The sequence below is a fragment of the Parasteatoda tepidariorum genome, chromosome 4 (assembly GCF_043381705.1).
Source record: "Parasteatoda tepidariorum isolate YZ-2023 chromosome 4, CAS_Ptep_4.0, whole genome shotgun sequence".
NCBI classification, from domain to species: Eukaryota; Metazoa; Arthropoda; class Arachnida; order Araneae; family Theridiidae; genus Parasteatoda; species Parasteatoda tepidariorum.
This window is the reverse complement of record NC_092207.1, coordinates 85,506,749-85,785,744: the sequence shown is the minus strand read 5'-3', so window position 1 is coordinate 85,785,744 and position 278,996 is coordinate 85,506,749. Positions and strand designations below refer to the sequence as shown.

The window sequence follows — 278,996 nt, the reverse complement described above, 5'->3', positions numbered from 1 at the left end:
AAAATTTAATAATCCAATGTAATTCTGATATTTAGTAATATTATGAGATGGAAGTTGTTATATTCATTTAAGTTTCTATACAAAATGAAAATGTTTTGGAGTCAACATATTTTCCTTTTTTTTTGTTATTTTAGGATATAAAACATATTTTTCAAACTTTAATGAACGTAGAATAAGTATTGCATTGCTTTATATTTTTTAAATGACTCATAATAATTTTAAAGAGCAAAACATTTTTTTAATTCAATATTTTTACTTTATTTAAGGCATTTTTTGCGCAATTTTTGGATTTTTAAGGGCATTTTTTGCCCTTTTTAAGGGCATTTTTTGCCCTTTTTAAGGGCATTTTTTGCACTTTTTAAGGGCATTAGTTGAGACTTTTTAGGTCATCAAAATCCGGGCTCTATTTATGACAATCTAAAAAATAGAGTGTAGATTATTTCTTTCATTTTTTTTGTGAATACTTATATATAAATTAAAATATTATTTCACCGTAATACATTTTTTGATGTGAATGATGTAAATAAATCAAGCTTATATATTGATAACAGCAATTCTATAATGATAGCATAACTTCTATTTTTTATGCCCAACCAAATGCATACCTATTAGAAGTTAAAATAAAAATCAAATTAATTCTTATAATTATAATTCAAATGCTACAAGTATTGGAATTTTTGTACCAGAGAAAGGTTTCTTGCTTTAAGCAATTTAAAGGGGAAAAAATAGAGCATATCATAACTTAAAAATAAAATAAATCAAATTCTGTATTCATAATAGAACAAAAAAAATATCCTTAAATTTAAACTTCGAACTAAATTTTATAATTAAAATGAATATAGTTTATATTTTTAAAATTTATCTATTATACAACCATAATGTGAAACAAAAACCAATATTTCCTTAATTGAATCTACCAATTGTTGTAGGTAGGTACTTTATTAACGTTGCGCTAGAGTTGCGCAATGGGCTATTGGCGACGGTCTGGGAAACATCCCTGAAGATGATCCGAAAACATGCCATCGCAATTTCGATCCTCTGCAGAGGGAATGGCTCCCCTGCTCTGGTAGTTCGACGACCTGTGCGCGAAGTCATGCACTTTACGGTAGAACATTTTAACGAGCACCGATACCTCGCACTCTCAGTCCCAACGCAAGCTGATCAAAGTGGTCACAAATCCGCACACTGACCGCAGCCAGTGATGCTTGACTTCGGTGTTCTACTGGGAACCGTGTCTTAACGATCAGTCCACTAACCAATTGTTGTAATATCACACTATTCGTTTGGGAATTTCATCAATAAATTTTTTCAAATTCGCATTCCATATCTATGATTTTAGTTCGAAGGTAGGCTTAAACAGAAAACATTTAACAGCTATAAACAGCGAGCTTGTAGCTTTGTATTTGTAGCGTTAATAACGCCAACGTAATGTAAGGATACGCAGCATCTAAAATGAACGCGATCACACCCATGCGCAGTTGCTTCAAATCTTACATACGGGACAGTACGGAAACTAACGTAAAAGTGCGAAATCTCCCTAGTAAACGAACCCGTGTCGTACTCGGGCTGAGCCCGTTTCATCTCTATAGTCAGCATGTCTCTGAATGATTCAACAGCCAAGGGAAAGAGTTAGCTAGTGAGTAAGTACTTTTTTTTAAATTTAGACATAACATAGATCATAAGAGTGTACTACAGCAATTTGTACTTGCCGTTTTGTCCACGACTTATTTCGCTCATGGGCTGCAATAGTGGCACAACTCAAAAACGACACGTTTTGGACTAAGAACAGGTGTAAATATGAAAATACACATTCTTTTTGCAGCAGTACTAGCACAACTCATAAATCAACTTGAAGGTAATCTTCATTTAAGCAAGCTAAAGCATTTCTTATGCATTTTGCTTAGCAATGAAAACTTTAAACCCACTTATCTCATAACTTGATTTTTTGAGTTGTGCCTCTATTGCAGCCCATGAGTGATTTGTGTGCTTATATACCTCTTGACAAAAAAGACATATACTGCGATAAAGTTTAAACCAAGCCTGTAAAGTTCGAGTAAAAAAAAATTGCTCAACTCCGATTTCAGTTAGTTAAAAATTGTGCTGTTAATGGGTTAAAAAAAAGAAAAGAAGGTTTTGATCTTTTAATAGTTTTAAACAACTTCAATACTTTGTACAAATATATGATCGAAAAATTTACTTTCTCACTCTATATGTTGTAATAAAAAATATAATTTTAAATGAAATAAATACTAGTTATGGGTAAAAAACAAAATTACTAACCTGAAATATAAAAAAAAAAATTGAAGTAATAATACTTTTCCTGCATTTTGGTGAAAATTTTAATAAAGTACAAGTATCGTCGTAAAGTATAAGTTAGTAGGAAACTCCACGGCTATGGCTTAAACTACATTAAATGTGATCATTGAAAATTTTTATTAAACAAAATACTAAAATGTAACTTGGTAATTTGCGTAATGAAATCATTAAAACTCAGTTATTTCAAATATTTATTCCCTTAATATTACAAAACTATAAAATGAGATATGTACACAATAAATTATAATGAACAGCATTTTCTTTCATTTTAATCTGGTAATTGAATTAAGCTCAATACTTTTTCAAATGTCAAAGTAGAATTTATAAAGGATTACTCCAACACACGTCTTTTTAAGCAAAAATTATGAATAATAATTCAAATACAGCTTCTTTCAAACTGGAATATATAAATGATAATTCGAGTTTAATTTCTCTTAAAAGCTCGTTTTTTTAAGAACCAATCTGGCTTATTTTTGTAAAGGTAGATAGTCTAAAGATATGGCGAATTAGGCATAAGCAAAAGATAAGGAGTCCAAACGTAGAACCCTACTTCTTAAATTGCTCATTCGTCCTCTCATATTTTGGTTAAGAATCCAAATCTGTAAAAGAAAAGGTGTAATGTTAACCGCAAAGTTGCGGTTAACGCATTTGAGTTTTTACGATTGGTTTTTAGTACGTAAAAATTTTATCTTCAGATCATTCAGAGTGATATCTTTATTTATTTATTTCATTTTTGTGGAGGGAGATCACTAATACATCTTGAACACAATGACCTTCCTAAAATAACAAAATAAAACATCGAAAGGTTTTTTTCTCTGTAAAATGAGGTTTTCGTAAGCAATGCCGTTATCCTAGCCGGCTTGCAATGCCTGCATCAAACTTGTCCATGCTATCGTGTGATACCACATTCTTCCTCCCAGTTGACAGGGAAAAAAGGTTGGGCGGATTTTGTGAAAAATTCTAGTGGACAATATTCCTCGCAGCCATGCAGCTTTAAAATGTGTGGTGTTTGATTTCCAAGTTCAGGCTCGGTTGAATTAAGATACAATAACCTTACGAAGTTAGCATTGTCTGTGCCTCTGTAGAGTTCAAACAATAGTGTCGATGCGTATGGAGGTAACTTCAGAGGAAAGATGTCGAATATCTCCAAAAGTAAGGCTAAGTTATCATCATGCTGCAAGGGGAAAAAAAGCATTAAAAATTTTTTACATTTAAAAACATTAAAATATTAACTCATTTTTCTAAAATTGTTGAATAAGCAATTCATCAGCGAGCAACTGAATTAATAATTTCATTTTATATAGTCTACATTCAACAGTTCGAGATCGAGTTTGCTTCTATCAATGTTCCTCTTCGTAGCATCATCATTTTCAAGAGCCTTTTGCATTACTGTAAAAGGAGAGGCCTATATTTTCTCGAGAAGAACTTTCCGGTAGACCTGATATTTAATAACCTTCACTATTGCTTTTTTTTTATAGCCATCGTTTAACAGCCGACCCAATTTCATGGGTTAACGACTACTAATGTTCAACTCCGTAGCCTTGCAATTTTGAACCCAATCCAGAAGACAAGGGAACTCCCGGATCTAATATTGGGAGAAATTTGCCTTCGTGGAGGACTTTTTGATGGAGCAAACCCGCATTTGTGTTACATGGAAAGGAAGACCACGAGAACCTCCTCCGGTCAGCCTGACGGCAAGGGACTCTAACCCATGATCCGTCTACCACTGAGGATATTTTACGTCAGCACTGTGGTCGGTGCAAGCCGGATGCGGAATTCGTATCGACTAGGATTCGAACCCGGTTCGCCTCATTAAAAGGCGGACACTCTGTCCCCTGAGCCATCTCGGCTCAGTCTTCACTATTAGTAATATTATTAGGTATTTTTACTTTAGATTGTAAAAATTAATTAATTAAAGCTCCCTGCTCCCTATACTGATCCTCACAAAGTTGCTCAACGCAATGATTTGTCATTGGACATTCTGGTGATAGATGAACCAGTTAGAATCAGCCTAAATAGAAAAAAAGCCAGCTTCTGTTTTAAAAACATTCGACATTCTGGTGAAATATAAACAAGTTAGAGGCAGCATAGATAGAAAAAAACCAACTTATATCTTGACAATTCAGGATATTATTTTAAAGAAATCTTAACTGACACTTCATTAGATATTAAGCCGGCAGAGCAAGAGACACGCCACAATGAAAAGAAATTCTATTCATCACCAGATCCTGTAGTTTTAGTAAAAACTAGATCTGGAAGACCCTTGCAGTTTCCAGCTAAATACAAACACTACTAAAATTTTTTCCAGGAAAAGGAATGATGTGGCAACACTTATTTTGAGATCACTATTTTTAGGGTTCACTTAAGCATAAAAATATTGAAGTTAATTCCTGTAGCAATTAACACGTTAATTCCAGTAGCGGGTCAAATGTCATTTGAAGTATGCTTGGTATTAAACATCTGTGTCTCTTATAATATCATATTTATATCTCGTTAATAAAATGTGTATAATTTTATAATATTTTTATTTAATTGTTGCGATACTTAACTAGTTATTAACTAAGGCATATTCTGAAGTGTAGACTCAGTTTTTTACATTATTTTAAAAAATTTTGAAAAGAATATTATATTGAAAACTTACTGTTGAAAATATTTGAAACTTGAGATCAGGAAGCTTACCATCAATTTTTTCGTTCATAATTTCTATCAGTTTTTTCATCAGGGGTCCTTAAAATGAAATGAATTTTAAATAAATATTTCAAACAGTGGATAGTATTGTTTTATTTACTCAACCAATTTTAAGCACTATTAATTGAATTAGTTTCGTAATTATGAATGTTTATATAACATTATGGCCATTGAAAAAGCTGATATTTTTTAAAATAGTACAAAAAATTTAAACATATCGAAAAATTTAACAAACATATTTCAAAATGATTTTCTTAAAACTAAATTACATAAATAAGATCACGCGTAACAATTTTCGATACTTTTCGGTGTCGGGAGACCATTAAAAAATTTCTAAATATTATTGAGACCAAAGATGCTTAACCTAAATTTACCTCTAAATAGTATTAATATTCTTCTTATTTATTCGATTTAAATCATTTTAAATTTAAAAAAATTATTGAATCAAAAGCATGGAAAATAAAAATTGAAGAAATTGAGGCAATAAAATGCCTAGCAACATTTTCAAATTGTTCAAATCGTTTAAAAACAACACAATTACCATATATGCTTTGCTTTGAGTATTACCACCTATGCAAAATGATATCAATATATCGTATTTCCATGTGTAAACTAGACCTTTTTAAAAAAGAAAAATGTTTTTTTATCTAGATTTTAAATGTTTCAAAAGTTACTCCCAATATACATTATCGAGACTCATAAAAAATGCAAAAGTTAAAAATTATTCATTGATATTAACAATTATCATGTAGGCAGAAAAACCATCCCAAGTGAAAGACTTCTTAAAATTTATATAATTATTTAAATACTTAAAACGTTTATCCGAATTTAAATCTTTTCATTAAGATGGTATAAGAAGTTAAAAAGCTTTGTTTTGTTTTAAGAGTTAAGTATTGAAACTGTAAGCCAAAAAAAAAAAATTGAAAAGGAAAAAAAAACATAGAAATATAGACATAGAAAACATATTAACATAGAAAAAAAACATACAGTTACCTCCTCTAAGACGCTTCATAAGATAAGATTTGTACCACCAATAATATGATTCATCATACACTTCTTGTAGTTCGTCCCAGTATTTATGGGCCCAAACAGGAATGGTCAAATTATATTTATTCTTCCCATGCAAAAGAAAGAGATTATTTTTTTAAATTAGGTACTTGTAACTTGAGAAGAAGTGAAGTGATTACGCCTAACAATGTGATTTAAATCAGATTTAATTGGATACCTGCAAGTGACGTCACGCGTGTGTGTAGAACCTGATTGGCTTCCGAATCGACAAATGTCACGATTTACCCGCAATGACGTCACTTGCAGGTATTTGTATATGTATTACGCAAAAATCATAGAAAGGATTCTTTTTTGATATTTAAGATTGATTTCAATTTTTAAATTGGGCCTTCTAAAATGATGGATAACATCGCATGTTTCTATTAAAATAATATCGATGTGAAGTCTTACTTCATTTATTGGTAATTTGTTGTGCTAATTCTATGTAGAGAGAGAATTTACTGAAGTGTCGCTATACATTCACAAATTAAATATTTAAGAATAAAAATATATTTTTTATTTAAATAAATAATTTATTCTAACAATGTTTTTAACATCAAAAATAATCTAGAATAAATCAAATATGGAAGGATATTTATGACCCTGGAATGAGAGAAAATTAAAGAAAATAATGTATATAACAATACTGGGGCTAATAATGGCTGTAATGGCTATAGTTAATATATATTTTTAGAATATATGTTTTAGGTAATATATATTTTCAAAAATGAAGTAAAAATTAGGCATGGTAGGGGTCACAAATTAATATTATAGAGGAAATAAAGAAAAAATTAATCGTAATATATCGAATCACAAGTGAAAAAAGTCGTTAGTGAAACTCGAAAGTGTTTCGAATAATAATACTTCAACTCCCCCCTCTGTTTCTATCGTCAAATATGTTTTGGCATTTTTAACTCTCGTCTTTTTCTACAGTGTTTCCTATCGTTTTGGTTTTCATTCGCCTTAATATTAATTTTCGATTACTAACGTGTCTAATTTTTGACTTCATTTTTGATGAAGATTCTAAAGTTATATCGTAGCGGTGACCGTTGCAAAATACCCAGCATAAAATTATTCTGTAATTGAAAAACTTATTTTTAGTTTTAGTTAGGTTTTCGCATGTTGCATATTAATTCAATCTTGCACGCACTTTTTATCATGCAGTGTTTAAAACTGCGCAGCCGGCTACGTAATAATATACATCTGCAACGCAACTTTAATACAATGTTCAGAACTTTCAATTAGCTTGTGTTTTTCATCCTTAAATACATATTTTATCTTCGTTCAACACTGTAGTACCTCTTAAAGCACTTTGAAATGTTAGGGTTGAAAAATCTCTTTTACACTCACTAAAAAAAGGGTTAATTATACGAAAATTACCGAAAAAAAGGCATATTTTTTAATTTAAAAAGAGTAGATCATAGAATATTACAACAAAAACCATAACTGAAAATTAATCATTAGAATTATAAAGATAGTTCTGTAATGGGCAACTGTTATGTATATTTTTAAAATCCTTTTAAAAAAGAAAGTGAAAAAGTATACACATCAGGAATCGCAAATTATTAATTAATTGGTATTCTTGATGTGCATAATTTTTAAGGATAAAAACGCTATAGATATCAAACGAATCGCTACAAAAGAAAGTGGGGACTGAAAACATCAGAACCTGTTTAATTGCTGAAAAAAGTAGAGAGAAGTTGGATTGGCGTTGATTAGAAACACCTTCAAGTTCAACCTTCAACTGGTTTTATTTTCCGTCATGACTTTTTTACAAAAGAGGCGAATGTTTCCACATCGCTTTTGCTTCTTCTTCACTTAAATAATATTAACGTGTGACTCCTAATGTGATTATTTTTTGCATCATTTCTGAGAAAATTTCGATAACTGTGCATTAAGGGTGGTGATGACGGACCACACGGTAGATAATATAAAAGTTCTTACTTCTACAAATAAAGTGTCGAACAAATAGTACGCTGTAATCCAGTCTGTGATGGGCGTTCCACTGTAAAATGTCAAGTAATCAAACATTTCCTAAGTAATAATCAAAAGATTTGAAATGCATAATTAATAATAATTGATTAATAAATGTCAATAATATAAAAAGCAGCAAAAACAAGATTATTATACATTCTCATAACTTAATTTCTCACGTTATTATCATTTTTCTTTGAGCAAAAATAGGTCTTTATCCTTAAAACTATCAATTCATTTAAGTTTGTTTATGAAAGTTGAGCTTTTTTTCATCAATATGAGCTAATATCACGAAAATAAAATTGAGTATGCACATTTTTTTATTTTATTTTATTATTAATGTACTTCAGAGTGCTTCAAATCTCATGAGCAAATTGTGTTAAAATATATTGAAACCCACTATCTGGCAAGCTTTTTAAACCACAAAAAATTAATTGTGATTTTTACCTTTGTTGAAGACGCAAGTGCATCAACGCAAATGCAGTGATTATTTCGTCTTTTATTATTTCTTACATCATTCTTTTGTTGGAAACGCATATTTGTTTTATGTATGTATTTTGTGTACCTTTGTCATAGTAAAAGAGTTCGTTCTATGAGATACTTGTTTTAGTGTTTAATTAGAAAACATTTACGTTTATGCCATCACAACCTTCCAGCATTTTTAACTAACTGAAGAATCTTCTGGATCTTATCTCCCCCAGAGGCACTTAGAGAGTGCTTAGGATTTTAGCCACCCTGGGCGAAACATTAAGGCATTTTGTCATGATTAATAAAAATCATATTTTGTTTAATAAAATAAATATTAAACATTGAATTTTCTTTATTCCAATCAGATTTTTTTTTAAAATTGTTTTCGCGTTTAACGATTTGACAAACTGTATAAATAGTAACTCTATAATAGTAGTGTTAACAATAATACTGCAACTAAAATTCTTAATATCTCTAATAATAAAAAGTTTATTATTATTTAATTATTGTAAACTAATTACTTAATCTGACTTACTAAGTCAGTTATTATATCTTATCATACTAAGAGACATTAATAAATTTCAAAAACAGAGAACCAAGCTGTCTCATGAAAAGTAAACTAATTTAAATCCGAAAGTATTTTCAAAAAAAAAAAAATAATAATAATAATAATTCTTCTTGACAGAGCAAGTCTTTATTTACAAGTATATATTTAGTAAGTTTTGACATTACTTGTATTGAAATAAATGTGTATAAAATGAAATGGGTATAGTTGAAATGTATTAATGGGTAATAAAATAGTAAATGTGACACACTACAGTGAGCACATTAAAACATGAAAATGATGTGAAATGAATAACGAAAAATTATAATTTAAAAGTTACATTCTTATCCACATTCTTATCTACATTACTTAAAAAAAGGAAAGATTTCGTTTCTTGATTCTGTGAATAAAACTTGAGATTTGATCTCAATGGTTCATTATCACAGTCTTAAGTAATTACATGTTAGTTAATGGAGTATTGTATAAATAATATATTTTAGATAAATCTGTGATTTGAAAAATATCATGTGATTCAAATCAAGGTTTGTTTTTAAATTAAATAGTTTTTAAATCATTCCAACTTTGATTTTTATTTTTTTCGACATTTTCCACTGCAGTTCTTGGAGATTGCTCTCCATGCACACTCACAAATCGGCAACAGTTGAAATTTTTTATGCAATTAATTTCTACGACATAAAAGTTGACCAAAAGTTCCATGTTGTTATTTGGAAAATTACACTCCTGATATAAAGGAACATTAACTGAAATTAAATTCACATATGAAAATATAAATTATAATAACTATTATAAATTATGTATCCAAGGAATAGTAAAACTATATCCAAGATTTAGCAAATGTAAAGAAAAACTTGTAAGAAAACTATTAATCGCCAACACGCCAAGAATAAGATGGTGAGTTCACATGGATATTAAAACGTATCGCTATTTGTTTCAGAACGGTTGAGTAATACCATATGCCAAACCTCATGCCTCAGGTTGTCGTAAAATACATTGAAACACGCAACCATTTTATACCACAAGGAAATTAATTGTGGTTTTTGCCTCCCAGCATTTTTAACTAGCCAAAGAATATTCCGGGATCTTATCTCCCATAGTGGAATAAGATAGTGAGTTCACGTAGTTGTTGAAACATATGAAGATAGACCCGCGATCCATGTGCTATCATATGGCACAGGTTCTTGACCACTAACTCAATAGGGAATAAACTTTTCTACATTCTAAACGGCTCGTGATGGAGAACCTTCGGTAAATTTATCTTTCGAACACCGTAACTTCTTTGTGGTCAAGAACTTGTGTCAAGATGTCACGCGTCAAAACTCGAAGCAAAAGTTGCTAGTGGGAGGCCTTACTTTCCGCCAAAGATAGAGAGAATGAATTTCGTATTAAACCTATAAACATGAATGAAATTTTGCACTAAAATAGTTGACGAGTATATAAATGAGGTACCTTATGCTTCGCAATATAAGCTTGACCATCCGGGGAGTTAATTATTCTTTTCTCCTCCGCATCTGTTGTAGGACAGAAGCTCCCCGTGTCTAAATCCTTAAAGAGTATTTATATTAGTAGAAAAATAATTTATTTTCGAGGCGTAACCAGCTTAGGAATCAAAAGAGAATGAATGAAGTTGAGATTACAAAACATTAAAGTGGACATTAAGCAATAGACGCAACGTTTTGTTCGTCTATATCTAAATAATCAACTTTTATAATTTAATATTTTAGAAAGAAACTATTCGACCGATTTCGTCCAAATTTTCTATTTTGTCATTCAAAATTACGCATTTTAAAATGATGCAGAAATTTGCCGTAATTTAAATTTTTTTTTCATACTCAACAAGTAAAATAATAAAAAATTAGTAAATATTTTTTTTAAAAAAGCATTCTTTTTTACGTGGTCATCTTTGAATAAACAAATTTTATAATTGCGTGAAAATTTGTTGAATTCACCTAAAAAAATGAACTTCGACTTTCGAATTTGTATTCTATTTTTTTTTTTTTTTTTTAATANTATGTTTATTTTTTTTTTTTTTTTTTAATAATTTTCGCCTGCCTAAAACTATTGGGACCATAGAGCTGAAATAAAAGTAGAGCAAGCGTTCTCTGTTATATATCCCCGTCCCTCTCCGCCCCTAACATCAGAGCCCCCCTCTCTCTCTTTCAGCAATTTTTTAGGGAGAGAGAAGGACATCACGTGACAATTGAAATGTGTTACGTACTTATACAAGCAATAGAGGAAAGTTAAAAGCTTCAGCAGCTATAATAGACAAACAGGAAAATGTTATAAGATTTTTCGGCAAGACGACTGATTTAAAAATAATTTTGGAATTCCAATTTTTTAATACGTTTAAGCTGTACAAAATTGTTTACATTTCTACAAATTAAGAAAATCTCAATTTTTGAATAATTTTAAAAACGGTAAAAAGGCTGTGATAACCACTTATGGGTACTTTTTTAGTTTTGCAAATGGTTTAAAATATTAAAGTGTTTCACATAATTGACACTAGCAAAATAAATTATTATAACAGGAGTTAAAAATAAAAGTATTTTCTATTAAACTTCTAAGTTTTAAGATTGCGAAAAAAAGAAAAGTACTTCCTAATTTACTAATAATACTTTATCTTTGTTAAAATTTATTTTAATAAAAAAATTTTCATGCTTAAAAAAAACTACAATTAATTCAAATAATTTTTATTATTGAAAGTTTGTTCACTTTTATTAATTATTCTTGTGGTGCATAATTTATAAATTATAAAGTATGTATTGCATATTAAAATTCATCGTTAGAGAACGATTTAGTTAAAAAGTTTTTTATTTAAGATATTTTTTTTATGCATTTATAAACTAGATTTATAATTTAACATTGCGTATGTGTTTTGTAAAAGACAGTTTCCTGAAACATATATTTTTCATTTTTACAATATATTGTAGTTAATCCATAAACTAATTTTACCGAGAATATAAATTTATTATATAATTATTTATGATGATTTATAACTTGCAGATATATATACAGATTAATAACATTACATGGATGGCAATTAAAGGACAGTAGAATTTTAAAAATAATATGACTTTTATGCAAATTCTCTGTCAATGCGTAAAATATTTACGCATAATTGATTTCAGAGTTTTTTTTTTTTTTTTTTTTTTTTTTTTTTTTTTTTTTTTTTTTTTTTTTTNTTTTTTTTTTTTTTTTTCATTGTGAATGAAGCAAAATAAAATAGTAAAATATGCACTTGTAATAATCATCTATCATTTCTTAATATAACCCATCATTTCCGTAATTGTAATTTCCAATTTGATTTTGACTTTACACCTGCTATTATAGGGTTAAAGAGACTTAATATTTCTGATAGTATTTCCGATTTTGTTTATGTATTATTGAAATTAAAATAGACCAGACGATTTCGATTGTAAAATACCTGGTAATAGTATTTAAGAACTAATAATTAAACAGCAACAATCTCTGATTTATTTATCGAATCATTTTGTATGAATCTTTCGTAACTCTTCTTTTGTCTAAGAAGAAAATGTATGTTATGAGCAAAACTAACCCAAAACAAGCTACTAAAATTAAATAAATATACAAAAGAGTTTTTCTTTTTCAGACACATTTGAGAGAGTAAAAAAATACAACGTAAATAAACGAAGAACTAAGGAAACAACAATGTTAAAAACATTTTGACTACTACATTTTAGCATTAAAAAAATATGTACATTAATAAGGAATAATTATTTATAATACTTAAAGTTGATAAGTGGTGTTATAATAAGACAGGTTTCGTTTTAATTCGTTTAGATTAACTTGTATGATAGATGTAAAAGCATAAATTTGGATTTTAGGATGAATAAAATAGAGTAATTGGGATTAATATGATGTTTCAAGGAAAGGAAAAACATTTTAAAAATTCATTTATCTAATAAATAAAATAATTTCAATTCTAAAAAGTGATAAAAGTTTTCCTTTACAACCAATTGCACCACGGTAAACCCCCAAATTTTAAGGTTTTTGACTTCTAAATTCAGGCAATGATTTTCTTCCAATAAAATAACAAGGAGAAACGGAAGATGGAAATTTCTCTTTCCACTCCCCCTCAAGTCATGTGGTTTTATTCTGAGGACAAAAATTTTCCTGATGCGCATGCTCTACTATTATACATCATAGCTCTATGATTGGGACCTGATTTTTCAGGTTGCAGCTACTCCCACCCGCTCAAATTTTGAGGATCAGAAATTTGAATCGGTCTACAAAAAGGCATGTTTTTCAGAGAAAGTCCGTTTTTGCGACTTATATTGTAAGATAGAGTTCATAACTTGAAAATTCGAGCATTAGATCAAAAGTTATTTTTGATGCTCACTTTTTTAGTTTAAGCTTCTGGTGTCGTAATGTTATATTGTTAAAGTATTGAAATGTGAAGCATCAAAAATATTTTCGAATTCAACAAATGAATTGTTGTGTTTCTAGACAAAGAGACTGATTTTTGATTATTTCAATCTTTGACATCAGTAAAGATGGTATTTGTCAGTGTTCTTTTCAGCTAAATTTCTGTTCTTTAGTTAAATTTCTGTCTTTTTAGCTTTTAATACATATTTTTTAACTTTTTCTTTTTTTAAGCATTTTAAAAATATGTACTACAGACGTCAAAATGAAACATCATGAATTTCTAAACTCAAATCTATTTTTGAAATAATAAATTTTCATTGAATTAAAAAAAACTTAATAATACGCTGCACTTATATTTAAAACCATTCTGCTTTCCAAGTTCGCATTTTCCGAAGTTTCGCACCTTGTTGGAAAAAAATATAATGCTCAAAATCACCCCTCAGATCAGAATTATAAAAAGAAATGCAATGTTTCTTTACTTTGTCGATCTCTTTCGGGACAGAATGTACAGGTAAAGGCTGCCAATCAACATTTCTGCTGAATTTAAATTCATCAGTAGGGGCATAAAAAGATGCAAGGAATGATTCAGTACTTTCAAGGCAACGATCGTACTCTGAGCTGTTTACATTGATCTAAAAGAAATAAAACAAAAATTAATATTTCGTATTTTTGCTATGAAAACAAGATGAAAGCCACTTATTAAATGCCCCCCCCCCTCTAAATCGTGACTTTTTCTTTGAAGGACTATGACAGAGTACAGAGTCGATTAATGTGTAGCACGCATGAAACTTAAACTTTTAGTCCTGTTTTTTATATTTATATTTTATAATCTTCGCTCTCTCACCCACCTTCCCATCCCTCTATCTATCGATCTAATGATAATTCAGAAACTATTCTCCCAACTTACAGAAGTAGTGGTCATTAGAAAAAAAGAGAGAAAAAAAAACAGCAATAGTAATACCATTTCAAATATAGAATATTTTCAAAAAGTGCAAAATATTCTATACAAATACGACTTTTTAACAGCTACATTATCTCGCCAAAAGTATTCGGACATCCACCAAAAAAGTGAATCTGGTTCTATGACGTTTGTCCTGGCCCCCTAGTTTATGCGATTGGAAACGCGTGTGGACTTTCTGAACTATGCTGATCTCTTAACTCTATGGCAATATTTCATAAGAAGGCACATTTCTCTTCCAGTAATGTAACTCCTCCATTCGCACATCGAGACTTGGGCCTCCATGATTGGACAATATGGGAATTCAAAAGCTGAACTGATGTTTTCAAAGTTCCAATCTGAGTCCCTTAGAATACCTTTACTGACATGCAATTGAAAAATCAACGTAAAGCGACAAAAAATTTAAAATTGGAATTTTTATATATTCGGCATCTTTATATGGCATCTACATATATACAAAATTATATTTCAAAAATAAAATTTGTTATATCAGTTTTTTTTAAATTCTATTTTAGCGTTCACAGCATTGGCAATACAAAGAAAATAGTTGTCAAGTCACTTTTCTGAAGTGAAGCACTTATGTTGTTTTTTGAATTGCACGGCAGTTTAACACGAATAAGAATGTAGATTACGTAACCAGTCAAATCAGATTACGAACTCTCTGCCAGCACTTATTTTAATTGTGATGGACACGTGAATATCAATTCATATTTCCAGCTATCAAATAACGGTGGAAAGTCTACCCAAGCATGTGCAGGCTGCCATAGATGTAACAAAGGGACTAACATGATATTAATGTATACTTTAGGAATATCCGAGTCCGGCAGAACTGGGTGCCCAGATACTTTTGACCTGATAGTAACATATTAAATATGAGATTGCTTCTTATTTAATAGAAAGGGAATAGTGGTGGACAGGTTATAATTAAGAACAGTAAAAGCTGTACCATTGTATCTTTCACCTTTTTTTAAAATTATTCAGGACTGTAAAAGATTCCAGTCACGGATATTTTATTTTCTAAAAACAATCTGGAAATGAAATTGCTTTTCAACCTGGTTTTCCGTTTAACGAACAACACGAGAATTCTTTTTTTTCTTTTCTTTTATTGGAGATAATTCAATCTCAGAAAATCTCATGGAAATTTGGAATGGCAATCTGATGTGTCAATTTTACGGAAATCTGATGTATCAATTTCATGGAAATTTCACGCGTCAATTAAACGAGAATAGAAAAGGCAGTTTCATGAAAAATGTGAAGTTTTAAGATTTCATATTTGCTGAATATTATACAACTCCAAATCAATTGCTGTAGCACAACGGAAATTTCAGAAAATCATTAAAATACATTATTTTAAAGATATTTTTCAGGAAACTAAAAAAAAAAAAAAAAAAAAAAAAAAAAAAAAAAAAAAAGGAGAAAGGGTAAAAGAAAAGGCCAACTTTTGGAAAAGATCAATGTGGTGTTCCTAAACCTTTTAGTTTGTCTCAAACACTTAGAGAAACTAAACCTGGTCATCAGGGGGAAAAATTGATTTTGAAGAACTTTATTACATCAAACATATATTTCTTTCCCTGTAATAAAAAAATAGAGGCTAAAATTGTGGCCGAATAATTGTGATAAAAAGCTGTAATTTGAAAGAAAAAAAAACTATTTTCAGAAGAAAACAAAATAGACTTTGAATATCCATGACTAAAATGCTTTAATTCTATACAGAAAAAAAAAAGAACATTTTGGGCAGGAGATAAAATTCTTATAAATGAATAAGTAACTTTAAAAGAATGAGAATTTCAGTTCCTAAAATGTAAAAGCCAACCCCTATAAACTATAGGCGACATAAAAAAAACTATGAATATTTTTCATCACACTCACAGGCAGTGAAACATTTATGGATTTTATTAATATAATTATATTAGTTATAAAATAAATTATATTAGTTATAAAATAAATTATATTAGTTATAAAATAAATTAGATATTTATATGAATAGTACTACTTTATGTTACCAATCATTACTTTTGTCTTTTATCATGGCTCTAATTGAAGTTTTTCTCCTTCTTTTTTTGTAAATACTTCATGATACCATTTCATTCAATTCATGAAATTGACACAAAAAATCAATTTATTTGAAAAATGTGTATGTTATCAAAATGTGTTGCCTTTATGCATTACCTCTATGGGATTTGTAGTTAAAAAATCTCTGTACATGTATCGCAGTTGTTGCCCTAAAACATAGAGTTGCAATTTTCCTAGCTGAAATAAACAATAAATTAATAAAGATTTTCATAAATAAGATTCAAGTAATATTAATTTCTAGGTGCTTTCATTTAACTAGTTTCGTACATTTATATATGTATTTAGTCATTTATGAAGTTGTGTTTCTCAAACTATAAGCATTTTATAACTAAAGAACTAACTAAAAAATGTATATATTTGTATAATAATTTTCTCTAGCCTTTAGGAAATTCGCTTGGTACAAGCACATGAATAATTTTAACTCTAAAAAGTTGATACCCTAGACACGCTACTCTGCACTACCCTACAATCATGGAAGAGACACTTTGAGTTTTTGACATTTTTCTTTAAATTTCTCAAGAAATACTTAAAGGATTATTTTATAACTTTAAAGATGTTTAGTTCATGCGATTTTTCATACTTAGCAATAAAATGTAAAGCTTTCAGAGGTTTGGGAGACCGACAATAAATTATGAAATAAAACAAGTATTTTTGAGCATTCTATGCCAGAAAATAAAGCAATAAGCTCGTAATTTGTATAGGTTACTTAAGATATTATTTTTAATAACTGCATAAAATTTCGTAAACCTAGAGTAAATTTTTACGGAGTTATAGACATTTTTATAAAAAATAATTTTTTTTGTCTAATTTTTTTTCACGATAGCCTTATAAATATTCAATAGAATCCAACAATATTTTTGGAGCAATTTAAAACTAATTACAAAATTATTTATTTAACATTTAAAAAAATTCATTAAAAACTGCTCATTAAAAAAGATATAAATATTTAAGGTAGTTCTTTTATACTACGAGTGCAAGGTTAAATTTAAAAACATTTTTTTCTTAATTTTACAGAGAATCGTATTTGGCAACTAATGAAAAAATTTTGATTTAAATGTCATAAAAATTTAAAAAGTTTCAAGCGATTTTCAAAGTAGTTTTTGTACTTTTTGATAGAAAGCTAAAGACAATCAGGGGTTTTTAACAAATTTTATTTTGCACTATAAAACAAAATTAAATAACAAATAAGAATACCTTATAATAATCGTGAACAAAGAACCAAAATATGATGGTATAAAGAAAGACAATATGCGATAGAAAACATACTTTTATGGGGGATGATCCCCCACAATACCAGTCTCATTTTTAATAAATCTTGTTTAATAGTAAAAAATGAAATTTCAGGAAAACCCCTGATCGTTTTGAGCTTTCTATCAAAAAGTACAAAAACTACTTTGAAAATCGCTTGAAACTTTTTAAATTTTAAAGATATTTAAATCAAACTTTTCTCATTAGTTGCCAAAAACGATTCTCTACAAAATTAAGAAAAAAATGTTTTTAAATTTTTCCGTGCATGCTCAATATGAAAGAACTATCCTAAATACTTGTCTCAGTTTTTAATAAATTTTTCTTTAAATTTTAAATAAACAATTTTATAATTAACTTTAAATTGCTCAAAAATATTCATCATCTTTTAATTGAATATTTGCAAAGTTATAGCAAGAAAAACATAAGACAAAAAAATTAGTTCTTTTTATAAAAATGTCCATAACTCCATCAAAATTTACTCTAGATTTAATAAATTTTATGCAGTTATTAAAAATAATAACTAAAGTAACCAATATAAGTCGCAAGCTTATTACTTGAGTTTCTGGCATCGGGTATAATACTGGCAAAAATACTTGTTTTTTTTTCTTCCGTGATTTATATTCTGTTGCACAAACCTCTGAAAGATTTAAATCATAATTCTAAGAATGAAAAATCGAATAAACTATACATCTCTAAAGTTGTGAAATAATCATTTATGTATTTCTTGAGAAATTTAAAGAAAATGTCGAAAACTAAAAGTGTCTTTTCCATTATTGTAGCGTAGTGTAGTTGTTACTCTAGAAGTTGGTACTCCAAAAAGTATTAGTTTGAGGATTTAAGTTCTCAACCAAGTCTTAAAGTTTTTTTCCGAGTTTTATGTATTTAATCAGATTGCGAGACTTAAATAGAACTAAAAAAAGTTAGAAACAATAATAAACGCATTAAATAAATTGAATGAGTTTATCTTATGAATATTATCGCATATTTAGGCTATTCATTTGTTTAAGCATCGATTATCATGTATAAGGTTATTTTGTTTACAACTCGGTATCATTCTAAATATTGAAAAAGTTAGAAACCGATTGTCAGTAAAGATAAAACTCTGCAATCAATAAATATAACTTTTTAAAGATTGAATAAACTGCGTTTTGGAATGAAATAAACATTNATTGGTAATAGAACAGTAAATATGACATAATACAATGAGTACATTAAAACATGAAAATGGTATGAAATGAACAACGAAAAATTATAATTTAAAAGTTACATTCTTATCTACATTTAAGCTCTTAAAAAAATGAAAGATTTCGTTTCTTAATTCTGTGAATAAAACTTGAGATTTGATCTCAATGGTTTATTATCACAGTCTTAAGTAATGCATATTAGTTAATGGAGTACTATATAAATAATATATTTTAGATAAATCTGTGATTTAAAAAATATCATGTGATTCAAATAAAGTTTTTTTTTTAAAAAAAATTAAATATTTTCAAATCATTCCAACCCTGATTTTTATTTTTTTCGACATTTCCCACATCAGTTCTTGGGGATTGCCCTCCACACACACACTCACAAATCGGCTGTTGTATCTTTACTCCAGCGCCATCTACAGTAACGTTTTGTAACAGTCAGAGTCGCAATAAACAAGCTATAAAAAGGTTGTGGTGGTGCTCTCTCTCTTGTCGTATTCCAATACTAGCATTTACCAGATTTAGAAAAGTTACTATTTTTAGGATTTACCAGCGATATTACAGTCCGTTCTAATTAGAAGTGAAGATTCATGGATAAATTACCACCCTTTAGTTACCCCGTACCAACATCGGCAACAGTTGAAATTTTTTATGCAATTAATTTCTATGACGTAGAAGTTGACCAAAAGTTCCATGTTGTTATTTGGAAAATTACACTCCTGATATAAAGGAACATTAACTGAAATTAAATTCACAGATGAAAATATAAAATATAATAGCTATTATAAATTATGTATCCAAGGAATAGTAAAATTATATCCAAGATTTAGCAAATGTAAAGAAAAACTTGTGATAAAACTATTAATCGCCAACTCGCCAAGAAGACTAAGACGGTGAGTTCACGTGGATATTAAAACGTATGAAGATAGTAACTGCTATTTGTTACTGTTGAGTAACAAATAACTGTTGAGATGTGAGATAACTGTTGTGATGAGAACTGTTGAGATAACTGCGATAGTAACTGTTGAGTAATACCATAATTTACACGCAAATCTTCATGCCTCAAGTTTTAGTAAAATACATTGAAACACGCAAGCATTTTATACCACAAAGAAATTAATTGTGGTTTTTGCATCCCAGCATTTTTAACTAGCCAAAGAATATTCCAGGATCTTATCTCCCCTAGTGTGGGATAAGATAGTGAGCTCACTTAGTTGTTGAAACATATGACAGCGACCCATGTGCTATCATATGGTTCAGGTTCTTGACCACTTACTCTATAGGGAATAAACTTTTCTACATTCTGAACAGCTCGTGTTGGAGAACCATCGGTAGATTTATCTTTCGAACACCGTAACTTCTTTGTGGTCAAGAGCTTGATTCAAGATGCCACGCATCAAGACTCGAGGCAAAAGTTGCTAGCGGGTGGCCTTACTTTCAGCCAAAGATAGAGAGAATGAATTTCGTATTAAACCTAAAAACATGAATGAAATTTGCACTAAAATAGTTGACAAGTATATAAATAAGGTACCTTATGCTTCGCTATATAAGCTTGACCTTCCGGGGAGTTAATTATTCTTTTCTCCTCCGCATCTGTTGTAGGACAGAAGCTCCCCGTGTCTAAATCCTTAAAGAGTATTTATATTAGTAGAAAAATAATTTATTTTCGAGGCGTAACCAGCTTAGGAATCAAAAGAAAATGAGTGAAGTTGAGATTACAAAACATTAAAGTGGACATTACGCAATAGACGCAACGTTTTGTTCGTCTATATCTAAATATACAACTTTTATAATTTAATATTTTAGAAAGAAACTATTCGACCGATTTCATCCAAATTTTGTATTTTGTCATTCAAAATTACGCATTTTAAAATGATGTAGAAATTTGCCGTAATTTAAATTTTTTTCATATTTAACAAATAAAATAATAAAAAATTAGCAAATAATTTTTTTTTAAATTCTTTTTTACGTAATAATTTTTGGATAAAAAAAAATTTATAATTATGTGAAAAATTTTTTGTATTCGCCTCAAAAAATCCTCTAGTTATTAACGTTATGCGTTCCAAACTTTCGAATTCATACTCTCGAATTCGTATTCAATTTTTTTTTTTTTTTTAATTTTCACCTGCCTAAAACTATTGGGACCATAGAGCTGAAATAAAAGTGGAGCAATCGTTCTGTTATATATCTACATCCCTCGTCGTCCCTAATAACATCAGAGTCCCCCCCTCCCCTCTCTTTCAGCAATTTTTACGGAGAGCGAAGGGCGTCGCGTGACAATTGAAATGAGTTCTCTTTTCTGATAGATTATTATAACAGAATATTATTATAACAGAAGTTAAAAATCAAAGTATTTTCTATTAAACTTCAAAGTTTTTTAATTGTGAAAAAAGTACTTCCTAATTAACTAATAATACTTTATCTTTGTTAAAACTTATTTTAATAAAAAAAAATTTCATGTTTAAAAAAAACTACAATTAATTCAAATAATTTTTATTATTGAAAGTTTGTTCACTTTTATTAATTATTCTTGTGATATATAATTTACAAATTATAAAAGTATGTATCGCATATTAAAATTCATCGTTAGAGAGCGATTTAGTTAAAAAGTTTTTTATTTAAGATAATTTTTTTATACATTTATAAACTAGATTTATAATTTAACATTGCGTATGTGTTTTGTAAAAGATAGTTTCCTCAAACATATATTTTTAATTTTCACAATTTATTGTAGTTACAAGCATCCATAAATTAATTTTACAGAGAATATAAATTTATTATGTAATTATTTATAATGATTTATAACTTACAGATATATATACAGATTAATTACATTACATAGATGGCAATTAAAGGACAGTAGAATTTTCAAAATAGTATGACTTTTATGCAAATTCTCTGTCAATGAGTAAAATATTTACGCATAATTAATTTCAGAGTTTTTTTTCGTTTTTTTCTTTCATTGTGAATGAAACAAAATAAAATAGTAAAATATGTACTTGCAATAATCATCTATCACTTCTTAATATAATCTATCATTTCTGTAATTGTAATTTGTAATTTTATTTCAACTTTAGATCTGCTATGATAGGATAAAAGAGCCTTAATATTTCTGAAAGTATTTCCAATTTTTTTATGTATCATTAAAATTTTTAAAAAATCAGATGATTTTGATTGTAAAGTACCTGATAATTTCATTTAAGAACTAATAATCAAACGGCAAAAATCTCTGATTTAATTATCGAATCATTTTGTATTAATCTTTCATAACTCTTCTTTTGTCTAAGAAAATGTATGTTATGTTCATTTATATAGTAAATAAAAATAATTGTAATTCCACAAAGTGATAAATGACGAAATCTATAAGGTCGTACTTAGACAAATTTTCCTTTACAACCAAATGCAACACGGTAAATCCCACATTTTAAGATTTTTGACTTCTAAATTCAGGCATTGATTTTCTTCCAATAAAATAACAAGGAGAAACGGAAGGTAGAATTTCTTTCACCACTCACCCTCAAGTCATGTTTTATTCTGAGGAAGAAAATTTTCTTGATGCGCGTGCTCTACTATACATCATAGCTCTATGATTGGGACCTGATTTTTCAGGTTGCAGCTACTCCCGCCAGCTCATATTTTGAAGATCAGAAATTTGAATCGGTCGACAAAAAGGCATGTTTTTCAGAGAAAGTCCGTTTTTGCGACTTATATTGTAAGATTGAGTTCAAGTACTTGAAAATTCGATCATTAGATCAAAAGTTATTTTTGATGCTCACTTTTTTTTTTTAGGCTTTTGGTGTCGTAATGTTATAATGTTAAAGTATTGAAATGTGAAGCATCAAAATTTTTTTTTTCCAATTCAACGAATGAATTGTTGTGTTTCTAGACAAAGAGACTGATTTTTAATGGTTTCAATCTTTGACATCAATAAAGATGGTATTTGTCAGTGTTCTTTTTAGCTAAATTTCTGTTCTTTAGTTAAATTTTTGTCTTTTTAGCTTTTAATAGATATTTTTTAACTTTATTTTTTTTTCAAACATTTGAAAAATATGTACTACAGACGTCAAAACGAAACATCATGAATTTCTAAACTATTTTTGAAATAATAAATTTTCATTGAGTTAAAAAAAAATTAATAATACGCTGCAATTATATTTAAAACAATTCTGCTTTCCAACTTCGCATTTTTCGAAGTTTCGCACCTTGTTGGAAAAAAAATATTGCGCAAAATCGCCTCAGAATTATAAAATGAAATGCAAGGTTTCTTTACTTTGTCGATCTCTTTCGGGACAGAATGTACAGGTAAAGGCTGCCAATCAACATTTTTGCTGAATTTAAATTCATCAGTAGGGGCATAAAAAGATGCAAGGAATGATTCAGTACTTTCAAGGCAACGATCGTACTCAGAGCTATTGACATTGATCTAAGGGAAATAAAACAAAAATTAATATTTTGTGTTTTAGCTATGAAAACAAGATAAGATGAAAGACACTTATTAAATGCCTCCTTAAATCGTGACTTTTTCTTTAAAGTACTGTGACAAGAGTACAGAGTTGTTTAACATGCAGCACGCATGAAACTTAAAATTTCAGTCTTGTTTTTTACATTTATATTTTATAATCTTTGCTCTCTCCTACCTTCCCATCCATCTATCTATCTATCGATCCAATGATATTTCAGAAACTATTCTCCCAACTTACAAAAGTAGTGGTCATTAGAAAAAGAGAGAGAGAGAAAAAACAGCAATAGTAATACCATTTCATACATAGATTATTTTCGAAAGGTGTAAAATATTCTATACAAATACGATTTTTTAACAGCTACATTATCTCGCCAAAAGCATTCGAACATCCACCAAAACAAGTGAATCTGGTTCTAAGGCGTTTGTCCTGGCCCCCTAGTTTATGCGATTGGAAACGCATGTGGACTTTCTGAACTATGCTGATCTCTTAACTCTATGGCAATATTTCATAAGACGGCACATTTCTCTTCCAGTAATGTAATTGCTCCATTCACATATCGAGACTTGCGCCTCCATGATTGGACAATAAGGGTATACAAAAGCTGAACTGGCCATTTCAGAATTCCAATTTAAGTTCCATAGAACACCTTCACTGCCGTGCAATTGAAAAATCAACGCAAGCGACAAAGAATTCAAATTTGGGATTTTTATATATTAGGCATCTTTATATGGTAAGCTGCATAGTGCAAAAAAAAAATTATTTTTCAAAAATAAAATTTGTTATATCAGTTTTTCGAAATTCTATATTAGCGTTCACAGCATTGGCAATACAAGGAAAATAGTTATCAAGTCACTTTTCTCGGAATCAATCGTGAAGCACTTACGTTGTTTTTTTGAATTGCACGGCAGTTTAATACGAATAAGAATGCAGATTCCATAACCGGGCCAAACTAGATCACGAACTCACTGCCAGCATTTACTTTAATTGTGATGGACACATTCATATGGTCAGCTATCAAATACTGGTGGAAAGTCTACAAAAGCATGTGCAGGCGGACTTACATGATATTAATTTATGCTTTGGGAATATCTGAGTCCTGCATCACTGGGTGTCCGGGTACTTTTGGCCTAATAGTGTGTAAGATATTATATATAAGATTGCTTCTTATTTAAGAAAAAGTGAATAGTGGTGAGCAGATTATAATTAAGAACAGTAAAAGCTTTATCATGGTATATTTCACTTGTTTTTATTAATCAGTACAATAAAAGATTCCAGTCATGGATATTTTATTCTTCCGGTTTTCCATTTAACAAACAACACGAGAATTTTTTATTTATTTATGTATTTTTTTTTTATTGGAGGTAATTCAATCTCAGAAAATCTCATGGAAATTCGGAATGGATATCTGATGTATCAATTTTATTGAAATCTTGATGTATAAATTTCATGGAAATCTGAAGCATGAAATCTGACATGTCAATTAAATGAGAATAGTAAATGTAACTTGATGGAAAACGTGAAGTTAGAAGATTTCATATTTGCTGAATGTTATACAAAATAATTGCTGTAGCACAAAGCTGAAAGTTAAAATTTCAGAAAATCATTAGAATACATTATTTTAAAGACATTTTTCAGAAAATAAAAAAAGGGGTAAAGTGTAAAAGAAAGAGCCAACTTTTTTTTTTTTGGATCAATGTGGTGTTCCTAAACTTTTTAGTTTGTGTTAAGCGCATTAGAGAAATAAAACCTGATCATCAGTAAGAAAAGTTGATTTGAAAAAATTTATTACATGAAACATATATTTCTTTCCCTATAATAAAAAAGCGGGGCCTAATTTGTGCTCGAATCATGTTGATTAAAAGATGCAATTCTTAAAAAAAGGAAAAGAAAAAAATAAGCTTTGAAGTTCCATGACTAGAATGCTTTAAGTCTGAAAAAAAAATGAACATTTTGAGGACAAAATAGATAGGAGATAAAATTTTAACAAAGGAATAAGTAACTTTTAGAAGAATGAGAATATCAGTTCTTGAATTGTAAGAGTTATTAATAAAAAATTATGATTTTTTTTTTAATCACACTCACAAACAGTGAAATATTTATAGATTTCATTAATGTAATTTATGTTAATTATAAAATAATTTTGATATTTATATGAATGATTATACTACTTCATGTCACCAATCAATACAACTTTTTTTTTTTATCATGGCTGAAATCGAATTTTTTCAACTTTTTCTTAAGTACTTCATGATACCATTTCATATAATTCATAAAATTGACACAAATAAAAAATTTATTTAAAAAATGTTTAAGTTATAAAAATATTGTTTGCAAAATAGGATGCCTTTATGTATTACCTCTATGGGATTTGTAGTTAAAAATTCTCTGTACATGTATCGTAGTTGTTGCCCTAAAACATAGAGTTGTAATTTTCCTAGCTGAAATAAACAATAAATTAATAAATATTTTCATACAGAAGATTCAAGCAATATTGATTTTTAGGTGCTTTCATTTATATAGTTTCATACATTCATACATGTACAGTAGGGAACCGATTATCCGGAACGATCGGGACCATCGCTATTCCGGATAACTGATTTTTCCGGTTTTCTGAATCGTTACAAAAACCCGTTTTTTTATTGTTAAATCCAACTGAAAAAAAAAATTGGAAATATCTTAAACAGAAGAAAAAACGATGAAGTAATACACTAATTATTATTTCCAAAATGATGGTATGGTAAACATCTTTAAAAAAAAACGAAAAATCCTAAAATCTTATGAGGAAAAAAAATTTTTTTTAATTAAAAATGGCGGGAAAATTTACCGAATTTCGTTCTGGTTTTTTGGTTTCCGGATAACGGGTTCTGTACTGTATTTAGAAATTTATGAAATTGTGTTTCTCAAACTATAATCATTTTGGAACTAAAGAACTAACTAAAACATTGATATATTTGTATAATAATTTTCTCTAGCCTTTCGGAAATTCGTACAAGCACAAGAATAATTTTAACTCTAAAAAGTTGATACCCTAGACACTTGTTACTCAACACTACCCTATAATAATGGAAGATAAACCTAGAGTTTTTGACATTTTTTTAAAAATTTCTCAATAAATACTAAAAAAGATTATTTTATAACTATAAAGATGTCTAGTTCATGCGATTTTTCCTACATAGCAATAAAATTTAAAGCTTTCAGAGGTTTAGAAGACCGACAATAAATTACGGAACAAAACAAGTATTTTTGAGCACGCTATGCCAGAAAATCAAGCAATAAGCTTGTAACTTGTACTGGTTACTTAAGATGCTATTTTTAATAACTGCATAAAATTTCGTAAACCTAGAGTATATTTTTACGGAATTATGGACATTTTTATAAAAAAGTAATTTTTTTGTCTAACGATTTTTTGCTATAACGTTATAAATATTCATAAGAATCCAACAATATTTTTGGAATAATTTAAAATTAATTACAAAATTATTTATTTAAATTTTAAGAAAATCGTTGAAAACTGTGCAAGATATAAGTTTTTAAGGTAGTTCCTTTATACTGCGCGTGCACGAATAAATTTTTAAAAAAAAATTCTTAATTTTATAAAGAATCGTATTTGGCAAAGAATGAAAAAAATTTTGATTTAAATATTATAAAAATTTAAAAAGTTTCGAGCGATTTTCTAAGTAGTTTTTGTGCTTTTTGTTAGAAAGCCCAAAACGATCAGGGGCTTTCAATAAATTTTATTTTGTTTCATAAAACAAAATTTAATAACAAATACGAATACCTTATAATAATCGTGAACAAAGAACAAAAATGTGATGGTATAAGGAAAGACGACATGCGAAAGAAAACATACTTTTATGGAGGATGATCCCCCACAATAACAGTTTTAATAAATCTTGTTTAATAGTAAAAAATCAAATTTCAGGAAAACCTCTGATCGTTTTGGGGTATCTATCAGCAGGTACAAAAATTACTATGAAAATCGCTTGAAACTTTTTAAATTTTTTGAATATTTAAATCAAACTTTTTTCATTAATAGCCAAAAACGATTCTTTACAAAATTAAGAAGAAGAAAATTTTTTTTTAATATTTCTGTGCATGCGCAGTATCTAATTTAAATACTTATATCTTATCTAAGTTTTTAATTAACTTTTTTTTAATTTTAAATAAAAAAATTTATAATTTTTTTTAAATTGCTCCAAAAATATTGTTTAATTCCATTGAATATTTATGAAGTTATAGCAAAAAACGTAAGACAAAAAGTTAATTTTTTATAAAAATATCCATAACCCCATAAAAATGTATTCTAGATTTACGAAATTTTATGCAGTTAAAAATATATAACAACTTAAATAGCCAACACAAGTTACAAGCTTATTATTTGATTTTCTGGCATAGAGTGTTCAACAATACTTCTTTTTCTTTTTTCGTAATTTTAAGTCGTCAGTTTCCTAAACCTCTGAAAGATTTAAACCTTTTTGCTAAGAATCAAAAATCGCATAAACTAAACATCTCTAAAGTCATAAAATAATCTTTTATATATTTCTTGAGAAATTTTAAAAAAATGTCAAAAACTAAAAGTGTCTTTTCCATTATCGTAGGGTAGGGTAGTTGTTACTCTGGAAGTTGGTACACCAGAAAGTATTAGTTTGAGGATTTAAGTTCTCAACAAAGTCTTAAAGTTTTTTCCGAGTTTTATGTATTTAATCAGATTGCGAGACATAAATCGAACTAAAAAAATGCTAGAAACAATAACAAACGCATTAAGTAAATTGAATGAGTTTATCTTATGAATATTATCGCTTACTTAGGCTATTCATTTGTTTAAGCATCGATTATCTATGTATAAGGTTATTTTGTTTTCATCTCGGTGTCATTCTAAATATTGAAAAAGTTAGAAACCGATAGTCAGTAAAGATAAACCCCTGCAATCGATAATTATAACTTTTTAACGATTGAATAAACTGCGTTTAGGAATGAAATAAACATTAACTTGGAAACCTATTCATGTTTTTCTTCCGCCATTGATGAAAGACTTGCGTTTAGCTTCATATGGTTAATTATGATAATTATGAATAGGAACTATAGAGCAATATGGGGGGAGGAGCTTTTTTTTAAGGGGGTTAATTTTGTAACACACTTCTCGTAGATGATCAGTTGTATATATGTTATCGCGCAAAACCTGGAAATTCGTTAATGTCACTTTACCCAGTTAATCTGCAGATTTACTGATTCGTTCCGTTTAAGTGCCGAGTCAGGCGTTTCCGCATTTTACCTAGGTAAAGCCCATTAACGGCATCTGTTTCGATGCAAAAGTTTATTTCTCAATTTCTTGTAATTATATTCTAATTTAATTATCATAATTATTATTTTATTGCAATGATATTTTTAACCGTTTGATTTGTTGATAATCGTTATTTAATTGATTGGTTATTGGACTTCATCTAATTTGTTGATTTGTATCGACTTGATCCTTTAGATATCGAAAACTAGATAAATAACATGTTAATGTAAGCTTGCAGAAATGCTGTTGCTGTTCCTTTAACAGATTACCCTAGTTAATTGGGCAAAACCTAGATAATGAACTAATTGATTGAATAACTGATTTCTGCACTTTAAATATGCATTGAAAACTTTTTCCGCTCGTTTTTGAAGAAAGTCATGAAAAGAAGGTATACAAATATGATATTCGAAAAACAGTTTTGGGCTTAAAATTTGATTTCTCAGGAACTATTCGACCAATTTCGATTAAATTTTGCATTTAAAATTGTATATGGTGTAAAAATTCGTATACCTTACTATTCAAAAAATTTTCGACTCTTCTTAAATAAAATAATAAAAAAATAATAAATAATTACTNTAATTTTGAAAATTTAGTCACTCAGGACCACTTTTCGTGGAATCGCCCTTTACCTAGCCAATCTGCAGATTTACTGATTCGTTCCGTTTAAGTGCTGAGTCAGGCGTTTCCGCAATTTACCTAGGTAAAGGCCATTGACGGCATCTGTTTTGATGCAAAAGTTTATTTCTCAATTTCTTGTAATTATATTCTAATTTAATTGCCATTAATTCAATTATCATAATTATTACTTAATTGCAATGATATTTCTAACTTGATGATATTTCTAACTATTTCTAACTTGACTTCTATTCTTGATTTGTTAATAATTGTTATTTAATTGATTGGTTATTGGAGTCCATTTAATTTGTTGATTTTTATAAACTAGATCCTTTAGATATCGAAAACTAGATAAATAACGTGATAATTTAAGCGTGCAGAAATGCTGCTGCTGTTCCTGCAAAAATCTTATTTTCACTTAAGCGAGTGCCCAGTTAGGTAATGTGCAGATTATCGAGGCAATTTGAGAAATGAAACAATTTCTGGCACTTTAACAGATTACCCTAGTTAATTGGGCAATACCTAGATAATCTGCTGAATAACTAAGTATTGCATTTTAAATATACATTGAAAACTTTTTCCCACTCGTTTTTGAAGAATTTCGTTGGAAGGAGGAATACAAATATGATATTCGAAAAACAGCGGAAATTTTGGGCTTAAAATTTGATTTCACAGGAACTATTCAACCAATTTCGATTAAATTTTGCATTTTGCCATTCAAAATTGTATATGGTGTAAAAATTTGTATACCTTACTATTCAAAAAATTTTCGACTCTTCTTAAATAAAATAATAAAAAAATAATAAATATTTACTAAAGATGTATTTTGCATTGAATTATCTTTGGATCAAGGAATTTTATAACTATGTTTAAGAATTTTTCAATTCGCATAAAAAGTTTCCGAAATACAGCGAAATGCGCAAATGCGCAGAGAACAAAATTAACATTGCAAAAAGTAAAATTAACATTAGGGTGTTAAAAATTTGGGCTGTTCTCCTGACCAAACAACTGGGATCACATATTTCCCAGATTGAGGGTACCCTCTAAATTTTAACTGTTAGAAATTCGAATCCATCGAAAAAAAGCTATATTTATTCAGAGAAAGTATGTTTTTGAGTCTGATTTCATAACTTAAAATATCGTCTGCACTAATTATTTAGCATATTTGAGATTACCTCCTCAAACCGTTAAGATTGAGTCATGGAACGTGACGATCCAATCATTAGATCAAAAGTTATTCAAGGTGATCCGTTTATTTTTTTGTTTGAGGACTCTACATATTTCTTTCAATTAAATTGCACTTTTAGTATTATTACTTTTCAAGTCCAGTATTTCTTTATAATTTTCATACATTTTCAAATTATCACTTAATATTTTATGTCGACCCGCATCGATCGTTTGCAATGAATGGAATATGAAAAATGATTGATTGAGGTTCTAATGTTTTACACTTCGAAACATAAAATTATATAAAAAAGGAAACAGTAAAAATTGCAGCGACTAAGTTTTAGATCTTACCTTAGTTAAGGCTCCTAAGCCACCAGGCCAGATAGATACAGGATTAGGATCAGTAGGATAGAGTCTTAAAGGAGCGCGATCTCCGTGTCTGAAAAGCTGCACAGACGATAACAAATTATGAATACAATCAAGATTTAGAAAAATAACAGTAAAGTTTTGTGAAATGGAAGTGAAATTGACCACTTACTTAAAGAAATCCACATAATAATCTGCAAAATTCTAGGTTTTAATAATTTTTGAACTCATGTGATTGATGCATGTGGCTAATCCTTCGAATTTCTTGAAACTTAATATACAGGAAAAGCCAATCTTTAGATCAAAAATTCATAATGCGTTCTAGTTCTTATTTCGCGTAAATATATAAATAATAATTTAATGCTTAAATGCACTTTGGTGATAAATTAATAATACTATTTTAAGCAAGTATTAGTTTGGGTAATCGTGTATCAAGTTAAAATATTCATAATTTAATTACTTTTAAATTTTATTTATAAGACATATGAATTAAAATTCACTCACATTTTTAAAAAAACTGCTCAAATCAAAGATTTTTTTTAATAATTTTTTTATAATGTATACATTAAAATTGAAAAAAATCTTAGTATGTTTAAAAAAATTGTTGTTTAAACCGGAATTTTTGTCATTTGTCATATCTAACTCATTATAGGTTACAGGGCTACATTTCATGTCCTAAAAATAGCCATAATTATAATTTTTCTGTAAAAAATTTCATTATTTTAAAATTCATAATTTACTGTCATTTTATTTTTATTTAACAAACTTTATATGAGTCGTTTAGTTTCAGAACTCGCTAAGCGCCGTCTATATTGTTTTATTTATTTATTTATTTTTACTTTATGTGCAAAAAACTTTTTTTTTACAGATTTGACATATAAGTTCCTTTCAGATAATAACTTATGTTAGAGCCGCGATGGCTCAGGGGATAGAGCTTTCGCCTTCCAATGAGGTGAACCGGGGATCGATCCCGGCGATGACTGGTTGATACGAATTCCGCATCCGGCTTGCACCGACCACAGTACTGACGTGAAATATCCTCAATGGTAGGTGGATCATGGGTTAGAGTTCCCTTGCAGCCAGGCTAACCGTGGGAGGTTCTCGTGGTTTTCCTCTCCATGTAACGCAAATGTGGGTTAGCTCCATCAAAAAGTCCACCACGAAGGCAAATTTCTCTCAATACTGGATCCAGGAGTTTCCTTGTCTTCTGGATTGGGTTAAAAACTACAAGACTACGGAGTTGAACATTAGTAGTCGTAAGCCCATAAAATTAGGTTGGCTGTTCAACTACGGTTATTAAAAAAAAACTTATGTTCTATTCTTTATATTTTACAGAAAATGAAATTACTTCTACTACAGAAGTGTTAAGGTGTCTTAAAACTAGACGACTCGTATGAAGCTAAATATCCTACAACAATAAAATGACAATAACTAAGTATAAAAAACATTTTAAGTATTTAAAAATAAAATTCGATTAACAAAAATTAAGAAAATAAATATTTTTTTAAATGAAATACTGAGTGTTTCATAATTCCCATCCTGAATATAGTCTTTTAAACAACTTGCCAAAAGTAAAGTAAAAAAAGTAAATACATTTGGATTCATTAATTAATATTTTTTAAACGTAAAAGAAACCAAAACACTAGTCAAATTTGTCAAATCACTCATAAAATAATGCGAGATAAAACATATCTAAACCAGTTTTGATTGCCTGTTTGAAACTTTGAAAGAAACATACCATCACCATTAAATTACTCACTATTTTTTCCGGCAATTAAACAATTTTTGATGTTTACTGTCTCATTTACTTTAATAGTGATTCACTAGGTTTTGATCCCGTTTGAATTTATTCCATACTTAAATATTAATTGACGACTTCTAATCTATTTACTTTTTTAACCTCTTTTATATAAAAGGATTCAAACAATATGTAATAAGGGCGATCATTATGCAGCTATTAACCCTTTGACGTAAATGGGGCAGCTATATATTTTTGTACAACACTCTAATTACAGACAAAAATGTATTATATATTTTGGTATTTTTTAATTATAAAAAACAGCTTATTAGTTACACAAAAAAAATTTTTGACTACCGGAATTACATTTGTACTAAAAAGTAAAATTCAAAAAAATTGTTAGGAAAAATATTTTTATTACTAATCAAAAAGGTATCAATAATTGAATTTGCAAATTAAAGAAATGTCAAAGATGAAAAACTGTTTCTCTTAGATCTATATAACTTCAAATGAGTGCATATTTGAAAAATTATTGTTTGGAAGTGAGTCATGTTTGGAAGATTTTACATTTAACTCACAAAAAGACACCGGTGTTTCGTACTGTATTTCATAAGCATAAATTATTAATATGCTAAATATAATATTTTTTATCTTATTTTAATCTTAACTAATACAAAATATTGAAAAAAGTATGATAAAAAGTTTAATAAAAACTCTGCGTAAAATGGTTAGAGTTTCATAACTAAAAGGCTCACTTATAAAACAACTATTATATGTCTGGACTTCAATAACTTAAAAAGTTTTTTTAAAAAAAATTATCTCGCCAATTTGGCGAGGTTTTTCCATCTAAAGTAAAATCGTTAAAATCAATGAAAAATTTTCATTTATGGTAAATTTTTATGAGCCCAGACAATGCAGCGGTGCTGGCAAAAACCAGAAAAACAGTCCTGCAATCAAATTCACTTCAATTATAAAAACAGCAAATTATACGCTAAAAAAACATTATTTCATGTAATAAAGCCTTCGAAAAACGGAACTGTTATAAAAACAGCATATTAAACGCTTTATTTCATGTGACGACAGAGCCTTCGAAAAACGGAACGAACAATTGCAAAAACAGCATATTATACTCTAAAAAAGAATTATTTCATGTAAAAAAAGAGCCTATGAAAAACGGAACAATTATAAAAACAGCATATTATACGTTAAAAGTATTATTTCATGCGACGACAGAGCCTTCGAAAAACGGAACAATTACAAAAACAGCATATTATACTCTTAAAAAGAATTATTTTATGTAAAAAAAGAGCCTACGAAAAACGGAACAATTATAAAAACAGCATATTATACGCTAGAAAGCATTATTTCAGGTGACGACAGAGCTTTAAAAAAAACTAAGTAAAAAAATCGTTAATTAATACCACAATCAATAAATTGTAGAAATTTGACTAACCACTTGCACCAAGAGAAGCTCTTTGCATTCTTTATCTGCAGCATCTTCCTGCGTCATTAACACGATCAACAAAACAAAAAACGTCCACCGAATTATCATCATAAATTCGAAAACGAAATATATCTCTAGTCTATCTATCCAACAAGACCGCAGATAAAATAATTCCGAAATCACAGAAATGAAGGAACAGCTGACGGATGAAGAAACATTGAGCATGAAATGAATTTAACATTAGTCAGCATTGTGTAGTAATGTTCGTATATTGTTATTAAAGAGGCTGATGTAAAGCTTATTAAATTCGTCGAAGATAAGTTAGATAAAATTGCAGAGATAAAGGTGAATAAGTACAGGTATAACATTACGTTACGCATTTGGAGCCGTATGGGCAAACAATTATTCGATCAAATGCGATGAATTCGGCAAAAATATTATTATAGTATGTTATTAAGCGTAAACCTTTTTCCTTAAAAATAGGCTAATTTTAAACAAACTCGAAGCACCGCAAAATAAAAATGAATAAATAAAAACGCTGATTTTAGGGTAAAGCTAAAGTAATTTTAAATACTTTTTGTGGAAAATAAATTCAAACTTTATAAAAAGGAAGCCGTAGTGGCTAAGAGGATAGAGCTTTCGCCTTCCAATGAGGTGAACCGGGTTTAAATCCCGGCGAAGGCTGGTCGATACGAATTCCGCACCTGGCTCGCACCGACCACACTGCTGACGTAAAATATCCTCAGTGGTAGACGGATCATGGGTTAGATTCCCCTGGCCGTCAGGTTAACCTTGGGAGGTTTTCCTCTCCATGTAAAGCAAATGCGGGTTCGTTCCGTTAAAATGTCCTCCGTGAAGGCAAATTTCCCATAATACTAGATACAGGAGTGCCCTTGTCTTCCGGATTGAGTTCAAAATTGCAAGTCTACGGAGTTGAACATCAGTAATCGTAAACCAAAAATTGGGTCAGCTGTTCAACGACGGTTATGAAATAAAATAAAAACATTTTTTAAAAAATTCTGTTTTTATAATTCCATTTTTTAAAACGATTTCTTAATTTCTAAATTTTGATTTCTATAATCCAAAATGAATAGGTACGTTTTAAATTAATTGTGATAAAAACCGCGCAAGCTGAGAGAGCCAAATCACGGCAGACTGCATCTCCAAGCGCTATTGAAGGTTTGTGAGGATTTCGTTAATTAAAGAATCTGTATTCGTATGAACGAAAAAAGATGCCAGAGCATGAAGGTGGGCTCATGCGATAGGGTTAAAATTAGTTTTGATGCTATTAAAATTAAATTTATGCCCTAAATTCCAACAATGTGTGGCAATAGATAATTTATCGAATTCATGAAGACGGACATATACAATCATGCTCCCTTAATCTACAAATACTATCGTTTATATATATCTAATCAAAGAATGAAACTGATTTACACAGATTCAGAAAAAGACAAAATAAGAAATTAGCATTTAAAATAATAAGTCAAAATGGAAAAGTTCTAAAAGCAGAAAACCAAATTTGTCTTATTTTAATAATTTTGAACCACAAATCAAGCAGAAAACGAAGAATATTTAAAGATATGTATGTTAACAAAACAGCACTTCATCAGGGGACATATTATTAAATATATTTAAGGAACTAAAATATAATTTTATTATTTGTGTTGTTGACAAAACATCTAATAATTTTTGCTTTATTTGCAAAAACTTTTTTAGGCATTTAATGAGTAAAGAATATGAAAACAATAATACTTTTGTCAAAATTAATAATTCTAAAAAAGAAATTTACAATCGAATTTTGTCTTTTTCCAAGAAAATAGGTTTAAAAATCAATAGCTTTAATTATTTCTAACAATTAAGTTCCACCAAAAACCGTTTGAATTTAGATTTGTTACTTGCAGCACTGGATGCTATAATTCTGTTTTTGGAAAAGATTTTTTAATTATTTAAACATTATTTTAAATGATAAGCATTTTATTATAAACAGCAACCAAGACGTTATTAAATATTTAAATTACTATAAAATTAATAATATTTTTACATGTGATTTTAAAAATACCACACAATAATTTAAGGAATATTTGTTTCGAAATTTTTGATAAATATTTGAGTAATGAGGGATTGGAAGATTAGATTATTTTATGTAATGTAAACATTTTTGAAAATTATCTTTTTAATGCTATTTGTTTTTACAGACAAATTCAAGGTACCTCAATGGGAAATTGTTATTCAAGTGCATTTGCTAATATTTTCTTACATTTTTATATATAAAAGCTTTTACAACATAATTTATTAATTGAGTTTAGATTTATTGATGATTTATTTTTTGATAGTAATGATTTTAATTTAATTAAAGATATTTATCCTAAGGAACTTAATTTAATAAAGACTAATTCAGATGAAAATGGCCCCAAATTTTTTAGATCTTGATATTAGACTTCACAACCAAAATTTTTTTATCGGATTATACGATAAAAGAAAAGATTTTAAGTTTAATGTTATTAGTTTAACATATTTTAATTCCAACCTATACGTTAAAATTTGTAAAATTATTTTGATTGGTCAAATTATTAAGTTTAAATTTATTTGCAATAATAAAACATATTTTCTTTCAACTATTAGCAATTTCAAAGTTACATTTAAGAATAATAATTTTCCTTTTAAGTACTGTAATTATAATTTTTTAATTCAAAGTATTTTAAAGACGTTTAAATAATTCGGCCAAAATTGAAGCCCGCATATATAAGTCTATGCGGTGAAATTTAGGATTTTTTTGCCCCTGCTGCATAAAGATGGCAGCACTTTTTTGGCATTTTTACTCATTGAATATTTTTGCTTTATTTTTCAAGCTTATTGAAAGGGGACCGCATTTGATATATTTTTAAAGATTTTCTTAGAGATTTGACAATTTATATTTTATTTTGATTTCTTTATTCCAACTGCAACCTTATCTTTCTTATATGTGGGCGTTTCATTATTAAGTCTTACTCTGTGTACTTTTGAATTGTGTTTGTATGTCATTAATTTTTTCATTGCATTTACATTTCATTCCGTTTTTGGTATTACCACTGAAGGCAGAAAGGCTGATGTGTTGGCAGACAGTGTGTCCCCTGATGAAGTGCTGTTTTGCTAACATACGCATCTTTAAATATTCTTCGTTTTCTGCTTGATTTGCGCTTCGAACTTTCTAAATTATTATCGCTTATATATATTTATATGAAGTCTCTGAATTAGCAGCTTCGAAAATTTTTTTGTGATAGCTGTTGTTGTAGTTAATTTACGTCGCACTAGAGCTGCACAATGGGCTATTGGAAACTGTCTGGGAAACATCCCTGAGGATGATCCGAGGACAAGCCGTCACAATTTTGATACTCTGCAGAGGGGATAGCCCAACGACCTGCACGCGAAGTCGAGCACTTTACAGGTAGAACAATTTAACGAGGACTCATACCGCACACCCTCGGTCCCTACGCAGACTGATCCAAGTGGTCACCCACCCGCACACTGACCGCAGCTAGTGATGCTTGACTTCGGTGATCTGCTGGGAACCGTGTCTTAACGATCAGTCCATTGCGGGACTTCTTGTGATATCAAAATCATCATCAGAACAATCTAAAAACTATTTATCCACTGCCTCAAATGTATTTTATTTCATTTTATAACCGGCTTTGAACAGCCAATAAAATTCTGAGTTTACGATTCTCAATGTTGAACTCCGTAACCAAATAATTTTGAACCCAACCCAGAAGACAAGGAAACTCCTAGATCAAGCATTTAGCCAAAACTAATCTTCATAGAGGACCTTTTGGTGGAATTCATCAGCATTTTCGTTACAAGTAGGAAATCACGAAAACCTCCCACGGTAAGCCCAACCGCAAGGGGATTCTAACCCATGATCCGTCTACCCTGAGGATATTTTATACCAGTACTGTGGTCAGTGAAAACCGATACGGTTCCCAGTAGATCACCGTAGTCAAGCATCACTGACAGCGGATGGGTGACCACTTGGATCAGTCTGCGGTATCGGGTTTCCTTAAATTCGGATAAACCCTGTTTTAAGTTGGATCCAAAATTGAAAAAAATAAGAAGGCGACTAAAATAAATAAAATGGAATACAAAAAAACCATATTACCAAAGAAACCAATAACGGCAATACGTAACAAGCGTATCGTAAGTTACTCCCTACCACGTGGAGAAAGCGAATGTTTAAAATTTATTATCTTTTTCATTCATTTCAAAAGGAAAAAGTACAATGAAGATAAAAGTGGATAATTAATTGTTTTGTACATTTTAAAAGATAAAGAATTAACACGCTGAAAAACACAAATGAGCATGTGCTACAAAACAACATGTGCATTTGATTTCATGACAATGCTTCCATTCATTAACTTTAAAGCAAATTATGTGTCGATTTATAGTTATCAGGGGGTTTTTTTCCATGAAAAAACACGAAAAACCCCACGTGGTCTGGATTATTTTCTTAAAAACCCGAGTATATACGAAATCTACATTTTATTTATGTGAGGGATAAAATTTCTAACAACTTTCCAAGAAATAAACAAGTCTTTTTTCTTCTTTTAATTTAAACAACATTTTACAACATAAATAAAATGACATTTATTTCAATGTATCTACAGTATAATTCTTCAAAATATATCTTTTCTTGAATAAAAATCACACACTAATTTTAAAAAATAAAGACTAGGATGAATAATGATCACATTTTGTAGTAAAGGGAACACTGCAAAGAAAAGGCATAAAAAATGACAAAAATTAAAAGATAACAAAAAATTGCATTTTTCCCAATGCACTCTTTAATTTAATAAAATCAAATTGAAAATTACATAAATCATTTTTTCAAAACATTATAAGAGTCAATTTTCCAACTTTTCATTTTTAACATTTCCTTGCACTGAAAACTGAAAATGTTCCTAAGATCCATTTTGTTAAGATTCTGTTTTGTAACCTCTTAAGATTCATGTGGATCTTAGGAGAATACATGGATCTCTTATAGAGAATGGTCTTCTACCCAGAACACATTAAGTAAGAATTCTATAAGAGTTTTTCGATATATTTTAAACTAATTATTGCAAAGGCCTAAGCCTAAGACCCTATTACGGCATTTTTTAAAAGATTAAGAATTTCTTTTTTAACTATTTTTTTATGTGGAATTTTTTCTTTATAAAAATTTGGATTATTCCCTTAATTTTTAACTTTCTTTCATCTAAGCATTTTTACTTTCGTTTTATAATTGAAAGTAAATTTGTTCTTACTGTAATCAGGAAATAAATCTTATTTACAAATACAGGAAAAGACAAAAAGGTAAATTAACAATTAAAACATTAAATCAAAATGGAAAAGCGCCAACAGAAAATAAAAGATATGTGTGTTGTGGTGCCCCGGGGCCCTATAATGGATAGACAAATAAGAGAAAATCATTTAAGAATTGAAAAGCACAGAAAAATAATGAACCAGCAAACACAACTTCAAAGTACACAACACATAGTAAGACTTAAAAATGATACACCCACTTATAAATAAAAATAGTTACAGTTAGAATAACCAAATCAAAATAAAATATTGCCAAATCAGTAAGAAAATATTATAAATAAATCAAGTGCTGATTTCTATTTGAAAATCTTAAAAAATGAAACAAAAAGAAACTCGGGGCACTGTCAGTTTCGGTTTTTCCACGGACTACAGAAAGGCTCCTGTGTGTTGGCAGGCAGTGTGTCCCCTGATGAAGTGCTGTCTTGCCAACACACATATCTTTTATTTCCCTGTTTTAATTTTTTTTTTTTTTATTCTTACTGTAGTTATTGAAGCTTGGTTTGAAAATAGAGGAGGAAAGGAGCTTCAAACTACCAGTGTTTTTTTGAAAAACAAGAAAGTAGAATATAGGCAACCATTAAAATGAGGATATTAACTTATAACTATATTGCATTTTGTTATGGACTAGATAAAGTTTTCAGAATGACTATTTAAAGTAAGTTAACAATAGTGTGGCTTTGAGGAGAACTCCTCCAGACTGAAAGTCTGCGGCTGTCTGCTGCAATGGTAATAAGGTAGAGCACATTTCTAAGGGGGGTGAAATGGAAGAAGAAGGTGTCGATTGGTTTACTCACGACGACCTATGCTAAGATTTAGACAAAACTATTAACCCCACACCCCTACTCGAAGTGACCTTTCTCGTAACCATAGTATCCGTCACGACGCGAGACGGGTGTCTGGAGGAGTTCTCCTGAAAGCTACACTATACTTCCAGTGCGAATAAACACAATTCTCATTATCACAATATTTCGTCAATCGAAGAACAAGGGAGAATATGCATTAGAAATCATAAAAAAGTGATAAGGGTAGTTATTAAGAATATACAAAAGATAATATAATCTTCTTAACAACTTTTACAATGTATTCATAAGAATAAGAAGACTAATCCATTACAGCAGTCATTCTTTTTTTTTAAAAAAAAATCTTAGCTGCATATTTTACAAAAATATGCTATTTGACGAGAATGGTATAATACTGTGTCAATTTCAATAACATTTCTTTATACAAATATTTAAAGAATTTCAACAAATGTTACAAGTCAAAGTAGTACTAAATTAGACTTAAGCATGTGCTCAATATACTACAAGAGTAAGATTTTTCACAATAAAGAAGGCAATGCTTGATTCTGTAAAGCGTCCTTTTTGCATGCCCCATTGTATATCAAACTATGTCACAAAGGCAAATGGGATACAAAAAATTAACAACAAACTCTGTTTAAAATTTAACTTTGTTTTTCAAGAATATTTTCCGTTTTGTCACACTCATTTTTCCTCCACGTATGAAATCCATAAAAAGCAAAATGGTTCTAGAAGCTCAGATATTAAAATTTATCTATTTTGTGCTACAAGTTAGGAACCAATTTTTAAATGAAATATTTTGATTTCTTTACATTTTTAAGAAATTTTATTTTAACTATTTTTATTGCATTTTTTGGAAAATTTATTTGCTTTGTTTTATTAAATTGACAAAAGTTAGAGTAAATAAAGAAAATGAAAAGTTTTTGTTTAAATACCTTTTGCTTAAATAAATTAGAATGAATTATTTGCAAAATTTGTTAATATGTAAGCTTTAACAAAAACAAAAAAAAAAAATCATACATATTACCAATGTTAAGAAATTGTTGAGTAAAAAAAAAATTAGGGGGAAAATCAATTTTTGTCATTCAAGAAAGACTTCTGATTAGTATGAGGAACATGATGCTTAGTTAGATTTAATTTGTTTGTATTTCAGGCAGGAGTTTTATTAGCATGAGTATGAGTATGCCTCGTTAGGTTAGACCTTTGTGAGAATGCTTTCTTGCATATACTACAAGAATAAGGTTTTATTCCAGTATGAACAACACTGTGTTCAGTCAGATGATATTTTCGAGAAAATCTTTTACTGCATACATTGCATGAATAACTTCTTTCACTCTCGTCAACATGAGAACGACTGTGACTCAATAGATAATGCTTATTCGAAAAATGTTTGTTGCATATACTACAAGAATAAGGCTTTTCACCAGTATGAATAAAACTGTGTTTTGTTAAACTATATCTTTGAGAAAATCTTTGATTGCATATATTGCAAGAGTAAGGCTTTTCACCAGTATGGACAAGACTGTGAATTGTTAGATAACGCTTTTCTGAAAAACTTTTATTGCATACATTGCATAAAAAAGGTTTTTCTCCAGTATGTACAAGACAGTGTCTTGTTAGATAAGCTTTTTGAGAAAATCTTTTATTACACATATTACAAGAATATGGTTTTTCTCCAGTGTGAATAAGATTGTGTGTAATTAAATGGTCCTTTTTTGAAAATCTTTTATTGCATACATTACATAAAAAAGGTTTTTCGCCAGTATGAACAACACTGTGACTAATAAGACAATACTTTCTTGAAAAACTTTTGTTGCATATGCTACAATAAAAAAGTTTGTCTTCAGTATCAGTTATATTATCAACAATATTGTGCTCCATTAAATTACCTTCTCTAGAAATATTTTTATTGGATTCCGCACAGAAATAAGGTTCTTGTTTACAACAATAAGACAATAAAAGTCAAGAACAAACTTCAGGAAAAATGCTTAAGTTAGATTATAAGAATAAGGACTTATAATAGTATGAACAAAAATTTGCACAATTAGATTGAACTTTCTTGAAATACTGTATGGCATTTGTTACAAAAAACGTTTTCAACAGTATGAATTATTTTAAATCTATACAATTTTTATCGAAGTATTATGAAAAGAGTTTTCATTAGCACAATAAAAACTACAAATAGAAAAATAAGGCAACATGATTTCCATTATATTCTTAAGAGGAAGAATTATGTAACAAAAAGAAGGACACACCTGCAAGAAAATAAATGATATCAACATGAATAAGATTTCACCTTAACATAAATAAGATTTTAAAATAACATTAATAAATTTCAACTTAAATAGAATTTTGTTAACTTCTATAGTTTATCTTACTTTTTTTAACAGCATAATTTTTAACAGTATTAATAAAATAAGTACTTGTAAGGAATACAATGTGAAGCTCAATTGTTACGACTTCAGATTTATTGAGATCCTAGGATTATTTACTGAGCAGGTTTAGCAACAAAATTTTTAAAATGGTTTTTCATTGCTAAAAAAACTTTCATAAAACTCTGCTTTAGAGAGCATATATTAAATTTAACAAGCAATTCTTTATTAAACTTCTACTAAAATCAAAAACTGTCATAAACTACCAAATTCTGACAAAAGCCTGGAACAAGTTCTTTTTTTATCATTGAAGACATTTTATTAGATAAATCAGACACAATACTTTCATTATAAATTATATACCATAAAAAAATAATGAACCCAAAATTATTAACATGCTTTTCTAAAAATATGGCACTATTGATACTATAAACTCAAATATTATATGTTGTATTATAACTATTCAGTTTCAATTCATAGTTATTGCAAGAAATAATTATGAGTACTAGTTATCTATTATTATCAGGGTTGGCAAGTTTTTGACACATGACGGTTTTTACCGTAACGTCAAAAAACCCTCTGTCAAAAACCCATGGTTTTGGTAAAACTGTATTTTTATTTGAGTTTAACTACTTATAATTTAAAATTAATTCGTTTTTGGGCAATAAAATTAGAAAAAAATTTGTTAAAAGATATTTAAGAACAGATTCTTACATTTTCCCAACATGATTATATCAAAACATACTATTTGAAGTAAAATATTAACAAAATTTTTAACATTTCCAAGCATCATTTTGTTTGGCATATTACATTACTGAAGAATGTCAAGATTGATTACTGTCACTCATAAAATTTTGCTTTGAGAAACACATAAAAAGAAAGTCTCATAAAATAAACTTTTTTTTACCAATTTTGCTTTCAATATTTTACACAGAAATGAGACATGGCAATAAAAATGCGAATGAGACTGGGCAATGAAAAATGCGCAAAATTAGTCACTTGCTATCGTATGCTTCGGCACAGTGACCCCGACTACTGAACATGCAATTTTGTTTGTAATTAAGTTTTGTCTAATGTGCTTTTTCAATTGAATAAAAATTTTTAACTTGACAAAATAACAGTAATTCTTGACTTAGAGTTTGCTAGCAGTTACAAGTTTTGAAAGTTTTGTTTAGCTCATTTCTAATATTTAAGAAATGCCAAATTTTAAATTCTTCTTTTTAGTTCTTGAATTTATTAATAGTTCCAAGCNTGAAATCATTTTCTGAAGGTAGAGAATATTTAAATAGAAAAAAATGTATGATTCGCAATGCACATTTTTTTAAAGAAATAATTTCTCTCAGTACCCTTTCTATTAGTTTAATCAAGGCATTTCTCTCAAATTCAATATTACTTCAAAATACGTTCTAGAGAAAATATAGTGACTCTAGTGCAGGGATGGCGAACCAGTGGCACGCGTGCCATCAATGGCACGCGTCACAATATTTTGGGCTCTCTACCAATCACAAAGTTCACTATGAAGCATATTAACAACTGAATTATAATTCACAAGAAACCAAAAAAAATTAACAATTATTTATAAAAAATTAACAGTTAATGCAACAAAAAAAAAATCAATTAATAACCACAAAAAGCAAGCTAACAATAAATAACTAGCAAAAAAATTAGCATATAATAACTAATAGAAAACAAAACAAAAGAACAATTAAGCAATGCGAGTGAAAGCGAAACAAAAACTGCACAGGAGATAATACGACGCCTAAGCGAAGGCAATAAGGAGACTCGAAACAGTTGGTCTCGCCAGAGTAAATGCATAGCCAACGCGCAAATTTTTCATCCTTTCGTCTCTTGGTCACCAAACTAAAACATTTTCTTTATACATTCGCTTTCCCGAGAAGGTACTTGTATTTATAAATTAAGTACATTTAAACATGATAAAACTTGTAATACATGTTCAAAGATTAACTTTTCTTATTATGCAACACTTATTTGTATTTATAGGCACTTTCAAATTGTAATTAATTCCAAAATAGCAAAGAACTACTTTTCAAAAGCGTAGTAATATATTTCCTACCTTTCCCTGTAGTGAAAGCTTGAGGTGAAACGAAGTATAGTGACGCATTATTTGTTTACGCAAAGCATAATAGTCCAATTTCGTTGACACAACTTTTTTTTTGTATTTTAAAGTTTATTTGTGTTATATTTGCGATTTTAAACTGTTATTTAACATGGCTAGTTCAGCAAGGAAAACAAAAGAGCAAAATAGTAAGCATATCAGAGAATTTTAAACTCGATGGACAGAGAAATATGACATGATTAGTAAAGGCGACAAAGCAGTGTGTTTTTTATTGTCTGGAACAGTGGTATGTAGAACATCGTCTGTTAAACGGCATTTTGAAACAAATCACAAATTCGTTAGTCAAAAGAGCGAACCAGAGCAAAAGGAATTAATTGCAAGTGCAATGAAAGACAGAAATAAACAGTCCACTTCTATGATTAAATATGTTGGCAAAAATTGTCATACGAGTGTGGCAAGTTACTCGGCTGCAAATATCATTGCTCGGTATAGTAAATCTTTTCAAGAGGCAGAGTTTTTGAAGGAAGCCTGGTTAGCATGCGTGCCCTCACTTTTTGATGATTTCGATAACAAAGATAAGATAATTCAGCGCATCTAGAAATATAATAAAAAAAAAGAATATTAAAATTGGCCGGAAATGTAACAGATCAACAAAAAATTGACATTAACTCCGCTCTTTTTATATCGCTATGTCTTGACGAAAGCACTGGCATCACTAAATCTGCACACTTAGCTGTTTTTGCTCGATATTGTGTAGGAAACGTCATTAAGGAAGAATTGATTGCATCAACATCGTTGCTAACAACTACAAAGGGCACAGATATTTGTACGGCTGTTAAAAATTCGCTCATTGAGAAAGAGATTGACTTGAAAAAAATTGTTTCGGTAACAACTGATGGTGCTCCAAGTATGGTGGGCAAAAAAATTGGTTTCATAAGTTTATTTCAAACATACGTAGGGCACTCGATTCTTGAATTCCTCTGCCTCATTCACCAACAAGCCTTGTGTGCTAAGAGTGGTTTAACATTTCTTGATGATGAAATGGCGGTAGTCACAAAAATAGTAAATCTCATTTCCTTGCAAGCCTTAAATAAGCGAAAGTTTGATGCTCTGTTGGATGAAGTCAACTCGGTGTATAATGGCTTACTGATGTATAATAATGTTCGCTGGTTGAGCCGCGGGAACGTACTTCAAAGTTTTGTTGATTGCTAGGAAGAAATCAGACTGTTTCTGCAAAATGAGGGGAAAATTGAGCAATGCCCACAGTTGTTGGATGTTATGTGGCTTTCAAAATTGATGTTCTTTACAGACATATGCAAGCGTTTCAATGAATTGAATGTGAAGCTTCAAGGCACAAATAAAACGATTATCGTCTTGATAGATCTCATTCGAGCTTTTGATGCTAAACTGCATGTTTTCAGGAACGATATTATTACAAGAAACTACAAGTATTTTCCAAACTTGAAAAAAAGTATCAACGATTTAGATATACATGAGAAACCTGGCGAAGAAAAAGTCACTGAAGGATTTATTTCTGTTATTGATTCTTCAATCAAGAAATTTTCAGCAAGATTTTCCCAGTTCAGAGAATTATCAGAAACACTCAAGTTTATTATGTACCCTGATGAGACTTCATTTGATAAATTGAACTTGCCCCAATTCGATTGGTTGGAATTGAAGAATTTGAAATGCAGCTGATTGATTTCCAGTCTAGTTCAATATGGATTCAAAAATTTATTGAAACAAGAAAAGAGTTGGAATNGCAGAGATTCTCTAAAAATTTTTTAAATAACTGGAAGAGAAAAGATCTGAGTTCTCGAATGTTCTTTTAAAAATGTTTTTACCAGTTTTTAGTTTTCTGAAGACCTTGGTCACCTTACGCAATGCGGCAGTACAGTGGTTCACATATCTCTGCAAAAAATGTGGTTTATATAGATACTAATAGAATAATTTCTTTTCTAAGATATAATTTATGTTTTACCACAAGCTTGAATTACTCTTGAATTTTATAGAAAGAGGGAAAAAATATTATTATTTCACAGATGATAAGGCTTTGCTTCTCCTTCACGAAATATATTTGTACTATTATACTACAAGTAACAAAATATAAAATTACAAAGGACAGGAGAAAAATTTTTTCAGTCTTCATGTTCGATTATACTTTCATAATTTAACATTAACCAAGAATAACTTTGCAGTGTAAGACAATTGAAATCAGTGATGGTCACCGTATAATAGAAATGATCTCCCTTTTTTATCAGAAATTTTCCATCTCGAATTTATGAACATAAAATAATTTAATTCAAATTCTATAATTCCAATTTTATGATTCCATAATTACTGAGTGATCTTTTATATCCCTGAATGACCTATTGAACATTTAGTTTTATCTAATACATAATAAGCATGAAACCAAAATATTTTAGTTGTAGATATGTTACGTTTCAAAAAAATATTGCTTTTAAACAAAAAAATTACTACACATGAAATTTTCTACCTGCGCATGATATATTCATCTTTTTTCTTTTAATTTTATCGATCGTTTTAAGATTTTTGGTTGATGAGTTAATCTCTTCGTCAAAAACTATCAATTTGATAAAAGAATATTCTTATGCTAGATATCAAACGCGTTTTTCTAAGAACTACCTTTTTAAAGTTTTCAAGAATGCTTTATTCTTTTGGATTATTTTGCTGTTTATTTACATTGTTGACATTATTAAAAATCGTGGGTTTTCAGCACAGCATCGTGAAGCATATGCGCAACATCAGGGACCCCAGGAGGGGCCAGCAACAGGCGATGGCGGGGTGGTGTGGTTGGTGCCGGGGAACTCAGCTTCCTCGCACGGGTTAATGTTGGGCGAGGAGCCGGCAGCCTCCTCCTCCCGTTTCTGGAGGATTCGGGCTATCTTGAAAGCCTTTTCCATCAGGTCGTCTGAGAGCCCGTGGAAGTTTGGCCTTCTTGTAAGTTCTGAAGTGCTCTGATCTGCTGCAAAATTGGTGGTGTCGTGAGTTTTGCAATACTCGCAGTTAGCACCGTGGTCGGCAATGAATCTTTTCTTCAATCGTTGAATTGATTTTTGGAGCCGATGAATCTCAATGCCCTCCAGATTTAGGCCCCCAACGAGATAAAACACTGCGAAAAATGAAATTAATTATCTATGTTTTTATGAATAGATTTGTTAGCTACGTGTTATAAAAGATATAAAGTGTAACTTACAGACTACGATGCCCATTTTGTCAAATTTTACATCATACGATGTGTCCTCTTAAGTGCGCTCGATGGAATTCCGGCTGTGAAAACACTTAATTATATGATTTCTATATAAAAGCAGGGAAATAAGAATCAAAATAATTAAACCAGATTGGATTATTTATAAAGAACTTGATCGAAACTAGGTGAATTATAAATTATTTGTTAGTGTCAAAATGATCTTTAGAATAAGATAACCTAAATAGTTCTAGTTGCTTACCATAAACCTTCATTAAAAATTTCCCATACGTCTCCTGGCGCTTAAGTCGTCTTGATGTATAAGTCATTTTTTTGCCTTTAATTGAAAAGAAGCATAATTTACAGTTATTTTTAATTTTCAGTTTTTAATGAACCCAAGAAAAATGAATAGTTCCGTAATAAGAAAATTTTTTTAATGCCAAGGGACCATCTTTAATTTGAGACGATTTTAGCAGGAAAATTTTTTCTAGGCATCTTTCCTTCACTTTAAGGGTAGGTATTTCTCGTTAGCATTACAAATTTTTAAAAAAAATCAGAAATATAAGGATAAGATTGTTATTAGTCTGTGAATTAAAAAATGAGTAACATGAGTAGGATTTAATGACCATAAAATAAAAAATGTTTATTCCCTGTGCACTCTTATATGAGACTCGAAAGCAAAAAGCATAATGATTTCATTTGCTTGAATTGCTTGGAATTATTTACTTATCCACCCAACTTTTTTTATGATTCATAATTGAATTCCAGTTCATTAGTTTTCTAAAACCCTTTAAATTCTACTTCATTTTCTAGAAGTGAAGTTATAATTGTTTTTTCTTATGCTGACAGATTAAACTGAAACAGGAAGTAAACTCCAGAAAACAAAACTATAATGTAATCGGTTTAGAATAGAAGTAGATTCAACATGACATGCAATAAGCTCAATTTATAATTTATTAAATTTAATGAGGGGTGCTCGAAAGAGTCTTCGTGACCTCTTTTGCAGGCATCTACAGGTTTATTTACAATAACAAGGTAACACCAAAATTACTGAGGATAGTGAGACTGTCAATAAATTGCATGCAAAGGAAAGGTTCAATTTTATAAAGGCTGAACACTAAAAAGCAATTTTGTTTTTTTCATTTCATACTATTACATACATTATATTTGTTTTTAAAAATTTTATACATTTCAGAGTGAGAAATTCCACACTTTCACTTTCCACATACCACTCACAACCTCAGAATAATCCTCGAACAAGAAAATTTCATATAAAAATAATCATTGAAATAAAAGTATAAAAAAGATAGAAACATAAATTAGATTATAAGAGTTATTGCAATATTTTGTTTTTATACTCACGGAAAATGCAACTTTCCAAAAAACTTGACAACTGTGCTAAAATCCTAATCTATATGTTTTTCTCGACAAATACACCCTTAATATATAGGTTTCTTAAAAGCATTTGTCTATTTTGACCGGGTTTTTAATTTTTGTTAGTCTTGACGACTTTATATTCTAATAATTACAATAAAGCTCACTTCAAATACTTAATCAGTTCCCATAACAACAAAACAAAAGTTGTTGTGTGGTCATGATAGACAGCATGAAGTAGTAAGTTTAGAAAAAGTCTATCTTATAGCTTACATGTAAAAATATTTTTATTAATGGGCGAACAGACGACACAACTGAGCGAAAGGCGAATCTCTGAGCACCATCGATAAAATATGCGAATCTGATTGGCATAGATATTAAAGTTCCTGCTGATTGGTGAAATACGTAAATCAGTTTTCCTTACTCGTTCAATGTTAATTAGAGGTGCGGCAACCGCATTTGGTAAAAATGCTCCCTTGCGATAGTATTTCCCACAATGTGAAAGAGAAAAAGCGATGAACATTAAGAAAATAGCACATATTTATTCAATAGAGCATTATTCATTTTTTGTACTTGCCCCTTGAACTCCAAACTCCCTTCTTATAAAGGTGGAATGGTTCTATGGTTCATTTTTTTCTTAGCGAGCAGGAATTTTCTGAGTTGGTCTCAACAGACAGAATGAATTTTTGATTTCAGAATTAATTAGTAATAGGGTTGCTTATTTACGCCGTAATAGAGCTGCATAATGGGATGTTGGTCACGGTTTGATCAGTGCCATAACTTTGAACCTCGGGGCCCTGAGGCACAAATTTTTGGCCTGGGTCCTTTCTAAAAGTTTCTGTACTCCATCTCTAATCGCAATTTTAACTATTTATGTATCATATTATCGAATATATTTATAAAAAATAAGTTACTTGCTCACATATAAACAGTATTACAGAATATTGAAAGCCTTAAATTTAGCACTAGAATATAAAATGTTATCATATTTAAAAATTCCTTCTTGATTACAAAACACATCTAAGTGTATGACTCCAGGACACCTAAAAATAATTACAAAACACATATTTAAAATACAGATTTTTAAACGTACTTAATGGTTCTAGTTGTAAACTTAAGTATAGATTTGTAAACTTAAGTTTGTTGAGAAAAAAGCTGTAAGAAAGATTTCACTGGAATAAAACTTTAAAAAAAGGTAAATAGAAAAAATTGATATAAAATGAAAAAAAAATATATACAATTAATGCAAAATGTAAATGCATCAATAATTTGAAATACAGTCCACTAAAAATTGCTAATCTGTTGTTAATTAATATAAACTAAAAAACTAATAACAAAATCACAGCAATTTTTAAATTGCCCAGCATAAATTTTTATAAAGAATTTTTTTATTAATCTGAAACTAAAATTTATTTCTCTTGCCTTCATTTTCAATAAACAATAAAGCAAGTTCATCAAATTGATCCTGCTCCATCAAACTCCTGAAATAATTATATGTATAAATAAAGGATAAACGAATTTTATAATTGCGTGCAAAAAATCTTCAATTTACTTAGAAAGTTCTCGAGATATGGCAAAATATGTAATAAATAAAATTAACATTAAAGGGTTCAACCTTTGAATCGCTCTCCTAACCAAATAATTTGGGACAACATTTCCCAGATAGCGGCTACCCCCTATATTTTGGGGGTTAGAAAATTGAATCCGTTGAAAAAAAGTTATGTTTATTCAGAGAAAGTATTTTTTTGTGTCTTTCATAACTTATAATACCGTCTGCACCAATTAATTAGCTTGTTTGAGGGCACCACCTATTAAGATGGAGTCCTGAGAGCACCACCTATTAAGATGGAGTCCTAGAACGTGAATATCCGATGATTAGATCAAAGGACATTCAGGGTGTTCTGTTATTTTTTTTCTGTCTCACTGCACAGTGTGCAAAAAAAAAAGGACCACTCTGAATAATTTTTGATCTAATGATCGGATCTTTCGGTTCTAGGATTCCACCTTAATGATTCGAGAGGCTATTATGCTAACTAATTAGTTCAGACGATATTTTAAGTTCTGGAAAATATGTTCCTCATAGTTTAGTCAGGAAAGCGATCCAAAGTTTGGACCTGAGAAATCGAATTTTGAAAGTACGACTTTTTCAAAACTTGATTTCTCAGGAACTATTAAATTGATTTTGCCCAAACTTTGTATTTCGCCATGTAAAATTACTAACTTTAAAATTATGTAAGAAATAGTATACCTAATAATTCAAAATTTTTTCGTCTATTATTAAATAAAATAATGAAAAATAATAAATACTAACTAAAATTTATTTTATGCATGGAATTATCTTTGCATAAGCAAATTTCATAAATGCGTGAAAAATTTCTCGAGCATTAACATTATGAGGTCCAAACTTTGGATCGCACTCCTGACCAAACTATGGGGATTGTTTATTCCTTTGAGAGAGGGAAATAGTCTTTTCACCGAGGGAAATAGTTTTTTTTCACCCTTCCCTTTATGTTAAAGTAGACAAGCCATTACAAAAAAAAAATTCTGCAATTCTATCTTCGCAAAATTTCTTTCCTACTTAAAAAAAAAAGAGAGAAACTTAATTTTGAAAAAAAATTAGATGGGGGGGGGGCTTTGACCGTCGGTGCTGTTAATGCCCTGGGTTTGAGAAACATTCCTGAGGTTGATACGAAGATTTGCTAACACGATTTTGATCCTCTACAAAGGGGATGGCTTCCCTGCCTTAATGCAACAGAGACTTGCGTGTGTAAAGTCGAGCTCTTTATGAACGGTTTAACAAGAACCGGTCACTTCGGTGTTCTACTGTGAACCGTGTTTTTACGAGTTTTTTCTTTTTAATAAGAAAAATGCATTGAAAAGCATCCAGACACTATGACTTCGTAACATTCAGCAATGCTTTATATGTTCATTCATTTCAGTAGTTAAAATTACTTATTTTTTGACCAGAGGTAAAAACGTAGAGATTAGGAAAATATCAGTGTCATATAACTCAACTTACTAACTCAATGTATGGTCAGTGTAGAGATTTCGCGATAACATTGCTCAAATACGTCGTCTTGGGAGAAGACCCTCCCCTCTCCCCAGTTGTATAAGTTGTTGTTGTTAATTTACGTCGCACTGGAGCTGCACAATGGGTTATTGGCGACGGTCTGAGAAACATCCCGGAGGATGATCCGAAGACATGCCATCATAATTTTGATCCTCTGCGGAGGGGATGGCACCCCCGCTTCGGTAGCCCGAAGACTTGCGCGCGAAGTCGAGCACTTTACGACAGCACAGTTTAACGAGGNACGATTTTGATCCTCTACAAAGGTGATGGCACCCCCGCTTCGGTAACCCGAAGACTTGCGCGCGAAGTCGAGCACTTTACGATAGCACAGTTTAACGAGGATCAATACCGCACACCCTCGGTCCCTACGCAGACTGATCCAAGTGGTCACCCACCCGCACACTGACCGTAGCCAGTGATGCTTGACTTCGGTGTAACAGTTGTATAAGAATTTATTCCTTAATATTTTTCATATTTACTTGCCAAAAATATTTTTTAAAATTTCCACGACCTTTTCTCTTAGATAGCACAGAATTAGGTTTTTTTTCTTCTTGATTTCATTATGTGGACAACTTCTGAAAGAATTTTACTAACATTCAAAAATCCAAATTTGATTTATCTCAATCTTCAACATTCAAAATAGAAATTACCTTTTAACTTTTTTTTTTCATGGGATAAATTTGATTTCGGATGGGGGGGCGGGAGTTAACTTACACACAAGGTCAACTTGACTGGTTTCACCCTTATGACAATTTCAAGAAAATATATGACATTTTAAGTCAATATATGACATTTTAAGAAAATATATGAATTAAAACCAGCCAAATCCATAAATTCATAGAAAGAAAACCCATGAAGTCTACGATATACGTGCATAGGAGGGTAATCTATTTGTAATGCTCTTAAGCAGAGGTAGAATTAAACATTTAAAATTACCATGCACACAAAAAAACCGTGCAGAAACTTTAATTGTTTAACTCTAGTTTAGAGAACTACAAATAGATTTCTAGTTAGCGAGTAATAATTAATCAAATCAATGATACACAATGAAGCGGAAAAAAAATTAAACGAAAAGATAAACTGAAAATAAAGAAAAACTTACAAGATAAATATAGTCTTTATTCGACACTTTACAATTATAACTAAACATGGAATGATTAAAACAAATTTTCAGACAAATAATAACAATGCCTTTGATACTTCAGATCATATTAGATATAAAAATTCAGAACATATTTAAAAATTCAAAATGGTCTATAATTAGGTATATTTTTATATAATGTATTCGTATTCACCAGCCATTGATGGGATTTGAACCCGGTGCACCTTATTGGAAGGCGAATGCTCTATCCCCTGAGCCACCACGGCTCATGCCAATGATAAAATCGCAATTCGGTATGCAGATATACACATAACTTACTTATTTTATTATATGCATTGATTTAGATGTACGAGCCTGGGCCGGGATAGCCTGGTTGGTGAAGCGTTCGGCCCATGTCAAAGAGATTGTGAGAACTCTACGTGTAGTAAGTGGTGACTGGTGCACGCTAAATCTGTCGGATCACAAAGTCCTCCAGGTTCCTATTACAAATCATAACCTCTGGGGGTACTGACTGGCAGATCGTTCCTTCTCTGGTTTAGGTCAAAATTACGATCTGTGGATGATGAATGAGTCGGCCCTATAAACGGGCTGAGAGCAGTGTGTGTGGCTGAAGTCGTATTCTTGGCCATACCATTGAAAAACAAGAAACGCACCCTCTGTCTTAAAATGCGCTTTCTCCACGCAAGCTTGCTGGTATTAGCAAATAACATTAGAAACAACAACAGATTTAGATGTTTAAAAAAAAAAAACTCCCCAGAATGAGATCTCTTTCCCATTGATTGTGACATAGTTTGAATGCGTTAAAAAAAATTTTTTTCCCTTCAGATTCTTATCACCTTTTTTATATTAAAATCATTAATTCTTCATCAAGACATCTATAATACAAATTAAAATAATTTATGTAGTATTAAGTACACATAGTTTACGTCACAGTCTTATGAATCTATTTCTCAGATTCCAAATTATTAGGACATCATCGATGAAAGTGCACCCCGATCGTGCCTAAGTGAAGCATAGATAATCAAAGACCTGCCAAAGCCGTGATATGTCAAGACTCACCCTAACACATTGCATAAGTAGTTTTTTTTTTCTGAACCTTAAACATTGCATAATGCAAAAACTGAAACATTTTTTGACCTCTTAGTGTGCCTTTAGTAAAATTTTATTATTATCAATGCTAATTATGGAAAAATGACATAATTTCCAACATAGGAGAATCAAAAATTGAAAGATTTTCTGTATGGCACGATTTATGGCATAAAAGGGTAATTTTGCAATTTCCTTTTAACTGTTATTGCAACTTAAACCAGAAAAATAGAAAATTACAGGTATGTCAATTTAAGAAGTTTAGTAATATGATTAAATATTAACTGTATTAAAATTTTATGATATGCATTTTTTTTTTTTTAAATGAATCATTTTAAATCTGTTTCTTCAAAAAAATATATCCATAAGACAAGGATTTGATTCAATAAAAATTAAAGTGCACCAGGTGAAAATTTTACAAAAATTTGAATGAATTAAAATGCATTTACAATTAAAGCTTAAGCAATGAAAATATTTACAAAATTTCAACAGAATGAAAATGTAATGTAGTATTTACAGTTGAAATTCAGAGATAAAATATTTACAAAGCTTGTTTTATATAAATTTCAGTCATCCTGAAATTACGTAATTTTACATATGTGTCGAATTCTTTTACCTTTTTCAGAAATGTTTCATCAGGCTCTACTTCAAAACACTCAGTATTTTTTAAATTTTTATTTTATTTTTTATTAATAATAAATTTTTATTAGACATAGATGATTTAAAGATGAGTTTATTTTGCTGAATATCCATTTGGATTTAGCATTCGAGTTAGGAATGACAAGCTGAGTCAGCATTATCTTAACAATTTTGCAATTTTTTTAACACCAAAAGCATTTTCTTGATTTTATTTATGTATCCAAGTATTTCAATTGCAGATTGACTGATACAAAGTTTTTTTGCTTTTTCTCCTTCAAATAAGAACAAAGATTATGTGAATGTTCAAAATAAAAAAAGAAGAAAAAAAAATTTAAAACATATTGAATATTTTTCTGATCACCTCAAAATTTGGGGTAGTCAGATTTTTTTTTTTCTTTCAGGAGAGCTGGCAGCTTTGAATGATATGTCATCATAAACTATTCATATTTCAAAAGAATCACTTGCATCTGAAAATATTTTTTTAAGTTATTTTATTTAAAATTTAGACTTTATTAACACTTTCATGTCCGGTGACACCAACGTGTTGTCACGTGAAAATCAAACGTTAGCTGCCGGTGACAACACTTTGGTGCCATGTCCAAGCCAAACGTTAGTGGCCGGTGACAACACATAGATGTCGCGTGTTGCAACCTGATATTCACTTTGTCAAGGGACAATAGAGTACCGGGAGGCCAACTGCTCCGCTTTCTGGAATAATTTTAATAAAGTGGTAGCAAATTATATAGTAAAATTCCTTAAAGAAAGATAGTTACGCATACTTTTTAATATAGTAACCAGCAGTTAGATGCTTTAACGTTGCATTTGATATCATACTTATAATTTTTGATATTTAGTGGTGAAAAAATGACTTATAATGAAAAATACTAAGCTAAAAGTAACTTAAATTTCGCTACCACTAGAAAATACTATTTTACAAAGCGGAGCAAGTTACATAGAACCGGTTACATGGCAAACTTATCATTAAATATATGCGGACCGCATAGTGTTAATGAATGAGCAAAGGGTATTTATTGCAGCATTAAAAAAAATACAGTGAAAGTCCAGTAGGAGACCTGTATAGTGAGCTTGATTTAATTCTAGAACAGCAGTAATAATTAAAAAAAAAAAACTAAAATAGATACATTCATTTTTTTTCCTGTTTGCTTTGAACAACTATTTAGATTTAAAATGCATTCATCGACTGCTTTAGCCTACCAAGTATAGACAGAACTGGGAGCTTTTGCTAACTAAACGATAAAAAATGAGCATAACTTTTGATCATTGATAAGATAAAATGATTTCAATACTAAACCATCGAGGCATGGTTGATACTTGGTCATCAAAACTCTCATTCTTTTGAAATGTGTGACAGGATCTTTAAAAAATAGAGAGATATAACTTGACCAGTGGTAATCCACACAACTAAATAAGTAGCAAGGACTAAATATAAAAGGGAAATATGTTTGTTTTTCTCTATTCTGTATTTAAACCAGAAAAAAAAAATTCCATTTTTTTGTATAATATTCCTATTTTAAGGTGTAAAAAAAATTAAAAAAAACTTTCCCAATAGCAGAAAGATAGTAAGTTAGAGCTCCTTATAAATACAAATTTTTGTGCCTTTAATACTAGCATTTTGACAGTGACTTAAATACTTGTGCTAACAGTGGATTTATGTAATATTACATGGTTGTTACATCTAGCTTTTACTGTATTTTTTTTACATATATATATTGGAAAGAATAAGGATAATCGTTTTGGTTACGGAGTCAAGGCTTTCATAGAAAGTCCATTAAGCTGCAGCTAATGATACTCTTAATTATAGTAGTATACTTTAAATTATTTCATAATGATCTTGTATCGGGTTTAATGTTTATAACTTTATGTCCATAGATATTCTTTTATTAATAGCAAAAAAGTTTATTTTCATCATAGCAATTTCTCACGACAACATCATTTATGAGAAATAGCTAAATGTAATCAATATTGCATCATTTCCGTCTATTGAGATTTGAGGACCCTTCCAGACATTTCTGGCTACGCAACTGATGCTTGGTTAAGTAAGCTTTTCTTTTGAAACTTTTGCCACATATACTACAAGTGAAATTTTTTTCATTGACATGAACAAGACTGTGCTTAGTCAAATTACCCTTTTCTGAAAAATCTTTAAAGCATATATTACAGGTATAAGGTTTTTCAGTAGTATGAAGAAGGAGATGTTGAGTTAGATTACTTTTAAGTGAAAATGATTTATTGCATATACTACAAGAATAACGTCTCTCTCCTGTATGAAGACGAGAGTGTTGAGTTAGATTGCTTTTTTGGGAAAATCCTTTATTGCATACGCTACAAGAAAAAGGTTTCTCACCAGTATGAAGAAGTAAGTGATACGTAAGATTACTTTTTTGTGTAAATTTTTTGTTACACACGATGCATGAAAAAGGTTTTTCATCAGAATGAACAGCACTATGAATTTTTAAATGAATCTTTTGCGAAAATCTTTTACGGCATACATTACAAGAAAAAGCTTTTTCTTGGGTATGAACGAGATTGTGATTAGTTAATTGATGCTTGAATGAAAAACCTTTATTGCATGTGGTACAATAATGGAGCTTTTCCCTAGTATGAACAAAATTATGATTTGCTAGTTGATTCCTTTTTGCAAATCCTTTATTGCATATGACGCAAGAATAGGGTTTTTCACCATTAACAATATGGTCTTTAAACCGTATTTTTTTACACTTCATAGGTTCATTCATTTTGGAAAACCGATATTGCACCTGCTACAGTAAGAAGACTAGATCGGTATTTACAGATTGTATACACAAGCTATAAGCATATAATTTTGCAAACGTAAGCTAATGCATTATTAAAAAGTTTTTTTTTATCATATCACATAGAAATCATATTAATTTTAAATAAGAATAAAATTGTTTAATCTGCAAATAAATGTGAAATATCACACCTTGAAGGATTAAATATGCTTGAGCAATAGAAACTTTAAATACCTTGTGTTACAGGAACAATATCACCGCTTGTATAAAAGTAAGAACTACTATAAATCACAAACTAAGTTCACAAAGTTCAAAAATGTTTCATACGGATGTTTAAAAATAACTCCATATAAAAAGGTATGGTTGTTTGAATTAAGAGCTAATTTTCTAATAAGAATCATTAGAAATGAATTCAAAAATAACAAAATAATTTTAATACTACAGATTAACAGTTGTAACTTGAGGTTCAAAAGACTTGATTATTCTCATTCCATTTTCATTACGATACAATTCTTGATCAGTAACTAAAAGAGAAACAAAAAAGATGTGACAAACATATCAAAACAACACTGTTATTAAGAATTATATATTTTACTAATTTAGTTTACTAGTAATTTAACATTAGATGAAGGAGATTTTGACACCTCTTCTGAAAATTATTATAATTGGCTCTTAAATTAGAAATCATAGGGAACTGGCAAAGTCTTAGAATTATTCAAAATGTAAATTTTTAAAATAAATTTTTTTTAATGTATGTTCTGAAAGGTTTTAGATAATATTTCTACTGTATGTTTCATCAAAAATTACAGTATGGGTTTAAAAAAAACTTTTTTTTTATGACAATTAAATTTAGAGTTGTCAATGAGTATTAGAGAACTCTAATGGCTTGATATATATATATATATGTAGGACTTTGTGGAGCATAAGAGGAAATAATGACAATAATTTAATAATCCATCTTAACATTTAATAGAAAAAAGGAAATAAGTTTAACAGTGATATCATGACCGGGGAGAGCTGCCTACTCGCAGGGTCGCCAAATCGAATATCATGGGTCTGTCTAGATTTTTCTGAGAGATATCGATTTTGTGAAAATTTAGACATAATTTGCGAAAATTAAAAATAATATTAAAAAATCAACACAAAAATATGGATTTATCGTTTCTTGTGGGATACAAAAATAAAATTTTAAGAAAAAGTATTTTGTGAAACTACCGTTTTCCCTAAAGTTGAATTTGTGAAGGTACCGCTAAACGGTAGTAAATTTGGCCTGGACAGACCCCTGAATATGAAATTAGATTGTTCTATGGAAAAGAGCCGGTGGATACAGGGGGTTTCCTTTGTCGTCTGGCTGGCGTTGCTCGATGAGGAAGTAGACGATTAAATTCTCCGAAGTATTACATAATGACGGATGATGCAATTTGCAGAAATATTACACTTTGAACTTACTGTAACTACATATATANTTACTTAAAATATATTTAAAATTTTACACATACCTATGATGACCTGGAGAAGTAATTGAAATTTACAAATATGTCTTTCTCTCTTGAGTTTATGATTATAATAACTATTTACTGATAAAAAATGAATATTAATCATGAATATAAGATTATAAAGTATCTCTTTGGCTCTCCCTTACAAATAAATAAAATAAACTGTGCTCTTAAGTTTCACCTTTGAAAATTTGATTTCCGAAAACTTTTGTGATCAATGATTTTTTGAAACATCTGAACCTTTGATCTCTGGAAACTTCCGGATCACGGTGAGTGGAAAAACCGGATTTTTTCCGGAGCACAATCAGCCGTACATTAGGATTGATATCTAATCTCGTATTATCTAAAAGGATTAACAGCGATTCCAAAGATCTGTAGTAAAAATTCTAGGTGCCCCATTCCTTTCCTTACTGTCCCTTGCTAACAAACTTGAAGCATTGAATCAGTAATTCATTGTGATCACTGAGTGCAACCCTAGAGATAGAAAAAAAGATAGCATTTTACTGGAACTACATTCAGATGGGTCAACAAAAGTGCACTTGCAACGAATAGTGACACTTGAGAGAAACTGGAGCTTAAATTAAGCATTTTGTTTTTAAAGAACTAAAACCGAACAACTAAACTTATTTTTATTTAACTTTTGATGCATTCTATATACATTAGCTTAGGATTTCCAGTTTGCCTGGAAAAAAATATTATTTTATCCATAAGTATAGCTTAAACATAAACAAATTAAATTCAATATAGTTCCAGAAAGTTAAAAGAAACTACATTTTAAAATTTATAAATCACATTACTTGAATTTAATATTCATGCTTAACAGAGTTTGATTAAAAAAATTAGTATGCTATTTGTAATGAAGAATTCAATATGACACTTGTAGCAGTGTATATGTTTAGCATCTGATTTGTTAATTTAGTAGTATCATCAAAAATTGATTATGATATTTTAAAAGTTTATTATTATGAAATAAGGTTTTACTATAGTTTATTTGTGTAAAATATAACAAAGACCTCAGTTGCTTTTATTTATTTTTTTTCGAAAAGGGAAAAAAAATTAATTCAACTTATCTATTTTTTTCAACTACGTACTACCTTTTAGTTCTCACATGTTTAAAAGAGGTACATATTTATTATCGAAATTAATTCTATTATTTAAACTACAATGAAATTATAAACTGTGTAAAATATTCATATTAGAAAGAGTTTCCTCCATTTCTTTCACTTGTGTTGGAAGAGACCTACAACTTTAAAGGTGATTTTTCCCATAGTATTTTCCACTGTGGACTAGCTCTGCATTGGATCAACATAGATTAAATATGAAGCAAGTATAACTTTTATATTTCTTTAAACCGTGTTCATAACATGTTTTGATACACCAGAGAGGGTTAATGTGGAATAGTTCTACAATTAGTAATTTTTTCAATAAAAAGTATGCAAATATTGTTTTTGAAACAAGAATATTCTTAAATAAATGTATTGTGATTATATTTAAACATACAGATGCTCCAACTACTTTTTTCCCCATATTATTACATTAAAGAATTCATGATTATGACTTTGAAATTTAGTTTCAATTAGGATGATATATATTTTTGCTAACTTTACACAATTTCATCAAAAATAGCAAGGAAAATGTAGTAAATTTTTTTTTTTTTTAACATTTTAAATATAATATATTGTAACAGTGTAAAATAAAATATCTATACAGTATTAAAATTTAATATCTATACAGTATACAGTGTAAAATTTAATATCTATAGTAGTAACTTGAAGTTTTTTACAATTTCTAGCAATTTTTTTTTTTTCCATTTAATTATTTTGAGGATATTGTTTTGTTTTCCATGAAAAAACTGATACAGAAAGGCAGAAACTTGCGTGAAATTAAACTTTTGCAACATTTCAATAATGAATCAATTACAAGTAACTGGAATTATACAAAATTTAATAAATAATAATAAATATTTTAAAGTACAAATTTGATTTATAGAAATCTAAACAGTTCCTTAAAGAATAAAGGATTTTACAAATGGTGACATTATTAGAAAGTAATATATCTTCAAATATCTCACATTCGAATAGTAATGTCACTTTTTCTAAATGTATACTACATCAGTTCTTTTAAAATAAGTAAAAATTATTTTCACATGAATTTTTTAAACTACCAACAAAATAAAAGTTCCTTTTGGAATTCAATAAATGTACTTTTAATCATAACCATCGAGTATGAATCAAAATTAATAATATGATAAAGATATCAGTAAAATTACCTGAATTAAAAGTATAGTAATAATATCTTGTTCAAATTGACTTGATGACTGTCTTCTTCACATCACGTATTGCGTAAGACTAAAAGCTTCCTAATAGAAACCTAAAGAAATAGAACAGTTGGTAATCATTAGTAAATGAAAGGCTAAGTTTATATAAGTTAAAAGTACAAAGTAAAAAATTATAATAATAATTATGTTTCTGTGTCAGAGAGAAACCACATTGAGTGAAGCAACTTAGCGATACCTGACTTACTGCTTTATAATCAACTAAAACTTACTACATTCCAGCATATATAAATCTTTCTTGATATTAAATAGAGATAAAAATGTTAAAATATTCCTAAAATTTTTCCAATTATTTTTTAAAAATGGCTTTCAGGAGAAAATGAAAATCCGAAATAATAAGTATTAAATTTATTAATAGTTATAAGTTATTTTATTTTTATTAATTCTATTGGCATTACTGAATTTCATTATCATCTTCATTAATCTTATTGTTGTTATATTTAAAATTTAATTTCAATTTCATTAATCATAATTATTAGAAATTTTGTTTGTAAGTGTAATCTTTTTATTTAATTCTTTTTTTTTTTTGTGCTAAACAGTAAGAATTTTTGTAAGACCCTATATATTGCACTTTCATGACCTTAACAAAAACTAGTGCCACTAGATTTATTGATTTGTAAACGTTATGTGAAGTTGGTGAAGACAAACGTATTAAATTATATCTTATTTTTGCAACCAATTTTCAGGTACTTTCGTCAAAATATATATTTTTTAATAAATGAGTCAAGAATATGATGAATAACTTCTTAGCATTTTAGTAAACTTTGCTTTGCCCAGTTTTTGAAAAGGAAAAGTCAAAATGCTAAGCAGAAATATATCATTATACAAACTGATTTCAAAAAACAAGCTCGATTTTCTCTATACATATAAATAAAATTCATATAAAGAAAGAAGAAAGGAAAAGAAAACTTTTACCATGAGAGCTTATATGAACAATTATGGAATTACACAGCAAAACTATTTTAAAAAATCTCAATCGAATTAGCTGAAAATTGCATTATTGATATAACTTTTTTTTTACTTGACTGTTTGTTTATTAAACTTTGTGTTTTAAAAAGATATGAGCTCAAACATTTTAATCTATTAACGTCCGCAAAACCTAAAACCAATTGTTATTATTTGTGAAAAACGTTGAAAAATTTACTCAGTAGTTGTTCTATTCTTTGAAGACTTTTTTGATTGATTGATTGCACTTCCTATGATTGATTGCACTTCCGGAAGTTCATCACAGTCGAGTACGCCATCTAGGAAGAAGACCGGTTCCATGGCTAGAACCTATTTTCTCTCTTCTTAATATTTTTCGAATTTAAATGTCGCAAATATTTTTTTTAAAATTTCTACGACGCTTTCTTTTGGATCTATGTTCAATGTAGTTTTCAATTCCTTGAAATTTGCAGCGTGCGTTTTCTTAAGTTCCTGCTGTCACATAGTCTACTGATCATAAAACACGTCTCCCAGTAGATCTCCGAAATCAACCATCACTGTCAACGTACAGTGAGAAGAAGAGTGACCAATTTGTGAAGGGACCGAGGATGCACAGTATAGGTTCTCACAAAACTGTAACACAACTGTTTTCGCTAAGTTCTCGACTTGGCACTCAGGTCGTCTGACTACCGAAGCGGATGAGTTATTCCCTCAGCAGAAAATCAAAATTGTGATGGCACGTCTTTGAATCATCCCAAGCGATATTTCTCTGTCTAGATCTAGTACGACGTAAATAAAGTATTACTACTACTTCAACTCTGAATCTGTTGCTACAGGATGGTGCCTATCTCAATACACCAGCGCGAGTGAGGGAATATCCAGTAACAATATCATCGGAAGCACTGTCTACATTACCCCTATTTTAAGATCAAATGGTTCATTTTTCTAGAATACTATAGAACTTACATAGTATATAAATAAGAGGGGAAATGAGCTCTACATCCCACTTTTAACGTTGATCACCTTTCTTACTATAGTGCTACTGGATGAGCACTTCACCCCATTTCAGATCGATGATGTCTCGTTTATAGAATGAGAGCAACACCCCCTTCCTCTATATGGATGAGAGTACACAGGGCCGGATTATACCTTTCGTAGGCCCTAGGCACAGAGCTGGATTATACCTTTCGTAGGCCCTAGGCATAGCCGTTTTTGCCCCCTCCCATTCCTCCCCTCTTTCCCCGCTAAAATTTTCTTGCATATTTTTTTTTACATTTTTATTAATATGGGTTTTAATTTACGAATTTGTTTATCTAACTTTATCTGCAATACCGACATACTGCCGATATTGCAGTTGATATCGATAATACCATTTTTGGTGAAAATTTACTCTTCCGATTTAGAGGAAAACTTTGTAGATGAATTTTTACTATTTTCAAATTTGTATGAGCATAAATCTGCACAAGAAATGTTGAAGGCTCAAATTAAAGATAAACTTGTGAATACTTTTCCTAACGTTCACATTGCATTAAGAATATATTTGTCGATTCTTGGATCAAATGCAGAAGGAGAAAGATCTTTCTCCAGATTAAAATTGATAAAAAATTATTTGCGTTCAACAATGAATCAAGATCGTTTGGCATCGCTCGCACTTATGTCTATTGAATACGACATTTTGCGTAGTTTGGAATTCGACAGCATAATACAAGATTTCGTTGAATCCAAAAATCGCAAAAAAGTAATATATTAGATCATAAGATTCTGCAAAATAATTTATTACCGAAAAATATTATATTTTTATTTGTATCTTCATAATTTTGTGCAAAATACACTTGTTGTTTTTAAAGCTAAATTATTTTTGTCAACAAATTTTTTTCTCCCAAGTTTTTCGTAGGCCCCTGAATTTCGTAGGCCCTAGGCACGTGCCTAGTGTGCCTATAGGATAATCCGGCCGTGAGAGTACATCATCACTGATACGCTCTTAGTAGGGTTGACGTAGCACAGCTCCTTACGCAGCATGATTTTGACTAAACAAATGCTTCTTAAAAATCTTGGGTATTTATTTCTACATAACTATGGATATATTTGAAAACTTTGACGCTAGCTTCTTAATCTAACGCAAGCTTCAAATGAGTTATTCATTGCAAATAATAATAAAAAATTTGCAAAGTGTCCTCCATTACGTTAACTAAATATATGCTCTTAATGCTGCATGAATTACATTAAACAAATTCATCTCAAAAATTTTTTAGCTCTTATTCTTCACATTTACGGATATTTTTGAAAAATTTGACGTTTACTTTGTAATCCGAAGAAAGTTTCAAATGAATTACTCTATGAAAAAAAGCTACAAGAAATTCGCAAAATGTTCCTCTTTATTTTTATATATATGCTCATAACATAGTATTTTTTGAACTAAAAATTGCTCCTTAAAAATAAACGATGCTCACTTTATAATGTAAAACAATTATAAAATTATTTCCTCACTGCGAAAAATTTAAAAAAAAATTACAGATTGTCCTTCATTACGGTATTTATACATATAATACGCTCTTAAAGTGATTAAACAAATTCTTCTTAAAAATTTCGAGTATTTATTTTTTGAAACATACTGGTGTTTTGAAAAAAATGACTCTCACTTTGTAATTTGAAATAAGTTTCAAAAGAATTCCTCGTTGTAAAAAATTATAAAAAAATTCACAAAGTGCCTCTCATTATTTTAAATATATATATGCTCTTAACGTCGCATTGTTTAAACTAAACAGTTGCTTTTTAATTGCTTTTGCTAATTGCTTTTTAAATATTTTGATTATTTCTTTCTTCTAATACATGGGGAGGAGATTTAAATAAAATCGACGCTTGCTTTATAATCTGAAACAAGTTTTAAATGAATTTCCTCTTTGCAAAAAATTATAAAAAGTTCGTAATTTATCTTTCATTATTTTAACTATATTAATGTTCTTAACGTAGCTAACGTTTGGACTAAACAAGTGGTTCTTAAAAGTTTCAGGTAATTACTTCGTCAAATCTGCGTGTATTTTTGAAATATTTGATGCTTACTTTGCAATCTGAAACGACTTTCAAGAGAATTTGTCATTGGAAAAAATTACAAAAAATTTCGCAAAATGTTCTCTGTTATGTAAATCATATACATGCTCTAAACGGTAGCATTGTTTGAATCGAAAATTGCTTCTTAAAAATTTTTTGCAGATATTTCTTCACATCAATGGGAATTTTTGAGAATGGGAATATGTTGATGCTCGCTTTTCTATCTGAAAAAAGTTTTAAGTAATTCATCGCAAAAAATTCTAAAAAAATTAGCAAAATGTTCTCCATTTTATATGCACTTTACAAAGCATGGTTTGGATTAGGCAAATGCATATTAAAAATTTTGGGTATTTATATCTTTACAACTATGGGTATATTTTAAGCAGTAAACACTTTCTTGACCGTGCCACCATCTAAACCATGCCACGTTAAGAGCATATTTATCGATAACATAATGGAGGGAACTTTGAAAATTTTTTATAATTTTTCGCAATGAGAAATTCATTTGAAACTTATTTCCGATAAAAAGTAAGTATCAAATTTTTCAAAAATATCCATACTTGTGAAGAAATAAATACTTAAAATATTTAAGAAGCATTTGTTTAGTCCAAACCATGCCATGTAAAGAGCATATATGAAGTTAACATAATAGAGTTTATATTACGAATTTTTAAAAATTCTTTGCAATGAGAAAATAATTTGAAACTTTTTATGCATATAAATAAAAAAGAAACCCAAACTGTGAATTCTAGANGTCAAAATCATTTGAAACTTTTTTCAGATTATGAAGTGAGTGCCAATTCTTTCAAACCCATATGTGTCAAAAAATGAATACTCATAAAGTTTAAGAAGGATTTGTTTTCTCCAAAAAGCACTACGATTAAAATATATTTATAGTTAACATATTGGAGGGCACTTTGCGAATTATTTACAATTTTTGGAAATAAAGAGTTCATTTGAAACTTGTATATACATATATATATTGTCGTGGAATTATTGGAACTTTCAGAAACGCACAAAAAAGTATAACTGCTCATTTTCAATTCTTTACGAGTTTCTAAAATTTTCAAAATTATTATTTTTTTACCATAATGCAGTTGTTAAAAAATTGATCAAAGTATATTCAAGTCGATATTTTGTTAATATTTTTTTAAAAGTAATTTTCGAAAAAGATCACTTTTTTAAATTCTAAGCATTAGTTCATATTATAAATATTCACATGTTTGCTTATAAGCTTTAATTCGATGATTTGCATCAAATTACTTAAATTTCTACTTCGTTTTCTGAAGAGAAAGAAAAATTATATCTATCTTCCTTCCTGTTTTCTTCGAAAACCTACTTCCGTTTATATAATTTCCTCTTATCATCACTTATAAACTCAAACTCTTTTTCTATTTTGGAAAATTGTATCGGTGTAAAACATCAGATGAAAATTTGAATCAGAACGATAATTATACAAACGGAAAAGTCAGGAGCAGTTGATTTAATTTAATTAAATTTATTCTTAGTTACACCTGTGCTCTATTTATTCTTTATGAATGATGCAGAAAGTTAAATGAATAAATGATCAAGATTGTTTGTTAATTTCATTCGATTTCTTATTTAATAGTTACGTTCAAGTTTACAGGATTATATAGTTCGAAACTGTTTGATTTATGTATTCTTTTTTGAACTGTATTCATATTCTTCTTATATCCGCATTTATAAACAGTCATCGATCTCTCAACTATCATAGGTATAAAGTAGAACTTGTTGTCCTGCTATAGCCTTATATCTAGTTCTCCCCGATGGGAAATTTTCCTAATATTTGATCTAGTTCAGCGGTTTCCAATTTTTTACGGTTACGGATTCCTAAATAATCGAGCTTCATTTGGTGGAACTCCAAACATAAAAGTAAAATTTACTAGCAGCCATGAACATATTGGCCAAAGAAAGACTATAAATAGTTTTGATAATGTTAAATCTAACGAATGGGAGTCGAGGTGGCTCAGGGAATAAAGCATTCACCTTCCATTGAGATGAACCGGGTTCGAATCCTACACTCGGCTCGCACCGACCACAGGGCTGACATAAAATATCCTCAATGGTAGACGGATCATGGGAAATACTTTTTGATGAAACTAACGAATTTTTGGGTTTACTACTACTACTAATGTTTAACTACGTAGCCTTGTAATTTTGAACCCCATCCAAAAGACAAGAGAACTTCTGGATCAAGTATTGGGAGAAATTTTGTCTTTGTGGAGAATATTTTTTGATGAGACTAACCCGCATTTGCGTTACATGGAGAGGAAAACCACGGGTCACTAATCTATGGTCCCTATAAGGATTAAAATTGATTCAACTTAAAATTAGTTACGAGCTTTCAAATAAATCAAATTGAATTATGGTATTCAAGTGTATTGATTTGGTACAAAATATTTTTCTAAGTAAAGTAAAATAATCTATTATAAATTAATATTTTAAAGTATTTATTCTCCACTAAGACCTAGATTGAAATTAACTTAATTTCCGTTTTAGATATGCAAAAAATGCCTACTCTACCTTACATTGTGCAGTACCTATACATTTCCATTCATAAGTGAAAAAATATATTTTAATCTCTATTATGTAAGAATTTATTTTTTTTTTGCTCTTCTTTACAGAAAATAATAAATTATTTAATAATATTTTTTCTCATTTATTATACAATTGAAAAACATTTTTTTTTAAAAATTGGCATTTAAAGTGTCTCCTATTTATATCGAATTTTTATAGAGAAATCTTATTCAAATTAACTTATTGCTGAAACTCACTTCGTAACTTTGAAATAGAACAAGGGTCATTGTGGGTGTGTTAAAATAGTGATTAGGGGTTTGATTTTGAAATAAACTTGATTATTTGACTTAAAGATTATCCGCTCACTGGTCATAGCCTACTTAAATAATTACTTTTGAGTGACTCATACAACTCTTCTCTTCACGTTGTGTGTTAGAAACAAGTTTAAAAAGAGGTGAAATGAAACGTTTCATGTGATAATTTGCTTATCAAACCTTACCTATTTTCGATAGAAATTTTAGAACGGCTTAATGATTCGTTACTCATCAACATGAACTCAACTATTTCACGTCACTATTCACTCCTTTAGTCGAGAAATTTACACTTCGAGATATGTAAAATTTTTTTAAGTTCCAATTTTCCCTAGAAAATATATTCATAACATCTTAATTTGATATCTCTTAGAATGCTCATGTGCATCCTTTTTAATGGTTATTATATTATTTACTATTTATTTTCTCTTTTCCGTCGTTGAACAGCAGACCAGTTTTATGTTTATGACTGTTAATGCTCAACTCCGTAGCCTTGTAGTTTTAAATCCCAATTCAGAAGAGTAGGGAACTCTTGGATTGGGAGAAATTTGCCTTTTTGAAGGATTTTTGGATGGAACTAAACCGCATTTGCGTTACATGGAGATGAAGACCACAAAAACCTCCCACAGTTAGCCTGACGGCAAGGGGACTGTTATCCATGACCCGTCTACCATTGAGGATATTTTACGTCAGCACTGTGTACGGTGCGAGCCTGGTGTGGAATTCGTATCTACCAGTCTTCACTGGGATTCGAACCCGATTCACCTCATTGGAAGGAGAACGCTCTATCTCCTGAGCCAAACAATTTATTCTCTGAATATATGTGTTTCGTGGGGAAATGGAATACCTGCAAGTGACGCAGCGTGGGTATCATGATCCTGATTGGTTGTTGAAACGTGGCATTTGTTTACGTTAGCAACTGTTCTTTCCATTCTATTTCGAGTAAGCCGAACCCACCAAGTATCAATTCTTTTAAGTGACTCATTCTATATTCTTTCACAATGGTTCTTTCATTCATAAAGATTTCAATTCTTAAACAATATATTTCTTACTTAACACAAAGACAGGCGCGAACAAACTAATCATGTATCGAAGTTGCTAGGCACACAAAGCAAAAATATATCGCGACTACAATAAGAGACATAAATAAATAATAAATCTAAGTTAAATAAGAGGCGAATTGTATTTCAATAAATTTGATATGCGATACGGCACTGCATTTAATGAACTTCACGTTAATTAACATTCTGACCTATACAGAGAAATTTGACTCAACTTTAACACGCCGTTTAGTTTATACGCGATCAGCTCTTGTGTGGGTATTTGTGATCTTTCGCTTCATAAAGTGCGAGTACCCAATTACGTGACAAGAATTTATTCAGATTTAATGGGATTTTTTTATTGTTCTGTTAGTGGAATTTGTCAAGAGTGTGAGCGTACGTGGGAGGCAGTATTTTTCTTCAAGATCAAGTAAAATACTACATAATTTACAACAGGTGTATTAGAACCGTAGTGACTCAGGAGATAGTGACTCGTAGTGACTCTTCGCCTCTCAATGAGGTGACCCAGATTCGAATCACAGCAGTGGCTGTTGAAACGAATCCTTCTCCCGGCCCGAGCAGACCACAGTGCTGACGCAAAATATCCTCAGTGAGTTAGATTCCCCTTACAGTGGTTTTGAATCAGTGACAAATAGTGGGTTAGAATCCCCTTACCTTTGGGCTAACCGAGGGAGATTTTTGTGGTCTTTCCTCTCTATGTAACGCAAATGTGGAATAGTTGCTTCAAAAAGTCCTCCACGAAGGTAAATTTTTCCCAATACTTGATCCCGGGACTTACCTTGTCTTCTGGGTTGGGTTTAAAATTAAAAGGTTACGGAGTTGAATACAGAATTGGATCGGCTGTTCAACGCCGGTAATAAAATAGAATTAAAAAAAAAAACGTGTAAAATAAATTCTGTGTACTACAAACATGCTATTATCTATTACTGATGCTATTTTTTTTATGGAAATTTCAGAAAGTTCAGAAAGAAAAGCGTAGATTTTCAGTACTGTTAGACGAGGCATGCAGTTCCATGTCTGATTACTTGGATATTTGCACGCGACGTCACTCGTGGGTCAGCGAATCAGGTTCGACACACACGCGTGACATCGCTTGCAGGCATCCAACTATATCTGATCCGAAAATTGATTTAGCGTGATAATAAACTCAAGCTTTAAAGCTGCAACGCTTACATGCCATGCACAACCACGTGATTAGACACGAGTATGTGATTAGTTGCAAGTACCTTATTGTGAACTAGTCATAAAATAAAAGAACTTTTTATGGATTTTACTGCATTTTATACGTCGATGTAATTTTCGAGATTTCCTTCGTTTTTTTATTTTAATTTTTCATTACATTTCATTATTTATTTTTTAAACTAAATTTTCTCTTTTGGTAGACTTTTAAATAATATGGAAACATTATTTTTCTAATGACTCCTTTTTTTCTTCATTTTCAAGCTTATTCAGCAACAAACCAAGAATAATTTTTTTTGTTTAGATTATCACTTACAAATTGATTAAAACACAATTAGAATTAAAATACGAAAGAATGGAAATGAAACACTGTGAAAGGAAAATATCATAAATAATATTATCATTTCAATGTTTGTCCCATGCTAATTAGAAATAATTAAAACAGAAAAAGTTAAAATAGACAATGTTATTTTATCTCAAAAGTAATGAAAGTAATAAAGTGTTTAAATTAAAAATAATAAAGAAATATAGCATATTATATTGGTTTAAATTAAATGTTATCTATTAATAAGTAAGAATCTGAAAATTTTTTCATTGGTAGATCATTAGGTATAAAACTATAAAAATGAAAATATAAAAATTGCATACTATTTAATGAGTAAAGAGCTTTCTAACAAGGAAAAAAAATCAGTTTTCATCATTTAGGGTGATGCATAGTTTAAAATAACTAAGTTAGGCCTAATAATAGAGTCTGGGATTTTACAGAGACTAACTACCACACATAAGAGTTAACAATTTGGTAAGTAGACACGGAAACTAAATGATAAGGAAAAATCTCTACAGTGATCAAAAAAGTAAAAAGCTTTTTTACTATCTTTTTTTATTTTGGTATCTTTTTTATTTTCTTAGAATGGTAGGAACGTGATTATTAGTATAGCACGATGCTTCCTGTAGAGATTCCAGACTCAATGCACGAGACCTTGAAAGTTCGATACAAAAAGGTTCTTATCGTATTTGCCTCCAGCGAGAGATAAATGCATTTCTCAGTTTCTATCACTTTTTATGTGACGTTTTTCTTTAGATAAACTAAAATAATGTATGATAATCTACATTATATTGTTTAAATATAAAGGAAGTGTCAAAATAAAAAAAAGAAAGAAAATATCTAGATAAGTTAAAACCAATCTAGGGTTTAATTATCAAAAAAAATTTGTTTGATTATAATGTATTTAAAAAAAATCATCAGTGTTCCACGTTGCTTAATTTCACCCTTAGCACTTTTGAAAAGCCATTTCTAACATATTATTTTGCGTAAGCACTTTGATCTGTTCTATCACTTTTCTTCTTCTTCTTTTTTTTTTTTTTTTTTTTTTTTTTTTTTTTTTTTTTTTTTTTTTTTTTTNTTTTTTTTTTTTTTTTTTTTTTTTTTGAAAATAATATATAAGTGACAGAAACTTTTGTTTCTTATTGCATTTGGTTTAAAACTGTACAAATTATAAACACTCAAAAGTTGCCTCTTTCTCATTTAGTATAATTTCATAATGCAGTTAATGCTAAATAATAGTAATAAAACTCGTTATAAAAAGTTTACAAAACGATTTTTTTTTTAAAAAATTCGAGTTGCCATTCCCTGTGACGAAGAATGATGATTTATGATGCCCCTTCAGTCCCTCATTGGCGGGAGACATCAATTTTCTGTGCAAAGTGTACTTGCAGTAGTGCAGCTGCAAACAAGAAATGATTCTGCATGCAGAAATTTTACTTTTTAATCGAGTCGAAGCGAACGAAAAAAAGCGCACATTATAAAAATTTACAGAAATAAATGTATTTTACAATAAACAAGTTTTTTTTCTTCTTACCACCAACAAAAAACTTCAAAATTGGCGAAAAGTGGGATTTTATCGAAAAACCATTGTGGGTATGCTATTTCCCCACGTACCTTTCTACTACATTTCTTAAGTCCCACCTACTTAAAAAACTCATCACCATCACCCTCAATAATTCTTAAAAAACTCATCACCATCACCCTCAATAAACGATCAGATGATCACTTTCAAAAGTATCACTTTTTACTGGTCATAGAAGGACTCTTTAAACACGATTACTCTTATTCATTTTATTTTATTTTATAACCGTCGTTGAACAGCCGACCCAATATTAAGTTTACGACTACTAATGTACAATTCCGTAGCCTTGTAATTTTAAATTCTAATTCAGAATACTTGGGGACTCCTGTATCAAGGATAGGGAGAAATTTAACTTCGTGGAGGACTTTTTGATGGAACTAACCTGTCTTTGAGTTACATGGAGAGGAAGGGCACGAAAACCTCCCACGGCTAGCCAGACATCAAGGGACTCTAATCCATGATCAACACAGAGGATATTGTACGTCAGCACTGTAGTCTGTGGGAGCCGGGTGCGAAATTCGCTTTGACCAGCCATTGCTGAGATTGAAACCCAGGTCACCTCGTTATGAGCTAGCGCTCTATCCCCTGAGTCACCACGGCTTTATGTTAACTATTTCAGACGAATAAATTAAGGTCAAAATCAGTTATAAAGAGCAACTGACATAATGAGTTATGAAAAAGTTTCATTCTATTTTTAACCTCTCTTGCACGATCTTAATAACTAATTATACAAGTTGAAAATTTCTTTACGCAATAATAAATTTAATTGGCAGAAAGATAACTTTGCGTGAATATAAAGTGGCAATAAATATTTATTATTTTTACTATCCAATTCAGTTTTAATATTTTTTTAATATTACTACAATGCTCCACTCGTTAACTCCCATATTTGTTTCGCATTCATTATTTTTTTCTTCTTAAACGTCAATATTTTCTACAAAAACACTGAACACCTTGTTTTCGAAATATACAATCATTCTAGCTTTGTGTAGGAACATTTTGTTTCTATGCTAATTGCAACGAAATCGATGATTACTTAGATTTGAAAAATAATCATCTGTATTTGAAAAAAAAATATATATAAGTACCTAAATAACATAGATTGTGAGATTCAAAAATAAGAGAATTCGAATTACTCGTTGAAGAAACTTATAAAAATTAAAATATTTTTTTAATTTTTAGTTTTTTTAATTTTTAAAAGTTTCACTGTTAATGTTAAGATTTACATCTGGCAACAAGTAATCTCTTCTTTTTCTTTTACTATTTTTGAATGACATGAACACGAGCTGATTAAAAAAAATAAAGATTTGTCGAAGGAAAAACAAATTTTCTAGAACAATGGATAAATAATCAATATTTAAAGCAAAAAAGCTGAAAAATAATCACAAAAAAGCACTTGAATTTGAAACAAGTTTCAATCAAACTGTAAATTAACTTCGTAACAAAATTCGCAAATAAAAATAACTCGTTCAACACGTTACATTTGAACTGGGTAGTTGATTTCAGCGGGCTTACATATCGTCAAAACATGGTATTTTTCTCTTACAAGTTTATCATTTAGCAATCCTCAAACTAATTGTCAAATCTTAATATTTTTATTTTGTCGTATTTCCTGTACTTTTGATACATATCACCGTGATTTCAAGTTCCAAAGGCTATAGATATAGATGTAACAAAGGGCTAAAAAAAAAAAAAAAAAAAAAAATTTGAGTAGTTACCTTTTACATTGTTNAAAAAAAAAAAATCATAAAATTGCAATTATTTTTAGAACAAATTAGAATTAAAGAACATTACAAACTCTGTGTTAAATTCATAAGCAAATATGGCACACACAAAAATTTTTCAACTCTGTAATTGCGTCTTGTAGGGCGGCTTGGATGACATTCTTCGCAACAAGTGTAACAGTTAATAATTCTCGAACGCATAATTATTTTATTCCTTGCACTCCCTGCATATATTCCTACATACCATCGTAATTTTAAGTTTCAAAGTCTAACAGTTTTTGCACAGCAAACAAAATGTAATATACTCAAAATGGTAGCGACAGAATTGTATATATTAAGTTACATATTTTTAAGTTACATATTCCAAAACTATGAAATAAATCAAATGAGTAGTTCGCGAGAAATAACAGTGTAAAAATATGACTATAAAAATTAAGCCATCTGATTTTTTTTTCAGTGCTATTTAAAATTGCAGTTATATTTGTGATATTTTTTAAACAATGTCAAAATATGACTTAAATAACTTAAGCTTTCGATTCTTTTTAAATGATGTTTAAAATTGCCGTTGCTCTATAAGCGTTGAAATCTTTTAAACAATATAAATATAAGACTTTAAGAAAATAATAAGCTTACCAAATTTTTCAAAGCTGCTTAAATCGATGCAAAATCGAAATTTTTTAAGTTGCGAAAATTGGCACTTGTTTTTGCTTTTAGAAAAAAAATAATAATATGAATGAGTAACAATAAAATAATGCTATGTGCATAAAATTTTCAAATTTTGAATACTATATCTCATTGTAAATAAATAAAAAAAAAAGAGTCTGCACTGCACAAAGGAGAGTGCGATTTTAAAAATTGTAAGAAAATGACTAAAATATTCAGTCGAGTCGCTCATGAGAAAAAACAAGCATCATTTATTTTCAATCTTTGCAAATATTTCACATCATTTTTCAATTCAAAGCATCGGATTTTAAGGAGGCAATGAGCAGATTTATACCGTAAAAATTAAAAAATTAGCAAATTTTTAAGAAATTGTTTTACTATGCTTGTACTGGTTTTTGAGGGCTAAACTAGTTTTGATCCAAAATGTGCTTTTTTCTAAAAAAATGCTAGTACTTTTTGGTTTTAAGCGTTATTTGCTAATTATAAGAGCGACAATGGAAATAATGAATGCGTACATTTTTATCCTCAATCCAAAATTTACAGGAGAACATATAATCGATCATTGTAATAATCGAAATTATATGGAAAAAAATTGCGAATGCAATTAAAATATGAAAAAATAAATAAATAAAAAATTAATCAGTAAATATATAAATAAATAGATATATAAATAAATGAATATATAAATAAATAGATAGATAAATAAATATTGTGATGAATAAGTAAACAATTATGGAAATATACTATTACACTATTTTAACTAAAAGAAGATGAATTTAACTTGGTTTATGCAATTTTTTATAATAAAAGGAATTTATAGATATAATAAAAGAATTTGTTTTATTGTTTAAATAACCTTAAACAAATGAATTTATGAATTTCCCACTGTATTTTCCACGCTATTTAAATTTCAGCACCACCCAGTATGAGAAAATTTTGGACTAAATATGAATATATTTACAGATGAATTTAGAACTATTTTTAAAATGCATAAAATCAAACTTTAAATATTGTTACATAATTTATTAATGGAAACTCAATACAGAACAGAACCGATACTTGATTGAGCTTAAACAATTAAACGTCACACTATCTGACGTAAGAACTAATTGTGATTGGCTGAAAGAAATACTCTTTCGACATTTTTTCCTCCCATGTGGTCCAGTTCGTCTACCGGCTCCGCGTGAGTTGTTACATTCTATCAATCACTCCAAGTTAAAAGCCATCTCTTTAAACTATAGATTTCAAATTTGACACTTTGTTCTGCTTTGGTTAGGGCTCCTTGTTTTCATTTTTGTAAGTTTCAAATATGGGTTTATCTGCTCAAGATTTAAAAGATATTGCAAACAAGTTGCGAATTCACAGTATTAGGGCTACCAATGCCAGTAATTCCGGGTAAGTTCCTGGTTTGTTTATTTTATTTCCTTGAAAATTTTAATTTGCAATTAACTTTCTTTGTTATTGAGTACTTTTTATTTTAAACATTTAGTTGCATTACTTTATTATAAACCTAATAAACTGCCACTAATAAGTGTGTGTGGGCCACTTTTGTTTCATCGCAGTTTATGAATGTCGTATTAGCTGACTTAATATTTAAACCTATGCAGTACTTCAAGCAGTTTTAACAATTTTGCTTAAATAATTCTTGGAATTATTTATACTTTCTGCAAATTTTATAAACTTAAGAAATTTAAATTATTTTAATGAAATTTAAAGCTCACTGTTATAGTTGTAATAGCCTATTTTCAATTTTTCATTTTATTTTTAAATTTCTATAAGTAACTAAAAAGTAGAGTAAGCTTAGATGACACCAAGTGATATCTTATTACAGAATTATTAGAACTATTTCATTTTTTAAACTGAGTTGCGTGTTCTTAAAGTCTGCTAATATCATGTTCATAATTGGTGTAATAGCCTTTTAATATTATAAACAAATAGCATTTTTTAAATTATCATTTTAACAAAAATAAGTTATCATAAATATGCTCATTGGGCAGATTTCAGTACAACTAGGCACTCAAAGTAACTGAATCAAACAATGCAATAATTTAAGTCTATAAGTTAACAAGAGAATTGGTATTTTTTTTATCTGGTTTATATTATTGGTATCTGAAGGGCTTTGTTGAAAATTAGGATCTATGTCAATATGAAACAATCAATGTAAAGAAGCAAGGAGTATTGATAATTTAATGTTGTCAAGAGTGTTTAATAGATTGATAATTTAATGTTGTAAAGAGTGTTTAATAGATTAATAATTTAATGTCGTAAAGAGTGTTTAATAGATTGATAATTTAATGTCCTAAAGAGTGTTTAATTGATTGATAATTTAATGTCATAAATAGTGTTTAATAGATTAATAATGTCGTAAATAGTGTTTAATAGATTAATAATTTAATGTCGTAAATAATGTTTAATAGATTGATAGTTTAATGTCGTAAATAATGTTTAATAGATTGATAGTTTAATGTCGTAAATAGTGTTTAATAGGTTGATAGTAAAATGTCGTAAATAGTGTTTAATAGATTGATAGTTTAATGTCGTAAATAATGTTTAATATATTGATAATTTAATGTCATAAATAGTGTTTAATATATTGATAATTTAATTTCATAGTGTTTAATATATATTGATAATTTAATGTCATAAATAGTGTTTAATAGATTAATAATTTAATGTTGTAAATAGAATTTAATTGATTAATAATTTAATGTTGTAAATAGAATTTAATTGATTAATAATTTAATGTCGTAAGTAGTGTTTAATTGATTGATAATTTAATGTCATAAATAGTGTTTAATAGATTAATAATTTAATGTCGTAAATAGTGTTTAATAAATTGATAATTCAATGTCGCAAATGGTGTTTAATAGATTGATAATTAATGTAAATTTAATTTTTTTTAAGTCATCCAACATCATGCTGTTCCATGGCAGAGCTAATGTCTGTTTTGTTCTTCAATACTCTGAAATTTAGGATCGATGATCCCAGAGATCCATCAAGCGATAGGTTTGTTTTGTCAAAAGTAAGTATTTTTACTTATTATAACAGTATTTTGAAATTAATTTCATTAAGGATTATATAGTGTTCTATCTAAATTAGGGATAGCGATTAAGAATATTTTGTCGATGGCTCACAGGACCACTACTAAAATGTATAACTTAGTAGTGTAAATAGTGTAGGTATTTTCAGTGGTATGTTTTCATGTATCAGATTTTTAAGTGTAAAAATGAATTTAAATAAAAAATTATAATATAAAGAAAGTGAGGTGTTTTGAATTATGGTTAAATAAGCTATTTAATACACAAAACTGAAAATAATAAAAAGAAACCAACAAATCATTCTTTTACCTTGATTGCTGATCAGGAAAACCAATAGAAATTTTATTACCAGAGTTAAGTTCTAGTGATCTCGAACCAACTGGTCATAATTAATTTTGAGTCTTGATCTCAACCCATATCTGAGTAGACAATTATGTCACAGGCTTCCAATTTTTGAAGGGGGAAACTAAATTAAAATACAATCACAATAATTCTCTACATTTTATTCATGTGAACGAAGTCTTATATCTGTTAAATAACTGCTAAAAGATTTCTATTTTATATTTGTCTGAAATATTGAGGGGGACTTAAAAGGATTTCTTATTATTGAAGAGACAACCCTCCTCCCTGCCAAGGACCCCCATAGATGCACTAATTTCTTTTATTTTTCCAACTAAATTTCCATTTTATTTTTCAAACTAAATTTATTTTGAAAGTGTTTAGTTAGAAAGTGTGCAAAGTTGGCCATATTAATACAAGCTGTTATAAAGCATAAGGCTCTATTTAAAACTCCCAAGGTTTTAAAAACTTAATCTAGGAAGTGCGTTTTTTTAAAAATTTATGTAGTTGAAATATTTAATATTTACTAGATTTTTTACAAATGTTTTTCTCCATTAAATTTTATAACTAGACTTGAATTCTGTAACACTAAACTTATTTTTACAGGGTCATGCTGCTCCGATTTTGTATGCTGCTTGGGCAGAGGCTGGATTATTTCCTGAAAGTGACCTCTTGAAGTTGAGAAAAATTGACTGTGATCTTGAAGGACATCCAACTCCTGTAAGGATTCTTCCCCCTTTATAATTTTGTCTTAATTTATTTAAAATTCAATATTCAATTAAATTGTTTCACATCTTTGATGCGGTGTAAACTTAAGTTCCAAAAAAGTTGAATTTTATGCAAATGCTGAGATTAGTTTTGTAAATTGGGACACATTTAGAAAATAAATTGCCTCTTGTTCAGCTTTAAGTGTTGTTCCTGATTGCCTGTTCAGCTTTAGTTTTAAAAAAAATCTTGTGGTTTTGTTTTTCGCATAAAGATATTTAATCTATTTTATATATTATGTATAATTATGTTTGTGTGTGTGGTCACAGGCATGCGATTCTTCTGCTAATTCTTGGAATTCTGTGAAACTAATGACCCTTGATTTGCGGACTTCCATGAAACAACAATTTATATTCCGACAAAATTTTCTCTGAGTTTTGGTAATCTAAAAGTTAAATTTCGTTACTTAATGCAAAATCTGGTTGACAAAACATTTGCATCAGTCTTACCAGCAGCCTTTTTTTTTTTTTTTTTAAGTTCTCCTTTACTTGGGATAACTTTTTTCTTAAAAAGTAAAGTTAAAACGCCATTTCAAGTAAATGAGACAGAACAAAAAACTCCATAACTTCGGCTAAAACAATGAAGTGAGGCAAACACAGAAGTATACAATTAATAAACTAAAAAGTAATTCTAATTTAAATGAGTAGCAAATTTCGATTTGTAACAGAAGAATTATTTAATAAATTTTATATTTGGCTACAATTTGATTGAAATTTTAATATGGTATTTCGACACTGAAATTCTGCATCTGAATCGGGCGTTTCAATGTGCTAAATACCATTGTTAATCCTTGTTTTGATCTCATCTTTCTCAGTTAATGCTATTGATTTTCTCATTGTTTTTAAAATTCTGATATTTCAGCATGCAAAATTGGTCTTGTATTTACTAGTCATTTTTGACGGTACCACAGTTTTCCCATCAACTTTTTATGAGTTGCTACAAATCTCCATGTGGCTTTTTAGATCCAATTTTTTTAAAAAATTATTTTATTTTAATATTGAATTGAATATTTTTAAAAAACTTGAAATTGAGTAGCACATATTTGCGCACATTACTTTTTGATGTGCTTGGTTTTAATCTGAATTTTTTTGGCAGTTATTGCTGTTGATTTTCACATAAATTTTCTAACATTCCGGTATTGTTATAAAACAAGAAATTTAAATTGCGCACCTGAATATTCATGGTTTGATGCAATTATTATATAATTTTTTCTATCCATTTTTTGGCTGTTATCACTTATTTCCCCATATTTTCTAAACTCTCTGTATTTTTAATATATATTACAACATGTGAATCTGGAAACGTACATTCAATTTTAATAATTTAGTGAGATTTTGCTTTAAATATCAGATTTTATCTTTTTCTAGTTATTGCCATAGATTTAAAAAATTTTAATCTCTTTTTTTTCTTTCTTTTTGATGCAATTCCAAGTGCAAAAAACTACAGAATATATATATTTTTTTTTTTTGAATATATCCTTTTATGCGTTTGAAAGAAAAAAAATATTCGATAAAAAAAATTTCATTTGCTCTTTAAATTTTTATAAATGTTAATTTTGTGCTTATAAATGTGTTTATCTATTTTCTACATGCAGAAAAAAATATTTTACGAGAATTTCAGATAATTTCCTTAAGCAATCAAATGTCTGGTTATCAATTTTACTCTTAATTTTATTTTAACACTCATATTTGAAATGTAGTTCATTATCAAATTTAATTGACTTTGTGATGTTCAATAAATTTTTTTAAGTAATTTATAAAAGATAAATTTTTTACTTAGAATAAGAAAATTTATTTTATTTTCCAAATACAATGTTTTAAATGTTTTGATTTTTATTTCACTCATTTAATAACTTAGACTATATACCTACTTAATCGCAGATAATGTAATATTTCAAAAATATATAAAATTTTATTAGAGATCAGACTCTAACATAGTATTAAGATGAAGCAATATTGTGATGAACTAAGATTTTTCCAATTATGAAATTTTTCTTCTTCATCTAACTATCTCCAGTCCTGTTTTTAGATAAGTACTTCATAAGTTTTTAGAATTTCCCTAGATGACACCATAAAACACAGAATCATTTTATTGCCTACTTGAAAATCTTTGTCTTTTTTTATTTAAAGGCTCTTCTGAACAATTTTAAGCATTGTTTAAGCCTTGCATTTGGTTTAGAAGAATATTTCAACATGCTAGACTAGACATAAGCATTTTGAAGCCTATGGCCAGTGTGAAGATTTTCTAAACTTTGTGTACTTTGAAAAGAACATTGATTTGATTTAAAGTGGTTATTGAATTTCTGAATTGAATATTTAATTATATTTAATCTAGGTAGTAAATTAATCATAGTTAATTTCTAAAAATGAAATTACTTTATTTTTAGTTATATTAAAAATGGGTTGCAAAATCCTTTGTGTACAATCTATACTTACTATTAATTGCTTAAATTCTTGAAAATTTAATTTTTTTCTTTTTTTAATCTAATGTTTTAAGTTTTTTTAATACTGGTAACTCAGGACATCTAATTTAAAAAATTATGTGTTTTTTTTTGTTGCAAATAAAATGGTTTCTAAGAAATTTTCATGTGAGATTAACTTTAAGCAGTTTGTGTATGCAATTTGTGCAACTTGTATTAAAGGAATTTATTATAAAAAGTATTTATGTGTGTATATATTTTAGAAAGATATTTAATTTGAAACATATCGGCAGTAAATGAAATATATTTATGTTATGTTGTGTGTAAATGTGAATTTTTTTTTTTTTTTTGTATTTTTTTTCTCTTAAATTATGTTATAAAATTAGATAACTAAAGGGGAAAAAAATCTAAATGGATTTGAAAGTTTACAGCGATTTCAATTTTACTTTAAGTGTTTGACAATTTCTTTAAGATTTAAGATGTTTTAAGATTTTAAAGTTTGATTGAGCATATTAGTTCATAGTTGATACTGAAGTTTCTATTGTGAAATTGCTTAGTATTTTTATTTATTAATATACTGTCTTATGAGTAAAAAAGTGAATTTAAATTACTGTTGATTTATTTTGTAAGGTCTTTTGAAATATTGTTTTAATTTGCTTTTAACTATTGATCTTTTACAAATTTTTGTTTTGTGTAGCGTCTATCATTTATAGATGTTGCTACTGGTTCTTTGGGTCAAGGTCTGAGTTGTGCTGCTGGTATGGCTTACACTGGCAAATATTTTGAAAATGCTAGGTAACTTTATTTTTTTTGATTGTTATTTTTTATCTTATCTGAGGTAAATGTTTGACACTTGCTTAAAATTGTCTTGTTAAGATCAAATTATTTTGAAGCAATTTGTTTTTATTTTTAAAATTATTTTTAATTATCTTAGAAATTTTAAAAATATTTTATTTTGTCCTGATAGTTTTTTTTATTGTTTAAAATGACTTTTCTATTATAATTATATAATTTGTAATTGATTTTAATTTAATGGTAAAAATTGATGTAGTGATAGCTTTAACTAAAAACGAGTGATCTAGTATAAATGAGAACCTTGTATACTGCAGTTCTCATGATTTTTGTTAGGTGAAAATTTACATCATTATGCAATAAGAATTTTTATTTTCAGTTCAGTGATTGAATTTTTAACAAATTTCTGATCCTTTGGATTAGCATTCCCAGACATGCTGGTTCATAGACAAATAGGGTGGATTAAGTCTGTTTAATTTATAATTATAACAACTTACAATTGTTTTTATTATAAATAATAGCTTTTTATTGAAATTATAGCATAATAGAATTAATAGCTTAAATGGAATTGGTTAAAAAATTAAATATAAATCGCAATAGTAATTTATTCAAATAGAATTAAGGAATTGGATATGATACAGAATCAAAAAACTAATTCAGTTGGATGTTCTTCTTATTTGTAAATACAGTAGGGAACCGATTATCCGGAACGATCGGGACCATCGATATTCCGGATAACTGATTTTTCCGGTTTTCTGAATCGCTACAAAAAGTTGTTTTTTTATAGTTAAACCCAACGAAAAAAAAAATTAAAAATAATCTTAAAAAGAAGAAAAAACGATGAAGTAATACATGAATGATTATTTCCAAAATGATGGTAAGGTAAACATCTTTAAAAAAAGAACGAAAAATCCTAAAATCTTATGAGAGAAAATTTTTTTTTTTTTTAAAAAAATGGCGGGAAAACTAATTGAACTTCGTTCCGGTTTTTTTGGTTTTCCGGTTTTCTGATTTCCGGATAACTGGTTCTACACTGTATAAGAAAGTTTTTATTTTGATTGAAATGTCTACCTTTTAAGAATATCTTTATCCAGTGAAGATGTAATTTTATACTGTGTTTTTTGAAACTTAGAATGAGTTTTAACATTTGTAAAGGTGTGTTTACAAACTTTTTCTGACTGTTGCTGACTTCTAAGAATATTCTATTTAGTTGTATTTATATATTTCTGCTTATGTTTTCTAGCTATCGTGTTTACTGCCTGATTGGTGATGGAGAATCTGCTGAGGGATCCATCTGGGAAGCCCTCTCCTTTGCTGGACATTATAAACTGGACAATCTTGTTGCCATTTTCGATGTCAATCGTCTTGGGCAAAGTGAGCCAACAATGTTTCAACATCATATGGAAATTTATCAGAAAAGACTAGAGGCTTTTGGGTAAGAATTATAGTTCTTAATGGCTTTTTAAATTTGTTAGTAGCTAAGAGTTTTTTCTATATATATTTGTATTTGTGTTAATTTTTTCGTTACAGTTATCTCCATTTTCATCTTTTTTTTTCTTTCTCCACAGTCTAGTTGCTTGCTTATAACTGTGTGCTGATAATGTAGTTTTTAAATTTTTGCACTTGATTACCATGTGATTTCGGTTTTATTTTTGAGTCTTTAACTAAACATTGAAATATACTTTTATTTTTTTATTGTGTTACAACGTTTTTAAAAATATTTTACCTTTATTTTTTTATGAAACTGAAATGATAAGATCTAGTAATGATAAGATCTTAGATCTAGTAATGCACTGATAATACCCATGTAGATTGTTTTGGAAGATGATTCCTGTGTCTTGTACAAATATTCTACTGGTATTTAAAAAATATATTTAGGTTACTTTTGAAAAGAAACAATCATAATGAGGCTTATGAAAAAAAAAGAGGATTTGTTACAGTTTTGGGAAAACATCTAAGACTGCTAGTTTGATGTTTTTTCATTAGCTCAAAATAATTGTTGAAGAAATGGTTGCAGAAGCTGAAGTGTATATTCAGCCGTGAAGATGGTAAAACGCAGCCAGTGTCAAGACTTGCAGAATGCTGAAAAACTGAGAAAGCTTACTGAAATTTAACAATTTAATGCTAATGTTGAAAATTTAGTGTTAGCGCTGAGAAATAAAGAAACCAAAATTTTATGTTCATATTTTGTTCATCTTTCTCATCATGAATAATACTTTTGAATTTAACTCATAATTTTTTCAACTTTAATTTTTATGCTTGAAGTATACAAGCCCATTACTTTATTATTTATCTCATATTTTGAAGTTATCGTTTAATATTTTATGTTGACCCGCATACATAATTTTTTTGTCTTATCATTCACAATGAAGGTTTCCATGATAAACAGATCTATTGTAGTTCTGCTGAATTTGTATTAAATTTTATATCTTGTTTGTTAAGGCATCACAAAGACTGTCATTAAAATTGAAAGAAATAGGATTTTTTCTATCAATATACATTGTAAAGCGTTGTAAAATAGTCCATGAGGTAGAGTTCTAGGCTGTATCGGTGCAGTGTAAAATAGTCCATGAGGTAGAGTTCTAGGCTGTATCGGTACAGCATTGTAAAGTGGTCTATAAGGTAGCGTTCCAGACTTTAAATGGCGAATAACATTTAGCTTCTACATCAATTTTAAATTTCTTAAGTTAAATTTTGAATTTAATGTAAGCATATTTATTGTAGAAATATGTGTTTTTCGAAGATCTTTCACGGAAAAATATAAAACCACAGTTTAAGTGCCTTAAGGCAAAACTTTAATTTTGAACTATATATATATTATGTCATAAAGTAATAATTGTGCTTCAGAATGAATAAATACCTTAAATATTTGAAAAGTTTAACTTTTTTAAAATCATCCGCAAAAGATTTCTGAATAGTAGAATCGAAATCTAAGAATAATTCTTAATTTACCAAAGATTTTATGAGTATTAAATAATCTAGCATTGAAGTAACTCTCTAAATATTAAATTAGATCGCAAATGATTTTCCATTTTCAGAATTAACATAAGGGCTGCTGACTAATGACTTTATAAATTCACCTGACAGTCATGAAAAAACTGTTGTAAACTTCCCAGAATAATGGAAATGAGATAATATATGCAAACTGCGCTAATTGCAAAACACTATTTCATCTGATAAGTACTTTTCATTAAGGTTCGAAATTAGCGTTACAAAATGTTATTTTGTGTATATATTTTTAATTTGATCAGTAGGATTAATCAAAATTATTGCTATTGTGATTACAATGTGTTTGTTGATGGTTTGAATGTAAAAATTTAAAAAGTGAACTGATTGCAAATAATAGGCAGTTAATTACTATGAAAGGCCAGCCGGAAGGTGGTTAGCGTGCCTGACTGCAAAGCCAATGGCTGCTGGTTTGAATCCTGCTCAGGGCATGGATGTTTCTGTGTGTTATTCTCTACTGTGTGAATGTGGCCCCACCTTATAAAACGGGTATCTGTGGCAGTGTCGCGTGGGTAATGTTGTTCGCCTCCGTGACTTAGGTTCACTTATGTTAGGTAAGGACCGCTGGGTAATGTTAAATGAGTAATACTTCCCGCATCTTCCTAGGCGAAGGACGTAAAAGTTCAGTGCCTGCCAATTGGGGAAAAAAAATTACTATGAAAAAAATTTGTCTGCCTCTTTAGTTGTGCTAGTTAATTCTACAGAATTTTCATTAAATTTTCTGATTTTTTTCTCATATTCTATTTTAATTTATTCTTATTTAAGATGTCATGCAGATTTTATTAAACTAATTTCTAATTATTATTTCCAACATAATTTTAATTAAACTAATTAAAATTATGTTGGAAATTTTTGCATTTTTATGCTGAAATTGGCAAACTGTCTTATAATTGCTTAGTAGATAATTCAGAAAAGAAGCAATCTCTTTGATGTAGCCCTTTTATATATGTGTATGATGTTTCACGTTTTATTTCTGACCAGCATTTCAAAAGTATGTTACAATATTTTTTTTTATTTAATAGATTCAACACCATAGTGATTGATGGACACAGTGTTGAAGAAATTGTGAAAGCATTTGAAAATGCTGCATCATTTAAGGGAAAACCAACTGCTATAGTGGCAAAAACCTATAAGGGAAAAGGAATTCCAGGTAACTTTATTTTCTTTTATCCTTTTGTTGGTCATATTTTGCTGTTACAAAAAAAAAAAAAAAATTATAAACTACTATGTTATGACTACAACTAATTTTAAGTCTGATATTTCATGTAATACACACTTGGTATCTTGCTTAAGCAACAAATTCTTTTTTACTTAAAATAACAAGATGATAATTCTTTCATTGGACTTCAGCACATCAGATTACCTTTACGGCAAACGTATATACCTTGCATTACTTACGTGAGTAAGTCTTACTTGTTTTGATTACTTGTAAGTCTTATTTCATGTGTAAGAAAATAGCATGTTGCCAAAGAAAATTTCTTAAAAACTATAAATACTAAAAAACTATAAATATGAAAAATTATTTAAGGATGTATATGTTTAAAGTACTTAATCTATTTTTTGTGAATATAATAGTGTTTCTATTACATTTAGACATATTTCAAAGTAAATTACTTTTTGAAAATCTTTCGCACATTAAAATGTGTATTACTTATTTAGTGCTGCAGTTTGTTAATTTTGTTAATATATTGTTCAATTGAATCATTGCTCTCGTTTTTATATTTTAAATCTAAAAAATATTTGAAATTTTTTTTGGTGTTACATTGACTCAGTCAAAGGTGTTTTCGAAAGGTATTTCTACTATCTTTGTTAGTCAAAATACTATCTTTGTTTGTCAAAATAATTTCAATAGGTTATGTTAATTCTTGTCATTAAACAGAATAGTTTTACTTCAATATTTTTTCTGTTAAACTTGTTTTCAGAGTTTAAAGTTTATATCTTATGCTTTTACCTTTTAAGAACTGCTATAATAATAAAAGAATTTTCTAAGATAAACATTAGTAATATAGTTTCATCAGCATTTGTACGACAGCCATTTGTGTGCCTGGGCCTTCCTTAGAACCTTTCCTAATCTGTTCTTATCCCAGAAATTTATCTCCAGTTCTGCACTTCTAAAATGCTAAGTCCTCATCAGTCTTACCATCTCTTAAGATCTTCCTCTTGGTCTTATGTTGGAAGGGTGCTGCTTGCTCTTAATGCTGTCTGCTCTGGGCTCATGACACTTATTGGGTGCCCTGCCCAATTATTTCAACTTATTGTAATGGATTTTATATATCCTCACTATTCTTAAAATTTTAAAATTTATTTTTTCCAGATATTATAGAGAATAGCATCAAATATGGTTCTGAGAGTAACCTAAATCTTCTTCAAATATAACTTAAATCCTTATTTACAGGTATTGAGGATCAAGAAAATTGGCACGGAAAGCCTCTTGGTGACAAAGCAGATGCTGCCATCAGTGTGATCTCCGGTGCATGTGCAAGGGATCTGCCTGCTCCCCAGACTATTATTGCTCCCGTACAAGATGTTCCTCCAGTTGATACAGCCCCTATTCAATTGTCTGAACAACCAAATTACACATTAGGAGAAATGGTGAGGCATTTAAGGTTTTTGGTTAAATGAGGCTATTGCTTCATTTCGTGTTGGACCAAATGGTTTAATAGTTACCTTTAAAACTTTTTGTGTCAGGGTTAAGTTTAAAAGTTAAAGCTAAAAGCGTGTAGGTAAGAAAAATTAGAGACCTTGGATGAACAGATTTTTTTTGTTGTTGTAATTTCATTTTCTTGTACAGTGTGCCGAAGAAAAAAAATGCACCACACTGAATAAATTTTGATCTAATGATCGGATCTTCATGTTCTAAGACTCAAATCTTAATGGTTCGAGGGGGTGAATTAATTAGTGGAGATAATATTTTAAGTTATAAAATCAGGCAAAGAAACTTACTCTTTCTGAATAAACCCTTAACACCCTTTAATTACCCTTTTTAAACAGAATCAGATTTCTGACCCGGGTAAGCACAATCTGGGAAATAGGGTCCCCATAGTTTGGTCAAGAGAGCATTCCAAAGTTAGACCCCTTAATCAGAGGTCTGTTTAGAAGAAATTTGGGTCCGTTAACGTACCCTTCACAAAATGATTTTAATCAGATCCTTCACAAATTTGTTTATCTTCATTATTGTTTTGTTAACTGAATAAACCCTTCCCAGGGCAGAAAACGAGAAAGATAGATGTAAACGAATTAAGTTTTGTCTTCGGCAGATGATTCTCCTATTATTCGTCCGAAATGTATATTCTGCATCCAGCAGTATAGGCTAAATACCAAATATTTGTATGTTGTCTCTAATTTAGAAGCAGCAATTGCTGTTTATTTTTGAAAATTTAATTTTTTTATTATAATTTTACAGTGCTGAGCATAATCTTGTATCTATTTACAATTCAAAAACTCTTTGAAAAAGTTTTTTGCAATAACTGGACCCTATTTGTACAAGTTCATAAAAGCAGGACCCTAGTTGAAAGAATGAGTAATTTTTTCACAATTTTGCAAAGATCAGACCTTTCACAAAATGTCTGGACAGACCCCTGCCTTAATGCTAATTTTACTTTTTGCATATTTCATTCATCATATTTAAAATTTCATAAGCAAATTAAAAAGGTTTTGCGCCTAATTATAAAATTCGTTTATCCGAATATAATTCCATACAAAAAATTCATTTTAGTAAATATTTTTTATTTTATTTAACAGTCGAAAAAAAATTTAATTTTAAGCCGTAAAATGTTTGTCATTTTAAATTATGTTATTTTGCATGGCAAAATACAAAACTTCAGCAAAAACACTTGAATAGTTCCTGAGAAATCAAAATTTAAATGAGTCCTATTTTTAAATCTTGATTTCTCATAAAGTGTTCATCCGATTTCGTTCAAATTTTGTATTTTTCATTTGAACAATTAAGGTTGTGCCCTAGAACTTGAAGATCCTAACATGATATCAAAAGTTATTCAGGCTAGTGAGTTTTTTAGCACATTGTACATATGTATGGCATATGGATGACTCTTTGGTTGTGGCCAAATCAAGGCAGTTATTTTTGCCCATTCACCAATATGGAAATCAGAAATCTTTTCCATTGCATTTTGTAAGTTCTTTAAAAGTGGAGGTAGGTATAGTGAAAGTTCGTAATTCTTATTGAATTAAGTTTCAATTGTCAAATCTTTAAAAACATTTTAGGCTTATAACTTTAGGTATGCAAAATGTTTTTATAAATTAGAAAAAAGTGTTTAAGGTTTCTATCATTTTTATTACCTAATGAAGTATGATGACATAAAAAGTAAATAAATTAAGCAATTGGGTATTTTATTAAGTTTTACATTTTCAGGTTGCTACTAGATTAGCTTATGGAACTGCCTTAGCTAAACTTGGAAAGAACAGTGAAAGAATTATTGCTTTAGATGGAGATACAAAGAACTCCACCTTCTCTGACAAATTCAGGAAAGCCTTTCCTGATCGTTACATTGAATGTTTTATTGCTGAACAGAACCTTGTTGGTGTTGCAGTTGGGTGTGCTACAAGAGGTCGAAAAATTCCCTTTGCCAGTACCTTTGCTACCTTTTTCACCAGAGCATTTGATCAGCTTCGAATGGCTGCTATATCTCAAGCAAATATCAAATTGGCTGGCTCTCACTGTGGTGCTTCAATTGGTAAGATTGTTGGAAAACATTTCCAATTCTTAATTGTTAAAATTGAATTAGAAAATCTTGATATTGAAGCTGTTGCTCCTGATCACTCGCCTTATTTAGGAGGCTCGTCCCATGTTTATAACAAGTCTGTAATTTTGTAGCTATGAATTAGATTTATGGATGAAAAAGTTATTTTAACTATTAAATTTTTGCTGAAAGGCTGGATAGGTGAAAAGTTGCAAAACCTGAACTTATGTAACAAGGAAAGAGTTGCATTTTAAATTGTGTACATAAAACAAAATTACTGTTCTGCATTTTTTAACAGCTTCTGGCCATTTTCTCTCTCGTACACCTGCCAAGAATCTAAAAAAAATGTAGTCCCAATTTTGGTTACAAATGATAAGGAAAGAGAGACAGGTTGTGTATAATTTTTAAAATGTATTTAAAATTTTTTGATTTTTTCAAAGCCTTTAAAAGTGCTTTTTTTATAAAGTTTTGGTAAAAAGTGCTTAATTTTCTGTTTTCTACAAGATTTTTTCTTAGTCATGTCAATTACTGTCATGAATTACACAAAAGGTGTTGTTTTTACAATGTTTCAATATTTTCACTGTTCATTCAACTACATTCCTTTTCAGTTTACCGTTGTCCGTATGGTACAAAAGTGCCAATCATTTTATATGTTGGATGAATCACTTGCGGGTCCATATATACTTTAGCAGAGCTAGATTCAGTGGAAAGGATTTTTATAATCACTCGTGCAACTCTACTGTGTTTTGTGTGGGATTTTTTATTTCTGGCTTCATTTGAACCAAAAATCTCAGAAGTTTTTTTTGATCATGAGGACTAACTAAACATTGCCAAATTTTTTAACCTATAGCTTAAAGGAATTTTTTTCTGGTTAATTTCTTTGTTTGTGAAGTGTTATTGGCACAGGCTTGCTGATAATGCTTTGTTTCGTTTATAGATATGACTTGAGTATCATTCACTAATAAAGTATTTTCATGTGACCAGAGCACTGAACATTCAGACCTTCATCACTTCTTTAATTTTGTTTCCTGTTTATTCATTTGATTTAATAATTGTGACAATTGATTTTTTAATCCTGGGTACTTGCGCCTAAGGGTCCGTTCATTAATCATAAAATATTTTAGGATTTTTATTGTTTTTTTAACTGGATTTATTAAGATTTTCAGTAGTCTTGATTTTTTTGTTTTTTTTTTTGTTTGGAGTCACATTTAAATTAAGTCATTTTACTGTATGAACAAGAATGATGTCAAGATTTTTTTTTGTGCTACTACAGAAAAATAATTCTAGACTTTAAATCTTTTGTTGAAATTTATATATTAAATTTAAGGGCATTAATTTATGCTGAGGAAATTAGGTACTCAATATCTGTTGCTTTAAAGCTACATTTAGTTATATTTAGATAGTTGCACAATTTCTTTAAATTGCATTACTATCATGTGATAAAAAAAACTGATTTTGTTTTATTACTTTGGATCTAAAAGCAAAACCTTTTAAAAGTAATGTTTATATTTAGGAGAGGATGGTCCTTCTCAGATGGGATTAGAAGACATTGCTTTGTTCCGTACTATTCCTGGAAGCACAGTTTTCTACCCAAGTGATGCAGTTTCTGCTGAAAGGGCTTGCGAGTTGGCTGCCAACACACAGGGAATCTGTTTCATCCGAACATCTCGACCAAATACGCATGTTATTTATGCTAATGCTGAGCCCTTTGCTGTTGGAAAAGCCAAGGTAAGTCTATGTGATAATGTCATTCATTAATTGTAATTGCATTTGGTAGAAAAGTTTGAAAGTTATTTTTAGTATTCTTTTCTAAAGTAAATACCTTTAGAAAAAAGTCTAGCTCAACTGCTCGCTGTCGTGTCTTGCCCAGGATAAAAAAAAGGCATACTTGCCATGCCTATTAAAAGTATGGAGAGAAAAAATTTAAAAAAATGTCTTTTTAAAAAAATTCAAACTGCGATACAAATTTATAACCATAAAAATTTTGATCAAATGAGAAACACTGTTGATTAAAATATTACAGTAAAAACATTGTCAATTTAACCTCTATTATCAAAAACCATATTTATCTTTTAATAAAAGGGGGCAAAATGAAATAAATCAGATTTGTCTAAGAGTGTTATTGACTGCTGTTAAAGTTTAAACAGGAAATTTTCTTATTCTAGTATGTTCTGTACTAGAAATTTATCGAATTGGCAAAATAGTGCTAAAAGCTGACCTTAAACCCTTTGAGTTGACTGTATGGGAAAAGTATAGAAGACATTTTTTTTTTAACAAATAGGTTTCGGCATATAACTAAGTATTTAAAATATTGAAATGAGCTTTTATCCGATTGTATATATCTTTGTGCACAAAGAAATGTAAAGAAATTTTTTATAATAAGAAATATAACAAATAACTGGCATGCATCACTAACAAAATATTCACTCTTATTTTATTTAAATTAATCAATTTAATATTAAATTAATGGAATAAATTCTAATCTAATTTCATTTTTTAAGATTTGTGAACCATGTGCTTGCAAAGTCTTATTAAATAAATAAAATAATTTAATTTATTTTTATTTAGATTGGTAATATATAATAAAATTATGTGAATGACTTTATTATAATAATATAGTTAAAGAAATGATAAAATACATTTGACAGACCCACTTTTATAAATTTACCTCTAAAGCAATACATGGGACGCAATCAACTAACAAAATTTCACTTAACAGGCATCAAATTGGAATTAAGTCTTGCACATAAGATTTTTTTATGTAGTATTACCATAATCGGTGAATTAATTATGATTAAATCCAAAAATGTCCTATGTGAAAGTGTAACCTTACGTGAATGCATTAAAAAAATACAATCTAATATGATAATACAGTAGGGAACCGATTATCCGGAACGATCGGGACCATCACCATTCCGGATAACTGATGTTTCCAGTTTTCTGAATCGCTACAAAAAGCTGTTTTTTTATTGTTAAACCCAACTAAAAAAAAAATAAAAAATTTCGAAAATAATCTTAAAGAGAAGAAAAAACGATTAAGTAATACACTAATGATTGTTTCCAAATTGATGGTAAGGTGAACATCTTTCGAAAAAGAAAGAAAAATCCTAAAATCTTATGAGGAAGAAAACCTTTTTTAAAAAAAATGGCGGGAAAATGTATCTAATGTCGTTCCGGTTTTTTGGTTTTCTGATTTCTGGATAACGGGTTTCGTACTGTACATTAAAAAATGTGTTTTTCAATTTTTTACGTTAAAACATCAACTTTTTGTACGCTCTGTTAGATGTTTGATACAATCCTTATATAATCTTTTTTTTTTAAATTTTATTTTTTGCTTTTGGCTATTTTACTATCTTTGTTTAAAAAATTTACTCCACAGTCAGTGGAAAATATCCTGACATAATTTTACTTCAATTATTTCTGAAAGATTTCTATTTGTGCTATAGTGTGCGTCTGAATAAGTAAATTAAGTATAGTCTATCGAAAGAACACCCCATCTGAGGCTTAACTATTTTAAGCAGGAGTGTTAGGTGAATATTTAAGACTGGTATTGATTCAGGTCTGCAAGAGAAAAATAATTTGGAGAGAGAACCTCAATTCTCTAGAATGCGCTGTTTGTGTCTGTCCATAGCAGCAGGTGGCCTTTAACTTTTGTGGCGACTAGAGTTCTTCCTATTGACAAACTTCTGGTGTATAGATTGTTATTGTTCAATTCCATGCAATTAACATTTTAAGAATATTCTGCATTTCCATGTGATTAAAAGTTTTTAAGTGTTAATTGAATATTTTTATAATAGGTTTCTTTTTTTTTAGTGCTTAGAAGTTATTTTAATAATCAAATGTAGATAAAATTGATTATTAAGTTTTTTACCCATTTAAAAAATACATAAACAATTTGCCTTTATGCTGAAGGACAAGAACTTCTGTGATTTTAGTTTTTTTTAAATAAACGCAAGTTCAGAAGCAAGGATAAAAATTGAGTTGATTATCTCAAATATAGAGCTTTAGTTCTTATCAGTCAGAAATTTTTATTTCATTTGCTAAATATCTGCTAAGAGATGGTTTTTATTTTAATATCTTTAATTGTTTTTAACTTAATTTAATTGAAACTGAACCAATGATAATATCTGCAGATTTTTCATTTGTCATGTATTGTAAGGAAGGACTAATTATTGGTTCAAAAATATACCTCACCCTAGGCCATTAAGATATATGAAAAAGAATTTTTTTGACCAGCTTTGTTTTGTATTAAACATTCAGGTTGTAGTTTTCAATCTTTCTTTATTATATTTACTTTTTTTTTTAATGTGTAGATTGTGAAAAAATCCTCCAAGGATGTTGCTTTGGTAATTGGTGCTGGTATTACATTATATGAAACTTTGAAAGCTTCAGATCAACTAAATAAGCAGGGAATAGAAATTCGTGTGCTTGATCCTTTCACCATTAAGCCATTGGATGTTAATACCATTGTAACAAATGCTAAAGAATGTGGCGGTAGAATCGTTGTTGTTGAAGATCATTATCATGAAGGTAATGTTTTTACGTATATTTGTTGACATTGATTGCATATTGATGATATTTAATGTTCTAATATTGTTTTTCAGTTGTATTATTTATATTAAAATGGGTGACAAATTAGTAATTTCCCAATCGAAAACTTAAAATAAATAATTTTGTCTTGAAATCACATAATTTCAAAAATGAAAAAATTGTGAATTTCTTTTTCTCTTTATAAAATGCCTGCATTCATTGCTCTCAAATTTAAAGTATAGTTTTTTTTTATTACTTTCACAGACTGATATCTGCAAATAGATTCTCTCGTGATTTTAGAGAAAAAAAATTTTGATTGTCTGTGTAAAATAATTAAGTACTGTGTTAAAATACTTTGAGCTTAAACATTACATTTTCCGTGAGTTTTTGTTTAAAACTTTTTAATAAAATTCATAAATTTTTGTTACATTACAATTGTTTTTGTTAAATTTGAAATTAAGAGGTTTCTAAGATAGGAATGCTTGAACCCTTGAATATTTTAATAACATTTTAGTTAACTACAAATTTTATCTTTTTGCATCCATCTCTCTTTTTCCTGGCCATTCTTTGCCTAGCGAAATTTGAAAGTTAAAGAATATTAACTTTTAATTATGTAATTGCAAGTAAATTGACTGTCTATTAACCCTTAAATTGCACTTTCCTCACACAAAATTGTATTGAAATTTCCATGCTAAACACTACTTTTTCATTGAATAATCTCGGAAAAAACCTTTTTCATGCAGGAATAGCATTAGCTGAAGGTTCCAAAAAAGTTGTGATTAACACTCAAAAATTTGAATTTTTTTTTTTCAATTATGTGTTTGAAAATTAACTCAGTAGACTTGCAAATTTTATTGCTTACCTCTGAGTATACCTTCAGATAAATGTAAACCAAAGCAATGGAATTACATTATTTCTAGAAAAGAATTGTATTCTGAATAGTTCACACACATTAACTAATTTCAATTAAATAGAGAGAAAACTACTATGTAGGTGTGCTACTATTAGTAAAAGAAAAAAAAAATTATTATTTTAGGAGGAATTGGTGAAGCAGTTGCTGGTGCTGTTGGAGGATGTCGTGACATTTTGCTGTCCCGCCTTGCTGTTACTGGTATTCCCCGTAGTGGGCCGCCTGCTGAACTTCTTGACATGTTTGGTATCAGTGCAAAACACATTGTCAAGGCTGTGCTTGATATTAAAGACCAATGAACTGTTACCGTCATTATTTAGCCTATCATTCCAAGGTAACTTAATTTCACATATTGGAATGTTTGTTTACCTCTGTATTTTACTTGTACTCTGAACAATGTATTTTTTTCAATTATTTCAGATGTTATTGAAGATTGTGTTGCCGTATCTTTAACTATGGATGCTATTTTAAGTGCGTTACATTACATGTTGAAGCTTTGAAAGTTCATACATTGTTATCAAATATGCTTTTTCACAATAAAGTATTTTCTGTTTTCAATTTGTTTATTTTAACAAAAAATTAATAGTTAAAATTTATATTGCGCCATTATGCAAATACTGTACAGTGCGCAAAATAGAAGCACCTTAAGTAACTTCTGACATAGTGATTGGATTTTCATGTACTAAGACTCAAAATTTATGGCTCAAGGGCTTAACCTTAAATATGCTAATTTGTGGAAAGGAAATCTGGCACGAAAATGTTCTTTGATTTAATGTACCTTTTTTGGACAGATTTAGATTTCTTAATCTCGTATAGGGATGGTTGCCATCTAGAAAATTTGTTCTCAATCGTCAAAGGTAATAGTTAACCCCTTAATGTTAATTTTTTAATTTCACTTTCAAATGTAAAATTTTTAAAATTTGATTTCTCTTGAACTATTTTAGAGTTCATCCAAATTTTTTTGTCATATGAAATAATTTAAAAATTTGTTTTACATTTCAAAAAGTTATAACGATTAAATATAATTTTTTACAATGATGTGAAAAATGATAGGATTTAATTATTTAGGGCAAAATATGCAGACCATAAACTTTCAATTGTTATTCTAACTAAACTATTTGAACCTTATTTTTCAGATCTTGACTATATTTTCTCTTTTGAGGTTCATAAATCTAAATCCGTCTGTAAAAAAGTTTGTTTATTTAGAGAAAGTACATTTTTTGTAACTTAATATTGTCTGCATTAATCAATTGGTATATTTGAGTTCATTCCTTTGAACCAGTAAGATTGAGTTCTTGTATGTAAGAAATCAGATCATTATGTTCAGGGTGTTCACTTTTGTGCACTGTACAATGAAATTAAGATACAAATTTATTTTGATTTGATTAAAATCAAATTAAACTGATCAAAAGCTAATTTTTTTTTTGTCAATTCATCTTAACTCTAATATTAGGACAAATACGAAAAAACTTATAAAGGACTAAATTATATCTTAATAACTGAGTGTATCATAATATATTTTATAATGTAATCAAGGGTGATTGTATTCCGGGGGTACCCCGGAATTTAGTTTTTCCTATCTTTCTTCTGGGTCTAGAAACTTGAAGCGGGGCATGCGATTTCTGCACGGATATCGTAGAATTCTGCATATTTAAAGAGCATTGGTTCACTGAGTTCCGCGAGTCAAAATCTTATGATGCGACAAAATTGTGAAACTTTTTCTAAATCCCGTAATGAGGTGTTTACATACATTATTCCGCCAATTATGAGAAGAATTACGTTTTACGTGATTCGTCTGCCAATTTTATTCTTTTGGTTTGGCGGATTTAGTCATTGAAATTCATTAGCTTCACATCGAAATCCTTCCATATAAGAAATTTTGAAAATGAGAGTTCTATGATATATACTGCTTGATATTTGGATTAAAATATTGAACAGATTAAAACTATTTAATTGGATATATTTAATTGCCATCAATGATGGATTAGGAGTCCATTAAATTTATGCTCATAGTAAACATCAGTTGTAATTGGAAAATTGTTTTTTTTTTTTTTTTTAATATTTTAGTCATTCTAGTGAAAAATTCAATTTTATGGATAACTATTATGAAAATTAAAAATCATGAAAACTTCCACACTTTGGAAATGGAAATTTTAGTTCCTGCAAATGAATATTGTTTTTTCTTAAAATATTGAACACAATATTATATTTAATTTATTTCAGTCTTTTTTTTTTCTTTCAATTCGTTCAAGTATATTTTGGTATGTTATGCATTTCTTAGAAAATGAAGTAAATAACATAATTTCAAACATTGATACTAGAAAATTTTAATCATTTTTATACACATGAGTAATAACATAATTTCTAAGATTACATAACAGACATACAGATGAAAATAAAAACAATGTTAAAATTAGTATAACTTAAATTTGTTTCACTACAAAAGATTTAAACAATAATTACAACATTGTTTTGACAATGACGAGACATATACAGAGGTTTTAATTTATCTACATAATTTTTGAATTTAACTTGTGTGTAAACAAACATAAAATGATATTTTTTTTAATTTTAAAAAAAACTTCTATAAAATGTTCAAATATTAATTTTAACGGTAAATTTTCTTAATGCTTGCAGTTTTAAACCTCTTAAGTTAACCTCATAATTAAACCTTTTAATATGTTAACCTCATAGCTAAACCTCATGTATTGTAAAATGGTCATTTTTTTAGAGATAGTGGGTAAGTTGAAAACTCTGTAAGTTGTAACATGTCTATTTTTTTTATTAAGGATTTTTAAATATTATGAAAATTTAAAGTAATAAAATTGTAAAATTTATTTTTGATATTTTACTATAAGTTTTTAAAATGAATATTTAGTACATGCTAAAAAGGAATTGGGAATGACTGTGTGCTTGGTGTAAATATTTATGAAAACACTATAAATTTTAATAAATTGGTTTTTTAATTATGGCAAATTTAAAAATTTTTTTTTGTTGATTGCTAGAGTAAAAAGTAGAAAATTTTGTTCATATAAAGGTTTGTAATTATTTTTTACGCATATTAAGTATATTAGTTTAAGTGAAATAAAGTTATTTGGTATTTTTTTATATAAACATTTCATAACTTGAACTCAGAAATTTTCTTTTGTAAAATTACTGTTTACAATAATTTTAATAAAATCATAGCTTTGCTATTTTGTTTAGCATAAAAGTTCAGAAAAATTAAATTTAAATACAGCATTTTTCAATGCTTAATTTTAGTTTTTGGCAATTTTTGTTCATATGGGGCAGCAGGAAGAAATAAAATCTCATTACAAAATCATTCTTTTTTATAAGTTTTGTGAAACGTTCTTTGAATTTCACAAATTAGTAAGAAATTTAATCCTTCAACAATTACTGCCGTAAATGAAGTGAAATCTTTTAACATTCAAACTATTTAGAGTATCCAATCGGGAGCAATGAGCTTCGAGAACACTACATTGTACGAGATCCAAAAAATTTCTTTTTTGAAATCTATGTCGTATATTTTGGTAGAAGCTTCTTCAAAATAAACCTTTCTATTGGTTTTGAAATGTTTTAACAAAAATCAAAGCCTAATTCAAATGTAAAAAAAAAATCAAAAGTTTTTGCCAACATATTTTTTTAAATGTCACTCTTTTAATTCTCATATATTTGCTTTCATTTACTATTTTTTTAAAACTATTTATCAGGATTTTTTTTTAATATTGATCATATGCACTTTTATTTATGCTGAATAAGTGCTTAGTAAAAATTGGGTCAATGGCTTTAACTTGCAAGGAAGGAATTTTTTTTTCTTTACTATATTTTTAGGGGGGTGGGGGAGGGGTTCTAAATCCATGTTCCTGCCTTTTCATCCTATTATAAAAAGCTCGTCCCTTGTTGGTAAAGATTTACACAAATTACAAAATATTTGTACCTTCATTGGCAGTTTTAAATCCATAGATTAAAATCCATTTACGACCAATATTTACAACTGATGGTACGAAGTGATACCATACCTCACCGGGATAAATCACATTTGGTTGAATTGCAACAATATTGATTTAAAATCGAACAAAATAATGCTAAAAGTTTTAAGTTCAACAAGAAGTATTTTTTCTATTAAAGTATTAAACCATCATTACAAATTTTCTTCGTTTGGGTTAAATGCATAAGGTGATCATATCAAATGTTACAATTTAACCATATATTATATTTTTAACCAATAAATATGACTGAAAATTGAATGACAGTGGAAATACTACACATTTACAATTCATAACGATCACAAGAAACTTAATGGATTTGAAAATACAATAAATGTGAAAGGTGTTAATTAAAAAAAAAAAATACAAAATGAAATGTGGCAATGTGTGCTCTAAAAGGGTGAAATAAATTATCAACAAAATTGACCATGAGCAACAGGAATTATCTAACAAGTTTTACTTCCAATAACAATCGTAAACTTGTATTTGCCACTTAGTAAAATCATTGTTTTAATATAACATAAACTTGATTCAAATGTAACACGTGAAAAAATAAAAAACATTACGAACATAAAACAACTTGTTCTACATTAAAAGTAATTCAAATAAATTTTAAAAATTATTATTATTGGTTGCAAGTTTTTGGTAATTTATAGAAATTCTTTGACTAAGCTTTAGTGTTTGCTGAAATTAAAAGATAATTGCTCAGAATTTTAATTTCTTAATATCAGAAAAAAATCATTAAGTTCAGAAACAGATATTCTGCAAACAAATGAACTAAATTTAATTTTACAACAGGATGGAAAATAAAGCGTCTAACTGCCAGAAATTGAGCTCTTTTATGCAGCAAAACCAGCTAGTTAAAATTGTTATAAAAAAAACTATTGATTAATGTTTTAAAATTGTTAAAATACTATTTAAAATATTTTAAAATTTAAAAAAAAAACTAATTTAAGCAAAACAGATTTGTCAACCTAAAATAATCTAACATTTACAAATCAACAAATGTTAAGAAATATAATCAAATAAGAAAGAAACTTCAAAACTTATAGAATTGAGAATTATTTTTATTTACTTGAAACAAAATGGAGAAGGACTATATTTGCTTAAAATGAAAAATCGAAAATTGCTCAATTTCATTGAAACAAGATTAGTTTGATTTCTAACATTAAATTTCTGATTATAGATGGTTACGAAACTTACACTTACATGCTTTTAGAATTATAAATATTGAAATTAAACACAGAACACTCTAAAAAAATTTGTCTTTATAATGCAGAAACTACAAAATTTCTAAAAAATAAGATATTACAAAATCCTAATCCAAAATGTTTCAAGTTGATAAAATAAGATTTTAACTTACAGAAATCTGAAATTCAATTTAAAAGATTGTTATAAAACAAAATTTATAATTTTCATAACTTAAATCCAATGTATGCAACTATATGCAATGAACAAAATCGTAACAAATGTTTTCTATAAATAATGAATCCAGTAATTACAATTATATGAATGATTTATAAAGATAAATTATGAATAAGCAAGAAACAATAGCTTTAATTTACAATAAATGCCGTTTCATTTTAAAGTTGAACATATGAATACCATACTTATTGGTAGGATCGAATCCTCTATAAATCTAAAAGAAAGTTGATTGAGATTCACATTTGGATTTTTCTAAATGTTGTGGAAATAGGATTTATTTTAAATAGAAAAAATATTTTAATTCAACAGCCTATTCGGAAATAAAATAATTTTAAATCAGCTAAACTGATTTATTAATTTTGCAACCTTACGAATACAAGGCTGTTGAAGTGTGGTCCTACTAAGTGTTGCAAAAACTAGAAGTCTTCAATGAAGACAATCATTCAGGATTTGCTAAATGAAACGAGCCTATGAGGCTTGTTTTGATTTATCAATGAACTTTGTATTTTGTGCGAAGAGCTATAGCTTTGATTGCTCGTAGTGGTTGTTGGTGAGGCTCTTCTTAGCAGCTTCATCTGGATCAGTTGCATGAACTGGCAGCCTCATTGGAATACGGGGTGTGGTTAAAATCTTCCATCGCTGGAAAATGAGAGATAAAACGAATATTCAATGTCAAATTGTATAAATACAATGCAGTCTTGTGCTCAAAAATTAACAAGGCTAGAAAAATTGACCACCCATTCTATAGGGATTTATTTACGCACAAATAAGAGCTCGAAGGTCTAAACGCATCAAGTTTTGTAGATAATGCGTTACAAAAATGAAAGAGGAAGAAAAAAGGAACCTTCGCAGAATTTTAAATATCTTTTAATCTATATATTAATTAAATGGCAGAGCAAAATAAAATTCCATTCCTCATCTTAGTGATGCATAAAGGAAAATCGCGATAAAGTTGACCTCATGCGCAACAAGTGAACCACAATTTCACATTCTACTCGATATAAGTTGGGAATTTATACGTTTTTTTTTTTAAAAATTTTAATGTGACTTTACTAAATAAGCTTGCTCTGTCGAAAAGATTACAACATATTCATTTTAACGTTATTCCACGTATTTTTTAAATTGTATAAAACTGAACAAGCTTTCTGGTTAATTGCATTTGCTGTTTGGAGACATGCCGCTAACATGGCAGGCCTGATACTTGCAATTTTCCTTCGATTTACTAGAAATTTAGCAACGTGTATATTATTTCTGAATTAAAATATCAAGTAGCGTGTGAGCTGTCATAAGCATGAAAGCGTAAATGTACACGTTTACAAATTTCTGAATGAAAATTCTTTTCTCTCGCATGGACAATGAAAAGATATTGAGATATAAGTTGGGAAGATACTTAGATACTTTTTATTTTCGTTGCGCTAAAGCTGCAGATTGGCTGTTGGAGACTGTCTGGGAAACATCCCTGAGGATGATTCGGAGACAACATACATACGTCACATCCCGTTTTAAACAGAGGACACATTCGCTCGATCAATCTTTGATCAAGTCTTGGAGGACTTTGTAACCCCGAAAGATTTAGCCCGCACCAGTTACCATTTCGTATACCGGAAGTCTTCGGCCGGCAGGGATCGAACTCATGACCACACGGACGTGAGCCCAACGCCCTACCGCCCAGGCTATCTCGGCCCCATAAGTTGGGAAGAATTAGAAGAAGCAAATGGTTCATATTAAGTGTTCTATGTTTATGTATTAATTATACTCATGCAAGCTCAATAAAAATAATTTTATTTATTGTTATTCATTAAAAAATAAGTATTAGTCGTTCTGTTACACTTTAAAAAAAAGCGAGCAGAAGAAAGCTTTGATTACAGTTATGAAAGACTTAGCATTGAAAAAATGCATAGGAGACGTACCGTCACACGTTGTTTGATAAAAGCATAATTATTGCTTCGCTTCAGTAAGCTTTTTTATTGCATTTATTTAAATTTAAGATTTTTTTTCAATAACTTGTTATTGAATAAAAAATTTAATTTTTAAAACAGAATTAGTTTCAAACATTCCAATAATTGATTCATATTCATAAGATTCTACACTAGAACACATTTCAATTGATTTTTTAACTTAGTAGTGAGCATGGTTAGCAAAGTAAACCATGCAAGATTGCATAGCAATGTTGATGTGTAGAAGAGCATCAGCTAACAGGGGGCGGAGTCCCCTAATTATCAATATAAAACTATAGGAAGTCTACACCCAAACAGGACGAGAACCGTATCCCGTGAATATATGGAAAAAAAAAACGCTGTGTTGAGAAAACACCACTAGCTTGCCAATGTATGTATTTTATCTATATGCTAATGTAAGGAGAAACTAATAACTGCATAATAAAAGGGCTTTTTCCACAGCTGAATACATTTTTTTTATATTTTAGTTTATACTCAACACTTATACAGGGTTATTCATAATTCCCTCTGTTTACTACAACCTTATGTTTACTACAACTGGCTTCAGTGGTACATGTTACTGCCATCTACCGGCAACTGCTTAAATTAAAACTTGAATACTTTCGGAATAATTGCATATGTTCTTTTTAACCATATTCGTCTTCGTTTTTTTACTATAACGCTTCGAAACCCCAGAGGGAATTATGAATAACCCTGTATATAAAATGATTAGCATATAACAATAATTTTAAAAAAATGAGATTCGGACTAATAATTTCTCAATTATATACTTTTTTCTTACCTAGTTTCATTTTGTTTATTCAAATGCAAAAATTTAACCCATTTAATTTTTTTTTGTTGATAAAGATAACATATAACATAAATACTGAACATCTGAGAGGCTTGTCAATTTTTATTTGGAATTTAGCTTTCTCGATTTTATTATTTGATACGAAATTAAGTTATTGAGTAGTTTCTCACTACATTTATCTTTATCGGTGCATTAGATATGTATGCTCGCTAGTTTAACAAAAATTTTTCGACGCGTCTTAAACGTTTTAGTTGAAATAATAATTTCATTTACGCACTCAAATCGAAATAAATTTTTTTTTTATTCTCTAAAGATAATTGCATCCAAAATTTAGCAGCATTTTTTAGTGCTATGGTTAACTTGGAGCATATGAGTCTACAATTTTGATCGCATAACAAATCGTGTGAAATAGAATTAGAGTTTGGAACTTATTTTTTAAAAAAATGAAAAAAAGGCGAATAGTAATAATTTATCAAGAATTAATATTGCAGATACGAGCTCATCTTTATTTCAATTTTTCAACAAAAATTCATAAATCGAAGTATCGATTTCTATTATACATTTTGAGTTTTGCTAATGAGGTAAGCATTAGACTTGATTGATGTTCATTGACAGATGTATTTTTGTGAGATGATTTTATGGAAGAGAAGATGAGAACTGATAATTTTATAGAAGAGAAAATGAGAACTGATTCAACACCTCTAGGAGGTGCTGGGTTCAGTACCAGATGTATCGATTGGGTTTTCTGTAATGACCGCCTTTATATTTTGTTAAATTCTTGTTCAAAGTGAAGCTAAAATCTACGCATTTTAAATTAATATTTCAACAAGGAAAAAAAAAAAAAACGCTATATCGCAATCCAACGAATCACTTCTAAAAAGAGATCATATTTAAACATGTTTTGCCAGGCAATCAAACTGTTTTTCATGTTCATTATTCCACCTTTTCCCGAGGTGATTCGACAAACTTTAATATAGTTTTCGTTTTTTCCAGGCTAAAATATGAATTTGCCACCTGGATAACATTAAAGAAAATTATACATGTACGTGTATAATTTTATTTTAACTTTGACAAGGATACTAAAAATATAGATTTAAAACACTAATTACTCACTGTATTTAAAAATAATCTCAGATTATGCTATTAATTTTATTCTTTAGCAGATCTATTAGTAGGAAGAAGCATTAAAAAAAATATATATATACATCATTTCATACGAGAATGCACGCTTTCTCGTTACTTTTTCTTTCGTAATGAACTGAAATTCCGTTCGTAATGAACTGTTCGTTATAAGCATGGAATTTCAGTTCATTACGAGAGGACAAGTAAAGAAATTAGTTACAAAAGCAGATTGGTTAATAAAACAGAACCTAAAAATTGTTGTTTAAGTTAAAATTGATGTGGAACTAAGTCTCAACTAATTAACTCATCAACAAATATCATACCTGTCTCATTGTGCCAGGGGTCACCAGCAGCTGGTACACGAAGTAAACTGGTACGCACAACATCGAAACAAGAGCCATACACCAGCCAATGAAAATAGCCCATCCAGGATATTCGTAAGTTTTGTTATACGTTACTGGTTTGTACGTTATCAAACTGAAGATGAAGATTCCCTGCATAATGAAGGTAATGTTAGATTTCAACCAATACAAGTTAAGAGAATAGATTTTAAATGTAAAAAGAGATTAAAAAAAAGAAGGGAAGAAAAAAAATAATTTTATTTTTTTTTCCTTGTAGAAAAATAAGTGTCATAGCAATAATTGAACTCGTGTTTAAATAAATACGTACCTAAAAATGATTTTTATAAAATATGAAGGAACTAGAAATATATCAAAAGCAGGAATTTCAGTTCTAAAAAAATCTACTAGTCAGACAGACATTTTTCCTCGCTACTAGTTCCACAAAAAACGTGAGCAATTTTGAAAATTTTAACTGTTGTAGTTTAAAAAAATTTTTGGCTGCCAAAACCATAAATGAATGTAGAAACTAAAAATTGTAAAATAGCGCAAAATGTTATAATCTGGGGCAAATTTGGGAACAACTCGATGAACACTCCCAGCATTAACATTCCAACATCTGAATCCACAACAGAGAAGAGAATTTAAACTTGAATTTTGTCCACTCTTTTAACATGCACCTTTCTCATTAAAGATATTTGGGTTTAATTACATGAATAATTTCTTTTTCCATACGAGGAAAACCCAAGATGTCGAAAACATTCAGAAGTGTTAATTCGATGGCGAAGATTTGATTTTCATTGCGCATTTTTTTTTATAACCTTCCTCTTAAAGACTAAAACTCTTGTTCACCTTTTTTTAAAATTTGCCTACAACAAACTCTGAGTATAGTATGGTAGTTTAAAGCTCATTATTTTACAAAACTAAATTTACGCGCCAGCCATAACCATGAGTGGAAATTTCGCGCCAGGGTCAAGAGTGTAGATTAGCCTGAATATATTACATACTGGGATGGATTTCGGGGGAAACTGTAACAAATTAAGTTATTCAAATATCCTGATATTTGTTTCAGGCAACAACTTTTTTATTCGGAAAGCTTTAAAAAGTTTACTTTATCTGATTTGAATTTTATATTTGTAACCGTTTTTATATCATAAAAGTGGCCTATGTTTGGACTTGCAATATGCGCATTATGGGAGAAAAATATAACTCTTAAATGTTTAAAGTTTTCATTTATTTATTTTTTAAAGCAGGGTAAATTTGAGCGCATACAGTACGCGTAACAAAAAAGAAAATATCTATATAACTGTTTATCTAATGATTGGACTTTCACGTACTACGATGCAATCTTAATGATTCGAGAGACTAATTTAAATATGGTAATTAATGTGTGCAGATTATATTTTAAGTTACGAAACCAGACGCTAATAAAGTATTCTCTCTGAATGAAATTTTTCCCTTTATTTTACATCATAAAAAGCATACCTAACTACAATAGAAGATGAAATATTTAAGAGAAGGTAGAGAATGACGGGCACAGACTGAGAATGCCAAGAAAAAAATTAGCGCATGTTTCTCTTTCTTGGTCCCCTGATGGCAAGAGAAAAAGCGGAAGACCAAGAATGATTTGCCAGAGACAAATGAAGGCGTATTTTAAAAACAGTCAGATTTAAAGGATTTAGAGGTAGCCAGGTGATAGTTATTTCCACTTAATGAACCATAAAAACAGGTTTTTCAGTAAAAATATAGATCTTAAAATTAGTTTTGGTTTACTTCAATTTTTGCTACTCCCGGTCTAATTAAGAAATGTGAAGAAAAAAAAATCAATTTATTTTTGAGCTGTGAAAATTATCCATTGAAAATTTTCTAACCAGTTTAAACAACTTATGAGTTAATTTAGAATTAACTTCATTAATAACTAATAAAAAACAATATAGAAAATAGTTTCAATTAAAGAATGAAATTAAAAAGAAAATCAATTTATTTTTAGCAGTGAAAATTACCAATGGAAAACATTGTAACCAGTTTAAACAGTTATTTGAGTTAATTTTGGATTAATTTTACAGGGTTTCCAAGACCTGGAAAAAATAAATGAGTGGTAACTAAGATTTTTCAAGACTACTGAAAAATGCTTAAATTTAGCTTTCATTGCGGAAATGCAAAATTATTTCCTAAGTATTTTTTGCACAATATGTATTTTGTTTTAATTCAAAAATTTATTGTTAGCTTAAACCATCTAGATATATCTCATACCACTTCAAAAAACTTTTTAAACCGTGGGAACCGTGATTTTATTAATAACTAATAAAAAACAATATACAAAAATAATTTTGATCTACAAATGTCCATTAAAAGCAAAATGATATAAGAATTCTGGATCTGAAAATAAGTATTTTTTTGAATAATTTAAAAAAAAACATAAAATGGATTTTATTGGGAGTTAAAGAGTTTCTTTCAGAAAAAGAAAACGTTATAACTTAATAATTTCGTAAATTTGTATTACTATAACTTTGCTCGTTTTGAAGCAAGGAGGTATTTGAGATAAATATTCGTTCACCTACTTTTTTCCTTGAGTATATTGAAACAAGCAGGAATTGCTACTTTTCATAATAAATGGTTGAAGCATATAATTAAAGATACCGTGACACAACTTTAACTAATCAAATTAAAAAATATATACTCCTTTAAAATTACCTTTTACCTATATTTTGCTCCGTTGAAAGCCGTATCGAGAATAATAGAATATACAAGTAATTTAAAGTTCATAATCGAACTATGTATTTGAAGATCACTCATGCTGATAACTTAATTTTAAAACTTATTTTAAAATGCATATTTAAAAATAGATAAATCAAATAGTAAGTTTTCCTTTTTTCTTTACCTATAATGATTATTCTTTTGAATACTCTTGATTAAATTACTACTGATTTTTACTACGCATATTGAAAATTTCATGATTTTTTTTTAATACAATATAAAATTATATGTGTGTCATTAAATTTAGAGTATTGTCAACTGAAGTTATTTTCCTCATCTTTCAAATGAAAATTTGGAGAGCTAACAGCAGTTACTTAATTGGTCATTGAGTGTAGGGCCGCAACTACGCCGGGGCGTTGTCTCGACGGTCAAGGGAGCCCGAAATAAGGGAAATACATTTCCTTTAAAATTAGAGTAATTTAAAATCTACTCTTTCTTATTCTTTTTAAAGTTAAAAATAAAGTGTAAGGGAAGAACTGCTAAAAATAAATCTTTTAATTTGTAGTCATAAGTTTAGATCCCTCTTCCCTTGAAATAGAAAAAAAGAGATGATTCTTTCTGAGAATTCTTTCATCCCTCTGAAGAGCAATAACGCGGGGCAGAGAGAGGTGTAAGGGATCAAAGGCATTCAGTTGATTGTAAATATTACTCCAGCCTGTTGTAGTTGATAGTTGTTTCATCAATAATCTATAAGTCTAACCACTAAAAAAGAATGCTATGTATTATTTACATTTGCAATCGTTGCGATCAAGATTTCTTCCCTTTGAAATATTTCCAGAAAAATCATTCGGCAGCCCATTGACCCTTATCTATGCAATGCCATTCCTGGTATTTCAAAGAAAAAAAAATTCTATTTTTTGAGAAAAAGAAATTTCTCTAGAAGGAAAACACGGAGTCGCTCTGTCCCCATCCCTGCAAAAAAAGTATTGTACCTAATTTTTATTAGTTCACTCCGCTCAGCGGTGTTTCATTTTGTACGAAGGAGTCACATTTAAATCCAATTTAAGCCGAGCTTTGGAAATAATTATAAAATTGTTCTTAGGTCTTTGTTACATAATATCGAGATAAATTTACACTCATCAAAATTAAATATATTTAATTTATTTTTTAACATTTCGTTGATTTTAAATGTTTTTAATTATTAAATAATAGTATTTATTATGTTTTACAAGAAGAGAAAAAAGATTAACAATCATATAATTTACGTTTCAATAACAATTAAAATGAAAATTATAGGGTTGTTTATCAATTTTGCAATAATAATGACTCTTATTGATTTTCTGTTTCTAAAATTTAATATCATTGTTTGTGTTTATTTTTAAGATTTATTGATTACGTTAATATTTTTGTTATTAACTATTTTTTTCTGCTGTGTGTCTAAAATGTGCCAAATATAAATATAAATATGTATGCCAGCATTATTGCTGGTATACATACAAATTAATTGTATTCAAATTGTATAAATTATTATTGTAGTTAAGTTTTTTTTTGTTATTAAACATGTTATTATTTATGATAATGGTTCGTGCCATTAATTTAGGTAAATTTTTCTGTTTCTCATTTTTTCCCCTGTGTGTTTAAATATGCCTGGTTTAAACAAATTTTTTTTTTAAAATAATCATACTGTTCCGTTTAAATTATTTGCGATTTTCGATTTAAAAAATTAGGAGTAATTTAATACGTAATGTTTTACATTTAAAATGGTAAAACTAATTATTCGCAATGGTTTATGGGCTTAAAGCACAGAGCTTTTGTTGTGAAGTACGGGGTTTATTGAAGTTTGATGTCCAGTGTCCATATTATTTAAATCGAGATTTTTTTACCAATTGTTTCCTCAAGTTTTTATTACCGTATGTTTAAATTCACGAAGTTAAAACAAAGTTGAATAACTTCAAAATTGAAATTATTCTGGGAAAAAGAATATAAATAGCAATGAGAAGAATGCTTAGAGAATAATTTCCAAATATTGTTTTGCTTTAGATAAAATTAAACATAAAGTGCCTTGAAAATTTAAGTTCTTTAATGCTGTTAAGTTCTCAAATATGGGTATGTCCAGATACATTTTGATCAGATACATTTATTTGAGTGATAATAATTAAATTTTAATACAAAAATCAAGTGTTTTTGAGATTCTCTAAAATAGGTTACATTGAAACTATGTATCATCCTTTTAAAACGATCACAACTAAAGTACAGCTATATTTGTTCACGTTAATATAGCCATAAATATATTTCGTTTTACAAAAAACATGTGCATGTAAAACAAATTTCGGGTTACAAAATCTGTCTAAATTTATCAAAAACCTTTTAATTTTTTGAGTCATAAAAAATCTTAATATCTTTCAACACTATTAAAAAAATGTCCTAATGATGAAATGTCCGAAAAATAAATTTCGAGTACACACTTCGAAAAATTACTCAAGTAATAATTATCATATTAATAAAATATATTTGATAATATGGAATATTAAATACTAAATTTATTAAAATATTTTTAATTAATTTTATTTTTGTTGTTTTCAAAACAATTGCTAATTGATATTTAAACTGAAGGAGCACATCTAAAATTTCATGTCCCAAGGCTCCGAGTGACGAAGTTACGGCACTTATAGTGTTTTTTGAAGAATCAGGTTTTTTGTAGTAATGCTGGCAAGATTAAGGTAAGAGTTTTTTTTTTCTTTCCAGTTTTTGATAGATTACGAACGTGAATAATGCTGGCAAGATTAAGGTGAGAGTTTTTTTTCTTTCTTTCCAGTTTTTGATAGACTACGAACGTGAATAATGCTAGCAAGATTAAGGTAAGAGTTTTTTTTTTCTTTCTTTCCATTTTTTGATAGACTACGAACGTGAATAATGCTGGCAAGATTAATGTAAGAGTTTTTTTTCTTTCTTTCGAGTTTTTGATAGACTACGAACGTGAATAATGCTTTCAAGATTAAGGTAAGAGTTTTTTTTCTTTCCAGTTTTTGATAGACTATGAACGTGAAATTTGGAAATTCGTAAAGTGACTGTATGCAATTTGAGGACCTTAGCAACTTTGATTCGTGAAGATGACTGGCAAGTTTTTTTTTAAGTTGCTGCATGTTATGACCAGTTAAGAAATATGATCTTGGAAATTTTATATCTTAATTTTCATGCCGTAATCTGTTTTGTATGGAGTATTTTTTGGGAAATGTTAACCCATGATCCATAAGGAAATTGGTTCTACTCTGGCCACTTCTTACTAACTGTCACAGTGCCAAAACTGACCTTATCGGCAAGTAAAATGCTAAAGATTCTATTCTGCCATTCCGTTTCTAAAGAAAGAATTCAATGAGAACGGAAGAAAAAAAACATTCGAATTGATGAAAGACTTTTAAACGTGCAAGATAATTTTCAATGATAAAATTTCATAAAAATAAATAAATAAATAAATAAATAAATAAAAAGAAACATTTGAATATTTTTTGTTACAGATATATAAGCATACCTTTTCTTTATTTAAACCCCAGGTAAAGGTAACATTTTTAAGAAATTGGCAACCATAGATATAGTTTTCAGCATGAGACAACTAATGAGCAAAATTACCCTGGTTGTCTAAGTAACTTTGCCGACCAATTTTTAAAAAAAAAATTTTTCGAATGGAGAAAGTTATGAACATTTATCTAAACACCGTGAATCAATTCTTTAAGCCCTTCTTCAAGCTTAGAAACAGAAACTTAATATCCTTTCTCGTACAGAAAGGGAAGAGCATGAAATTTTCCCTAGTAATTTATTAAGGTAAAGTAATTCACGTTGACATTAGTACCAACTACGTAATTTTCAGTATATTTAAAAATTAGTCTATTTAAAATATTTCTTAATACTGGAACTATTTGATAAACTAATAGTTTACAAAATATAATAATTAATATTTCACTGTAACATATTTTTAATACTACATTTTTAAATGAATGATGTAATCCATGTTGACTGTATAGCAGATTCTTATATCTTATCTTATCTATTCTTATATCTTTCAGTATATTTTAAAAATTAGCTTGTTTGAAATATTTTTTTAATGCTGAAACTATTTGATGAACTGATTAGTTTACAAAATACAGTAATTAATATTTCACGGTAATATATGCTTAGCACTAAATTTTTAAATGAATGATGTAATCCATGTTGACTGTATAGCAGATTCTTATACCCCTGTATTGATTTTTGCTATAACTTTGAAACATATCAATAAAATTCTAAAAATTTCAAATAATTAAACAAACAATATTTTTAATAAAGTGTTATAAAAATACCATCACCTTTGGATTAGAAAGTTAAGAAGTGAATTTAGTTTTTGATGAGAGAGGTTATAAATGCATTGATTGTATTGCATTTAGTTAAAAATAGTAAAATGTATTGCATTGCTTTTTAAGGACTCAGATCAGTCTGAAAATCCAAAATTATTAAATTTTTTTTAAAGTTTAAAATAAAAGAAAGGTATTTAAGAAGGATGATATTATTATCGAATTTTTAAGCTCGATATTGTAAGTTATATCAATGTCAGCAGGAGTAAACTAAAATGGTTGAGGAATAGAACTAGTGGATAACTAAAACTTCCAAAAATAAAGTAAAAATAAATATAAGAAAAAAATAACTATTTTTTACAGACTATTTAAGAAAATGGCTCCGCAAAGTGAGAGTTATTTCTGTTTAGGCTGTCAAAAATTTGTAGTAGCAATTAAAAACTAAAGTAGAAATAAATAATTTTATGTAAATTATTTTTAAAAGTGCATCTTCTTATGTGTTTATAAGAGGCCTTTTATTTTAATTAAAAGGTTATAGTTTTTTTTCTTCATAAAATAATTGTAGTATTATAATGCTGCATATTAGTATGGACTCTTGTATGAATCTTAGATTCTGTATTGCTTCTTGCTTGGAAGGGATAAAAATAACATTGCTGCTAGAACTTAACATCAGTATCTGTTATTTTTGGCAGCTCTTCTTAGATATCACACATAAAGTTACTAGAAATATTAGAAGCTTAAGTTCTTTTTTTAAAACTAGATGTATTAATGGATTAGATGTATTATATAAGATTCGTAATGTACCATGTACCAGTTAAAATTTACCTTATGCTTTTTATTTTTAATTTTTGGCTTCTTATTCGGTCACCTGACATTATGTCACTTTGATTATTTAATACTTCATTTTTTTTATAAAATTAAAAGCTAAAAAAATAGAGAAAAAAATAAACGTAACAAAAATTCAGATCTTTTTGATCGAGTAGTCTTTGAACTATTTTGTTTGGAGTAAAAAGTATTCGATCTCAAAAAATATAATTTACAGCTTTATATTACGTAAACAAATACTAAAAAAATAACAATTTTTTTGAAAAAAATATATTATATTATTGTAGACTGGTCTAAGTCCTTAATAAAATGTAAAGCAGGAAAGTAAAAAGCTCGCCTTTGAATAAGAAAACTATATTAAAAAATTATGAAAGATGTACGTTTTTGAATATAATAGAAGAAAAAAAAGAGAAAAGAAAATGAACTTAAAAAGCCCAAAGCCCAAAATAATTTACATAAAGTAAATACTTACCAGATATCCTGTATGTCAAATGCTGCTGTCCAAAGTATGGTAAAACGTAAAACGCAAATTCACCAAATTCAATGAATTTTAACGTCAAAAACAGCAAGTTTATATAAGAAAGTGTAAATATGATATACTTCTTTCTGTTTTATTTTGCTTATAAAATTTGTTTTGCTTGCGTAATAGGGAGTCATTGATTCAAAATATATAAATGATAATTAATTTGCATCTTTTTAAAATTTTTTAATTGTAATTTTGCATTGTTTGAAATATTGAAATCTTTGATTGGTATTTTTGCTGTAAGAACGCTGTAAGTATTCTTTTAAATAAAATATAATACTTTTTAGGTATGGAACTTTAAGAAATTAGTAAATGGCACAGTTGTTATTTTTTAACACATGACTTATGATGTAAAAATTTATTAGATCACTTTAATTTCCGAGTCAGAACTACTTTTTTTACGTTTTAAGTCTAATGAATAAATGTAAATTAAGTTAAAGTCTAAAAGAAGTCATCATATTTAACAAATGACATCAGCAAAATGACAGTGGAAGAAAGTAATAAAAAGAAAGAAAAAAAGGAAAATTCTTTTACAAGAAAATATGTATTTTTTTTAAAACTCTTATTCAAAACTATTAAAAGAAATGTTTTTATTTTTGTTGGTGTGAATAGATTTATTAAAATTATTTTTTGAATATTAATTTTCATTTATTTTTTATAGATACCATACCATAATGCATCTGTAGTTTTATATGCTATAGTTTTAAGTATGAATAATGTAAACGATGTTTGATATTTATGTATTACTAAAAATATAAAATATAGATGAGTTTAACTGTTTTCTCTTTAAAGAATGGTATTATTTAAAACAAGACTATTTCATCAAAATCATTGGAGATTTCAAAGACAATAAAATTGTATTTAAGTATTTTATAGAGATTTTTTATTCATTTTTTGTTGGAAACTGTGAAACAAAATTTATAATAATGCTTATTTTTTTTTCGAAACGTGCTTTAAAATAGTATGTTATTTTGTTATTATTTATTTTCTATAAACTGCATTTAATGCAATTTTATTTTTAATATTTTACTTCATGTAAACATTGATTCTAAAATAATTTAAAATAAGAACAAATGTTTTTTTAAATGCTGATGAATCACTTTTTTTGAAATAAAATTGTGAAAGAAAATTTAATCAGGTAATCTAATTAATGGTGCATTTCTCTCTTTTGGTTTAATTTATGTCGTTCCAGAATAAATGTCTTATTTTCAAACAAAATTGTTTTAATGTGAACTCATAACAAAAAAAATGAATGAATAGTAACTTTTATTGGATAATTATTAAATGGCTGATCATACTTTTATGATTAGTTAACTGCAAAAAATGAATATTATTAATTAATAACAATAACGATTGGTGAAAGTAGAAAGTATTTCTTGACTGAATCAAATTTTTCTTTTAGTTTTTTTTAGCGATTACGAGTATAAAAGTAACTTTTTGACCTGCAGTTTTCTCTGCATAACAAAACCGGTTTTTCCATGTAATAAAATGGAGACGCAAAGAGAGAATCTTTCATATTTTCTCAAAAGCAAAACCGTTGAAGGTTTGATGAGAACAATTAGTTTTATAATAAAATTTATTTTTTTCTAGTCTGATTAAATAAATGCAATAAAATTATATGGACAGCTTACTTTTCATTAATGTTTTTTTTTTCATCATAAAAGTTATAAGTGATTCTGGCTCGCAAAAATCATATTCATTTTTTTTAAAAATAATAATGAATTTTATTCTCTTTCAAATGGTAAAGAAGTTATACTTTTCTCTGAACTGGAACTCAAACTTAGATTTGGTTTTGCTTTTTATTCCAAGTGATGTTGAAAATCCGACATTTTGTGTTATATATAAATAGTTTTTTTTAAATTTTTTATTACATTTTAATATTATTGTAATTTATATTTATAGCAATACCTCAAAAACTGTTAAAGATGAATGCATGAAATTTTGAATAATTATGTTTAAGTTACTTTAATTTGTCGTCTGAAAATCCATTATACATTTTAAAAATGAAGCATTTTAGTGCATTAAAAAAAAACATTACAATATTTTGAATACTATTCACATTGTTGTCTTAAAATAAGTATGGCAGTGTGCCTCCAAAACGAAAAAACCTTCCATTGTTCTGCTCCGAATTACTTTCACCAATCGGTAATCGTAAAGTAATCAATTACTATCAAAATAGTACAACACTTACTCCTGTAACGAGTGGAGATAGGAAACTCCAGCAGATCATTAACCAGGGGTTGATTCTAAATCCCAACATTTCTTCAATATTATCGTAAAACCTTCTCACTCCTGTAAAAATTGCAAGCAATAAAAAGTAACAGGATAGTGGTATGTGTTAAAAAGTCGAGTTTCTCTTTATTATGAATTTAACTAACAGAGTTCTTGCGTTAGTTTAATTTTTTTCATACAGTTACATAATTTGATATTTGAAAACATAAATTTTATATAATAAATATATTAATAAAATATTTCAATAACTCATTTAATCTAAAAAAAATGTAAAATTATCTATTATAAATCTATACGTAAAGTACTTCAAACAGTTTTAAATCGTAAAAATGAATTATTAAATTTATTCTTTTAAGTAATGAATTATTAAATTTATTTAGTTATAAGAGCGAATAAAAATATATCTAAAATCAGAGTTTAAAATAATCTAGCTTGTTTCTAAATTATGCATTTAAAGTATTTAAAAATTCATGAAACTTTAATGAATAAAAATTTCTGGGAAACTTTAATAAATAAAAATTTGCTCATTAATTTTCGAAAATTTATTTTCCAAAATCAATGAAATTAATAAAAATGACTTAAAACTATTAACAAAAATTTTAAATTAAAATTAATAAAAGTAAAACAGTAAATATTAATAAAAATTTAATTAAAATTAATAAAAGTTTAATTAAAATTAATAAAAATTTAATTAAAATTAATAAAAATATAACTTTAATTTTTAAAAAAAAATTATTTAAAGAAAGAGTCGTGAAAAAATTATCAATTTAAAGAAATAAATATTTACAGAAAAAAGTTGTTTGGAGAAATATTAATGAAAATTGTCAGGATAAAGTACGAGGTTTCTTTACTTCAAATCAGAAAGTGAACATATAAAAAACAAAACTAATATTTAAGTAACATATCAGCTCTGCTTTTCAAGTCAGATTTCGACCCTTTTTGAAAATAGATGAAGTTCATCCTGAACAGTAGCCATAGACAAACTGTTCACGGTGAACTATTTTCCTATATATTTCACTTTCTGACCATATAGTAAAGAAACCAATGGATTGAGATAAAAATGTAAATTTAGGAAGAATAATGACTGCACCGTCAGCCATTTACCTTTTAGAAAACACTGTCCTTCCAAAGNATCAGAGTTTAAAATAATCTAGTTTGTTTTTAAATTATGCATTTAACGTATTTAAAAATTCATGAAACTTTAATGTATAAAAACTTATGAGAAAATTAATAAATAAAAGTTTGCTCATTAATTTTCGAAAATTTATTTTCCAAAATCAATGAAATTAATGAAATTAATAAAAATGACTAAAACTATTAACAAGAATTTTAAAATAAAATTAATAAAAGTAAAAAAGTAAATATTACTGAAAATATAATTAAAATTAATAAAAATTTAATTAAAATTAATAAAATTTAATTGAAATTAATAAAAATTTAATTAAAACTAATAAAAATATTACTTTAAATTTAAAAAAAAATTATTTACGGAAACAGTCGTGAAAAAATTATCAAACTAAAGCAATAAATATTTACAGAAAAAAGTTGTTTGGAGAAATATTAATGAAAATTGTCAGGATAAAGTACGAGGTTTCTTTACTTCAAATCAGAAAGTGAACATATAAAAAACAAAACTAATATTTAAGTAACATATCAGCTCTGCTTTTCAAGTCAGATTTCGACCCTTTTTGAAAATAGATGAAGTTCATCCTGAACAGTAGCCATAGACAAACTGTTCACGGTGAACTATTTTCCTATATATTTCACTTTCTGACCATATAGTAAAGAAACCAATGGATTGAGATAAAAATGTAAATTTAGGAAGAATAATGACTGCACCGTCAGCCATTTACCTTTTAGAAAACACTGTCCTTCCAAAGCATTTGCCTGCTCGAAGGACAGTCAGCAACCCAAACAACAAAGTAACACTACAGTTTACCTTAAACACTGGCCTTCCAAAGCAGCAATGAATACATTGATTCTGCTCGAAGGACAGTCAGCAACCGCAACATCCTAACCTTTTTTGTTAATAATCTCTGACCTACTGAGCCAACCAGTTTTAATTTTTAAAAATTTTAAGGGACATTCAATTAATTTAATAATTATGTAAAAGACAGAAAGAATTTTCTTTAGAATTTTAAGTTAAATTTTTAGTTTTTTAAGTTAATAATTTTCAACTTTTAAATTTTTAATTAATAATTTTGGAAATTAGGTATTTAAAGAAAGAATAGCAGAAATTAATTTAATTTTAGTAAATAAAATTAATGTTGAATTAAACCGAAAAACAGGCTCTAGTAAATCAAATTGCATTTTTTTAGAAATAAATAAAAGATATAAATCATGAATTTTAATAAAAAAAATTTTTAAATTATACTTTTCTGCTTTTGTTTATAATTTGTCTATAACGTTGATAGACTATTTTTTCTGAGATATTTAAAGTTTTTTTTTATTTTTTTTTAAAAAAAGCACAAGGATATGTTAGTAAAAACTGGGTTAAGAGTTAAATGAACAAAAAGGAGGAAAAGAATAATTCCGAGATTTGAAAGAATTTTGTTAGCTTGGGAGTTTGAACTGGTTGGCGATATTTGGCAATACAGGGGACAGAGATTGTAGAAACACCCACCACTGTTACGTACCGTATACCCAGGCAACTGCTCCGCACTCAAAGACACAGAACCACAGCAGAGTCATACCACTTGCTGAGTAATAGTCAAACACTTGGAACACGTACATACCACCCTAAAAAATGAGGTACAACATTAACTCTATTAAGGTATCAGGGATCCTTGGCGAGAGCCAGAACCACCTGATTCTTACGTATCCATTGTTCAGAAAGAACCCTCTGGTACTTTCTCAGTTGCATCACTGAGTCATTTCAAATCAGTGTAGAGAATAGTATGTTTTCTTGCATTTCTTGTTGATGTAATTTTTGTACGATTTAATAACTGCTTTTTACTCTAAAAATGCATAAAACGTTATTAAATAAATAAGCAATAATAATAAAAATACGAATGGTATAGCATTTAATAATTTCTACAATTATCTTGACGTGTCTCTAAATAATGGTGACGTTTGTAAAGATATTTTCAAATTAGCTTATGACAGATTCGCTTGTATGTTTTCTTGCATTTCTTGTTGATGTAATTTTTTACGATATAATAATTTGCTCTTTACTCTAAAAGTGCTTACAACGTTATTAATTAAATAAGTAATAATAATAATAAAAATACGAATGGTATAGTAGTTAATAATAATTTCTCCAATTATCCCGACGTTTCTCAAAATAATGGTGACGTTTGTAAAGATATTTTCAAATTAGTTTACGATAGATTCGACTGCTAAATCCGACTTTTGTTGCATAAAAATCGCGCCAAAATGTTTGCGAAATAAATAACAAAAAAGAAACTTGAAAACAACCTCATTAACAAATGGAAAGAAATGAAGGAAGAAGAACGAAAGAAACCAGATGTTCGACGATGAGAATGTACGGAAACGGAACCACCTCGAAGTTCTCATACAATGAAGAACAACCTCCGGTTTTCGCTCCGTTGTGTGAATTATAACATTTCATGCGATGCGTCTAAGGCTTTGTCATAAAAATTAATTAAGAAAAATGTTCAATTATGTGAACAGTAAAAGAAGATGTTTAAGGGACGAAGAGTTTAAAAATGTTAAAGTATCTGAGGCTAAGAGCGAAAACGAACTTGCCTTCGAAAGTTATTGGTAAATATAATACCTAAGATATTTTTCAATGTAAATCAATTCACCAAGTACCATTCTTTTTTTTGTCGAAACGCATGCCTTATTATAAGGAGATTTTATTATTTTTGCTTTTATTAGCCACAGTGTCACACTAAAACACTATGTCCCACCAAACGTTGTCTTCTATTAAAAAAAAAATCTAACTTTCAGATTTTTACATATTCTATTTTTCAAGAAGTTTTGAGAAAAGATTAAGAAAGATTAATCGAAACTAGAATGACATATTTACACAATTTTTTTGCATTCCTAAAGCAATTTGTAATTGAACATAATTTGCAATCTAAGCATGAATAAGATAAGTGAGCGATGATAAGATGGTGAAAACGATAATATAAATGTTAGGATAGATGAAAACGTATAAAAATATATTTAAGGTTAAAATAAAATTAGATGCTGAAGAATAAAATTCAAATAAAATCGAATCAGTATCAAATAAATTATTCTAATTCATGGAACTAAAAATATGGAATGCTAATTACCGTCATTTAACGTTTTAAAGAAACAATCAATTCATGCATAAAGAGAAAAAGAGATATACAATGATTAAAAAAATATGTACGAGAAACTACACGCGAATAATAATAAATAAATCGAAATTTCTTCTCCCCCCTCCACTTTTCCTGCTATATTCTTCTTATGATACACTAACAATTAATTTCGCAAAGAAAGTTAAAGATGAAAATAATTTGACTATGGAAAAACCATGGCTTGAAAATTAAATTAAGCATAAATTAAGAGAATTTTACAAAAACAACAATATGTTTGAGTAAAATTCAACTCATGTTTGGGTAAAATTGTACATATAAACTCATTACATCTGCAAATGTTGAAATAAACTAATTTATGATAGTAGCGTTTAAATTTAAAGGTGGGCATAGAATCATTGAGAGTACTAATTTTTATAATTATAGAAGTAATTATGTTAGGTAAACAAACTAAGCATGTTTTCTCTTCTAAAAACGTTGAATTTAGTCTATTATGGTCCTGAAAATTTGGAAAAGGAGCAATTAAAAATAAATAAGAATACGTGTGGCAACCATATTTTTTCAAAGAAATGAAAAATTAAAAAAAGATTGATTACTATATCAGTAAAATTTGTGTTCTAAAAATTGTTTTAAATTAAAAGTGCGTCATTATGTGGGAATTAAAGTATTCTTTTAAGAAAAAGCGTATGGTAGCTATAAATAATAATTTTTTTAATTGATTCATTTATTTTATTTGAATAATAATTATCAGGATTGCGATTCATAGAAGAACAATCGATAACGAATAAGTACGCGTTATTTCCATGAAGCAAAATCTTGCCAAATTCATCTCGCCTATAAAAAATAGATTCACTTTAAAAATATTTATAAATTAAATGATATTTCATAAAGGACCTAGAAATAAAAGTAGGTGGTCGTGAATGCAATTCATACTGTAGTTTTATATGTATAGGTTGTAGGGTTTTAATGAATAATGGATACGTCATATGAATCATTATTTTTTTCCCTCCACATGGAGCTCGTCACAGTTTTAAATAATGCAAGGCATACTTACCAGAAACAGTATAAAGAAACTGTGCAAATTTAGTTCCAACTCTAAAAAAACTAAACATTAGAGATATTTTTACATAACCTTTGCATCACATAAGCTGCCATTGATTCGAAACAAATTACCAGGCTTTTTTTAAATTATTAAAAAAATAAATGCCACGTGGGAACAAGGTAAAATTTAAAATCTTTTAAACAATCAAGTTTACACTAACATCAAACATGAAAACTATTTTTACGAAGGAAATTTTTTTTTTAAATTTTTGTTTTATTCAAAATCCATCATAAATCTGCTTAACCTGCGAAAACCATTAATATCATTTATAGAACATGCAAAATAAATTAGCAATTTCCATGGATCGTTAAGTTTATGCATATAAAATAGGCATAATGAGGAATTATATGTCCCGAGTTTGGATTTTCATCCTTAGTCAATTGTTATGTGCATGTTATGACATAAAATTTTCGTGTAATACATTGAAAGTAGGAAAACTTAATATCAAAAGTATTTCATAAAATTACTTTGCGCATTCCAATATAGCTGCGAAGCACAAATATCTTATCGATCGATGGAAATTTTATTATTATTATTACAACTTAACATAGTTAATTTTTTAAAATATTAGCAGAATGATAAAAAGGCGAAGGATTAATTTAATATTTTAATGTGTGTTTTGAAAACAAAGGAAATAGAGGAGTTTTGTATTTTGAACATATTTTTAGCTTGTTGAGCACATGGGCGAATCAACATAGACTGAATAATAAGACCAATCTTTTCCAAATGAAGAGTTAAAAGTGATAATGAAGATTTGGCTAAATGATTATTTAAAGCTTCGATTTAATAAGATGAGAATAATTTGAAAAATAATATAAAGAGTTTATATAAAAGTTTATGTGTAAGAATTCGCATAATCTAAACTAAATAACTAAATAAAACATAGCATTTATGTATAGTGAGAGTTATATTATATTTCTATTTCCTTAAATTCCTGATTAGAAAAGGGAGTACTTTTATTCGAATATCATCCACACATACATCATTCAACATCTGGCATTTCTGACAATCCTCTATGATAATGATCTGGAATTTGCAATTATAAACCCTCTTGAAGACGTTTTATTAAAATACATTGAAAATAATTATCATTTTTTAAGTAATGATAGCACTCAAAACAATAATGCACAAATACAAGTTCAATCAGTATAAAGTAAAACAATAATGATAAATGTTTGATTTTTTTTCAGTTTTATGTTTTTTGAATGCATGCATGTTCCAAAATGAAAACTAAATCTGCTATGCACCCATCATTTACTATTCGATTAATACTCCATCAAATGAAAAGATCCGTCAGATGCAAGCCATATAAATAATGTAATCTCATTAAAAAAAATCGATTTTACAAAATTTGATTTTTGAATAAGATGATCTTGAACGTAAGTTATTAGCAAGATTAGTTATTATTCTATTTTTGTACTTGCAATTCAGTCTCTGGTTTTTTGAAAAAAAGGTTTATTTATTCAAAGCAATTACGTGTCGATTTTGCATCTTAATCCCCTTATGAAACTATTTATTTTTACTAATGTTATTTTGAAATATATTGAACCAAAGATCTAACTCAAAATATCCTCTGTGGTAGACAAACCATGGGTTAGACTGCTTGATGCAGGAATTTCTTAGTGTTTTGGATTGGGTTTAAAATTAGAAATGATGGAGTTGCAAAAGCTGCACATTCGCTATGTGGATATAAGGCTTCAACGTTATAAATAAAATAAATTTAAAATAGTAAAATTCGTTAGTACGGAATACGATTTTTAAAAATAGAACTATTTTTCTTTTCAAAAGTGATACAATGTATTTAAAATGACTAAACTGTAAGTTACATCCTTTACAATAATACACCAGAATTAGTTAACAATTTTAATATTAATTTAACTTATTAAAACCCATTTATAATAAGGAAATTACAGATACGATATGTATTATTCTTAATGATAATTATTTACGAATTAAAGTGTTTTGAAATAAAATTACATACATTTTAATAATAACAAAAAACCAAAGCATTCTCTCAACAGTTCAATTGGGTAATGGAGGTTAAGTTTCAACAATTTCGAGATCAAATACAAAATTGTGACAGTTTGGTTAGGTATTGAGCACAATGCTGCTTTTACCTCGCAGTCAAACTGGTACCCATCGATCTGAATGGGTTTTATGTCACCACTTGGAATCGAACCTCAGTCCTTCACAATGACAACTTTGTACCTAAAACTATTTATCCATCGAGGATCGTTTTAAATGGAAAAGAAAAACAAATGCTACTTCTGCATGTATTTCAATTTAGTTTCAAAATATAATTTGTGTTGACTTAAAAACTTACCTTTCTGTTCCAAAAAACTTACAAAATGCAAATTAATACACAATCTCTTAAGCCATTAATTTATATTATTCAAAATTTCATAGAAAATTTAATATTATGGATATAATGGCAAGTTTGTAACTTTCAATTAAATTTCTATCATATTAGTCAATAAATTGTCTTACACAATTTTTTTAAAAAACGTAGTATTACTTAATTTCTGCATTGGTTTACTGATTTTATCTATGATACATCACTATTTAGATAAGAAAGTGTTGTGCGTTAAAAGCATTTCTTTTTACTATGCAAAATTATTAAATATAAATGAGCATGAAATTTTATTATTGCAAAGAGGCAACTATTTTTACTTGTATTGTTTTAAATACTTTAATTGCTACAAACATATGTGCAGTAGTTTTGTAAGGATTGAAATCCTAAAGTAAGTCTAAGACAAAAGTATTGTAATGAAGTATCATGTATACTAATAAATCATACTAAATAGTATGATTTATTAGTCATATCATAGGTTCAGTCAGGTTCAATCAATAAATCAGGTTCATACTAATAAATTTCATTTTACATTAAATTTTTATCTATATGTTCAGAAAAGTTTTAAAAGGCTAGCATTGTATATTGTGTTTAGTTGTTATATGAATTCTTCATTAATGTATTCATACAAAAATTTTAAGATCAAATTCTGACACATATGTCAAAAGTATTACTTTTTGTGAAAGTAGTTAATTCACTATCAACATTCAAATAAAAATACATAGTAATGATTATAATATCTCACATAAAAAAATCTTCAGTATTATTCTGTAAATTTAGTTCAAACTTCTTGAATATTAAGTTGAATGAAACATCTTATTTAACTAAATATTTCTTAAATTTCAAACATATTTCTGATGAATATTTGCCGTAGTTTTAATCAATATAAAAGTTATGCTTTTGATAATCAAAAAAGGATAAGTTCACATTTAAAACTTTGATCTCGGTTGTAAATATTAATTAACGCTGCAGTAATTCTATGCTATATTTGAATCTATAACACATTACAATGAAAAATAAATGTAGAAAGAAAATGTCTATATACAATGCTACAAAACATATCACAAATAAACTATTGTATTGTTTTTTATGTAATTATATAATAGACTTGTTGGTTAAAGTGATAACCATAATAAGAAAGTCTGGATCCCTATTTTTTTTAAAAAAAAAACTGTAATTGGAAAAAAAAGAAATAAAGTTTTGCATTTTACATACAGAGTATTCCAAAATTCGATAGACAAATTTAGACGACTGCAATAAGTGAATGAGGTTACAAATCATGTTGAAAGGGTAAAAAACGTAAAAAACCCACAGATTTTGATATCACGCTGGAAAAAAAATTTCAAAAGATGTTACGAACTTGCTAAGTACGCAGAGATCTACGTTGGCGTCATTGCAGACAGCAACGATGTAAAAAGGATTCTTAAGCGCACTCGAAGATGCCAGGTGTACTTTTTATATTCACAGGTATGTTGTTCCACAGGCACTGTATGAACTAATGATTTAAGGCGACCCCATAAGAAAAGTCACACATATTGTGATCCGACGAACACAGAGACCATACGACGTGTCTCGCACGTCAAATCGACTTCCATGGGCTCTTTACATAGAGGTGATGTGTACCTAGAGGCCACATGTGCAGGAGCACCATCGTGCGCTTAATTTAAGTAATGCAAATTTCCACTGACCCCATTTTTTGTCTCCTCTATAGTCAGAGTCTGCATGTGCTTTGTCATTTCTCAGATACCTCAACGTGATTTGCAACCCCATATAAGATAAGTTTTCATCCTCTTGATGTCTTTTAATTTTTCAGTTGAATTTCGGAATTTTTTTCCTCCGATTCACATGAATTTTACAGAGAAAGTGAAGAATAAAAAAGTACAGAGTGTTTAGCGACCACTCTTAATATAAATATTTTTATAAGCTTTATCAAAAAGCACACACCCATTGTCGCAAATCGATATGTAAATGAGGAAAAAACAAAAAAATAAAGAAAAAAAATTAAAATGAATAAGACGGAATTAAAAACGTAAGAACAAGTTGCCAGATTAAATTTGAAGGTGTTTCTTACAATCGTATTCTTCTTCTCTCAGCTTCAGACATGTTTTGATGACTTTAATCTAGACCTCCTCAATAGTTATTCGTCAGGCTTTAATAACGTTTTTGTTTTATCCTCGCTTACATATTAATATGTGCAATACAATGTGTAAATAACTTTGATTTCAATTTTATCAATAGTATTCCAAAAACATGCATTAAGTGTGATGATCACAAAAATTTCTTCATAAAAATAAATATGTTCGTATTTTTTGCCAATAGAAATGGTTACTTGACCCAGAATTGCTTTGACAATAAAATATTAAATCATACATTCATGGATACCAGATTGGCTCATAATATTCCAATAATTTTCTTTTCACTGAAGGAAGAATAATTGTAGAATAAATGTACAAATTTTAATATCAAATGAAGCAATAAATTTTGGCAAAAGAAGGCTATTAATTACAGAAGGAAACCACACCATAGTAAAAAGAAGTACACAGAAAATTAGTTTATAATTTTTAGTAAGCCTTGAAAGCTTGAAAAAGTAAAGGAGTAATTAAAAAAAATAATACTTGCTATTAAAACAACTACAGCGATTTTTTTTGTTCATGAAAATCATCATTGTTGTTTCTTTTTTGTATATGTTGAAATATACCTAGCAAGCAATTAATTAAAAAACAATAACATACATAGATAAAAGATTCATAATTGAAACTTTACTTCATGCAAATGTCATTACGATTTATTTATTGCGTATTTTGGTAGAAAATCTTATTTGATTCTTTTATTTCTAAAAAAAGCAATTTTGCTTATAATTTAAAAGTATTCTCATTTATTTCTCATTGAAAAAAATTTCTCATTTACCATTTATTAAACAAACCAATGGCAGCTTCCGATGTTTAGGTTAAAAAAAAATCAATATGAATCAGACATTTCGTCATAAGTAATACCATATTTTTGATATGAAAACCATTATATAGTAGACTGATTTTGGACAATGGAAAAATAATGGTCAAATGTTAATGACTTACATTGGTTACCATGGAGAGACCAATAAGGAAGGAGACAAAACACGTGATGGCAATGAAAACCTCCCGTCTGTAACCAACCCTGAGATATTTAGGAAACATGTCCACGATCGCCGTTACGAATCCTTCTATGGCCACAAACTACAAATAAAATAAAATTATATAATAATGTTTAGTAAGATTTAGGTTATGTATTAATTCGCAAATTCATTAATTTTAGGAATAAAATGGAAATATTTGTACCAGCAAAATTATTTTATGAACAATTTAAGAATATCGCACATTTTCTCAAAAATGTTTTCTATTATTAAAGTCATTACATTTTTTATTATATTATTATTTTTTTAATTATACTGAATAGCGTATCTTAATAACAAACATATTATATCGAATACAGAATCTTTTTCTCTTAATTATATTTAGCATTATTATTAATTTGAAAAGTAAAATTATAAAATTGTGAGATATTAGAAACATTTAAGAAAATTTGATTGACATTTAATAATTAAAATATTTTCTGCTTATTATTAAAATTTATTTTTAACTAAGTATTTTTCTAATGGTACAAATTAATTAAAGGAATTACCTAAAATTATTTCCGGAATTTTGTTCAATAATTATAAATTTTTGTTGAATAGTTATAATAATTCAATATTTTTAAACATAAAAGACAGCTATAAAATTTCAAGATTTTAATGTGCATCATATTTTATTAAAAAATATTTGCTTCCAACATTTTATTTTTTAATAAATAAAATTTTTTTTTTCATTACCTGACTGTCCAAACCAAGCATGAGTATCATGAAGAAAAATAGAACTGCCCACAATGGTGCAGCCGGCATTTGCGTTACAGCTTTCGGATAGGCTATAAATGCTAAGCCAGGTCCTGAAAGTTAAGCATATAAATAATTAAAATTGTGTTAACAATAATAACATTTTTATGGTTATTAATATCGTTTTTAGGAAGTAAAAAAATATTAAACCATTTGTTTCATATTTTATGTTGTTGAAAAACGACAACCATCTATATTAAATAGATTTTGGGTATTCTGTCAAAAAGATAACATTCCGTTCCAGAGGCCGTAAAAAAACCCATGTCAACTTTTTCTATCATAGATACTCATGGCAGTATATTGGTATCTATTACTACAATACTTATTATAGATACCTAAATATGAATATTAGGTATTTCTTCCATATTACCATATTATTAATTGATTAGGCGTCATTGACATCAATATCAGTTTGGCGATTTTTTTTTCCGTCGCAAAATGGAATTGCACCACTAAAAGTTACCAAATCAGTGTTGGCAAAAATGAGTTAAATTCCCGAAGTCGTTTAGGGAAGATATCCGTATCGCGATCTGAAGCAGAATAGTCGCGGAGTCTTGTTAACTTCTCGGGAGTTATGCTCTCAAATTTCTATTGGAGTTCTATGCCTATTGAAAATACATATTTCTATTGCTTTCTAAATATTGCAAGCACAATTTAACTCCTTTTTTTTTTTTATTGCAAATCGAAATTTCGAAGCAAAGAAAATTATAGACACAAAACTAAAAGAGGAAACAACAAATAGGATAAAAATTTTTTAAGAATTACGTTCATCAAATGGGCTTAAAAAGAAATAAAAACACTATTTTGGTCCTACCAAAAATGAAAAACGTAGTGAGCATTACTTTCGAAAAGATATGGCAGGGGTTGATTTTTTGTGGTGAAACATTTAGTATGAAAGTGATGCGCCGTTTTTCGTTTTTGTTCAACAAAAATAGATTTATTTTCTCCTTTTTAATCCATTTGAAAAACGTTCTTAAAAATTTTATTTATTTTATGTTTTCCCTCGTTTTTTAACTTACTCTAATCCACCTCTTTAAGCGTTTAAAGTACAAATATTACATATAAAAACCAAATCATAGCAATGAATAAAATTTAAAGGAAGAAATGATTAGAATTATAAATCTTAGTAAATACTGCATAATATGTAGAAAAAAACTAATGCTTTAAATTTTGACTTGATACTATCTTACATGTTTGTTATTAAAAAGCTTTGAAAAAAATTGTTTTGGTTTACATAATAAAGTGGATATAAATGTGTAAATGAAAAAGGATAATAATTATAAAATTTAGCAGTAATAGAATAGATATATAAAAATAAATTAAATTGAATTAAGTGATAACTTAATGTCTAATAATATAAAGTAAACAATTATTTAAAAGATAGCCCTTTAAAAATAAATTGTCAATATGTTTATTACAATTTCTTTTAACTTTACTTATTCAAGAGTAAAAAGTTTTCTGAACAAAATTTATAGCACTGAGCATTGAAAAAAAGATAGTTTCTTTTGATTAACAGCAAAGCATTTAATAAGTTAGGAACATTTATTATTAATAAAAATAAATATAATTAAAAGATAATGTAATATATTATTATTAAATGAAATTTAAAATACGTACCACTTTCTGCAACATATTCTACATCAACCCCAAGTTCGGTTGCCATGAAACCAAGTACAGAAAAAATGGCAAATCCAGCATATAAGCTTGTACCACTGTTAAGGCATGCGATGAATATGCATTGCCTAAAAATAATATTTTTAATTTTAGTATCATATTTTGTTCATTTTAGATTTTTCAAAAAACCTATGAGAAAACACATCACAAATTAAACTGAAAAAAAAAGAACACACAAGTAAACTCACTCAAGTGAATTTATCTTTAACCAATATAATTATCGTTTTCTTTAAAACACCATTTCATTTTCTTAGTAATCATGCATAAAATGCAAAAGATAAATTCTACAAATATCTAAATTTTCTTTTATTCAAAAGTATTCTTTTTAATCATAGAAAAAACTAGCTAAAACCGAATAAACTATCTTAAAAAGTAAAAATTGAAAGAAAAACGTAAAAGAATTTAAATTATGTTTTTAAACTATTGAAACAGTGTTTAAATAAAAATATTTCTTAAATTTATGCTTATAGAATATATAATGGAAAAAAATTTAAAGGACATGACATTTTTGCTAATTTTATTTCCTGCAATGCATCGAAATAAAAACACACAACGAATTAAACCAAAGAAAAAATAATTCAAACATTGAAATAAATTTATTTTTTAACTGAGTTAATTATCGTTTTCTTTAAAAATATTCTACATCATATTTTTTTATAATCATACATAAAATGCAGGCGATAAATTCTATGAATGTTTAATTTGATAACTATTCAAATGTATTCTTTAGAATTATTGGCAAAAACAAAAAAAAGATTTAAAATTACTTATGAGTAAAACGTTAAGACTATTTAAAGTATTAAGGAATTTAATTTCAATATTTAAAAATGACTTATGTAACAATTTCACTTAAATTCATACGTTTTCAAATAAAGGTAAGTAAGTTCTAAGAATTATAATTAATCTATTTATTTAAATCAAAATTATTCCAAATTTTCTGTGATTAAAAATCTGAAATTTCTATCACTTGTTACAAGTTAATCAGTTTTATATACACTCAATATTCATTAACTAACACTTCCTGCAAATTATGCGTTATCAACTGCGGAATTTACTAATTTCATATTTTCTTTCAAGGAATAAATTTTCTTAAAAGTTTATATTGGATTTATCAGAAGTTTACGAAAATCTAGCGAAATTAGAAAAGTAAGGAAATGGTACGAACTAAAAATAAAGAAATGTCTAATTTCTACAAGTTTTTGGAAATTTTTTACTTTTTATTCAATGTATTTAAAAAACGAAAAAGTTGGCGACATTCGAAAATTATATAACATAAACTACTGATCAAAATGTTCTCGCGAAACACGAATAACATTTACACATTTGAAAAAATTTATAGTTTTTTTAATAAATATACGTAAAGAAAATCTAATTGGCTTACATTATCCACAATGCCGTCATGATAAACGAAAAATATCATATAAAATTCACTCTTTTTTGAACAAAAACTGATAAAAACTAAACATTTTGAAAGTGTTTTCGTTTCCTCCCCCCCCCTCATATGTTTGTAAAATATAGACTACTAAATTCAGACTTCAAACCTTTAGTAGTTTTACAGGCCTTCAATGTTCCATAATTTATATAAAAAAATGTATTTTTAGAATTTTAAATTGTATTTAAGAATTTAATATTCCTAGTGAAAATAGTTAACAACGCGTACAATCTAAAATAAATATGAAATAGCGAATACACATGAAATATATGCGTTATTATTGACTTAAAGTAAATTGCTATTTTACTTGGAGCTGAAGTCTACTTGAATTTGAGTTGAGTTTGTTTGAAACTTAAGTAAATTCAAAGTAAATCTGAAATTTGAAGCATTATATAAATGATTGTTATCATTCGTATAATTAGAATGAAAATAATATAATCATTATCGGAATATAAAATAAAATAAATAAAGTGATAAATAAAATAAATTTACTTATAAAAATTGTTATGGAAATCATTGTAACTGCCCAAAGCTGTCATACATCCTAAGGAAATGGCGTAGGAAAAGAAAATTTGAGTACCGGCATCGATCCATACCTATATAGAAGAATAAATTTTACAATGACAATTTTAAGAAGAAAAAAAACATAAATATTTTTTAACTTTTATTTTTAACCGTAAGTTCCTTGATTACAAATAAAATGCTAGGGTAAACCAACCAGTGAAGGAACATTTCATATATATTGATTAAAAATAAGAATTTGAAAGTCTTTTTTTAGATTTATTGGTAACAATAGCTTACTGCCAAACAATAGGAAGTCATCTAGCAATGTTTTGGATTACCTGGTCAAATAGACTAATCTGGAAAAAATTTTGAATTTGTTATTATCTCTGCAACACCTTGTTTTTTGAAAAAATTATAAGGTGAGTGGTTGTATTTAAATGTTTGAAGTGGAATTAATTGCAAGTAATCGTTTTATTTTTCTCACTGTGAAAAGGAGAATTCAAAATATAGTTATTGAAGTTACGTTTTATTTTTTTTAATCATCATAGCGTAATAATAAACTGAGATAAGGGGGTGTTTATTCACTGGATCACCAAACGATGAAAAATCAGTGAAGGAACAATTGTTCCTTTACTGTTTTTTTTTCTAAGTTAATGAAAATAAAAGGTAAACTTTAATTTACCTGTACCTTTAGTGATGTTCCGCGTCAAAAGTATGTTAAAAATACGAAAAACAATTTCTAACCAGTGAGGGAACAGGCATGTTCCTTTACTGGGCATAGATTTCCGAGTGAATGAACAGTATGTGTTAATATGTTGACACTTTAATTTTCAATTCATGATTACAAAAAAAAGTTAACATTTTCCTAGTATTTATATGTTATAATTTCAAGAATAGGTTTGTTTTTAAATATTTGTATGGCTTATAAATTTATAAAGAGCATTAAAAAATAACCAAAATGAAGTGTTCTTTTACTGGGTGTTCATTTACTGGTAAGAGCTGTTCCTTCACTTGGTCTTCTTACTACTTGTTATTTGAACCTCCAAGACTTTAAAACAATATTATGAAAGTTCTCTAGAATTTTTTTACGTAATTTGCAAATAGTAACAAATATGTTGACACTGTCATTTAACTAAAATTACGAAATTTGAAATTAATATGATTTTTTAAAAGCCAAGCGAAGCTTAAGTGTTCCTTCACTGGTTAGTTTACCCTGTAAAATAACCATTTTGTTTTCTTTCTAAAAAGTAGTTACAACTTTTATTCTAAAACAACACATTTATTCCAAAACAATGCATGATTTATAAACTATCTTTTGTAAAAATTCTTAATTGAAGGAAATGAATTTATTGAAAGAAAATGCTATTTTAATAATTATTTACATATTTTCAATTAAAAGTAAAAAGTAATAACTAAACAAAATAGAATAAAACGTGAGTTTGTTAAGGACTTAAAAATTAAAAATAAATCACCATTAAATAGAAATAGAGAAAGATAAAAGCATGTAAATATAATAATCATCTATTCTACAACTACAATCAAATTTCACAGAATGCAAAAACCACATAATACCGAGTTCTCATTCAAAATAAAACCGCAAAATAACGCTTTTGTCTCACTTCCATAAATGGATAGTAATGACTGAAGTCAATATCAATATGAAAAAACAAACTTGTTTTGACTATATCTTGTAATAACATAATAAACAAAATAAAAGGAATCTTGTCATTAAATAAAAAACAAAACAAAACAAATTATGCAAAGTATTTGGATCTTATCTTCTGAAAGTCATTAAAGCACGTCAAACGATATTTCGTATTTTGAAATTTTTCGAAGTCTTAAAATGAATGAATTTAACTAAATCTTCATAAAAGTTAATATTTTTTATTATTGGTCGTATAAAAATAACGTTGAAAAAAATTAAGGATGGTTATAGTCCTTAAAATTCATCTCGTTTTATCTCTGTTCAGTGTATCAGTTTATGATTGCGCTTAATATACATATTTCTCAGTCTTAATCAGAATAAAGATTAAAAGGCACTTAGATTGAGGGTCCTTAACTTATTAATCGAGATGATTGGTTCCGAATCGAGAAATCAAACAAAAACCCGAAATATGACACATCAATATTGAAATAGGTGGGTGTTTCAAAACGTCCCATTGAGAGAAACATAGGGGAGTTGAAATGTGATTAGATATATAATTAATATTAACCCATATTTAAACAGTTTTCGATTTTTCGTACCCGCTCTCCTCAATAGTAATTTGTCAAAGTTCGGTATCATTTTTTTCTTCACTAAAATACTAATTCCTGGTAATCAATATGCGTAATTTTTTGTTTCATTTACTACAAAGATTGCGAAATTGCGTAGTAAGAGCGGTCATTACGGATCATCCTGAACAAACTTTATCAATATATTTGAAAAAGGCCGGGATAGCCTGGTCGGTAGGGCGCTGGGCCCATATCCAAGAGGTCGTGGGTTCGATCCTCGCCGGCCGAAGACTCCCCGTGTAGTAAATGGTGACTGATGCACGTTAAATCTGTCGAGTCTCAAAGTCCTCCATGTTCCCACAACAAATCAATACCTCTGGGGGTACTGATCCAGGAGTTTCCTTGTCTTCTGGATTGGTTCAAAATTACAAGGCTACGGAGTTGAACGTAAGTAGTCGTAAACCCATGAAATTGGGTCGGCTGTTCAACGACGGTTATAAAATAAAATATATTTGAAAGAAAGAAAATTTACTAAAACTTTTATATAGCACTTGATAGATCACATGACTATTTATCAACATAAAAAAGAATAAAGAGGTAAAGTTAAAAAATAATAATAATAAAAAGCATTTGTAATTCAGAATTCATGTAGATAGCTATGAAAAATATTTATCTAAAAGCACAATCTATATTTGTACATTTCTCTTACACGTCAAAAGGTAACCTATGATTTTTTTGGTTGGTAACAAAGAATTGAAATATCAAGCGTGTGAGCTGTCATAACTATAAAAGCATAAACGTGCATGTTTAGAAATTCCAGAATGAAAATTCTTTTCTCACGTGAAAAACGAAAAGCTGAAACAGAGTTATTAATTTACGAGAATTAAAAGCGAATAATTCATATCAACAAAGTATTCTATATTATATTTTAATTAAACTTACGCAGGTTCAATAATAATAATAATAGATAGCTTAAAGTTCTGAAATTTATAATTGTGCTTTTAACAATCTTTAATAGTAATTGTTTTTTAAAAACATAATTCTTGTTTCGTTTCTCCAAGTTTTTCTATTGAATGTCATTTATTTCAATTTCGAAATATTTATTTCTCGAACTTATTATTGACTAAAATTGTTAATTTTTTAAAGAGCAATTAGTTTTAAAGACTTTAATAATTAATTGAAATTCTTAAGCTTTTGTACTAGAACACATTACAAATGAGTTTAACTTAGTAGCGAGCGAAGCGATCATGATTTTCAAAGCAAACCATACAAGATTGCATAGCAATCTTCGAGGGTAGGAGAGCGTTAGCGAACTGGAGACAGAGCCTGCTAGTTTTATATTAATTTTGTACCGCAATAAAATTTAGAAAAGTAAGCGTTCTAAATCTTGCTGTCAACATTCTTTCACTATAACAGATGTGATAAAACTATAATCTCTTGTACAGTATTAGAAATTTTGGATAGCGTTGCACCATAATAATTGGCGTCAATCTTATAACGGTGCCAATTAGAACCATGTTATTGCACAAACTAATCCTTTTTTAAGCTATGTTACTATGCACGTAGTTTAAAGTAAATGCACTTGCACGTTCTTTAATCCAAAGTTGAAGTGATTAATCTGAGAGTGTATATAAGAATTGTGAGAGTGAATAATACTGAGAGTGTATATGACTTGTAAATGAAAAAAATTTATTTCATAAAAAAATTCATTTGTAAAAACATAAATTATATTTCAAAATGAAAAAATATTTAAAAAATTTTTTTTTTAAAGTTTAATTATTATAGAGAATTATCTTTAAAAAAATTAATTAAGTAAATAAAAAATCATGCAATTTTTAAAAATAAAGACATAATTATTTTCTTAGCTCATACCTGTCCATCCATTAATTTGGTGAAATCCGGCTTTAAGTAAAATATTATTCCCTTCATCGCACCATTTAATGTAACTCCACGGATCAATAAAATTGTCAACATCACATAAGGGAATGTTGCAGTGAAATATACAACCTGAAAAATCAATAATTCAATTGAATTAAGAATACTTTTAATACTTTAACTAAATTTAATTGAAAATAGAGCTTTGGTTAAAACTTTAGAAGACGTATCATATCTAAATCTACACTAATGAAAGAAAGATTTTGTATGTCTCTTATAACTCCAGAATCATTTGTTCTAGGATTTTAAAACTCAGATGAGTAATCGAAGCAGTTTTAGTACCCTCTTAAAAAAGAAGTTTTTAACTTAATTTTTTAAGTTTGTTCGAGAGATGAGTAAAAAACGAATTTTTCGCATATAATAAGTTTGCAATTAAAAATTGCAGACAGTTCTTATTTTTTTCTATTATGTATTTAAAATATAACATCATTAAGGTTTAGTAGTTAACTGCACTATTTTAATCAAAACGAGTTTCATTGGGAGTTTATTGCCCGTTCTTAAACACGCATGCATCTTTGATTCTTTATTCGCAAGTAAAATAAATTTGTATGGCATGTAAGATCGAGGCCATCGATTTATTCAGCATATTGAAAGCTTTCTAAAACCATATAATTAGTTTGTTCGTAGTTTTAGCTTTTGAAACATATTTCTATTAACATAAATAATGTTAAATAATCGCCAAATGATTATTGCATCGAGGAAATTGTTTGTTTCTCGTAAATCTATAAAATCAAGCTGCAATCAAATACATAAGTTTCGGCGCCGAATTAGTTAATTTTTTAAATTAGTTGGAGAATAGTTTAGCTTCTAAAAAGTTGTTTTATTATTACTCACACTTCATATGAATTCCGAAACAGTCATTTTTCAAAATTTGCTTATCGTTATTCGTGACCTAGTTCAATTATTACATTATTTCTGATAGTTTCTTCCAACTATGTCACTCGAAATACCGATGAATTGGGGGATTTATTAAACTTCCCAACTAAAGAATGCGTTATTATGAGCATTCTTTAGTTGACTACTTCTTTTGCTGATATTCACCGGTCAATATTGTCTCAAGTTTCAAAAACATGAAGAAAATGAGATGTTTCATTCGTTTAAATAGTCAGTGTGTCATTCAACTAAACTAAATTCATTTATTTAAATACTAAATGCAAATTAAAAAATGAGTGTTAATGAATTCTTAATCACACATCCAGCGTAATAATTTGACATAGATTTCAGTAGACACTCCTCCACGGAAATTGCTCACATTCGTAAAGTCTCTTTAAATGAAATTTCAAAATTATTAATCGGAGTTTAAAAAACTGAAATTTTTTGTAATGAAATAAAAAAAAATCATGAGAGAAAAAATTAAAATTCTATTCTGCCTACAAAGCAACTTTATGTGACAGTGAAAATTTTAAAATTTATAATACCTTTACGCAATTTAAAATTATTATTGTATCTTATATTTTACATGCATGCATGCCCACAAAACTTTTGTGTCTGTAATATTATGACCCGACAATTTGGTCAGTCATAGACGAAATTTGTTTTAGATTTCAATTCTAAGCAGTATAGTTGATTTAAAAAAGTATTATATAGTTTCATGTACCTTTCCAGTCCATTTCACACCTTTCCATATGCAGAAATAGCAAATTATCCATGCTAGCAGCAAAGTGAGAGCTAATTCCCACCTAATGCCTCCAATATCATGAATGCCATCTGATATTTGAAGAACTTTACGTCTGTAAATCAAGAAATTATAAGTTGAATGAATAACTTCTGTGATACAATAAATTACGAGTTGAATAAATTACGCCCTATAAACCGATAAATTACAAGTTCTTTATCAAAATTTAGAGTAAGCTATTAAAAATTTAACATTCATTTCAAAAACAAGATAAACATCTATGCTAAAAAAGGTAATATAAGCGAAAAGTGATTTAATGTTTTATAAAAAAAAGCAGAAAAGTAACGAATGAAAAAAAATTTAAGGAATGGATACAAATTAGCGTCTATCAAAAATTTCATGCTGTAATCACAAGAAACTAAGAATGAACCCTCCAAATGTTGAGCTCCTGGGAAAAACAGAACGGAAATTTCCCTGCTACGCACCTCTCTCCCATTGAATAACATGGAAGAAATCGACTTTTGATGCAGGGAAGCTTGCAGCTAAAAGTTCGGAAAAAACCGGGACTGACGCTAAGAGTGGTAATTTTTTTTTTTTAATTTCAGTTTCCGGCATTTTAGAATTTTGACATAGGTTGGTTTCGAATTTGAATCAAGTCACAGTTATTAATATAGATAATGAGAAACATACGACAATTCCAAAATTTGACTCACTTGCGACACGAGGAAAATTAGTAATACTGTTTTTCCAATTCTACACTAGTTTTTGTTTTGTTTTGTTTACATCATTTTTATTTAATCCCGTATCCTCCGTTTTTTATGTTGATTCAAATTTCGGAAATAGAGTGAAAACGCCTATATCTTACTATCTTGCAATTTCCATTTTTTTTAAAAATTAACGTGTGCTAGATACCTTTTAATCCCGCTTTCGGCTGACCATGGGCTCCTACACTCCAGAGCCCAAGATTAAGAAAACTGAGATGGGCACAGTAGGCCTTGGCCCTCTATGGGCTGTCACGCCACTGAGTTTAGTTTTAGATACCTTTTAAGAAAATCGCTGATGTTTTATAAATTTGTAGTTTACTTTTTCATGTAACGTGAACTTCAAACCTAACTATTTGATGGCTCTAGAAACAGACTCATGGAGAAACTCGTAATCACTTTACTATGCCTATACACAATATATCTCGACTTTACTATACTTGCATACCGTTTCTAACTATATATAGAATTTTAATAACGGTGTCGCAGTTTTTCCATGCTGTTAGTACATTTTTAATGGCTATAAAATGTGGTAGAAACTCAGTTCATTTTAGTTATTTATCACTTCTTTAATTATTCAATCATAATTATCACTATAACTTACTGTTCAAATGATTCATATTTAAAGTAAAAATATTCTTTACATTTAATTTCAATAGCAAACTGAAAGAAATAAGCAAGTAAAAAATACTAATTTTAATGTCTTTAAATCGATTTTTGCTTTTTATTATTTACCACTTTTACCAATTTTAGTCGCCCATGGCGTCCTTTTTAATTATGATTTTGATTGGTTTCGAAATTAAGAATTAAAAATGAAATGAGCTGTTTCTTTATTATAACGTAATTCTATAATATTACCTTCTTACGCTACATTGTAGTTTTCATTTGAATCGGTTCCTAAGCTTATTAACCGTTTTACAATATTTTTCGTGTGCAAATTACATTAATATACTATTATTCGTTAAATGATATAGAATATAATGAACAGCTTCATTCACCTCGTGATGCGTCCACAAGTTGTGTTTAACATATCAGCCTATTCGGAAAGCGAAATTATTAAATTATGATTTTGAACTCACCAAATTTGTTATAACAATATATCTTTAATTTTAAATGTTATTTAAAATAATGATTACTAAGCAAAGTTATCTATGTTTACTAATAGATCTTAATATGGTAACGGAATCATACGAGATCTTTGAAGCTATTTATCAATCAAAATTAATTTTTAATTTAAAGAAATGAATGTCTGGTGAAGGAAGTGCGAGTAAAAGCGTTAACAAACTAAATTCTTTATAGAACATATATTTTAAGCAAATAATTTCAACTTTTGTTCCTAAAAATTGTCTTATTCTAAAAAAAAGAGCTGCAGTGGGTCAGGGGATAGAACGTTTGCCTTTCAATCAGATGCCCCAGGATTGAACCGCACCATTGGCTGAGCGATACGAATTCTGCTCCTGGCTCGCACCGACCATAGTGCTGACTTAAAATATCCTCAGTTGTAGGCGGATCATGGGTTAGAGTCCACTTGGCATCAGTCTAAATGTGGGAGGTTTTGGTGGTTTACCTTTCCATCTAATGCAAATGAGGGTTAGTTCCAGCAAAAAAAACCTTCTCTCTTAGTGTTGAATCCAGGAGTTTTCTTGTCTTCAAAGTGTTGGGTTCAAAATGACAAGGCTGCAGAGTTGAACATTGATAGTCATAAAGTCAGAATTTTGTCGACTGTTCAACGCCCGTTATAAAGTAAAATAATAAGAAAAAACCAACAATTATTGCGATGATGGAGCCGTGATTGCTCAGGGGATAGAGCACTCGCCTTCCAATGAGGTAACCGGTTCTAATCCCGGCGATGGCTGGTCTATGCGAATTCCGCATCCTTCTTGCACCGACCGCAGTGCTGACGTGAAATATCCTCAGTGGTAGACGGATCATGGGTTAAAGTCCCCTTGCCGTCAGGCCAACCGTGGTAGGTTCTCGTGGTCTTCCTCTCTATGTAACGCAAATGCGGGTTAGTTCCATCAAAAAAGTCCTCCACGAAGGCAAATTTCTCCCAATACTTGATTCAGGAGTTCCCTTTTCTTCTGTATCGGGGTCAAAATTACAAGGCTACGGAGTTGAACGGAATAGTCGTAAACCCGAAAATTGGGTCGGCTGTTCAGTGACGGTTACAAAATAAAATAAAAAAAATATTATTACGACGGAATGATAGGGGTTGTTGAGCGGGATCAAGAAGGAGGCTTAGCCCCTTAGTTTTTCATAAACTTAGAAAATTTATGTTTATAACATAAACTACTCACTCCCAAAATTCTTGAGCAGCGTCAACTTTTGTTGAGTTCTTCATTTCTTCTGAAGTGAGGTTGGAGAGTGTAATATTGAGTTCCCTCACAGTCAAGCAGTTTTCTGTGTTCCATTCGTTGTCACAGGTTGACCAAGGCAGAGTGTGAGTAAAACTATGCCATAAGTAAAGAAGTCCCCAGCTTAGTACTACAATGTAGTACACGTTTAAAAAGAAGCATATCACAGTTGTACCAAATCCGATACCTGCAAGAAAGAATAAAATCGATAGTATCTCATGTGAGCAATAACCCCCATCTCTTGCAATATAAATCTTTTAAAAATAAACTTACTTTGGTTTTTATAAATACATAGAATGCCTAATTGCAGAGTCACGCAAAATTCGAGAAACTTAATATATATTTTATGCATTTTATGTAGCATATAGTAATAATTATTTAAAAAAGAAACTAGATGACTAAATATTATACGACTTCGAGTAAAGTATGTATTTTTAATGATTAAGATGATTATCTTGATAACAACAAGATAGCTCTGCAACTGAATGTACGTTGAACCTAGTTATAGGCTCAGGGATAATTGTGAGCCCAACTTAAAAATCCTGAAAATTTCTTGAGTTCTTAAAATCATTAATGACGCATTTAAAAAAATTAATGTCTTTATAAAATTAAATCATTGATATTTTCACAATGTGAAATTCTAAACAAATTGTATGCTGCATAATTTAAATTAATAATAATGTAGAAGTTTACTTTTATCTCTAATCTCATTTATTATTCTACCGGAAAAAAATATTTATAAATGAAAGAAATTCTGAGTATAAATTCTAGTTCTATGATTTTTTGAAACTTCTGGACCTTGGATTTTCGGAAATTTCCGGATTGCGGTTAGCGAAAAATCGGGAAATCCGGATTTTTTCCGGAGCACAGTCATCTCTGTAGGATAGAAAAATCGGGAAAAAGTGTTAAAATATTAGTTTTTCAAAACAGAAGTTTTAAAGCTTGCCGTTGGAGTGTTAAGGCACAATAGTTTGAATAATTTTATTGAGTTAGAAGTTTAAGTTCAGTGAAACATAACTCATTTTAAATTGGTTTAAAATTTCTTGATGGTTCAGAGAGATTTGATCAAAATATGCATTTTAAAATCCACCATGTTTTCTATAAACCATTATAAATTGTAATTTGTTATAGTGCCTCTTAAAGGGATTATATCTAGGAAACATATTAATTTGGGTTATGTACTGCCTTACGCATATGTTACAATTGCCTTTCCCTTTAACAGTTTTACCTAATATAGGTTCATAAAACGGAATCTTGCAAAATTTAAAAGTATGCAAAAATGTTTCAACGAATCTGTTAATTTATAAACAAGAAAAACTGTGGGATGCATATTTTAAATTTAATAATAATAATTTAAGGAAAAGAAATTGTCTAATAAAATAAAGTTTTTATGTTCTACCAGTTTTTATGTATAACTTTATGTGTTTTTATGTGTTTCTTTAATTATTAATTTTCACGATTTAATTATTAAAGAAAGGATTAACTCCGTCATTTGTTGACTGAATACTGAATCGAATGACGTAAGGGCTGAAGTGCTACAATTTGGCAATATAATCCCAAGATGGAATATTATTTCATAACTATTCAATAATTAATTTGTGAGCACTTTTTATTAATCAAGTGACAAGGAAAAAAATAAGATTTAGTCTTAAAAAACTTAAATTACAGAATACATAAAAATTTGCAAATTTTACTATTCAAAATTTTTTCATCATCAACAAATTGATTAATAAAAATAAATTATTTTATCTAAATTCCTCATTATATTACATCTATGTCTTTGGGCGGAGATTTTATAACTTTTTGTGAAAGAAATATTTTAATTTAAAAAATCAATCAAAAGACTTGGCGAGAAAAATTTGACAATTTAAAATAATATTGGGGAAACAAAATTTTGAGTCGTTTCAAAACTTTGCAGACCCTCTATTTTGTTGGTAATAAATCCTAAAATGATTTAAAAAAAAAAAAAAAAAAAAAAAAAAACAGAGTTTGCTTCTTAAAAAAAGCGCGTTTTTCGGCCCGTTTCCGTCACGGTTACAGTTAACGGTTACAGTTAACGGTTAAACATGTATCTGAAATATTGCTATAACATTTTACAGAATGAAAATTCAACCAACCGTTGAAAAGTAATAAGGGTAATCGGTTTTTTATTTATTTTGCTGACTGTACATCTTCAAAAATTTATTTCTGGCATGACAATAGTAATTTTACTTTGTGAATGTCGTTGAAAAACGATTTCATAATTATCCAACTTGGCATTACTTAATCAGTTTTTTAACAACCAATAAATTCGTTACAAAAAGACGATTAGTAAAGTTATGATTTTTTGTTAAGCATTAAAAAGCTCTTAATTTCCTCCGTCTCGATACGCAGTTCTGCCATTAGAAGAACGTGGTGAATCTGCATATAAAAGCTTAAAATAGAATACACTTTTTATTCCGTTTATTGCGTAATACAATTGAAATTACTTGAAGTCATATGTATCTTGATGACGGATTAAGTTAAAAATAAAACGAAGGTGTCAAGGCAAAATAGAGTTTACGAACGGACAAAAGTAATAAGAGGCCTTATTAGAGGGTACTTCTATTCTCGCTAATAGCAAAGGATGGACAAGATTTATGACATAGGATGTGTGAATAAAATGTGACGTCACACAGTGATAATGAATGTGGCAAAAAGAATTGTTGTAATGAGGTAATATTTTTTAAAAGATTGTTAAAAGGATGTGACAATAAGTTATTATTCTTAAAGAGGAAGATTTCCATTCCTTCAGAACTGTAATTTTTATTTCATTTCATTCTTATTTTAAAAAGACACATTTTAATACCTATTATAAATAGTTTATTGTAAAATAAAATATAAATCCAAACTTTGAAAAAAAATCGTGAAATTGATCTCGAAAATTAAAAATACGACTTTCAGATGTTTTTTTGTCTTAATTCATATTTTAATTAGATGATAGAATTCATTAATTAGCATATTAGAAGTGTTATTATAGTCATCAGAATAATCAAACGATTAAGAATAAAATGTGAATCATAGTCATCCTAGTAAATAAAGTCACACAGTGATCATGAATGCGGCAAAAAGAATTGATGTAATGAGGTAGTATTTTGTAAAAGATTATTGAAAGGATGTGGCATTAAATTTTTCTTCTGAAAAGGAAAGATTTCCATTCTTTGTTTTCTTCAATATTTATTCCTTCTTTCAGAACTATTTTAAAAAGACGCATTTTAACACCTTTTATAAATGGTTTAATATTTAATAAAAAAACATGACTTTTTCGGGCTTTTTGTCTTTTTTTTATAATTAAATTTGTAGATAGAACTCATTAGCTAGCATATTAAAAGTGTTATGAAAATCACTAGAATAATCGATTAAGACTGCATCAACGAGTGTGAAAAGACTGATCGTATTCGATCTAAAGTAGTTTTTACAGATATTTTTTTCTAGCTCACTTTATAACACCTTTTTGCATATTTTAATTTGTTATTAGAGCATTTCTGTAATCATATAACTTAACTACTTATTCATTTATAATTGGAGAAATTTCGTGAAATAACTTTTAGTATAACTGTTTGGCTATGTGCTGTGGGTGATGCTTTTTCAGATTTACGTACTTCTCCGGCTGGAAGCAAACATAGATCCTTCATCGCATTCTTTAATCTCAACCTATTAGTGGCCAATTGTTCCCATGATTTATTAGCGATCTTCTAATTCATGATTAATTGCAAAAACTCAAAAGTTTAGATACAATTGAATATCAAGAAAAAATAAATGGAAATCTATCATGCCGAAAATAGAGACTTCTTAAGAGTTATTCAGTATTTTTAACTTTATTGAATCTGTTGCCTTTTAAAATCATTTGAAGGTATTTGCTTATAGTTTTTTTTTTAAATCTTAATTTAAATATTAATTTTGAACTTAGTTGATAAAAACATAATATCTCAATCGGGTAAAAAGATATCTTGACACTCTGCTAGAAATTCGTCGTAAAATTGTTAAGAAGCAATTTATTTAATAGTTATTTTACCATATTCAGCCAATAATCAAATAATCAAGATAAATGAATGAATTCAATGATGGAATTCAAACTGCAAGCTCTTATTGACTGCTTAAAAATTGTTTATTCACTGTTTTCATCGAATGCGGTCAAACAATAAGAATTTTATCTGCGTCAACTCGGTCCATTTTAGAAAATCACTTAGTTCCTTGCAGCTGTGTAAATTACGTAAAAGAGAGAAATAATCTGTCAATTTAATGACCGGTTGAACGAGGTTCAGCTCCCATCGTTGATGCCACAATATTTCCATTCCTTCAGCACAAAAAGAGTTTCCTGTGTCCTAAACTCCCCAATTGGTGACCCTGAACTATTGGAATACGAAACTTTCATTCTCGCATAGATAGCAGCACCAAACAGCTGCTTAACATTAAAACTCTAGTATTTCTTATCATTCTCACGATTAATGGTACCACCAGCTAAACTAATTAAGCCCCATTTCATGGTTCATTTGACAAAACCCAAATCAACTACAACCTAACTCAAGCACCTTTACCTTACTAAGCTCTTAGCTCTTATATCCTGTTAAATTTACTTTTTACGGTTTCGAAACAATACTAATTGTAAATGGTTACGGAATCGTGTAGTTTTGTATTAACCATACTAGTTGTGAAAGCTTTCAAAACCAAAAAGATAATGAAATGATTCTAATAGTAAACTTTAGGATTAATAGGATGGAATGACTTCCGCCGTTTGTCTTATCGTAATTTCAGAATAAAAATTCTAAGAATTGATTTAAATTTACGTATGATACACTGAAATTTCTTTTGTACAGATTAAAAACAGCATCAAGGTGCAACATAACTTGCATTAGGTTCCCTATATTTAGAGAATTATAACAAGCAGCTTAAAAATAGACTAAATTAAGGCATGGAATGAGAAAAAAAATTGGAGATTCCACACTTGGCGAAGTTTTTCTCAAACTTCGCTTTCTTAGTCCGCCTCAATATCATGTTAATTGTATAGAAATACGTTACATTCATATAATCGTTTTTTTTACCATCCAAAGTACACGCCAAACTATACCAGTCACATAAACTATTGGCAACTACTTCAGTTCTTTAAGAAAAGAAATGTACAATTTTACTTTTAATTCGTTCGAAAACTCGTCTTCGTGAAATAACTTCTTAGTAAGAAAACTAATATTTTGTGAGAAAAAAAATTTCAAAAATCATTTTTAAAAGCTAATTATTTCAAGAAATATGTGGTTATTTAACATTTTAACTGTATATAATGGTTTATTTGAATAGTTAAGATAAATTTAAACAGCAAGAATGAAATATACTTTAGTATGATTTTTAGACATTACGGCTTAAGAATATTTTGCCGCAAATCTGAGAATAACCACTCGCTGCGTGGCGAGTCAACAAAAAAAAAAAAGTGGCTACTTAAATTAGATAAACAATAAACAGTCACTTTTTCCCTTTTTAAAAAAAATTATTTTATGATGAAAATATATCAATACTGAAACAGACTCTGGAAAATAGAATGTTCATTAAAATGTCCAATGTTCATTAAAATGTACATTCAAAATTTTGATTCTTCAGAATCTATCAATTTGTGTTAGAAAGATTTATGTGAAAGATTCAATGTTCTTTAACAATTCACATATTTCAATGTATGCATTAAATGTATTTTGTCTCCTCAAATATTTTTAAAAAGAGTTCTTAAAAATCAGAATGCTTAACTAAATTTTGTCTCGTATTTATATTGCTTTTATTGTGGAATTAACTTTTTATAGCAAGTAGATTATTTCTGATACGATTTTTTTTAAAAGTAAATAAGAGAAAAAAGTTGCTAAAAGTGGCTACTAAATGAAAAGAACCTATCGATATCAATTAGGTTTGAGGAAAAAGTCGCTACCAAGTTATTAGTCAACCGATCACTGGCTATTAACTGAAAATTTAAATTTTCAGGTCTAACTTGTTGATCTTTCAATGTTGGGTTTTCGAAGAAATTTTTGTTTCGTTTCTTTTCTTTCAGTCAATCACAGGCTGCTACCATTATATCGCAACTCTTTTAACTACGTTAGATACGAAGATTTAAACTAACATGAAGTCCTTTGTATGGATTTAACAGAATGGATATAAATATTTAAAATAACTTACCTTTAAAAATAGGGCAAATGTCCCAAACAGTGATGCCACCTTGACTCGTAAATTGCCCTAATGCGATCTCAAGAATGAAGACTGGGGCACCTCCAGCAATTAGGCATATTAAATAAGGAATTAAAAAGGCTCCTGAAATAAGAAAAATTTACGTTAAGGATATTACAGATTAATACGAGTAGTTTCAATGTTTTGTCAGTTTAATTTAGCGTGAATTGTAAACAGTTGTTTTATTTAACAAAATCATTGGAAAATCAACATTTATTAGCATACTATCTTGTATTTTTACTACATTAATGCATCCCTTAATTTTCGGAATATTGTCTTTTAAGCACTAAATTATAATATTGCACTCAAAATATGATCAATTTTTGTGCAATACATGCTTTAAAACATGCATGAAAGTGTTTAAAATAGCTATAATTTATATTTTTTTATAATTTATATTATAGCTATAATTAATGATGCGGAACACAAATCTTTAAATTTTAGTAAAATAATTTTACCTAAGTCATGCTAAATATTTTTAGATAAATAAATGTGCTAAATTATAATGAAGAAATTTCAATTTATAAAAAGCAGATGCGAGAAGTGGGAGCAAAGTTGAGAAAACAATTGTCGCATTTAATTATAAGATGAGCTCCACTAAAAAAAGGAAAGTACCAAAATTCAAAACTACCAGAATATGGTAAAATGTACAGTATTTCTGTATCTAGGAGAACATCAAGAAGCTCGTTGATTTTTACCGAAGCCCTTTGGTAAAATTAACAATAAAATATGATTTTATAATCTATGATAAAATTTAGTAATTTTGTTATGATACCTTAGAGCATAGCATAAAAATCATTTATTCCNTTGTTAAAAAAATAACTTTCAAAAATCATTTTTAAAAGCTAATTATTTCAAGAAATATGTGGTTATTTAACATTATAATTGTATATAATGGTTTATTTGAATATTTAAGATAAATTTAAGCAGCAAGAATGAAATATACTTTCGTATGATTTTAGATATTACAGCTTAAGAATATTTTGTCGCAGACCTGAGAATAATCACTCGCTGCGTAGCGAGTCAACAAACAAAAGTTGCTACTTAAATTAGATAAACAATAAACAGTCACTTTTTCCCTTTCTTAAAAAATTAATTTATGATAAAAATACATCAATGCTGAAACAGACTCAGGAAAATAGAATGTTCATTAAAATGTTCATTGCTTACATTCAAAATTTTGATTCTTCAGAATCTATCAATTTGTGTTAGAAAGATTCATGCGGAAGGATAGTTCTTTAACAATTCACATATTTCAATATTGTAATGTATACATCAGCGGTGATTATGAGCCCAAGTCAAAATTCCGGAAAATTTCTTGAGTTAAAAAAAAAAGAAGTTTAAATTGAAAAATTGGAAAAAAAATTTAAACAAGTTTTTTTCTTCTTTTTCTCAATATTTCTTAGTTTACTTAAAATATGCTTAAAATTTTACACATACCTATGATGACCTGGAGAAGTAATTGAAAGTTACAAATATGTCTTTTTTTTTCTTGAGTTTATGATTATAACAACTATTTACTGATAAAAAATGAATATTAATCTTGAATATAAGCTTATAAAGTATCTCTCTGACTCTCCCTTACAAACAATTAAAATAAACTGTGTTTCTAAGTTCCACCTTTAAAAATTTGATTTCCTGAAACTTCTGTGATCAATGATTTTTTTAAAACGTCCGGACCTTCGATCACCGGAAACTTCCGGATTACTGTCAGCGAAAATTCCAGAAATCCGGATTTTTTCCGGAGCACAATCAGCCCTGAATACATTAAATGTATTTTGTCTCCTCAAATATTTTTAAAAAAAGTTCTTAAAAATCAGAATGCTTAACTAAATTTTGTCTCGTATTTATATTACTTTTATTGTGGAATTAACTTTTTTATAGCCGTAGATTATTTATGATACGAATTTTTAAAAAAAAAGTTAATAAGAGAAAAAATTTGCCAGAAGTGGCTACTAAATGAAAAGAACCTATCGATATCAATCAAAGACTCATTAGGTTTGAGGAAAAAGTCACCACCAAGTTATTAGTCTACCGATCACTGGCTATTAACTAAAAATTTATATTTTCAGGTCTAACTTGTAGATCTTTCAATGTTGGGTTTTCGAATAAATTTCTGTTTCGTTTCTTTTCTTTCAGTCAATCACAGGCTGCTACCTGTATGTTATAACTTTTTTTTTTAACTACGATACATACAAGGATTTAAACTAATATGAACTTATTTCTATGTATTTAACAGAATGACTATAAACATTTAAAATAACTTACCTTTAAAAATAGGGCAAATGTCCCAAACAGTGATGCCACCTTGACTTGTAAATTGCCCTAATGCTATCTCAAGAATGAAGACTGGGGCACCTCCAGCAATTAGGCATATTAAATAAGGAATTAAAAAGGCTCCTGAAATAAGAAAAATTTACGTTAAGGATATTACAGATTAATACGAGTAGTTTCAATGTTTTGTCAGTTTAATTTAGCGTGAATTGTAAACAGTTGTTTTATTTAACAAAATCATTGGAAAATCAACATTTATTAGCATACTATCTTGTATTTTTACTACATTAATGCATCCCTTAATTTTCGGAATATTGTCTTTTAAGCACTAAATTATAATATTGCACTCAAAATATGATCAATTTTTGTGCAATACATGCTTTAAAACATGCATGAAAGTGTTTAAAATAGCTATAATTTATATTTTTTTATAATTTATATTATAGCTATAATTAATGATGCGGAACACAAATCTTTAAATTTTAGTAAAATAATTTTACCTAAGTCATGCTAAATATTTTTAGATAAATAAATGTGCTAAATTATAATGAAGAAATTTCAATTTATAAAAAGCAGATGCGAGAAGTGGGAGCAAAGTTGAGAAAACAATTGTCGCATTTAATTATAAGATGAGCTCCACTAAAAAAAGGAAAGTACCAAAATTCAAAACTACCAGAATATGGTAAAATGTACAGTATTTCTGTATCTAGGAGAACATCAAGAAGCTCGTTGATTTTTACCGAAGCCCTTTGGTAAAATTAACAATAAAATATGATTTTATAATCTATGATAAAATTTAGTAATTTTGTTATGATACCTTAGAGCATAGCATAAAAATCATTTACTCCATTAAATTTACTTTTCAGTTTTGTACTAAATTGTGTGATAGTAAGAGCTATAATTTTGAAACCCGGAATTTCCGATAAACCATAACTAAATGAACGGAAAAATTACCTAAAGAATTGTTTAAATACCGCATGTTTTGGTTTCATTAACCAGAGTTACGTTGCTTTATTTTACTTCCGAAATTTTATCAGAAAAATTTTAACAGTACAAAACCAGAATTAACAAGATTTTTTTTCACCGTATTGCTAAATTGCCCAAAATCTTATTTTAAAAAATCTGAAAAATTGCAGCCTAAAGGTATTTCTGGAAATATTCCAACAAATTTTTAATATTCTCAATATTGGCGTGTAAATTTTGGACACACGCCACGGAATTTCCTTTGAAAATAATGATTGGAAAACTATTTATTAAAAGTATAAAATACGTAATAAAGTATATAATAAAATATTTGAAAATATTCTAAAAAGTATAAAATAAGTAATAAAGTATGTAATAATATATTTGGAGATATTCTAAAAAGTATAAATATTCTAAGGGCTTCTTAGTTTGCTAAATTATTCTAACCTATTCTTCTCATCTTTAACCTGATGAATTTCTATAGATTTATAATAAAGGAATATTGCATAATTAAGCTGAGTCAAAAAGTCCTTGTCATTATTTTTCTTACGTATTTCAGAATATACATTTCATAAAATTATAAAATCATACTGGAAATCATCAAAACATAATGCTCATCTTGCGTACATAAAGGATTTTAATGTAATTAATTTTAATTACATTAATTAAATTAAAATGTAATTAAATAATGTAATTAAAAATCTTATGTAATTAAAAATAATTAAATGAAATGAAATTTAATTTTTTATCTAATTAATTGATTTTAATGTAATTAATGTAATTAATTTTAATTACATTAGTTAAATTAAAATGTAATTAAATAATGTAATTGAAAATCTTATGTAATTAAAAATAATTAAGTGAAATGTAATTAAAATTTTTATCTAATTAATTGTAATGTTATTAAAAATTTTAATTTTCCAAATTTATATGTAGTTAAAATTTTGATCCTTCCAAAGAAAAATTAAAAAAAAAAAAAGCTTTATCATCGATTTGATTTGCATTTGCTTAAGTCACGCAGCTTTCTGTAATGAAGCATTTAAATGTCATTCTGAAGTTCGAAGGTCGAATAAAATCAATAAGCCATGATTACGTTTTGTACTCGATGCATAACGTAAGTTCCTATGTTATATTCGGTATTTATTTATGTATTCAGTGCCGAAAAAGCCACAATTATTTTAATTTAAAATAATTAATATTTTTCATCAAACAAAATGGTATTCATGGCAGTACCAAGTTGTCAATGTTAAACAGTACCAGATCTACTTTAAATATTCTAAAGAAATTCGAATATTCTTAACCAAACATAATTTTTATTTGTCTAAGAAATTTAACTTCATACATTTTGAAGATGCATAAAATAAATATTTTCCATAAATTATCTAAATGGTGATTTATTAAATGAGTCTATTAAAAAGTAAGAACCATTCATACTTATGTTAAAACTAACTGATATAATAAATATTTGCTATTGTGAATTATATTCTACGATGAATAACAAATATAATAAATTATATCATAAACAATGAATATAATAATAAAAATAATAATAAAAATAATAATAAAGATTGCCATATCATCAAGAGTCACTAACTCAAACTCAATGAGTTTATGATATTGTAGTAAATACAACAATAAATAAATATAAAGATTCAAAAAAATTATCTTAAAAAAAAACAAAAACAGATGCGACATTATTAAGAGTAGTAAACTAAACCTCTTGATGTATCATTATAGATGAATGATTGATAAATGCTCATTATCATAAATATTACTGCAAATAAAAAGACGAGTTTTTAAAATTTCAGAAAAAAAATCTGAATAATGTGTAAATTACATTGAAACTCTTCACAGAAACCCAGTTTAATGATAAGCGTGACAGGTTTAGAAAGGTCGTGGAAAATTGAAAGGTTTGGGGTAATATAATACTAAGTCACACTTTTGGCAACAAAAGTGATATTTTAACATCAAACTGTTTCATCTGTTCAATTTAAAAAATTTAGCTTATCATTACCTACTCCTTAATCATCCATTTTTAATCACTATTACATCAGTGATCGTATTATTTTTTATTTACTATACAACTATTGATGGTATAACACGAATTAATATTTTTTCCCAATCCTTTGAGTACAATTGTTCATTCCTTAAAAACCAGCGTCCCAGTTAAACTTGCTTGAAAAAATTTGCTTTGTGATACGCATAAAAGGAAACGAAAATAAAAATTAACTTCTATTATCCTAAAAATTAATTTAAAAAAATGAAAGATCAATCAATTCAAAATCAAAGAAACGTTAGATGAAAATCAACAATTGCCGAAGAATTTATTAACAAAGATATTTTTAATCCTAAAAAATAGCGTGCTACACAAAATAGTGTTTTTTTAAAAAACGACACGAATATCTTATTTACTTCCTCCTTTTCAACAAAACCTACACAAATATGTTTACATTTTTAAGCGATTAGAGTGCATAACAACTTTTGATAAGAAAAAAATTTAAACATCATTAAAAAGAAAGATATATTTCAAAATACATATTAAGACAAAGCTATTAATAGTTTTAAAACAACATATTTTGTTCAAATTCGCGATGAGAGATAAACAGTTGCTATTTATAAATTAAACCAAAGCAACGAGCTTTTTCATTAGAGTAACTAAAGGCCTAGAGAGGATTCTAAACTTAATTTATTTATTTTCTTTAACGTGAAAACATTGAGGTAGTGCTTTATTTCGTATTTAAAATAACACGGCAGCCATATGTTAAATATTTATATTAATAAAATTGAATAATTAGTTTTGAAGAACTATTTTACCGACAGAAATATTAATGCTTTTTTATAGATTTTTCAATAATTAAAATCCTATAAATTATTGAGTAGTACGCAATTTAACCACCAGGGGGGTGCAGACCAAGAGAAACTTTTGCTTGAACTTGGACTTTTCCTTTAGTAATTTAATTTTAGAATTAAATACAACTAATTTCAATTTGCACAAAGTAAAATTTGCCTGTTTATTCATTGTGTAAAATTTAGAGTGAAACTTTCCTTGGAACCTTTCGTGTTTTCCTTATGTGGTTAGTACTCTTCGACTCAGAAACTACTTTAAATTTTTTTACCGCTTTTTTTTTAAACCATTCATTTGATAATTTTTCAGTTCTATGGTAACGGTTTAACCGGAAATTCTGGTTTTCAAATTAACAGTTCTTAATTCCACACATTTAGTAAAAAATACATAACTTGAAAGTAAATTCAATCAAAAAAATGGTTTTAATGCCATGATCAAAGGTACCACGCCATGCCATCCTTTAAGGCTCCAAGGTACTAAATTTTACCACATTTTATCACACATTATTAGTCTTATTGTTAGTTTTACCAAAATTATTACCGAAGCGCTTCGGTGAAGTTTTTGAGCTTTTTTGTTTTCTCATCGAGTAAGAAATACGTTAAATTTTATCATATTTTGGTAGTTTTGGCAATGTTTTTTTTCCTCAGTGTCCATTTATAAGACCTATAACGAAGAAAAAGTAACGCAGAATTAAATTAATCATTTAAAATTACTTATTACATAGCTTTTAAGTTATAATTTTTTAGTAAAAAGCTTAAAGCTTCTAAAAGAATTTTGTGTCAACTATATTAAGTTGAAAGATAACATTTAATAAAACAGAGAACGTAGCTGGACATAAAATGCTATTTTTTCGTCAAATTTTAAATTAAATGTATAATTCTAAGTAATTCCTGATGTCATTGCTATTTTATCTTTTCACATACCACAGATATGTATCTAATTAATAATTCGATGATAGAAATAGTGATTATTTCCCTTTATTTGTGCAGTTATACGCATTCTTCTTTCTTTTCTTGTATTTTGCAGTTTTTTTGTTTTACAACTGATACGTAATTATGAGGATTACTATGTAAATACATTTTATCACTATTTTTTTCTTACTTTAACAATGTTTTTCGAATTTCTGTTTCCACCGAAACTGTTGCAATAACGGATGATATTATTTAGGAATTTCAACATCAGAAGATTCGCATCGAACATTTTCTTTCAGTAACCTCCTTCTAAACGTTCCTTCTCTCCTACTTGAGACGCATGATAATCCCATCCCTTTTGATCTTCATTAGGCCTGAGGTCAAGTCTAAAACGGATGGGTCACTTGCCTTAAAGGCATTCTGTTAGTATTTTATGTTTTCTTTTTGTGACAAGATAAGACAAATGTCAACAAACAAAAGTAAGTTTCTCAGTAAAAAGTGTAATAGCGTGGAGTCTTTCAAAATAGAAGCCAAGGTCAGTCGAGGAGGTCTTAGTTTTTTTTGATATCCCTCCGGTCATGCTCTTAAACATCGTGACCAAAGAATATCGTCACATGATCAATATGACGTAATTACATAATACACTGTTAAAAGCATTCGTGCACGTTGAACTATATCATTTAAATTTGACTGAGCAAAGGTATCCAGAAGAGCTATCTCCGCCTGATAAATCTAAGCTCTTTTCTGTTTTGCATTCCTGCTTGCATATAAATTTAAGGAAACATGTCGTTAAAAAATATTTTACAGCTTATTCAGTACTATATCCCTATCGTATTTCATATGTCACTATGTCATATGTCACTAGATCCCTGTAGCTTATCTCATTCAGCTTATTTTCTCACAAAAACTAGTGCAGCCTTGAACCACAATATCGGTACAATGAACCATAATATAGAGAACCATAATATAGTGAACCATAATATAGTTTTATACCGGCACACCAGTTGGCAGTTTTTTCCCTCCGTAAATTTAACAGATTTTTTGTACAGTGTATGCAAGTTGTAAAGTTTAGGCATAGTAAAGTGATTATGAGTTTCCCCATGAGTCTGTTTCTAGTAAGGGTTAAATTATGTAATGGTTTCTCAAATTAAATTTGAAGTTAAACGTTACAGGAAATGCAAATGTAATCCAAAAGGCTATTCGATAAGAATTCAGTATATTTAACTGCTCCAACACTGTAAAAATGGGTTTCTCAAATTCGAGCGGAAATGTATCAAAATAGCTACAAAACCAAATATAGTTGAATTTGAAAAATCCGTGTACTCATTATTGAGTATAGTGACATGTTCAATACAGCATATACTCATTTTTTGAGACAACGCATTTTGTAGAGAGCTACTTCATTTGAATGATTTTTAAGTTTTTTTGCAAGTTATAATATGAACGCTACATAAATAATCTGTAAATAAATTAGGTTTTTCAATTTCATATAAATTGGTTTATAAATACAGAAATTAGTTTGGAAAATTTCCATTGATTAATTGCTATTTACCCTTAAAATGTCAGTTCTGGTGTTTAAACAATGAAATATCGTTTATGTATAAGAAAATTTAAAAATTATTTTGGGTGTCAGAACAGAGAGAACTTAAATTAAATTAAAAATACGAACAATTGCAATCGCCGAAAGGCAATCACGAGTTACCCATTGGTAAAATGGTTGTTGTCTAATTTTTCACCTAAATTAGTATTGAAAACGATCCAGTTTGACCTGTAGGTTAGAATTTCTGATTCCTAATTAAAACAATAAAAACAAAAATATCGTTCAAATGATGAAATTCTCTTTTATTCACAACTCAAGAAGTATTTATGGGATCTTTCTGATACCATATCTCAAAAATAAACTCACCAACTTAATGCGTAACAAAATTGAAAGTGAAAAAAAAAATTCTAAAAAAATTAACAAACAGCAGCGATTGCCATAGCAACGCATGCAATGACGGCGCATGCGCACTATTTACTATTGCTCTTGAACACAGTTGAAAAGTGTGATGACGTCCAAATAAGGTGCGCACGACATCAAATCCAAAACAACACCCATTTTGCCAATAGGTAATAACTGTCACGGCGTCCCCAAGATTAATTTGAATAATTTTTAATTGCTAAGGTTAATATAATTGAATTTAAGAACTCCATGTATTCATTATTGAGTATAGTGACATGTTCAAAACAGCACATACTCATTTTTTGAGACTACGCATCTTGCAGTGAGCTACTTTATTTGAATCATTTTTAACCTATTTTGCAAGTTATAATATGAACGCTACGCAAATAATCTGTAAATAACTGTCGCGACGTTTTAAAGATTAATTTGCGCAATTTTTCTTTGTTAAGGTTTAGTTTAATAAATTCATATAATATCTGAACGTTACTGAAATCTGGGTTGGAAAACAACTAAATCTGCCACTTAAATCCTGATAGTAGCTTTCACTATTGGGGTAAATTTACAGACATAATTTTCTAGTCAAAGTCTAGACTGAAAATACTTTTTTTTAACAGTCTACCACTCGCTATAAATAAAAATTAGATTAGAGAAATTTGTTCTATATCTTTAATAGGGTTCCTATTTCAGAATAATTTTGTTATAAAATGTATAGTAGTAAAAACTCAATTTAAGATACTAAAGTATAGCTCCCATTTCAAATATAAAATTGAAGTGGTAAATTAGGAAACGGCTTAGTTTAACTCGATTTGGTGCGGAAACTTAAGATGACCGATTTCAACAGGCCACACGACACCGCCAATTTTAAATCATTATATGTCCCGAGCTTCCTCGTTTATGACGAACATTTTAAGCTTACACGTTTTAGAACATTCTATATTATTTCTAGACTACAATCATTACGGTTAATGGGATATAGGATGCAAATTTTAATAAAACAGGCATTCATTTACAATTTGTAACTACCGTTTCAAGGTAGCTTATGAAACATTTTGGCAGCGGAATCGAACATAAATTAGTTTTCGGCACAGGCTAATAGTTTCCATTTGCCTTGATAGCCAATAAAGAATCATACGGAAAGCAATTTTTTATTTATTAAATCACCAATTAATAATTTGAAACATTTTTAGTTCCATTTTAATTATTAAAATTTATTTTTAAAAATAAGTTGCAAAATTTTAATTTATAAGTGGAAATAGTTTCCAGGCGCCAATAAGCAGAATTTAAGGCGATATATCGCCAACTGTAATTTATCGTTAATCGAAATTACCAGAATAGGAAAAACGGTTTGTCAAAATTGCAAAATAATGAGTCAAAATAGCTCCAAAACAAATATAGTCGAATTCGGAAATCCCATTCAAGATTGAAACGGCATATACTCATTTTTTTTTAGCTAAATGCATAGTTTCAAACCCGTTGTGGAGGGTTGTTGTTGTAGTAAATTTACGTCGCACTAGAGCTGCACAATGGGATATTGGCGACTGTCTGGAAAACATATCATAGGATGATCCGAAGACATGCCATCACAATTTTGATCCTCTGCAGAGGGGATGGCGCTCCCGCTTCGGTAGCCCGACGACCTGCACGCGAAGTCAAGCACTTTACGGTAGAACAGTTTAACGAGGACCCATACCGCATACCCTCGGTCCCTACTCAGACTATTCCAAGCGGTCACCCACCCGCACACTGACCCCAGCCAGTGATACTTGACTTCGGTGATCTGCTGGGAACCGTGTCTTAACGATCAGTCCACTGCGGGACGCGGTGTGGTGGAAGAAATGCTTGACAGAGATGTTCGTTGGCTACCCGCAGGATTCGAACCAAGAGTCTCCGAGTTTATAGTAGGATGCTCTTATCACCATAATCGTACACCGCCTTAGTCCAGGGAGAGTTACAACGCTCTACATAGTGTTTGCCGCTATGACACAGCATGACATACTAATTTCCAACTTCAGTGCAATTTGGAAAGGGTTGCAATTTATTCCCAACAGCTGAGTCAGGAAATCGGTAATTTTAATTTCCTCGATTTGCTCAACTTTTAAGCAAATGGAATGCATGTCACGATGTGCCACTATGTAAGGCTTCCTAACTCTCCTTGTAGTGCTCAAAAATGAGTGTATATGGTTTCAATTTTGAAAGCATGGGTTTTTCAAATACAACAGTGTTTGCGTTTGAGCTATTTCGACACATTTTTGCTAAATTTTGAGAAAACCTTTTTTTATATTGCACCACTTTCAAAACAGCGAAAGCACTGAAGCGAAAGTTTTTATTGGCTCTATGTAACTGAGTTAACTATGCAAATTTCAATCGTTGTCTCTCCACGTCAAGCAGAATTTATGTGCAATTTATCGTCAATCGAAATTTTGAACATTTTCCGACAAGTTAGATTTATTTAAGTTTCAACAAGATATCTGTTTCCAGTAAAAAAAAGAGAATTCCAGTTATATTTGAAATGTATTAGGCAAATTGTTGGTTCCTTTCATCGTCAAACGAAGTTTTAACCATTTTCTGACACGAACAAACAGGTGCAAAACCACAATAAAAAAAGTATTAAAATGAAAAGTTTTTCGGGTGGACTAAAAGTGGGAAAATAATTATAATTATCCATGTCTAAATAGAAAAACGTTATTTTCGGTGGTGATAGAAGTTTATTACAAAGGTAATGCACCCCAATACTTTACATTTTTTGTTTTAGATGTCAAAAATGGAATTATTTCGTGTTTTTCAGTTCATTTGAAGAAAGAAACTTTTAAAATTTACATTTAATCATATTCTTTCTCTTCTTTAAGAAATCTTTCAACTTTTTAATTTAATCACTAAAGGGTGATTGATAACTGCTAGATATGTTGTTTTTAAGACAAGTATATTGAATAATGCAGAACTTTGTTCAAACACAGCTCCATAGGTCAGCAACGGCTTCCCATGGATATGGACATGAGAACAAAGATTTAAGCGAGTACATTATCCAGATTAAAGCACATTAAGCTGATTAAACTCGTTTAACGAAAAAGAAAAAAAAACAGGAAGTTTCTAATGGATAACTTTCTAACAATCGATTTCATTAACTATGTATCGCTTGAAGAGGTCGTGCATTGCGAAATCTTGTTGGAAATTTATAGAAATTCATTATTTTTCTAGCAGAAACCTAAATAAATGAAACATAAATTATAATTTTTTTTCAAAAAAAAAAAAAAAACTTACTAGCTAAGAGATTAAATATTTATTTTAAGGTACTTTAATTATCTCAACCTAATTATTTTAGAAGTAAACATTTTGAAATCGAATACATTTATGTATTCTTTTAACTTACATCAATGGAAATATTTTGCTCCAAAAATTATTTTGAAAGCAATTATTTTAAAAGTAATTTTGAAATCTAAGACGTTTATATATTACTTTAACTTACACCAATGAGAATATTTTGCTTTAAAATTTTTTTAAGTGGAATTATTTTGAAAAAGCAGTTATTTTAAAAGTGTAATAATTTTGAAATCGAATAAATGCGTTTATATATTAATTCATCTTGCACCAAATAAATTATTTTGCTCCAAAAATATAATTTTTAAAAATTAAACTTTTTGTTTTTATTAATTGAAATTGTATATCTAGTTCAATATATTCTTTATTTGTTTTGTCTTTGTGTCAAAATGTACTAGATCTTTCTAAGAGTGAAGTATCATTAACAGTGAAGTATATTTTTTTTAAAGATTTCCTAAATAAGTTTGTGAAAAGACTCGCAGGTTATTTTCAAAATTAAGTATAAAAACAGCAATACCACATATTCATGATAAAAGATGTATATTTTTCGAGTTTTTTTCCAGAGCAACTTACAAAAGTTCATTGGATATTTCTATTTTATTGCTAATTTCTTTTTTATAAATAATTTTCTGGTAATTATTTTAATTAAACTTTTATTTTATTTTCGAATAACACGATAAATTTGTGAAATTTGACAAAAAAAAAAAAAAAAAACTCTGCAGTTTAAATTGTTTTCCGTGCATTTTTGTTAGCTGTAAAATCATATGGTAGAAAAATCACATGGTTGAAAGATTACATGTAATAGCACATAAGCTAGAAAATTACAAGGATCAATCCAGTTTTACAGCACCAATTTCCATATGTTTTGGGTTATGATCAGTACAAAATAAATAAAAGATATAAAATAGATGTTTAGTATAAAGTAGATGTTTTCCTATAAACTATTTCTATAACATTAATTAAAAGTATTTACCTGTAATATTTATTTTTCTAATTCCGTTCAGGCATTATTACGTTTTTGCTTTTGAATTTTCTAAATCAAGAGTCTAAAATTGAAAGAGTTATTTCGTTTTTATAATGTAATTCTGTGATATTACTTAATGCGCTACATTTTAAGATAATCTTATCTAAATAGGTGTCTAAATTTATAAACCATTTTATAACTTTTATTTTCGGAGCAAATTACATATTTATAGTATAATAAATTACAGTAAAAGGAATTCTTTAAAAGATTAGGAGATTCGATCAGGCACAAATAGATGCGTGAACAAATTGCGTTTAATATATCCGCTTGCTTCGTTCACGAAAATATTAAATTACGGTTGTGACTCATCACACAAAATACCTTTAATATTAAATGTTATTTTAAAAAAATGATTGCTAAGCAAAATCATTTATGTTCACTAATATACCTTAATTGAACCATCAGGTAAATGTTTGGACGTGGGAAGTGACGGTGCAAGCGTAAGAAAACATAATTCTTTTTAATACATACACTTTATGTAAATTATATCCTCTTTCGTAGGAAAACTGTTCAATGCCTAGGAACAAGAATTTACGAAGCAATTATCGGAGTGGGTGAACAGCAGCGAACAGGGGGGCTTAATTCCTCAGTAATAAAGGATCATTTTCAGAAATTTCTGAAACATGCTTACGTAGGCGTAGCGTGGGAGAGGCACACTTTTTATTTTTAGAAAACTTCGTTTATTTTAAATGTAATGTATATAAATGCATATTTATTTTTTTATACGCATGCATATTCATACATAAATGTATGTATAAAACTTAAATTAGTCGAACTGTTTTTCATGCTTATTTTTTCAACCGTTTTGCTTGCTCCTCCCCCCTAGACACCTTTCACTCGAAATTCTTTTTAAGTATAGTTTTCTATTAAATTTATTTTAAATTTGGTATTTCTATTTCTAAATGCAATAATAAGTATTTTCAGTTTTTTCTAAAAGAAATAAATTTATGGTGACGTTAGCTGTAAAGGGATGGTGATGCGAAGTTAAAATAGTTTTTGGCAAAGTGACAAAGAAACGGAGACACCTTCTTTTGGGGTTTCAGGAAGAAACAACCGAGTCGGCGTCCTCAAGGGCAGGTGTTGGTCTCTGTCTCATACTTACATACGAAAACAAAACTATTTACTACAGAAAAATTCGCCCTAGTGTTTTTCGTGAGCATCAACAAGAGAAAAAAACAACTGGCAAATCGCCGATTATTGCAACTGCTTGCATAATCCAGGTAACGTTTATAAAAACTAAATATGATCATTAAATAGTATATGACTTCAAAAAAAAAAAAAATCTTTTTTTTGCTTGAACACTGACAGAAAAATCGGTTCAGCGTTGGAGGATAATATCAGCACCCTCAATTATAATACGGTGCTAATTGGCTTAAACCTTAATATGTAGTTAGAATAAATTACGCTACGTTTCAAATTCAACCACAATATCGAGTCAACAAGTTTGAGAAATAAGCTAATATGATTCTAATTAACACCATTTCAGGGATGCAGGTTATTCGAATGATATGATCACATAACCTAACGACAAAGGCATTTGCTGTTTCTTTTGATTGATACAATAAGGTTGACTGGTACAAAAAAAATTTTTTTTAATGCCGAAATATTTTTTTTAAAGATTGAGTAAAGGCACGCATAAACCTTCATAAAAAATATTACACTTGAGTGCTGGAANATATTGTGTCGCGTGCCATAAATGGCACGCGTGCCATTGGTTCGCCATCCCTGCCCTAGGGTCAGATCGGTAAGCCAGCCACATATTACCGATCAAGTGTAGAGACTATCGAGTTAATGTGCAGATTAACTAGGAGTGACGAGTTAAAGTGCTAAAAAATTGTTTTATTTCTCAAATAAACAGGACTACCTGCAACTTATCTAGCTTACCTGCAAATTGGCTACTAGGCACACATTCGTGTGAAAATAAAATTTTTGTTAGAACAACAGCCACAGTTTTGAACACTGAATCAACATAATGCTTATTTATTATTAGCTATAAAAATAAAATTAAGTAACTGCAACACATTAGTTGATATAATCAACTTTAAAAAAAAAAAACTTTAATGATAAGAATTAAACGGTTTAAAAAATTTGAACAAATAAGTAAATTAATATGACATTTTTTCCCTTCAATATCTAAAGAATCGAGTTATTAAATACAATCGCACAATCAACAAATTAGTTGATAGAATGAGAGTAGAAAACTTTTGTTAAACGATACAGAGATCACTAATGAGCACATGACTTAGTTAAATTGCGGAAAACACTTGATTCCGCACTTTAATGGATTACCCTAGTTATCCGCATTTGCATTAGCTTTAGAAAACATGCTGTACGGCATACATTCAAAAATAAAATTCTCATTTTTAATAATTCAGCAATCCGTGAACTGTATTTCAATGGTCTGAACACAAAAATACGTGACTTTTGACAGAACTTGAACTTTGCGTAAGTACCATTCTGGGTACTTACGTATTATCCCGTCCGCCATTTTCGCCAACATTGCGTCAAAGTCATTTTAGTATCTTTCAAATTTATTTTAATAAAGTAATTGATTATAAATCATTGACAAAATACAAATAAAACTTATTGTAAAAAATGTGATTATATTTAAATTTGAACCATTTCCAAATTTATTTTCAGATTTGGTGAAAATGGTTGACGGGATGATACCTAAGTACCTCATCTGGTTCTTAACTGGTTTTAAAATTGTTTGCGCCGTATGACGGAATGTTAGTGATGTTAATGCGTATGTTTGGCAAGTTGATTTTCTGCGTCCACTTCCTGTTTTTGACGGAGCACTCATTTGTCTTATACTCCATTTATTTTACATCAATTGCGATCATAATCGATCTGAGAAATCAAACCCAATGCTTTTGATGAGATTCATATCCTCAATATGAAATTACTCCAATTTATGAACAGAAACAGTTTCGTTGAAATGAAAAAAAAAATTGAGATTTTCGTTTAGCCATTTATTTACAGTGTGTCCCGATAATGCTCTTATTTATCACTTTTTTTTAATTATAAAAAAAGGCGATATGCATCAATTCGTACGTAAATACATAACGGCGAATTTTCCACATTTTGTGAATATTTTCATTGAAAAAATTTTTGGAGGAGAAAGTTTATTTTATAGTTAAAGTTTTGCAATCGATCCAAATATTATCCTTATCAGATTTTCAAAACACTTTATCGAGACGTTTGAATAAATAAATAGTGTTTTTATTTACATGGATTCTTCAGAGTGGGAAACGAGATGAATGACTTGTTCCTCAAATTAGTATGCGTATTTACTCTGAAGAACGAATCGTAAAGAACCGCTTGTTTATTTTACAGAGGGCGTTTAGAAAGAGCCAACTATAAATCTGTCAACTGGATGCTCAAGCTGAGGTAAGTTTAAGATCGATTTACAGATGAGTTTTAGTATATACTTTGCCGTGAACTTGGCGCATAAGGGTTAACAACTGACGTGGTATTTCTGGTAAACTTTCCCTCTTATTTTCATTGGATTTTCGCCTGTAACAATTCACAAAAGTTGATGAACCGGGAAATTATTTTGAGGTTAAGTTCGATATGATGTAAATAATTATAAAACGATTCATTTTATCTTTCCGAAACTGAAGTAAACCTAATTAAACATTTTAGTAAAAAAAAAAATTTTTTTTATTTTTGTATTTTTTTTTAAAGTAACTTTTGTTCGTGATGGTTTAGGGCGGCACGGAATGAAGGACTGGGGTTCGATCCTCAGTGGTGACTGGTATCCAACCCAGCTTCAGATCGATGGGTACCAGCTTGTCTGGGCAGTAAAAACGGCTTGTGCGCAGTGCTGAACACATTTTGATTTATTTTATAACCGTCGTTGAGCAGCCGACCTAATTTTATGGGTTTACGACTACCAACATTCAACTCCGTAGCCTTGTAATTTTGAACCCAATCCAGAAGACAAGGGAACTAACTCCTGGATCGAGTATTGGGAGAAATTTCGCCTTCGTGGAGGATTTTTTGATGGAGTTAACCCGCATTTGCATTACATGGAGAGGAAGACCACGAGAACCTACCACGGTTAGCCTGACGGCAAGGGGACTCTAACCCATGACCCGTCTACCACTGAGGATATTTACGTTAGCACAGTGGTGGTTGCAAGCCGGATGCGGAATTTGTATTGACTGGGATTCGAACCCGGTTCACCTCATTGGAAGGTAAACGCTCTATCCCCTGAGTCATCGCGGTTCAAAATGCTGAACACATTTGACACAATCACGTCATTGATCTCAATGGTCTCAAAATGAGCGTTCCAGTGGCGTTGAGGGGTCGCTTACACGGCTGGTTGGATAGCCGGATATAGGGAGCTCGATCCTGGTAGCCAACAAAACAACCGGCATGGATATACAGCAAGATGCACAGTAAATCTGTCGTTGTTCCTCTTGTTAGTTGCTGTGTGGGAATTTGGAGAAGGGGTACCGACTCAGGCGCTGTCCACGACGTATGGTAATGGTCAAAATTACGAGCAATTCCTCTCGTAACCATTAAAAAATAGAGCCCTAAAAATGGGGCTAGGTGCTTTAGTCAGTGTTGAGTAATGATGATGGTTTCAAAGTTGTGGAGCCTTAATCTTCATGAATCCAAGGGATCAGAGCGGGCTATTGCAGAATACTTTAATTTTCTAATATTACATCTCTACTCAGTTGTTTTTTTTAAAACTAATTTAAATGCTTTAAAAATAAATATCATGGGTATGTAAATATAATATTTTAAAAGTAATAGGTCAGAGTATGTAAATATCGTGTTCCGCTTGTTCCGTTCTCCTATCTCCATGATATTTATACTGCCATCTTTGTAAAACAGAAATTTCAGTGGAAAAAATATTCTATTTTATACATTTTATTTTATTTTATCCTTATCAATGACGTAACTTCATGTTTTAGTTTATTATTCAAATTTTAAATTACTCTTTCAAAATACATTGAATTTTTTTTTCCTACATAAATTGAATCTTTAAATAACAAAAAATCTACAAAATCTTCTTCACATTTATTTGAATGACGCGTGTCTTACTTAATTAGGCATGAAAAGAATACGAAATAAAACACAGCAATTAATAAAAATGAAAATAATGTTCTAACGGTGAGAAAATATTTATAACGCACCTTTCAAGGTTTTTCGCCAATTCTGATTATTATCAGTCCCCAGATGGTCGTGAATTAGCACAATTTATCACGATAAAAACATCATTTAGAACACTCAATCAAGCGGTAACATGCCCCATGGAATAATAAAAATGGCTGGTAATCGATCTCAGCAAAAAAATAAAATGTAGTCAATTACTTTAAGGCTACTTTCATGAAAGAATCCGAGCGTGTTTTACTTAAGCCTTTTTCGATTCGATTCGATCAAGTTGAAATGACTGATTTTTTTACCATTTTGTTAGGGAAACTAATGTTATATAATGGATTTATTCTGGTTGCTTGAACCACTAAATTTACGATTGAATCGATTAATGGATAATGTAATAACTGGCTTTAGTTTAAAAATAAAGTAAAAACATATTTTTTAAAAGTAGACTAATATGAACACTAAGTTCTATTTTATAGATGGATTCTATTATCTTTAACACAGCTGCGTATACCTTTAACGATATAACAATGAGCTAATATTTCGAGGCAAAATTTAACGTTGCCAACTGGACAATTCAACTAAAATGTGTTTTGTTAATAACTTTTTCTTTTCTTTCTTTATTTATACATATACTTTTCCGGGTGGGCTAATAAAAGTTCATGGAGAACTAATAAATGATAATGAATTCCTAAAATTAGCTAATATCTCCTGACATTTAATGTTTAGAGCGTGGTTAACTATTTCTTACAATAAAATTTTTGGTTGGCTAACTATTTCTTACAATGGGCTAACGATTAAAAGACTATACAATTCGAAATTATATGTGTTGGCTTCACATACCTCATCGCACTAAGTTTAATATATAGAGCCACTAAAGTTAAAGGGATAAAGCGTTAGCCGCCCAATGAGGTGACCCAGTTTCAAATCCCAGCGGTGAATGGTTGATACGAATTCTGCTCCTGGTTCGCACCAACCGCAGTGCTGACTTACAATATCCTCAGCGGTAGACGGATCATGGGTTAGAGTCCGCTTGCCGTCAAGCGTGAAAACGAGACGGAAAATAGGAAAAGCTGGTAGTAATCCCATTTCAGANAGAGAGAGAGAGAGATAAGAATATCAACAACAAAAAAAGTTAATCCCAATCGCTATGCATAAGAAAATTATTATTAAAAAATCATTTTAAATTAGCTTGTTTGTCGATAGTACTTCATAATTTATTACCTCTTTGTTAGTAATAAAGCTCTGAATTCACTCCCAATACTTAATACTTTCGCGATAATAATACCTAATACTTTTTTGGCATTCAGTACTTCGTTGCTAATAATACTTAATATTTCTGATTTATACTTATAAGTGTTGATGTGGATATGACGAAGTTAATATCCTTTTTTTAGTCGGATTAACAATAATTTTTATTAATATGCAATTGAAAAAGATTCATTCGGGTGTGTAATCCAAATGCTGTCATCCCCAGCAGGGTATATAGCAATTTTAAGATTAATCGTACCCTGTTACGGAATACGCTTGCAAAAGTTGTCTTCAATACTATTTTTCAAATATGTATCAGAAAAGAATTCAATACTTATAGACAGCCTGAAAGAGAATGAAGCTAGAGTAAAAGTAATTTAAGATTTTCCAGAAATATTTAACTAATGCTATTCTGAACAACAATATAAATGAAATAATTTATAACTCATTATTTTTAAGGTGTTCAAACAAAAAACCCCATCAATGCGGAAGATGATGTGCATAAAAAAAACTTCTCATCGGTTCAGGCACATTGCCAAATTATGAAGCCAGTTTGTATTTTCTCTTTCTCTCTCATGGAAGCAGCAACCTCAATCTTTCATTGTTTAGAAAACGCTTGGCGTTTTATTGACAAAAGAAAAAAAAATACACCTTTCTCTCCCCGATTTTTTTTCCCGTTCTTTTATCTATTTTCTTCACACAGATTCAATTTTCCTGAAAACAGAAAGCAAATGCTGAACATAGACCAGATTCGAAAGACACTATTCAATTACCTCTTTTGAAAATCTCAAATTACTTCTTGTGGAAGTAACTAGTTTTACATGATTGAAATAAATGTTTCTTCAGGGACTTAGTCGAAGCATTGGAGCGTCTAAGGGGCAAGTGCCTCCCTCCCAATAGTTTTCCCAAACTTCACGATTTATTCAATGTTTAATATTTTCAATTTTTTTTTTAAATCTCAAAGAAACTAATTTATTTATTGAAAAAATTAAAATTATTAGATGGTTTGTATACATTTAACAAAATAATTTCAGAATATTACGGTTTTTATCTAGATACATTCCTTTCAAAATTGGAATACATTTCTTTACTTTTCTGGAATTTAAAAAAAAAAAAAAAATAACCTTTACCACCGATTTCTTAAATTTAAGAAAGGTAAATCATAAAAATAAAGATTTGTCATAGTTTCACAATCATAATATACCTTTCGAATATACGTTACAAAATCACCCGCATCCCACAAATAATAAAGTTTTTAATTAGAACCTTCACAAATTTCTAATTGGTTCTTTTAACACATAAAATTACTCTTAAATTTAAAGACATTCCAAGTATGTCTTATTTGGTGTTTTGATTTTTAAAAAAAGGGAAATAATTTAGGAATATAAAAAGCGTAGCATAAAAAAGAGCATTGCTTTTATTTAAATTATAAACGGAAGTGTACATGCTCAAAATGTAAACAAGTATTGATGCAAATTAATGTATAAAATGTAAATAAATGTTTCCTCATCACATGATTCAAAGTTTATGTACTTCTTAGAAAATTCTGTATTTTATAGGCTTATTAATTGAAACATCGAGTAGTAAAAGTCATGTCAAAGCGTGACAAATAAAAACACAATTTCAAAAAATAGTTATAAACCAAACGAAAAAGAAAAATGAAATGTATTACATTAAGCACAAGAAGGTAAAAATAGAATCAAAAAATCATAAGCGAATGTTCATCTATTTAGATTGCAAATTATCAATAACAATTTGTTCATAATTTTGTTCTAAAAAATAAAAATATTGTTCCAAGTTATTTCCTTTTTGATTTGTCTATCTCTCTTCCGTGGAATCTTTCAGATGGTCAAATGAAATACTTTCAAATTATCATCCTGTTGGCTCACATTATTTTTCCGACCCAATCGCCACATCCTTATTAGCCTTTCGCATTTATACTAAAACGATTTTTAAGCTTACTGTCACGATTTATTGATGTCAGTTGAATCATAAATATTATTATAAAACTCACTTTTTAATAAGATTTCTACATTTTTTCCTCTGGAAGAAAATTATCTTAGATTTTTTGTGTGATAAAAGAAGATATCGTTCAAAACAATAAATAAAAGTTAAAAATTGTAATAAAAAAATTATTGGCAGTTATTTGCATATTGAAATATTTTCTAAACGTCACGATTTATTCACGTTAACGTCACAATTTATTTATGTTATAACCGCTTAATTTACTTAGGTGTCGTAAATTGTATAGAAAATATTTTTCAAGCCAAAAATAACATTTATTTAGCACACAATTTTTATTTCATTGTTTTTTAAAACAATTGCTTAATGTAATCTCCACAGGGTGCGTAGCCAAATTATTCAACAAAAATAAGCATCTTTTAAGCACTTTTCAAGTACTCAAAAAATATTTGTAAGCACTTAAAAAAATATCATAATCAGACAGGGTTGAAAAGTTTTTGACAATCGACGATTTTATCTTGTTTTAACCGTCATGTCAACAAAAAAAAACTTTTGGCATTGTTTTTGACAATTGTCAAATATCATGAAATTTTGAATCATGTAAAATGAAAGGCGTTTTCATACGCTACGGACTGACTATATGCCGAAATAGATTGAGGTTGAATTAATTATGAAAACGTTGAATAGATGTGAACTGTGTCTTTTTACATAATTCGAAGAGAAAATCAACATAGTAAAGGAAAAATCTCATTTTGAAAAAGGGAAAATTAAGCACTTTTTAAAAACACCCAATGAAAAAAAGCACCTTTAAGGGCTTTTTAAAAACGAAAATCGAAAATAAGCACCTTTAATCACTTTTTAAAAACACTACGCACCCTATCTCCGGTTAAACACTTTATTTATAAATAAATATCATTATCGTTTAAATGAATAGACATTTTATTTTCAACGCATTATACTACGTAAACTGTTAGAAATATGTTGAATCATTAAAAAGTTAAGAACACCGCAAAATTAATTTTGCTCTAAATTGTACTATTATCGCGCTTTTTAGCTTGATTACGCGATATGATGGTTCAATTTGGACAAAAATATGACTAAAATTAACACCATATGTTCCGGTAATGAAATGTAATTTGTCGTAAATTTGCTCTTTTTTATTGGATAAGAAAATCGTGGAAACAATTTATCTGTGAGTTTTTTTTTCTTGCTAAATTTAATCTTTAACATAAATAGCCTATTAATTTTAAGTGTTGAACCATCATAATGTTAAAATTTGCTGAAACCTTTACACACGATGTCAAAAAATTCTGATAAAATTACCGTACTGTATGGTAATGGTTAATAAACCAGAGTCTGGGTTTTTTTTAATATTAGTCTGATTAATAAACCAGAATATACGGTATTTAAATCATTCATCGCTCCGTAATTTTTCGAGTAACGGTTTACAGAAAAATTTCTTATTACCACACATTTAGTTAAAAATAAAAAGCTGAAAAGTAAATTTAACCACATAAATGGTTTTTATGTCATGCTCTAAAGAATGATAAAATTACCAAATTTACCACATTTATAAATCTTCTTTACATACAATAAAACCATATTTAATGGTTAATTTTAATCCTTACCGAAACGCTTCGTTAAAAATGACCAGAGTTTTTTGGTGTTTTTTTAGAGACAGAAAGTAAATTTTTATTATTTTCTGGCAGTTTTGACCATACTTTTTGTCTCAATGTATGGTACTGCGTTGCACTATGTTATCACAAAGCACATAGTGTAATTAAACTACACTATGTTACTAAATGACACTATGCTATCACATAACGTAATTAAACTTGATTACACTATGCTATGGTTCAATCCGAACAAATATAGGGTTTAAATTAACTCCTTATTAAAACTGCAGAAAATTCTCACTCGATTATTAAAGAAGTTCAATTTTGAACCAATATTTTTGAGGGCACAATTTTTCCCGCCAAAATTAATATTTTTATAATTAAAATATATAATTCTTCATCTCGTTATTTATCGAGATTCTGAGTTTAGACTGAAAAACAAGTGAACTTTTTCCTTTATGTACATTTAAGAATAGGAGGAATAAGTGAAAGAAAGACTATTTATTATCTGGTTGGTGCAGTATACGGATCTGACACATTTTGTATTTTGAAGAGCTATTAATATATTTTTATCTGGCGTAATTTCAAAAACGGAAAGCATGTCAACTGTTGATTGCTTACATATCACATATCATTCAGTTAGCAAAATAATAACAAAAAAAAATGCTTATCAGAAACAAGACAGGTTTAATAAAGGTTAATAAACTAACAAGGAGTTACAATATCTTACGCAGATCATTGGCGATATTATTTAACAAAAAACTACTGTCGACTAATGAAAATTTATTTGTTCACTGAGGCTTTATTTAAGATTACTAGAAAATATAAAAAAATATATTGTAAAAGAAAATTTTATTATTTTAATACAGTTTAATTAAAGTTTTGCGTATTTTAATATGCATATAAACTTATGTGAATAATTTAGTTTCAAAACAAGCTTCAATCTCTGCTTTCATTACTACAGGATGTGTCACATTTTCCCATCAGAATTTGGAAAGCTTATAATAAACAAAGTTTTACCAAAGTAATACCAATTTTTATTTTATTTAACCTGATAAAGAAACTTTAGTTTTCTTCCAGAATGTGAACCTTAAGTGAAGCGGCAGACTTCAAGTCTGAAGTTAAACTCTTGCCCACACTCGCTGCAACATATTATAATCAATGGTAGCTAATGTGGTTGTGATCCTACGTCATAATTCTGATATATTACGTGGTACAGGCAGCCCAAACACATAATATTTGCTGTAACCCCATAAAAAATCATAGGTAGTTAAGTCCGGGGAGCGCGATGGCCGTGGAATAAGCCGATCAATGTCGTCCAAACGGACAGAAAGCTTGTGTTTTAGAAAATCTCAAACGTCTTCCATATAATGGGGAGAGGATTAATTTTTTTAAAAATCCTGTTAACAAATGAACGACATCGAATCTTCTTGTAATTGTGGCATTAACCAAATTTGCAGCATATCGAGGGAAACAACGCCAATGACTGCAAATTAACTTTAGACCAGAAGTCTGCCGCGTCATCAAAGGTTCAGATATTGGACATTTGTAAAAAGATTTCATCAGGTAAAGTAAAATTCGTTGATGTGTAGGTAATATTTTGTTTGTTAAAAGATTTCTAAATCCCGTAGAGAATTGTGACACACCCTCTATTATTCTTCAACCTCCTTGACAAATTTAGAACCTTTCTATCGTTTTCTTAGATTATAATTTTATTTTCTCCTAAAACCCATAATTTTTTTTTCATTTTGGAACAAAAAATAAATATTTAGTTTTGATTGTATAGAAATACAAATAATAATTACTAATATTTAACATGTAGATGTTTCTAACTGGAATACAGCTTAATCATATAATATTGCAGAATTTATCCGATTTGCATCAAAATTGACTCAAACGTTTGATTAATTTATTTCGAAGTTAAATTTTTTTTTCCACCATGAACTCGGATTTTTACAAAAACATTACAAGTTCTTAAGCAAACACATTACACTAAACGGGAGTGTTCGTACTTATTTTTTATCTATTCTGAAAATTTTTCTAAAAAAATAAACGAGTTCAGAAAATAAACTACACAGAATTTCTTGCGAACTAGTTTTTAAAATAAACTGGCTTGTTAGAAATTTTGGAGTTGAGTAAAATTTAGAATATATGAAATTGCTCAAGAATCTGCATCTGCTACACTGCTCCAAAAGTAAGTTGTGGTATGTATTCTCGGTAAGTTAATGATATAAGGGTGTCGTAAAAAAGCAAAGATCACTAAAGCACCATAAATTCTGAGAACCTGTGTTTACCTGGAGATGACAAAATCTAAGGAGATGTAGAAATATTGAATTTTTTCGCAAATGAAAAACTGTCAATTATTGTTATTGAAAAGAAAATCTTAATTCATGTGAAACAATAGTTTTTTTTCCAATCAATTACTCAATTATGTCAAAATATATATAGTTTAATTTTCTGTTCAAAAACATTGAATTGAATAGAACAAAAGAATTTGTCATGGTAAAAAAAAAGAGACATTTAAAGATGGGATGCTTCAGTAAGATATTTTCCCCAAGTTAATCAGGAAGAAAAATTCTCGTCTAGACAAGGAATTAAATTGCACAGAATTTAAAAAAAATTTCGTGAAACTGTGAACTTAAACTTTTAAAACCAGACGCTTTAAAAAAAGAAATCATCATTTCTAATTTTACTTACCAGGTTATTTTTCCCCTCAAGTATTTTTCTATTCCCTAAAGCATTTTTTCTCGTTATTTTTTTAAAGGTAACTAAATTTTCTAAAAATGAATTTTTACAGCGGAATTTAATCAGAAATTTGAATGAGAATCTTTTCAAATATATTTAGAATTCATCTAACTTTCTTAGACAATTGATATCATAAATTGCATGCATGGTTTTAAAAGAGACAGGTTTAGCTGTTGCACATGAAGCGTGTGATGAATTCATTTCACTTCAAAATAATTTTATTGTACGATTTGATGCGTGTTTCACCTAAGAAACAAAAAAAAAACATTATCTCCCCTACGAACAAGATTAATCTGCTAATTTAAAAAAATAACAGGTAATGTCACCACAAACAGCTAAGCAGTATTAGCAACATTGTAACTGAACACAAAATCAACAGACGCCCTGGCAAATATTTAAATCAAAATTATATGACATAAAACAGAAAACATTGTCTTGTAAATATTTCGATTTACCACACCCACCTGTTGACGAAATTTGTAACTAATTTCGTAAAGTGGTAGGATTGAATATTTGGTTTCCACAGCAGAGCATTGGAAACTTTAGCGTTCACTTACATTCGTTTCACTTACATTGATTTTTCCAATTGTCGGTCATTTTTGAGACAACCTGTAAAGTAACAATTTGAGCTATGTTTCCTCATAACATGATATAAAAATGTATGCAACCTTGATGTTAAAATTTCCTAGAGCATGAGTTATAGTGGAGTATCAAAAAACCCTCATACTCATATTAAAATCATTAAGAAAACAATCTTTCAGACGAACATAATGAAGAGTTCAAATTGTCGAAATAAGTAGCCTTAAATTATTTTTTAGAATGTCACCACAACACTATATGATAATCCAATTTATTATTTCTGAATGAAAGATAGACAAAGTTAATCTTCGACTCGTCATTTCAAACCTAGTTAAAAAAAAAAAAAAAAAAAAAAAAAAAAAAAAAAAAAAAAAAAAAAAAAANAAAAAAAAAAAACATAATTGTGTGTTTAGTTACACGTTTCTGTTAATGCTGCTTATCAATTGGCGGTGACGTCTGTTTACAAACTCTGTAACTTTGAAACTAGGTGAGATTATATTCTCTAATTACTTAGGCAAAGCATGGCAAATCGTACAAATTAAACACTGACTTACATTCCCAAATAGTAAAGGATATCTTCTGATGGATTTTAGCTCTGATGAATAATTTAAAAAAAAAGGGGGGGGGTGATTGTATATGTTTTAAGCCTTGCAATGTATTTCTTGATGTCTTGTTAGCATAAATGGCCACGAGTTTCCCATGCAAAACTCTTCGGTCTAGGACTGATTGGTTAACAAGTCTGTTGGTGACTGTTATTTGCTTACATATAATACATTACTTTCATAACTTGGTAGCTTTTTGCAGAGCTGTTTTCAAATTCTAAAATAATCAGATGCTTTTCAAATCAAGAGAAATTTAAACAAAAAATATTTCGGAATGTTAAACAGTTATTTATACCTTTGATATATTTTTTTTTCCTGTTTAGTGTTAAATAAAACGCCATTTGCCTATATATTATTCTCATAATTTAAAGTTGACATTTTACAGAACTGTTTATTCATTTAAAAATAATGAAATAATCTATAAATCAAGAGAAATTAAATAAATAAAATTTGAATGTTAAATTGTAGTTTATACCTTGATATACTTATTCCGTGTTAAGTGCCAAATAAAACGTCATTTACCTAACCTTTTCGAATGGGAACAAATGAAAAACCTTTGGCTCGATTTCTTCCTCTTGAATACCTAAGCTTTTCATTTATTCTCCTATCTCACCTTGGACCCTTTACCCACTGAAGAAATAATCCAGAACACAAACAAAACTGCTCATTATAAAGGGGACGGCGCTTTAAATTAAACACAGCTTCAAATCGAAGATTTAAACCTCACCTGAATTTTTAAAAAAATTGAAATATAATTAATTAAAATTAAAACAAAAACTATTCAGATTGCATTTTATGTTTTCAGTGGCATGCAGAGAACGATCCCTAACATCCAGTCAAACGGTGTAACTATACAACGATTGAGCACACACATAAACTTTATATATTTCACTATATTACTATTATTTTCAGAATTCAGTTTTTATTCGATATATATTTGATCAGAGCAAAGTGCTTCATTAAGATTATAATGTGATTTTAAAATCAATTTTAATTATAAAGTTTTAGGTCATTTAAATGTTTTCTATATTTAAGAAAATATAAGATTGTCTTATTAGAAATAATAAATTTAAACGAACAAAATATTAATAATAATTTCAGCATAAATTTACCTAAAATGAAATTAAAATATGAATTTAAATTTTTATAACATAAATAGTTCCTTTATTTTTGTTTTTCAGTTTAATAAGTATTTTTTTGTTGTTGTCCGTTTTAGAAATTACATTATAATGCTCCCCTTTTTGTCTAATCGAGACGAATATACAACTTAACGTAGTTGAAAAACAACTCTAAAAAAAAGCTTATTTGCGAACGGCCAATTAGGTTTATTTAATCGTAATTATTTCTTTCATCTCAATATCAACAACAAACGTTAAAAAAAAACCCGTTCGTTTTCTTTCCTCGTGTAAAAGAAATCTTGGTTCTCGATTCCGATAATCTTCTTAAAAGTCATATGTCAGCTACCCTCCATTGAATCATTTCAAGAGTCATTCGTTGTTTGGAATCGGGTCAATGCGAGCTAGATACGACAATAATAGATCCACTAGGATCAATATTTTCTCTAGTGACCTAATGCAGGATTCGATCGGTAGAGAGTAGAGGCAGGCGAGGATGCGTGGCAGCTGATGTTTCCATGGAAACGCACGCAGAACGATGCTTTGGAGAAAGATACTTGTTTGGAATGGAGAAGATGCATTAGATTGGATATATATAAGAAGAAAACTGCGTTTTTCAGACGTCCTGGTTTAAACTAGGATTAAAATTCGAGACATGATTAGGAAATACACGAAAATTAGAATTAAATAAAAAACAAAATGAGAGAAGAGATTTGTAGAATTGTAACTAACTCAAAATACTCATAAAAATAGCATACCATTCTTTAAAAACATTACTTAATATGGCAATGAAAATTCGAAAAACAGCCAAATGAACAAAATGATTCGTTGTGAACTTATAAACTAGACTTTTAAATGCACAAAAACACAAAGAATAAGTTGTTTTCAAAACACGTATCTTTCATTCAAATTGCTTCGTAAGATTTGACAAAGAAAAAAAAACTAATAATCTGTTATTACAGCAAGCTACACAGCATATTCTTACACCAAGAAAATTTAGTGCTTTCAAATTGTTACGTAATATGTTCTTTCAATAAACTTTTAAATTGTTATTTATCAGTTAAGATGTTTGATTTTAAGAATGCTGGATGTTTTAAACTGTGTTGAGCAAATCTCATTAAAAACTAGAAACTTCATTTCCTTGATTCCTTGCCTTCGTTTATTTTTTATCTTCTGACAAGCTTTTCACATTTAATTTTTATTAAAAATAATGATAATAATTGGTGAGTGGAATTTTAAACTAATTAGTTTTCAGTTCGTTTTTATAAAGAAATACAGCTCAACTCGAAACTAAAGAAAGGTTCTATAGTTTTTTTTTAATTATGTTTTAGACATAAAAATATTGAGATTTGCATCAAAACCAGCTTAATTCAAATTATTTTTAAATTTAAAATTAAAAGAAAAAAATATTTTGAACTGTGATAACTTTTTGGAAATAAAACATGCATCAACATCATTCACAAATGTAACCGAATGGATGAAAAGAGCTGTCGTATTTTCCTTAAAATGAAAATTAAATAACTTTTTGCTTTTGGAAAAAAATCATCAAAATTTTCCATATCTTATAGCTTTCTTTAAACTAAGAAATTAATTTGAAAGAGTGCTCTGCTTTGATTTTTAACTTCAAAGTACTTGCTTATAATTATTATGAGAAAAATGCACAAAAAGAAATGTATAGTATGCTAAAAAAATATGTTAAATTTTATGAGACAAACAAATAAAATTTATTGTAAAATTAGGTAATATTTTGCTTCATAGAAGTTTGATCAAATTAGAATACTAAGTTGAAAAATTCTAGAAGATATTTTATACTAGCTTTGAGACAGAAATAAATGGACAAACCACATTAGAAACCAATGTCAGACCCCCAAAAAATATACATGGGATTTTTGAGAAAAATTAATGAAGCAATTAGATTTAACTAAACTAACAAAATGGTGAAATTAGATTTTGTTCGAGTTTTCGGAAGGTGTGAAACATTAATATTATAAATAATAAGCATTATAAATAATGATGACATTATAAATGCAATTATATTATAAATAATTATGTGAAAAAATAGAAAAAAAGTATAACGATTTATTATTTTTCTTTAATTTTTAGTGTTTGAGACTTTATATTATTTTAAAATCAGAGAATTTTTTTAAAGTTTAAATCTGTTTTTTTTTCCTAAAAAATAAATAAACTTTAAAAAAAATCAAAATGAATAATTTTGAATTAAATTATTTCTAATATCAATTAAGTCTCTTTCAAAACAGTCTCCTCTAAATTTAAACGTTATCTCCAAAAGTAGACTCCTCAGGTACTGAGTGATGCGAGACTTCACGTTTTGTTACAATTATTAAGAACCATCAGAAAGTAAGAGAGAGTGTACATTGCGTACTCCACATAGAACATTATTTACCTCAATACTAAGTATTATTCGATTTTGTTGATGCCATTTCCGATCTTAAGAGTTCTTTTATCGCCTTACGAATTCGTATAAACGAAGCATTTTCCCATTCTTTAAAAGTAGCGAAATCAGAAAAATTTTCTACAAAAATCTTCCATGGAATAAATCAGCAAGATTGAGTAGGTCAAGATATGCAGGGTCATTTATTCAGAGATAATAGGACCGGGATATATCAAAGGAATAAATGCCGATATCTTGCGTGATTAATGACATAGGATTCCCCCTGGAATTCAACTTCTTTTTTTTTTGTTGGAAGAAAGTGCACATGAACGTGATTTGAATGTTTAAATAATATATTCAAATCTTAAAAAAAAAAAAAAAAAAAAAAAAAAAAAAAAAAAAAAACAAGTCACGTGCTCTGCATGTTTAGAGGTTAGTCAATAAACTATGATTTCTTTCGGGTAATTCCGTGCCAGACTCCCACTATAAGTTAAGCCTACTTACCTTAAAGATGCCCAGTTGTTGCAATTGATTAAAGTATTGCAATCGCATTTTTTCTAGATCTTTACTTTACAAAATGCAATTACTGGATTTCACTATTAATAATTCATTATTTAATACCTAGATAATATATACTCGTACTTAAATCTGAAAAGATTTATTAAATCTTGTTTAAAATAAAATAATTTCTTCTTAATATATTATAAAATATCTTTAAAAAATATCTATATTAGGAGACGTAAAAATATTGCGTAAGCACAGTGCTGACAAGAGAGAGAGGAGAATAAGTGTAATGCAATAAAAATGTAACAAAAAAATTCTTCATTTAAAATTTTAATTTTGAAATACGTTAAATTTAATAACGTGTTTTTTTTGAAATTAATTCTAAAATTCTTAAAATTAGATTACAACAGTAAAAGTCAAAGATAAAGCAAAAAACAAGGGGTCGCGAGTTACTTACGTAAAAACTTGCTTAATCAGGGGAAAGTGAAAACTGAAATTGCTTAAACATGCTTAAGTAATATTTTAATTCCTCCTCCTGTTAATTCACATTTAAAAGGAGGAAAAACGCTTTTTTTAGATAAGTTTCATTTTTAAGAATTGTATCTTGATTTAAAATTGCCATTGGGTGTATTAAAAGCATAATGAAAGACAAATGACAAAAAAATTAGCTGTTCGGCTTACTGGATTACACTAACCAAGGTGATCTAAATTATTCTAAGAAATAATTTGAAAATTTTCATTTATTTTCATCTTTATTTAAAAATTCCTATTTTCTAATACTATTTTTAAAAATTTCTTTCCAATTTCTATTTTTTCCCTACATTTTGTTCTTTAATCTTCTTCAATAAGTTTTTGATATCAATAATTTTAACGAAGTTAATTATTACAATAAATATTTATCAATTAAATAGTGTAAATGGCTATCAAAAATAACTCTATTATGAACTAAGAAAACTTCCCTTTTTTGTCATTTTATGAGGAAGGACACTCAAGTTTTAAGAAAAACTAAAGTTAATATTTTATAATTATATGTTTAATTTAATTGACTAATTAGCGTGAAAGTTTTTTTTAACTTTAACTAAATTTAAAAAATAATTCTAAAGTTTCAAACATTTCAGTGTTTACTCTGTACACCGACCACAGTGCTGACGTAAAATATCATCAGTGGTAGACGAATCGAGTGTTAAAGTCCCCTTGCCGTCAGGCTAACCGTGGGAGGTTTTCGTGGTTTCCCTCTCCATTTAACTCAAAATGCGGGCTACTTCCATTAAAAAGTCCTCCACATCGGCAAACTTTCTCCCTATATTTGATCCAGTAGTTCCCTTGTCTTCTGGATTGGGTTCAAAATTACAAGACTATGGGGTTGAACATTAGTAGTCGTGAACCCAAAAATTTGGGTCGGCTGTTCGACGACGGTTATAAAATAAAAAAAGAAGAGCGCTGCCGTGTAAATTAACAGTAAGTTTACTAGTTGAAAGTTCGTTACAATTACGGGCACTGGACTTTTTCTCAATGAACTGGCAGCATAAACTAACAGTCGTTCTAATTTTGCTGAAGTTCGTTTTATTTACGGGCACTACGTTTTTACTGAAAGAAGGAAGTTTGCCGTATAAGCTGAGGGTAAACTCTCTGAATTTTATTGAAATCTTTTAAAGTGAATGCATTGAATCAATGCTACGTCGAATAAAAATCTTAATTTAAGCAACTGGCCTTATCGAGACCAGGAAATCCTAATAAATGCTAAAATTCTCAAATGGCAGAAAAATTTCAATATATAAAGAAATGATTAATTTTTGTTTGTGTTTTATAGTTAAGTTACATGGGGGAAATGCAAACTATTATTATAATTTGGTCTTAAATGCATTTTTAATAGCGATATTACGCACAGAATGTTTTTTTTTTTTTTTTTTTTTTNTTTTTTTTTTTTTTTTTTTTTGTGCATCACCGTTGAAAGGAATAATTTATTAATTTATTCCACTATTCCGAAAGTAAACAAATTCCTCTTCTAAAAAATATGGTAGTCATAGATATATTTTTCGCATTTTCCCCTAAAGTAAAAGCATGATGCTTACATTCTCTTCTTTGCTTATTATGTAAAAGTTTATTCCATTTGGGATATCTTAAATTGCGTTAACTTCTTTTTTATTACCTATGAATGTCTCAGAAAGGAATATTTATATCGTAATTCAGATATCCGGGAATATTTTTTCAAAAATTTTCATAAACATTCATTTTTGCTTTTTTGCAAATTCTTTAGATAGACTCATTTAATGCATCGATGGAATTTAAAATGCGTTTTTGGTTTTTAATAGACCTGGTAAAAAGATAAAACGATTTCATACTAAATATTAAAGATGAAATAAAATTGCTTTTAGTTCATTCAAAATGTATTCAATGTTTTTTCAAAAGCATGTTTTTTGTTATTCGAAATATTTCTTACAAAAAGAGATCATTTTAAAAATTTAAAATGTTTTCTAAATGGTTTCTATTTGTTAGAATAATAAACTGCGTTTTAATTGCGATTTTACTTCCATAAAAAATTTGTTTACACGTTTTTTGGAGTTTTTAAATTTTATTCATTAGTATCTTTTTTAAAAAATTTTTGGAAAAAAAATTTAAATTAAAAAATTAAGATTTGTTAGATAAATAAAAATTGATATTTAATTATTTTTTTGCTCCTCAATCTATTAATAAAATATTAATTTAGGCTCAAATTAAATGTAAATAAAATATAAAAAAAAATATTTTTGTTCACTTTAAATAAAAAAACATTTTTAATGTATGTTTAATTTAAACGTTATTAAAACATAGAAATTTTAATGGGAAACATTTCAAGTTTTTTTTCATAATATTCTAAATTTTATTAATCATTTGTTCACTTACGTATTTTGTTCACTTTAAAATTTCTTACAAGATCTGCAGATATAGCATAAATTTTTTTTTTAAGAGGGGCTGTGAATTTGAATCGTAAATCTCGTACATATGAATCACGATTCGTAAATCTCGTACATATGAATCACGATATTCATTCCGAAACGCGATTTCAGATTTATAAATAGTGAAATTTAAAAATCAAGATATTGCGTAATTGAAAGAGCGTTTTATTTAACAATTCACGCGGATTCACGTTAGAAAAATAAATGTTCCAACCACTGCTACCTTCATTATTATTCTGAAGGTTATTATTATCAAGCCTTCATCTTTTTGCTAGACGATAGAGGCAATGTAACGAGATAAATTTTATTTACCTTCATAGCATTTCAATTCTTCGCTATATTGACCTGCAGGAAAATTGTGACTCAAATTATTAAACAAACCCTCGAGGACATTCTAGCCCCAGATCAACTGACCCCAGTCATGAACCAACAATAGAGCATGTCATCGTTAATTTTTACTAATCAACTTTTAGCCTTACATTTTGCATTTTTATCTACTTTTGATTTTAGACTTCATAGACTTCTAGTCAGACTTTTACTTTTAGACATTTACTATTTGGGCTTTTAGCTTTCATTGATTTTAGTTTTGAGATTTTTTATCTCTTGTTTCCTTATTATTATAATCATTTAATTCTCGACATTTACACCGGCGCTATTGGGTTTCATTGCCTTTAACACATGTTTTTAATTGTCAAGCGTTATTGTTAATCCACTTTTAACTGATCACCACCACTGTCATTTGGCGAAATTTTACTGTAACTTTAGTTTTTAGAGAAATTTTATTGTAATAATCTTGCTTTTATCTCCGTATACCCCCCTGGGGTGGGTCGGAGTTCAATCTACTTACCTTCATAGCATTTAGAAATGTAATTAATTAAATACCTGCAACGACCTGACTATTTCAATTTTCTGGTTCTACTTATGTATTAATTTTCATAACAACCCTCAAAAGTGTATAAATAGTTATAGATGGTAATTTACAGCTTCCTTATTTATAGATATATAAATAAGCACAAGTAATAAGCATAATATACACTAGTATAAACAAAGCTTTTTTAAAAGGTGACGTTATGAAATCTGTTTCTTAATATTGCTTCCAAATTGGTACTTTGCGTGTTTAATTTACACTTGATTACAGCACAATACACAGAACCATATTACAGCCTACAATGAAATCGTAGTATTTTTTTGAAATTAAAATTGTCCCTTTGCGCAGTTAGAAAAGGCGATTTATTATTATATTGCCTCCAAGCAATTCAATTATAAAATTAATTAGTTGTAAATATTTCAATAATAATAAAACTTAACACTCGTAAATTTTTCCAGGCTTCTGAAATATTTATAAAGCATAAGTTCAGCTGAAATAATATTTATTATTTTTTTCTTCGCAACATTTTTCAACATACCCATCTTATTTATAGCAGCAATTATTATGAAAGGACCAGAGAGGAGGGGAAGATAAATTCATTCTTCCATGTTGTTTTGACTCATCACCTAAAAATTTCATAATAAAATAGACTGGGGGAAGAGAAAAGATGTTTCTTAATGGTTGTGGAACATTTGCTAAAAGTTCTTTTTATTCAGGTAAATTTTAAGGTTCAGCTAACTTTTAAAATTGGCAGAACTTATTGCATAAGTTTGTTTAAAGTTTGTGAAACTTTTCGTATAAGTGTGACAGCTGGATTTTAATACTTCCTGTTATTAGCCATAAGTTCTTTTGGAAAAGTTATGTGAAACGTGTTCTATATAATAGTTGCATACAATTTAGTAATAGTAGAACATTGTATTATTTTTACTTTTCTTTCAGAATTTCAGGAGTAGGAAGAATAAAATAGAATGAGGCCAGGAGCGAAAAGAAAAACAATTGTTTTCATTAATATGTGCCGAAAGTTGCCTTTGATTGTACGAAATTGATGTACTAAATTTGACAAACATCAGTTAATCCCAGCGATGGCTGGACGACAGAAAATCCGCACTATCACCGACCACAATACTGACTTAAAATATCCTCAGTCGTAGGCGGATCATGGGTTAGGTTAGTTGTCATGGTTGTGGTTAGAGCCCCTTGCGTGGCCAGACTAACCTTACTTCATACAGGAGTTTCCTTGTCTTCTTGATTAGGTTCAAAATTACAAGGTTACGGAATTGAACATTGGTAGTCGTGCTTCAAAACCTATGAAGAGAGAGCTCTTAATTGAAAGCTTGAGACTCTTGTACTTAATTGAAGAATGCCTACAACTCTGTCCTCTAGACTCTAGAGCAAAGAATCAGTACTGAACCTTCTAATTGTTTACGCAAATGAACGCTCGCCGTCCAAGTCATGCAATAATTTTTTCGAGCCGCGAGTACCCCCTTCGCCCCTCAATATTAAATACTTAGCATTTGCATTGGTCATGTGAAAAAAAACATATTGTCAAATAATATTCTTATTATACTTCATTAAAGTTTCGAATTTTTATAATCAGTCTTAGCTTTTAATTTTGCATTACGAGTATATACGTCATATGCACACTGTTAGAGCTTTGGTTATGACGTGTATACTCGTAAAAGTCGGCATGAAGAATGTCTTTTTTTTCTTCTTTAGCTTCAATCAGCTGAGGAATGATATTGACTGCATTTTGAGTGCGATTTAATATTTAATTAATTATATTCAAGCAGTTAGTACCAAATAGATACGTAATCAAATGACTTCCAGGATCAAATATATTATTTTTAAACATTGCGCTCAATTTTTTTAATTGTTTCTCTTATTTAAATATAAATTCACTACTTCTATGCAACCAGTACCACAAATACAGCAACAAGAGCATTCAACAGTTAAATATGACCTTGATGCTTTAATACGTAGGTTTATTTTATGATTTGGCATGATTTCGAGTATTCAAGATCATTTTTGCTCATCAATCTTGGCATAAAAGATTAGATGCAATTTTATGCCAAGTTCTTGAATCGCCTGTCCACATTTTGATGGATAAATGCCAACAAACTTACTTAGCCAAACTTTATGCTCCAAACATAGACACATTTAAAACGTTTACTGCATAATCTGAATTATCTCACGTGAAATTTCCTTCTTTTATTTTTTTGATGAATGGAGATTTGTAAAAATAGAAAACTCAAGATTCAACGTCAACGGAAAACTCAGCTTTTGGATTGAGTCCTAAAAGAGGTCAAAAGTAAAAACTATTAAGAGAACAACAGGTTTTACGAAGATATTTTAAACTAAATTTTAAAGTTTTAATTCTATAAAGGTAGAATATGGAAACAATATCGCAACAATTTAAATTTAAGTAAATTCCTTTTAGCTGTTATATAATCTGTGTATATATTTCTCTTATGTGGCACCCTAAACAACACTATAGTTATAATTCACTTTATTAGGTTATATTAAGTAATAAGCTAAGTAGAGTTAAAAAAATTTTTGAGCGTTAAGTATTTATTTAAATTCATTTTGTTATGTTGCCTCAAGTAATAATTTAAGTAGCGTTAAATAGTTAGTTAAACGTTAAATGTTTATCATGAATAATATTGTACTTTTGTAGAAATAGAAACTTAGATTAACTATTAACATTTATTTTTGATCCTTTCTGAAATGGCTGTAGAAATTTGAAACATAAACAGTGCTATGGTGCCGCATATTATCAAACCAATTATTGATGACGGAGCTTGCCTTTTTCGAGCAACAGCATATACATGAGCCGTGATGGCTCAGGGGATAGAGCGTTCCACTTACAATGAGGTGAACTGGGTTCGAATCCTAGAGATGGCTGGTCGATACGAATTCCGCATCCAGCTCGCACCGACCACAGTGCTGACGAAAAAATATCCTCAGTGTTGATCATGGGTTAGAGTCCCCTTACCGTTATGCTAACTGTGGGAGGTTTATGTGGTGCTCCTCTCCATGTAAAGCAAATGCAGGTTAGTTGCTTAATAAAGTCCTCCTAAAAACTAAACTCAGTGGGAAGGCCTACTGTGTCCATCTCAGTTTTCTTGACCTTGAGCTCTGGGGTGCAGGAGCAGATGTTCCGGTTAGGTGGTCAGCCGAGCGTGAAACCCCTAGTGTTTAGTTCCCATGCATGCTTGGTACTCATTTATCGATCCGAAGGGATGAAAGGCTGAGTCAACCTTGCCCGGCCCGAGGATCGAACCACAATGCTGACGTGAAATAGTGGTTAGCTGACTGATCATGGGTTAGAGTCCCCTTGTCGTCAGGCTAACCGTGGGAGGTTCTCTTGCTCTACCTCTCCATGTAGCGCAAATGCGGGTTAGTTCCATCAAAAAGGCCTCCTCGAAGGCAAATTTCTCCCAATACTTGATCCAGGAGTTTCCTTGTTTTCTGGATCGGGTACAAAATTACATGGCTACGGAGTTGAACATTAGTAGTCGCAAACCCAAAAATTAGGTCGACTGTTCAATGACGGTTATAAAATGAAATGGCATATATATTATACGATATTCATGTTATGACTCGAGAGGTGCGTGAGTATGGTACATAATGGAGCATTGGGATGAGTTTTCTATCTTTTCTCGTGACGAGATATAAAAAATTTTAATACTCCTGCTGCCTTCTACGCTGTAATGCCTCGAAATATCCTCTCAGACAAATTCGTTGCTTAGCAACCACAGGAAAAAATTTCATGTAGACAGAGAAATAGAGAACATTGGTTGCAATTATATGTGGAACAACAGATCTAGTAATTGAACTACCTTTTCGATTTGACTTTGCAGCGAAGGGTATCATTAGACCATTTTGCTTTTTTTTATTATCATCAACAAAAGAACTCTCTATAGATCTTCTCAGACAAGTCTGTTCTTTTCAGACAAGTTTGTTGCTCAGCAACCACAGGTAAGGAATCTGGTATCGGCAAGAGAAAATAAAGGAAATTTATGAACATAAAAGGACTTAATCTCAGTTGCCTAACAAAGATTGGAAATTTGATAAAATTTCTTTTACAGTACCTTAAAGTAAGTACTTTCAATTCCGCCTTAAATATTTCAGGATTTAGTGCGAAGCTGAAGCTCTATATTTGTATTAACTCTATAGTTGTAATGTATTTCGCACAACTAGCAGAGTAAAATTTGGGGCTGATCCTTACAAAATGATCTGATTTGTATGATTTTTTTTTTTCTGGATAGAAATAATAACACCCTAAGCAGACTAATTCCGGTCAAAAAACACAAAATCTAAAACAAGAACACATTTGACTATGTCAATCAGCATTCGGTTGGTTCTATAAAAATTGTAGTTACAAGTTTTTCGCGTGATATTGATATTTTAAATAAGCAAAAACAGGGTCATACTTAAATCTGAAAGGGTATTCATTCCGTTAGCAATATGAGCAACTTTTTATTTTTTTGAATTGTAATAGTTTGTTGTAATCTCCCTCCTGATAATGAATATTTTTGACTACATAATATTGCCTTGCAGATTGTGACTAATAGTAACTGGGTTTCTCGAATTTATTGATATGGTCCTCTGGCATGAAAAGTTGGGACAGGCCTCTACCTTGGAATATTTTGATGTCAGATTAAATTTTATTTATGTCAAACTGTGATGGAGGCATATCATTAAAGGAACCTAAGCAAACCCGAGGAGGACAACACACGAGTTGTTCCATACATAAATGTAACCTGTCTTTTCACTAATGCTAGATTTTTTAGAGCGCGTCAACCGTAACGTCGAGCATGTTCAATTTAACATCCTTTTAAGGAAACAGTTTTGTGACATATTACGATTCAAAGTACCGATGTGAAGGTTCAAAATTGAGCCAATTTTTCGCACAATTTCAGTCACGTATAAAAAAAAATGCTATTTAAGTTCGGTCTCATATGCTAATTTAAACGACTCACTCAGTTTTTTTTCTTCTTTTTTTTTCTTGAGACACTCAGTAATAGTTAAACATTTGGGAACTAACATGTAATTAAAGAATCAGAAAAAAAACTTCCCTTTACTTCAATTTACAAAAACTTGATGGCTAGCTCTGAATCAAGAAAAAGTATAACTTTTACACAAAGTTTTAATTTCGGACCAAGAACATACAAATGAAACCTTTATAAAACTTAACTAACTTCCTATTATGCTCACAATTTTAGAAGAAATATTACATTTTTTTAGACTCAAATTTATAATTATTTTAAAGAAACAATCATTAAAAAACCAAAGAATAAGACTGTGAAATATATAGATCTGAAACCATTTGCTTTAAAACTCCGTGTGCACTGTTAGGCTCCGTGTGCACTGTTAGACTGAAGATGAGAACTATTTTTTAAAAAAACTCTCTGTGTATTCAGCACCGTTCAATGCTTTAAAGTAGACTCATCTAACTGTCAAAAAGATTAAACTTAATCGCATTTAGGTTGAGGAAGACAATGAAAGGTTCAGGTAAGAGAAATTTAAGCAATTAATATAAAAAGTTTGCTCGTTTAGAAATCTTTGAGTAAAACCGCGGAAGAAAATGATAAAAAAGTAAAGAATATGTAATGATAATGAATATATCATATGTACAGTGTGCCAAAAAAAAAAACGGACTACCCTTAATAACTTATAATCTAATGATCGGATCTTCACGTTCTAGGACTCATTCTTAATGGTTCGAAAAGTTGACCTCTAAAATACTAATTAAATAGTGCAGACGATATTTTAAGTTACGAAATCAGACATAAAATATTACATTTTCTGAATAAGCGTACCTTTTTTTTCAACGGAGTCGGATTTCTCACCCTCCAAAAAGTAGGGGGTAGCCGCAATCTGGGAATTATGGTTATAATAGTTTGATCAGGAGAGTGATCCAAAGTTTGGACCCTTAATGTTAATTTTTTATCACCATAACTCGAAAACTTTTTAAGCGAATTGAAAAAAAAAATTTCCACAATTACAAAATTCGTTTATCCAAAAATAATTAATTCCATGTAAAAAATATTTTTTAGTAAATATTTATTATTTCATTGAATAATATTCCAAAAAATTTTGAAATGAGAGGTATACAATTTCTTACATAATTAAAAGTATGTAAATTTACATGGTAAATTACAAAATTTGAGCGAAATCTGTTAAATAGTTCATGAGAAATTAAATTTTAAATATACGACTTCTTTAAAATTCAATTTCTCAGTAGCTATTCGACCGCTTTTGAATTTTGCCATATAAATTTACATACTTTAAAATAATGTGAAAACATTGCATACCTTACGATTCAAAATTTTTTCGATTATTTTTAAATAAAATAATAAATAGTAATAAATATTTACTAAAATTTAAGTTTTGCATGGAATTACTTTTGAATAAAGAAATTTTACAGTTGTGTTTAAAAAATTTGCAACTCGCTTTAAACGATGGCGAAAAACGCAATATGGCTAAATATGGCGAAAACCGCAAAAATTAACGTAGCAAAGATCGCGCGAATACAATTACTGAGTTGAAATTCGGCATGCTTAAAGAGCCATATTTAATAATAAACTTCACTCAACAGTTTTTTTTTTTTCGAAATCCACATTTATTCAAAAAAAAATTTGCAATTTTAAGTGCTTTTTTACGAATTTTTTCTGACTTTTTTGTTTGATTTACGTTACATTTTGATTTGTAGAACAAAATCTATTTGACATAGAAAATTAAAATTACGAAAGTAAGTAGAAAAAGTACAGTTAGAACGATTAAAAATATTTAATATCCAACAATATGCATAAAATGCATTCATACTATACATAAATACTTGTAAGAAAACTACCCTGTTAAAATATGCAGAGATTCAAGAAGAAAAAAAATTTAACGTACGGAGACTATCAGATGAACCAACTGATTACAGGCAATGATAGAATAAAATGATTTTTTCTTCTATCCTGATTATCATTTCTATAAATTTCGCTATGAAACTCAGAAAGAAAAGAAACAGAAAAATATATATATAAGTATCTATATAGGATATAAGAGATAAAACATCGAAAAAGAATCTGTTAAAGAAAATCTATCACTTGAATGTTTGAGAAAATAACAATATATATCATGAAAAGATCCTGTTATCAATTGTTTTTTACACTAGGTTAAAATTTATATCAGACATATCTTATGTCTACATTTTTTACCTAAAACACTGACTGCTATTTTCGATTAATAAAAAAATCGTTAACGCAGAATTATCACATTTTTTTTTTGGTTTGTTGTAACAATATAACATTAGTTTAAATGCTATTAAAAAAATAATTACTAAGCAAAATTATTTATATTAACAGTTAGATCTAAATAGAATCGTCACCGTAAAGGAAAAAGAATCCTACTCCATACTTATCTACCAATCAAATTTGACTCAATATTAACTTTTAATTTAAAGAAATGAATATTTGACCTGTGAAGTGGGAGCACAAGAAAACAGAATTCTTTACAGTACAAATATTTTAGGTGAATAATTTCAAATTTCGTTAAAAAAAAAACTGTTAAATGCCACGGAACAAAAATTATTGGGAAGAAATCATCCATCGGGGTCGGTGAATGGTTAATTAATTATTAAGTTTTTAATTATTAAAGTTTATTAATAATTATAGTTTATAAATAGTTTATAAATAGTTTATTAATAATTAAATTAAAGCGAAAAGTGGTTTTCCCCATTTATTATTTTTTTACATATATTTTCAAAATAAATATATAAGTATACAATGAAATTATTAATTGTAAAATTAAACTTCGTAATAATCAAAGTAAAGAATGACTTCTATAATTTATTTTTTTTTCTTCAAAATAACTGAATTAATTTAAATAAATTATATTTAAAGATGAAATACCAAATATAGAAGCATAAATTTAAAATCTGCTGAATAGAATCATATCAGAAAAGAAAGCGTCATTTTTTCGGCATATTTGAGGGCGCCGACTCCTTTGATCAGAAGTTTTTATTTTTTGTACTTTCCCGTTTGCTGAGAACACGTAAATTCAACTATTTAAAAAAAATAATACCTATCACCTAAAAAAATAATTAAATGAAACGTTAAAAAAATATGTGTGCAAAATTTACATATTGAATGATAGCGAAAATTATTATTACCTTACTCTTGCACTTATGTAATTGGTGACTTTTTTAGCTTTTTTTTTCTTATTCGGATTGCTAGATTTTGATTAAAAGTAAATAAATAAATAGTACATAAATAAGTAAAAAATACATATATAAATAATAAATAAATAAATAAGTAAATAAATAAATAATAAATATATAATTAATTCCTTGGTTTGAGTATTTTTCAAAACATAATCAAATTTTTTTAAAATTCGGATGCATATGCTTTTTTTCTTAATCAACCTGAGTAATGTTTTTTTTTTCTTCTAAATTTTATGAATGAAATTTATAAGCTTCAAAAAATTAATTAATCAACATATTAAATTAAATCATAAATGAATTATTTATCAACAATCTTTCATCGGGAAGGAGAACAAATGTACTTACCTCCTCCATTTTTATAACAAAGGTAGGGGAACCTCCATACGTTTCCGAGACCGATGCAAAATCCCATGCAGGATAAAACAAATTCGATCTTATTACCCCAATGCTCTCTTTCCCTGTATTTGGGGGCATCTTTTGTGGGTGAACCAGGGGGGCTGGTCGGTACCCTGTTCATTGCACCGTTGCTCTCCGCTGAAGTCATTACTGACCAATTAACCTCTACCTTGAAAAGAAAGTAAAGGCCAAGCTATTCTTCAAAATCTTTTATTCCAGTTCGTCCTGTTCCAGTGAGAGAAATGGATCGTCTGCTCGCATCAGCGGATGCGGAATGGGGAAAGCACACTAACGCCACCCAGCGGATACCGGCTGTATTTTTAGCAGCAAAAAGAAAAAAAAAGGGCAGCCTGTTCTTCCTCTTCTCGGAGCTAAGCAGAAAAACATACCTTAAGGCTGTTCTCTCCTATTGCTTATCAGAGTTGGCCGTTGATTACAGTAATCGATTACAACTGTAATTGATTACAGATAATTACAGCTATGTAATCAATTACTTGTAATCACGATTACAAGTAATCAATTACTTGTAATCGTGATTACAACTTTCAAAAAATTTTGATTACAGCTGTAATCANATGGAATATTGAGAGCAAGATGTAAAAAAGAAAATGTCTGAAAATAAAATTACATGTAGCCATCTCTCCTTAATATCGAGGTGAGATGGTCATCCCAATACATTAAAAGAAAAGTGTAGTTAAAATTTGGAAAATAATACGTTTTATACAGTAAACCATGAAAAACTTATGGCAAGTTGTAAATAACTAATTTTATCATGGAAAGCAAGTAAAAAGATTCTAATAAACTAAATCTAGTGTATAGATTTAATCCATCACTTTAAAAATAAAAAAAATCGCCACATTTTTGCTAAAAGTTTTCAAAGTTTATTTATGTTTCATGGAGCCACTGTTTGCACTTTTCACATCTTAACTAATTTTCAATTTTAGTTTAGTTTAGCTTAGTATGTATTATATTCTTCTCCGTGGCTAACACGGTGATTGATATGCATCAAATTCTGAGTCTGTAAAATTGGATAATTTGTAAAGTCCTGTCGAGTAGGATATGGGGATATATCGGATAATATGTTAGATCTGTAGAATCGGAACGTAATACGGTATGTTTTTTTTTACTGTTCTTTAAAAAAGTAAACAAGTGATTTCAGTATTATAAAAAAAAAATATTTTTTTCTTCTTTTTTTAGCTTTTATCCTAAAATTTCAAAACCAAACCAAACGAAAATTTTTAACTAAACCAAAGCTTTCGCAAGCAGATTCATTTTTTTAAAAAATATTATGCATTGTGGTGAAATAAAATTTACTTAAATACATCTTATTTTCTTACCTTTTTAAAAAAATTTTGAACTTTTTAAGGCCCCTACGATCCCTGATATGTCTGTTCGCGTCAATGAAAAATAGGTCATCGCTACTCGATGGCTGATTAATGTGGCCACCTCTCTTAAAAGACTCATACATTTGTTAAATAAAGTAAAATTAATTTATATACTGATTGGAACAGTAATTAAAAAATAAAAGATTATCGTGTTTTAGAAAATTTCAATCGTATATATGTTATTGCTTATCATATTTATGTTATTGCTTTGAATTTATGTCATTGTTTATCTCCTCTTTAATAATATTTCAAGAAAAAAATTTATTTTATATGTGCCTTTACGCCGAGAATTTTGAAAGAACGAAAAAAAACTAATGTAATCAGAATTTTGAGCTGTGTGAGAATAACATACTTTCAAAATAACATTGTATTAAATGCTAATAAGAACGAAAAAGAGAAACGTTTATTATTAATATCTTAATGGATTTCGATGGAAAAAAAAAACCCAACATAGTTTTTACATGAATCAATTTATAAAAAGGGTAAAAAAGCAATTCGAGTGAATTGTCCTCAAAATACTTTTAATTCACCCTAAAAATAGACAAGTTTCATACAAGAAATAAAATAAACTAAAAAATAAAAGATATATAATTGTAGTACACTTTATCTCCCGATTAAATTTAATAACCTTACTTAATCTTGATTGTAATGAAATACATTTAAATATTTGAAACAAGTTATATTCTAAGAAAGTTCTTCATATCAGTCTGAAATCACTTTCAAGATAGATGTTTGACAACAAGAATTATTTAGTTAGGCTGATAGTATAGAAAAATCTTGGATACGCGGAGTTCGATTGGAAATAGAGAACCCTTAAATAAATAATCTCTAGAAAATGAAGCGATAAAATATTACCTTATTAAAAACTTCCATGCACTTCAAAAATATATGAATATTAAATAACAGTCGACATGTTTCAAGCACTCAAAATATAGGCGCCCATTTTCGAGACATGAATGGGAAGAAACAAGATTGGTTTGAAATAAAAGCGTCAAGTTGTCATAAAATGGAAAAATAAAGGTGAGAAAACAAATTTGGAAAAAAGCACAGAGACCAAGAGAGGAAAAAAAGATGAAAAACAGAGCAAAGAAAAATCCCAGTGGTCGAAAGGGGCAAATCAGAGTAAAATGCATTTCCACACGCTATGGAGAGGTGGTGAGGTCGTTAACCAGGGAATCAGCATTCATATGAATAAAACAAGATTCCAGGACATCAAGATGAGCTGGTGTGACTGGGGTGGAAATAATTTTGGCATTATCGAAATTGAATTTATGCCCAAACTTCCAACAAAGAGCAGCAATTGATGATATATCGTATTCTTAAGAACGAACATATCTATTGTGTTCCTAAATTTTGAAGCGCGTAAACCACTTATGTTTCTTCTCATTCACATCTGGCATATTTTGAAAATGGAGACCTGTCTTAGAACGCTTGAAACATATCAACTGTTATTTCCGATTGATATATTTTTGAAAAAAATGAAGTTTTTAATCAGGTAAATAGAGAACCCAGTTTATCCGGCACTCTCGGTTATCCGACGATTTTTCTAACTTTTTATATGCATCCTAACATGTCTGAGAAAAATGTGTCTATAATTTTTTTTATTTTTTAAATTTCATTTTACCAACAACATGATTTCTTATTCCTAATCGCAGTAATTGGAAATATATGACAGTATAATTTTTATTATTATTTACTAATTTTAATTAATATGCATTTTTTAATTTTTATTTATATTAATTTTATGATTTGCTATTTTAATTAATCGCACGTGCACGATTATTAAATTTTCTTAGTAAAATATCTTTTAAAAATTTAATTTAATTCAAGATTACAGTACGTTTTATAAGTTTTCAATCAGATTTTGAGTTGGACTTCTAATGGCATTTTCTTCAGGAAAAAGAAAAATAATTAAAATGTAATTATCTAATGACAAAGATTTTAAACTAGCAACACTAAAATGAAATAATTCAATCTTGTGGTGTTAAGATTTCTTATGGCGAATAATAATATTTACCAGAAGATACATAGAGCCGAACATATATACATGATAATTATATATGTTCGGCAGAAGTCAAAATATTCAAACAACGAATCTAATCATCTAAAAAAATTTAATTTAGTTTATTACAAGACAAAATAAAAATACTAAATCATAAGAATTTATGTATTAACCACATTTTGTAAAACGAAATAAAAGAATTATTTATTATAACAGCAATATTTAATCGGTTTCTAAACATCGTTTTAAATTAAAAGAGCATGAAGTGTACTTGAAATGTGAATTGAAAAAGTACTTAGAAGAATAATTGGAAAAAACGTTGCCATAAAGTATTTTTTTAATCCTTATTATTTGTTTGAACAGTTTTGGAAGCAAACTAATTTATTACACAACGTCACGCATAGAAAAAAATTCTCCTTAAACAATGCAAAAGCTAGCTTTTTTTTTTTAACTTTTTGAATGAATATTATGAATGTTTAAGAATGTATTATTATATTATTCCCTAACACCTCATGCGTATTACGCTTATAAGCATATATTTTCTTTAAAGAATGAATTTCTTAAAACATGTAATTCTTCGGCGATTAATGCATTCCAATTATTTAAATAACATACAATTCTTTTATGAATTTATTGCTTAAGAAAATATTATACAAGCAATAAAATTAACACAAATAAGAAAAGCAAAAAACAGCAAACTTATATGTGAGTAAACTAATTTATTTTATTTTATTTAAGGGAAACAATTTTAAAAATTAGATATTTAAGCATTTTTTACAACAAAAAAAATAATTATATCGATATTATATTAATAAAACTTGACTGTATTACTACATTAGCTTAATAACAATATTTAGTAATGCTAATTGTGAAGCACTTTCGTGGTTTTCCTCTTAGTACACCAAATCAATTTTATTTAGAACTTTTTTTGTAAAAGTTAGTTTGTTGCAATATTTTATTTCAAAATTCCCCTTTCGTATGAGAAGAATACAAATTTGTTGCATGGATAAACTGTTCATCAATAGTTCTAAAAACTCAACTGTCTCGAACTACTTAATTTATGGAATGAATAGTGACCTAGTATTAATGTAATAATTTTAAACGACAATTTAGTTTAATTTCGAGATTACCTACCATAAAAATATAATTGTCTTTTTCAGAGCCTGACAAACGCAGGGGCATACGGAGCAGTTGCCCCGGGCCCCACATCAGAGGGACCCACCAAATCAAATTGAAAGTTTATTTCAGGTTTCCTTCATTAATGAACTTTTAAACAAAATATCAGTACAGTGTAAAATGAGGCCTGTTTTATTTTAACTTTTTCATTGATCTATTGTATGAACCCAAAAAATCTATATTTCGTAAATTCATGGCTTTCTAGGGCGGAATTCTGCTAAATTTTCGCAATTACGATGGACAAATTTGGGCAATCAAAGACCTGTATTTTTGCATGCAGCAAAACGCAATATGTTTACAAAAATACAGGCTTCTGACTGGCTTAATTGAGTCATCGCATTTACGAAAATTTTGCTAAATTCCGCCCTAATATCAGCAAGAATATGAATTTTTTCACAGCTAGATGACAAAGTTCACAGTACGATATTTCGTTTGACCATTGGAGGGGGTACTTAACACTAGATTGCCTAAGGAAGTCATTTTGACTGCTTTTAATTTCAATTAGAAAAACAATGATGTATATAATGACACAATTTCTTAGAATTTTGTACAACATAAATTTTTTTAATTGTTAATATTTACTAATAACTTGTTATATAAATGTAAATAATATGAAAAATTTTAAAAATTAATTTTAAACAAAATTTATTTACGCGTTTACAATCCAGTCATTTTGACTGCTTTTAGGCAATATAGGTATAGACTAATTTTCCGTCTTTCTAGTGTTAATAGCTATTTTAGGTTCTAGTCAATTTTCTAATTATCTATGTATAATGAGGTGAAAAATTTAAATACCGACATAAATTTCAAATCTTCATTACTGAAGAAGAGACGGGCCCCAATTAGGCTAAGTCGGGCCCTGGTCTTTTTATCGTTTCATGAATTGGGTACTTGCACTTCAAGAAGAAGAAGACCTCCTATAACCACACATGTGACCAATGATGTCAGTGCCAGCCAATCTTTATCAGCTAAATGGAGTATTGAAGTTGAGCTAAGTTTCTTTACGTAACTTAGAATTTTTAATAATGATAAGTAATACAGAGCCGTATCGCACATCGAATTAGTTGAAATACAATACTTTCTCATCTCCGTCTTTTACTTAACTTAGATTTATTTGTTTATGTATTTTATTGTAACCGTGATGTATTTTCGGTCTGTGTACCTCGCGACTTTCATGCATAATTAGTTTGTTTATGTTCCACATGGCTTCGCGCCTGTCTTTGTGTTAAGTCTCAGTGTAAATATATTGTGAAAGAATTGAAATCCTTAAAAAAGAATTTTCGTGAAAGAATTTAGGATGGGTCATTTAAGAGATACTTGACGGGCTTGGCTTACTTGAAATAGAATGGAATGAACAGTTGTTAACGTAAACAAATGCCACATTTCAACAACCAATTAGGATCAAGATATTCACACTACGTCACTTGCAGGTATTCTATTCCGGGCTGAAAAATCACATGATATAATCCTCGCTAAAAAAAAAATATCTTCGATTGTCGTTACTATAAAATTAATGAAAGTTATAAGGGTATTATTCACTTGTAAATTATTAACCTATCCCCTATATAACAGTATTTATTTATCATTCTTTCGTAATATTATTCTGTAGTATTGTCATGTTTTTTTAATATTATTTTCAATAGTTAAAGCTTAAAATTAAAAAAGCTATTTTCTATATCCTGCTATAAAGTAATTATATAATTACTAATTAAAGTAATTATATAATTAAAGTAATTATTAGTTACAAATTATGTATTGTTGACGTGCGATTGTTCTTGTTTTCCAGGGGCGCCATCTATGGGCAAGAATTCGACTTCTGCCACACCATACGTCATTCTCGTTTATAGGGCGGACTCATTCATACATCCACAGATCGTAATTTTGACCTGAATCTGAGAATGATCGATATGCCCCCAGAGGTATTGATTTGTTATGGGACCATGGAGGACTTTTGCGACTAGTGCATCAGTCACTTTACTACACGGGGAGTCTTCAAATGCCGGGGTTCGAACCCACGAACTCTCGGACATGAACCCAGTGCCCTACCGACCAGGCCATACCGGCCGCTACAAATCATATAGATAGATAGAAAGAATAGAGAGTTACCGTTTAACTATAATTAAACTGCAAATAAGCTAAAATTTGCTTTTCAATAAGCTTGTTACATTTACTTTTAAAAGAAGTTTTATGTAAAACAGACAACGCACTTAATTAAAATTACTATTTAAAATTCTACAGCTATCAACTTTATGCAAAAATATTTAACGAGTTCTTTACGCAGCCAAACATTAAAACAAAACTTTAAAAATAAGCTCGTGGGTGAAGTTGCAATAGTAACCGAGTAAAAATATAAGTTTAAACCTTATCACAATAGAAACAAAAACTAAATCTGTGTGAAAGTAAAATATTTTGGGATCTTTAATCGAAAAATTTTCATTTTCGATAAAACAACCTGCTTATTTTCAATTAACAAAAATGCTTGTAAAGTAATTGTGGAGATCAGTGGGCAAAGCAAAGCAGGAGGCGCTACCACCTTTTATTAACATATCGTCATCAGGTTCCTAAGTAATTTTTTAGAAACGTTCTTGAAATTACATTTAATGTTCACAGATATTATTTTAACTATTAGCTATTTTATTGTCTTAAATTATAATTAATTTCCTCCTTGTTAAAAAAGAAAAATATTTCTGGAACAGCCAGCTGTACGCCAAGGTACCATAAATGTGTGGAAAGCGACAGGAATGAGGTAATGCAGCCAGCTTCGCGCACAGGTCGCCTTTACTTCCCAAACAAGTCTTAGACACAGAGCCATCACCAATTTTTGTTGCATGTATACAAATACCTGATCTTGACTAAATCGGGTGTGGAAAATTTAGAATCTGAAATTAGTTTTTGTCCTAAGGCTGCTGATTTTTTTAAATAACATTTTTACTCTATATTTTGTCCAAATGTAGTACACGAATAAAAACGCTACGTATAACATTTCCGGGATTGGGCTCCTATGCAGTTTTAATCCTGATGATATGCCCTAACTTCCCTGGACGTTTGTCGCTACATTTACAGGACCCCCCTGTTATATATAACGTTTTTGAACTTTTACATTTCGACAAAATATAAATTAAAAATGTCATTAGAAAATAAAACCGTAGCTTGAGGTGAGAAATCGATTACAGATTCGAAAACAGTGACGAAAAAATATCTAAAATCCATTAAAAAAATCTCTCTCCCCAAAACAAAAAATATTTGTTACCTAGTGTTGCCATGTGTCCGATTGAATCAAGTTTCTAAATTTTAAGATTGCGTGTATCAAAACTTTTGCAAAGCTGCTAAAACTTAGCTTTGTATCTGATCAACGCATACGAAGGGTGTTGAAAATGGAAAAGCGGAATTAGCTCTCAAATGTTTAAATCGATGCTACACAGGATAGTACTTTCTTATTCAAAATACTGGATTTACTAATTATATAGACCTCCTATAAAGAATGGTCCAAACTATTGTTTCACTTTTTTTTTTGCATACTTATTTTTGGATTCAACATCACTAAACACCTTGTGTCTTTCATCATCGTCATGACTTTTTAGGTGTTAGTTTTTAAATTAAGCAAAAAGATCTTTATATAAATGCAATGAATATAAAAAATATTTAAGAACAGTTAAAAAAAAAAATTTTTTTTCTCCATCAAACTGTCTACAAAATCTTTAACAACTATTTCGTTGCTAAATATAAACTCATTTCCATTACTTAGTTTTACTTTATATGTGATATACTTTCTTTATAATAACAATAATTTTTCGGTATTTCTATATTGTTGTTGCTAATTTACGTCGCACTTGAGCGGCACAATGGGCTATTGGCGACGGTCTGGGAAGCATCCTTGAGGATGATCCGAAGACATGCCATCACAATTTTGATCCTCTGCAGAGGGAATGGCACCCCCCGCTTCGGTAACCCGACGACCTGCACGCGAAGTCGAGCATGTATTTCCAGCAGCAGCAACTTAACTTAAACATTGTAATTACTCATTCAGACACTGGGACAGCCTTGCAGTTCAAGTGACTGTATGATTTATTAAAAGACCGGAGAGGAATCGCACACTTTAGTATTCTTCACTGCATATATGCACACAATTTTTGAATTAAGAGTTTTTAAACACTTTCAAAGGGTTATTTCCTTTCTGCTAGTTTCGACATTATACAAGGATGATTGTCGCAGAGAGCGAAAATTTTATGAGCAAACAATCGATGTCAATTTATAAACCATACATGCTTCATAATTCACATAATTTTTTTAACTAACATTTATAATTACTACCTACATACAATACATACCTACTAATGCAGAATATCACACCTTTAGAGTAACTGATTCAAGAAAAAACTTACTTCTTAAAAGATTCTCGATATTGGATTTTAAAAAAGTGAAAATAGAAAATGCAATAATGAATTTTAAAATTGTGCAAATATGAATCACAATGCGCTTGAATACGAATCGCAATATTGGATTTTTAAAACGTGTGAATACGAATCACGATATTTGGTTTAAAAGCGAGTAAATATAAATCGTGATATTGGACTTTTAAATAAAGTGAATAGGAATTGCAATAAGCGATTCTTACATCACGTAAATACGAATTGAAAAGCGTAGCTTTTAAATCAGGTAAGTACAAAAATTGATGTTTGGCATTAAAATTGCGTGAATAAGCAGATTCTAGCACAGTTTCAAATATTCAAAATTGGAAAAATCCGTCAAACCAAAATATCAAATTGGCAATAGGAATCTTGGGGCATCTTTATAAAAAGAACTTTGTTTATTATTTTTTTCAACTACTCTCTCTAGTTACAGAATCGCTCGTAACCATGGCATCGTGAACAACGTTGCCACCGGAATTTGAGCCAGCACAAAAAACAATTAAATTATAACACCTCTTGACACATTCCCACCTTTGATTGTTCTTAACAATCAAACACAAATCTCTTAGACATTCAAAGGTAGAAGAAGCTACAACAGTTGACGTCTAACGAAACTAAAATTAACTGTAACGAGTTGGTTTTCGTACAGCCCTACCACATTTAGTTTTCATTAAGTCTGCGCATCGTTCATCATCTCTAATCTCTCCAAATTCAGTTTCACCTTTGAGGCTATCAACTTTAGTTTTATCTTTAAAGTTATTGATCTTTACTTGTTTAAATGGTTCACGGTTAAATATTTCATTTGTGAAATCGAGTTCCAAAGGATGCAATCGTTGCACAGGACGAATTAGTTCGCCTTTTCCAGTTTTCAATTTTACGACTCTAACCGAGTTGTCCTTCCCAGGGAAAACTTCAACTACTCGTCCCATTGGCCAGTCCAGTCTCCTTTTGTCACACTCGATGAGGACCACATCTCCAATTTGTATTCGCTTGATAGGTTTTTTATTTTCCTGCCTATGAATAAGCATACTGAGGTACTCTTCCCGAAATCTCTTCCGGAGATCCTCTCTCAATTTCTGTTGATATCTGCACCTTTTGGCCAGGTTGACGCTATCTAAATTGTCTAAGTCAGGCACTCCCACCGTTTGAACGTCCTGAAGGAACATAGCTGGGGTTAGTGGTGTTAAGTCCTCTGGATCTTCAGATAAATAGTTGAGTGGCCTGGAGTTGATAACTGCTTCTGCATCACATAGAACGGTACTCAACTCTTCAAAATTTATGGATGCTTTTCCTAAAACTCTTCTCAGAAGGTTCTTCACCATTTGGACCATACGCTCCCAAAACCCACCCCACCAGGCGGCTGTAGGAGGGCNTGGCGATAAAGTGACGGAACTCGCCGCTCCATTCAACACAATTTGTTTACTGAAAAATATTTCACTTTCTGCTCTTGCCAAATCCATTTTTTGATCATATTCTTCAATCTTACTATACTCAGCTTCAAATTCAACGTCTGTTTTTATATCGTTCAAAATTAATTCGTCACATTCTTTCATTTTATTAAAACTCTATCTAAAGTAAAACACTGCTGTTTGATGTTTTTACTGTCAGGCGTTTGTTTTTCTAATTCGTCAAATAAACTTCCTATGGTTTTGGTAAAAGTCATTCTAAGTGGTTTACGTTTTCTGATTATATCCTCCATTATACAAAAATTCAATGCTTTTCCTCTCACTATAAAATATTTCACTAACCTGTGTCAACTACGGATCACGTCGACGGGTCACCAAATGTTGTGTCCTTATGTAAATAACAAGTTAGGAATCTTGAGGCATCTTTATAAAATGAACTTTGTTTATTATTTTTTTCAACTACTCTCTCTAGTTACAGAATCGCTCGTAACCATGGCATCGTGAACAACGCTGCCACCGGAATTTGAGCCAGCACAAAAAACAATTAAATTATAACACCTCGTGACACCAATGAAATCATACAGATATTATTATTTTAAAAATTCCGCATAATCTTGCATTGTTTTGGAAAAATTTACTTATTAATACAATTTATAGGATCCTTAAGAAATTATACACAATAACTTTAATATTGTTTAAATTGAATTTTATACTATACTAAAATAGAATAAATCTCAATATAGTTAAGTCTGTAATCAAGTAACAGAGAAACCTTTTTTACTCTTTGTTATTTGCAGTGTTCAATCGATCCAGCCTTTTCGTTTTTATTAAAAACCAGTTTAGAAATGTTTTCAAATTTAGTCTAAGCAATTTTCCTACATTTGCATACTTCCTTTTAAAAAATAAAACTTGATAAAAAAATTAACAGCAGTTGCTGTAATAATCTGCAGCCCTCCATTGCCATGCTAGAGGGTTTCTACTATTGGGGCAACAAATTTTTATGATTTATTTTTTATCATTAAACTAACGATTTATTAAAATCTTCCTTGCTAAACTAAGATTCTTGTTAAATCATGGCTTACAATAAAGGAGTTTAATTGTATTTTAAATAGACAAATAAACGCAATATACTTTAAAAAATTGAAACTTTGTATCTTCACTGCTGTAATCTTCTTTATGCATTAAATGCATTGCAATTAAGACACTTCCAATTAGGGCAATTTGTTTCAGGCTCTCTGCATTTTCTATATATAAATAACTTATGAATTATTCTCTGGTTAAATTTGAACCACATAAAAAAACCTAGATATTCATGATGTATGGAACTATATGACTCTGTTTATGAATCTTCTTATTGCATTGAATACATATAGAAATACACACTTCAAATTAGAATGTCGTGTCTCAGATTCGATTCAAAGCATTTAAAATATGTGAATAAAGAGTGCAATATCCTTTAGTTAAATTTTAACTAAGTAAATAAACTCTATATATTTTTAAAATTTAACTGCGTTAAAATTTAATATTTTTATTGTTGTATGAATCTTGTTTTTATTAAATAATATTGCAATCTAGACACTAGACATTTTAAATTTGAGTGTTTTATCTCATCCTCTGTATTTCAATTATGTAAATAACGAGTGATTTTTCATGGTAATAAATAAACACAATATATTTTAATAATTAATGTTTGGAACTCTATATCTCTATTGTTGCATGAATCTTCTTGTATTGAATAAATATTGCAATACACACTTCAAATTAGAGTGTTTTTTAAATTCCTTGAATCTCAAACATTTCTGTGTTGAAATGCATTAAAAGATACAAAAACTATTTAGCTGGAAAAAAAAAACTATTTTGAAATTTCTAATCATGAAATTAAAAATTAATAAGAAGATTTCAGTTGTTATTTAACAAAGAAACAATAAAACAATTTGATTCACAAACTCATGAAATAAAACACCAACAACACACTTTAATGATTCAAGGTATGATATTTTAATATGCTAATTGAAAAAAAATACTATATGAAATTGATAACATTATTAAATTCTATATATTAAACCTAGTTCCACCATCTAATCTTATTACTTCACCATTCAACATTGAATTTTCTATTATACATTGAACTAAGTGTGCAAATTCTTCAGGATATCCAAACCTTTTTGGGAAAGGTGTAGCATCGGCTATGAAATTTACAACTTCAGGAGGTAGAGTACTGTTTAAAGCAGTTGCCATATAGCCTAAAAAAAATGATTTTGAAAAATTAAAGCAAGGTAATATTACTTAACCCTGAACTCTTAAAACAATACATTTGCAAATATTTTAAATAGTAATTATTTTAATCAAAAAACCATTTTTAAAAAACTCTTAGTAATATGAAAATAAAGAAAATGAAACAATAAAATCGAAATTATAATTTTTATTTGTCATTAACAAACAATATTGTTTTAAAAAAAGCACTAGGGAGATTGGAAGAACAAAATATTAATCAACGTTAATGAAATGAAATTTTAAAAAAAAGACTTGAAATGAAAAACTGCATAAACAGCTTTGCCAAATCAACTTTTTATATGATTTGCTGTAATTTAATGAAATCATAACTTCATTGAAATAGTGTTATATATTTTACAAAATACTTGTACACAATATAAAACAAATTATTTAAAAAGGGAATGTTTTGAGAGCATTAGAAGTTTTAGTTAGAAGATTAGAAGTTAGTATAAATTATTCAAAGCCTGATGTAAATTTGGGATATTATGCTTACAGATGTGTACACCAATATTTGATTTAAGCATAATTTGACCAATAACCTTGCATAATAATCTCAAAACTATTTTAAACATAAGTTTCCAGCATCTTTTTTTTTATTAAATTAAATTAAATTTAGCATAATTAAAAGTTCTTAATTCCTCAAGCTTTTTTTCGAAAAATAATAAAATTAATAAAAGAAAAAGAAACAAGCTTCAAATATATTAGACAATTATTTTGCACATGTTTTTCTCACATATATTCATTGTAAATTCATAAAACAACTTTCTGTTAACTAGTTATTTCTAATTTAGTTAAAGATTTGGAGATTTTTTCCATTATATCATAATTATTATAACACATTTTTTTCATGTGGAACTGATACATTGATCTTTTGATTTCATGTTATTCTTGGTGACTTGGTTTTTACACCTACAAAGTAGCGTAACCTTTACAGAGTAGCGTAACTACCACTACAACTATTCAATTTCCTTTTACTAGTATATTAAGACATGCTAGACCAGAACTCTATTTTATCTGAAGGTACCTTTTGATAGAAGATGGTTGACACTGACAGTAGCCTAGCCCCACTCACGGGTGACTCACGGACGTGATCAGAACATGCAGCCTCTAACTGAAACACCCACTTTAATTTGAACCCTCCTACTTAATGGATAGTTGGCTCATATTGAACAGTTGACTCGCTATTTGTGACTGCGACGCTGTTGCTACTCAGTCACACACAACGGCGGCCTGTACACACTTGACTGCAACAAAAGAGGGACTACGCCCACAACCATGATCTTAATACAGCACTCAAAATCCGGTGATGTCAATACAGCTCTCTCGCCCTCACATAAAACAGTGGTAATCAACTAGTGGTGACCGTTCATCAAATTCTATCATAGATAAAAATTCTGGTGGAGGAATAATGTAGCATAACTACCACTACAATAATTCAATTCCCTTTCACTAGTATATAAGACATGTTAACTCGATTCTATCAGGAGGTACATTTTGATAGATGACCACACACATTCCCCACAATAGATTCTTTTTAAAAAAAACTGCCAAGGAAGCAACAATTTTTTTGCTTGCCTTTTCTCTTATCCAAAATAGATCTCTGAAAAATAGACATAACCGATCAAAACAATTAGAGTCAGAGGATGAGAAAATTGTAAGGAATGAATATTTTTTTGTTGTTGTCTAGTTTAGATTATTAGTATAAACATTGCACTGCATTGCTTAGTGATTTGGAAATGATAAGATTAACTGTATGAGCATTTCAAATTTATCACACTCCTTCCAAATCCACAAGTTCTCGATGAGTTCTCAGGATATCATTTGCTGTTGATTTTAAGAATATGAACAGTTTTTTCTCTAAAGATTTCTACATAAAAGTTAGAAACTCTTAATTTGGAAGATGAAATTATGATGACACGGATGGAAATCAAGATATAACACTAAAGTATGAAATTCCCTCAAGCACACTTTTGATGATATTGGAGAGAGAAAATATCCTTCATGATACAAATCTAAGAACCCGCAATTAAAAAGACATTTGCTGTTACTTCAAAATGTCCTTATTTATTTCAATTATCTAACATGAAGTTGAACTTATGATAGATTGAAGCTTTTCATCTGTCTTTTTTAGATAAGAGTGATAGCAAATGTATTGTAAATAACAGAGATAATATTAAGAGAGGATAAGTTTTAAAGTAATCCTTTTTAATTACTTACCCGGAGCTATCGTATTACAGCGTATACCTTCAGGAGCCAGATCTCTAGCCATAGGAAGAGTCATTGAGGTAATAGCATGGCAACTAGCAGCAAATGATGTTTGGCCAACAAGTCCTTCAAATGCAGAAATACCAGATGTGTTGATTATCACTCCTCTCTGTCCGTCAGCATCAGGAGTATTTTTTGCTATCATTTCTACAGCTAACCTGTTGACATTAAACGTACCACCAACATTAACCTGAATAAAAAAAAAAAAGATATCCTAATGATCTCATACAGATCAATATTATATGCCAATATTTTACTACTGACATACTCTCAAATCTATGAAATTAAGAACAATAAATGAATATGAATTGTATAAATTCCATTTATCATATATTTACATCATAATAATATCATATATTATTATATGATACTGTAAAGTAAACACATAGAAATACTAAAAATTAACAAGTGAAAGGCATAAAACAAAATTAAACAGCACACATGCAGAAACTATTTATCACAGAAAAATTCCTCAATTTTATTACAATTAAATTTTAAAAGTGTCGTAAAGTTACAATTTCAGTCACTCTTTTCCGAAATAAGAACTTTTTATGGCTGCATTTCTTTTTAAGGAAAAATATATTACTCAGCTGTAAAAAGTATACCACCGCTTTCGAAAATGACACATGTAGATTTTTTACTTCACAAAAATATAGGTATGTGGAACAACCTTATCAATAAAATGGCTAATATTCTGTTTCGTTTTAGTTTCGAAGTAGTGTTCAGGCCTGTTAAAAAAAAATCAAATATAAGTTCCTTAAAGATCTTATTAATATTGATAATTCCAAAGGCATTAATCACCGTTACAATACAACCTTAGCTACATTGGGTAATCCAGATAAACTTTAAATTTTGATAAAGGAAACATCATTATTATAAATTAATGTGCAGAATCAAAATTTCAAATTTTTGATGTTATGGTGGCTATCAAGAATTTGATACTGCACATTGTTGGATCCTTGAAATAAATTTAACTTTGAAAACACCAAAACTCTTTCTACCCTTGTCACACCAGTTTTCTTGAAGATTTGGTTGTTTCTTTATCTATATGAACGTTGACTTCCTTGTTAAGTGCATTACCCCCCATCATTCCACTTTGAAATGAATTCTGCCCAGATTATCCTCTTTCTTCCAACCTTGTTATCCTTGGCTCCCACATTTTTTTTAACTTTAAATCTTTTCTGTTTCATTATTTCTTTTCTTTCCTTCTTTTGGCAAAGCTGCAATTCTCTTTTTTTTTTTTTCAAATATATTTTATTTTCATCATTCACATATAGGTAGTCAGGGGTCTGTTTAGAAGAAATTTGGGTCCGTTAACGGACCCTTCACAAAATATCTTTTCATAAAAACGGACCCTTCACAAATTATTTTAACTTAAAAACGGACCCTTCCCAAAATATTTTAACTTAAAAACGGACCCTTCACAAAATGATTTTTCTTTTAATCGGACCCTTCACAAATTTTTTTTATCTTCATTATTATTTTGTTAATCGAATAAACCCTTTCCAGGGCAGAAAACAAGAAAGATGGATGTAAACGTATTAAGTTTTGTCATCGGCAGACGATTCTTCCATTATTCGTCCGAAATGAATATTCTGCGTTCAGCAGTATAGGCTAAATACCAAATATTTGTATGTTGCATCTCTAATTTAGAAGGAGAAATTGTTGTTTATTTTTTAAAATTTAATTTTTTAAATTACAATTTTACAGTGTTGAGCATAATCTTGTATGTCTATACAATTTAAAAACTCTTTGAAAAAAAAATTTTTTTTTTCAATAACGGACCCTGGTTGTAAGAATGTGAGTAATTTTTTCACAATTTCACGAAAAACGGACCTTTCACAAAATGTCTGGACAGACCCCTGGTAGTAATTGATGCCATTTCCTGTTTCAAGCACTCAAAACATGTCAACTTTTTTCATCTTAACTTTTGAAGCTAATGAATTTATCCCATTTACAAGCATGAGCTTTTTAGTTATCTATTGAATCATTACAATTTCAGACACTTTTCAAGAAAATAAAAATTATTTTTATTGCTATTCTTTGAAAAAGATACAATTCAGTTACAAAGTGTATAGCATATTTTAAAAAAATGAGATAAGTAAAAACTATTTATTATGTAAACACATGGGTTCAACTTTGGCAAACAAAGAGCTAGGGGCATGCTCATATGAGGAGAAAGTCGCTTCCCCAATCGTGGTCTAGAATCGTGGCCCCAATCTAAAAACAAACAGTAGATAATCAGGTGCTTTTTCTATCTTACATAGACTATACTATACTAGTTTATTGGTTCTTATTGCAATTTTACGAGAAATAGCATGTATATGTGTAGTATTAGCAAATCTACAGTGCCACTTGGTAGATTATCTAAGACAATATGATAAGTATTAAAAAAATTCAGAGGTCAATCTAGAGTTTCTTGCAGGGGTGCTTTCTTTCTTTTTATTACTTAACTTTGTAAAAATAGGTTTTTCAATTATTTTTGTTAATAACAAAAGGCCTAATTCGAGGATATAATTATTTTTCCAAAAACCACAATAATATAAGACTATAGAACATATATATTTATAACAAACTAATTTGCATATCGTTGAGAAAATTAATCAGGTTCATCTTCTGTAAGTGTGTTAGGTTCATTTTAATGGACCAAAACCAGAGTCAATATATTTGGTTACATAATGTATCAGTGAATGGTCCTTTTTTGATTTTAATTTTTGTAAAGGGCCCTTAAACAGATTTATTTTCCTTCAGATTGTCTATAAAAGTTACATAAAGGCATAAAATCATAGAATTAGATAAAGTTATCCTTTTCAAAATAAAATATTTTAAATATAAGTTAAAGTAATCAAATTTGATGATTAGACCATGAGTTAAAATACAAGGGTTAAAAGTGTTTCTCACCTCTATTATTTTTTCCATGTCTGACAGTTTTTGAGCACGATCTTTCAGAAAATTAAAAATTTTGAATGCAATGCTAACACCAGCACAGTTGACAACAACATCAAGCTTCTCAAATTTGTCTTTAACAATATTTAATGATTTTTGGATGTCACTTTCAGAACTAACCTAAGGTTTAAAAGATATACAGTGTTAAAGTTACAGTATTAAAGAAAAAGTATAATTTAAACTTATGAAAATAATCACTTCTGAAATAAACAGAAAAATATAAAAATCTTAAACCACATTTAAAATTTTTTACTTATTTTTGAATAATTACATCAGTTGGTGAAAATATGCATTGATCTCCTAATTCTTTTGCAACCTCGTCACCCTTTGAAGTAGGGAGATCGCATAGCACAACTTTTCCACCTTGCTCAATTAATCGTTCAACGGTGGCTTTTCCTAATCCAGAAGCTCCTCCTGTCACTAGGGAGACAAGGCCCTAAAAATAAAGAATTGTAATTAATAAAATACAATCAAGAACATTATCACCTTATCATTTCTCAAAGAAATGATAAATCAATGAAGAGATAAATTTGGCAACAGGAATAAAATTTAAACAATCTCTGTGAATATAAAAGTGGAAATGTATATTACGTTAATTATATGGGTGTTGTTTACTAAAATATGATTTACGAATTTTTTTGCCAAATAAAATTATTTGTTGCGGTGTGATTTTTTCAGTCTATTTTAACAGTGGATTATATAAGACCGTGATCTAATGAGTGTGAATATTACAAGAAATCTGCTATTACAGTATAGCCACTCTCCAAGTAAAGCCAAATTCTAAGAATAAAAAAAATGAATAAATAAAAATTAATAATAACTATTACAAGCTCACAATACTATGAATTTATTTTTAAAATTAAAAGTTTTGAAGTAACAATGGTTTAAGAATAATTTTAATAAAAGAAAAGTTTATTTTATAAAAAGTCAAATGAACAAAATAATTAATCGATATTATTTCTTAAAATAGCAATGAAGACAAGCAAATAAATTATTATGTTTTTATAAGTTAGTCTGAGTCAAAGTTAAAATGTGCAATAATTGATAAAAATATAGGCGCATTGAACTTTCGTGCCATCATTGGTACAGTATTGCCCATTGTTTACTCTTTTAAGAATTTCCTGAGTTAATTGTAAATTTCCCAGAAAATTCCAGACTCTCCTAGCGGCATTTTCAAATTTCCTGAAAATTTAAGGTTTCCTCTGATTCCAGGTAAAGTGGCTACTCAGTATGGATGGGTGATCGTTTAAAGCTAAGGGTGGTGGCGCTAGTGGTTAAATTGCTCTCGTAAGACTTCAGGTTACTGCTTCCGATATATTTTTACGCCGCAGATTGAAAAAAATGTGCCATCATATTATTGCATCATATCTTTTGCAGTATTTCACATGTACCGAATTCTTTCTTTCAGTCTTTAAACTTCAGCATTATCATATTAATATTATAATCATTAGAATATTTTCTAATTAGGCTAACTTAAAAAGATATTTTTGGCGACATTTTATTCAAATGTAGCCAAATAAGGGATAAAATACAAAACATGGCAAACCTTAAGAATTATTCACAATGAGATATTAACTTTCCAAAATTTTTTTTGGCCTTACGACCTCTGAGAATCAATACATTTCTGAAAGCTCTTATGAATGGTACAATTATGTTTAGATTTGAACCCAAATTACAATAACAAAACTGCATAGAATATTAGGCTTGTTCACACATCGCCTTGTAGTCATAACATAAGCGGAGGGATACACCGGAAATTTTCTAAATTTCTTTCGGTTTAAGGACGCTTGTTATTGTTTACATTAGGCTACCCATCCATTACGACGAATCTACTATCAAAATGCCAATGTAGAAAATACAGGAATTGCATACTTAGAACAAAATAAAATTATTACCAGTCCAGGGGTCTGTCTAGGTTTTTCTGAGAGGTACCTATTTTGTGAAAATTTAGACATAATTTGTGAAAGATTAAAAATTATATTAAAAAATCAACACAAAAATAGGGATTTATCGTTTCTTAAGGGATACAAAAATAAAATTTTAAGAAAAAGTATTTTGTGAAACTACCGTTTTTCCTTAAATTGAATTTGTGAAACTACCGTTTTTCCTAAAGTTGAATTTGTGAAGGTACCGCTAAACGGTAGTAAATTCGGCCTGGACAGACCCCTGCAGTCTGTTATTGTGGCAGATTTTCTTTTAAGAGAAATGCATTTTTTTGCTGTTTATTATAGGAATAAGTACAATATTATACAAAATAGGGCTGAATACGAAACAATTTTATATACTTCTGGTATTAATACAGAAATACGAACATGATTTCACCCTTTTGTCTTACAATTTTAACCTTTTATGCTATAAATGAGAGTTTATATCCTTCTAATTGTTCATCTACTGTGGTGTTTATTTGTTTATTTTTTCTTTAAAGTTTCTCAGGCAAAAGTAGGATTGTTTGCACCCGCAAGTTGCCAAAACACGGTGATTGCTTTAATGGAGCTACTAATAACGAAATCTCCACAATTTACAAAGCAAACCAAGGTGGCCTTCCCGCAAACACTAAGGGAAAAATTCCCTTATTTTTGTAAACTCATTTTATTTCTTTTTCCTTGACTTTTGTACCTGGTAAGTAATTAAATTATAAAAATTTTATAATAATTTTTTTAATTCATGCGTTATTCTTATATATGAAATATGTTACAAAACATTCACACATGCTATAAAGCTGGGGGGTAATTTTTTTTGAAAAAAATCAAGTACAATAATTGTAAAAAGTACAAATAAGAAAATAAAGTACAAAAGTCAAGTACAATCAAGTAAAAATGTCAGGTTTTTAGTTAGCTCAAACATGGTTAATTTATTTATTTTCTAAGACTTTTTGGGTATTACAGTTAAATTCCTTTATTTTCCAGATTAATAAAATTCCCAGTTTTGAGGTCACAGTACAAAATAGGTCCATTTTTTAAAAATCTAAACTCAGAGCCTTTTACTGACCACGAATCTACCACGTCCGCCTTATTTCTCTTCTTGACAGATTACTTGTAATTATTACACATTCAGAGTTATCACTCACATCAAAAGCTATAGCACATTTCGAATTGTTTGCTTATTGCTATTTCAATATTAAATAAGAGTGTGTGCTTATAACTACAATTCCATCATTTACTATAAATTACCGCTACAACGGACTTGTATTGTATTTTAATTAGCAAACATCAGTAAATTCAAATCTATACGCAACTTGCCGGTGTGTTGCGTATAATTAAATTTAAAAAGTAATGATAAGATAATCAAATTTACGTAGGAATAAAATAGATATGACGAGAAAAATCACTTAAACGATTACATGGTGTACAGCATGTATTAAAAAAGCTAAAAAGTAAAATAAATCGGATTTCACTACCTTCAGAGATCGAAAACTCGCCATTGCCATGTGTTTGTTTACATTTGGATTTGAGCATTTGTCAACCGAGAAAGTAATGTATGTAGCACACAGGAAGCTAGCTTATAACTTTGTAAAAGTAGATACATTATTCCATAATTATCTTTTTTAGTTTAATATGCATTTCATTCTAAGCATAAAAAAATAATCAACCTAAATAATTCTTTTTTCTTTCACTAAATAAAGAATAAATCCGTGAACTCTTTTCTTGCACATATTGTTCTATTTTTCTCTAATGGCATCAGTCTCATACACATGTGGAAATTGTATTGTTTACATTTTTACGACCGGCTTTGTTTACTTGGATTTAAATGTCTGTTGAAAAGTTTTAAACTGTTTTGAAAGTAATTAATTGCTGAAATGCAAAACCTTAAAGTAAGGAAAAAAGTTTATAGAAGGGAATTAAATTTTACCTATAACTGTATTGGTGTATGGTATGCTATTTACAATTAGAGTGAATGATTTCATGATGCAATTCTTTAACAAATCAATTTATAAAATAAGAATGTACTTTTAACCGCATTATAAAGCACTTTTATATTTTGAATGAGATTTGAAATTTTTTAATTAGTTTGAAATTTTCCAGTTACTTTAAAACTTTTCTCTTTATTAAATATAGTAGGAATTATGGAAACATGATAAATTTTGACTTCAATATTTAGTATCTTATCTTATTATTAATATCTCTAAAATATTACCTTACAGAGGGTACCCTTCGTTATAATTCTTATTATAGTGCTAAATATGAACCACATTCTCAATATTCCGAAACATCTTCATTTCTTTTAGAATTAAAGATTATGAAAACATGATTAATTTTTAGGTTTATATCTAAGATCTTATTTCTATGCAGTTGGTTATTTATTGTATGCGGTGCATCAAGAGCGGGCTTTTATTTTGGTTATGATTTAAATAAAATTAATTTGGTTATGCTCACAATCAGTTATCCTTATTTTATTGATTTTCATTTTTACTAAATCTTATATGTGTGGCTTTCATCGAACATTTTGTAAATTTAACTATGTTACTTCATTTATTTTAACTATACAAACTGGTACATAGTTGTCAGAGCTATTACAACATCTATCATAATTTTTTTTATTACCTAATTTTTATTTTATTTTGAAAAGTTTTACATTTTCTAGAGGATAAAATTTACATTAATGTTAAAATTATAATAATAATGCTAAAACTATAATATAATAATAATGCTAAAATTATGTCTATATAATAAACTATCAATGATATTATGATGCTCTCTTATGTTATTTTATAGTGCAGGCAACTGACTCTTTTATCACTTCTGTATATTTCTAAGGCTATGATATACTTTTTATCTAAAAAACCTCGGTGCTTTTGTAAAAATACGTTTTGTTTGTAGAGTTTTCTGATAATTGTTTGTAATGAATATTTATTTATGGTTTTCTTTTATTAATTTTTTTAGAATTTAGTAGCTCTTGTGACTGGAGCTGCATCTGGATTTGGTCTCTCTACTGCTGAAAGACTTCTTAAACAAGGTGCTAAAGTTGTTTTGTGTGATATTAACTCCTCTAAAGGGCAGGAAGTGGCTAAAAGGCATGAGGAAAATAGTTTATTTATTGCTACCGATGTGAGTGTCTGTCAGTTATTCTATTGATCGTTAAAAATATTTTTTTTTCAGTGCTTGTCATAAATTTTTATTTTGTTCATTGGAAAAAATAGTTGACTTGCATGATTTTTGTTTTGTTATAATCAAATTTCGTGCTAATGCATACAATTATTTTAATGTTAGACCTATTTCTGGAAATAATAGAGGATTGAGTGCTATTTATTTTTTTAAGAAAATGTGAAGTTAACCTTTTTAAAGGATCTTTATTTAGCTTTACGAAATAATGAATAAAAGCTTTATAAAAAGTAAAAGTATATTAAATATCAGTGAATGTATTATTTAAATAATAAGCAAAATATTCAGAAACACAGATGCAGCAATATAAAAATTTATGAATTGAAAGAAATCTTTAATCTATTTATGTGATTTTTTTCATTATTTTAATGAGTGTTAACCTTAAGCAATTGCTGAATATAGTAATTGTTTAAGGTTCAATTTATCATAAGAAACAGATGAAAATGAAAACTTCTGTGAAAGTTTATCAATATCTTAAAATTAGGTTGAGTTTTTGACTCAGCAGAGGTAAAGACTGTATTTTTACTCATTAAAACCATCAAAAACCTACTTTTTAGGCCCTTCCTCTCCAATGTCACGGAAGATCTGACTTTTTGATCAAAATGTTTTTGACATGACTGTAAGAACTGTCAAAAATTTGACAATCCTATTTAAAATATGTTATCAAATTTTTATCATTATCCCATATCAAAATTTTTTTTTGTTTCATATCTTTGTTAATCTTATAAAAATTGTAAAGGCAAATATTATTTGAGTGAATGTTATGACAGTGGCAATTTCGCCTTAAGGCGTGCTGCACTCACCTTTCAGATACAGCTATGAAACAAAGAGGAATTGTTCTGGCTGGTGTGTGAGTTCAGTTATAGTTTGCTTGCGTAGAGAACTCCCTTTGTCATTGGTCTGGAGAAGTGGCAGTGACTATGGTTACGAGGTTTAACTATTTCAAGTAAGGGTGTTGGGTCATTATTTGAGCTCCCTCTTTGAAATGTGCTATTTCTTGTTTCCATAGCAGCAGGCAGCCTTAGACTTCGTGGTGAAGAGAGTTTTTTCTATAAATGAACTATAGACTGTGTAGCTTGAGCAATTATTTTATGTTAAATTGTTTTGTCTTCTTAAAAAAACTATGATTTGTTTTGAAACTCATTTTCTCCTAAGAACACGCCATATCAAATTATCATGTTACAGACAGATAACAATATTTAATATTAACTTAGAATAAGTAAAATGGTATTATATTTGAAGATACGATATCTTGAACTAGGAACTGAAAAGGTGTTTTTATTGATGGTCATATGGCTTTTATTTTAAAAAAGGAATGATTATTTTCAGTTTTTATTTTAGCTTAAATGTGAGGTTAGATTAGCACTTTATTATCATAATTTATTTAAAGATTGTGCTTTATTTCTCTTCAAAGAAAGACTGTCGACTATTTAAAGGAGTTTTTTGGTAGAGTTTAACCCCTTGACAGTGTCTCCCGAGTCCAGTTCGGGCAACTACTGCGTGCTGTATTTGTGGTGCCTAAACTCACTTCGGGCAGGAGGAAAATTAACGTTTCTATTTTGTGATGCCTGAGCTGAGTTTTTTTCTACTTTAGGATACTTAATTCACTATTTTCGTAATAGATGGCATTAGTGGTCCTAGTTTTTCATCAATTATGACTTCAGTTGAGGGAGGGAAAATGTGAATGTTGTCAAATGCTCAGATAAACAAAGACACAGTTGGATTGATAAACAAAGACAGTGTTTTGCTTTCTCGTTTAGTTTCTGTTGCTTTTCAGTGAGTTTTTTTGCAAATAATTTTCTTTTTTCGCGTTGTCTGATGAGGAGTACAGCTTTGGTGGATCGGTGTGTAATCTATTACTTTTTTATGTGTATGTAAAAATTTTAAAAACAGTAGTTATTGCATTTAAAATTTTCTTTTTGTAATAAAAAACCATTTTCTGACTTTTATAATAATATAAAGAACAAAATTAAACAGTCACAAAAAATTTCCATTTTTGGTCAATTTTTCTGAAATATATGTCACTGTTAAGGGGTTAAATATTTAAATGTCTGAGGTGAAATTTTTATAAAAAGACTTTATTAAAATAAAAAAAGTAAGATAATTTTTTCTTAAAAGACAAGGATGCATTTATCTCTGTTAAAAAGCAGTCAGGATAAGCCTTGAAAAGATGCTTAGGGAGAATACCAATTATGCTAGTAATTTCCTATGTTTGGTAATTTACTTAAGGAGTAAACTTCATTTTTACCTCAATTGATGACTCATTAACTTTAACATATCAGTTTTTTGTAAAATGAGTAAATTTATTTATATATTTATAGGTCACTTGTGAAAATGATGTAAAAAAAGCCTTAGAAACCTGCTCAGAAAAATTTCAAAAACTAGATCTGTTAGTCAATTGTGCTGGAATAAATGTTCTGGGAAAAACATATGACTTTCAGAGAAACAAGCCACATAGTCTGGAGGAGTTCACGAATATTCTTCAAGTATGTTTCCTTTATATATATATACAGTCAAACCCCACTATAGTAAATACAGTTATAATGAACTCCCAGCTATAGTGAACAAAATGTTCGGTCCCGTGCCTTGCTATACACGTATAATGTTATTTTTTGTAGATATAGTAAACTGAAAAAGTGAGGAAGTTGGATATAAGGAACTTTTTTCTGTCTTCAACTGATTTTTTTCTTAATTTTTTTGGTGATAATTTTGAAATTTCTACTTCAAAATAAATACCTATACCGATTTTTAAAACCATATACAGAGGGGAATGTAGCTATAAGCATTTTTTTTTGCCTCTTTTATCTTGCTTTCCCATCCCTAAACAAACCAAGCAGATGTTTCCAAACCAAGCAGATGTTTCCAAACCAAGCAGATGTTTCCAACCCAGGCAGATGATGCACCTATATGGTGTCAGTGGGATCAATATGCATTTTCTGTCAGAGGGAATGAGTCATTATTGGTCAAAGGGTTGGACACTAATATGTGTTGATAAGGACCTCATTTCAACTCCTTTTTGCTCGCTGTTCAGTTTAAAAAAGCCTGCAAACAAGTTTCTCAAATTTAACTATGGCGACCAGTAAACGTAAGACGATCTTCATTGATGATAAAATGGGCATAATCAGAAAAATTGAAAATGGATGCAATCCAGCTGATATTTGCAGAGAATATAAACTGTCCAAATTTGCAGTTTGTAACATATGGAAAAATAAGCAGTTAATAATTTCTGCTCAGGAAAAAAATTTAGTTACCAGAAAAAAGTTAAGAAAACCAGATCACAAGGATGTTGAAGAAGCATTAATGAAGTGATTCAGCATTAGAAGAAGCCACAATCTTCCAGTATCTAAACAAATGTCGACGAATTTGCTAAGTGATCTTATGAGACTACTTTTATGTGCTCGAACGGCAGGTTATACAGGTTTAAAAAGCGGAATAACAGAAATTCAGAAAAAATTATCTGAGAGTCGGAAAGTGTTTCCATATCTGATGTTGAGGATTGCTCATCAGCTAGAGATTACTAATTTTTTTTTGTTGTTGTGCGCAAGACGAAGAGTAATAAAAAAATAACGCATGTTTTGCTACTAGATAATGTTTTTCAGTCATTTATTTGGATAATGTGTAATAAAAGGGAGGAATTAAGGAACCATTAGTTAAATTGTCTGCGTAACGGATATAGTGAACTCCCGGTTATAGTGAACCAAAATGTCGGTCCCTTGAATGTTCACTATAGCGGGGTTTGACTGTATGTGTATATATTATTTTCTTCTTTTACTTTTAAGATTGATAGATTATATGTTTTGTTTTTTTTTATGCTGGGTGGAACTTTTATGTCTGAAGTGGATTTTTTTTACTAAAGTATATTGATTTAAACATGATGATACTGATGCAATTCTCAGCCAAGAAATTACTATATGACTAGAAATAAACATATTATTTTCTAGAAAACCTTAGAATTTATCTTAATTTTTCTGTTGTCATTCTGTAATAACAGAATTTATCATTTTGTCTATTATTTGTGTTAAAAGAGATGGCGCTGCCATCACATGACTTTTAGGATTTACTGCCTTCCTAAATGGAGTTAGTTTTGTACCAACTAACTATGCGTAAGATTGTCTGGCCTAAGATAGTTTGTTTATGAAGTATTTTTCTACTTTGTAATAAAAATTATTAAGTTTTATTTTGGAGTTTCTTTAATAAGTCCATATCAATTGAACCACAGTTACTACACTGATGCAGTCGGTGGGAATTTTTTATGGATTTATTTGAATAAGAACTATTTTCAATTTTGAACTGTTCTTATTGATTATTTAAAGTTTATTTTCTTTGCAAGAGGCAAGAAAAAAGACTTGCTGACTATTACTATCTACCATAAAATGGATGCTAAAAATTTGAAATTATTTGAGCTTAAAAAATGCATAGTAGAAAAAGATAATTATAAGGAAGATTTTGGGAATGAATTTTTGAGTTTACTCATAGAAGAAAGAAAACCTAAATTATAAATTCAGGAACAAAAACGTAAGGAAGAATTAGATGAAAATAGGAGAAAAGAAGAAGTTTAAATAATAAAACAAACTCAAGAAATAGAAGCTGAAAAAAAAACAACTCAAGAAATGAAAACTGAAGAAGGGAAAGGAAATCAAGAAATAAATTTTGTATTAGAAAATCTGCTTCTGCAAAATGAAGCAAAACGTATTGAAAATGAAAAGAGCAAAAATGTTTTTCTGTTTAAACCGAAATCGGAGCTTCATAATATTCTACAAAAGTTCGATCCGATAGCGATTAATATGAGCTTCTACCTGGTAATGGTCGAGAGGCTGTTGTACAATGTCATCCAAATTATTGCAAGACAAGAAGAAGAAACCACAGATGATTATGGTATAAGTAAAAGAACTTTTGTTAAAAAGATTCAAAATGACACCTGAAAAATTTAGACAGTTTTCACAAAACATCAGAAAATATTTAATAGTTTAATAAATTATACTACTTTTAAAAATATTAATTTTTAAAAAAGTTTAGAGATGCTCTGTTAATAAAAAAAAGTTAGAGATGCTCAGTTAGTAATCCTTGAGAATGAACAGATAATACTAGTTAAAGCATTATGTCTGTTAACTCTCATTCATAGAACTGTTTCTAAAAATGTGTTGTTTGTCAATATTTAGTTATTTTACAAAAAAATCAGAAAATATTTAATAGTTTAAACAATTATACTACGAGTAAAAATATTAATTTTTAAAAAAGTTTTTTTGGGCAATTAAATTTTTTGTAGTTGTATTTTGTACTAAAAGTTTTTTAAAAAAAACATTTTCTCTTAAGAAGTATTAGTTTCATTGATCTGCGGTACTATAATAAAAGTTTTTTTCCACTTTAATTTTCACAAAAATTACATCAGTTATGATTCTTTTTAAAAATAATGAAATAGAAATCATTAATACAAAAAAAATATTTAGAGATTGCAGTTTGCAATTAATGTATTTAAAGAAAATTAGAATTGTATATCTATAAACAAATTTGTGAAGAGATAAAAATGTATGCACATAATTGATAAAATATGTAAAAATAGTCTATGTACTTGGTGGTTGGTTGGTTCTAATGCCACTTGCCTCACGGGCAAGCCTGCTTGGTGAAACCGAGCAAATTTAAAGCAGAGTGTGCGATTCTCTTTTTTTCAGTGGCGCCATCTATGGCCAAGAATTCGTCTTCGCCACATCATATGTCACACCTGTTTATAAAGCGGATCCATTCATTCATCCACCGATTGTAATTTTGACCTGAATCAGAGAACGATCGATCTCCAATCCAGTACCCCCAGAGGTATTGATTTGTTATGGAAACATGGAGGACTTTAGCGACTCGATAGATTTAATGTGCATCAGTCACTTTACTACACAGGGAGTCTTCGGCTGTCGGGGTTCGAGCCCATGAACTCTCGGACATGGGCCCAGCGCCCTACCGACCAGGCTATCCCGTCCCCTTAGTACTTGTAAAATCATGTTGCCTTGAAAATTCTTATTTCTAGCTTAGTCATAATCTCCTCTAATTTAAAAGTAGATGATGTTATGTTATGATATTATTTGTTATTGAATACAAGATAATTTTGTTATTAATTACGAACACACAATTTTTCTCCAGGTAATGGTTTTGTTTTTTATTTTAAAAAATATACATTTAAAGTATGCCGTTTCCCCCCCTTTTATGTTTAAGGTAAACACCGTGGGTACTTTCAATGTTATCCGATTGGCTGTTGGGCTAATGGCCAAAAATCAGCCTGATGAGGATGGTCAGAAAGGAGTTATTGTAAATCTCACCAGTATTCATGCATATGGTGGAAGTACCGGTCACATTGCATACTCTGCTAGCAGTGGAGCCATTGCTTCTATGACATTACCTCTGGCTCGAGATCTCTCTTCAGAGGGCATACGATGTTGTGCAATTGCAACAGGTAATATTAAAAGCAATATTTATTGTTTTAAAATACTTCTTTTGTATTTATGTAAGGGGATCTTTTTTGTTTGTTTGTTATAGCTTTCTAGTTTAATTATATTGTTGTTTTTATTAGTTGTGCTATTTTAGTTTTTCTATTGTTTTATTGTATTTTGTAATGTCTTTTAATCAAAAATCAATTTTTTTAATGATTTTTTTTTTTGCCTTTTTGGTTAACCCTGTTCATTGGTAAAACCATTTTAAATTGGTTCAATTTTATTTTTAAATGTCTATCATATTCAAATGTTTATGAGAAAACAATATTTTTCACTTATTATTTGTGAAATAAAATTGTGTTACTTTCAGTATCCCCTTACCAGTGATCTGTCCAATTAATCAGATGCATAATTTATATAAAAAATAATGTAATAAGTATAGCCAAGATTTTTATTACTAAATAACTTTCTATAAATACCCTTTATAAATAGCAAAACATTGTCTTAGAAAAGCGAAAAATGCCTTAAAATATTCTTAAAATGAAAACAACATTCCTTGTAATTAAAAATTTTATCAGAGTCTTAATGTAACAATAGTCCATATATTGCTTTGGATAGATTCATCAATCATAACATGACAAGTGTGTCTTTATAACAACTGACACAATTTAGAAATATTCTGTTTTTTAGAAGAAAGTTTTCAATTTGCAATGCATTTAATAGTAAATTCAATTAAGCGTGTAAGCATGCTTCTAAAAATTTCAACAAAAAAATCCTACAAATTTAAAAAAATTTCTTAAAAAGTCTGGAAAAAAAAGGGAAAGGGTGGGGAAAGTCCAAAAGCTTGAAAAGATGCCTTAAAATTGAAAAAAGTAGGAAAAGTCCAAAATCTCGAAAAGATGTCTTAAAATTAAAAGAAATTTTTTCAAAATGAACAAAATGGTCCAAAAGAAGAAGAAAAATGTAGATGTCATCAAAATTTAGGCCTTAGTAATGAGCATTATCATTGTTTAAATTCATGTGTTGAATATTTGAGCTATGATTATATTTTTAAAGTGGTTTTTCTATGATAAAAGCAATTTAATTAGGGTTCTCATTTTAGCTACTAATGAAGTCTGTTTAATAAATATTAGTTTAAATATGCTTAATACATTTTAAAATCATTAAGAAATTTTCTGCTTGTCATTTCTTGTCAGCCTCTAGTTTTAAACATAGCTGATTTTTTATATTATGTTTTTTTTTTCAGTTTACTTTAAATTTAATTTAAAAATACTATTTCAGGGCTATTTGATACGCCATATTACAGATCTCTCCCAGATAAATATAAAAGATTTATACCATCACTAGTTCCTTTTCCTAAAGGACTTGGTAGCCCTACTGAATTTGCACATTTAGTACAGACTATTTTAGAAAATAAAATGCTGAATGGTGAAGTTATTAGGTTAGATGGTGCTTTGAGGTTTGATGTATAAATCATTTGTACTATTTTAGAAAATACAATGTTGTAGATTTTTATTTCTCATTAATTTTAATAAAAATTCATCATGAAAGTCAGAATTTTTTATTTCTCTGTGATTTATTTTATTAATTCATTTTTCGATGTGACACTGTATATTTGAAATATTGCATATTTGTTTGCTATTCATGATCTGGCAAGAACAATTTTTTTAATTGCAGACCATTAAAAAAATTTTAAATTTTTACATGGTTTATAAAAATGGGATGAGAGAAAAGATTGAATGGAAAGCAAAATAAAAAAAAAAGTACTTAAACGTGTAATATTACAAAATTGTTGCTAACTCAAAAAAAATTTGTGTAAATGTAAAATTTCATGGAAAAACCAGACTTTGGAGTGAAAGTCAAACTTTTGATAACCTTTGAAGATTTTGTAATTTCTTTTTAATTCTTGAATTTACTCCAAATTGGATACTTGCACTTCAAGACGAAAAAGATCACAAATACCCACACATGTGACTTATGACATCAGTGCCACTTGATTGTTTATAAACAAAATAGTGTATTAAAGTTGAGCTAAGTTTCTCCACATAAGTTAAAATGTTAATTAACATGAAGTTAATTGAATACAGAGTCATATCGCACATCAAATTTGTTGAAATATAATTCTTTCTACATCTTTTTACTTATCTTAGATTTATTATTTGCTTAAGTCTTTTATTATAACCGTGATATATTATTGCTTTGTATACCTGGCAAATTTAATACATAATTAGTTTGTTTAGGCTCTACATGGCTTTGTGTTAAGTAAGAAATATATAGTGAAGGAATAGAAATCTTTGTAAAAGAATATAAAAGGAGTCACTTAAGCGAACTGATACTTGGCGGGTTTAAATATAGGCTTTAAACAACAAAACCACATTGTATAGTAATTGGAAGGAAGATAACATTAAACACTTATAAATTAATGCTTCATTTTTAAACTTTTTTTAATCAGTTTATAAAAATGTTATTGATCCGTTTCGTTATTTCTCCTCATAAAATAATTTTAATTGATATCTGTCTTTAATTTAGTAAACTGATTTAGGTTATATAAAATATAATGTTCATATTTTACATTATGTCTTTTACAAAATATGTGATGTTTTTTCTTCTGAACATTTTCTAAGTTAATTTTATCAATCTTAGAATTAAAATTTTTGTATTAAAGCTTAAAAATATTATTTTAATTACTCTAAGACTAATTGGGTACTTGCACTTCAAGAAAAAGATTACGAATACCCACACATGTGACTTATGACGTCGGCACCAACTGATCGTTTATTTGCAAAATGGTGTATAAAAGTTGAGCTAAACTTCTCCACACGTAAGTTAGAATGTTAATTAATGTGAAGTTAATTAAATACAGCACCGTATCGCATATCGAAATTGTTGAAATATAATTCTCTCGGCTACGTCTTTTACTTATTTTAGATTTATTATTTGTTTACATATTTTATTGTAACCTTTATATATTTTTGTTTTCTGTACCTGGCAACTTCGATGCATAATAAGTTTGTTTGTGTCCTACGTGGTTTCATGCCTGTCTTTGTGTTAAGTAAGAAATATATAGTGAAAGAATTGAAATACTTGTGAAAAAATCATGGTAAAAGAATATAGAATGTGTCACTTAAGAGAATCGATACTTGACAGGCTTGGTTTACCAAAAATAGAATGAAAATGACAGCTGCTAACGCAAGTAATTGTCATGTTTCAACGACCAATCAGGATCGAGATACCCACTCTACGTCACTTGCAGACATTCCAATAAAATAAAATTAAAGAAAAATTTTGAAAAATACATTTTTCTATACCAAATGCATTGAAAAAAAAAAATTTTAATGCATTCAGCAACCAAAAAGATGAAATTAGCCTTAACCGTTGAGGCTGTGTTTCGAAAGCTCTGTCATCCCATGAAATAATGCATTTTAGTAAATAATACATTGTTTTAATAGTTGTTAAGTGTTTGTAACAGTTATTCATGACTGTTGAGTTAAGATTTGTCTATCTTTAGCTTCTCTTTATGCTAATTCTGAGAATGGCACACCATGTTAAAAAGAAGATAAAGAATGATTGTGGTAAAATTAAAAGCGCTTGTGATCTAATTTTTTTAAATATTTAAGAAGTTATTTAAACACTGTTTTATGTAGCCTCGTAAGGATTTGCAATGTGAGATTAATTAAATGATTATAATAAATATATCGCCGAATTTCCCATCTTTAAAGAAAAATTTACATTTTTAATTCTTCTGTTCTAAAACCCAAATAAATCTACTGCAATGTTGTATATAATGTTTAAAAAATATTGCTTTTCTCAAAGATTATGACAATTAAATGTGACTTTTTTTTTTCTTTTCTAATGATGATAAATCTGATGAAAATCTTAACTCTTTTGTAAACTCTGCACCCTAGATTTTTCGTTAAATCTAGGGTGCAGAGCTTTCAAAAGAGGTGAAGGGAATTTTCAGTGATAAAAAGAATTTTATTAGGAATGTACTGTGTGCCCAAAAAAACGGACCATCCTGAATAACGTTCGATCTAATGATCATATCTTCAGATTCTAAGACTCAATCTTAATGCTTTGAGGGGTGTCTTTAAATATGCTAATTATTTAGTGTAGGCAATATTTTAAGTTACGAAATCAGACACAAAAACGTACTTTCTCTGAACAAACATGCCTTTTTTCGACGGATTCAGATTTCTGCCCCTTAAAATATAGGGGGTAGCCTCAGTCTGGGAAATATAGTACTAATGGTTTGGAGAGCGATTCAAAATTTGGACCCCTTAATGTTTATTTTATTTTTTGCGTATTTCGTCATAACTCGAGAATTTTTATAGCCAATTGAAAAATTTTGCACACAGTTATAAATTTTGTTTACAAAAAGCTTTTGGTAGATATTTATTATTGTTGTCATTCCCAGGGAGGGATTGCTATGAAGTCTTTTTCTTTTTCAATACCGCCACGTGGCGTTCTTTTTAAATTTGTATGTATTTGTTTGCTTTTTCTTAATAAACCTTTATTTTCTGTCTGAATTTCGATCTCCACAGACTACAATTGGCAGCACAGCTGTGGTTTTGAAAATTATAACGCAGTAAAAAGTTTCGCCGTGATTTACATCGTTTAGATTCCGAGATGGACGGGGATCTGCCAAGTATTCCGCTGCTTAACTTTGAAAACTTTCATCAGTGGCGAATAAAAGTTAAAGCTAAGAAACTTAAGAAAATTGAAAATGTACTAATCGAAGAAGCAAAATTGCGAGAACAATGGACACTAAACAATGACTCTGTAGCGTATATTCAACTTTCGCTTTCTGACAACCAGTTTTCAGTTCGCCAACGAAACTAATGCTGGAATTCTGTGGAAATTCTATGAAATTCTATTCTAATCTTAAAAGTCATAGCTTTGTTTTCAACAGAATTTAAATATCTGTAGTTAGCTAATAGTGTTAAAGAAACTCTATATTTGCAATGAACTATATTTAAATAATTTTTGTAATTAATACGATATTTCTTATAATTCTGTTGCTTTAAAACTATCTGAAAACCAATCATCGTTGATAAAAATAATAATAAATAAATATATATATATATATTTTACTACATGAAACTAGTTTTGTGCAAACGAAATTCATAATTATGAGCAAAATTTGTCGATCTGCTTAAAATGTTTCCGAGATATTGCGAAATAAATAAAAAATGCATTTCAGTTTAAGTGGATCAAACTTCTGAGACTCTCCTGACTGAAACAATTAGGCTATATTTTCCCAATTAAGGAAAATATGGTTCCAATAATCCCTCCTCCTTTTTGATCGTCAAAAAGCCAAGGCCATCAAAAAAAGACATGTAGATTAAGAGAATCTGCGTTTTTATATCAGATTCCGAAACTTAATTAATAATTTGTACTAATTAAACAAGAGTGAAGTCTAGCCTAGATTACTGAAATAGGCTCTTTGTACGTACGAATCTGAACATTAGAACAAAAGTCATAAAAGGTGATCTCTCTCCAATTTTTTTTTTTTTTTTTAAGACACAGAAGTATATATTTCACACCTCTTTTTAGGATAATGTTCGATTATAATGAGTATAAATTTTATTATTTCTTAGCAAACCATTAAAAAAAATGTCACTCAATTTTATTTACATCTTAGTTTTATTTACATCTTGTAACTTTTTGTGCAAATTTTGCACAATAAATCTGTTTTATTACCATTAATTGTTGGGTAGAACCTGCACCGAGTAATATTTTTCACTCATTTGCTCTGGCCATCATTAATTATGACTCATCAGAATTTAATACTGTTTTTTTTTTAAATTTAACTTCCCAAAAATAATAATTTATGACTTCAAATGAGAATATTTAACATCAGTTTTACAAAGGTTCGCAAAGTATTTGAGTTGAAAAAAAATAACCTTATATGAAAAAAATTAATATTACAATTATAAGTGCATTATAGATTTTTCACATAATTGACAACTTTATGGCAAAAAACCGTACAATACGCGCAAGAGACAACAGTAGGAAACGACAATAATTCGACTAAGTGCTTTATAAGCGATGAGTTAGGAAAATGTTCATTAATAATTTAATAAGAGAGGAAACGTCAACAATTTTAGAGAAAAATGAATGTCCCATTCAAGTAATTAGCTTCATCCAGTCTTTCATAGCCGTCACGCAATTACTCACCATAGTTTGCTTTTTGTATTAATACCAAGTTTTGCTTGCCTGAACTCTTGTAAGTGTAACTAGTTTCCGATTTTCCCTTTTAAATTTTCGTATATATCTTTTCATTATATTAATCCACAATGATGAGAGATAGTAAAATCGGATTAAACACCGAAGTGCACCACACAACTGGAAATTCCGACGAAAAGCCTCGAAAGCTCTCTTATAACGGAAATTCAAAAGGAAATATAACTTTATTCAGTTTAATGACAATATTTTCTGACAAGTCCTCTTTTCCAGCCGTTTCCCAAATAAGAAAAGCAAACGCAACAGGTCAGAAATGTTTTTGGATTTTTCTTTTACTTGTTACTCTTTCTTCATGCATATATGAGGCATATAGGTTTTCTCGCGTGTATTTTAACTATCCAGTGTTGATTGATTTGAATGTCGAATCGAACGGTGATAAGCTATTTCCAGCTGTGACTATCTGTAATTTGAATAGGATGAAAAATACATATGCCTCTTGTAGGAACAAACCTTGGAAAAAGTGTATCGAAGATAAATTTCCATATTCGGTAGGTGTTTATGTGAAACCTTATGGACGTATGTTACCGGAGAGTTTTCTATACGGTACATGGTCAGATTTCGCATATTTTGATGAAGATTATCGACTTACAGCACAGAATTTCTTGACAGACTATGCAAAATTAGATGCAGATAGCAGAAAATGTTACGGACATTTATTCCACGAACTTTTCACAGAATGCACTTTTCAATCAAATCCGTGTAGTGAGAAGGATTTTACTTACTACCAAAGCCTCCAGTTTGGAAACTGTTACACTTTTAAAGGACAATCACGCCAAAACAAGAGTGAAAACGTGATAGAGCCGGCCAACGAACTAGAAATGGAATTAAACATCGAGGAACAACAATATTTATCGATAACTAAAGCTTCGGGTATACGTCTAGTTGTGCACAACCAAAATGAACTTCCACATCCAGAAGAAAACGGAATAAATGTGAGTCCTGAGTTCGAAACCGACGTGGCTGTAACTAGGGTTTCCCACAAAAGGTTACCTAAACCTTACAGAGATGGCTGTAGAGAGTATGATACTGAAAAAGATGATGCAATGGAAGAGTCAGTATGATTGTATACTTTCGTGCATGCATCGTCATAGTTTATCCATGTGCTGCTGTGTTGATCCTCTTTTACCGCATGAAGGTATGCGGATTTGTGACTTAAAGAGTGAAATAGATATGAAGTGCTTACGTAGAATGTTAGACTCGTTGAGTGATAAAAACTTATCTTGCGATTGTCCACTGCCTTGCGTTAGTACATTTTACGATTTACTAATTTCCTCATCTTTATTGCCTTTGAATGTAAACCATCGGAAAAGTTACCTTGGCCCACTGGAGCCAGAATGCACTTATGAATATGATGTGTCGAATATGAAGATTATTTTCGGTGACGGATCTGAACACAACGTCTCTTCCAATTATTCTCCAAATTTATATTATCGCAAAAGAAAAGATGCCCCTGCTACAAAATCTCGCATAAAATTGAGAATACATTATGCAACGCTTGATCACACGATTTATTCGCAGAAAGCTACTTTTTCGGAATTTGAATTTTTTGCACACGTTGGCGGCAATCTCAATTTATGGTTAGGATTGTCAATTGCAACCATTTTTGAATTACTTGGAAACGTTTTCGCATCTATTTTTTATTATATCAGTAAATAATGTTTCGCATATTTTGATTGAGTTTTTAAATGTAATCACCTTATTGGCTATCGACAATAATTTTTTAATGAGATATAAAATTTAAGTCACGACCTCCGACTACCAGTCGAATAAAAATATATCTAGTTATAAAAAATAAACAAATGAAAAATGTTTTGCCAATTTATTAGAATAAACTCAAATTGTACCAGAGAAAGTGCTTTTTTACTCAACTTTTCTCTTTCAAATGGATTTAGCGAAAATGGGTATCGCTATCCACGATATTCGTAATATGTGGTAAATAAGGAAGTGTGTTGTAACTTAAATATTACATGTTAAAATGATTACTCTCTCTCTCTTTCTAATTAATCTGTTCAGTGCCTTTTTTGAAGGATTATAGGATAGTATATAAAAAAAAAAAAAAACTAGCACTTGAATCAAACTTTGTACTTATCTTAGATTGTGGCTAGGTGGAGCAGTTGGTTTGTCTTCGGCCTTCTGAGCCCAAGTCTGCGGGTTCGATCCCCGGCCCAGACACCGGATTTTCGGGATGCAGAAAATCCTCAGCGGCCATGTCGTATGATTATGCGGCATGTAAAAGATCCCTGGAGTGCATTATTGACTCTTTGCATTTCCGGCAAAATTAAATTCCTAGTGCACTTTAGCATCCAAATAGAGTCTCGGTGCTGCCATCTAGTGTGGCAGAAACTAGACGTCCAAATTAACATGACCAACGGTATCTCACCCATTGTGGTGGTCCTGAAAGAGTGGATACCACCTCTGGAGAACGCACTAGGTCTGCTCATCGGCAAGTTTGATCGTGCAGCTCATTGGAAATAAAAAAACTTATCTTAGATTAACGTTAGGGTAATTGAAATCGAAACTAATTTTTACAAATAATTTTTTTATGATAGTATACTGCATGCCTATACAATCTAAAGTTCATCATTATCACAAAAAAAAATTTGAACAGTAGTTATATTTCTATTAAATGACAAATCCACCATTTCGCCGGTGCAAGCGATAAGTTGACAGTAAAAAGACAGTAAATTAACCTGTTTTCTTTTTTCTTCGAATTTTCAATTTGAATAAATAAAATAATGTGTAAATAAATATATAAAATAGCTAAATTCACTTGCGCCATTTAAATTGATAAGCACCAACAAATTTAAAATAATTGCAGTAAATCGTTTCAAAATGCCATAAATTAAATCTTTTTAATATGTGTGCTAGAAATTTTATATTTCTCCTATAATATTTACTCTTCATTCTTTCTTTTCCCACCATTTTCACCAGTGAAATAACATCAATAAATTATTATTCAACAATAATTGTTGTTGCTTTTAAAGCCACTTGCCAATACCAGCATGCCTGCTTGATGAAGATTTCGTTTTTCTGTGTCTCCATCTATGTTCAGGAATGCGACTTCAGCCACGCACACGCATTGCCCGTTTATAGAGCGGACCCATTCATACATCCATTCATTCATCTACAAATCGTAATTTTGAACTGAACCAGAGAAATATTAATCTCCAATTCAGTACCCCCAGAGGTATGATTTTTTTTAAAAATAGGAGCATAGAGAACTTTGTGACCCTACAGATTTACCAGTCACGATTTACTACAGGGAAGTCTACAGCCGGTGGAGATGGAACTCATGACTTCTTGGACATGGGCCCAACGTCCTACCAACCAGGCTATCCTGGATCTCATCAATAATTAATAATTTTGTTGTTGTTGTAGTTCATTTACGTCGTGCTAGAGCTGCACAATGGGCTATTGGCGACGGTCGGGGAAGCATCTCTGAGGATGATCCGAAGACATTCCATTACAATTTTGATCCTCTGCAGAGGGGATGGCTCCCCTGCTTCGGTCCCGATGACCTGCACACGAAGTCGAGCACTTTACGGTAGAACAGTTTAACGAGGACCAATACCGCACACCCTCGGTCCCTGCGCAAACTGATCCAAGTGGTACTTGACTTCGGTGATCTGGTGGTAACCGTGTCTTAACGATCAGTCCACTGCGGGGCAATTAATAATTTTAAATAACTAAATATTTTAATTATTAAAATGCAATAGATAAGATTAAAATTAATGAAAATAAAACGAATGTCATTTTTTTTTATCATAGCGTAATATTAAATCTATCTCAAACAGACTTAAAAAAATTCTTTAAAACAAAAAAACATAACTAGCATCATTTACTTAACTATAAACTTCATCACCAATGAAAATCTCCCTGCGTCTTTTGAAAGTAAGACGTTCTTTGTTTTTCAATTTATGTCTGACAAAAATAAAATTACCCTTGTCTTTCTAATCTACTTAAGAAACGAAGATATAAATTCTCTTTGTGTTATTTATTCCACTTTCTCAAAGATAACCGTATATTCCGGCGATGGAACAGGGTTTTGAGGTTTTCATTTTTTCATAGCAGTGATTCGTTAAAGGGTGAGATAGCATTCTTGTTTCTTGCAAGTTAAAATTTTTAATTTAAGACTCCAAATGGGTATACCTTTTTTTACTTAATTTTTGACATGAATTTTAAAAATATATATTAAGGCAGCTAGGATACTGGAATAATATTTTTGTAAAATAGATTTTGATTAATGTCAACATTCAGTTGAAAAATGAATTTGTTAATAACATAAACATAAGTCGGTGGGTAGAGCTTTTCACGTAAATGTTGAGATCAAAGATTCGGACCAGCTAGATAAACTGCTCAAAAAGCGTTATATCCACAGTTTTACATAGGGTTGACTATATTTTGTTTATAATTTCTATCAAAATTATGAAAATAAATTAAACATAAGTAAATATTTGACGTTTTAAAAATTCGATTTCTCAGGAACTATTGGACCGATTTCGTTCAAATTTTTGTATTTTGCTATGCAAAATAACGTTCTTTAAAATGATGTAAAAATGTATATCAATTATAATTAAAAAAATTTTCATTTGTTATGAAATAAAATGATAAATAAATATTTATTAAAATCATTTTATCCCATATTGTGGTTACCCTCGATATTTTGGGGGTCAGGAATACTATTCCGTCGAAAAAAAGAGATAGTACATATAGTTTATTCATATAGTATATATAGTTGTTTATAGATAGTATCTATATGTAGTTATATAGTTACAGTTAAAAGAGATAGTATATATAGTTAAAAAGAGATAGTATATATAGTTTATTCAGAGATAGTATATTTTAGTGTCTGATTTCGTAACTTCCATCTGCACGACTATTAGCATATTTAAGGTCACGTTCAGGAATCATTGAGTCTATGTGCGTGGTTATCCGATCTTTAGATCAAGCTTATTCAGGGTGATTCATTATTTTTTTTTGCGTACTGCACTCAACACATTGTAGTTGTTTTGTATTCCAATATTTAATTTTTCATCGATTTTCTACATTTGCAATAATGAGTTCGATTGTAGCAAAACACCCTGTAACTTTAATCGAATTTTTCCTTCTTGCGAAGAAAAATATTGAAGAATCTCGCTATACAACTATACCAATAAGTTATTAAAGCAAAGAACCCTCGAACATTGACTCTTTCAGAAAAAATCTTTGTCTGCAATGAATACCATAAAAATAGTCTTTGGTTTTACGCATTTTCAGTGGAATTTCACTAGTAGAATCGAAAGCAGAAAAACTGTATTCAAAATCAAATCAAATCAATGGTCTATTTAAGCATAAGAGACTGCGCCATAGCGTGCAATAATAGTATATGATGGTATTCTTACAAGAAAAGTGCACAACACATTCTTGTAAGATAGCTGTCTTGTATTGCAACACTTCATTCCTTATTGATTTTCTACGCTTACAATAATGAGTCCAAATGTAATAAAAGAACCAAGAACTTTAATCAGATTTCCTCTTGTGTAGAAAAACACTGAAGATCCTGACAATACAACTTCAGGTTTGTCAACAAGCTCTTTAAGCAAAGAACCACTCAACTTTGACTCTTTATCAAAGAACCTTAGTCGGTAATAAATGGCGTAAAACTCCTCTCTAATTTTTCGCATTTTCAACGGAATTTCACTCGCAAAAAGGTACATCGAAAACAAAAAAGCTGTATTCAAAGTCAAATCAATGGTATATTCGAGCATAAGGAACTGCGCTATGTACCGGGAAATTTTGGAGTATTCTAGTGCTTTCACAAGAAAGGTGCCAATTCTTCCAAAAAGATTTGATAAATACACAGTGCATTGTAGGCAACAACTCAAGGAAAAAGTTCGTTGCAGTTTTCTTAAGCACTCATTAATTAGCAGATATTGACCGGTCAACTTGTGAATGTGACTGTCCAAAAATTGTGACTTGCGAATGTGACCGGTGCTATTTATTGTAGGCACGGGCTCACAAACGTTAAGTGAGGTTTTCAAGTCCAAATGAAATTGTGTTAAAGATAATGAAATACCATAACAGCATACCAAGTAAAGAAGCAGGGATACACTTTCAATAAGGATTTGTACATAGCGATAAGCATAAAACTTGACAAGGAAACATATGTTTGCCAAAATTTCATTGTGAATATGGAAATGGTACGCAAAATGTGAATTATATCCATGCAATGCTTCATCATCCAAATGTATCTTTAAAATTATGAGATACGCACCATACAATAATATAACAAATAAAAAAACTTTATTTGCTTTGTTCTTTAGATTTTTTGCTGTATTTGCTTCATTTAAATTCAGTATATTTTCTAAAAGTAGGGTGATATCATCGCTTTTACTGCGTATTGTATACCACGTCCAGGATTGTAAAATTAAACCAAACATAAAAGCACAATTTACTCTTACATCTGATTCAAGTCTGATTGTTGTTACAATTAACATAATTAAAGTGTCTACAAGAAGGATGTAAATCATTGCAATAAATAGTCTGCTCATTCTCCGTATGCATTTGCTCTTTGAATTCACGAATCCGATTAGTTTCAAACAGAAAAGAAAACAAAGCGAAAATGTCTTCATAATCCTTTTGCAAAATAGTAACATTCTCTCTCGCCAACTCATTAATTCAGAAACAAAATAGAAGCAAGTTATTCATAAAGATAAATAGAGAAGAATACCTCTGACATACCTTAATGAATCTTAAAGTGGAAGTAGTTTTCGAAAATAAAGCTTATACATAGTTTGAAAAGATTAATTCCAAGTCAAATAACTCTTTCATACTAATAAAATCAAACTATTTTCAGCAACACAATCGAGCGATTTTCACTTCAAAGCGACTATTCGCAATTTGAAAAGTTTCTTTTAATTCAGATGGTAACAAAAAAATCGTAGCTTAGAACAGTTGATATAAGAAAAAATGCTTGACGACAAATATCTCGAGCCCCTAGTCACCTTTTCGCTAGTTTTTTTGCAGATCAACCTTCTAACACGGTGAAACCACTTGTACAGTAAACGAAAAAATACTCCTAACATCACATTTTAATTTCAGTTTTAAATTTTTAACTCCTTATTTTATGTGTTTTTTTAATTTAAGGATTAAATCAGAGATTTACTATAGATAATGTAGATAATATAGTACTTTCAAACAAACTAAATATGTGCTTTAAATAAACTTGCGTACTGAGAGACTAAGCCATGCATACTAAAAAGGCGAGTTTGTTTTAAATAATTTGGTAATTTCAGAGTGTTTGAAAACCATAAAAGTATTGTTAAAACCTCCTACGACAATATTATATGCTTAATTTTCGCTTTAAATTCTTCATAAGTTACCATACCTCCAGTTATAACTTTTTACGGCATAGATACTATCGTTCTTGCCAAGTCACTGGAATAAAATAAAATAAAAAAATAAGAATAATAACAATAATAATACTAATAAACGGTATAGGTACAGGTAACGAACATATTAAAAATTTTTAAAGTCAACTATACAGTCAATCGCACGGTATACAGAAGAAGAAAAAAACGTTCGAAACGTATATTGACAATTATTTTTTGGCTGAATCATTATTCATGTTGGGTGCAGCTTTTAATTTTAGTGATACGAGATCGATATTCAAAAAGTTTAAGAAATCTGTCATTTATCTATTGTAGTACGAAATAATAAGCCTTCTATCCCTAATTTTATTTTTACAGCCCAATTGCCTAGCAACCGATCAAATACTTTATTTAATAAACTTCTTTTTTTTTTAAATTTTTTTCTTTTTAAACAAACTTTGTTTATATGCAAATGAAAGTTTAATCCATAAAACGTATTTAATTATTTTCATGAAAATAATGACAACGATAAAATTTCGCTCCTCTATTGATTTTATGCGTAAAGAAATTAATTGAAGTGATTTTAATCAATAAAATTTATTTTTATGTCAGCAACATCTTTTAATAAACTATTATGAATGTTTTTTATAATTATTTTTCTTTTCTGCAATTAAATTAGGAAATTAGTTTAGCTTAATAAAGGTAAACATACCATTATTGCTTTCATGAAAATTCTGAAAGTTTGTTCTTTGAAAAAGCACTTAATTGCTGCTTGAAAGCATTTTATAAACAATACGTAATTAGTAAATGGAAGGAATTTTTAGATAAACTTCTGTAGCATGTATAAGAAACAGTACTCTATATTGCATTGAAATATATAAATGTAATAAAATAAAAATTTTCAAAACTACGTTTTTTAAATGGATTAAAAAAAAGAGAGGTAATTCTGTTTTTTTTTTCACAACTAATTATCTAAAGACGCGTAACAGGAGCTTCTGTTGCTGATAGAAGTTCAAGAAAGTGATGCTCCCTAAATTTTTTCTTTAAGTATGTCTTAAAAAGAATTATTTTATTCATCTTTTTTAGTTTAAATTTGAGCACTCTTGTAAAATTTCGATAGGTGATAAATTCTATTTAGTGACATATTCTGCTCGAAGCGGTCAGGAAATGATAAAAAAATGATGTATTGTCAGCAAGTACAGGGCTCCAGTTGAGATTTGATCACACAAGCTGGTCGGAAAAAGGTCGAAATTTTGATCGAAAATCGACTCAGTCGAAATTTTAACTAACGCTTTGACAGTAATGTGGCGATAAATTCTGTTAGTAGCGACAAATTTCCTTTGGCTATAATATCGAGATTAACTCTGCTTTTAGTAGTCAGGAAACGAGTGAAACTTACATTACCATCATAAAATGATCTCCAATATAGATTTGAGTGTTCTAGCTAGCAGGAAAGTGGAAGAAACTTGGATAGCAAGATTCCACACTCATAGACACGGAAGAAAGTTGATAAAAACATATTAATAGAATAAAAGGAAGTAATATAAATAAATGTATATTAGTTCAATTAAATGTTAATAATAGCATTAGCTTTTTTTATAGTATAGAATAAACTAGCGACAACTAAGCATACTAGCCGATTCTAAAGAATAACAACGACTCAAATGACAAGAAAAATATTCATTCATTTTTCTTTAATTAATAAAAGGGCATTTTCTACACCAAGAATTCGGAAAAATGTTATTTTTCGCTTAATTCTAAATGATACTCACGCAATTACTACAGAGCTGACAAAAGCTTTTTTCTTGTTTTTTTTTTTTTTTTTTTNTGTTAAGGCAATTTTTTATGCCCGATCATGCTAAGTGACAATCTACATGAAAGTGAAATGACAATGAATTCATATAAAATGAAGTAATCAGACAAATAAAAGACAAGTTAAATTTTTTATGTTTATTTTTGAAAAGAACATGAACATATTAAGATCTTATAAACAGAGAGGCGTAATTTATTTTGCACGAATGTAGACATTTTTGTTGTAACATATAAAAAAAAAAAGAAATCAACATTTTTTACATAAGTGGGAACGAAATGAGTGGACAACGGAACTTAAGTGATATAGTTGGGATACAGTACAGATGGAAATAATTTGAAAGAAAATAGCTAAATAAATGAATTCTATAGGGCAAACAAACCAGTGAAGGAACACTACCCAGTGAAGGAACATTTCATATATATTAATTTCAAATAAGAATTTGAAAGTTTTTCTTTAAATTAATTGGTCACAATAGCTTACTGCCAAATTATATATTGATATATATTGATTTAAAATAAGAATTTGAAAGTTTTTCTTTAGATTAATTGGTCACAATAGCTTACTGCCAAACAATAGGAAGTCATCTAGGAATGTTTTGGATTACCTGGTCAAATAGACTTCTCTGGAAAAATTTTTGAATTTGTTATTATCTCTGCAACACCTTGTTTCTTTGAAAAAATTATAAGGTGAGTGTTTGTATTTATATGTTTGAAGTGGAATTAATTGCATGTAATAGTTTTATTTTTATCACTGTGAAAAAGAGAATTCAAAATATAGTTATTGAAGTTACGTTTTATTTTTTAAAGCATCATAGCATAATAAAGTACTGAGATAAGGGGGTGTTTATTCACTGGATCACCAAGCGGTGAAAAACCAGTGAAGGAACAAGTGTTTCTTTACTGGATTGTTTTCTAACTTAATGAAAATAAAAGATAAACTTTAATTTTCTTGTACCTTTAGTGATGTTCCGCATCAAAAGTATGTTAAAAATACGAAAAACAACTTCCAACCAGTGAGGGAAAAGGCATGTTCCTTTACTGGGCATAGCTTTCCCAGTGAATAAACAGTGTGTTGACACTTTAATTTTCAATTCATGATTACAAAAAAAAGTTAGCATTTTCCAAGTATTTATATGTTATAATTTCAAGAATAGACTTGTTTTTGAATATTTGTATGGCTTATAAATTCATAAGGAACATTAAAAAATGACCAAAATTAAGTGTTCCTTTACTGGGTGTTCATTCACTGGTAAGAGCTGTTCCTACACTCGGTCTTCTTACTACTTGTTATTTGAACCTCCAAAACTTTAAAACAATATTATGCAAGTTCTCTAAAAAAAATTTACATAATTTGCAATTAATAACAAATATGTTGACACTGTCATTTGACTTAAATTAGGAATTTTGAAATTAATATGATTTTTTAAAAGACAAGCGAACCTTAAGTGTTCCTTCACTGGTTAGTTTACCCTACTTAAGATATCAGCTTTAATTTAAAAGTTTTTGGTTGATGTTTTTTATTTTCAACTGGTTTCAATTTTAATATTTAAGGGATGAATCAAGGAAAGTTCCGGTGGCTAGCGAGCATTGAGGAATTAGATAAAATAAGTCCTTTAGAAGAAACTTCAAATCAAAACGGAAGATCATTATCGAGTTTAGTGGTGGCATCTTGCAACAAGTCTTCTATTCCAGCTATTTCTCACATCAGAAATTCCGACACTAAATTTCGCGATTATTTTTGGAGTATTGTTTTACTCGTCGCATCTATGAAGTTCACAATTCTTTCTGCGTCTATTTAGAATATCCTGTTATAACTGATTTGAAAGTTGATTCGAATTTGAAACTAATGTTCCCTGAGGTGACTTTCCGCAGTTTGAATCGAATGAGAATATGGATTGTGCAGATAAATCTTTTAAGAAATGCATTGAAGGAAAGTTTTCACATTCAGTGAGTAATCTACTCCCGCATCATGATAAAATATTTTCCGAAAGCCCCCCATACATTGCAGAGTTACATAACGATTCCGAAAAAACAATTCCAGTATATGGTGGAACGAATGCAGAGAGATTTGTGACTCAATACATGAAATTAGACACAAGCAGTAAAAGGTGCTATGGTCATCTGTTTCACACGAGTTAGTTCAAAAATGTTCTTTCCATTTAAATCCATGTAGCAAAATGGAATTCAATTACCACCACGGTCTGCAGTTTGGAAATTGCTACACCTTTAATGGCCTAACTTATTGCATTGAAACTTTAATGAAAAAATATGGTTTGGAAAATAGTAAGAAAAAAAATACTCCCATAACTAAAGGTGAAGATAGATGTTTTAATCCTACTGATGATTTAATAGATCAGACTGGATTATCAGGAAATCATCGGTGAACTTTTATGTTTAGCAAATAGAACCCGACCAGATATCGCTTTTGTAACTAGTTATTTATTTGAATTTAGTAAACGTCCCTGAAAAAGGCATTATATTTTGGCTAAAAGAGTTTTGAAATAGTGCATTTGAATGGTTCAAAAGATAGAGTTATGTTATAGTAAAGAATTCTGTTTTTCAAACTGTTGTGCGGTCTTAAGTACTTTGGGTCTTAATTTTTCAGTTTTCGGTTATACAAATACAATTATTTTCTTCTTTTAGCCTACTTTAAAAACATATTTTAATTATTTTTATTTTACTTTTGTGTCAGTTAGTTTATGCTGGAATTTCGATTAAGGATTGGATGGGTATTATAGTAGTAGTAGCAATGCTTGGCATCATTTAGGAAAAATTTGAACTTGTAATGGTCGTCAAGAATAGAACTGAAGATGAGATTTGAACATTTTCGTTCGTCTGACAGATTTCAGGAGGAATTCGATTGTCGATAGATTAATTATATTTAGCAATAATTAGATGCTAAATTCTGATATTGCGAGTAGAAGCAATGGGACACCTGCAAGTGACGTAGTATGGGTATTTCGAGCCTAATTGGTTGTTAAAACGCTGCTTTGCTTACGTTACTAATTGTTCTTTCAATTCTATTTCGCGTTAACTTACCCCGTCAAGCATCTATTCTCTTAAGTGATACATTCGATAATCCTTCGTAAAGATTCTTTCACAATGATTTCAATTCTTTCACCATATATTTCTTACTTAACATAAAGAGAGGCACGAAGCTATGTAGAACATAAACAAACTAATTATACATCGAAGTTGCCAGGTTCACAAAACAGAAATATATCACGTGTTACAATAAAATACATAAGCAAATAATAAACCTAAGAAATAATTATGTTTCGATAAATTCAATGTGCGATACGGTGCTGTATTCAATGAACTTCACATTAATTAACATTCTAACTTATGTGGAAAAACTTAGCTCAACTTTGACACGCCATTTTGTTTATTGACGATCAGCCGGTGCTAACGTCATAGGTCACATGTGTGGGCATATTTGGTCTTCTTCTTCTCGAAGTGCAAGTGCCCAATATGNAACTTGTAATGGTCGTCAAGAATAGAACTGAAGATGAGATTTAAACATTTTCGTTCGTCTGACAGATTACAGGAGAAATTCGATAGTCGATAAATTCTATTTAGCAATAATTGGGCGCTAAATTCTGATATTAGCGACTAGAAGCAATTGAAAATTTTATTGTTATTCTGCGCAAAGCTGCAGCTTGAGCAAGCAAGCTATAAGGAAAGTGGTTCAAATTCGATTCCTGATTAATTGCTTTTTGGTTATAATTCGATGCATTTTACTTGTAGCAGCTTGTTGTAGTTTATTTACGTCACACTAGAGCTGCGTAATGCACTATAGGGGACGCTTTGGGAAACATCCCTGAGGATGATCCAAAGATATGCTATCACAATTTTGATTTGCTGCTGAGGGGAGAGCACTCTCGCTTCGGTAACAGTTTCTAAGCATTCTCACTCACCTTTAGAATAGGCGTCCCTTGGATTAGAAGAATTATTCAGGCAAGCTCAAACTTTAACTCGTCTGTAAGATCTGATGTGCAATTGTCAATTGGTTGAGCGTAGTAGTACTTTATTTACGTCGCACTTGAGCTGCCCAATAAGCTATTGGTAACGGTAAAGGAAACAACCCTGAGGATGATCCGAAGATATGACATTACAATTTTTAACCTCTATAGAGGGGACCGCTCCCCCGTTTTGGTAGTCCAGTTATCTGTGTCAAGTGGGGCACTTTACAGTGGAACAATTAAACGAGGACCGATACCGTACTCCCTTGTTCGCCCCTCAAACTGATCGAGGTGGTCAGTGAATGTCCATTCTCACTGAATGCGGTTCACGCACTTCAGGTCATGTTAGAGAATTTGATTGGTGGGTTTTCACATAAAAATATTTTTAACCAATCAGCTTTTCATTCTTCTTCTCTCTTTCTTCTGTCACCGGAAGGGCGTGATCGTGATCCGCAATTAGTGACATTCTCCTGTGGTCCTTTTCCAAATTTTTGCTTGATTATGAGTATGACCCACTAGTAAAAAAATTGCAAACGGGAATTAGATTGGTGAGTTTTTCATAAACAAATGTATATCCCCAATCAGGTTCTCTCTAGCATTACTGAATTTGTATCCTTAAAATAAATTAGCTTACGTTAGTAGGAATAAGCCTTCAAATTGGGCAATTAATTTTTATTCGTTTCATATAAATATTTAGGCAACAGCAATGTAAATTAAAGTAGAAGTATGATAGGAATTCTAATTAATTTTGTTTGTTTTGATTCTCGTTAAATAAGAGCGGAAAGGTAATAAAACTTAAAATTTTGTGACATTAAAGAAAATTTTTTAAAATTTTATTTAACGAGAATTAAATTTTTTTATGTATGAAAACTTATAGTTTAAATTGCATGTTTTCACAGCTTTTATAAAATTTTGCGGCGGAATCTGTAAAGAACTTTGATGTTTATTCTCTTTTACTTGTTTTCGTTTATAAATATGAAATATTGCTGCGTAATATGAAACGTTTCAGTTATAAAAATTTTTATCTCTTTAATTTATAATTATTATAATAATTGTCTGGGTGGTTTTATTCAATTAACTTTTTTATTCTGCTAATTATTTAGTTTTTCAAAAAATATGTATACCTCCTAATGTTTAACGGATGCTCCATTTCCTTTTTTTTTTCAGGTTTCGATTAATTCTCAAAATTTTAAAATCTTAACACTTCTTCTTTTTCCAATGTTTATATATTTGCTACAATCGGTACAGAAAAGGATTCCTTTTGCATTATTTAACCATATTATTTAATGAAGGTTTAACATATTTTACTTTCCTATTTTACAAATCTATTTTCTTAGTTATTTTTCTATACATTAAGTTTTCACATCTGGGTATCATTTTATTATTGTGTTTTAAATGTAATGTTAGTAATAAAATTTTAATATTTTGTTTTTAATGATGTGATATTTTGCTAATAATGAAAAAGCACTCATAATTTAAATATTTTATCAGATATTGTATACAGGCTATATTTTTCGGTTTAGAATATGCTTTTTTTCTCTTAAATTGTTTCAAATATGTATTTTGATTTTTCTGGTGTTTTGATTCACCTGTTCAAGTTTAAATTTTTATTCTATACATGAAGTTATTTTTCTAGTTCTTTTTAAAAAAAAGTTAAAATGAAGTAATTTTCTGTTTTCAGTTGTTTTGTTATCGAATTAACTTTTCCGCAGGAAGAGTGTAGCTACCATCAGGGTAGATGGGGAAGTATCCTTGAGTATAAGGTGTTCCCAAAATATTTTCAAGTTAGAAAGATAATTCATCACATATTAAAAATATGAAATTTTCGGGGACTGAGGCGGTCCAACTGTGTGTGTTTGTCTTGGTGTCCCCAAAAATCTAATCTTTTTGGTTAAAGCTCATATCAAAGGGTATTTATATTTTGAAATAAATTGAAGAAGTTTATCTTTGACTCTTAAGTAGGCTATAAAATTTTAACACCTAGTTTATCCTTTTCTATGTTTTTTGTGTGTCACTAATTGGTTCTTAAATTTAGGTGCTGGTACTGGTATAGCACCTAAATTTAAGAACCTGTTTATCTAAATAAGAATTCTATGTCAGTATACATCAAAATAATTGCGAAGTTTTTGCAAATTTCGGATAGGGCTGCAGAAAATTCTCAGCCTATTTCCCTTGAACACATGTTTTTTTTTTGATATTTCTTCTTAAATTATAGTTTTTTTCTTTATTATTATTATTTTTTTTTTTTTTTTAAGAATCAAAAAATTTATTTGAGACATTTTTAAAAAGTAAAGTTTGCACAGATATTGTTGAAATATTTTTAAACTTTTTTTTTCCTTTAACAAAGCTGAAAAATTTATTTGGTTTTATACAACTGGATAAATTTCGTATAGCAACATATTTTTTAACAATATAAGGATTTGAAGCAATTTATAAATTGGACTAATAATATTTCCTGGGCTGCCTTTATTTTCCGTGAACCCCGTTTGTGCAATGGCACATATTATGCACCTTTGCTTTGAAGCAGTTGTATGTGAGAAACTAAAAAATATCATAGGTGGGGATCAACTCAAAAGGTATAAGCTTCTTAAAGTTTAAAATCTTTTTGCCACCTTGATGATTGTACTTGGCATGAACAGGTATCCTTTCTGAAATAACCCCTATTATAAAATATAATCATGAAAACTTTTTCAATTATCAATTAATATTATAAAAAACAATTAAAAAAAATCTGTTACATGTGAATTATGCATTGCATTATATTTCAACTTAATATAAAAATATATATTTAACACCAAACTGTTATGTAAGTAATGTAAAAGAATGAGTTCTTTTTTGTTTGTCAGTGTATATGAAAATGTCATTATTGAATGTCATTAATTAGCAGTATTCAATTCACAACAACAAATGTATCAAAATGATCATGTTTTTTTAAAAAAATTTTATGAAAAATGTAAGGTACTGAATTTTTTTCTATTATAATTTTTCTAAAAATAAGGAAAAGTACAAAATATGTCAAATGAACTAGTACGCATGCTTATTAAATAATGAAGTATTAGGTATGTTTTAGTACTTGTGATTCAAAAATATAAATAAAGAATAAACTACTTTCTTGTGATTAATTTTTATACAATGAAGCTTTAAGCACGACAGTGCTTAAAGCTTCATTGTTTTAAGCTTAAATAGTAGAGCATTAAATATAAAAGTATACAAATAATAGTATTTTAAATGAATTTTAATTGAATTATGATTTTTTATACAAGCATTGTATTTCAAAAATGTTCGAATCATTAATAAAAATATACTTTATATGTATACAATAAATATTTGTTTACACTGATATCAGAAATTTTTTTTTTATAAAAATAAATTGAATATTAATATATACAATTCATTAAAGCACCTCATTCCTATTTATGTTTGATTGTAGCAAGCATAACATATTGTTTAAGAAAATTAAAAAAAAAAAAAAAAAAAAAAAAAAAAAAAAAAAAAAAAAAAANAAAAAAAAAAAAAAAAGAAAAAAAAACGAAACTTTTGATCTCAACTCTTCTATAATTTTTTTTATAAGATTTTTATGACAAAATTGACTATTTATTCATTTAGTTTGAAACTGAAAGTATTTATGTAAATAATAGAATGTTAAGTATTCAAAAAGATTGTTTCTAAAATCCTTCTGGTTTAAACCAGCCAACCCTGACAAGCGTAAGTATAAATTCTTTAGTAAGATTTAGAAAAGCTGATATTTCTTGAAACTGGAGAATGAATTTATATTTTAAAAAATTATCTGTTTTGGTAAACAAATTTTTTGCCCACTTTGAATTACATTTTTTTTTTAAGAATTAAAAAAATTTAATAATGTTTATTAGACTTATTATTGTTCTTTGAAACTTAACATGTGATAAAAACTAAATTAGGTATAAAAAATTATTCACTTTATTTAAATTTTTTAAATAATGTATATATATATATAAATTTATATTTTTAATATTGCAGTTGAAAAAGTGTAGAATAGTTTAAAGTTTTTTTTTTTTCATTATGAAACAATATGAATAATATGAATTCAAATGTGCTCTGCCCATTTGTAATACACATTATAAAAAAAAAAATACTCTTAAAATACTCTCCTTTTTGAAAGAAAATTTTAAAGCTAAACATTTCAGTTTTCCGATTACCATATTGAAAAAGAAAAAGTTAAATAAAAACCGAAACAAAAATCGTTCTTAATTTTTAAATAAGAGATATAATGTTGAAAATCTTAATTTAACTTTTTCACATTGCTGTAAAATTTGGTTCAGTAGAACTCTTTAAAAAATACTGTCATAATAAAATTGCTTCAAGAAAGAAAATTTTATTAAAAAAATCAAAAGGGAAACGAAAAAGAAATTGTTCTTAGTTCTGAAATATAATTTTAACACATTATTCAATGTAAGCAGTATTCTAGTACAGTATTCTGTGTTACTAGTTACGGAGTTCTCCTTAGGAATAATAAAGGGTAGGGTGCTTCCTCACAAAAAAGGGCACTCACCACTTAAAATTTATCAAAATGTGTATCATTATGTAATAATTGAATTTGATCCTCAATATTTAAATTACCCTCTTTACTATTTTATGTGTATATTTCAAAAAGTAATTCTCAATCAGTATCAAAATAACAGAAAAGTTTGAAACTTCTGAAAAAAAAAAGTAAATTGAAATAAAGGATTAATTGATAAACAACTTGAAAGCTTTTTTTATGTATTTTAAACTGAAAATTATGGGAAAATAAACATTTAAAGGTGCATTTTTAAAGGTATTTATTAATAAAAAATAATAGTAAAATTTACAATTACTAAAAAAAACTCTATCTCTTGAGGCCGAATATCATGGGTCAGGGTACTGGTCTTGCTTCAGTAAGGTTCTGGGTTCGAATCCTGGGCAGGACATGGATGTTCTTTCCTTCTCTGTGCTAGCTGTCCTTACTGTGAGAACAACGATGTCATACCTAATATGTTGCCTTTAAAAATGTAGCCAAAAAATCTGCCCTGTAAAAATGCCTGAATTGATGAAATGTTAATACAAATGGACAAAAGAAATAAAAAAAAAAAAAATAACAAGAACTTTACAAATTGTGTGTAAAAACTATTTCTAATCATGTCTAGTAATAAAATATGATTTTATATAGATTATTCTTCATTAGATCTATTAAAATTTCCCCAAAAAAAAACTTTGTCAAAATAATTTTCCAAATAATATTTTGCTGAATATTTGACCAAATATTCGGCTAAAAAGTCCAATAGGCCAAATACCAAATAGTGACCGAATATTTGTTACATCTCTAATTATTATTAATTATTACATCTGAAATATTAATATCTGATTGTTGTAGTAATTACAAAAGCAAAATTGTGCCAATATAATTTTTCTTTTCTTTTTATGGAACATCTTTTGCTTTTAAATCAAAATTTTTTGGTCTGACATGTTAATTACATATTCAAAACACAATTCAAATTTAATATTATTGCTGATGAACTTATGAACATAAAGAAAACTGCAATAGTAGTTGACTAATATTGGCATGAATGAATAAGAAGTTTTAGATGAGTTCAGTGTATGGTATTGTTATATAAATATTAATTATTGTCTGATTGTTGTAATGATAAAATAATTACAAAAGTAGAATTGTGACAATATAATTTAATTTATTTGTTTCAGATGGAACTTCTTTTGCCTTTAAAACAAAATTTTATTTTGGTCTGACCCATTAATAACAGATTCAAAACATTGTTCGAATTTCATATTATAGCTATTTCATATTTTGGTCTAACCCATTAATAACAGATTCAAAACACTTCGAATTTTGTATTATAGCTGAGTAACTTATGAATATAAAGAAAAGTACAATAGTAGTTGAATAATATATATGATATGAATGAATAAGAAGTCTTAGATGAGTTCTGTGAAATATTTCTGTGCCAATATTTTATGGGTTTTAATTGAATTTCAATGGATGCTGTAAAAAGGGCCAGCTTTGCTTCAAAGCAGGTCAGAGCTGGACCTGCTCCGCTTGCTTCATTTGAAGATTTACCATCAGATGAATTGGAAAGTCCTGAAGAAATTGCTGAGAATCCTATTTATAGGTCTAATGCTGTTGAAGATGAGTCTGGTAGTAGCGACGCTCATTTAACAACTCCCGATTCATTAACTATATCATCACAGTCTACTCCTCGTATTGAGTGTGAGTTTGATTCTAATTTTACTCTTACTCCGAGTGAACCTTACGAAGGGCAGTCGTCTTCTGAATTAAGAACTATATCATTATCTTCTCTGTCAAAGGAAAGTAGTCTAAATGTTAAGCCAAAGAAGGGTTCTGCTGTCTCCTTGGGAACAATTGAAACTCCTGAACCAGAATATACTCAGAGAAAAAGTTCTTGGACAGACATCTTTAAAAGCCATAATCAGAATAATTTAAAAAGTGATTCTTCATCTGATAAAACTCTTAAAAAGAAGTCCCGTGAAGAATTGTCAAATAAAGATCAGGCAGAATCCAAATCAAAAGAAAAAGGAAAGTTTTTGTCTTTTTTTAAGAAGAAAACAAATAAAAATGTAAACACTGCTCTTTCTCCTGATGATTTTATTATATCTAGTGAGATTGTTAATATAACAGAACCAGAAGAAATTTTTACTCCTAAAATTACTAATGGAAATATACCTAAAGGTAAAGAGAATGAGTTGCCCAATAGCATAGAAGTTAGTAATAACATTAATATAGTTGAAGCACAAAACGATTTGGGAAAAATTAATATTGAAAAAAATGACAGGATACCTGATGAACGCAAAATAAATCGCAAGCTTATAAATATCTGCGAGAAACCTTTGGAGAAAGAATATAATATTCTGTCTCAACCAGAGTTTAAGCAGCTTGATAAAGTATCAAAAACTGAAAACATTCAAGCTATTGTGCATAATATTGACCAAGAATCTTCAGAATCTGAATTGGCATTTGAAGAAAAAGATGAAACTCTCTCTATATCAGAAGTTGAAAAGAAAGAGGAAGCTGAAACTGATTACGAAGCTGAAACACTTTTAACTCCTGATATTTCTGAGATAGAGGAAGACCAAGTCATTGACTTACAGCCTGTTTCATATGAAATTTCTAAGCAAGTCCTGATGCCATCCAGGCAACAGAGGCTGGAAGTTACAACTAAGCCTATTGACAGACCGCGCAGCACAACTCCTATAAATGCAGCAACGTTGGAGGCTTTCATCCACTCAGCATCTCCAACATCTCAAATTAATGTTGAGAAAATAAAGTTGTCCTTACCAGGAGAGCAGTTCCTGGGACGAGTCAAAAGTCCTAAAAAATCTGCTGTTAAAAGTTGGAGTGACTTTTGTGAAAAAGGACTTAGTCCACGAATGTACAAGCGAAATGATATTGATGACGGTGAAAGCTTATTTTCCCCATTTGAGGGTGCTAATTTTCCATCTGAAAATGTGCCATTCACAGACTCTGATCCTAATTGGGCAGCTTTTGAGTCTGGTTTTGCATGCTCAGATAATAATAATAGATTTAGTGACAATTTTAGTTCTATCAAAGAATTTGAATTTAGTACAGATTTGAATGATCAAATACCCCAAAAAGTTTCTGATCCATATCAGCCGTTTGAAACTAATTTCTCTCCATGCTCGTGTGAGTGTCATAAGCAAACCCTTGATCAAACTGACAGTGGACAAATTCCAAGCACAGAAATAGATCAAAAAAGTTGTTCTTCTTGCCAATGCCAGTTAGAAATGAAAGGATTTGACAACTTCAAGTCTGATTTTTCTAGTAACTTGAATAACTGTGATGTTGCCAATATTGATACTGTGGTTCTAAAATGAGGTAATGCTTTGTTAGTAATTTGTAACTTTTGATCTAATGTTCAGGTTTTCATGTAATATGCAATTCTAATGGCTGAAGGAGCAGACCTTAAATAAGCTCATAAATTATATATAAATTTTAGGCATTGAAATCAGTCACAAAAACATAATAATAATTGGATACGAAAAAAAAATCTTAACTTTTTTTTGTACAACTTAATTTGTTATAACTTAAAAGTTATAGCAAATATAAAAGTTTGAAAACTTCTATTTTGATTATAACTAAAAAAAATTACAACAAAAATTAAAATTACCTTTTTTGTACTATCCCATATCTTTTGAGCTATTTAAGCAAATAAATTTTGGTGCACAGTTATGAGATTTGTTTTCTATCGTAATACATAACTCCATCAAATTTTTTTTTCTAAGGAGTTATTTTCAGATAAACAAGTTTTACATATGTGAAATTTTTTATTTTTTATTATACTTTCAGAGATAGTAAAAAACACCTATTGCCTCAATATTTAGCTTATGCTTTCATTTCCGCCGTAATTATAACCCAAACTCTATTTGTACCTTTTAGATAAACCCCAAATGGAATAGTGTCAAGTTTTTGTGAACTGATTTATTATGTTCCTGCACCTGTTGTGATGTTTAGGTTGTACTTGCGTTTGCAGAGATAAATGTGATGTAATCATCAGGAAAGTAGGAGGAGGAAAAAAGTTTCAGCTTAATATCATCACAGTTTTTCTTCTTCCCAAGTTTAAGTGTGATGGCCTGGTATAAATTTGTAAAGAATTTCATTACATTGTTGGAGATAAATTCAGATATTATGGTATCAATGGAAGTAACGTATATATATTGCAAGAAAATTATTTGATTCAAAAGATAATTATTGTCAGCAAAGATACTATGAATAAATTTTCATTGGTAAAAGGTAAGAAATTTCTTTTAAATAAGATGTCTTACTTCGCTAAAATTTGTGCCTGACATTAATATTTATATATATTTTTAATTATTAAATGCTAAAGCCAATTTTTGTTTTTTGAGATATTTCTCGCCCTTGACAATTTTTGATGATTTATTAGTTTTAGAATCATAAAACTGATAAGTTGAGAATTAAACACTCATCAGGAAAAATCGCTTCTTTATTGCTTCATCTAAATTCCTTCACCCCTAAATCAGCATTAAACTAAAACAATGTTAGCTGATATGAGTACTGAGCACACGAGTTACCACAAGATAATCACAATCCCTTCTAAACTATTACATCCACTTCCCTGCAGAACTGTTTATGCCCAAGTCATTATGAAAATTATCAAAAGGTCATTTTGCTCCTGGGTCTATGACTACAAAACCAAAAGAACAGGGACAGGATTTTGCAGAATTTTTCAACTATCTGAAACACTATTTGTGTAATTTGTTATTGTTCATTATACTTTCTGTTAAGAAAATGGTATTCATTTCAATAATAAATTATTATTTTTTCTTCACAGGGAACTTCCAGAGCTAAAGTCCTTGTCTAGTTATATTTTACCAAATGACAAAGAGAGAGTCTTCTAACATTACAAATTTATATATTGCTTACTAATATGGCAAGAAAGTATTTTTTCTGAATCTAAAGTTTATAAAATTGTAATAAAACTGTACAAAGAAATTAACCTATGAAATAATGTTATTTAAAAATTACTGTAGTATTCTAAGTCCAGTGTATTAAAAGATTATGACATGTTTAAGTTATGCTTAAAAATAAACAGTAAACTTTCATTGGAAGCTTTATTAAGTCATAGTATTTCTTTATTATTATTATTAATAATTTAACTTTTTTGTCATAATTTATTTTGTAATTGCTCATTGTAATTGCTTGTTGTTACAGTCTTATTGTCTCTAACAACAATAAGCCAAATGTTTAATTTCACTTGTGATTGATAATTTTAACAACCATTATATTTATGCATTGCTGCTCTTTTGCTTTGTTTAAAATATATTGCTATACATGCTAATCAATTGTTAGAGTAGTAGGTATTTTAGTTTTAGAACTAGGCCATTCTAATTTATCAAACATTTAATTTTAACCATGAAACTTATAATATCTACATTGTCTACATTTTAATAATAGGTAGAAAGCTTCAAGTGCAACTAATATATATTTTGGTTGTCTTTAGTTTTTTTATTAAAATAGATTTTTAAAAACTTGCCATTAATATGCACAAGTGTTTGAAATTTTCTAAAAACTATTCTTCTTTCATATTGTAGAGATTATAGTTTTTAAAATATTTTTCTTCTTGCCATTATAGTTAAAATTTATACCTCTGTCCAAATGATTCCTGCCAATTTAGCGTGCATTAATAATATAAACTTTGCAAATTCTGAACTAAAAAAGTTTTGTTGCATATTTTCTTATTGTAATGAAGTTCTTGAAGCATTTTGAATTTAATAATTTTGAACATGTTCCTAAAATCATATAAAAAATATAATTAAGTATGTATTAAAACAGTATTTTCAACCATTTCAGTTTTTCTGTAATTTCTATATCAGAGAAGTTAAGTTTTGACTAATTATCTTGATTTTTATCCATTTTGGGAGTTTATAATTTTTAATTTCCTCTAGAATTTTTTAAAAATCTTTTGATAATTCTTTGACAGAATTACCTTTTAAGTTCAAACTCAGTTTATAATCCTTTTCCACAGCATTTTTGAGCATTTCAATTGAATAAATTTACTCATTAATTCTTAATTAGTAAGAGTAAGCTGATGAAACTAATTGCTTTAATATTGTATATCAAAGTGATGAAAAGAGACATAATTATAAATCTTCAATTAATAAAAAACAACTATCAATTCAATGTTATGTTGATTAATGTGTTCAAGTTATTTTAAATTTTTTTTTATTTGTGTTTGTTTTTTGGTAAAAAGTAAATAGTTTTTAAACTAATATAGTAATTTTTTTCTCGCATTTTATGAAGTCTACCATAAAATAAATGTTTCAAGTGTTTGCTTTTACTTAAGGTAAATAAATGAAGGTTTTTATTCTGTATTAGTTAATTGTTCATTTGCTTATTAAATACATATGCTTGCCTTAATATTATAAAATTAATTATGAATTTTAAAGAAATATACTAATTGTATTCTAAAAATCAGAATACATTGATGTTAAAATCAATGCATAAATTCTAAATCATGGCAATAACAAAACAAAACAAAAAGAAGTCTGGAGTATCAATTGTTAAAAGAAAATGTTTTCTTCTTTTCTTTTTACTGTTTGGCTTATTTATCTAGATCATTATCTCATATCACTCACCATTAACGCTAGAAGGGCGGCTGGTGCCATTTTAGCCCCTTTGTGTTTTTTATTGTTTTGTAATTCAAAATATAACTTACTGAAAATATTGAGTATTTCTGACTTTTTATAATTTGATCCAATTTATGTGCCTATTTAATCCGTATGCGTTATCCTTACAGGAGCATATATATATGAACCTTATACTTAGAATAATGGGAGAGGTCGGAGTAACCCCTATGGTATTTTGTTTCGTACAGCATAACTCCAGGTAGGTTTTGGTGCAAGGTTCCTCTTTTGTAGGTATAAGGTACCCCAATTTTATTTTTAAAAGAAAGATACAAGTATTTCGACCTATCTTCAATTATTATTTATGTATAGAAGGAAACTCAATTATTTAAGAAACTATTGTATGAGTATAATTGATAAATCGGTGTTCCATTTAATCAAATATTTTCCCTCGTTAAATCAAATTAATTACCATAGATTTTTGATAACCGAGTCAAATATATTTCTTATTAAATTAATTATAATTATATTTTAAGATTTTTTCAATGTCGAATAGAACTACTCACAAACAATCAGAGAAAGGCTAGACTGGCCCGTTCAGACAGTCTTTCTAGTGTTAATATAATATTAATAGTTTATGTATCTTTAAGAAGTTTTTTTTAAAAAAAGAAGAATTGTTCAACTTTAAAATTAAAGGCTAACCATTTTATGTTCCAAATTATTTTGTCAACTTTTTTCTTATTTATTTACATCTGAATTATTTATTATTCCATTCTTTTTTTTATGCTTTCTTTGTATAATCCTGTTTTTCTGGTTTTGATTTATTCTTCTGTATTATTATTATTGCAATTTAGTTAGTCGTGTGAAAAACCTGTGCATTCATAACATTATTTGAAATAAAAACTTCATATTCATATAATTGTTGTGAATAAAAAATATATATTTCCAGTTAGGTACTATTAAAGAGATATCAGTGACTTCTCTTTATTACCAATAATTTTGCTAATTTGAAAAACATAATTTAAGCTAATTTTTATCTATAAACTATTGATCATTTTTTTTAAACTTCAGTTAAAGCTGTCAGGGTAAAAATTTCTTTTTGAAATATAATTACTGTAAGATAATTCAATTACTTTTCATCTATTTATTTACTTTATTGGTTCATTTTTTTGCATAATTATAATTGTAGTTTGGTGGGAATTATCACTCATTTCTGAGTTTATTTTGTTTTTAAAAATAATACAAATGTCTAAAAACATTTTTATGCTAATCGTATGATTTACTCTTAGGGTAGTTTTTGTTTATTACTTTTTATTTATACTTTCTACATCATAATAGTTTGATTAAAGTTGGAAGTTATTGCTCTCTTCAACTTTTTTTTATAAATGGTTCATAAGTTGTCAAAAGTCTCAGGTATTCCATTGAAAACTATGAACTGTACATTTTTGTGTGAATAAAATTTGCAAGTATTTTTTTTGTTTTAAAGGTTTAGTATTTGAAATATTAAATAAATTTTTTATACTTAGCTGCATTAACCATTTCAATCTTTAATGCATAAAATGCATTAAAGATTGTGATGCGTAAATTAATAAATTAGAAATGTTAAAAATAAAAAAAAATGTAAAAAAGTAAAACTTTTCCTAATTAAAACAGAACAAGAACCTAAAAATTAGTTAAAAAAATTTTCAAAAGTTATCGTAGGAAAAACTTTATATTGGGAGTAAATAAATAAGAATTCCTATTACTCTGTTCAGATATCCTAAAATTGACCTAATCGAATAAATTGACCATTCTGCTTTGGTCACTAGGGTTTTTATTCCTCACCAAGTTTAAAATTAGCTACCAAGTTCATCAACAGAGGGGGCAAAATGAAAAAAACCTTAAAATAATACTTCTTAAACAAACAGCCATTTGCAGTAACAATGTGGTGCAGTCTAACAAAATTAACAAACACCTCTGTAAATATCTCAATTGGAATGATTCCGTATGCACCAGAAAACATTTCTAGTCAGCAGTGTCACCTGTTAACAAACTTTGTAACTGATTAGGAAACTTGGTGTGAATAAATTTTTGTTTTCTTCTGCATAACGGAGTAAGCCATTCAATTCTTCTGTTATTTCAGTTTCTTCGGTTCATTATTTTTCAAACAATCTGTAATTTTCTCTGAACATATGATATATAACTTGGTTATTCTTCTACAGTATTGTTATACAGTATTAACATTTGTACTTGTTTTGTTCTTTGAAGAGTTTAAAAAATTGACAAGTACTTATGGCTTCAAAATCATTTTGCTTTTAGAGTTTTACGGAAAACAAGGGGGAAATAAAACAAGTTTTTGCCCCCTAAGTGCTTGGATAGTAGGTAAAATTGTAATAATTTCTCTCAAATACCTGTTCTCATATTATAACCTATGAGAAACTGAGGTTTTAGTGGTTAGAAAGCCACTAACTTTGAGTTCATGAAAAGCTGGGTTTAAACTCAATTTATTCCAAACATAATCTGTTATTTTCTTTATCCCTGTTAGATACTTGCAGTCTAAACCTTGACAAAGAGTCTTTGTTTTCTCTTTTTACTGTATTTAATTTTTTTTTAAAAATTTATACAGTACAGAACCCGGTATCCGGAAATCAGAAAACCAAAAAACCGGAACGAAATTTGATAAATTTTCCAGGCCATTCTTTAAAAAAAAAAATTTTTTTCCTCATAAGATTTTAGGATTTTTCTTTCTTTTTTGAAAGATGCTTACCTTACCATCATTTTAGAAATAATCATTAGTGTATTACTTCATCGTTTTTTCTTATTTTTAAGATTATTTTCAAATATTAATTTTTTTTGTTGGGTTTAGCAATAAAAAAAAACGGCTTTTTGTAGCGATTCTGAAAACCGGAAAAATCAGTTATCCGGAATAGGGATAGTCCCAATCGTTCCGGATAATTTGTTCCCTACTGTATATATTTTTTTTTCAGATATGATGATTACTCTGTTTTTTTTTTTTACCTCGATAAAGAATATCCTTGTCTTAGTTTGCATCCTGAACATGCTTGTTTTAATTTTTGATAGATAATTTTCTTCCTTAAGTTTTGCTGCCGTAACTGATCACTCTAATTTTTGATAGAGAGCTTCCTTGTCTAAATTTGCTTACTTTATATGCTCACTGTAATTGTTCATAGAAAAGTTTCTGGATATGATCACTCTAATTTTCATTGATAGTAAACTTTCTTGCCTTTGTTTTGCTGCTGGATATGAGCACTCTAATTTTCATTGATAGTAAAATTTCTTGCCTTAGTTTTGCTGCTGGATATGAGCACTCTTATTTTTATTGATAGTAAACTTTCTTACCTTAGTTTTGCTGCTGGATATGAGCACTCTAATTTTTATTGATAGTAAAATTTCTTGCCTTAGTTTTGCTGCTGGATATGAGCACTCTAATTTTCAATAGAAATTCCGCCCACCCCCCATAGTTTGACTCCTAAGCTTGCTCTCAATATTTTTTTAATGGAATTTTTCAAGCTTTGTACCAGGCAGGTTCTCTATAATTTTCAAAGTCTCTTTATTGAAAGGTTGAAAAAATGTGTTGTAAGAAAAATGCAGTATCATGAGTTGTGTTATTTGACAATCTAGTTGTTATAGTTGGGAGGGTATTTCTGTGTTCAATATCTAAAGTATGTTAGACATTTCCTATCTTCTGTCATTTAAAATGCAGTTAATAAAAGCTTTATATTACTTGTTGCATAATTAAGTGGTGATAACAAATGTTGAAACAGAGTGCCAATCTATAAAATCATTATACCATTTAAAACATTATTTTGTTTTCATTGTATATAAATCATACAATATGTTGTATGTTCAAGACTTTATCTGTATCTGTCTCTATCATTCATCTATCTTTAACTACTTAAAAAGGTGTTGCCCTGGCATTTGGTTTTATGGTTAATAGCTAGAGAGATTTTTGTTTGTGTTTGCAGATTTAATGTGTGCAAACTATGTGTGTTGCAAATAGTAATTTGCAATATTTTCTCTTCCTTAAAATAAAATATTGGTATATTTCATATTTTTATTTTTGAAGGATTTAAAATATCTTACTGTTGCTTAATTTTATTAATTATAGTATTTTCTATACCTGTACATTATAATGATTTTTTACATATTCTTTTTATTTATATTAACTTTTTTTGAATAATTTTTCCCTGATTTCATTTGTATGCATTGTGAAAGTTTGAACAGTTAGTATTAATCAAGTTAAAAATGTAAAATGTCTATTGTTCATATTCATTTGCAACTATATAAATGTTTTTGCTATATTGTACTGGATAAAAAAAATACATATCATCATTTATTTCATTATTACTTTATCTCCTAATTTCAGTAGTATTCGTTCAGTTTTTTATTACTTTAAACTTAAAAATTCATGAATATGATTTTAAAAAAAATTTACCAAATCATGAAACGATTTAGAATTTTTACTGATTATAAAAAATACTTATTCTGTTACTTACAGTTTGTCTCAAAAATAAACATACATATATCTTTTACAGTTTTACAGTGAAATTTTATAATTTAATTTATTTTGTAAATAAAAAATTTCAGAAAAAATTTATTTTTAACCTAACAAAATTTTCACATCATAAATCATAAGCTTTCTATTTAAAAATAAATAATCTTCCTTTTTTTTAAATTTAAAACTGTGCTCTCTGCTTTTTCTGAAAACAATCCAAATTAACTTTATTCTTCATTATTATGAATATTTCTGAAACTTCTCTTATTGTAAATGATGCAGAGCTGATAGCTTTGTCTTGCAAGTTAGTCTTTACAAGTTTTACTAAGTGATATTTTATTGAATTTGGGTAAATTGGTTTTAATTTTTATGTACTGACAATCGGGGGGAAAGAAATATGCTTCAGCCTTATCTACAACAAGTTTCAAATTGTAAATCAATAATTCCCTAAACCTCATTTAAAATGATTGGTTCATAGCTTTCACAGTTTTGGCATTTTAATTAACTGCCAAAATACAGGATTTCTTGAGTACTTTTCTCAATTGTTCTAAGATTATCACTTAGTATATTTATATTATGAGATCTGGGAAATTTAAAGATATGGCTTGATTAATACATGTTGAATAGTTAATAAGATCGTTTTGTCCACCAAGATCTTCAATTTTAATATATAAAGTTTTCCGGTGAATTAAAGGTTCTCATATATGCTTATTTTTGTGATTGACTTTATATTTTGTTATAAATGATTCATACTATTTTTTAAAAGATTTTTCTAGCATTTAATAGCCGTTCATGTATTACAATAGTATTTTCTTGATGATTTTGGACTATCTTGTAACTTAGAATAAGCAAAACGTACAATTTCCATATTCATATATGTTTTTTTTTAACCTGGAATTTATTTCTGAATAACTATTTTTTGCCCTACAATGTAAATGTTTCTGCTATTTATTAGGATTTTTTTTAAATTTTTGTTTCTGAGGAAGGGAATTACTTATTGTGCTTCCTCTTTCACCTTACCAGCAGAATTAAGCAAATCCTTTATTAATTATATAATCCTTTATTAATAAAATTATAAGCAAAGCTATTATTGTATTTTAAAACTTTATTTTGTGTTCTCAAACTGTTTTTTTTAAATGTATAATAAATATTTTTTTTTAATAAAAACTTATTATAAAGTAAAATTAAAAACAAATGCACAATTACTTTTACATGTTTTTGTGGTTAAAGAAAAAGGTTATAACTTTGCTATGGTTATTATTTTTAGTAGTCTTTTATTTATTGATTTTCATTTTACTTAAAGTTATTTCTAGATTTTTTATTAAAAAATAATAAAATTAAAATTATTTCTGGATTTGTTTTTATTAAAAATTCAATGTCCTGTCATGATTTAAATGAATGAAAGACAAATTTAAACTTTGGTTTATTAATAATAATATTCTGGTTATTACAAATTGTAACCATCCTTATTTAGAATTAAAACTTCATATTCAGTTCCACAATTATCAATTTCCATTTACAAGATTATTGAAAAAATTGAAATATGAGTGAGATTTTCAAGTAATTAAAAATGTCTTCTTAGCGGATTAATAGTGAACCATTTTATTTGGGCAACAATCTAAGAAATTGCATTTAACCTTGCATATTGTTTATAAAATTACATCCTTTTCATTTTTCAATGCTCTCTATCCATTTTTACTCATATTCCATTGTACTAGGAGTTCTCTAATCACTGTCCTATTATATATTTTTAGAATTCTTGTCAAAACTGACATAAAAAAAGTGTGCATATTATGAGTCTCAAATTTTTTAAATCGAGAAAAAAACGTAATCGACATCAATCAAATCACTAGTGAAGGTGTGAGGAAAAACTCAAAAAGAGTTTTGGTTGTCTTATGAACATAGTCGGTGTTCCTTCTCATCAGCTTTCTACTGTTTTGTGTTTCTTTCAGCAATCAAACAAATTTTAATTTTTTTCAGTCCCGTCTCATTCACTAGTGATTCAGCAGTTTTCGATTGTGGTATTGTTTCTGATATTAATTTGTGACTCCTGTAGTAAGTAGAATAGGCGTCTCAAGGCTACGTGATTTCTCCACTAAACACACTTTCCCTCTTCATTAGTATGGTTTCGGAAAATTACTCCTTTCCCCACGACAATAGGCTTCAGTAAAAAGTTGGATTATACTGGCGAAGGGAAAAAGAGTGATTTGCGGAAGCCATGGTAACGGAGATGGGAAAATGCAGAGACTGGAGACCTTGAGAGGCCTATTCAGTTTACAAAGAGTATAATGTATGTACACTTTTGTCGTCATCTTCGGCGAAGATTCTGAAAATATTAAAATTTAGGGTGGAAGAAAACATGAAACACCCGTTTTTGTTGTTTAGAGTAACTTTTCTATGATCTTCTCTTTTGAAATCTTATTAATGTGTGCAATTTATTATTATATAGTGCAATTTTTTGTGCATTTATTTACTTATTATTTTTGTTTTGTTGTTGTTAATTTGAAGTCTGTTATTTTATGTGGCATATTTCATACTCACTGTAAAACCTTTTCGTTCCTACATCTGTTTTAAGGAAATTGTGGGGTAAAAGACGTCTGCTCAATATTTTGTTAAGTTTTACACGATTGTGAAACCAACCCAGTTATTCCAGTTTGTTCATAATGTCGTATAGATGTATTGTTTATTTAGTGCTGTTGGCATTTTCATCTTATATAAGAAGTATTTATTGAGAATAAATGTTCTTGTTACACCGTTAGTTGCATATAATTTACTTTCAGCATTTTTTTTCCATTTATTGAAACAACGAAATTACGAACTCTTGGACTATATCAGTAACAAATCCAACTGTTAATAAAAGAAAGTAAGAACTACGTTTTTCAAGTGGATTAAAATAGCGAAAATAATTTTATTTTTGCCTTTAACTGGAGTGGAAAACGGTTGACAATATGGAAAACGGTTGACAATGATAATTTCGAATGAGTAACCCTTTAACGCAGAATTTTCATTAAACATGCTTTTCTTACTTTTTCCATTTTGTATTAATTTAGATAAAAATAAGTAAAAAGTAGTATATTTAAAATTTTAATAATTTTTGGATGCGAAATACAGCATCAAACAACGTTGTCCCTTTTTGCATTAACGAAAATTCCAAACAATTTTTGAAGTTCGCACTTATTTGCAGTTTAGATCTAAAAGAAACAATAATCCACAATTCCTTTGATTTACAAAATCAATTCTATATTTTAGAACAAATATAATTCCGAGAATCTTACAGATTTTATTTAGTAACTGTGAGACTGTTTTTTATAATTAAAAATACCAAAATATATTTTTACTTGTAATTAGAGCATCAGAAAAAATATATGAAAGGGACGGTATCCCATCTACGCCAAAGGGTTAAAAGGAAGCGAGAGAAATTCATTTTGGTCAAACATAAAAGAAAACAAGGGAAGGATTAGGAAATTAGTGACTGTGTCCCTTCACGTGTTTAGTTTTAGATGAGGCAAAATAATTCAATAAAAGAAATTGCACTTTGGGATACTACCAGTTTCTAAGAATCTGATGGGAACAAAAGTATATTTTCTTATTTTGACCTTAACCACAATAGATGACATCACAGCAAAAGTTAGCTATTGAGACATTGAATGAAGGTGAGAGAGAGAAAAAAAAAACTTGATTGCTTAAAAAAAAAGTAATTTTTTTTTCTTCATAAAACTTTTCAATTGAGTATTTTTTTCTTTTATGATTAGAAGAAAGGATTTTTGAGTATTTTGGTTACGAGAAAATAAAGATAATTTATTGAGACTGACCCGACCTCAATTTTGATTTTTACTACATTTTATATGAATTTGAAAGCAGTGAAGTAGTTCCAACTTAGTTGCGTGGAGTGCATTTCAATAAGTAATTTTTGTTTATAATTTTTCCTACAACAGATCCTTTGTCCGATAACCTAATAAAATGCCTTGGTTTAAATAACTTTTAATACCTTTTTTTGATTTGTTAAAAACTTTTATGAAAAGTCTAAATTCTTGTTCTCCCTCCCCCTTAAAATAATTTTGATCTTATATTCTTATTATTATATATATATAGATTATATATATAATAGATTATATATAGTACTTATTCGGAATATTATTGGAGAGTTTACGATTTCTTCTTTAAATGGCTGACGAATTTCAAATTGTTATCTGGTATGAGAAGTGAAAGTAAAAAAGTATAATAATTAAGATAAGAAATATGTATATTTCCTTTAAAGTTAGATGCATGATAATATAAAATTTGCAGATTTCAGTAGCTTAAAAGCCTGTCTCATCAAATCATTGAAACAACACATAAATTGTACTTTCTGAAAGTAAAAATCAAAATGTAAAATTAAATAAGTATTTTTGGACATCCGCCTGATTTGAAGTTGCGATACGATTACAGTAAAATATACAGATAGAAATAAATCTTTTCATATTTAGACTGCAATCTAATATACTGAGAGAAAAGCACGCACTGTGATCCGTTTTTGCTATCTTTTTTAGTATGTGCTTAGTTTTCTATTTAGCTACTGAATAAGTCAGACTACCAGATTTGTGAATGGATTTATTTTGTAGTGCTATAATTGCCTGATGGATTTTAAATCCCCATACATTTTTAGTGTCTTTGGTGAATCCGGATCAATTCATAGCTTGATTTGACGGAGATAGATACAGTGCGGCTTTGATGAGAACTCCTCCAGACTGAAAGTCTGGGGCTGTCTGCTGCTATGGTAACAAGCGAGAGCACATTTCTAATGTGGGTGAAATAGAGGAAAGAAAGTGTCGATTGGTTTACTTTTACTCACGACGACCTACGCTAAGATTAAGACAAAACTATTTACCCCACACCCCTATTCCAAGTGACCTTTCCTCGTAACTATAGTACCCGCCAGGACGCGAGACGGGTGTCTGGAGGGGTTCTGAAAGTCGCACTATATTCTTTTTCATATCTGATAATCATAACAGATCTGTGATTTTAATTTCTTTCCTAATCAGTAGAATATTTTGGAATTCGGAGAATTCATTTGTGTGCCAGAGCATCAAAAGATAGTGATTTTGAATGTGTGATCTTGTTAGAATATTTTGAAATCTTTCTCGGGAGAATTCATGTCATCTGTGTGCCGGAGATAGTGATTTTGAATGTTTGATATCCATATCAAAGGTGTTTTTCCTTTCCACCGCAGTAGAATTCTTTGAATTTTCTGGAGTAACTTTTAATTCTTTCTCAGGAGAATTCAAGTCATTTGTGTGTCGGAGATAGTGATTTAGAATGTCTGATATCCATAACAGAGTAGTTATTGCTTTCTGTCTCAGTTGAATTGTTAATTCCTTCTATATTAGTAGAGCATTGTGAATTCTCATGAGTCGATTTTCCTGGATTATTTGCTAAATCCATTTCCTGAAGTGTTTTTTCTCGCAAATCTTCCACAGTTTCTAATAGTTCCATAAGAACATCGTCTGTTATTTCATGTGCGTTTTTTAAACGAATGGCGGCGAAACCTTCGAGCACTTCCTTATTTTCAAATGCCTGGTAAAAAATGGATTGCTTTAGCAACTAGTCAACTCTTTTAAAATATGCAATAGTTATAAGAATAGTAATAATGATATATTATTAAAGCTTTTGCATCACGTAATTATAATTTTCCTGCCAATTAATTTTAATCAGAACTTGCATTGTTCCTTACTTCTCCGTGTTACTAAGTTTAAAGGAGAAAAATTACAATATTTTTTAATATAAATTTAGAGACTTATTGAAACGGTATGTAATATTAAGATATTTTTTTAGTGTGCAATGATAAGAAAACATTTTCGAAGCAAAAATATAGATTTTGCATTGCGTTTGTCTCGTGTTAAAAGTAACGATAACCTTATTTTCTACCCCTTAACTATTCCGCGATTTGTTGAGAAATTTTCGCACAGAGCTCTGCCAGCATTACAGTTGAGGAAAACCATAACACAATGCAAAATCTCTCTAGTAACTTCCTATAACTTATTTTCATACGAATCGTAACAAATAAATGCTTTGGGTTTTAAACAATAAAGTCACGTAATATATTATTTGGAAGGAAGATAATATTAAATACTTATAAATAAACGCAGCTTTTTTAAACTGTTTTTAATCAGTTTATGAAAATATCATTGCGTTGTTGTTTTTTTCTCTTTATGAAATAATTCTGTCAATGTTAAGGTTAAAATTTTCTCATTAGAGCTTAAAAATGTTATTTTAATTACTCTAAGAATAATTGGTACTTGCACTTCAAGAAGAAGAAGGTCACATGTACGCGCGCATGTGACCTATAACGTCAGCGCTAGTTGATCATTTATAAACAAAATGGCGTGTTAAAGTTTCTCCACTTAAGTTAGAATGTTAATTAATGTGAAGTTAATTAAATACGGAGCCGTATCACATATCGAAATTGCTGAAATATAATTCTTTCTCGTCTGCGTCGTTTACTTAACTTTCATCGATTTATTATTTGTTTACATATTTTATTGTAACCGTGATATATTTTTGTTTCGTGTACCTTGCAACTTCGATGCATAATTAGTTTGTTTGTGTTCTACATGGCTTCGTGTCTGTTTTTGTGTTAATTAATAAATATATAGTGAAAGAGTTGAAATATTTGTGAAAGAATATAGAATGTGTCACTTAAGAAAATTGATGCTTGGTTTACTGGAAATAAAATGGAAAAAAAATCATTTTCTAACGTAAACAAATGCCACGTTTCAACAACCAATCAGGATCGAGGTACCCACAGTACGTCACTTGCAAGTATCCCTTCTATTGCAAGTTAAGAAAAAACCATTATCCAAGTGCGAACGAATATATACATCGCCAACTCTTGAAACGATATAGCACGGTCTTCTTTTTGCTTTTAAAAAAAGCACGAATTAAATCTCTGTCCGACGTGTTTTGAACTATCTATGCAATCACGGATGATTGTTTGAACCTTTTACCGTAATGGTCTTTTCTGAACTTGCAACGGAGTATAATGTGTGAAATTCTTTCAACTTATTTTAAAAGCATTAACGATATTTTATACCTTTCTTCTAGCTGATACAATTAACACAATAGGGTATTTAGTTACGCATGCTGCGTTCTTCTTACTCTGGGGTGAGTAACAAGAATGCAATTTTCAATATTTTTATTTTAAAAATTTCAGTTTTATAAGTTAAAGCCTAACAAATGTATTTCTGAAATATATTTTTTGTTTACTCTTTGAACATAAAATCTCATTAATGGCGAGCATCTCAGTTGGCGAGCGCCAACGAGCAGGGGGCGAAGCCTCCTAGTATTCTTGAATTTTCAATCCCTTGATTGCTGAAAATCATTATTTATTTATTATCATTTTGTTTGTTGAAGGAAAAAAAGCATTTTGTTTTTTCTTTGTGTGTTGGAAGGGAGGGATGACCACTGAAACGATGTTCTGGTTCACTGAGTGGCGACTAAATCCCCAGATTATTTAATATTTCCCATTCCACCGTTAACGTGCCAGTTTTAAATTATTGATTAGCGTTTCGAATACACGCATTCTCATAAAATCGTTATAATAGGAAATGTAATGCATCAGATAATATGGTTTTTCAACGGTGAAATTTTGTCCACCTGTTGGTAGCAAGATATTGAAAAAATACTGATGTGCAGTGATACTTTAGAATTAAAGATTGCGTTTGTGAATTGGATTAGTTGCGAGTCTGAAACTTTTCAAAATTTCAAGCGTCCCCAAAGGCTTCCTGTTATTGAGAAGATTGAACTGATGCAGTTTTATTGATTACCGCAATCAGAGATTAATTAAAAATTTCAATATGCACCCTTAGTTTCGTACATACTTCTGGAGTGTAGTTGATTAATTTCCAGTTGAGGTTCTCAATAGAATGTAAGATTTCTCCAATGTTTCCTTCAACTAGTGTTCCTTCTTGGGTTGTGCTGTTTGATTTGCCAAACATTAAATGCTTGAGGTATTGCGACGACATACTAAAAATCAGAAACAAGTAAGATATTCCAAGTAGTAACCACAGAAAGATCAGGGTGACGTATAAAGGATATAAGATTCTTTGATGTTGTTCGGATAAAAAGCCTGTAAAATTATTCAAATGTATTTTTTATAAAATATCAATATTGAATTATCATTTTGAGGTAGATGATTGGGTTCAATCCTAAGAAATAATAATTAACATATTTTCACCAAATGCTGTTTTTCCTAACGGCACTTGGAGAAGCCGAGCTCGCCAAACAATTGCCTTTTGCGAATTAAGTCATAAAGGTGCACCTTTTGTTTGACAAGAGAGCTCCGCAAGGGTGAAAGTACGTTTCTGCTCAGAACACCACGAATAGCTACTGCTATGAAAAAAACGAAACTAAAACTAACTCAACTGTTGCCACCGGAAGTTTTGAATTTTGCAAATCGAAACCTAAACTATACCAGGAGGCAAACAACTCAGCACGCCACCACTGGCCCAGAACCCGCTTCTTCAACTACTACTGGGCTACCACCGTCCTTCACCGAATTATTTTGTAGAAAAACATTTTTACGTTTGGTAGTCAAACGTTTGAATATATAGATAGATATTGTTATTTTTTTATGAGATATTTGAATAATGGTTTGATCGAGGTAGACATAATATAGATGTCTGTTTACAACGCCTGCAAATAATAAAACTAAGATACAGTTTATCGTTCAACGTTCATTATCCTATACTAATGCTATGGGAAATTTAGTCTAACTTATTTTATTCAAAAATTTTTTTTTTATCAAATTCAAATTTTTGTAACATTAGGTAACCAGGCAATTTTTATTCAATCCTACTTTAGGAAGGATCTTTTTATTTCATGAAAAAATGAGCGTTATCTTAAAATAAAATTTAAAAAAAACCTAGGCAACAATCACATATAAAAGTGATCTGATAATTTTTTTTTATACATTTCTCTTCATTATATCTTTTGATGGTAAGTAGCATATTGTAATTAAAACAACTGCATGTTTTCAACTGTTATTATTCGTGCTCTTCTTTGTGATGTGCCTGATTTCTATGATGTTATGTGCCTCACTTTACACTAAGAAAGATAACGCCAATTCAATTATTTTTTACACCGTGACTAAAAAGTTCTCATACAACTTTTGAAGCAGATTAAAAATTATATAAGTGTTACTGTATACCCAATTCCTTCCAGACATTTTAGTCTAAGGTATAGATAAGCTATTGCAAGTCATGAGCTATACTACTTTTAATTTCTTCAGTGTCTGCTAAAATGAAAAGGAAGCAGAGGGTAGAAGAAATTCTTGCTTGGCACGCTGGAGATGCGTTTGTCCTTACAGACGAGAAACAAATTGTTTCAATCCCCAAAATGGTTATCAATTTCTATTGATAACATCCCCTACCTGATGTTCCACGTTATCAAAATTCTTCGTCTGGGATGGTTTAGGGGATTATTTCAAAAAGAGGCGAACTCCAATTAGTTTTCGTAAAAACGGGATTAAAAATCAAAGCCTAATATTGTAAAATTAGGGTTTTGGAAAAAGTTTTACTCCCAAGAGTCCAAAGTATTTAGGGGGGGGGGGATATTTCTGCTTCCAAAAAGATGGTGCTTCTTCTCTTACCGCACGTGTTGTTCAGGAGGGGTGTAGCAAACATTTAGCTGACTTTTTATCGCAGAATGAATAGCCTCACAACTTAATAATTATAAAATCACCAGTCTGAGTAAATTCAAAAATGTAATTCAAAAGGTATGGTAGGAAATGCCGATAGAAGACGTACGTGTCGCATTTGGTGCATTTGAGGCGAAAATTAAGCTCGTTAAGAAAGTAAAAGGCGGTATTTTTCAAAGCATTTATCGTGAAGATATTTAATGATTGATACTTTAGTTTAATACAAAAGGTTTTTGAATGGTTTATGTTATTTTATTGAAATAAAAATTTAACAAATGTATGAGAACTTATAGGTCAGCTTGTATATTTAACATTTGCAATAGCCTTAGTAAGATTGGATACAACAAAATTGGTTAATAATTTCAAATTTTATGCCATCTCATTAAAGTCTTAAGTTACAGAATTGAGCCACAATTTTACATAAGCTGCCAACTGACTAAGATCGTAAGTTGCAAGGGTGAACTGAAGTTTGAAATTTGGTGCAATCTTAGTAAGGTTGTAAGTTGCAAAGTCTGGTGCAAACTTAAACCAAAGTTTCAAATTGATTACCACCTTAGTAAAGTCGACAGGCTCTTAGTTTAATGATACACCAACTTGCGATTTCTGTCTTTTTCATTTGATTTAAATTTGAATGATTCCATTAGATTGATTTAATTGCCATTTGATTGATTTAAATTTGAATTATGATGCCGCTGAGAGGGTAAAATGCTTCTATAATAGTTCAATCTTAAGCCGATATTTAAAACTCTGTAGTTATAAGTTGTTCGAACTTTTAACAAAGGAGGGGAAAACCCATATCGTGTATTTAACAAAGTAAATAAAATTGATACCAGCTACATAATCACCGAGACCGATGGTGGACAATGAGATAAAACAGAAGTATATCGCCTCGCCGTATGTCCATCCTTCGATGTATCCAAATAAATACGCTGGAACAAAGATGAGTAGAGCTGCAAGGAAGATGAAGAAAGAACTGCTGATGAGGAAGTGGATTACTTCAGTTCCTAACATTATATTCGGAAATACATTCTCGTAGATTCTGTCGGTGTATTCTAGAAGAAACACAAGAGCATCTTTCAATTTCAAGCTAAGCATTAGGACCAAACACAAGTTCAAAGGCACTCCCAGAAGAATGTAAACAATACAGAATATCTTTGCCCAGGAAGTTCTTGGAATAATACGACCATAACCTAATACGTTAAAAATATTAATATTAGAACAATAATTCGAAGAATTAGATATATGATGAATATATCATATATATTCATCATATATAATATAATATAGATGATTTTATTACATACAAATATGTATTTTTCTTTTAACATAAATGACAGGAAAGTTGAAATATAAACTTGTACCGAATCTAGAGTTCCTGTATCTAACGCAATTATTGAGTTAGACGTATGAATAACATTTGTTGAGAATCAAAATTTATCGAAAAGAAACGGAACTTACAACTGCTCGTAGACTTAACAAAGTCATAAGTATTGTATTTTATTTTAAAATAATTGGTCTGTATTTGTTTTTTTTTTTTTTTTTGCTATGTATGCAAATGTTTTTATTTTATGCAAATTTATGCAAAATGTATTTTGCTATGTTTTTTTTTGTATTTTTTGCTCCTAAAATTATTTCTATTCACTAAAGTATCCATTATATACAAATAAAGTTTTAAATATTCATATATCTTATGAATTAATTAGATATTTTAACTATGATAGATATATTTTTATACTTTTATCAAATTATTCATTTATGTTATTATAAGCCAGATAAACACTAATTTTTGTTGTTGTTGATAAAACGTTAATTTTCTTACTGAGAAGATATTTCTAGTCAAAGAATTTTCAAACGTGCTAAAAAAACCAGTAATATTATCATATTTAAAGAAATGAAAATGATAATGTATTAACAATCTATACATAATAATAAAAGCGGCTGTGTGTGTGTGTGTGTGTGTGTCTGTAATCACAATATATCGCCCCAGAAGCCTCGCCCAGGCACGAAACACGGCACATAATTGTGTTTTGACATAATGAAGAAGTATTTTTTTTCTTTTTCAAAAATTTNATTAACAATAAGTAATATATTAACAATAAAGTTTAAATTAAAGTGAAAATAGCGAAAAACTTCCAACACTAAGTTAAAGGCGAAATTAGAAAGGAAATTCGCCATGTGTGGTAGCAGACTCCGCCATCTTTCTCTTTCAGACAATTTTGAAATTGTTTGTCATATCTCTCTACTATAGTTAGATACTCTGTTGCAAATTAAGAAAAAAACCATTATTCCTATGGAGAGATCCTGTTTGCATCTAAGTGCACGCCAAATGGATGCCAAGTTCTCAGCGCGAGCGTATATCAACATAGCTAACTCTTGAAGCGATGTTGCACAGCCTCCCTTTTGTTTGCTTCCTTATTTACAACAATAACCAATTAACAAGTTATAAGAATTAATTAAAAAAAATTCTAAAAATCGTAACAAATATGCGTGTTTCTGTTCGCACTTAAAGAAACTGATGGAAGAATAATAAACATGGAAAGGGAGGGGCCGAAATGTCATGAACCAACATGTTTCTGTGTGATTTAATATTTTCTCGAGAAAATTCTGGAAATGCCTGTCTGGAAAAATTCTTAAGAATAGTTTGATTCCATAGTTACACATGATTTAAAACCTAATCGGCATACGATGGCATTTCCGGTCACGGGTCTCTAGGCAGTTCTCAGTCCTCACGATGTGCATTATCACAACTCTGACTTTGAAACCGCTGAACTGAATAATTCTGTATGTATTACGATGTAATTTTTATATGTAATTCTACAGTGTAATTCTTATGTACGACCATGTAATTCTTTATAAATTCTGCTTCTCACCTATAGTAGTTATTAAACTCAGGGAGAATGAAACTTTTTTGCCATAATCATGACTCCAAGACGTGTCTGGATACTTCTTCTCTATACTTTTATTATGTTCTTGGTCAAAACTTGCTAAAATGCTTTCTTCACTTATATTATTTTTCTTCAAAATCTCTATCATATCTATAATAAATAAAATTTTAATTTAAGACAGAAGTTTGATTAATTAGATTCTAAGTTGATTTTCAGGGTTTCTTAAAATTTTTGTTTTGAGGATCCCGTAATATCTACGAAACTTTTGTGGGAGCTCCCCATTTAGCATTGCTCAAATCGGACACACACGTGTTTCTTCACATGTAATGTAATATACTATAGCAGTAACGGGCCATTAACCTGAATTTTTAATTTCAAGACATAGAAAGATAAGAAAATGTTAAAATAAATAACAAACTTAAAAATATAATCTATCTATACATATAATAAAATAAAGAATTTATTGTGTGTGTGTATATGTGAGTCTGTATACCGGATTGTGTGCAAACGTTAGACTCTAAAAATGTGAAATTCAACATGAAGATAATAAGTACAATTGTAAGCAAATGACGTAGCCCAATTTTCAATGATATTTTGAAATTCACAGACATTTAAGAAAGGAATTTTCAAAGGCATCGGTTCTTGAACTTTTTTGTCTTGTTGACCCCTTGCCATGTTTTTTGGTCTTGGGTAGACCCCCTGCTCACCTGATATTGATTTTTTGTAGATTCATCAACTTCAAATGTATTTTTGACTGGTATAGTGCTACTCACTGTGAAAGATTTAAATTTCTAACTGTAATGAAGTGTAGTGTGAAAAACTTTAGAAAAAAACTCATGTTAATTTCATACATTTATTAATTAAATTCAAACTAATTTAATTACGAATTTAATTCAATTAATATATAAATGGAATAAAATAGTGCACTATATAACCCGTACTCCGCTACTAATATTATAATTGCGGAAATAAGTTTGTAAACAAAACCTTAGTAGTGTATTGTCAGTCTGTTTATTACGTTTTCACATAAAAACTAAGCAATAAATCTCCGTGATTTTGTGCGCAAATTAAATTGGACGTCTAGCTAGCTAAAGAGTTGACACAGGATAGGCTACAATTTACAGCGGAAAAATGCTTTTTTGTTGCAAAATAAAACCTTACACGCAGAGAAAATAAAAACGTACGCGGACGGAGCTGTAGTCAACTGCTAGTTTATAATAATTCAGTTTTATATATTTAAGAAAATAATCCTAATAACTTACATTTTAATAAAATTTTTACTTCATAGCTACTTTTATAAATTATGTAGAATGTAGATAGATATGTCTTTATATTATAAGGTAGTATAATGAAAGTAAATAGATAGTATCAGTGTATGTTGATTATTCCATTCATGAAAGGCCAAAATTAAAAGTTTTCATTTCATTTCATTCCCCCATTTTCATTTCATGGCCCCCAATTTTTTTTTTCACTTGACATGGACCCCTTTCTGGCTGTCGTCGACCCCTGGGGGTCTATGTAAACCACTTTGGGAAGCACTGGTTTAGAGGAAATCATTGTTTTGAATTAAATTAAAAGCCCATTCAATTTTGTCAAATATTTTAAAGATAACATCATTAATGTTTGCTAGCTTATAGCTCTAATGAAAAAAGTTATTTATTGCGCGTTCTGTAATTACATAATTATTATTTTTCGTTGTACCATGTTATCTGAATGATCGTGATAGTATAAGCGGGCTACGACACCAAGGAAGTATTTGCAAAGTTATTTGAAACTACGTGTATATTTTATTCCTAGTTATGTTTTTAAAACGTGTTACTAAAAAAATAATTTAAATCAACGGTAATTGTAATAAAAAAAGTTTTGTACTGAAAAGCAAAATTAATAAAGAAATGGTATAATTTCGTTAAAAATAAGCCTAAAAAATCACTAATATTATTATTGATACCAATGATAATAGATTTTTAGTAATAGTTATTAATTAAAATAAAATAATAAGCAATGCACTAAAAGGCAAAATTTAATGGTGGAATGTTATAAATTCGTTTAAGATATCTTAAGAAACTGGCAAACTATTATTGTTGTTAAATATGCTAAATTAATTATAGTAATAAGTTCTGACTTAAATGAAAAAAATAGGCTAAGAGCTAAAAAGTGAAATTAATGAAGAAAATGTACATATTCATTACGGGGATGTGTAAAAAGTCATCATGCTATGAAGCTTTTCACAAAGGCAGTGTCATAGTCAATGTTACTTTGACGATCATGGATTGCTATGCAATTCACAATTCTTATGAAACACGCTACCTCCGTAAAAAAAGAATTGTCGATATATTTTTGAGGCATCACCTTTCACATACTTTGAATCAGCTTTGAAGAGGTAAAAGCACTCTGTCTACGTTGTTTTTCGTTCTCCTTCTCCAAGAAATAGAACAAAATCCCGCCAGATAATAAATATATAAAATACATTATGAACATGCATAAAACTTGTTTATTCCAACCTGAAATACAAGACAAGATTAAACAGAACATTAACGTGTAAAAACTGAAGCATCTTAATAGATGGTTATTATCTTGATTATTGAAATCAGATCAATAATTAATCGAACACTTATCATAATAACACAAAAAAGGAGGAAGTAAGGAAAAGTAGGCAACTTAGCAACTAATTCCTCCACATTCCAAACTATGTCTTATCTTTTCCCGTTACGGGTNAATCCAGATTAAAATAAAGGAAGCCTTACCGGCATATCTGGCGTAATTACCACTATAAATATTAAATACCAAATCACTACTATATTAGACATATTAACTTGCATCCATCTTAAAGTATTTTTAGATAGTAGAAGGTTAACATAGTCGATAGTTAAATCCCTACACATGCATATTTTAAACAATATAGGAAATTCTAATTGCTAACTTTGGTAATTCCTTTTTTTAGCTAAGATTCTATTCTTTTTTGTACACTTTTTTTATGTAGCTCCTGTCATTAATTTCCACAATCCGATATTATTCATTTCCACTACTGAATTTCGCCTATGAGTAACACCATTTAAAAAAAACTAATTTCCAATATAAATTAACATCTAAATTTTGTTGTCGGGATATTGGAATACCCAAAATCTTTTAGGCCGATAGATCTTTCTCTTAATAGTGTTTCAATCACTCTCTTCAGCAATAGCTAGCTGTATGACGGAAAACAGCGCCATTTTGTTCACTAAAATAAACAAACTCTTACCGGAATCTAGATTTCGCTTACTCTTAAACTTGCCGGAATGGGATTCGTAATAATTTCGCATCGGAATTTAGTTCCGAGCGGAATCAAGAGCTCATAATACGACTTAACTGACATTCACGGATTTATGACGTCACGAGAGCTTCATTTCGATCGGAATTAGATTCCGTGACGCTGGTAATAGGGCCCCAGGATAATTTGGCATGAATCAGTCCACTCCAAACCAGTTCCTAAAATGTCGTTTACTTTTTTTAATTTACATCGTTGTACTGCACGTTGTCAATGCTTAAATAAGCTTTTGTTGTTGGTGACTTTAACAATATTTACTTGGAAGCGCGAATAGTTTGATGTAAAGAATTTGACTTACCTCAAGTCCTGCATTGCCAAAGTTATTACAATAAACCATAAACTATTTAATAATCTAATTGATGGAATAGGTATCGTCAAAAAATCACCAAGCCTTAGAGTGGCCACTTTCCCCTTGAAAAACCTTATTATGATAATAAAGAAGATGAAGCAACTGTGAACACTGGATAAAAAAATTCTAAAAAGTCTGACTTTGAACAACTTTAGTTATAATGAGCGGATTTTCAGTCCTAAGTGCCAATCTTACTGGTAAAGCAGTCTGATTTAAAGTAAATGAATTAATTAGTGCTAACTATTAAGTCATAAAGTCAGACATTAGAACGTATTTCTTTTGAATAGATTTACTTTTTTCGTAACTGATCCGGGTTTATAACTCTCAAAGTATGAACGGTAACCCCAATCTGGAAAATATGTCTCTGCAGTTTTGATTGGGGAGTGGACGAAAGTTTATATCCCTTAAACTTAATTTTAATATTTTTGTATTTTGCCATTGCTTCGTAAATTATTTAAGAGAATCAAAATAGTTTTGCTCACAATTATAAAACACGTTTATCCAAAGACAACTCCTTGCAAAAAATTATAATGAAAATTACAGTTTAGTAATAATTATTAAAAATTATAATTGATTAATAAATATTTATTAATTTTATTGTTTTAATCAGTAGTTGTCCAAAAATATTTGATCTGCAAGGTGGGTAAATTACTTAATTTTAACTGATAAATTACAAAATTTGAACGAAATTTATCTCATAGTTGTGAATAAAAGACTTTTTTGAAATTTTATAATTCAGATATTATTTTACCACTATTCGACAGATTTTGCGGAGATTTCGTATTTTGCTTTTTAAAATTATTTAGTTTAAAGCAACGTTAAAATTTGTATGCGTCACAATTCTAAATTATTTCAACCGTTTTTAAATAAAGTAATAATAATAAAAAAATTGTGATCACCGAAAGGCGATCACAGGTTACCCATTGGCAAAATGGTTGTTGCCTAGTTTTTTTATTTATTTATTTTTATTTTTTATACATTCTACCGTATAAAGAAACATGGTAGCTGAAAATATCTCATAAACGCCGCAACATTTCAAGTCATATCTTACAAAAATTGCATCTATTTTGTCAATGGATAAAAAAATATCATTCAAATGAGGAAATTCTCTTTTATTCACAACTCAAGAAGTATTTGTGGGATCTCTCTGGTCCCATATCTCAAAAATAAACTCAACAACTTAAAGCATAACAAAATTAAAAGTGAAAAAAAAAAAAAGAAATTTACAAAAATTATCAAACTGCAGCACATGCAATGACGACGCATGCGCACTGTTTACTATTACTGTTTAACACAGTTGAAAAGTGTGATGACGTCCAAACAAGGTGCGCACGCCATTAATCCCAAAACAACACCCATTTTGCCAATGGGCAATAATTGTTAAAAAGTTTTTTTTTTTAAACTTGGAATTATAGTTGAATAAATAGGTTTTATAATTGCGAGCAAAAAGTTTCTGACTCGATTAAATTGTTCGTGAGATATAGTGAAATATGTAAAAAGTTAAATAAGCCTTAAGGGGCCTAAACTATTGAGCGCTTACTTGACTAAACTATTGGAACCATATGTTCCAGATTCCGACTACCGCCCCCTCCATACGTTGATAATCAGAAATTCGCTGGAAAAAAAAATTGTTTATTCAGAGAAAGTACGTTTTTATGTCTAATTTCGTAATTTAATTCATAGTTAGAACTAATTTTTTAGCTGTTTTAAATCTAATTTTTCAGCTTATTTGATTAGTTTTTAGTACGTTATAATTCGATTATTAGAACAAAAGTTATTTAAAGTGATATTTAATTATGAAGGTTATCTGAGGTAAATATCACTTCATGATGAGTTGGGGTTTCTATATTGTTTCATTTATGAGTTTAAAATATAAATGCTGAAAATGCTTAAAAAAATGAAACAAAAAGTTTTTGCACAACATTTTGAAAATTGTGTAACAAGGCTCGTGATTATACTTTTATAATTATTTCAAGAATTGAAATGAAATCAAAAATATTGTTTAAAAATTATGCTATACGACCCTAAAAATGTCCAGGCTAATCTCTTAGGGAAAAAAATTCTTTTATGTATAGCCGAGAAGACTTCTTAAAAAATAATGGTAAATAACACTTTTTCAAAGGTGTCATTTTTTAAAAAAACACTTAACTGTTCCTTAGTAATGTTTCCATTTAGCTACTTTACCAGTTTTCAGAATTTCCACAATATGACAACACAATACACAAACATCTTACTGATTAAATAAAATTTACGTTGTTCTTCACCACAGAAGCTTTACCGAACAATTTAAAAATGTGTTTTATCATTCCGTGCCTCAAGCCGTTCATATCTATTAAGGTTAAGGTGAAGAAGATAGGTAAATGTTTTAAGCATTTTGAGATATTTCCATCAATAAGCAAAATAAATTAATCACTAATCACTACTTAAAAATATTAAGACTAAAACTCTGTCGTGTTTTTTGAATCACCGTTTAAAATCATAACAGGAATTTAAAACTCACCTAAAAATATGAGGCGGCAGACTATTTTAAGTAAGTTAAAACAAGTTCGTCTCATTCTAACTTGCTTGTTTCGGATAGAGCTTTTTATTTATTTACTGAAAAATATTAACATGTTTTGAAAATTTAACTGTCGTGAAGTTCTCACATAAATTAACTTTAATAAATGCTCATTCTAACCAATGGAAAAATATTTAACGTACTGATGCATATTCTGTGAACTAAAATAAAGTATTATTTTACTTGATGTAGTTTGCAATGTTAACTACCGAAGAGCCATTTGCAAATTATCAATAGAAGTTCAATAATATTTTCTAAATATTATTATTAATAATAATAATAATAAGCTGTATTTTTTACAGCTGAATGAATTAAAATCTATAATCTACCAAATTTTTCTGCTCATGGATCTGTAGTTTTAGATAGAGCAAAGAACTTGAACCGTACGCCACAGCTTTAAAGAAATAGTCTACATAAATTGTAAATGTTTGTTTTGGTTTTGTGGTAATAGTTAAAATGATGTTTCACAATGTTAGCGTTTTGAACTTACGGATTTCTGCAAAATCTCTTATTTTCACTTACGTAAGTTTGATATTTTTTCACGGGTGCGGGCGCATTTCACCAAAACTGATGCGTGCGCCATTAGTTCAAAATGTAGAGAAAACATGGAAAAAATTACAGAGCAATAAAGAAAGGGGTAATAAGAAACGCAATAAAAATTCGGGAATTAAATATATAAACTTTGAGGAGTGCGAAATCATGCTACAGTCAGAAAGATGGCAAAAGGTATGGGACTAGAATGGACAACATATGACGCAATAAAATATTTATTCACTATAAGAAAATAGTCTTTTATTTTCAACAAAAAAAAAACGAAATCATTTTCTGAACAACCCAATAAGATAATGTGGGCTGATTGTATTAAGTTTAAAAAATTTCAAGCTGATTAGAAAACTCTGGACACTTTTCCAATTAGTCTGTCATGTAATAAAATGCATACAATATTTTCAAAAAGCCGCAGTTTTCTATCACCCAAAAATGTAACTGTATAAACTGCTTAATATTTTTTATTTATTACTCGGACTTTATCTACAAAGAATACAAAAAAAGAATAAATGAAAAAAACATCAACCAAAATATCTTTTTCTATTACAATTCTGAAAACTAAATTCTTGTAACGTTATTCCAAAGTAAATTCATCTGATGCCTCTGTTTTCAAAGAATAACCTTTTTTCCTCATCTCATTTACGGTAACAATATCTAAGTCATCAGCTGCTAGCACTAAACTGTTGAGTTGCATTTTTAAATAATCCGCTTCCGAGCTTAAAGCTTTATCAGCTCTCCAAATATCAATCTCTTTCTTGACACCCTAAAACAAATGTTTGAGAACAACTTTGTTACGTACAATAGTACTAACATTTCTGTGCAGTATCTCATGTCACAATATCTCTAAATAATAATTTGTACATTGCACAAAAAATAAACGAAGCACCCAGGATAACTTTTGATCTAAAGATCGGACTTTCGCGTACCTGGACTCAATCTTAAGAGTTCAAGGGGGTAGTTTCAAATATGCTAATTTGCTGACGAAATGTTAAGTTACGTTGAAAAACGTACTTTCTCTGAATAAACGCACCTTTTTTTTCGTGACATTATAATTTCTGACTCCCAAAATGAAAGGGGCAGCTGCAATCTGGGAAGTATGGTCTCAATAGTCTGGACAGGAGAGTGGTCGAAAATTTGGACCGCTTAATGTTGATTTTACTTTTTGCCGATAACGCGAAATAGCGCGAGCTTTTAAAGTGAATTGAAAAATTTCTCACACAGTTTCAAAATCTGTTTATCCAAAGGTAATTCCACCCAAAAATTAATTTTTAATAATTATTCATTACTTTTAATATTTTGTTTAATAATAGTAGAAATTTTTTTAAATAGCGAGGTATAAAAATTTTCACATAATTTTAAACAATGCAGTTTTTATAGCGCAATTTAAAATTTGAACAATAATCGGTTAAATAGCTCCCGAGAAATCGCATTTTTAAAATGCCAGATATTTAATATTCGATTTTTTAAGAACTATTAGATCGAATCCTGGCCAAATTATTAGGACCACATTTCCTAGATAGCTGCTATCCTCTATATTGTAGGGGTCAGGAATTTGAAACCGTTGAATAAAAGGGCATGTTTATTCAGAAAAGTATGTTTTCTGTCTGATTTCGTTATTTCAAATATCGTCTGCACTAACTACTTAGCCCATTTGAGGTAATTTCTCCGATTATTTAATGTCCCGCAGTGGACTGATCGTTAAGACACGGTTCCCAGCAGATCACAGAAGTCAAGCATCACTGGCTGCAGTCAGTGTGCACTTGGCATATCAGGAATNGGAATAATATTAAGTTAAACTGTGCTACCGTAAAGTGCTCGACTTCGCGTGCAGGTCGTCGGGCTACCGAAGCGGGGGTGCCATCCCCTCCGCAGAGGAATTGTGATGGCATGTCTTCGGATCATCCTCCGTTATGTTTCCCAGACCGTCGCCAATAGCCCATTGTGCAGCTCTAGTGCGACGTAAATTAACAACAACAACAACATCCGATTATTTGATCAAAATTTATTCAGATGTTTAATTTACTTTTTGTGCTCACTGTATAATGGGTACAAAATTTTAATCTCTGACTGTATCAACGTCAACGATATCAAAATCTGAAATCCTAATGTGGATATTTTCTCGCGCATTCCAAGTGGATAAAATTTTAGCATAATGATGTGACGAAAAAAGCCACTCCTGAATAATATCAACAAGGACGAAATCTCTGGAGGATTATATTGCTGGAATAGTGGATTAGATATCGCTGGTTTAGTGTCAACATCAATCTCAAACCTTACTGTGGATATCGTTTTACTAGGTCAAAGCGGTCAAAAGTGGATAAAATTTCAGCACAATGATTTAAGCCTCTCCTGAATAATATCAACGGTGACGAAATCTCTGGAGGATTATATTGCTGGTATAGTGGATTAGATATCGCTGGTTTAGTATCAACATCAATCTCAAATCTTAATGTGGTTGTTTCGCGAGGTCAAAGCGGTCAAAAAGCGGATAAATTTCAGCATAATGATTTAAGCCTCTCCTGGTAGAAATATCAACAGTGACGAAATCTATTGAGCATTCTATTACAGGTATAGTATCAACGTTGACAAAATCTTGAAACTCAATGCGGATAAAATCTCCCTTGGGAAATAGCAACGTAGCCAAAATATCTTGAAGATATTGTGGATAATCTATGGTATGAACGTTAATGAATTCCCAAATCTTTAGTAAATAAAATCTCATGAGATGGTTTCAAGACTGACGAAATTTCGTGAAAATAATGTCATTGTGAATAAAACCTCTCACAGATAATATCAACGAGTAACATAAACAACTCAAACCACAAAATGCAACTTACAATTTTTATCCGCTCTTTTCAATTTAAATTGCAACATATATTAAATTACAAATACAAGTAACTACGGATACGTTTAATCTTTAACTACGCTAATAACTTTGAATATAATTTATCCTGGCCTCGTGTAATTTTGATCACAAAGTAATTGGATACCTAATAAGTGACGTAGTTGTAGGTAAATCGTGGCATTTATCGATTCGGAAGCCAATCAGGTTCGACCCATACGTGAGGCATCGTTTATAAGCATTCAATTATATCTGTTCAAAATCAGATGGTTGGGTATAATCAGTTTACTTTATCTCGAGTTGCAGGTACCAATTTGTATAAATACATTTTTATTCACCTACTTTTGCGTCCAATAGAGATGAAATCTAGCGAAATTTTTTTTAACCCGATCTGTTCGATTAGCTAGAGTACTAAACTCTCTGATGCGGCTACAGGCCTAATAACTACACAAGTTCCAATCTTTTCTCTGGCTTATACAAACATAATTTATCATCACATATTACAACTTGTCCTGTTTCTTCATCTGGTATGCTCTAATTTTAACTGGACGAACTCTTGTGATGGATGGTTACAAAAGATTCAACCGTTTCCTGATAGCTACAATCAGAATTTATCCCCATATTATTAGAAAAGAGAATTTATTGTAAACCCAACATTTCGACCCACATAAATACTTTAAATAACCTGGCCAAAATAAATAAACAAGCAAAATCAAAACTAGAAAAAAGAAAATAATAAAGTAAAATAAAAACTAAAAAACTACGTTTTTACAGCAGACTAAGAGAAATGAAATGACAGATCTAAAATGAAAAACATTTGACACATCAACTTTTATGAAAAGTTATATAACCAACGAAAATTCGCCAAAGTGTCTTACGTTTTTAGCTTTTGGTTTGACAAAAAAATTATATAATTTCTTTCTTCAAGTGTACTTGAAAAATGTAGTTTTTATAATCTTTATGCTGGTTTATTTGCTTCCAAATCAATTCTGGGTATGGTTACCAGATCAAGCATTCCGAATAACAGTTTGTCAAACAAGTAGGTAAATGAAATACCAATAATGATAATATTCTTTCATTTCATCTTATGCTTACCATTTCAGCTCTCAGAAGTCTAAAGTGAATGTCTAAGCACTCAGGATGTACAAACACTCGATGAAATTCGAATACATTCTCTTTCATATCTACTACTAGTTCAAAGAGAAGGTACCGACTGAAAACTTTAGATAGGAGTTCAGCTGTGTAGATAAAGAACGCGATTGCGTGCAGCAACCAAGACAGCAGAAGCAATCTGTAGACAACAAAGTACGTATTCCTTTTCAAATTTTGACCTGTAATATAGCACTTAGTAGTTATACTCTCAATAAAAAATAAAATATACCACACACGAAGTTACCCATTCTTAACTTACTCCTTCTGATACCCCTCCCATTCGCAGATACTGGTTTCACTTAACCCACTTACACTGAACATTCGTCTCACTGACTCCTGCCTCTTTTGTGAATTCGAGGTGCATCCATTACATTCATATTACCTCACTCACAGTATCTTCGTTACTTAAAAAATGATTGTTGTTGTTGTAGTTTATTTACATCGCACTAGAGCTGCACAATGGGCTATCGGCTACAGTCTGGGAAACATTCCTGAGGATGATCCGAAGACATACTATCACAATTTTGATCCTCTGCAGAGGGGAGGGCTCCCCTGCTTTGGTAGCCCGACGACCTGCACGCGAAGTAGAGCACTTTTCGGTAGAACAGTTTAACGAGGGCCGATACCGGCCACCCTCGGTCCCTACGCAGGCTGATCAAAGTCTTTACGATCAGTCCACTGCGGAACCTTGAAAAATTAATTAAGCCTTTGAGGCAAATGAGAAACCGATGTACCTTTTATATATTTTTTTCTGGCGCTCTAATTGCAAGTGAAAAGTATATTTTCGTATTTTTTGAATTAGAGAAAAGGATTTTATAGTCACAAAAAAATCTTTCAGATTATCGGAATTATATTTGTACTAAAACATAAAATCCAAAAAAAAAAAAAATATGTTNAAAAAAAAAAAAAAAAAATGAGTTTGAATTTTTTTTTCATTCCTTATTTAAATATTTATCAGTACTTGTAATTTTATAAATTAAAGAAATTTCATTGACGAATAAATGTTTTTCTTAGATTTAAAAACTGCAAAAAATTACAAATTTGAAGAATTATTGTTTGGAATTGAGGCGTGTTTGAAAGGTTTTACCTTAACGCAGAAAAAGACACAAAAGTCGTTTCATGCTGTATTTCATAACCATACGTTATTAAAAAGCTAAATGTAATATTTTTCACTTATTTTGGCCTAAATTAATACAAAACAAGGAAGAAGTATTAAAAATATGTTTAATAAAAATTCTGCGTCTAAAGGTTAACAAAGGTTACATTTGATGCTTTTCCAGATTTACTATAATCGTCGTCTAACAGTCAAATGTTTAATTTCACATTGAAGATATGTCGCATAATAAGAGCCCACAGAGGACATGACTAGACGTGCGATGAATGAACTCAAAATTTGTACTTTCCGTCTATCTAAGAAACGCAGAATGACAAAATACGTATGCAACAAGACCCTTTGTGGTGAGCATAGTTTTAACTACTGCCAAAAATGCAAACGATAATTTTTACAATATTTCTATTCTTCAATTGGGTATAATATGAAAAAAACACAACTACTTCGATTTAGTAGGAACAACATATGACGCAATGCTAAACGAATGGAATTTAGTTGTTGTTTATTTAGTTATTGTTATTAGTAGTTGTTGTTATTTGTTTTAGTTGTTGTTGTTTATTTAGTTGTATTTAGTTTCAATAACTTTTCTTTATAATGCAATAAAATCTGGCGAGCAGCTATT

At 29.1% G+C, this 278,996-nt stretch overlaps 9 protein-coding genes, 2 long non-coding RNA genes and 1 other non-coding gene across 19 annotated transcripts in view; 5 read left to right on the top strand and 7 right to left on the bottom strand.

The window, feature by feature from the left end:
* Positions 1–2,490: 2,490 nt before the first annotated feature.
* On the bottom strand, positions 2,491–34,277 carry LOC107444070 (testicular acid phosphatase homolog). Of its 5 annotated transcripts, none has more exons than XM_043042399.2 (9): positions 33,994–34,276; positions 30,788–30,883; positions 25,731–25,811; positions 23,181–23,333; positions 20,442–20,537; positions 7,996–8,085; positions 5,998–6,118; positions 4,958–5,043; positions 2,491–3,490 (listed from the first exon to the last, which is right to left on the bottom strand). In XM_043042399.2, the coding sequence occupies exons 1-9, from the start codon at positions 34,207–34,209 to the stop codon at positions 3,206–3,208; spliced, it is 1,224 nt and encodes a 407-aa protein (XP_042898333.1). In that variant the 5' UTR covers positions 34,210–34,276; the 3' UTR covers positions 2,491–3,205. The 5 variants fall into 5 exon arrangements, with proteins under 5 accessions (XP_042898333.1, XP_042898332.1, XP_042898331.1 ...); XM_043042398.2 differs by lacking the exons at positions 20,442–20,537; positions 23,181–23,333; positions 25,731–25,811 and adding exons at positions 10,505–10,600; positions 13,921–14,073; positions 16,569–16,649 and having other exon boundaries at positions 33,994–34,275; XM_043042397.2 differs by lacking the exons at positions 20,442–20,537; positions 23,181–23,333 and adding exons at positions 10,505–10,600; positions 13,921–14,073 and having other exon boundaries at positions 33,994–34,274.
* Positions 34,278–38,550: 4,273 nt separating this feature from the next.
* Positions 38,551–49,962, bottom strand: LOC107444077 (uncharacterized). Its single transcript, XR_011636652.1, has 2 exons — positions 49,135–49,962; positions 38,551–42,370 (listed from the first exon to the last, which is right to left on the bottom strand). It is a non-coding gene; the product is annotated as an uncharacterized lncRNA (long non-coding RNA).
* Positions 49,963–53,314: 3,352 nt separating this feature from the next.
* Positions 53,315–62,839, bottom strand: LOC107444062 (uncharacterized). Its single transcript, XR_011636651.1, has 3 exons — positions 62,561–62,839; positions 61,580–61,680; positions 53,315–58,338 (listed from the first exon to the last, which is right to left on the bottom strand). It is a non-coding gene; the product is annotated as an uncharacterized protein (transcript).
* A 13,203-nt stretch (positions 62,840–76,042) lies between these two features.
* LOC107444045 (transketolase-like protein 2) lies at positions 76,043–96,054 on the top strand. Its single transcript, XM_016058095.4, has 12 exons — positions 76,043–76,395; positions 77,905–78,022; positions 78,984–79,097; positions 82,259–82,356; positions 83,597–83,788; positions 86,382–86,509; positions 87,755–87,951; positions 89,729–90,050; positions 91,570–91,784; positions 94,370–94,586; positions 95,623–95,830; positions 95,917–96,054. The coding sequence occupies exons 1-11, from the start codon at positions 76,310–76,312 to the stop codon at positions 95,793–95,795; spliced, it is 1,860 nt and encodes a 619-aa protein (XP_015913581.1). The 5' UTR covers positions 76,043–76,309; the 3' UTR covers positions 95,796–95,830; positions 95,917–96,054.
* A 2,580-nt stretch (positions 96,055–98,634) lies between these two features.
* LOC107444033 (sodium- and chloride-dependent GABA transporter 3) lies at positions 98,635–189,874 on the bottom strand. Of its 2 annotated transcripts, none has more exons than XM_071180135.1 (13): positions 189,539–189,874; positions 145,975–146,106; positions 139,750–139,993; positions 136,674–136,806; positions 135,014–135,148; positions 130,919–131,022; positions 128,938–129,062; positions 127,261–127,373; positions 126,491–126,628; positions 118,354–118,456; positions 115,677–115,777; positions 105,101–105,271; positions 98,635–101,546 (listed from the first exon to the last, which is right to left on the bottom strand). In XM_071180135.1, the coding sequence occupies exons 1-13, from the start codon at positions 189,735–189,737 to the stop codon at positions 101,427–101,429; spliced, it is 1,818 nt and encodes a 605-aa protein (XP_071036236.1). In that variant the 5' UTR covers positions 189,738–189,874; the 3' UTR covers positions 98,635–101,426. The 2 variants fall into 2 exon arrangements, with proteins under 2 accessions (XP_071036236.1, XP_042898339.1); XM_043042405.2 differs by lacking the exon at positions 145,975–146,106 and adding an exon at positions 148,291–148,422 and having other exon boundaries at positions 189,539–189,852.
* LOC139425398 (uncharacterized) lies at positions 160,402–166,252 on the top strand. Its single transcript, XR_011636650.1, has 3 exons — positions 160,402–160,516; positions 162,633–162,686; positions 166,119–166,252. It is a non-coding gene; the product is annotated as an uncharacterized lncRNA (long non-coding RNA).
* A 12,067-nt stretch (positions 189,875–201,941) lies between the features above and the next one.
* Positions 201,942–211,196, bottom strand: LOC107444042 (3-hydroxyacyl-CoA dehydrogenase type-2). 2 transcript variants are annotated; one of them, XM_016058092.4, is made up of 5 exons: positions 210,850–211,196; positions 207,724–207,888; positions 207,408–207,572; positions 204,459–204,696; positions 201,942–202,210 (listed from the first exon to the last, which is right to left on the bottom strand). In XM_016058092.4, the coding sequence occupies exons 1-5, from the start codon at positions 210,877–210,879 to the stop codon at positions 202,020–202,022; spliced, it is 789 nt and encodes a 262-aa protein (XP_015913578.2). In that variant the 5' UTR covers positions 210,880–211,196; the 3' UTR covers positions 201,942–202,019. The 2 variants fall into 2 exon arrangements, with proteins under 2 accessions (XP_015913578.2, XP_015913577.2); XM_016058091.4 differs by having other exon boundaries at positions 210,793–210,991.
* Positions 211,119–220,524, top strand: LOC107444043 (3-hydroxyacyl-CoA dehydrogenase type-2). Of its 2 annotated transcripts, none has more exons than XM_016058093.4 (5): positions 211,119–211,263; positions 212,333–212,497; positions 214,873–215,037; positions 218,753–218,990; positions 220,249–220,524. In XM_016058093.4, exons 1-5 carry the CDS (start codon positions 211,249–211,251, stop codon positions 220,437–220,439), a joined length of 774 nt encoding a protein of 257 aa, XP_015913579.1. In that variant the 5' UTR covers positions 211,119–211,248; the 3' UTR covers positions 220,440–220,524. The 2 variants fall into 2 exon arrangements, with proteins under 2 accessions (XP_015913579.1, XP_042898341.1); XM_043042407.2 differs by having other exon boundaries at positions 211,155–211,322.
* Positions 220,525–225,263: 4,739 nt separating this feature from the next.
* Positions 225,264–226,271, top strand: LOC107444032 (degenerin-like protein asic-2). The gene has a single exon (XM_071180404.1). It carries the CDS (start codon positions 225,264–225,266, stop codon positions 226,269–226,271), a length of 1,008 nt encoding a protein of 335 aa, XP_071036505.1.
* Positions 226,272–239,024: 12,753 nt separating this feature from the next.
* On the top strand, positions 239,025–256,713 carry LOC107444063 (DNA ligase 1). The gene is made up of 3 exons (XM_016058131.4): positions 239,025–239,118; positions 244,028–246,194; positions 247,669–256,713. The coding sequence occupies exon 2, from the start codon at positions 244,319–244,321 to the stop codon at positions 246,191–246,193; it is 1,875 nt and encodes a 624-aa protein (XP_015913617.1). The 5' UTR covers positions 239,025–239,118; positions 244,028–244,318; the 3' UTR covers position 246,194; positions 247,669–256,713.
* Positions 256,714–262,896: 6,183 nt separating this feature from the next.
* Positions 262,897–269,722, bottom strand: LOC139425469 (potassium channel subfamily K member 16-like). Its single transcript, XM_071180403.1, has 3 exons — positions 269,680–269,722; positions 266,499–266,663; positions 262,897–264,818 (listed from the first exon to the last, which is right to left on the bottom strand). Exons 1-3 carry the CDS (start codon positions 269,720–269,722, stop codon positions 264,382–264,384), a joined length of 645 nt encoding a protein of 214 aa, XP_071036504.1. The 3' UTR covers positions 262,897–264,381.
* A 4,024-nt stretch (positions 269,723–273,746) lies between these two features.
* The window catches only part of LOC107444031 (potassium channel, subfamily K, member 16-like), a 9,759-nt gene continuing 4,509 nt past the window's right edge, over positions 273,747–278,996 (bottom strand). The window contains exons 3-4 of the mRNA XM_071180521.1: positions 277,207–277,442; positions 273,747–274,032 (exon numbers count right to left, since the gene is read on the bottom strand). Of these exons, the coding sequence (XP_071036622.1) occupies positions 273,844–274,032; positions 277,207–277,442 (425 nt within the window). The 3' untranslated portion in view covers positions 273,747–273,843. The remainder of the gene's footprint in view (positions 274,033–277,206; positions 277,443–278,996) is intronic.

Bases quoted from the DNA above. Each gene is read 5' to 3' on its own strand.
- LOC107444042 (XM_016058091.4), bottom strand. From the start codon at position 210,879: ATGGCAATGGCGAGTTTTCGATCTCTGAAGGTAGTGAAATCCGATTTA. The intron at 207,573-207,723 runs GTAATTATTCAA...TTTAAACCTTAG, and splicing joins GCATATTTTCACCAACTGAT to GTTAGTTCTGAAAGTGACAT. The intron at 202,211-204,458 runs GTAAGTAATTAA...CATTTTTTTTAG, and splicing joins CTGTAATACGATAGCTCCGG to GCTATATGGCAACTGCTTTA.
- LOC107444070 (XM_043042399.2), bottom strand. From the start codon at position 34,209: ATGCTCAATGTTTCTTCATCCGTCAGCTGTTCCTTCATTTCTGTGATT. The intron at 30,884-33,993 runs GTTAGTCAAATT...TCGTCTGTGCAG, and splicing joins AGCTTCTCTTGGTGCAAGTG to CTTTTCAGACACGGAGATCG. The intron at 3,491-4,957 runs GTAAGTTTTCAA...TTCCCCTTGCAG, and splicing joins AGTTTCAAATATTTTCAACA to CATGATGATAACTTAGCCTT.
- LOC107444045 (XM_016058095.4), top strand. From the start codon at position 76,310: ATGGGTTTATCTGCTCAAGATTTAAAAGATATTGCAAACAAGTTGCGA. The intron at 82,357-83,596 runs GTAACTTTATTT...TATGTTTTCTAG, and splicing joins AAATATTTTGAAAATGCTAG to CTATCGTGTTTACTGCCTGA. The intron at 91,785-94,369 runs GTAAGTCTATGT...TTTAATGTGTAG, and splicing joins TTGCTGTTGGAAAAGCCAAG to ATTGTGAAAAAATCCTCCAA.
- LOC107444043 (XM_016058093.4), top strand. The intron at 215,038-218,752 runs GTATGTTTCCTT...TTTATGTTTAAG, and splicing joins AGTTCACGAATATTCTTCAA to GTAAACACCGTGGGTACTTT. The intron at 218,991-220,248 runs GTAATATTAAAA...ATACTATTTCAG, and splicing joins ATGTTGTGCAATTGCAACAG to GGCTATTTGATACGCCATAT.
- LOC107444063 (XM_016058131.4), top strand. From the start codon at position 244,319: ATGGATGCTGTAAAAAGGGCCAGCTTTGCTTCAAAGCAGGTCAGAGCT.
- LOC107444032 (XM_071180404.1), top strand. From the start codon at position 225,264: ATGATGAGAGATAGTAAAATCGGATTAAACACCGAAGTGCACCACACA.
- LOC139425469 (XM_071180403.1), bottom strand. From the start codon at position 269,722: ATGGCGCTGTTTTCCGTCATACAGCTAGCTATTGCTGAAGAGA. The intron at 266,664-269,679 runs GTGATTGAAACA...TATTTATTATAG, and splicing joins GCTAGCTATTGCTGAAGAGA to ATATGATAGAGATTTTGAAG. The intron at 264,819-266,498 runs GTGAGAAGCAGA...TTAACGTATTAG, and splicing joins GAGTTTAATAACTACTATAG to GTTATGGTCGTATTATTCCA.
- LOC107444033 (XM_071180135.1), bottom strand. From the start codon at position 189,737: ATGACTTCAGCGGAGAGCAACGGTGCAATGAACAGGGTACCGACCAGC. The intron at 115,778-118,353 runs GTACGTAACAGT...CAATTTTTACAG, and splicing joins AGCAGTTGCCTGGGTATACG to GAGTGAGAAGGTTTTACGAT. The intron at 101,547-105,100 runs GTATGATATTTG...CTCATTTTCCAG, and splicing joins CCCCTGGCACAATGAGACAG to CGATGGAAGATTTTAACCAC.